The sequence below is a fragment of the Misgurnus anguillicaudatus genome, chromosome 11 (assembly GCF_027580225.2).
Source record: "Misgurnus anguillicaudatus chromosome 11, ASM2758022v2, whole genome shotgun sequence".
Classification (NCBI taxonomy): domain Eukaryota; kingdom Metazoa; phylum Chordata; class Actinopteri; order Cypriniformes; family Cobitidae; genus Misgurnus; species Misgurnus anguillicaudatus.
The window spans coordinates 36617778-36878337 of NC_073347.2; the positions used below are offsets into that span (position 1 = coordinate 36617778).

Sequence of the window (260560 nt, forward strand, 5' to 3'; positions counted from 1 at the left end):
TTTATCAGTTATTGTCACGGTTTAATCCGTGTTCTGTGTATTGTGTTTGTATTTTGTAGCCTACTGATTATTGTCACCTGGTCTCTATTTGTTAATTACCCTCCTCATCTATAATACACCTGTAATCAATCACATCTGCTTATTTAAACTCTGTCTCTTGTCATCCCATTTGTTGTATCATTCTCATTGTAATGTTTCATGTTAGTGTTTGTTCCTATTCTTGCCTGCCTGTCTGTTGAATTACCGTTTTCGTTCCTTGTGTTTTTTGTTTAATTAACGCCTTTGTTATACTTGGACTTGCATCCGCATACCTTATCCGCCTTATCCGTTATCCGCATCATGAATCCCTGATTTATATAAATGACTGGTTTGCACATAAAACGCTAATGTAACAGCGAGAAGTGAAGCCTCATTACACAGATCTTTAAATATGTGACTTATTCCACCTCCACTCTTTCGTACCACCTCAGACCATAGATATAAATGTAAATAGATGCTACATTGGCAGTTTTAGTGTAAGTTCAGTTTCACACAATGGGTCTCATTCATGAAACATTCGTAAATATATGAGTAAATATGTGAGTGATTTGCACGTAAACAGACCTTCCCGAAAACTCTCCTCCTGATTCACAAATACTTCGTAAACGTCCGATTTGATAGTTAAATGTGTGTATGTGTTCATGAATTCCAATCAGTCATAAATGGGACGTGCGTGCACGCTCATTCTCAATTACCATAAATCCCGCCCATTAAATCAGACTGACAACTATATATGGGCATCATATTATGACACCAAACGAAGGATTTCAACATGTCTTCTCAAAAGCGAATGAAAAAGACACATTTCTCAGATGCAGAAATTGAAGTTTTATTATCAGAAGTCAATTATCATTCAAAACGCCACATTTTATTTTCAAGCATAGCCTACATAGTGGCGTCACATTACAGATGCTGTAAATGGAGTATCATCTGTTAATCGAACAGTCCAAGAAGTGAAAAGAAAATGGTTCAACATGATGCTTGACTGCAAAAAACGAATTAATTCACTTCGAAAAAATCTTTTTCAAACTGGAGGAGGACCACCATCATCATCATGATCGAGCATAGCCTATGTGATGAACGCATCATTAGCATAATTGGCGAAACCTCTCTGTCGGGTATAATTCCCGATGGTGACAGTGATGAAACCCCTTTGCAGGAAAACACTTTAGCATAATCAGATGGTAAAGTTCACAATTTTTTTGGCCAGCTGACATGGTTAATAAAAAATATAATTTTACAGGAAATAGACAAGCAGTTTACATTTGAGCAGATTTAACTTTTTACAAAAGAACTGGTCTGGGTAGCCTGAAACGAATTAATAGTCTTCATTCTGGGCAAGTAGTCTGCGCGGTCTCTGAAAATACCTTTTGCGCAACGCTCTATCTGCCAAATCTATATATAAGCCATCGTAAATGTGTTATGCCTGATTTTGGCCATTTTATAGGAAACAATTTCCGTAACAATTAAGGGGCTATTAGTTTGCCCAGCCCATACTGAAAATAATAACTTATTTGATTAAAGTGTTCCGTTTGCAGATGCTATTACTGGAGCTCATCATAAAAGTGAAAATAATAGGCTAAACGGATATAATTACTGAATATAATATTTTTTCAAAATGCTGTGTAACATGTACATGATTACGGTGAATTAAAATACAGCCTTATTGATGAGCAAAACGTTCGGATGTTAAACGCACAATTTACGCGTGCTTGGGAGCAGGTGTAGATTTCTTTCGTACCAACTAACATTTGGAAAATACGAACATTTTCATGAATCCGAAAATTTACGCCAAAAGACTTTGTGTACGATTAACACAAAAATTCTCCTTCTCGTGTTTCATGAATGAGACCCAATGCATACATAAATTGCGTGTTTACAGCACTAGTTTTTTCTTTTCTTATTTTTTCTGTTTTTAACATGTTAGAGCATTCATATTACACATATGAGGATCACAGAAGTACTGTAAAGCTCAAAGAGGTAGCCTACAGTAAAGAGATTATTTTCCTTTCCATTAAAAGTCCAGACAATACTTATATAGCTCTCAGAACAAAGTAACAAATGCTTTAACGTTACCCTTTGAAAAAGTACTTAAAGAGTCCATATTAGTACCTCACAGCTACACATTGTTAAACATGAAAGCCTCATTAAGTTATGTGTACTTACTCTTTCAATTTCATTCATATAATCATGGAAAGTTTTAGATATTAAACTCATGTTTGTAAGTTTCCAAAAGAGTTAAACGTAAAGTTGCACATTGTCTTAACTACTTGTGAGTTGAAACAAAGCATATCTTCAAGTATATTTAACCCACATTTTTAAGGCAGCAGATGAACTTTTGTTTCTACATTTAACCAGCTTGAAATGTTTAATGGTACCAAATGTATACATACCTGCACATAAATACTATTGGGACCTTTTTAAAAGGTACTGTCCCAGTAACAGCTTTTAAACGTTGTGTGGTTATTTAAGTATAGATATCATGAACTGATTGTGTGCTCAAATAAATGTCCCTATTATAATATTTAAGCAATATCGCTCGAGTAGGAGTGTGATATAGCTCTATATCATCACGGCTGTGATTAGGCCAGAGGCACGAGGCCCGAGGCAATGACAGCCGTGATGATATAGAGCTATATCACACGACTCCGAGAGCGATATTGCTTTTATACAACAGTTCGACGGCACACGTTTGAAAAACGAAAACTAGAAAACAACAACGGAGTTATTTTAAAAGCATCTTTGTTTGAGAACTACTTCTTCCGCCACGGATTTGAGGGCGGCCAGAATGACAGGTAAAACTTTCGGCTGCTTTGAAGCTCATAACAACTCAATGGACGGAAAAGCCGTTTCTTTATCCCTCTACAGCACAGTGTTGCCCTCAGGCAACATACTACCTTTTTGAGCCTCACACCGACACTTTAATTTAAAAAAAAAATATATATATATGTATAATATCACCTGACATGTCTCTCCAATGAAATGAGGGGCTGGAGGGGTTGTGACCTTTTGTTTGGGGGTGGAGCCATGCTTTTGGAAGCAAAGCCACATGGGATGCAGTGCCACCAATTGCCAGGATAAATATCACTTTTTAACATTTTTAAATTTAAATAATTTTACAGAAAAAAATATGTGTATGTGCATCAGTATGTAAAGAAGTATGTTTGATTGTCTGAAGACTTTCTTTGTTTTTATTTTCATACTAAGACCGTGTTTTTTGTTTGTTGCCCCAGGGCAACGTTGTGCTATAAGGGTACTAAAACACCAAGGTTTTTTATCTGATAAGATATGCATTAGAAAGTTTAACTCTAACAAACATCAATCACAAATGATTCCACTTAATCACAAACATGACTAATTAGTTTTATGGGCAACATTGTGCAGTTAGACCACTTTTATTCAGGCAAAATCATCCCAAAATGATGCATAACACACACATAAAAACACGCACACACACACACACACATGCACGCACGCACACACAAACACAAACACATGCACACATTTGTTGGTTTATATGTTCATATGTAAATGTGGAAAACATTAACACATGCAGTGTTAGTTACAATTAGTAGTGTTCATGTTTGGCTATAATCATTTGTGATTGATGTTTTTTTTTCTAATGCATATATTTATCATATACAGGGTTCCCACACCTTAGTTAACGTCAAATTCAAGGACCTTTCAAGGACTTTCCAGGTCCAATACCCTCAAATTCAAAGACTAAATGTAGGGACATATTTCAAGGGAGAACAAGGTTACAGATACATTGTTACAGTTCCCTTTCAAGGGAACTCGCGCTGCGTCACTGCGGTGACACTTTGGGGACGCCTCTAGCGGTAAGTGCGTCTGAATGTGTATATCAAATTTAACCAATGGTGAGGCTTAAAAACAAAGACAGGGTGACGCAGGTGCCAGGAAGCATATCGCTATCTGAAATATTGCCAAAGACGACGTTACAGGGACTCAGGAAGTATGGCAAGGGAGACGCAGCGTCTCGTTCCCTTCTCAGGGAACAACAGTAACATACGTAACCCGAGACGTTTTCATGTGTCAAACACAACTATGCAAAAAAGCATTTTGGTATGAATCAACATTCGCATACAGAAGATATAAGCATTTAAACTGAACAGTTTAGCACGTGTGCTTAAAAGGCTAGAACTGTATGATATTATCCTACACTACACAGGGAATAATATGGATTTTTTACCAGAAATCTTCTTGCATAAAATACATTCAATGACCTGTATCTATGTATGTATATTTTCAAAAACTTCCCAGGGCCTTGAATTTTTCCTCCCAGATTCACAAACTTTCATGGATGGAAAACCTGCATATAAAAAACCTTGGTGTTTTTATACCATTGTAGCACAATGTTGCCCTGAGGCAACAAAGTAAATTCTGAGTCAGGGGTGGTGGGGGGATAAATTGTATGATGGATATTTTAACAGTGACCCCCAAGCTCCCAAAAAGTGAGGTGAAATATTTTTTTCCCCAAAAAATAAAAAGTCATGCCATAGAGGGTTATATTACCGTTTCTTGGTCACAAAGTGTAGTTTTAAGATTAGTTCAGTCCAGAATGTATATGTATTATATTTAAATCTGCAGTCGATTAGTAAAGATAGCGCCTGTTTGAACGTTTGTTTAGTGAGATTCGGTACGTATGAGAACCAAAGCATGAGCGTACATCAGTGTTCACTCGCCACGCTGACCACCGCCCTCTCTGGGCTACATCTCTGACAGAGATACCCCGGCTCTCATGTTGGCCTTGTTTGTTTATGATCGTCAAAATGAGATCAAATCAGCAGTATTTGGTGTCATGATCAAACTAGTACTTGTTTTTTTATTCATATTTAGTGTCTTTTGTGTTGTTATTGTTTTGGCGCGAGGTAAAAGTTAATAAAACTATACTTGTGTAACGTTACTATTGCTTTCTCATTTATTCTTAACGTGATACGAGCACTCGATTATTATTATTAAACTTTGTTATTGTCAGTACTATACAAAACTGTTTTTTATAATTGTCAGAGAGATGTTTTTGCATGCTGCTTATAAATATACCAGTGGCGATATCTCATAACATGTTTTAATAGTCACGTCACGATAAAGTAAATGATCAATGTCCACATTTAAAAGCTGCGGTGCTTACCTGCAGTTTCACGGTGTTTTCGCGTTCTGATAAAAGATATAGCTCCAGAAAAAACGAGTGTTTATATTCCTCTTTCCAAGTGTTAATAATCCACGCGATGTGACAAGACATTTCTCCCATTAACTGTAACGTAACATCCAAGAGCGCTGATCTTTGACGGAATAATAACTTCTGATTGGGGATTCACAGACTGATTTATGAGCTAGTAAACTAATGAGACACACGGAGCGCGTCTGTGTTTTTCCATTCAGAGATGAGCCTGCTTAGGACCTCCATTCACTAGGTGGCGGAATAATACGAAAGGTGAAGCGGTTACAGTGCCGTTATCAGCACAATATCGTATAGCTCTTAGCCAATCAGATTCGAGAACCAGAAAGAACTGTTGTATAATGCTTATTATGAAGCCGTTTTAACTCTAGAGAATTATAAGTAAACCAGACTGATCACATTACAGTAGATGGCACACATGCTGAGAGCTGTTTGTGTTTTGCATGTTCTCGCCTGGACCAGATGTTCATATGATTCATGACCCATGAAGACACCAGACAGACTCTTCAAACAGATGCTGCAGGTTCACTAAGAGAAAAATAACACTTTTCTCAAAGTTGCCATTACTGACCTCAGAACAGTGGTTGGTGACAGCTCTGTTTCATATATGAGTGGAGAAATAAAACAGAATGAGTACAACACAATATTTACTTAGTTTGATTATAACGATGATTACTGTATCTATACACAAATACCAACTGAGACATGGGCATCTGCATATGTTTATAATGTTTTACATAGAGCGGGTGAGCAAACTAATGCTTTTTGGCTGTGGCTCTATCATTCAAAAAATATTTAACTTAGATGAATCATTTTTTACAAATGTTACCCCAAAGGTGGGGTTCATTGTAACATTGTATCAAATTCTGTCTATAAGGTGGATATTGTTTATATATCTGCCTATAATAGATGAATGTGTGGATATCTATCCATCTTTGATCCTTCATCTAACCATCCCTGTATTACACTGAAAAAATGATTCATTGAATTTACTCATTTTTTTAAGGTAAGTGGTTGCAATCGATTTATTTAAGCTAAATTTAAACAAACGTTTTATATTTTATTTTACTTTACTATTTTTTTAAATAGCTTAAATAAATTGATTGCAACCACTTACCTTAAAAAAGAATGAATAAATTCAATGAATCATTTTTTTTCATTGATGGATCAATGCATATAAATTGATTTTCTTAAGGGCAGCACAATTAAAAATCCTAATAGTGAGTTATTTCCCCTGATATTGTATTAACAGTTATCACTTTGATGAATAGTATTTACATTGTTTTCATTTCATTATCATTGTATACCTGAGACTGACAACTAACCCCTTTGAGAAGTTACATCTTTAAATGTCAAATACACAACTTCAGAAAAAATAATGAGACAATTTTAAAGACTGTTTTCAGTTTATCTACACTGTAAAGCTGGTTGCTAGTAACTTACTGTAGAAGATAAAGACTGAAATGTTTCATGTTCATTTAACTTTAAACAAACTGTTGCCAGTTAACAGGATAAATGTAAAATCTACAGTAAGTTACTGGCAGCTAGTTGCTAGTAATACCCAGTTATACTGTAATTTCTACAGAATTTTTTTACGGTGTAAATGTATTATTTGTTGGTATGTGTTGAAGTAAAAATATAAAAAGATGTTTCATCTACTACAAAAAAAGTTCTGCCAAATTCCCAGTAAAAATGTTTTTATTGGCAGTTCAAATTTAGTTTTAACAACACATTGCTAATGTTTTAACATTTATTTTAGGAACATTGCAAAAGTGAATATTTGATGCAATAACCCTGATTTTTAATCACATCTTTCACGCCTCCTTTCATGCTCTCAGTCTTTACATTGCTGTTGTGTTGTGGTGACTTTATGAGGTTCGCTGTTGGAAGTCAACAGACACTGGACTGAAATCATAACATATGCTACATGGGGAATATAAAAAGCAAAACTGAAGTGGTCTATTGATTTTTATGGCGGCTGTATTAAAAATAATTTCTACAAATGCAGTGAATTAAAATGCATCCTAATATAAAGTTGGATTTATTGACTTACACACCCAACTCAGAAAAAAAAACGTACGATAAAGAAATTTACTTGCATGCCTCCAAATCACTTTTTGTTCAATATCTTAACCAAAACACATCAAAAACTTTCACAAATTCACAGAAGATCTTCTGACAGTAAGAGAAAAAGACCAAAAGCACAGATGGCTCAGCCCTGTAGAAATATGTAAAGTGTTACATTTAATCCCGTGTATATTATTAATTGTATACATTTATTTTACACAGTAATGTTAGCTCAGTGTAATAGTTAATGCGTGTTAAATATGATATATGTAAAAAGCATATTTACTTATTTAATTTATCTCCCTTGTTATCATAAATAATCTGTAAAAGGACTCTGTTGTTATTGATTCTGTCTGGAAGTCTACTGAAAGTTATGCTGCTGAAACTGTCTATAGTGTTTGAAAAATACAAATAATTTCTCTTATCTGACACACTCCTGTTAAATATGGGAAGCATACAAATAGTGCAGAACCGTAACGGATAACCTTTGCTCTCAAGCAACTTCTTGATTTATCTTAGATGATTATAGACAATATTGTTTATGAAACCATATGGGGTTCCCGAGTACGCTGCCTGTTTCCTTCATTTTTCAGTTAAACTCATTCTTTAGAGAAATAATAGATCAAAAGGTTAGATCAAAAGATCATTTGAACATTGTGATCAAAAGGTTTTTGGAATTATGAGAAATATAATACAGCAAAATGTCCAAAGCTTTCACCCGCATTTTTATGTATTTCAAACAGTATTTATAAACATTTGCAGACACTGAATGTGAATTATTACATATCTACATGTTACATATTGGTTAACAGCACATTCATTCTTTTCTTTTTTTTTGCAAAATGAACCCAACAAGGTGATAAAAGACTCCTCCTGATCCCACGTCAGGCTTTATTTTTGCAATAAGAACTGACTAGATGTACATTATACCGCTTATTACACAGCTACTTGCAGCTTGAGTAAATAATTAAAAGCAAAATATTGATTTAAAAAAACTAATTAGAAACAAACCTGGCATGAGAAAAGAGTGTGCAGTGGTGGCCAGTGACTGTTTTTTTGAGGATACACGATGCATACACATTTATTTAGCTCATCAGGTGTGTCAAAATATGTGTTCGGCACATCAAACTTATGTTCATCACTCGTCATGTGTGTCTGCTACGGTGAATATATGTGGATTTCAGGTGCATCCTCTGGAGGTTGCATTGGTCGACCGCATACATCATTGAGGTTTATTATTTCAGGTTTTATTTCAGAAAGCGACCATTACATTTCAAGGTAAGAATAAAACTACAATGATTGTATGTCTTAGGTTTTAAACTGAAACATGAGAACCTCGATGACGTATGCAGTTGACAAATACAACTTCTGGAAGACACCCCCCCGAAATCCTGACCAGGACGTGTCCCAGAAAAATGACATGAAAGGTCTGCTGCAGACGTTTCAAAGGGTTTATGATAAAAGAGACACTCATGTTTGCCCAATACACTCTTAGGGCCCTATTTTAACGATCTAAGTGCATTGTCTAATGCGCATGGCACAAGGTCTAAATGGGCGTGTCCGATGCCACTTTTGCTAATTTAACGACGGGAAAAATGGTTTGTGCGCCGAGCGCACGGTCGAAAAGGGTTGTTCATAATCTCCTAATGAGTAATGAGTGTGTTTTGGGCATAAGGTGTAATAAACCAATGAGAATCTCAGCTCTCATCCCCTTTAAAAGACAGTTGCGCTGGCGCTATGTCTAATCCCTATTTAGATGACGGACTTTGTAATTGAAAAACTAAGCAGAGGAAGAAGACCACCAGTTTAAAGGAATAGTCTACTCATTTTCAATATTAAAATAAGTTATTACCTTAACTAAGAATTGTTGATACATCCCTCTATCATCTGTGTGCGTGCACGTAAGCGCTGGAGTGCGCTGCGACGCTTCAATAGCATTTAGCTTAGCCCCATTCATTCAATGGTACCATTTAGAGATAAAGTTAGAAGTGACCAAACACATCAACGTTTTTCCTATTTAAGACGAGTAGTTATACGAGCAAGTTTGGTGGTACAAAATAAAACACAGCGCTTTTCTAAGCGGATTTAAAAGAGGAACTATATTTTATGGCGTAATAGCACTTTTGGCAGTACTTCGACTCGGCGCAGTAACACCCTCCCTCTCCCATTATGAGAGTGAGAAGGGGAGCGGACTTTTCAGGCGAGTCGAAGTACTCCCAAAAGTGCTATTACGCCATAAAATATAGTTACTCTTTTAAATCCGCTTAGAAAAGCGCTGTGTTTTATTTTGTACCACCAAACTTGCTCGTATAACTACTCGTCTTAAATAGGAAAAACGTTGATGTGTTTGGTCACTTCTAACTTTATCTCTAAATGGTATCATTGCAGACTTCTGAATGTTGTGATCATCCAATCAGAATCAAGTATTCCAGAGAGTCATGTGCTAAAATACATTATTAAATACGGACTACTGTTTGCTGCCTTGCAAGGTTTGAAGGACTGGACAATTGAAGTTTCTCCTTGTTTGGTTCTCAGTTTTTTAACCTTGTTCATTTTGAAACACGGTCAATCTAAAAAATGCAGGAAGTATGTTTTTAATCCATTCTCTTTATTCATCTTCAAATGGAATTCATTCACTTCTCCAAAGCACAAAGGTGGAAAAATATTCTCACAGAGGTGCAAGAATGAGGCAAGGGGTCAAGGGGATTTTACAAACAATACTTTTAAAAGCAGTTTGTTGGGATTGATTTACTACCAAATAGGAGACAGACACAGTGAGCTCTTGGATTGAATGTAAAGTCAGAACTGTTATCTGGACTTTCACTCTTTTTCTTTTATAACAGGGAAAAGTTAGAAAGTGACTCTGAAAACAACATTAGTTTTCATTTTTTAACTGGAGTCTTAAGTCCCTGTAAAGTCAGATATTAAATGTGTTCTCAATTTGTCACACCCAACCAAATTTGTATGATGAAAAAAGGGCAAGTAAATAAAATAAGTTATCAAAATCTTGTAAAAGGCGGTGGGGTCGTGTCCGCTGTCTGTGCTGAAACCACGCCCACTCTCGGAATGGCTGCCATCGCTCTCAACTTTCAAATACCGCTACAACCTGAATAAATACTTGTGATTGTGTTAGGGGCGGAGTCATGCTCGGTGGCTCCAGTGCATCATCAGGCCACCATTTTAGCCCCGCCCAAATAATCCTAAACTCAGAAATGGTGAAAACTTTTTAACAATCTAACATTGTGATTCAGCAATACATTTCAAACATTTATAATGTGTTTACAAACAATTCTCTAGATTGACTTGACAGGGACTTTAATGATCATGTGCTTTACGTATAACATAGTTGATGCAGCTTCTCTTCTATGTTAAAATATGGACCTACCTTAATACAGGTGCCTTTAAAAGTAAAATGTCTGTCAGTTTACCTTTATGTTGTAAAATCAGACAGGGAGGTAAGGAGGTTTTCTTAGGCCACTGTATAAGGATTTTTTTATATTTTAAGCTGAATGTGACTCTAGTCATTCACTAGAAAGGCACCTGCCAGGAGAGAGATTGAAGTGTACCAGATAGCCCTGGAACACAGAGGACACTTTCTCTTATGAATTATTCATGTTATTGTTGTATTTTATAGGAGGAAACTGCACTGTATATTCAACTTTAAAGTTTTATGTGTGTTCAATGATTCACCGCTTTTTTATCTTACCTGATTGGCAGATTTATTTTTTGTTAGTTTTAAACATAAATTCACTTCAATTTAATGTTTTTCTGTCTAAAAACTAGACTTATTTTCTTAGCTTCATCAAAAAAAAAAAAAACATCTTGATTCAAGAATTTTTAGATATTTGGGGCTCTCTCTTACACCCGGCGCAATGCAGCGCAATGCGCGATGCAAGAGTCTTTTGCTAGTTTCCACCCTAATTTTCACGTTTAGCGCCGCATTGTTTAAATAGCAAATGCATTTGCGCCCCCTTTTGCGCCCATGGGCGTTCTGGTCTGAAAAACGAGTTGTGTTCAGGCGCATTGTTGGCGCGTTGCTATTTTGAGGCAACTAAAATAGACTACGCCATTGACCAACATAAACCTGGTCTAAAGTCTAAAGTCAATGGCGCAATATGTTTTATGTTATTTAAAGAGCGCATTAGTAATATGCGCCTATAAACGGGAGGACAACGCGGGTTTGCTTATCACAAAGTACATAAATGCGCAGCAGCACAAAAATGCTTTTAAATATGAAAGATTAAAGGATTGAATTTAAGAGATTATTATTGAGTCTCCTGGACATATTTATAAATGAGGACTGATTATGAGACGTTAGAAGGCGCAAAGAGCTGCTTTACCTGTAGCCTGGTAAGTAAATAAATGCTTTGCTTTAAACAAATGCGTCTGTTTTTAAATGTTTTTTTAATGCTACCTCACGGATTTATTATATATGATGACTCTGTACCTGTGGATATGGCGAGATGAGAAACATTTGTAAGTAATGCTTAAAAAAACTCTTTGCTAAAAAAACGCTGTCCAAAGTGCTGAAACGTGAGGAGAGCTGTTTGTAATTTCTTTATCTCCTGTTTGTTACAAATAAAGTATTTTTACAGTACAAACCTTATCTTACATACTTGTAAATTATGTTTTGATGATATTGGATAGCCATAAATTTAAAGCAATTACAAGCCTGCTTTTTACTTCCATGACTAAAAGAAAACGGGTTTTAAAGGTTTTAATAAAAAAATAACAATTTCAATACAAGTGAAAAACAACACAATTATTTAACATTAATCTTAAACTGGGGATCTTCTACCTCCGCTTAGTTTTTCAGTTTACAAAGTTCGTCATCTAAATAGGGATTAGACATAGCGCCAGCGCAACTTGCTTTTAAAGGGAATGAGAGCTGTGACTCTCATTGGTTTACTGCACGTTACGCCCAAAATACTCCCATTACAATAGGACCAACCCTTTTCGACCATGCGCTCGGCGCACAAACGTTTTTTGCCGTCGTTAAATTAGCAAAAGTGGATTCGGACACGCCCATTTAGACGTTGCGCTGTGCGCTTTAGACAATGCGCTTAGATCGTTAAAATAGGGCCCTTGTACTGAAAACAAGACAAAAATACTAAGTAGGAAACTCATTTTTTGCCGTCAGCTAACTAAAAAAAATTAATTAATATTTTACAAACTGAGGCATTTCACCCTCATTAGTATTGACTCATTTGTGTGTGAGTCAATACTACTGCGTGTGTATCAATACTACTACTACTGTGTGTGTGTGTGTGTGTGTGTGTGTGTGTGTGTGTGTGTGTGTGTGTGTGTGTGTGTGTGTCAATACTACTGCTTGTGTGTGTGTCAATGCTACTGATTGTGTGTGTGTGTGTGTGTGTGTGTGTGTGTGTGTGTGTGTGTGTGTGTGTGTGTGTGTGTGTGTGTCAATACTACTGCTTGTGTGTTAGTTAATACTACTGCATGTGTGTCAATACTACTGCTTGTGTGTGTATCAATACTACTGCTTGTTTGTGTGTCAATACTACTGCATGTGTGTCAATAACTCTGATTTAAAGGAACAGTATGTAGGATTGTGGTCAAAACTGGTACTGCAATCACACAACTGGTGGTCAATACACAACATGACAACATAAACATCAGTTGAGGGCTGCAACTCCACTTTTTAAATGACAATATCCTGGCCAGACCACTGTTGTCAGTGATAAAAGTATTTGAAATGAACATGATTTCTTAATGTCTAGTGATATATCAGAGCCATTTCACGATTAATTTATATACATTTCTTAAATGCTGTTCCTTTAAGTTGTTTGCAAAGCTCTTCAGGTCCTTAAGGAAGCTCCATCACAGTAAATGGGAAGTGTGTGTGTTTGTTTGTTTTTGTGTTTCGCTGTCGGCTCTCAGCATGTTAACCTCACTGCCCTTTATCCAACGGGAACTACTACAAATGTTCCCAAAGAAAAACCTCCGGGTCTGTCGACTGGAGCTGTTAACATGATCTATTTCAGCGCAGGCTGAAACAAAGACTCTTCCCTTTAACATCCCAGCTCCTTTGTTTTTTTCTTTATTGATGTTGGCGATCTCATAGGACGGTTCAGACTTCACAGTCCAAATGTTTGCCAGTGTCTGCACTCTGTGGTCCATAAAAGACAAATCCCATATCATAACTGCATACATTTATTTTCATAATATCCTGTACTTTCACATCTAGAGCACACAACCTGAGCTCCAATTAGGGCCTGTTACTGTTGGAAAGCCGCAGGGAGAAAGAGAGAAGATAATATATAAGGTATTTAAATAGTAGACTTGATGGATGATGAAATAAATATCATTTGTAACTCAGGAGACGCAAAGATGGTCATATGAAGTAACAGACTCTAGTGCACGCATCACAGTCATGCAAAGGCAATCTGTCGAGTTTCTTTGGAAAAGAAGAAAACTGCAGATTTTTTTTGTTTCATATTTGGATTCATCTACAGTGTATTTTAGATATACATTTTTTCATTATTAGTGTGTCTTTAGTGACTGAATTCATGACCATTGTGCTGCTTATGCAATGCTTTACAAATTGTGTTTTGCATTTGGCAGACGCTTTTATCCAAAGTGACTTACAGTTCATTACAAGCTATACATTTTTTCAGTATGTACCATTTGAGCCATATGAATACATCGTGCCTTATTATCAGTGATGCCACAGTTACTTTAAAAAAGTAATCTGATTACTGATTACTGATTACTCCTTTAAAAAGTAACTAAGTTACTTTACAGATTACTTGATTTTAAAAGTAACTAAGTTAGATTACAAGTTACTTTGTTAGTTACATTCCAGTAGCTGCCAACACCCCCACTGCCTCAACATTAAAAATGACAACCAGTTTTGCCAACACTCACCTTATTGGGAGTGCATTTTTAACAGTAACGTCAACAATGTATCTCCTGACATTTTAAGTTGAACTGTTGTGTTTTAAAAAACTAAAAAAAATAATATATATATATATATGAGTCTTTCTTGACTTCACTTAACATAAATAGGGAAGAGCAGGGGCCATTTTCAGAAAAACTTAATTTTAAAAGCTAATGTTTTAGAAAGAGATATATGTTTGCTGTGGTCAATAACTCACAAGTGTGGTATATCAAAACCAGCTGGAATTTTGAACAAATGCAAAACGACTTCTGTATAATTTCACTTTAAACAAGAGTACTGAATTGTTACACAATAGATTTTTGTGTTACACTTGTTTTTATTAAATATATATGATTATGACCTCTTTAATATGTAACTGCAAACTTATTTTGTTATTTATCTTTGTAAAAAATAATTAAATTACATTTTTATTTTAAATTTCAGTTATCAAATGTTTCAAAAGCAACCAACAGTACAAACTTAAATTGCTGAGACAAAAAAAATTCAATAGTTTAAACACTATGAAAATAAAATTAAATCAAATCAGAATAATATAAATTTTTTAAACATATTATACACAGTATTAGCAGCGGGACAAAACTAACCAGTGTTCCTTTTGACCCGACAGGATCTACTCACAAAATAAAAGTTACTTTTATTTTGAAAAACTGAGAAGTCTTCAGGATGTTATATAGTAAATACCTTGTAGATTTATCAGTATTGTAACACATGAAACGAGAAACACAACGCTTTGTAAGAAAAAAAGACCGCTTTTGGAATATACTTATCATGGTTGAAAACACAGTTCTGGATCTACACGTGGAAATCGGTGAGTAAATAACGCGATATTTGACAACTCTTCAGAGGTTATGTGCTAATATGCGGTCATAGTGAGATTTAGATGTTATCAGGACTCGGAGAAAATCGCTTTGTTACTTTCGTTCTTCAACTCTCCCACACTTACTGGTTTTGCACTTAAGTCCAGCTTTTGTTGTTTGGGTAGTGGATGACCTCCTGCTCACTGTTTCTCACCACCGGGTGGGACTTGCTCTTAGTTTGACTGTCTGCGCCGTGCCGCGACTCCAAATGTTTTTTTTTTTTAATTTGACGTAGTGTTTTTGTAGCTGCATCTCTCTTCTCTCTATATTGTACGTTGTTTACGTTTGTGTCGCTTACACGTGACCTGAGTTGTCCTCGTGCTGTAAACGTGACTTGTCGCACACCTGACTTCACTTCCCGAGACGCAAGAAGAAATATACTAGAAAATATATATTTAACTAAGGAAAATTTCAAAAATAGTAACGCACAGTGACTTGGATAAGTAACTTTAATCTGATTACTGGTTTGGAAATATTAACGCGTTAGATTACTCGTTACTAAAAAAAGTGGTCAAATTAGAGTAACGCATTACTAAGTAACGCGTTACCGGCATCACTGCTTATTATGCTTTAAAGATATAGTTCACCTCCAAAAAGGTGGAAAGTAAATGAATTTGAATGGATGGCTGAACTGTTCCTCATTGTCAAAAGGAAATAATTATTCCGTGACTACAGCTATTGGCCGCACGTGCAGAACAGAAAATATAAATAACTAAAAAAGACTTAATTGTCATCAACCCTATAAACCTCCAACTAATTCCCGAATCCACACTTCAGTGACTAGATCCCCAAATAGCACACTCCATCTGGTCCGGAAAAGACAGTCTTTGTGAGGATGATAATTACTCAGTCAGAGGTCAGAGAATGGAAACTGGTATTTGCTGTGTGATGTCCTGTGCCATTATGAGCTCAGTTAAAGTGAGGCCACGAGGGCCAGTTGGCAGCAGGGGAGCCGTACAGCAGAATTAAACACAAATCTGTTCTTCAGGGAGCCATTAGCAGACGCTTCGGCTTTAAAGTAATTAAACAATGTCATGAGACGTGCTGGGTCTATATTAAAGGGATAGTTCACCCAAAAATGAAAATTCTGTCATTACTAACCACCAAACCTGAAAACATTTCTTTATTTTGCTGATCACAAAGAAAGATATTTGTAATCAAGTAAGCAGAAGGACTATTGACTTTCATAACAGGAGAAATGAATATGATCATACTCTGCGTATTTACCCATTATGAGTCAAAAAATAACCCAGCCATTTTAGAGTGTTTGTGCACAATTATAGATAGAAATAACCTAGCATTTGGGTCAAATTAAAGGTTTATTTAATCATAAATCTTTTACCCCTGTGTCTTTTAAACCACCAAGTCTTTCGATTGTCTTCAGGGGCACATTTTTAGATATTTTTGATGAAAACCGGGAGGCTTGTGTCTCTCCCATAGACTGCAGTTTAATTTACACAATCAAGTCCAGAAAAAAAAGAATGTTAGGGGCTTTTTACACCTGGTCACTTCATGCGTTTTCTCTGATCGGATAGCTATCTGATCGTAAAAAGACCAGGTGTAAATGCCCTCTGAAACGATTTCGAGATGGATTTAAATCCGATCGCTCAAACCACTTCAGGAGGTGGTCTGGGATGCATTTCAGAGAAGTGTAAATGCATCTGGTTGATGAAACCACATACGTCGCGCTTTAGTCCTCCCAAACGTGAACACGTCACTCGCAAGTAAGCTGGAAGAGCGCCAAACAAACAAAGATGACACGCCTATTGCTTTATGGAGTGATGACAGCGGGTAAAAAAGCTTCCTAGAATCAATAAAAGAGTCTAATGACAAACTCAAATGATATTTAACAAAGAAATATAACTTTAAGAGAGAGTTTTGTGAATGCTTTTCCCGACATGGACCTGCATTAAATTATCGCGCTGTCACTCTCCTGTTGTGCTGTACTGCGTGCTTCAGCTCATGCTGAGCAAGGAGAGACGCGCGTCCCCTGCCCAACATACAGTACAACATGCTGCATATTGTTGCGTAAACGTCATCTTAAGTTTTTTTAAGGCGGAGTAATAAATAGTGTATTTGCATTTTGGACGGGGGTAAAAGTTTGGATTCATATCTGTTTTGCCAAGACGCATTTACGTGGCCAAATGTAAATGGAACAGTTTTAACAAATCAGATGGCTATCCGATCAGAGAAAACACATGAAGTAACCAGGTGTAAAAAGGCCCAAAGACATTGCCAAAAACGACCATGTGCCATCACTTCAATAATAATATTATGAAGCAACTTTTCAAACACTTTTATTTGCAAAGAAAACAAAACAAACTATTTTATTCAACAATTTGTTCTCCTGGTTGTTCAGTGCGTGTTCACAAGCAGACTATGTGACGATTGGTTTTTGCTTACACTATTTATGGGCGTTCCCCGATAAAAGAAAACAGTTTTACGCATTTACATGACCCCACATGTTATCAGTTTATTAAACATAATCGTGTAAGACTGTGCATGTAAATGCACTCAATGAATATTATTTTCAGTTGATGCATTTTAGTCTAGGACTAGCCTTAAGCCTTGCCTGTGAAACGGGGGGTCCGTATTTTTATTCCCTTGACATTCAATTCTTTCAATCTTTCAGCTGATATATCTTTCACGTGAGAAATGGTCCTCTTACCTGCCACCATACAGAGAGAGAGAGATGAGTCTGTTTGAGCTCTCCATGTGTCCCCTGCAGGAGCTACAAGTGCCCACGAGGGCCCTTTCACTACGCGTACAGAATTTGATTTGCTGTGATTTCCCACCGGTCTGTAATGTGACGAATCTGACGTTTTGATTTGCACATTTGAGAACAGAAAAGGACAAATGCATTCATTCAGAGACGGCTATGGCGGTTTGGGATCTTTTGTGTGAAAGAGAAAGTCCGTCATTGAGTTTGGCATGATGGGTCTGTCTCACGCTCTTTATTATCCACCGCTTCCTCTAAAACTCATTATTGTCAGTTTTCTTGAACTCAGGTCAACCTTTGCATTGTAATGAATGCTTTCGTTAATGTTTGGTAGCTTGGCTAACAAATACTGCAGATCACATTGTTATTCATGCAAATGACAACTTCTTAATTTTCATTTCTCAGAAAATGACCATGAGTGACTCATCTACAGTAAACTTTGCAGAGTTCACTTAAGTTTAGTTGATTTATCTACAGACGACCAAATGCAGTACAAATTCATGAATCCACAACTCTTAGACGTCACCATGGCAGCAGGCGTCTCTCTGTGGCTCGATATAATTTTAATGCATATCAATGTGTCAGTCAGAAGCAAGCTCTTGTGGTCCATATTATTAGGTCTAGGTAGTTGGGGCGTATAATCCCTTTTAACCGCTTTTACTGTCCCACCTGTCATGGGTGAGTCAATAAAGCCCAGTTGAATCTGGTAAAGGTATTAAATCTAATCCCAGAGACTTTTCAAATGATCTCCTTGAGTATTGTTGGCCTGGTCTGATGGGATTGAGGATGGTATGTCAATGTGTTCACATGATTGACGTGCGTGTTATTATGTAGTCTATAGATCATGTGTGATTTATTTCGAAAGCGGTAAACATTTCAAGATGACTCAAGCGGCTGCTGTGTGTTATTGAGACCTAAATAAATTCTCTTGACGTCATGATGACTGCCTGCAGGTAACAGAAATACGCGACTCTTCAGTTTTTTCTCTGGACATCCGGTGAGCTCTGTTCCTGCACATCTGTAAATGATGACAGCACTTTACAGCTTTAGCTCCATTGGAGATTGCAATGCACACAGCGATAGCAATACAGATTCCCCTCCTCATGATGTACAGATGACTGTTATACAAATAATCTGCTCCTATAGCCGAAAGCTTTAGGAATCAGGGCCAGTTTGACTTTAAATTCACAGATAGTGTGGCGGCTAACACAGCTTTTCATCAGCATTGATCACTTAGCGATAAAAGCATGACATTTGGTATGAAGGCTCACAAAGGGGATTTAGGACCGTAGGCGCTCGAAATTTGGCCCCTGGCGGCCATTTTTCAAAATGCATCCTATTTATTTTATTGTAACTCTGTGCTCTTGTACGGCTAGTTTACTCCACCCAAAGCTAATCTCAGTCAATTCTTTGCTCTCCAAATGCTCTGACCTTAGCGGAGGATTTTCTCGAATTTTAGAAAAGAACCGCCTTCTCCACTTTTTTAAAAAATGCAATTGCGCAACACTTCTGATTGACAACAAGGAGGACCAATAGTCTTGATGATCCACCCGGAAAAACCTCCGTGAGTCCTTCTGGATTATTTGCAAGTGGTTTAGTAGGTAGGCCTACACATCACACAGAGAGACCAAGATTTCCTCACAAGAAAAACGTAAATTAGCACAATTAGCATGATTAGACTTAGTCAATTGATTTAATCTTTTTTTGTGCCAGTTATAGAGCAGCCAGTATATTTTTTAAAGTTATTAGCACACATCTTTCAACTTAGTAGTAGACCTCAAATACAGTTCCACATCTTAAGAAAAACTAAAACTATAAAAAAAACTAGTCCTAATGAGCTGGCACCTTGTCGTGGTGGATTAGCTTGCGTGTCTCTTTCCATTTCAGCTCTTTAAGAAAGTTGACCTTTTTCTATCACCATTGGTGAATTGCTTTGGTAGAGACCAGACAAAGATCAGCTCTTAATCCCTTGTCATTGTGATGTCTAATTTTGATCACATAACATGTAATTCATTAACCCATGTAAAGTAATATTTAGTATTACACGAGCACATTTCTTTGTGAAAGTGTGCTCATATTTACATGTATTAATGGTGAAATATGTTATTGCATTTTATGTTTCTGGCAGCTTTTAATTCATTTTCCCATTATGAAATCCATCTTTGGCGGCCATTTTGAAAAATGGCCCCCAGGGGCCAAAATTGGAGCGCCTACGGTCCTAAATCTGATCAGACCCCCTTTGTGAGCTTTCCTATAAAATTTTATGCTTTTATCGCAAAGTGATCGATTTTTGTGCTTAACCGCCCTACTAAGAGAAGGACCTTTACTGAATGATTTATATTTCACTTTCCACATATAAAACCACAGAAAAAAATAAGAGTTCACTCCAGTTTTGCCCTTTAATCATCTTGTCTAAAGTCAGAATGAGAGCATGAAAATACATGAAGGATGCAATTAAAATTCAGGGTTTTTGCATCAAGTATTCATTTCTGAATTGTTCCTAAAATACATAAAAACATTTATGTTGTGTCGTTTAAAAATGAATATAAATTTGTTTTCTTTGCAGTATCTTTGCTCGTTTGTCTGGTTTCCGTTTTCTTCAAATGAATGCAAATAAAAACAATTTGGTAGAACTGTTGTCAGTAGTTGACAGACATCATTTTACTCAAGCACAAAAACCTATAAATAGTAAATGTACACTGTTAAAAATGTCTGTAGAAATGACAGTATTACTGTCAGCTGTTTTACAGTAACTTGCTGTAGATTTAAATGTATGTTATTTACTAGCAGCAGTTTATTTAAAGTTAAATGAACATTAAACATTAACAAATCTTTATTTTTACCCGAATAAAATTAAATTAACAGCCTAATGCAAAGCATTCTGGGAACCAAAATCTGAAGGAAAAAACAGACAAATGTGGATGAGAATTTCTGGTCCCCAGAATGCTCTGCATGAGACTGCTATTTCATAGTTTTATTTTGACAAAAACAGAGAATCCTGCACACTATCTACTTGCAAAACTATATATAAAAAATTTTATTAGCAACTTTTTGATCGCATGATGCCATAGTTGATGCCTGATGAACAATTTTATACGGTTTTGATTAAATATAAATCTGGCAAGCAGCTGCATAACTACAGCAACATTTTTTTACAGTAAAATCATCTTGAAGTGGTCTCTTAATTTTTTCCGTGCCTGTATTTTGCATAATTTTGTTTATATTTTTTATTAGCAGCACTTATGTGATAACATAAAAACCTGTTTATTATGTTGTAAATTTAACATTTAATGGTTGTAAATTGGCACAAATTGAGATGTTCTTGTATAAAGACATGTCCATAATTTTTAGTTAATATATAAATAAATCTTGAAAATAAATCCGTTCATGCATTATTTAGTGTTGAATATCAACATGTTTTAAAAGTTAAGCATCTTCTTTAACTCTTAAAAATTAACTGCCAATCGGTACTTCTCTATTTGAAGCTATTTGGGTTTTTGTGTCTTTCTATCCTGTCAGGTCCTCGGCTCATGGCGAACTGGCACAAAAGTTATGACATATGTGACACCGTCACCACACTCGCTGCTATTTTTAACTTCACGGTGCTATTTTTATATGCAGTGCCACACAAGAAAACAGACTAAAGTGTTATTTTAGATGTTATTCTCGTTGTCTGCTGCTGTTAAATTAGGAACAATCTTATTTCCACAGGACCTTAAGGAGGACAGGCCAGAGACATAGACGAGAGAAAGGCACAACACAGGAGTAAGTTCACAAGCTCTCTGAAGCAGTACGAACATATTTCCTCTTTTATTTACATTTTGTTTTTCAAATGTTAACATTTGTCACTATAACTCTCTTTCTCTTTCTTTCTCTCTCTCTCTCTCTCTCTCATCATGTTGGCATTTTCTCTTTTCTCATTAAAATAAACTTGGCACGTAAAGTAAAACATATGTAGACAAAGGTTTTATTTACACCATACAACATTTTGGATTTTTAAATATTTTATACAGGGCTGCAGATGAGAGAGCTTTACCGAGCTTCCAAGCAGATTCTGCAGTATTAAAGTTTTGAAATATATTATTCATAAAAAAGTGAGTATTACCTTTATTGCATTTAAAGCAATGAAGAATGTAGCTTGACAAACATTCGTTTTTAAATGACAGAAAAAAACCTCTCTTCGCCTCTGAATAGTTCTCTCTTTTCATATTAGAAAGTAAAAAGTGTAGTAATGGCCAAACGGACTTGTTATAAACTTCTTAAAAACCTGCTTAAGTATGTACATTGTGTTCCCCGGCTCGTCTCTTGTGGAACGAAAAAACGGACCCGGAGCCGCTAGTGGGTGGACGTCACGTCACGTCGTGTCTTTTTTATTTCTCTAAGAGGTCTCAATTGGGACTCAATTCTTTTCCAACACATGATGTTCAATATTGTACACGTCTGCCCCCCACTAAATACACGAGTGCGAATACAAAAGAAAGATAACACAGATGTTTTTTGTCTTTTTCTAAAGTCGTCTTATTCTGCCTTCATTTTTTTTTTAAATCTTATTGGCACGTATCGTCCCTGCTATTCTCTCCTCGACTCCAGATATGTCGTTCCAAGGCTGCGTGAAAAGTCTTCAGTGCAAAATATGTCCGGCGTCACGCACGTCTCCCCGCTAACGCTTGGTTATTCCTCAGACTTCCGTCTGAAAATCTCCCTCCTGCACGTCCAGTGGGAGACTGACACACTTTTCCCACTCGGCGCTAGTCATCTCAAGAGAGTTCTTTGTGTTGGGTTCTAGTACATTCATTGTGGAGTAGTTCTGGTATTCGCTCGCCGGGTTGAAGCTCTCCCAGGGGTTCTTGTTTGCCATTAGCTTGTCCTACAAAAAAAGGAGGAGATGCAGACGCGTTAAAAGCATCACATTACTGGAAAGTTCTCGGTCTGCTTTCTCATTTCAGACACTCGGTTAGCGTTTTATAATGCTGAGAAAGAACACACAAAGCAGAAATGAAGCGTGAATCACTGAGCTTTAATATGTTCTACTAGAGCGGCTCTAAAAGATATCTGGACACTTATGCCTTGCTTAAAATGCATGAATGTCATTGCATTACATGTGTGAAAAACTTTTGCTTTTTAATACTTCAAGTTCAGGCTTTGTGACCAGTGACGGCCTGTGACTTCTTTATCAATGTGAGGTCACATTGATAAAGCCCCGCCCACTTACAGTCCAGCATTCCCATAGTTTCCACCCTCAGTGAGTTGTGCTCTGTCCATTAGAAACTATTGTGTCAAAACAGCCCGTTTTTGCTCCTGCCCAAATAGGGGCATTTTGGTAATGCTATAAAAAATGATCTGTATACTTAAAAATATGAGTTCATTAAACTTTTAAGCATACAAAATTAATTAAACTAAAACATTCAAGTAAAACTTTTTAAATCAGTACATGTTGTGAGGAATACCCATAATCCTTTGCTTCTGAATATTTAGATTATTTAAACTTTAAATACTTACATATGTCTTAAAGGTTTAAGCTCTTGTATTATTGATGTTGTTTTGTTGAAAATGATGATTTGGTTAAGTCACTGTTCAGGTGATCAGTGTTTACTTACATGATGATTTGGTTAAGTTTCTTGTATTTCTCTCTACAGAATTGACCAATTATGTCAAAAATGCAGTTTTTGTATGTGTTTCTGTGGGAATCAAGTTTATTCAATGACTGACTTATAGTCAGTCATGAATTTTGTGTTATAGTACCATTTATAACACCAAAAGTAATATAAATTACTAAAAATATAAAATCTTTGAACTTAATGAACTAAATGGAGATGTTGGATAGAGCAATTGATATTTGGGTGGACAGGGATTAGCTTAAGACAGGACTAGGCCTTAGTTTAATTGGGATACAGAACTAGTTTTAACAAACATGCCTTACTAAAAACATTACATAATTTTTTTAAGGCAAAACAAAGGGCACTGATGGATTTTAAGATATGTCAGTGCAAGTTGTTTTCAGTTTGGACACCTCTCACACTGTAAAAAATACTTTGCTGCCCCAAAACTCTTGTTAAATCAACTCAGATTTACAAGTCATGTCAATAGAGATGAGTTGTCACAACTTTTAAAATATGGTTGAGAAAAGTCATAACCTGTCATAACCTGTAGTTATAACAACAAATCTCTAGTTAAGATAAATAATAGTAAGTCGAAATGACTTGTAAATCCGAGTTGATTCAACAAAAAATGTTAAGGCAGCAAAGTATTTTTTTACAGTGCACATTTATTTTAGTCTAGGACTAGTCTAATCCCTGTCCAGGAAACCGCCCCATTAAAAACTAAATCAACTTAAAATGAAGTTTAACAAACTGGAAATGTTAAGTTAAATGTACTATTTTTTGTTAAACTTAAAATTTATGTTATAAAATATATCCTCAAAAAATTTATGTAAAAAACATTTTCAACTTAGTATTTACTGAGTAAGGTAATGTTAAAGATTGAAATTAAGCTATAAATAAACTATAATGCTCCTAATCTCATATGGGACCCTGGACCACCAAACTCATCTTAAGTTGCACGGGTATATTTGTAGAAATAGCCAAAAATACATTGTATGGGTCAAAATGATACATTTTTCTTTTATGTCAAAAAATAATTAAGATATTATAGAAAGATCACATTCCATGAAGATTGTACATACAAAGCTTTATTTTGACAACTTTAAAATCGATTTTCTCAATATTTAGATTTTTGCACCCTCATATATTAGATTTTCAAATAGTCTTTGCCAAAATATATTGTAAATATATTGATAAATACAAGTTAATTTTATAAACATAAGAATAGAATATCTTTAATTTTAACCTTTTTAAAACATAAAAAAAGTTGTTCTTCCAGTGCAACGTGAATATATTTCATTCTATTGAAATATATGGAAGGATAAATATATTTTTAATGCTTTAAATTTTATTTTATTTTTAAAATATATTTCAAAATGGCCAAAAAAATATTAGGGAAAAATATATTTTGTAAACATTACAAAATATATTTAAATATATTTTTTGCCGCATGGGTAACATTAGATTTTGATTTTTTTTAACATTAAGTTTTTTACAGATTTTTACTTTTATTTATACAGCAATGCTATAAACGATCAAATTTAACATACATGTTGTATTACATCATGTTTTTTGGACTTTTTTGTAATCTAATGACATTCAGACATTTGCACTGTACAGTATACGCATCCAGATTTCAGTAGCATGTGACCTACCATCATATTTAAAGTATTTGTACGTTCAAGAGGAACGTAAGGAGCTTTTCTGAGTCAATAAAAATGAAGGTTCACTGCTTCTGTCGGTTACTAAGCAACAGGCAGTGAATGGCAAAGTTCTGCAGAGCTGTTTGAACATGGGTACAAGGGAATAGTGTGGCAAAAGGAACATGCTGACAGGAGCTGGGACTACACGGATGTAATAGCGTATGTGTGCTTTTCATCTACTCAAATGAATTCTGTAACAATACTGAGCTAATTTAAAAGAGAAACGTATAAAAATTACTGGATTGATTAGGGGCGTGAACACTGCAGTGCCAGTCAGCTGGAAATGTTTCAGCGATCGCTGCTCTGATACACGAGGCTGCTCGGTGCGATGGAATTGGTCTGATGGGCCGCTCGAATCAAACAATCCCACCGGCCGTACAATTACAGATAATTGCGGAAACCACAGAGAGCCTCTCCAAATTTTAAAGCGAATCAAGTGATGTTATTTTCGTGCATTCACCAAGCGGTTATTAGCCAATGGGAAAGAAAATAATAAGCATGTTAGCGGCTTGTGGCCTCAAATGAGTGCATGAGATGACGGTGATCACAAAAGGATGACTGTTTCTCTTTTTTTACTCAGTACCACCGCCACCATCTTTGGGTGGGGCAGTCATGCATGATGCAACATGAATACACTGTGTGGATAACTATTCATTTCCTGATGTACAGACAGAAGCTGAACATAGACAATGTGGCACCCCAGGACTCGGTAATGAGACACGCTGAACCCATCAGCCCAGCGGTCGCTGCTTCCTGTTACTCACCATGCCGCCCATATTTGGTATGTCTCGAAATCGGTCCAGGGTTTGAAATTTCTGATTGAGTTCCTGGAACAGCTCCATATGCCTTTTTCTGGTGTGCATGACTTTCTGCAATGGTAAAGGTGAAGGGTAAGGGATGGGATTCGGAGTTCAGTCAAGCTGAGAACCAGAACTTTGCAACAGGAAAAAAACTCCTTTCATAGAAAACGTATCGACCTACGAAGAAAAACCTGCAAATTTGGCCGGATGCTCTGACGAGGTCATGGCAAATGGCGCCGGCGCATGAAGGGTCAGCGATAGCACTTGACATTCAATTTCGTTTTTGGCTAAAGGGCTAAAATGCTCCAGGGGATATTGAGATTGACCCCTAAAACTGTAAGAATGTTCAGGCTTTTTTGATTTTCAGCTTGAAGTCAGGAGATGTAAGAGGATCGAATGGGAATGTGTGGCAGCTGACGGCATTGCTTTTACGCTAAACCACACAACGCTTCATAAATCGCAGTTGTGTCAAGACATGCTACTCCAATATGCTTAAGTGCTACACAAAGTCGTTGTAAATTAAAGGGCGAAATGCAAACGCAACAAATGGCCCTTCGGTTGGTGCAACAAAGGCCTGACGCATGCACTTCACCAAGCAGAGCTTTCACTTACCTCGAAGTCTAAATCCTGGTACCTTGATTTTCTTCTCTGTAGAACCAAGACAGAAGGACAAAAAATGATGTATATCAATACCAACCAGAACGATATAATTTGATCTTATTTTAAAACCTTAAAGCACACCTCTAAAGAGCTCATGGATATAGTTGAGCCGGTTTCGCTTCGAGACAGCCCTCCGCTCTCTTCCATCTCCGCCAGGAAGTTCTTCACGGCCGTGCGTGGTTCGAACGGCAGGTTCTGCATGTGTTCGGCCTGTCCCGGATACTGCTGCTCCATCCCCATGCCCATGTGCTCCATCCCCGAATGATGGCCGAGGTTAAACTCGGGGCCCATCTTGTAATGCATCAGCCTCTCGTGCGACAGAGAGTCCATGGTGATGTTCATCTTGCTGTCCTCCTTTAGGAGGGTCGGCACGCTGCTGGATCCGGCCCCCGACGCCACCGCCGCAGAGCTGCGTGGCATGACGATGTAGTCCGTCTCCATCTGCCCCGACTGGGGGTGGCCGCTCAGGTCGTGGGCGCTCATCTCCTGCTCGTTCTGCCTGGTGGCGTCGTCCGTGCACAGGTACATGGCCCTCCGCATTTCCGCCGCGCTGTCCAAACACTGTTCTCCCAGATCGCCCACGCCCATGGGCATGTGAAGTCCGGAGGGCTGCTGGATGATCACTTTAGACATGATGTTGCCAGGCAACGTAGAGTAATTGAGTCCCTCGGGACCTTTCTCTTCCTCCTCATCATTGAGAGAAATGCGGGAGAGGGTACCGGTGATGGTGGCTGCCCGGCAAGAGCCCATGTCTTTGTGAAGGGCTGCAGGTAGGAAGGAACATCATTAGTGTGTGTGTGTGTGTGTGTGTGTGTGTGTGTGTGTGTGTGTGACCGAGTAAGTTGTTGAGTTGACTGTTTCTGAGTCATGCACAATCCAATATCAGAGTACAAGTAACAGAATTAGGTAAACATTATGGGGCGGTTTCCCGGACAGGGATTAGCTTAATCCAGGACTAGTTTTAACAAACACGTCTTACTTGAAACATTACTTGTGTGAATTTTGAGGCAAACAAAGGGCACTGATGCATTTTAAGATATGTAAGTACAAGTTGTTTTCAGTTTGGACAGCTCTTAAAAATGTTTTAGTCTAGGACTAGTCTAATCCCTGTCTGGGAAACCGCCCCTTTATAACACATAGGATACGCTGTGTATCTTTAGTGTTAATACTAACATCACCAGCAACAGCTATTGACAGCTAACTAAATGTAATAACTATGATGCAATGGCCATAGTAAGAGTTTGTTAAACTCATGCCTCAAAATCAAGCAACTTCCTTATAAATGATAAGCTTTTGAAAACACCAATAGTCGACTAGTCTCACCCAACCCTATCTTGAGGCATTTTGTGCTATAGTTACAAAATATTTGATTTATTTATTCGTGCCACTCAGCACAAATTTCTATAAATAGTTTTTCGTGTCCCTGGGACGACTTTCTTTTTCATGTCATTTTATGTATTGCCTTTTCTTTTTTTTTTCTAGTTTAAAATCATTTCGGCTGATACTTAGAATTCAGGTATTGGATTCGTAATCGAAAAAGTGGTATCGGCCCACCCCTAGTTTCCGATTTTTTTAAAATTTTTTTGCTTGGGTTATAACCCCAACCCCAAGCGACAATGGTAAAAAAAAAGATAAGATAAAACAATACATAAAATGACACAAAAAAGAAAGATATTCCATGGACACTGAAAATTGTGTCCATGAACGCAAATAAATCAATCAAATATTTTGCGGCTATACCATGACTTGCCTTGAGATTGGGTTGTTTCACCAATATGCTGCTTTTTAGTAAAACCTGTTTACATTTAATGTGGCATATATAGCCACAAATAAAACCTGTTAAGGTTAATAAAGATATCCATATTTTGACTTGATTGTTTGTGTCGCACACATAACAATGACAAAATCCTCAGCATGACAAGAACGACCTGTCCTCTGCAGTCTCCACAAATCCATAAGGGAATTACTGCTGCTGTTCATGAGCCAAAGGAGACCGGAGGACAACAATGCATGCATGGTAAAAATCCACCAGCCCATATTAATGCATCACACGACATGGCATGTAAACAGACAAGTGGAGTGCTGACAGGAGGACACGGCGTTGGCTTTAGGCTCAGAACGAGGGTAAATCTTCCAGTACCTGTCAGGAATCTATTTGGGTCATAAAAATTTCACTGTCCCAGAGATACGAATGCTGATTAAATGCTTGTCTTGTAATGCTTTGAATTGCCAAATGCATACAAGTTAATACGTTTTGTGAGATTACTCTTCTACCACTATTTTCAGATTTTAATAGATTAAATCTTATAACACTGTCCTTAAGTGTCTGCGTAGGACTTCATCTCACAGGATCATTCATTGTCTGAGCTGCTGTTGTATAATATAATCTCTATTATAAACTGGGTTAGGATTGCTTCCTATCATTCAAAATAACTTGTATGTGAAAAATGTGTTGCACTGGATTAAGACATGGTGTTAGTTAATAAGGTTAGTTAACCCAGAGCTACTGTAATGTGCAAATAACAACTAGCTGTTAAAAATAGCGTGTGCTAATATCTCTGAATCTTTTTTAAACAATGATGAAACGAAACAAGCCATGAGCCAACCCAAATACGTCTTCACAGAGATATACAGCTTTCAAGACAATATCACGCTAACATGCTTTGATTTTTGTTGGCTGAATGTGATAAACCAACACAACAATTCAGCTTAGACCTTGAAACAAAAATCTTGTTTTGAACCAATTTCAAGGGACTAAAAAGCTTCATAATCCATTTACTTTGGGGAGACAATTAAGCAACACATCTAAGAAATCACAGTGAGTTCTTTCATAGGGCAACTAGTTGTACTAAAGATAAAAGAGAATATAATATGTGCAAATCAATTTATTATGACTAACATAGTTAGAAGAGGTTAAAAGTGCACCGTCTGTTTCCTACCTGATCGACAGGCAATGTCCACGTCTTTCTCAAAATCCGTCTGTGGAACAACAAACACAAGAAAGAGAAGGTAAATATTAGACACTCCTTAACCTGTTAAGCCATCCACTAGAACAAGCTATAGAAATTATTTACATGTAGTAATTACCTATTGTATATGTATATATAGGGCTGCACATAATCGATTAATCGGACGATTATTTTTCAATTAATCGACTAATCAGATAAAACATAAACATTTATTCTTACAATTAAATCTTTCACTTATTATTTCACTTATATTAGGATATTCACGTGTAGAAGTGTACTGTTAAAAGTGAAAAAGCCACACACTACTACAGAGCTTTACTAATATAATCTTGGTGATTTTGATATTTTAAGCCTTCAATGAAAAAGGTTTTTGCCGTTTTTAAATAGTAAAACATATTTAAATGTCAAAATAGAAAGAAACAAAACAAATTCAGTCTTGATGAGATTTAACACTATTTGATATTAACGAAATAAATAACCATTACTAAATGAAAGTGAAATACATGAGTTGATACATTAACTTTAAAACAAATGCTTAGTTTGTGGTTCAATACTATTTTTATGAAAACCCAACAGCAATGATGATAAATGATGCTAAACCCATAGACCTTTTAAACGATGTATAGTTATGTTAATATTATTATTGTTTGTAGACAGTAGGCTATCTAGATATTGTTAGCAGCGTTAAAAAAAAACTGACGTCTTTCCGCCCCCGAGCTAGTGCGCGTCGAGAGGTTAAACAAATACAAACTCACTTATATTAAAGATAGAAATTAAAACTTTATTAACCAGCATTTATTTGCGCTTTTGCTTCCGTCATTGTCCTGTCAGGGCTGCCAGATCCACCCAACAAAATCAGCCAAATGGCCCTTCAAAATTAGCCCAAAACCAGGGCCAGTGAGCATTCACATTCAAAATAACAACAACTAATGAAACCAAACCTGCAGAAGCCCAATTCAGAAGTACACCAAAAGGCAGAGGACATGGCAACACTGCCTTGCTTTTAAACAAGCTGGTCCTGCGGTAAAAAGAAGAAGCGTCCAATAAACGATGAAGAAAATGTGTCGCAAAGAAACAGCACCTGACTTTAATTGTAAGTGTGTGCCCGCGCTGTCCGACGGTGGTGGGGAAGCATATGATGTCGTTGTGATTTGTTAACAACTATTTTTATTATCGATTTTCATTGATTTTATCAATAGTTGTTGCAGCCATATGTATATGCAAAACTTTTCTTGTTAAAGGAACAGTATGTAAGAAATGTATATCAAATAATCATAAAATGGCCCTGATATGTCACTAGACATTAAGAAATCATTTTCATTTCAAATACTTATATCACTGACAACAGTGGTCCGGCCAGGATATCGTCATTTAAAAAGTGCAGTTGCAGCCCTCAACTGATGTTTATGTTGTCATGTTGTGTATTGGCCACCAGTTGTGTTATTGCAGTACCAGTTTTAGCCACAAGGTTTGTGATTGCAATACCAGTTTTGGCCACAATCCTACATACTGTTCCTTTAAATTTTAAAATGTTAGACATTTACAATAAATTAGAAAAATTTGTTTTACTGGCTAAAATAAACAGAGCACACATTTTACAATATTGTACAAAAAAACGTACATAGTAAATTATAGTAATAAAACTATCATGTACGTAGAATCTCCTAAAGTTACATACAATTGTGTAGATTATTAAAAATGAAATAAATGCAATAAAAGTATGGTATAACATACAATGTAAAAGCAAATCATTTGGGCTAAGTTTAAATGGCCATTTGGCTGGTTTTGTTATGCGGATCTGGCAACCCTGACAGGACAATGCCGAAAGCAAAGCACAAACAAATGTTGATTAATAAAAAACATATCTACATAATCACACTGTATGATTTTGTTAACTACAGCCTAACCACGTCTCCATATCCCCTAAAAGCAAAACCTCTTTTGTAATTATTTATAAATAGAATCTGATTATTTAGTTTTCACAAGAGTAGAGGTGATAGAGGAGCTATCAAGAGCACCAAATCAAAGACTGCCTGCACATTGGAGGCTTCATTATAGTGAAATGTTTCTAGTTAAGAAACTTTATATTACAATATAATTGAGGACTATGATTGTTATGCGCCAATGAGCCTGTGCAAGTCTAGAGACGAACCAAATATCTCTGAAACAATTTTAAAAGCAGTTACTCCCCCTAGCAAATAACGCATGAGAAAGATTGAAGTATGAAATGTGACAAACTCGGGGGATCCAATCTAAGAAATAAAGAAACCAATGGGACACCACAGGACATGAAAAACGCAGTTCATTAAAATTACCACCATTTAAAATGTTGTCACAGCTGATGTAAGAATAATCCAGCGTAATATGGTTTGTGAATGAACTTGTAATTGTGCATACACACCAAACACGAGTTTAACAATTTGCGCGAGTAGATTACACCAAATGCGTAGCATCACGCCGCTCGCTCTAGATTACTCGCGGGATTTAACTTTGTGTCAAGCAAGAAAAATGTACATGACACCACGTTAAATCCTGCTAGTATTCTACAGTGAGCAACGCGATGCTACGCGCTTGGTGTGTATGTAGACGAAGAATAATTAACTCAATAAGAAAGCATGTTTCGAACCATTATCTGTGCGTGTCCGTTGGGGAACGTGCCGGTCGCATCCGAACTCATGGGGTCTTGACAGTTTCTTAGGCGACATCTGAAGGCATCTTGAACCTATTAACAATCATTTACATTTGATGTCAGGCTTTAGGTGATACGACCTTTCTGCACAATGTAAAACTTCAGTTCTTAGGAATCTTTGGGTAAAATTATGATATCTCACCAGGATACCCATATGCAGTTATTTTTATAAGAGAATCCCAATAAAAAAATGGTAAGATACATTTATAGATAATTTTGCCGTGATCACTGCATACTGTTATTTTCTGGAAAAAACTTACATTAAGACTCTTCAAAATTTTAAAAAATAATGGCACATGAGATTGGAGAGATATAAAGGTGTGTAAATTGTGATCATTTACAAGTGAAACTGGGAACAGAGTAAAAACAAACTTTGTCAGTGAGGAAATAATAGAGTAAAGGGCCATTCACACTTGAAATACATCTATAATGATAACTATATTAGCTTCCACATCACTGGACGATAAAGCTCAAGTGTGCGGTACTTGCACAAATCATTTACCTTCCATGACATTAACTAATATTGCATAATTCTTGTAATAAAAACTTTTGCAATGGTTTACACATCACTGAATATGTAAATTATACTGTTCTTGTTGCATTTACACAGCAGGTAACCAGCAGATGTCCTCAAAATCCTGCGTTTTGCGTAACTCTAAACAGTGAATCTAGTAGTTTTTGTAATCCAATCTTATCTCTTGGTGTAGTCAATGCAGTAGAATAAAAAAACATCACGTAGTCAATTTCACAGCAACAGCGCAAAACAGCAATGAGCTTCACCAGTGTCATCTTCAAGTCACACATGCACTTGAAGTTTAAATAGATTTGATTGGCTGTCATTGGTTTATCGTTAATAAGAAAAAACACTTTTAGAAAGTGATCCCAAAAATATAAATTCTTGTATCTTTATTGTTAAAGTTTTGGTGTGAACTATATAAAACGATTTTTAAAACTATAGGTTTAGTTAAAGTTATAATGTGAAAAGCTCTTAATGCTTCAAAAAGACAAGAGATAAGAACGGTCTCAGCCTACCTCTCTTCTGAGGATACAGTGAACCATGACTATTACAAAGCCCTGCAGGGAGTCAAAGACGGCAAAGAGGATCTGGAATAATATGGAACGTTTGTCCGTCATGGCCAACACTGCAGACATCCAGGTGAGAGCTAAGAGAGGGAGAACAACACAGGAACTCCACAAAGAGGCCCTGAGAGAGAGAGAGAGAGAAAGAGAGAGAGACGGAGGGGGGCGAAAGAAAAAAGATCTTGGTTTATCAGTCATCATCAAACATAACTGAATTTAGGACAAACAAGACTCAATAGAGATTTCAGCTCAAATGGAGTGTGTGAACATATTAGAAACAAAGAACGAGAGCCAGCTGTTCATTTAACACCATCACAAATTTCCTTACCCCTGCATAAACTCACACACATTATCTCATACACACTATCTCATACACACACACCATCTCACACACACTCTCACACACACACTATTTCATACACATTATCTCATACATACTATCTCATACATACACTATCTCACGCACATTATCTCATACATACTACCTCATACACACACTATCTCATGCACACACTATCTCACACATACACACTATCTCACACACATTATCTCACGCACATTATCTCATACAAATTATCTCATACACACACTCTCTCACGCACACACTATCTCATGCACACACTTTCTCACGCACACTATCTCATACATACTATCTCACACACACACTCTCATACACACACTATCTCATTCATACTATCTCATGCACACACTATCTCATACATACTACCTCATGTACACACTATCTCATACATACTATCTCATACACACACTATCTCATGCACACACTATCTCACGCACTCTATCTCATGCATACTATTTCATACATACTATCTCATACATGCTATCTTATACACGCTATCTCTCTCTCTCTCTCTCACACACACACACACACACACACACACACACACACACACACACACACACACACACACACACACACACACACACTCTTACACACACTCTCTCACGCACACTATCTCATACATACTATCTCATGCACACACTATCTCATACATACTATCTCATACACACACTCTCTCACGCACACTATCTCATACATACTATCTCATACATGCTATCTCATACGCACACTCTCTCACACACTATCTCTCTCACACACACACACACACACACACTATTTCACACACACTACCTCATACACAGGATAATCGAATCGACTTTCAGAGGCATTGCTGGACACTTACATGGCATTGCTGGCCGTTGTCGCTGATAAAGCCGTGGTTGAGACAACACCACATTTGGCACATTTTAAAGTTAATCCAGTATGGGGCTCGCTCATCTGCCTGCAGAGCAGCCAAAAACCACACAACACAAAGGGAATGTTAGTCACTGTCCTCTAATCGGATTAGGCTTATTAGCAGATATTGGATAAATCCTGTGTTCGCCTGATTATACCAAAGATAAATTATGCCAGAACAAGGTGTCTAGAAAGCAGCATGTTTTTCAAACAATGTTTGCACCGTTGGTTAAAAGGTTTGGGTTTTTGAGTTTATGGGTTTGTTCATGCATGTACTGTGTGCTTGTGTGATGTAGCTAGTTGGCACTTACCCTGCTCTGTGTTTAAGCTTCTTGTCCAGGATGCCGTCTCTCGAAACCAGTTTGTTAAACACTAGAATACCAATGACCATGTTAACCTGTATACAGACACAAAAAGACTGTTAGGGTCTAGAGTCGGTCAAAATGCAAAATATTGAGACATACACACCAAACAGTTGAGAAAATGAATGTTTCTAAAGAGGTCACATTACCAATAGTGTAACACGGTAACACTTTACAATAACAGTAACTAAACTTTATTTAATTTTTGCTCCACGTCTCCTTAGGGGCTCCATAATTTTAAAGACCTGAAGAAAAACTAAAATATTTCCTAAAGTGTGTTAGGCTTTTTCAGTTATAGCATCAGACACAAGCTGAGGAGAATGAATCTGCAATGATGTAAAAATTCTGACTTTTTATATTTGTCTTAAATACTAAAAATAATAATAAAACAAAAGGTTAAGGCCTTAATGCTGTGACAGATTTCCCCTGTGGTACAGAAAATGGTATCTAACAGGTATAGTTATCGTTATGGTTTACTTTATTGTTGTCGTTAAAGTGTGAATGGCCCTTAAGACCTCATTAATTCTTACTTAAATATGAACTCTTGATAAGTTAAGTCATGTACTACTCAGAAACTAATGAAAAGTCGTCATTAGGTACGTGACTTTAAACATGAATAACAACCACTTTAGTTTCATACCTGTTAATTAATACCATGACTAAAAACAATCAAATGTGTTCTTGCACTTAATGATGACTATTTTGGGATTAGTACATGCCTTAACACATACACTTAATTATGATTCATGTATTTTATTATAAAGTGTAATTTAAGAAATTTAATTAAATGTTCTTGCATGATTTACTGTAATGGCATGATTTACTGCTAAAATAATTATTTTAAAATATAAAAGACAGTGATCATGCTTTCTACAAAAGAAAGAGGCTGATAAAATTCTGGCATGCCAGACTAGTCCAGCAAGTAGTTAGGACTAAACACTGTAAAACCACTCGAAATAAAAAAACTGTACAATTACCAGCACCACTGCAGCAGCAGGTCCCACGAATGCATAGAGAAGACCGCCTTCCAAAGATAGCCAACAGCTGCAAACACACAAATATCAGCAAATCTTGCATAAAATTTAACATCCGGCATCAATTTAATGGAGCATGGTGGTACATCGTCATATCGTCCTTGAACGTCTAGGGATTTGGGGCCATATGGCACACGGTTCTACATGAGAGACTTTCAGTGTGAAACAACAACTCTGAAGAAATCTTAAAGTAATGTTTATATCCAGGTATTCTCAAGAGTAAATTTGGGTGGACTGCAAGTCTCTTGGGTCTTACGGTTTCACTCTGCTTCTTGCTAGGGGTTTAATTGGGAGGATTGTAATGTGCTGTGTAAGTTTCACATTCCTGATTTTAAGAACACAAATAAAGGAATGACTTACTATTGAGGCGTCCCATATCCTTTCGCTTTTGTGAATCCCATTGAGATGGCGACTACCAGAGCAGGCAATCCTTCAAAAACACAAGAATGACTTAAAGTCAAATACTGGGTAATTTTTCAGGGCTGGAGATATTAATGGGACATGTTAAAAACTTGATTGCATCTTACATCAAGCGGCCTACTTTAAAGAAAATTTGTTTTTGGTTTAGAAATAATAGCACAATCTCCTCAATACAATGCATGATTTGTCAGTAAAAAGTAAGTTTAATCATTTGAATTATTCATTTGTTTCTATCAACTTAATATGCAATAGTAACAGCAAGCACCATTTATTACACAGTCAGAAAAAAATGCCAAAAAAAAAAATTCCCAAGCTGTCACTGGGTCAGTACCCTTTAAAGCTAACACACGCTGTTTCTGTTCATCATGTGAATCTCACCTGCGACTCATGACCCTGTTGGGATCGCCCCATTTCAACAAAATCCAGCGTTAAAGGTGCAGTGTGTAATTTTTTGAAGGATCTCTTGGCAGAAATGCAAAATAATATACAAAACTATATTATCAGGGGTGTATAAAGACCTTTCATAATGAACCATTATGTGTTTATTACCTTAGAACGAGACTTTTTATCTACATACACCGAGGGTCCCCTCACATGGAAGTCGCCATTTTTCTACAGAAGCCCATAAAGGACAATTTTTTTTACTAGGTTGTGTCCAACGATGACATGTTTGTCCAGTGCCGGCTAGCTTCTCTATGTGTTTCAAAAGCAAGGGGTGAGCAGTGAACTAAGCCATTAGTTGCAATTTGCAACCTCACCACTAGATGGCGCTAAAATTTACACACTGCACCTTTAAACAAAACACAGGCAAAACTCTGCTACTATCCCGGATCATTGTTTCTATAAGGCTGGCTTACTAGGAAAGCTGAACAAGTCTTTCTTCTCCTTACATCTTGATATAAAACAAAGCTGTCACGTGCAGTGATGCCTGGGACTTCTACTCAAAGGAAAAATCCTAATGAGCATCCTCGTTCGCTTGACATGTGTGGGCGTGCTTTTCCAGGGGAAGTGCCCATAAAAGGAATATGGGGTCACTGATACGTAACAAGTACCCATGTTAAAAAAAATGTTTTCCAAAACTTGTAGGAAAGAGGAGGCTTGAGTTTGGCCCAGAAATACTCTGTCACATGCTCAACTGTTTTTTGACACTTTGCATTTGTTTGGCATGAGGATTACGTATTTTAAACTGTGTTAATAAGTCAGAATGGATTAAATAGCATTAAACCCCCCTTTAAAAAGCTCCTAATGTGTACCATTCAGGTACAGATATGTAGACATTTGGTGCCAGTAGATACATCTGAGGTGCCAATATGCACTCTTAAGTGCAAAGATGTACTTTTTAAAAAGGTCCCGCCTTAGTGACAGCTAGGGACCATTTTTCTGACAGTGTAGAGAAGAAATATAGGAATGCACGGCACATGACATTTTTAAGACATCAGAATTGTTCAACTTCTAAAGGAGCCAATAAGAATCCCTTGTGTTTTACACTAAAACAACTGTGTGAAATATGCAATTATCACAACTGCTTTAAATAGAAAGGCTGATATCAAGTTTTAGGTAATGAATGCATACACTGAAGAATCTACTTTAAGCTAGTACCTGTGCTATGAAACCTGATAGCTTGTTTATAACTTTTCCAAGCTGGTAGACCACCATGAACCAGGCGGCTAACATGTATTAAAATACATTTACGATCTTAAGCTGGATTTTCAAGCCTAAAGTATATTGTGGTTCTAATCCTCTCTCTAATTTAGTGGTATTTTCTGGTCTCCAGCAGGACTGTGGTTATGAAAGGGCTCTTTCTGTTCTTGCCACTATCCCGTGATGTGAATATTAACACCGTCCCTCTCACGCTGGTGGCTAAATTTATTGATGCAATCAGCTTGTCCGAGCAACCAGCGAGACCCCCCTCCTCTTTGCTGAGTCTAACCGAAGCTCCGCCCCTTTCCCGCCCAACACATTTATATTCTACCAATCAGAAATCACACCGCAGTGCACGCAGCATCACTGTTCCTAAAATGGATGTGAAAAGGATTAATGATTTTGACCTGGAAACTATCCATGATGATATGAACACACCCTTAGAGACGCACACTATGATGTTTGATGTATAGTCCAGCTGAACAAACGCAAGCAGTGTCACTTATAGTATGCGAGATTAAGACGACCATGAGGTTAGATCCTATGTGTCTGTGAAATAATGTCTCATAATCAAACAATGAGATTCAGAGCATCAAAGTTACATTAGTTTAATCTCATTCAATATTGCAGATGTCAAGCTCATACTTCTCAAAATGTTCTTTACATTATGTAAGATGATTTTTATGACTTGAGCTGAGTTTTAAAAGCTTGCGAGGAGGACAGCACATCCAAAAAAACCCCAAAATGTTAGGGTACAGGTGCTGGGCAACAAATGATCAATGAAAAAACAACAGAAGACGACACACTGTGTGCAGAGATTTTTCAAAGACATGGTCACAAATGTGTCAACCTTTCCGGAAAAAAATGTACAACATCCTTTTAAGTGTCATCCTATTCTCCTTTATATGAGTGGCAAATAACATAAGACAATATATAATCCAAGAAATCATACGTATAATATCAACAGCTGATTTCAGAACAGTATTTTTAGATATACTTTATACAATGGATATGGTCCCACATTGCTCTGCCATTATATGCTAGACGTAGATGAGGTGTAATGATCCAGAAGGTGTCCGGCAATTTATTCTTTTTGTCTCCTCATTCTCACTGCTTAGCAACAGTTGTTATGGAAATCCAATCATGAAGTGATAGTAAAGCAGAAGCAACAAGTTCATTAGATAGATTCTCAGTACAAGCTTGCGATCAAAATAACATGCACAGAATTATAAATCTTGTTTTATAAAGACATCCACAGCTACGTATCATTTTCAATAATTGTAGAAAGGATATTTATTCAAATACTCCAACTAAACATATCTGTATTTGTCTATCTTCGTCTGTCTTGTCTTTTCTGTAACGCACAGCAAAACACTGCAATGATGGAAAAAGAGAGCCTTGTTTGTTGCTAGGTAACTGGAGGGACGAGTGTTAGCTCTTCTGTAATCAATTTGATGTGTGTGTAAAGTGGCCCTGTATAAGCAGCCCCGGGGAGGTATGGAACATACTAGATATTATTTAAAAATGACAAAAGCTAACTCACAGCATCCATATTTAAGAAGTAAATAACAACTTGATTGAGGAGCAGAAATTGGCTTAAGAGGAGAGAGAGAGAGAGAAAGATGAAGCTGTTTAGATAAAGACACTCACCCCATCCCAGGCAGAGGAAGCGTTTCCGGATGAGCCTGGTCCGAACTTTTCCCGTCACTGCCATGTAGGACTGCCAAGCCTCCGTCAAAACCCAGCAGAAGGACGCCAGGAAAAAGAAGTGCAGAAATGCAGTTGTCATCGTGCATACGCCCTGTCCATTTAACAGAGAGAGGAAGAGATAAAACTAAGGTCAAGGTCTTGAAAGGAGTGAAAGTGAAAGGATTAGACTAAATGGAGGTCTTTTGGACCGGCTGAAAGGCGGATTGAATATCATTGAAAGCATTGGCTGGGCCAGGGATTGCATTAAATGTTCTTAAATTCACTTATAAAATCAGATGAAATGTGAACAGAGAGGAGGTGGAACCAAATTATAAAAGATAATGAGGTACACAAAATGTATCCCCCTCAGTGATGTAAGACTCCACTCGTCTGCCACACAGACCATCATCCCTCGCTTCTGTTTCCAAATCCAGAAAATCTCACAAACATGACAACATATGTGTTCCTGGACACTCACGGCACGACCAATAGCAAGCAATCACAAGCAACTCCAAATAAATTCCCGCTGATTTTGGAAAGCACTTTCATTTTCATAATATTCAGCATGTGACATCTTAAAAGATCTCTCTCTTAGATGACTATAAGTTAAAGGGCACCTGTTATACAAAATCCACTTCTACAAGGTGTTTGGACATAAATGTGTGTTGGCAGTGTGTGAACACAACCACCCTATAATGAAAAAAATTCCCATTAAACCAAAACCAGTCTCATTAAACATGCTGTTTTGTTTCTCTTAGCAATGTGATGTCACACTGATAAAGCCCCGCCCATGGCCTCTGACTGACAGTCCTGAATTACCATAGTTTCTGCACTCAGCAAGTTGTACGCTGACCAATATTTTCTCTGCACTTCTCTGAGAAATCTGTTATATTTTAACCAAAATTGCTAACTGTCTCTTTTGGTAAGAGAGCGAGGAGCAGTGCTTTAAATTGGACATGCTGTAATAAATGATCTGTGGGGTATTTTGAGCTGAAACTTCAGAGACACATTCTGGACACATCTGAGACTTATATCACATCTTGTTAAAATAAGCATAATATTTGCCCTTTCAGTCAACTTGGCCCTCCTCCTAGGCATCCATTTCACTCTGAAACAGCAGCATAGTGCAAAATAATTGGTAATGTCATACATACATATGCACTTTAAACAATTTCAATACAAATGTTTTGTTTTTAATATTGGTTATATTTAGTATGTATATTTATTATATAGTAGATTAAAAGCATTGTCTGTTGCCACAGCTGTGAAAGAAAACAGCATGAACCCTATCCCAAAAATGTGATGTTAGACATGACTCCAGGACCAACGAGGTTGATGTAATAACATGGTAGAACAGGACTGGAGCTCGATGAAATATCCACCTGCCGTCCAGAGAGTCTGCACCACAGAATAAATCTACAGGGAGAACCTGGGCTCTGTTTCCAAGGCAGTGATGAAGCCATGATGTTCAGTGGCTGGAGCCAGGAAGGAACGTAATGAAGCCCCCCCCATCCACCTGCTGCCAGCCCACCTGGTGCAGCCAAGACGAATGGCGTGAAAATGGATCTCTGCTGGCAGTATGAGATGAGGTCCACCTGATGCTGCTGAGCTTCCTCAAGCTGCCCTTGTGTCTCCTGAACTGTAAACCATCTACCATGGACATAACATCCTGGAGATGAGGGCTGCATGATTAATAAAAAAAAAATATATGAATGCGATCTTCTTTCTAAATGACGGTGATGCACTTGCATCTACAGCATTTCCCTGTATTCAGATGCTGCATTCACGTGTTCACGTGTTTACTTTATCAGTCACACTCACAGTTTAAAACCAATCCATTTTCATTCACCAATCACACCCAATCATTTCTCTTCTTCATTTGCGGCGTTCCGCTGTCACTTGTGTGACGTGTAACAAGGCAGCAGACCTACACGTAGTCGGTTGACTAGGTGGATTTGGAGTGGCAATTTCATACAAAAGAGAGAAAAAAATGAGCGCAATTGTGGAAAATCCGGGTGGCAACAGTAAAAGTGACGATGCAACAATATTGGTTCTGAAAAAAAGTTGAGGAAATACCTCTGTATCACTGCCACAAGTTCCCCATTAGAAAGGATTTTTGGCTTGGGGGGAACATTGTAACATGCCTGCGTTCCTCCCTGAAGCCTCAAAATGTTGATTGTTTAGAGTTTTAAAGGTTTAGGCTGCTTCTCAATTTCTAAAAACGCAAAGAACGGACTTGCATTCTCGTGGAGATCGGTCTTGCCAACCGATCTTGGAAGAACGAACTCAGAAGGTCGCGAGGACACAGAACGGACTTGTGAGAATTGAGATGTGTGAAATCTTCCTGTTGGTCACCTGACCTCCGCCATTGTTTTGCCACAATGACTTCTGGGGCGTAAAGCGATTACAGCACGCAAGTCTGCACTCGATGCATCCTCGATATCAAGAACACATGCAGGCATTTTCATGCGTCCTCTGTACTTGCGTTCTTGAGAATTGGAATTGAACTTTGACGGTTAATGATGACGTAGAGCGAGAGCACAAGGATGCAAGATCGCTGAAAAACGCATATTGAGAAACAGCCTTAGTGTTTTTAAAGTTTAAGGTTGGCCAGTTGGAGTGTACAAAAAGCACAGGTGCTATTTATTTTAATTATTTTTGTTTATTAACTCTTTCCCCGCCATTCCTGAGTTTTCTCATCAATTAAGACAAAACGCTTCCCTGCCAATTACGCTTCCCTAATGAGTTTTTATGGTAATCTATAATTCCACTATTATCCACTAGGTGGTGCTCTTACCCAACTTATAAAACACTAAGGCATCAACTAATTCAAATACATCGAAACGTTTTGTATGTTTTGATCATCGCTCTGAATCTGATCTCTAACAAAAGCCCTTTACAAAAATGCGATTATCTCAGCTTCGTGTTCAAAATTTCAAACTGAAAGTCCTGTATAGCACATTTTTTACTTGAGTGCAATAAATGTTTTTGTTAAAAAATGAGAATCGTGTAAGAGAATCGTGATATCATTTCCCATGAAGAAAAATTGTGATTTACATTTGAGCAAGAATCGTGCAGCCCTACTGTAGATTAAATTTCAAGTTCACTGTCTTAGCCAAATTTTCTCCAGGTTTCATAAATCAGGACCAATGTTCCCATCTGCAGTACCTGATGTCCTAAACTGCAAGGACATTATGGCCCATTTTAAAAACATCTCCGTGCTGGGGACTTCACAGTCACTGTCTTTTCTTGTGTATTATATGACGAAGCCTAAACAACAATTAGTTACTTATCAAATGGTTTCATTCTGGTATCAGGGTGTTTCCTGCACCCCTACATATAACATGGATTTCTCTTCTATTCAAGTTTATTCAATAAAAACATAATTATATATGGCTTTTCACAAATCTGCGTTGTAGTACAGCAGTTTTTTAGCAAATACAGAGTAGTTATTACAAAAGTATATCAGAAGTACCCTGTATAAACTATAGCAGTATAACTTTATTTTGGCTTTTTTGCCACTATTGAGATCAATGTTACAAACTTCTACGCAAGTATTGTTTTTATACGCACTAAGGTCAGATATGTCATTCCTTGTCACACCTACATGAACATGTTCTTTCTATTTATACCGTACTGCTAAAAAATATAAAAGCTGGAGTTTGTCCTAGCACATTTCTGAGAGTCGAAAACAACAACAAACCAAAAAATATATTTAGCTTGATGTGCTGAAAACTAAAATGTTTTTTTCCTCTTAGGTGTTAGATGTGTTTTGTTGCATTTTCTGTCCTACTTCTGCATCACTTAGGTATAGGATCAGTGAGAATATCAGGGAGCTTTTTGAAGGCACCCATGCGCATTCCCACACCAAATCTTCCAACCTGAGTGGGAATTTGTATCTTTAAGTACCAAATGTACTATATCTGTATGCGTGTGGGTTTGCCTGAAGAGACGGGCAGCAGAGGAAGTGATGGGGGTGGCACACGGCCTCAACTGATATCCTGAGTGCACGCTGCCCTTTACAAAGGCAAATTGCCGGGAGATATTGAGCCCACTGTGTCTGTATCCATGGCAACAGAGGAAATTCAGGAGAACAGTAAAGTACAGCACGGCTGACATAAAGGAAGGCATGAGTGTGTGCATGTATGTACAAGGGATGATGTGTGATGCTGAGGGTTGAAATCAACATATAACTGAGATTCAGAGGAGCGTGAGGCCGGGTAGGGTTCAGAACATTACCTACAAGGTCATTGAGTTCATTTCCATACACAATGGGTTTACACTAAAGTTTTTACACTAACTTACTTTAATAACCTTCCTAACATAGCTTGACATTAAAAGAAATATTAAAGGATTATTCCACTTTCATTAAAAAAATCCAGATAATTTACTCACCCCCACAACACCCAAGATGTTCATGTCTTTCTTTGTTCAGTCGAGAAGAAATTAAGTTTTTTAAAGAAAACATTCCAGATTTTTCCCAGACTTTAGTGGACCTCAACAGTTTACAGTTTCAGTGCATCTTTAAAGGCCTCAAACTAAGGCATTAAGGTCTTATCTAGCAAAAAAAATTGTCATTTTCGCCAAAAAATAAATAACTTCCCATCTTGCACTACTCGCGTGACGTGCCAGCGTGACCTTACATTTTACCCAATCACATGGAAAGGTCACACATGACGTATGTGAAACTACCGCTCCAGTGTGGAGAAAGAGGAGCGTTCAGACATTGTTGTATGTGTAATCATACAAATTAATGTCTTTGTGTCAGTTTATGGTTTAAAATAGTCCGCAAATGTGTGTTTCACATATGTAACATGTGACCTTTCCAAGTGACTACGTATAACATGGGGTCGTGCTGGCGCATCAGACGACTAGTGTAAGACAGGAAGTTGTGGTTTAAATGTACACACACACACACACACACACACACACACACACACACACACACACACACACACACACACACACATAATTTTTTTGCGAAAACGACAATGGTTTCGCTAGATAAGACCCTTGTGCCTCAGTTGGGATTGTTTAAAGCCATTTGAAGCTGCATTGAAACTGCAAACCGTTGATGTCCACAAAAATCCACTACATGGAGAAAAAAACATTTATTTTCCATTAAACAAAGAAAGACATAAGGGAGATTCTCGCGAAATTAGACTTATGAGGTGTCATGAAACATTTTGATAATAAAAGTAAATGCTATCAAAATAAGAAGCATACAATTACAAACATCTCTTTACGTACTATTATGCACATGATTTCAAATGACATCATACAAACCAAGCGTGCCGCACAAACCCTGAAAAGTGAAGCCAAAACGTCTCGATCGCCCCCCAGTGACTGGTCCCAGTATAGGTCATAAAGCCCGCCTCCCCATGTTATTCAATGGGACTTGAGACCAACTAAAAATTTAATTACACTTCAAATATCTTTTTTCAGAAGCTGGTTTCTGCCATTTACTGTAGTTTTTATCACGCTGATGTAAATTCAAATGTTTGTTTTTAAAATAAGTTTGTGTTTAGTTGGTTATTTAATGATATAAAAACGGTGGTGTCACGTCATGATTGACAGCTGTGATATCGTGTGATATGCGCAATCTGCGAGATCTTGATTTCGCGGCTTTACTTCCTGCTCACTACTGCGCAGGACTGGTCCCGAAATCGCTACTGCGCAGACTCAAGACCCAAGATGTCAGCACCATATCGGGACACTGGCGGCTTCACTTTTCACCAATAGAAGAGAGTGAACAGGCGTCGTCCATCTTTTTTTACAGTCTATGATACAAACCAATTTTGTTGTTTTTTCCACATTTAAGAGGAAAATGTTCATTACCGCAATGTGTTCATGACTGGATTTGGGTTATTTGACATGGAAATATTTATAATTAAAAAATCTAAAAAATAAAAAGCTTCAGTGCATGTTATACTATAAACATTTACAGTAAAGAAACATGTGGTATTTGGTGATCATTGGTAAATGTAGAGACAATAATAAGGAATATAAATGTGTCCAAGAAAAATGTTCTCATCCTCCGCAACAATTCTCAATCATTGTTTAAGCGCTCAAGAACTAACATTTTAATAACAAAAATTGTTGGAAGGGACATAATTGACTGTGACACTAAAGATGGCTACTAGGTAGCAGTTCTTCTTTTTTTCTCTCCAAATAAAAGTTTAAAATTTGTTTGTCATAGTACCTACACAACTTTTTAGTTCTCATTACCAAAACATGAGTTTGTAAATGCATATATTTAATGTAATATTACGTTGCGGTAATGACAATTTTTGATAATGATAATCTAAAAAAAAAATATTTATATAGGAAATATTTTAAAAAATCCTCTAAAAAAATAATGGTTATAGTAAGTTCAGACCTTAATCTTATATGTGCAACAAAAAATGGCTTCAAGGACTTTTTTAAAAAAATCTGATGCTGGACACCTTCTAAGTCTGGATTTTGTGAGAATCACCCATAAACATACCGGATGACATGGGGGTGAGCAAACTATCAGACCTTTCCATAAAAGTGAAGTAATCCTTTAAGCTAAATATATCATATGCTGTGAATTATGGGAAATATAAAACCACGGTAAACAACTGATGTCTAATGAGTTTCATTTATAACTGTTTTCATTTGTGAAACTGCATGTTGAACCACCAGGGAACCATGTGCCCATTATGTTGATCGAATACCCATCGACTTCACCAGAATGTAATTAACTAATACATTAATGTAATGAAATGAGAGGAACTCACAAATGAAAAACAGAATAATAACAGATATCTAGAAGCTGTAGGTTGAACACAGTGGTTTACTGTATATGATATGCTTCACAGAAACGTTTGAAGCCTGACAGGAAAATAAATAATAGTTACATATTTACAGGTCTAGCAAAGACACAAATTAGTGTTGTGGGATATGTCCCATAGTGAGATCGTCTTATCGTCCCTTACTCTTAAGACAACACTGTCTCCTGCAAAGTTAAGCCCATAAACTCTCTCATGTGAGGAAAAGCATGCAATGCACATGTTAATGTGAAACTATGATGATAATAATAATAACTTAAAACTACAATTTATAGTGTTTCAGTTTTAGAAAGCAATTAGTCCAAGGGCGGTACGTTAAACTAGTTGCTCTTTTGATACTCAGAAGAATATGTTTACGTCATTATGTCATATCACTCACACAACATGCACAGGGCTGTCAGACACAGATGTAAAGCAGTGCCGCATTAATCCTAAAGATGCAACGCTGGAAAAATCTCTCCAGACGCAGTGTCATAAGTTTGTCAGTGCAGTAGGTCAGTTTGCCCATTAAGCTGTCTTTAATTATTTATCATTCAGCTGTTTAAACACCAGACAAGACTGACTCATTTTACCCCAGAGCAAAGTTGTAGATATAACAAATTAGAGCATGTCGAGCTGAAAGCTATCTCTACAGACCATCAAAGCAGCTTATGTGTCTAAAACATTTAAATCCTTGACTTTAGGAAATAATTTGATCTGTGAGTCATTCATCTAATCAACACTGAATCCTTTCATTTGAGAACAGATTGATATTATGTCTGAAGATGCATACATAATAAATCAAAATCACACGAACAAAAGTGCATTATGGTCACATATCAGTATTGCTGTGATTCAACCACAGGCATGAGGACATCATTTTGTTTAATTTAGTGTGAAAGAACCAAATGCAACAAGTTTTTATGGAAGAAATGATGTGAATAAAATAGACAGATTAGATAAATTTCAGCATAATCACTCTGGGATTTCCATTTCTAGTTCCCTGTCCACAGTTTGAATGCTCACTGGTTAAAGAAACCAATCCCTGAGCAATCACAAAGTGAGAAAAAAACAACGTTTCAACCTTCAGAAAAACTGCTCCACGCTTCAGGCAAAACCTGAGAGCTCTTATACACACAGACAAGCGTAGTGACAACAGTAAATCATCACAATGCTGTTCACCTACATATCAGCATGCTTGCAAAACCACTTGACCAATCAAATTAGAGGACTGGAACTAATTGCATAATGAAGTTTGGAGGACTGACTCAGATGCCTGAGTGTCACAAAAAGCATTTGACAATAGTTGAGTTTCCATTCAAACGTTAAGCAAATTAGGTGCGTTTCCATCAAGTTGTACGATCAAATGACGGTGGTATTGATAACCAACAGTAAATTACACAAGACTTGCTTAGATTAGTTACAATTGGGCAAGTTATTAATTTACTAGCAGTGCAACTTGTCATTGCCAAACTGAATGCTGTGCACAGAAGAAGAAATGCAGAGTTTGCTACATCAGAATTAATTCAGCAAATGCGTTTCCATCTCCCATTATACGCATTTACTTTTTATCACATAACTCAAAAACCACCTCACGTGATCGTAAAAACTTTTACTCTTAATTTTAATTTCAAATTTGGTGTTTTCATCACTCATTTGTTATGTGATACTTCAAAATGTGCATGAATTCAGTGTGATGGAAACCCAGATAATGACATACGTATGTACAAACTTGAAACCTGAATATCACAACATATCCTCCAACCCATACGATTGGTTTGGTCGTTTGTCCATTTCACCAAATACGACTAGATGCATTTACTAAATTAGCGCCTCTACCAGCAGCAGGTGAAACTTAATATATTAGGGTATGAAATGATATTTTGGAGTACAATTTTGCTATGATGACATGTACAGAGATAATAATAAATAATGTACCCATGTAACAAAGAAAAGATAACGAAGAAAAGATGTCATTCAAAAACTGCCGCCAGAGAAGCGATGCTACGTCATTTATGATTGTGAAAAGGCATTGGCTTTTGTGTGTTTCGTGACCGATTGCATCATTACATTAGCTAAGAATGTGAAGCGCTATTGACTCTTGTGACCGACTACGTCATGCTGGTTTATGTTTGAATGAGATCTGACTGTGCATTCTTCATATAAAGTAATTGTATGGCTACAGTTCGCAAGGTTTGCAACGCGAATGGTTTGTAATACTTTTATACTGTCTTATGCATTAAATACTTGACTGTACTTTTACTTGCGTATTGTGTTTTATATGTTTGAGAAGTGGTTGGGTTTAGGGTAAGTGTGAGGGTGGGGTTAGATGCTCCAAAATATCTTTAAAACCATACATTTTTATGAAACCATTTCTACATTTACAAATTCTTCAAATTAAATGTCTAATCTGATGTATAAGGCAAAAAACTTAAAATGTAACAACAGGTTATGTCTTAATACGTCACTTTACGTCGTAATAAGGTGCTTGCACAAACGACTTATGAGGTCATTATTTTTTGGAGGACATCAACACTGTAACAATACTAATATAGGATAGTTAGTATTTTTGCATTTCATTTGGTGATGCTAGTGGAGAAGAATCGACACATTACAGGTTAAATATACAAATAGGTAACAGGATCTGTTAACCAACAACACGAGATTACAGATATTTTATGCTATTACATATTTTGGTAACGCTTTATAATAATGGTCCATGAATCACGATGAATTAGTTACTTAAATATAAACTAATGCTGAGTTAAGGCATGTACTAAACATAAACTAATGAAGAGTCATCATCATTAACTACAACATGACTCATGACTCAACACATGAATTCATCATTAGTTTATGTATTAATTAACAATGAAAAACAAGTCATTTTGAACGTAATGATGACTCTTCATTAGTTTATTAGTACATGCATTAACTCAGCATTAGTTCATGTTTAAGTAAAAATACATTATATTTTTTATACCACTGGTCTGTTGAATGCTGCATTCTGATTGGCTAAGAAATGTTCTATGGGTGTTGATTATTTTTCTGTAAACCGCACACCTAACTTGTCAAATGTCTTAAAAATAGGCACCAGAGCAATGTTTGTGGTAACTGTGGTATAAGCAGAATAATTGACTCCGGTCCTTTTGAATTATTTAAAAATAATGCACACCTGCGGCTTCGCGTCGTGCTGCATTACCACCTTGGTGTGCATTATTTTCTTATAATTCAATGGCCCGTCGTCAATTATTCCTTACATATTTCATTATGATTCATAGACCCTTATTTTAAAGTGTAACCCATATATTTGTATCCTATATGTAGACTTTCCATCACTGCTAAGAGTGAATGTTTATAATTGTCAAGACAATGTAAAGTAAATGTTGAAATTGTTAGCAGTGGATGATAATAAAACCGGCAAATGTGAAAATCCAGGCCAATTAAGCCTGATTCATTATACAATAGAAAGTCAAAATGTTTCAAAAGGTCTTATTCCCATCATTTCTCAGTCCAGATATTTATTACGCTTTTGAGTCGTAGCACAATATCCCAGTTTAACAACAATTTATTCACACTCTGTCAGGATTATCGCTGGAAATGTTTTTCTTTTTGCCAATTAACGTTACATATTCCTTTACCCTGATACAAACAGCACTGCTCATCTACTGTTGGTGTTTTGACATTAATGCTTTTGCTACATTAATATTTCTGACAAACGCTGCCAGTTTGCGAAGATACGAAAAACGTTGCTTTCCATTATTCAACAAGTGAGGTAAAATAAAAGTATTTATAACGTATCCCTGCATTTACTCTTTTACTTGTTTTATAGATGGACACCGCAAAAAGTTAGATAAATAAAGATTTGAAAGCAAAAGAGTTTTCATGGATTGGTTATCAGTGTCACCGGTATAAAATGAGGCTTACATAAAGCCTAACCTCAGAGGTGAGTAAATTATAAATGTTTATATTGTGTCCAAACTTTGGATCACTTATTTCCAATCGAAAACCTTGATGCGTTTGGAGGAGTGCCTGAGGTCGTCCTTACATCTCACTGCTTGAGAAGATAAACAACTCAGAGCGATCAAAAGAAAGTTGAATAAAATTACAGATACATCTTCAAGGTAAAGATCAGAAACATTTACCTCGGCAAACATTATATATCCTTGAGGTTAGATGCAAAACATCCAGGAGAGCAGATCAGCATGCTTTATAACAGCAGCGACAGGCCTAGAGCAACTATAACCACATTTACTGTCCTAATGCCTATTTTCAGTCAAGAGGATTATTCATTTCACCATCATCTAAAGTTTTGTTAGTGTTGCTTGACTTGCATCTTCTGTTCAGATATTCTCAGCTGTGAAAAGGCTATATTTTATTGTTACGGTGACCCAAACCAATCGATTTTTTAACTAAATGATCTAAACTCCACTGAGATATCTGAAAGCCGAGAACTCTCTTTCAGTCGTCACCTTCAACACTTAAGTTTCGAGTATGAACAATTTACACTTTGAATTGAAAGCAAAAGTTCAGGGTCTCAAAGTGAAAGAAAGCAGATTTATATAAATCTAACGTTTTATCACCAGTGACAGCTGGTACATATGGTACAGGCGCTCATGATACTTCACAGCAAGAGACAAGATGAGGTTTGACTGAAAAGCATTTAATAATCCTGGAGTCCCATGAGACACTTTAAGCACCGTTAATGAAATAAACGTGTCCATCCGGCTGTTCCTCTTAAAGAAACGGCATCACTGTCAACACACACATGTACACACAAAATACGCATGGTATATACAGTACAGCATATTCACATTATGTTCTTAAGGCTTGACAGTAAGAGAGAAGTGCTTGTTACAAATCAACTTTAGTGCAATTTGATGACATTTCTCGTCGTGAATGTTGATCTGTGTTTAAATCCCTGTGTCAAAGAGCTGAACTATAACTTCTTATTGCGATGAGGGTTAGGGTTACGGCACACTCCTTACGGCATTGTTTCTGCCTCTTGTTCACATACAATGCTTTTCATGTATGTTACGGCAATGTTGCTACTGTAGGTCCTCTTTACAGAGCGATCCCAGAACATTTACGGGATTTTCATTTCCATAAAATTTTCAATTTTACAGAAATTTTCTGGGACTAAAGTGCTGTGTGAATGAGGTTATAAAGAAGCATTTTAGAGACGCCATGAACTGTCAGAAGTTGAGTCTTGATCATTTTGGAAGAGAACAACTGAAATGCTTGACGCCTTTGATAAAACAAAGACGCCAACCCTTTGTTCCACTAAAAATGAATCACAAGGCTAAAACACAAAAAAGACGGCAGTTCATCCAGGGTCATTTCGTTTCAAACTTCTCGTACGCTGTCAGAAAAATTGTACAGTGTGACAGCTACTCAGTGACAGCTAGGGATATATACATATTATACATCTTTAGTGTTTCCTACACATTGTCTTTACTTAGGCGTGCATCAAATTTTCTTATCTCTTTCGTGATATTGCCACTCTTTCATTATGACATTTTGCGTGTGAGCACGTCGTGTCTCTCCCAATGAGTTTGGTGTGCGTTTGCTGGCTCTGTTTTTCAATGCATTGGGTGTGACAGATGTGTATGCATTAGATGTCTTCACAGGACCGGTGCGGTTCCGGGTCTATATTTGAAATGGTCCGGGTCTGATTAACATTGTGTGTAAAAGTCGATCGGAGAACAGCCATGATTACAGTCAGTCAGGGCTAACGCGCTAAAGCTTATGTGCATTTTCAAGTGTGCCTCTGGTTTCTATGGCGATAATAATAAAAGTCATAATCACATGCTGTACTTTCTTTCTCCCATTTAAAAAAATTTATTTTTGTATCTAAAAAGTTTGCTCAGAGAGCACAGACATGGTAGCAAAAAAGCAATGCTAATGTCAAGCCCATTGAACTGAACGAGCAAAGCTCCAGCTGACTCAAACGCAAAGCTGTAATATAAAGTATTAGTAGACTTCTAAATCTGAAATAATTGCGCAGCTTTTGCACGCTCAAGTTTGTTATTTCAAATGTAGGCGCGTGGTATGCACACTCATTATGAAAGCGACACGGTCGCGACACGCTTGTTTTTTCCAGGCGCGTCCGCACCGCATCGAGTTAAAAACATTTCAACTTTTCAGAATGCTGCAAGTGCACCACAGGTCATGTGACATGAACCAACCAACGGTCCATTTGTTGTGCGGTTTTAGTCGCGAAATGTGAACCTCCCCTAAAACGGTCCCATTTACATATTTACACACATCTCTAGACCTAATTGTAATCTATAGACCTACATTAATATACTATACACATTATTGTATTCAATAGAGTTTGATAAAAGGGGTCATCTTATTTTTTTTAGTATTGCTTTAGTATTTAAGTATTGCTTTATATATCAGTGCAATGGCAAAGAAAGTTTGGGGTGCTTGGATTTATGAAATATAATGCCAAATTAATATAAATGTTCAATAAATCTAAATATTGTGTTGTGTCACACACAGTTGTTTATAACGCGTATGGTAAACCATTTTTTCTCAGTGTGTAATGATTGCCTTTTTCACCGGCTACCAGCACAAGTATATTTCATACCTGTGGGAAACACTGTACATATATATTATATATGTATATATTACTGCACCAAGCTACAATGTTGCTAGGCAACTGCAAACAGCCTACTCTCAGAAATAAAGGTACAAAAGCTGTCATTTGGGCAGAACCCTTTCATAGTGTACACCTAAATGGTGCATATTAGTACCTTAAAGGTATCTGTACCTACATATTAGGACCTTTTGAAAGGGTGCCAGCACAAGTGACGGCTTTTGTACTTTTTCAAATAGGGTACAGTTACAACTATGTGACTTTGTGAAAGCACTATGCATTTCAGATAATTATTATTAATAACTAAAAATATTTTATAAGAAATGAATCCTTCCATGCACATTTGAAACTTCACACATTACTGGGTGGAAATGTTAAAACCTCAGCTGTGCTGAATGTAAAATGATGTGGGATAAATGAGGAAGATGGCAGCGTGTATGATCAACCCTGACAGGCTTTCAGATCATCTCAATGTCTGGAGAGGCTGCAGGCGGGGCGCTCTCCCTCTTATGGAGATGACATCACACGTGTGACCTCTAGCTGGAGGAAATAACCTGTAACCTCTGCTCATCTGTGACATGGGGGGGCAGATATCTCCAAATGAATGGACCGAGTTATAAAGGTGAGTCTTAAATTTCATTGTAAATATTTTTGCGTGTGCCTCTGCTTTTTTACAAGATGTAACTTTTTATTTCCCAACATGCTAGATGTTACTGTTTACTACATTCTTTATACTTTTGTTATTGTTGCCAATTTAAATAATGTGTTATGTGTGTACTTCACTATCTTGAACTATGAGGTTGTTTCATGTGGTTTGTACAATAATAAGAAACCCGCATGGTAAGCTGAATATATACTGTAAGACATATATTGTTTTCTTCTGTGCATTAAAATGACTGTGAGCAAATAATATACAAAAATACACAATATAAAAGAGACCTATTCGTTTTCAAAATGACTAAAGCATGCAAGCATGGACCAATTACCTGCACACCATAAAAACAGCCATGTTTTAACACAAAACATAAGCGACACAAGATGCATGACCAACCTACATCGTCATCTTTTATATCAACTCTATATACAAAAAATACAAAATAATCCATGCATTTGAGGTATGACATGCAAAACACAAAATGTTTTTGCCATCATTGCCAAGCCATTAGTATTTTCTGAAAGTGGGTGACCCTAATCGGACAGTGTCATGGTAACAGTGATGCACTAACCCAGTGGTCTCCAACATGGTGCACACGGGCACTCACACAAGTCTGTGAGTTGCCCGCCAAAGCCTTTTATGTATGTTAACATTCGAAACAATGATAAAACATATCAACAAGTAAAACAAAATAAAATCATCAAGTTAAAGAACAAAGTTTTGAGTAGACTACATCAAAAAAGCCCTCCAGATTGTTTTATCCATTATGGTAGCCCTTGCTCACAAAAAGGTTGGAGACCCAATAAAAACCCTCAGTTGATGTCTTGGATGTGGATTTATTTATGGTCCAGTAATGATGGACTGTAACTGCTGGAATCAATATGTTTTTTCTATAAACTAAACATACAAGCTATAAATATTGACATCAATAACGATGACCACTTTAAGACAAAACAGAAATTAGTGCCTAAAATAAAATACTACAACATTAATGGCATGCTTGATGGCAAATAACCAAAGAAGACATACAAGCTTTGATCCAAAAACTAAAAAGTTTTTTAAATCAAAATATTTCTAAAAAAGTTCTTTAAAGGTGCAGTGTGTAAATTTTAGAAAGATCTAATAACAGAAATGCAATATAATCTACATAACTATATTATCAGTTGTGTATAAAGACCTTACATAATGAACTGTATTATTTTTATCTACATACACCGCGGGTCCCATTACATGGAAGTCGCCATTTTGTGCCACCATGTTTCTACAGTAGCCCTAAACAGACAAACTGCTCTACAGAGCGTGCTTTGTCAACATTTTATTTTGTCTTAGACAAAGACATGTTTGTCCTGTGGCGGCTACCGTAGCTTCTCTATCCGTTTCGGTAAACGGTGGACTGAGCCGTTGGTTGCAATTCACAATCTCACTGCTAGATGCCTTTAAAGGCGGAGTCCATGAGGTTTGAAATCCAATGTTGATATTTGAAATCACCTAAACAAACACGCCCCTACCCCAATAGAATCTGGACCTTCTGTTGATAGACCCGCCCCACACATACGCAATCAGGCATTATATTGGATTTGATTGAGTATCAGTTTGTTTTTGTAGACGGCGCGTCTAATTTTCCAAAGCGTTTTTCAAACATCGTGGACTCCGCCTTTAACAGGTAGGTAGCAAAACCACACTTTCTAGTTGTAAAAGACACCTTCTTGTGATCAATGCATGTATTCATCAGAGATAAAGTAACATCAGAATATAATGTGCTTGATGAAAATGGTACAATCCGGTCATATCTTATTTTCTATTTTCAATGCAGTGGACTGTGTTATACACACCTGTGTGAAGGACCAAATGTAGGAGTTTTATTTTCTTTGCACAACATTTAAAAACCCTTTTATATGCCATTGCTGTGCACAATTTACATTCTTATATAAATACAGGTCCATAGTCAACTTTATCTTTTAATGTTCACATGAAAATAAATCTGTTTGTATTCAACCTTGATATTTCACTTACGTCTAGCCCAGAAAGCTCATTAGAAAGAGAAGTGCAGAGAGAAACCGCACAGAAATGTCTGTCTGTGTGACTGAGCGATGTGTTATTCCCGCATCAGTGTTGAGTCACTCACAGGCCTGAGTGTCTGTGTGGGCAGTGTAGGAACAGCGTTCTCCTCTGTCTAAACCCTCTTCTGATGATAACCAAAAACCACCAGCTGTGCTAGTCCTGACAAGCTTGTAAGCACTGAGAAATCAACCTCTTTGCTTTGTTTACTCAAACCAAGGTTATTTGTGAGCGGGTGACTAATGTAACTTTGTTCTGCCTCGTTTCTTACGATTTCTACACGTTCAGTCATCTCTGATTGCGAATTGAACCGTTTTACTAACACATTCAATGCTTCTTATAATCATGAATGAGTCTTATAATCATCTCCGGTGATGTGCCCTAAAAGTTACTATTTAAAAAAGAAAGCCAATTGGGAATAAGCCAATCCGGTCCTTTTCAAAACGAAAACCATTTAAAAGATTTTAAAAAATGCTTCCGCCCTATACCTGCATCCTGAACTTTAAATGTTTCATTCACAATGGTACCAAATGTTCAGATTCACACGAGTTTTGGATATTGCAGAGAGATAACTGTTATATAACTGGACCAATTGGACTGTGAACACTATGAGACTTTTTTGCTGTAAGTTTACTTCGAAACAGTAGATATGGGGCACACTGCAAAACTTTCCTTCAGTAGTTATCTCTTTCCAAAGACAGAAGATCAATATCTAAACACACATCCACAAAGTAACACCAAGTGTGCCAAGATAGTTTGGATTACGATAACTTACTAGCCAACAACAAAACTCCAGCATTCGTTACAACCTTGTTCACAAGAAACTAATTTGCAGAGAAATAGTTCAAAGCCACACGTCTATTCCACGTGAACACAACCTTTCATGTTTGTGCCAACCTGTGCCAAGCCTAACCCGCCCAGGTTGCATTATATAATATAATTCAGAACGCAGCCAGCTGGATTCTGGTTAACGTATTTAGTAGGACTCTGAACAAAGACATCATCATCATTTCTCTTTGGCATTGGACACAGAAAGATGTTCTCATTTGCTAAAAATAACTGCAATGGCTGTCTGAGCACTGCCTATATAATAACAATACCTCAGAAGCCCAGTGGAAATGTTTTGCAAAATGTCTTAAATGTACGATTATAAAGAAAAGTGATTCTCATGCAATACAATCAATACAAAGTGCTCCTTTGGCAAAATTTGGGGGAAATGATCTAGTGTCTTTTGAGCATGTGAGCAAACCAAAATTATTTACAAAAACATCATTACATTAGATAAAATCATTTATATGATTATATCTATTATATAGAAGAATACCAGACATACAAAAATACTTAAAACATCTAAATATGTAGGTAGGTCACTTTAGAGAAAATTAGGGCAACCAGCTTGACTTAGTAAGTCACAATGCCTACAAAAGTGGAGAACTTAACACAGTTTGGATTCTGGTTTGATGATGCACAAACAGCCAACATTAAAGTCAGTGTTTCATCTGCATTATAAACACTGAATCATCGGATGGGCTCATGACCAAGCTGTCTGCGTTTAACATAAACCAAGCCAAACCATAAATACGAGAATCTAAAGTGGACTTGCATGTTGAATGTAATCGGCAATATGTAAGAAACACAGGAGAAAAATGGACTGAGATATTTACCGCATTATGCGTCTGCGTCTGTCCAATTAGGATCAGAATGTTGGAGCAGATGATTGAAAGGCAGAAATTGATCAGAATAATTGATCTCTCAGACCTGATGTACCTGAAAATAAAATATAACATAATATATAGACATAAGTTATAAAAACAACTGGATTCCCGCAATGGTATTATTACCCACTGTTTATTTACGCACTTACCTCCACAGAACAGCGTACACCACTGCCAGTGTGATCAAGGCCAGACAGGACAGACCACATCCCACTATGAGCGTCACAGATGGGACCCCTGAGTACTCCATAGCCTGGGAATGACACACAAGAGCTGTAGCGAGCCATTTTCAGACCCTTGTACCACTAATAAAAGCCCATTTCACTGCCTCGTAATAAAGCAAATTAGGGTACGCTTACACTGCAGGTCCATTTATACGACCCAAATTTAGTGGATTTAAGTGGTAGATTTTTTTGTCTGTAATTCAATTCACGTAATGTATTAGCCTCTATGTGCATTGGTCATTATCAACAGGTAAGTGCTTAAGGTCAAAAGCATTATAATAATCCATTATAGATAACAATTTACAGTCTATTTTAATGCAGTTAAAATTACAGTGCAACAGTGTTATTGTATGTAGACCATCGTTTTGGATTTGTCTTCATGCATATATGAAGATCATGCACATATATCAAGATCCTTATGTCATAATTATTAGAATATGAGACTTCAGCCAGGATTTCACAGACAGGGTCATGTATATAAATCAACCATTTTTGGCATTTGTATTGGGTGTACAGGCCACAACTTATTAATACGTACGTATGCCTTTTCTCCAGAAATTCACCAATCCAACAGAATTCACAAGTCATTGTGACATATTAGCTGTGCATTGAAATGATAGCATTTATCAAACTTTGCTCCTGCTGCATCACGAAGATGCACACAACACACAGGAGCCATTAATTCAATACCTGGTCACATGGGCAGAGAAAAAATGGCCGCCTCTTACTCTATAATGTAAAACAGAGACGTATAGCTGTCTATGGAGTAAATCACCTGATTGTAAATCTATGAATCTTACTGGTGAAGCAGATTATCTGTAAATTCTGAAATGAGAGTGCTTTAAGCAACATACAAGAAATGTAAAATGGAAATTAAGATTTATCAGTCTATATGATCTACTGTAATCTTAATGTACATCGTTTTGTAGGGGTGGGGGGGGACTTTGATGAGATGAAGCCATTATTGCAAATCCATAATGCATGTGCACAATCCATAGTCTAAAAAAACATATGCATATTATTTCAACACCACCAAGAATACATTTTTCTTAATGCAAACATCACTCATATGCTTACATTTATACATAAATGCTTTATGGCGAACAGTTACACGCAGGAGAGTCTGTGCTTGCGTAGGTCCATCACATTCAGACATGACAAGATCACGTATTGAAACATCAGCACACTTGAATCAACACAGCATCTCCAATACTTACTATTTCTCTAGGTTGTTGAGCCAAAATGGCGAAGGTAGATACCCGATCACATAAGCATTTGGTGTGGGATGCATCGGTGAGCACAGTTCTGCATCCTTTAGAGCTCCAGCTACCCCACGAATCGTTCCTACACAACACAGACAAGATGTATTCGCTTAACAAGCTTGTATTCCTCTTAATCCTCAGCAAGAAGCACTCAATCTCATCCACTCCTGAGGAAAGTGAACGCGACGCGACTGTCCAGCGCTGTGGTACTGAAACACTCACTCCTCACAGACACACTCGCGCCACAAACAACATCAACCAGCTTTACCGAACCTACCGAGTCTTTATGCTTCAGGGTTGTCGTTTCGCTATCTATCGGTTTATATTTCCTTTCGCGTTTTTAATTAGCGGTCTTTGGACGCTTTCCTGAGGGAAAAAATCAGCCTGGAAACGGCGGACGGCATCAGATTGATACTCTCTTGCCTCCCGCCTCGCGCTACAGCGGAGGGGGGAGATGCCTCAGAAATAATTCCTCCTTCTCGTTCGTTTATGGTGATGAGAGAAAGTATGCTTGCATTTCTGAGAAAGATGATCCGATTTTGTACTTTTCTATAAGATGGTGTGATTTTCTTGAGACATAAACCTCGAGAAAATGCTAAGGGAATTGTTAACCTCCCCGTGAAAACGGGCTGGATGGTAGAAGCCAATTTCTCCTTCTCCGGCGAGCGGAATGATAGAACAAACATTTCACCTATTTATTAATGCTTACAGTCCTCGGATGATATTGCAGTGCTTAAATCTAAAGATTTGACACTAACAAAGCAGCTCACTTGAGATCTTTTAATAATGCATATACTGGAAAAAAATGATTCTGACCCTAATTAAATTTAACATTATTAAAATTTGCTCATTTAATCGATTGCAAAATTGTTTTTGGTTATTAAAATATTAAGTCATTTTTTAGGCGTATCACATCAACCCTATGTCACGTTTAAATACGTGGGACTATTTCACGTATGGACTAACGTGAAAATGTCACGTTTTGCCGGGTTTGGGCGTGGGCATGACGCGTTTTCTGTTTGTGTCACTTTCACGTTTTGGTTACTCATCTTTTTTGTCCTATTTTCAAACCATTTTCGCTTCGGTTTAGGGTTAGATTTGGTGCTTGTGTTATATGTCACTTTAAGTATTTGTCACTTTAAGTATTGGTTTATAAAAAAAAAAGATACAAGACTTATTCTTTTATATTTAGTGTTGTTTTGATCATAAATTATTACATTGTAAATGCCATTATCCAGGATCTTCAACAGGGGTTCCAGGGACCCTTGGGGTCCATGGTGGTATTACTGTGGGTCCTCTAAATATTGTTTAATTATTATTTTGAGTGAAATTTGGTATCCAACAAAAATGCATTAAAAGTCTAATAATAGAAATGATACATTTTTTTATTATTCAAATGGTTCCCATATAAAATGATTTAAAGCTTGATTCAAATGGTTCCCATATAAAATGATTTTAAACTTGATTCAAATGATGGTTCCCATAAAATTATTTAAAACTTGATTAAAATGGGGGATCCTTCATTTTAATATTGTCAGTAAATTTTAAATGTTATGTAGTATGTTAAGTAAGTATTTGTGTATACAAAAAAAATCATAATTTGTATATTTTGTAACGTAATTGTCATAAAAAATAATGATTTGATACATGTACTGGGGGTCCCTGCTCCTCCTCTTTATTCAATAAGGGGTCTTTGCCCTAAAAAAGTTGAAGACCTCTGTCATAATCAGATTCTGTTAAGTGTTAGTTATGGTTAGCTTGCTAATGTGTGCTGTTGCTGTAGTATAAAAACTTTGTATTTTTTAAATTTATATAGAACTAACATGATTAGTTAATAGTAGCATTCATGAAATTAACAGATTTGATCTCAGAACTTAATTTCATTGTGTGAAGGTAACTAAAACAATTAAGTAACTTCAACTAAATGCATATATTTAAATTAGGATAATTTAATTGCATGCAACCATTTACTTTTAAGAAACTGTAAATAAGTAAACCGATACAGGTTGTTATTTACTCAGCAGATCATGATGCTCAAAATATTTATATGAGAAGCTCTGATATCTTATAACGTCACTAACCACGCCTTTTACAAACTCTTAGCCAACACTGCAGCAGTAATAAATGTTTATAAATAAGTGCAATGATAAACCAGTTGAATGTAACTGCAGCACAATAATGTCTCCAAACGATGCATAACAAATACAGGCTTTTCTGGAGGCTGTATGACATGAAACCTCTTGTAGCCTATGCCTATCCCAGAGGAAGACCACTGAGGATTGTGTGTCTGCACATCTCAATAATTAAACTGCGGGAACGCTCGCTTTCAAGCGTTTTAATTAAGCTTTAAAACTCACTCTTTTTCATCTGCATGGGTTAGACTACACTTTATAATATAACCTTCATTAGCAAGTCAGTCACAGACTTAGACCTACATAGTAACAGATCAGTAGTTCATGCACATTCAAATAAGATTATACATGTAGATATATGAAAAATGTCTTGACATTTATAACCAGTTTAACATATACAAGGTAATGGTCTGTTACCTGTATAGTTCATATATGGCATTACATTTATTACAAGTTCTGGGATGTCGATCTGATCATGGTGTGGATTTTATTTTATATTGTGTTAGATGGAAATATGTGTATAAGCTTTGGCTTTTAAAACAATAAGAAATGGTTTCATTAAAATTGTCAAGTACCGGGTACTTGATTTGTAGTGACGTGTAATAAATTTGCTCTCAGATTAAAAAGTAAAGACCATAAATAACATGTTAAAATGTAAGTTCTTGGCAAAAAGTACAAAACAGATTTTGTAATTTATGTAAAACGTCCAGTGTTTACTTTATGTACAGGTAAATGTGCTAGTGTATAGCTCAGTGGTAGAGCATTGCGTTAGCAGGGCTAAAGGTCATAGGTTTGAACCCAGGGAACACACATACTAATAAAAAATGTATACCGTGTGATGCACTATGAGTCGCTTTGGATTATAGAGACTGTCAAATGCATAAATGTAAATGTAATCATCCACTGCCATGTCTGGTTATAATGGACAAAACAAAAAAGTTCCAAATTTAACTTTTAAACACTCAAAATCAGAAAAAGTCAATTACAGAGACACACATTATACACACAAGATTGTACAAAATATTTCTAAATTGACCTTTGTTTTAGGATCACATTTATCAGCAGATATATGTACAATATAAATAAGATTGGATTGATTTACTCGTGGAAGACGAAGAATGGCTCTGTCCCGTCTAACCGTATCGACAGTAAGCCGATAGAGACTGACTCCAGGCGTTTATTAGGATGTTGTGGGATGGATTGCTGTGGGCTACTGTGTCAGCAAACTCAATTGATGTGATGAACTCAATATGCGGTCAATTCATCCAATCATTGACTATACAAGCAGCTACAGATGCAAAATCACTTTCTTATAATTGAGCGGTGGTATCACGCAAGCTGCAATAGAGTTTACAGGCTTTAATTAAGAATTAAAAAATATATTTTGCATCAACTTTGGTTGTTCCAGTTTAGCTGTATGTATTTTGAGCCGGATGAGAGAGAAATTTATGTTTAGTTTAGCTGCATCTGTTCTCTTTAGCTTTTCCGGTCTGGATGGTGTTTGATAGATACAACGTCTGTGGATAAGTCTGTGGGTGTATGAATTACGCTGGGCTCAAGATAGACTCAGTTTCTAGGCAATTGTACATGCAGACACTAATGACTAGACTTTTAATAGCCGACATGAGGCGCTGTCCAAGGTACTGAACCACAATAACACCACATTCTGACATTTCAAGTGTTATACTTTACAATAACCTTGCATTTGTTAACATTAGTTAATGCATAAGCTAACATAAAATTACAATGAACAAAAACTCTACAGCATTAATTCACATTTTCAGCAATTACTAATACATTTTGCCAATGCAATTCTTCATGTTCATTGTGCATTAACTAATATTTACAATTACAGCTTTTACAAAAAATGTATTAGTAATTGCTGAAATGTATTAGTAATACCATAATGATCATGAAGTATTGCATTGACATTAAACAACAATAACAAAGATTATGCTGAAAAATTACATTGCTCGTTGTTTGTTTCACGATTATTATTACTAATATTATTTCACCTAATCCTGTATGTATGTGTGCATCTTAAAAGCAGTACAATCTATGGCATAAGTTCTTTGTTTGCGTCCATTGTTATTTCTGGACTGTACAGATTTCACATTAGCCTTGAATACAGAACGATCTTTACAAGCAATGCAACTCAGCAAATCTTAATGGTTTATGTAAAACAGGAAAGTCCCATTTCAAATAATACTAGTGTAACTAATGCTAATCCGGCATCGAGCACAGAATTGTTGCAAATATATACACTGTATAAAAAATGACCAGCACGTCATTCTGTCGTATTATGAAATGTACCACATTTAAAGCATTCACACTCTTCGTATCATCACTTTAACTGATGCATGTGAAACTTTTCAGGATGTAAATGTTGTAATTGATCGTATCTGACATGTAAACAGATACATTCATGAAATTTATCATGAACACTTATTTGATCAACATTTAACTGTGTAGTGGTTCAACCCAGTATCACGAAATTACGTACCTATAGTCACGTAATTTTGTGAGTCTTTTCCATGTTTTTTGCCTTTTGCGTGAACGTCACGTATGTCTGTTTACGTGTCACTGTCACATATTTGTTACTCAACTGTTTTGTCCTATTTTCAAACCATTGACGCTACGGTTCAGGGTTAGATTTACATAAATTTACATCCTTACCCAAACCCAACTCTAACCTTAATGCCAGACGACACTGGTTTAAAAATCATAAAATATAAAAAAAATGAATACTTAAAGTGACATCCTAACACAAACACCAAATCTAACCCTAAACCGAAGGGTCAATGGTTTGAAAATAGGACAAAACAGTTGAGTAAAAAATACGTGACAGTGACACATAAACAGAAATACGTGACATGTTCACGCAAAAAGGCGGAAAAAAGTGTCAGTGTCACAGAAAACACTCACAAAATGACGTGATTATAGGTACATAATTTCGTGATACTGGGTTGAGTGTAGGGCTGTAACGATTAACTGTGCAAATGCATGTTTTCTCAATGAATGAATTTTAATGAATTACGGTGAAATCCCGGCACATCCCAAAGCCAGGGGGCGCTCTTGTGCAGAAAATTCCTTATTGCCACAGAAGTAGTAGCATTACAAACGCTATTCCAGGAAATGTCTACAGGAATATTTATATTGCTGTTCTTCAAATTGTTTCAGGTATTTTCATGATAGTAAAGAATATTTAGAATGATTTTGTTTAACGAGTGTTGCTTTTTTAAATGCACGTTATACAATGACTCTGACTCATAATGATTTTAGATTGATAAGGACTTCCTTCTGACCAATTGCCGTAGTACACACACAAGCTGTGCATGAAACAGAACCGCAGCCTTGCGATTCAGATTCGGTTTCAGACAGGCATTTATTAATGGGACACACGATTAATCATTACATCCCTAGGTGACTGGTTAGAGACTTGGGCTTGTAACCCAAGAGCTGCTGGTTTGAGTCTCACAGCCGGTGGTTTGTGACTGTGGTGCCCTTGAGCAAAGCACTTTAACCCCAATTGCTCCCTGGGCGCTGCCGTGATAGCTGCCTATTGTTTGCGTGTGTGTGTGTGTGTGTGTGTGTGTGTGTGTGTTCACTACTTGATATGGGTTAAATGCAGAGGTCATATCTTGAGTATGCATTGCATACTTGACAAGCATGTCACACTTTCTTCACTTCTTTACTTTATTTGAGGTTAAAATTGATATACATTTATAAGGAAAGTATATTCAATGTGTATTTTCAATCACCTTGTTGTATCTAATAGTGTTTTACGATCATCATATCTATCACTTCAAAGAAACTTTGTATGAGGGTTAAATAGAGATTTATGCCTTAGTGTGGATCTTGTGTTTTTTGTTGCATGCATAAATGTAGAAAATTGTAATTTGAGCCTGCATCAGGATAAATGAGCTTAACAACATTCAGCATTAAGCAAAAAGATTCTGTTTGCAAATCAAGGCAACTTATCAGCTTAAGACATGGATCAGACCTTTATGACAGCTTTGGAGAAACCTGTGATCAGTTCTTCTGAGATTGAGCAGCAATCATTTGAATCTGATTATACACAAACGCTCCACCACAGCAAACAAATCAAACACAACTAATCCTGACTTCAGGTAGGAGTAAGCGGTGCACAAACTAACGCGGGGTTAATTGTAACACTTTACATATTTCTACAGGGCCGAACAATCTGTGCTTTTGGTCTTTTTCTCTTACAGTCAGAAAATGATCTTCTGTGAATTTGTGAAAAGTTTTGATGTGTTTTGGTTACAAAACATGTTTTGGAGGCATGAAAGTAAATTTCTTCTTTTATGTTTTTTTTTGTCTTATTACATCAAACATAACAGCATTTTGAAACATGTCAGCAACCCCTAGTAACTGATAGCTGGGATTGAAAACATTTTTACACAGCGGGGTTAGTTGTCACACAATGTTACAATCAAGCCTCAGATATACAATGATAATGAAAACAACGTGAATACTATTCATCAAAATGATAACTGCTAATTAGGGCTGTAACAATTAATCCTGCAAATGCGCGTTTTCTCAATGAGTGAATCTTAATGAATTACAATGAAATCCTAGCACACCAGTGATGTGCGGGTTGATCCAAAATGAGCGGGTGCCTTTGGTCACCCGCGGTTACGAGTCTTCCAAAAATATTTTTAATGATATTCGGTAGGACTGGGTATCGATTCAGATGTTCCAGATCGATTCAATTTCGATTCACAAGCTATCAAATCGATTCGATTTCGATTAAATTTACGTTTTTTATACTCAATTCTTGATTCAAGTCAATGAATATAGATTTAATACAAATACTATATTAATAAAAAATAACAGTGAACATAAGTTTACAAGTGGGTACAAAGAAATAAAAAGCTACAACACTTTCATTGTCGTTTTGCTTGCGAAATCTAAAATGCTTCCATACCTCTTACTTTTTATGTGAAGGTGCCATCAATGTCGAGGAAGCAACTAAAACCGCCATATTAAGCACTGAATGAAAGAATGACAGGCTCCTTGGTAACATCGCGCAAGGCAAAAAAGAGGGTGACATCTAGTGAAGAAGACTAGTAATTTGATTAATGTTAATCTTACGTTTAATGTTTGCAGAAAAAAATATGAAAAAAATTTGATTCTGCTCTTTGAGAATCGATTCTGAATTGACCACGTAAAAAACAGATTAATCGAAAAATCTATTTTTTTTGCTCAGCCCTAATATTCGGGTCGCGGTCTGTCGGGTTGTTTGATATAAAGATGCCAGTTAAGTTAACAATTTTAAACAATTACTACTTTAAAAAAATGCGGTTCGGGTACACTATTTATTTTTTATTTTTTTTGCGGTCCGAGTTGCGGACGGGTTAGTTGAAAACGTTGGTCAGGTGCGGGTTGTTTATACATTGACCCGTGCATCACTGCAGCACACCCAAAAACCAGAGGGTGCTTTTGTGCAGAAACTCAAATTGTGCCACAGAAGAAGTACCATTACAAACACTATTCCAGGAAATGTCTATAGCTGTGTCCGAAACCGCTCCCTAACCACTATATAGTGCACTATATATAGGGTGTCGGAAATTTTGTAGTGGTGTCCGAAACCTGAGTGAACAACTTCATTCCCTACATTCGTTCACTACTTTTTACCCACAATGCACTCTGATTTTGAAGGCACATTCGATGTACACTCGCTCACTCATATTTCTCAACGGGAGACGAACGCGTAACTTAAATCAGCTGAAGGATACTGACAGTAAACACCGAACATTTACGTTTATACATTTTTGTTAGTTCTTGTTGTGAGTTATTTTCTACTTTTTGAAAATAAACAAATAAAAAAATTATTGTGATATCTTTTATTTAAAATCTAATATACATTTTTATTAAACACTAAAAACAGCAGTAAATAAATATGATAAGCTGTTGTTGCGCTCTCTTTATTATCAACTAATAGAATAAACACGACAAATGTGAAAAACAGTAAGAAAGTAAACTTTTCCATTTCACAGTACAATCAATAAAGTCACACAGGTGTTTATGACGAATCTCTACGACAGCTCTCTGATGCATGATATTTACGTCAGTGTCTGAAATCGCTTTTTTTTCATTTTCATTTGCTTCTACCCCATATAGTGGACTCAATTGTCATTCCCCATATAGGGAATAGTGAATGAGTGAATGAGGGAACGGTTTCAGACACAGCTTATAAGAATATTTATTTCGCCGTTCTTCAACTTGTTTCAGGTATTTTCATGATAATAAAGAATATTTTGAATGATTTTGTTTAACGAGTGTTGCCTTGCGACTCAGAATCTATTTTTTTAATGGATCACGCTATTTATGGTTACAGCACTACTGTTAATACAATATCAGGGGAAATAACTCACTATTATGATTTTTTTGTCTTAATTGTGCAGCACTACCAAAAAATCTAGCACAAATGCAATGTTGAAAACCAACAACATGTCATGATTCTGCCCTCTTGTCCTTGTTTTATTATTAGTCTTGAGGCAGCATCATGACAGACCCATGTTTTGTGTGATGGCTTTGTTTATTCAGGCCATGTGCTTTCTGTCTCCTGACTCCGCCCCCTCGTCTCCTCGTTTATAATCTTATTATTGTTTGATTCATGTCACCTGTTGCCCTCATTAGTTTTTCCCTATTTAATGCCCTTGTGTTTGCTGTCCTATACTGGTTTGGGTTGAGTCTTACCTGTGAATACGCATAGTCAAGTTTCATTGTTAAAGTTTATTGTTTAGAAGTTAAGATCCTGTCTGTATGAGACATGTTCTGTAGATCCAGTTTATATATAGCTGTCATCCAACTATTTCAAAGCGAGACAAATATATACTATTAAATATTGTTTTGAATAAATTAGTTTTGAAAAATGTAACTTTTAAAATATTATATATAAAAATAAGTTGTATTCTAGTTAAAGTCACAGATTGAAGTCAAAGATTGGCACTGAGCTCTTGTAGGTCAATAATAACATATTACTTCTGTAGAGAAACACGTACAGTTATGATGTGAATGTCAATGAAATGTTTCAATGCAGATGTTTTCCGTTGTCGTTGGAGAAAAGCTACCGGGGCTCATTAAAATGATGCCTTAAAATATGCATGATCATAACAGTCAGACCTGATAGAGTTGTGCATTTGTGTAATTGTTTGCTTGCACAGACCAATTTTGTATTTGTGCAAAAAGTAAACACGTTAACCAACAAAATGTATTAATAAACATGCAGCCACATAAAGATTCCTGTAAACAGATTAGACATCAAACTCAACAGCAAATTTAGGATCATGAATACACATGAAATTCATAATGTTTATAAAAATGCTTTCCATTAGGAAGTATGAAGAGTGTTTGTATACCCAGCATCTCAGCCAGCCCCCATCCCCTCCTCTTTAACCCGTCTATTATAACACCACAAGGCTAAAAGTCCAGGGGTTCAAATTTTACTCAAGGGGGCAAACTCATGTGGCCATGATTCAATGGAAATTGAATTTGGTAAATAAGCTTTCTCTGTTCTTATCGGTCACCGCACAAAGGTCTGGCTCGTGCTCTCTCATATCGCCTCCAAACCACCGTGTAATTTTCACATTTGAAGATTATTAAGATTAAATAGAGCTGTTTATATTCACAGCACGGGCCAGACAGGATTAAATAAGTAAAATTAATATCTATAAAGATTATAAAGAAATAAGCCAAATCCAGCAGTCAGATCATAAACTATTATCCTTTCAGGAATGTTGAATGTTCTGTTTATTACAATATAAAGTGGGGTCCAAAGGTCAAAGACCACATTAAATATCTGGTATTTAAAAAATCTAATTTAAACATGAAAACATGCACAATGTTTAACAGAATAAATAAGAAATATTTAAGATTCTCTAGGCCTTTATTACTAATTCAGTTTAGCTCAATTGATGGTGCATTGCGTCAGCAGCTCAAAAGTTCATGGGTTCGAACCCCACGGAAAACACATACTGATAAAATGCATACCTTTGTAAATTAATCACTGTGCCTGCCAAATGCATACATGTTAATCTTTAAGCCAACTCAAATGCACAGCACACACTATGCTTAACAATGAGGCAAAAACTAAATGCAGACACATACCAACATAAGCCAATAACTAAATATGTTATTGTGAAAAATGAATCAGTCCTCACGTAAACAAATATAGTTTGCATAAAAAAAATCTGTATGATAAGTATGAAAGGAAACTCATCGGCCATTACACAGAGATGCTTTACTGCATGTATGTACAGTAATAAAAATCGCTAGCACTTCAGAGATTTCTGTGTGGCTGAACCTGCCTTTCATTTTCAAAGAAGGATCTCCTCCACAGAAGCTGTCAGTAGATAGCCTGCCCGAGAGAAATGTGTGCTTTATTAATTGCACGCTAGGGGAACGAAGGGGAAAGGCTGCCAAAACCAAATGGAGTCGGAGCAAAGACGAGACAAAACGTTTATGAAAAGCCTCTCCAAGCTACAGTCACAAACAGAAGTGACAACACAGAATATTACATTATCAAAAGCCCTCAAAGCCATTGTACAAAGATTATAAACCTGTGACGCAAATTCTTGAATATAACACTACACTACACTATCCTATGCTTGGCGAGTACAAACATCTTACAGATTACTTATTTTGATCATTCATTATTAATTAAATATTGACATGATTTTATAATGCTTTGGGGTTTAAGATTAAATAACTGCTGTGAAACAGCACATACAAGAATCAATTTAATGAGCTATTAATATAATTGATCATGGGTTCATGCAAAGGTCATGGGATCAATCCTAGGGAACACATACACTAAAAAATGCTGCGTCATTTTTAACCCAGCGTTGGTCAAGATGGACAAAAACAATGGATCTCAATCATGAAGCATGCATACGCACAAATTTGTGTGTGAGATGTGCGTATGGGCGTTTCCACGAACGAATTATTATTCAACAGAAACTTTCATATCAAGATTTCTTCTAAATGTAAATAATTCAAGAACAACAAATGCAACAAATAAGCAATAATCACGTACGGCATAATAAAATACTAGGCTATAATTATAATGTATATAATAATGTTGATATATAAAATGTATATTATAATATTTTCTATATTATTATTATTATTATTATTTTATATATTATTGTAGCTTACTTATTTTTTCTACATAATGACAAATCTTCACGCTTTTCATCACTTTTTAAATCTCTATATGAAAGCATCTGCTTAATGCCTAATGTAAACATTATGTAGATGTAATGAGAAGCCTAAACGTCAATCACTTGATCTTCTGTACATTTTATTTTAGATACAGATGCGTATCTCTGTCATATCCATTAAATGTCATATTAATAAATGTATTTGTTATCGCAGCCAATTCTTGGTAGAGTACAAAGCACTCAAGCGACAGCAAAACCTCCTAAATCAAAAATAATTATTATCATCATGAATTTATTTTCTAGCACTTTTGCTCCTGTAAAAATTTTCAAAAATGTTCTGTGGACCAGCGCTGCACTGTGGAAAGCCCTTATATGGAGCTGGTTTGGGCGTGTATTATGCAAATTGCAAACCTCGTGCATGCAGCCGCTCGTGTAGACCAATCCAAATTCACTAACGTAAAAACAAGTATAAGAACTATAAGTATGTGCGTACACACGTGTTGTGAATCAGGCGGAAAGTTTTCGTGAGAAGTTCAAGTGTGCAAATAAATATGAAAAACGTGCGCAATTATTCATCAATGAGACCCACTGGTTGGGTTAAAAAAACAAAAAATATTCAAATGGCTTAAAACAACCCAGCATTTTGGACTAAATAAATCTAGTATAGGTAAAATAACATAGCATTTTTAGCAAATACCCCAGCATTTTTTTACAGTATACTATAGACGGATTGCACCTCATGTCGTCTGCCAAATGCATGAATGTATATATTGTATATTACTGTTTGTATTCTAAATGCACATTAAAGACTTGCCTGAACACACACTATATCTACTTTATCATAAAACCTCTTAAGAACTTAAAATCTGAGGTCTATATCATATTAATGCATTCCTCTCTAATATTCTCCAGCTATGAGATTTACTGCCAATGGTTTGGATGTAATGTCTTGAGGTGTTTGAAGATTTTACTATCAGCTCTTATTCATTTTTAGTGACACTGGAGTAATTACTCTTCCACACACTTTAAAGGGCAAAATGTGCCAATCTTAAAATGACCCGAAACCAACAGTGCCGTTTCCAGTTGAATGATAAAGGTCCGGACAGGTTCTGTTTTTGATTTAGGGCAACTGTTCCCTGTTCAGATTTGAGATGGTATTTTTTACACCGTCTTCATGATGCGATCTGATTCCAGCGATAGGCAACTTATCCGTCCAAACTGAACGTGAAAAAGAGGCGTGCTGTGATGCAATCAATCACAAAACACAACCAATCACAGGTCTTTGACAGTTCATTAAATGATATCTCTATATAGGTGGACCTATCAAGCCACCTTTCCACTGTACCTGACAAACAATGGCAAATAAACCGGAAGTCATTCATTCCCTATGGAGAGATGCAAATCTGTTGCTTAATTTTTGCATCTGTTTTTAGTGTTGGAACTTGTATGACTACACTGTCTGCGATACGCTGACCGGAAGTGATGCATTTCAGTGAATTCCAATCAAAACTATTGAAACTTAAAACTTAAAAATTATTAATCTTTTTTGTTTCTTTTTTTGAAAATTCATATATTAAAGGCTCTTGCATTGGAATAAGCTTCTCTTTCATGTTGACATGGATTTACGATTAAACTGAAACTTCATTACGACTGCCACTAGGGGGCAAACTCCGACAGTCGTATTCAAATGTTGTGTACAGTGGAAAGGCAGCTTCAGACACCACATCATAGAAATAAAAAACATTTCTAAATATAATCTACTGTCGTATGTCGCGGCATCACAATGCATAAACACAAAAACTTTGATTTACGTTGATACAACGTTGATTTACATTTAAATTTACAATAGGACACAGTGTTAGTATCAGGATGCTGTCAGTATTTTCTCAGAGAAACATAAGACCAGGGTTCTTTAAAATGAACATAATATATTGTGCACAGATGAATTGTGCACAATAAGGCCAGGAATGTACATAAAGTAAAGGCTTCCAATTTTGACATCATGTTGACTTTGAAATGAAAGTTAATGGAAAATAAAAGCGTGATGGCACAACTCTATAAAAGTATTTTTTATCAGATGTGAGAAGAAAATCAAAATTGTATTAAACCACGTACAACCACTATTGCATCTCACCTGGCAAAAGAAACAATGTTTCCATCATTACAATGATTAAAAATATATGTATATAGATCAGCAAGCACTATTATTTATTATTGGACATGACGTTAGTGTATTTAAAAACTCTTTGTAACCAATCAGATCACAAAGCCACTGACACACAAACACAAAAGAAATGACTTTTACTTACATAACAGAGCTGTCCCACAGTGCACAGAACGGATTGATTGTTCCCTGTAAAAAAACACACACATTTTGATTAAACTGTGATTGGATAAACAACACCATGAATAAACAAATCACAATATATCCTGATCAACAGACATTTTCACAAGCCTGCCATTATGATGCTGAAAGCCTTAAAGCAACAGGACAGAACAACAGGTCTGAAACGTATCTGAATCTGCTCTTCTGACACATCGAGGACAATCCAGTAACAACTCGAGGTGATGACAGATGAGTTATTGGACTAATTACTGCTGAATGTTTGTTGATGAATGAGGCTAAAACATACGACAGTGACATTGTGGAGCTCCCCGCTGTTCGGCTGTCGTGACTCACAAAGCTATGGAGGAGCAGATTTCCTTCCAATTTCAGCTCAAATGAACCCAATCTCTTTTTCTAGCGTCTGTTTAAAATGACATATGTTTCATGACGCTGCATTACAGGAGGATATTAAAGTAACAGTTCATCCAAAATTGAAAATTATGCCACTTTCTCACCCCTTATGGTGTTTAAAGCCTATACGATGATTTGTACGAATGTCTTGGCAAGTCTTTTCCATACAATGACATCGATTAAAATGATATTGTCAATTTTAAATGTACATTTTAGCAGTTATCTTGGTGTCATCGTCAGATAACAAAGTAAAACAAATGGAGCAGGTCGCCAAATTGGTTACGAGACCAGCTGGATTTCTTTCTGACTGCTGCGTGCAGGTCCAGTCGGGTTAAAAAAAGTTCCCGCTGGTTCGGGTGGGACTCGGGTCTAATATTCTCAGGTTTGTCTCGGGTCGGGTCTTTAAAAAATATTTTTATCCACGTCGGGTTCGGGTATAAAGGGATTCGGGTCATTTCAGGTCGGGTGCATTTCTTTGGACCTGAGAAGACCTCTAAGCTCCAGGACCAAAGTTGCCCATCCGTGATTTAAAGTTTAAGGTTAAAATGCATGTTTTATGTATCATTCTCACTTTAAATACTTTGGTGAGTTAATAAGAACAATAGTAAGACTTTAGTGTAGTTTACAATTCACATTATTAACTGGTTGGTTATTAGCATTAATATTACTGAGATATTGGGTGCACTGTAAAAAATACTTTGCTGCCTTAACATTTTTTGTTGAATCAACTCGGATTTACAAGTCATTTCAACTTACTATTATTTATCTTGACTAGAGATTAGTTGTTATAACTACAGATGAGTTGTTATAACTTATAAAATTAAGTTGACTTTTCTCAACTATATTTTATAAGTTGTGACAACTCATCTCTGTTGACATGACTTGTAAATCTAAGTTGATTTAACAAAAAATTTTAAGGCAGCAAAGTATGTTTTACAGTGTACTTATTAATACTTATAAAAACATATAATGCCTAATTCTGCAAAACCTTATTCTACATCCTTAATCCTACTAATAATTCAACTTAACAACTACTTTACAAAGTATTAATAAGCCGTAACTAGGAGTATATTGAGGCAAAAGTAGTTCATATTTAGTTAAAAGTGAAAATTGGACCTTAAAATATAATTTTAAAAAGTATTTATTCAAAGCCGTTCAAGTCTATCTTTCTATCTAAATAAGATTTAGAAAGTAATTAGTAATAAGTACTTAAATACTTTTTAGAGGGATTAATTTCTACAGTAATGTAATTACATGATTGAAGATGCATTTAGGAACTAGTAATTAATAACTTACTTACTCTTTTTTGTTGTGTTACTTTTGACCCACCTGCGTGTTACTGTGTTGTCCCAGCTGACAGGGTCAAGAGTAACAATGCACTACTTGTGTTCAAAGTGAAATTATACTGAAATTGTTTTACATTTGATCAAAATACGATCTTGTTTTGATAGACCACACTTGAGAGTTATTGACTACAGCAAAAATATATCATTTCTCATCATATAAAACATTATCTTTTAAAATGATGTTTTTCTGAAAAATTGTTCTGTACTTTCGCCCCTGCTGTCCCCTAATCTTTCCTAGTCTGAAGTTTTATTTATTGCATTGTGTTCATTTGACAAACATGCTTACAAATACAAAAACAAACCAACATAGCAAAGAAATATTAACTAAAGGCAAAAACAAGAGAGAAAACTATTGTAACTATTAAATGAAGATGACTTTGGTGAGCTCACTATTGTGCTCAAGAAGCATGGAGAGATCTGACTGATGCTTACATTAGCTAGATGAGCTAACTCAATCTCAAGCTGGGTCTCTGTAACTCTGGGTTCCGGTCGGACGGTCACAGCGATCACTTTGGAGTTCACAGCGGTGTTGTTCCTGTGAGTGAGACAAAATCAAACACAACAATCAGTTCACGCTTGCATAAGTAATGCTCATTTCATTTGTTTCGACACTTTGGTTGTATATCTAAATGCTTTATTTTGGACATTTGTAGCACAGAAGTTTGCGTTTGCGTTGGGGTCGTCATTAGCGGTGATTCACGCCGTTTGAGATATTTTCTTGTTTAGCTAGAAAACGAGCAGGAATTTTGACATGTGTGACTGCTGTATGAAATCTCAAAACAAACAAAACAAGAGAGAAAATAATAATGCCATTACAGTACAGTAAACATCAATCATACGACATAAACATGTCATAAAAGGGCTGCCAACAAGTCACATACATTATTCAAGATCCAACTGTACAGACAGGCGAATTAACAGCATATTAAACCAAGCAAATCAAAATGTGTTTTTCCTTCAGTCTTTCTGATTAAATCTAATGGTCGCCTCTGGGCAAAACAATCATAGATGAGAATCAGTCATTCGCCTGTGACCCGGCAACAAACATGAAGGTAAACGCTTTATTTACCGCATTATTTTTCACTTTCATGAGCAAAGCAAACATTATTTGTATATGCATGTGATTTAAATATATTTATGTGCTCTTATCCGTAGCAACAGGGGGTGAAATTATGTTTGATATTCAATTTCAAATACACTTAAAAGACTTTCTCTCTTTTCATCCCAGCCTCCTCCAGAGAGCCAACCAAACAAATTCTCCTTGTGTAGCATTTGTCAACGTGAACTGTTTAGGGCATGATTTCATGGTCCATTTAGAAAGAGGATACGACATAAAAAATAGATGCACAACAAGTAGCTCAAGAGTCTGCAGTAAGGCCGCATCTGAGACACATCTTTAGTTTTATACTTTTGATATTAGCTCACAGTCTTTTACACTCTTAAAAATTAATAAGCTCTTGCAATGGCATAGAAAAAACGTATTTGTATTATTATTATTATTAGGGCGGTCAAAAGATTAATTGCAATTAATTGCATATGCATAATATGTTTGTGTGTGCATTGTGTGTAATTATTATGTAAATTGTTATTTATGTATATATTTTTTAATTTACATATAATATAAAATATATCAATATTTAAATAAATAAATAAATATATAAATGTCAATATCTAAAAAAAAGACACACACACACACACACACACACACACACACACACACACACACACACACACACACACCAATATATATAATATCAATATCAAATTTACAAAAATGAACTTTTATTTTGTATGCGATTAATCATGATTACTCTTTTGGCAAACCCTAATTATTTTATTAAGCACCCAGATGTACTGGCATTAGGACAAAACTAGACTTGTATAACATGTAGGTAGATCATCATAAGGTAGAAATGCATCCATCATGAATAGATAGATTTTCTCAAACAACATTGTTTCTGCATTGTTACCCAACCATTAGATTTGATTCAATCAAGCAAATATTATGAAGTCTGCACAGCCTGAATGAAAACAACAACATCAAAAAAGCTTTAAAGCGATAGTTTACTCCCAAATATCTGTTGACGTCATTTAAATTTTCACTTTTTACTATTCCAGACCTAGCCTGGTCCAACCAGACTCTCGTACATTCATTGCAAAGCGTTACTTCTGTTAAGGAGGGTCCTCTGAAGTTTAAAACTATTGGATCTGCCCAGAGTCACTCAGGATCTGCCATAACCAATCGCTAATGTGTGGTCGTGACGTATATCATGCGGCGTAACCGTCCGGAAACAACAAGTCCGAATGATCAGACCAACAAAACTTAGCAAACATTGCTCTTGCTCCGGCTTTAACTTCTGTATATTCGGCAGTTTTGCAACAATAGCTTTTCTCACGTCTTTCTCCGCTGCAATTACTGAACTACAACTCAAACTTATGCACGACCTCAACGTCATCGTTCTTAGCCACCCCCATCTGTTCGCTAATTGGACCTGCAGATTTTTGCAGGAGAAAACGAAACTCTACAAGGACCCCCTCGAAAACGAGATGGAGCATCTCAAGGGGTTATCCTTTAAATAAATTTCAAATACACAGCAGTCCCAGACGTAGTACTGAAGCGAAATGAAAATTAAGTGAAAGCATATAGGAGGGCGGAGCCAGGCTATTCCAAACCTTTCCAAGACAAAAATACTAAAAGTAAGAAAGTCATTTTTGCAGTGTTTCCAGTCACATGGGGCCGCTGTTTCCAGTAAGCAATGTGCTGATGATTTTAAAACAAAAGTTTTGTCTTTTAATCAAATGTAACACGATCAAATCCATCTGCTGTTATTTATTTTTTTTCTTGTGTTATCCTCCACTGTTTGCAGTGATCTTTATCTCTCATATGGCTTCATTGAATCCAGCACCTTTTATCTGCTCTTCCATGAACTTCTCTCATGTCAGTAGGAATTCCACAGAGGAAACAAACTCAGGTTTGCTGAGCTCTGATTGACAGCTCAGAGTCACACTAGGAAAGGTCTGTTCTGTCCTCCGGGTCTCCAGAGGTTTGGTGGAAGTCCACAACTGCAAGTGAAGGTTTTGATCCTGAGCTTGGAGACGGACTCCAAGGATAAATGAGAATTTCATTTTGACATATAAGCTATGAAAGAAAACCCCACAGACAAACAGAAGAAGAGCTGCTTTGATTAAATGATATTTTATCTTTATGTTTGGGGTGTGAATGACAGTATCTCGTTATTAATACCATACCATTAATACCACATGACTGCACAGCAGATCTGAAGTATTGGAAATTATTCCTATGTTTATCCATTGCTGGAAAATTGTGAAAATAAATGAATTTTCTGTTACTTTTCTTAAATGATAAATGTTATACTAATACTTTGTTTGACCCCCTTTCGCCTTCAGAACTGCCTTAATTCTACGTGTTATTGATTCAACAAGGTGCTGAAAGCATTCTTTAGAAATGTCGGCTCATATTGATAGGGTAGCATCTGCAGTTGATGGAGATTTGTGGGATGCACATCCAGGGCACGAAGCTCCCGTTCCACCACATCTCAAAGATGCTCTATTGGGTTGAGATCTGGTGACTGTGGGGGCCATTTTAGTAAAGTGAACTCATTGTCATGTTCAAGAAACCAATTTGAAATGATTCGAGCTTTGTGACATGGTGCATTATCCTGCTGGAAGTAGCCATCAGAGGATGAGTACATGCATGTTGGTCATAAAGGGATGGACATGGTCAGAAACAATGCTCAGGTAGGCTGTGGCATTTAAACGATGCCCAATTGGCACTAAAGGGGCCTAAAGTGTGCCAAGAAAACATCCCCCACACCATTACACCACCACCAGCAGCCTGCACAGTGATAACAAGACATGATGGATCCATGTTCTCATTCTGTATACACCAAATTCTAACTCTACGATCAGAATGTCTCAACAGAAATCGAGAGTCATCAGATCAGGCAACATTTTTCCAGTTTTCAACTGTACAATTTTGGTGAGGTCGTGCAAATTGTAGCCTCTTTTTCCTATTTGTAGTGGAGATGAGTGATACCCGTTGGGGTCTTCTGCTGTTGTAGCCCATCCGCCTGAAGGTTGTGCGTGTTGTGGCTTCACAAATGCTTTGCTTCATACCTCGGTTGTAACGAGTGGTTATTTCAGTCAAAGTTGCTCTTCTATCAGCTTGAATCAGTCGGCTCATTCTCCTCTGACATCTAGCATCAACAAGCCATTTTCACCCACAGGACTGCTGCATACTGGATGTTTTTCCCTTTTCACACAATTCTTTGTAAACCCTAGAAATGGTTGTGCATGAAAATCCCAGTCTGTCTGGCACCAACAACCATGCCACGCTCAAAACGTGTGTGTATTTACATAAACATAATACACACTACACACACACATACAGTATATGGTGTAAACAAAAACTTTTATTCTGCAAATAATTAGTTGTTATGCAGCCCTACACAAAAGTACAACAATAATTAACAAAAACCTTTTTTTAATATTGAACTTTGTAATTTCCTGTTTTTTTGCATAAATTCATTCAAATATAATTCCCCATATACAGGGTACTGCAAACCTGTGGTGCAGGAGACACTGTTATTGAAACAGAACATAGACATTGAAGGGGTGTGACACCTTTGAATAGATATGTTGACACTGTAGGCAAAAATATTAAAAATATTGTGTTGACACTACACCCTGTCAGAAAAAAAAATGGTCAACAAATGGTCTCTAGCTGTTACTGGGGCGGCACCCTTTCAAATGTACACTGTTACACATAATGAGTTTAAATTGGTACCTAAGAGGTACACAAAGAGTGCATTTTAGTATCTCAAAAGTAGATATTGGTATCAAATGTATACATATCTGTACCTAAATATATTAGGACCTTTTTTAAAAGGAACTGCCTCAATGACCCTTTTTTAAACCTTTTTTACACTAAGCATCTCTCTTACCCTGGAGCTGGTAGCATAAGGCCAAGAGTTTTGTAGAGGACCGTCCCGAGAATAAATACAGGAGATCCATCCATATCTGAAAAAAAATACATATCATCAGCATTTTATGTACTCATATCTTCAAACAATAGCAACAAGTCATATTCTTCCAGATTTTGGTATTTGTAATATTTTTCGATGTATCTTGTAACCATACTTTCAGGGTTCGCTATAAGACTCTTTTAACACCTCCGTTTTGGATGTAAGAGATACAGTACTTTTATTTAAAATTATTTAACAAGATTGTGACCTTTAACGCCACAAAATACTTAGGTTAACTTAGGTTAGGTTAAAGGTATGTTGGAAATGATTTTCCGAATAATTCTGCGAGCTAATCCATTATAAATGTCCTGTCAGTGAATGTATATCACATTAGATATGTATTGATAATTGAAATGAAGAGATATTCTCTTCAGTCAGGAAGGTTAATCCTGGTTTGAGTTGCTCTGCTGCAGGGCAGCTAAAGTGAGTTATGTATTAAATCAATCCTCCATTACTTTCCTCTGATACACTTCAGATAAGACTGATCACTCTAATTAAGTAAATAGTCTGCTGCTCTGGTGCTTAGCTCAATGCGCTATCATTGTTCCAGAGGATTCAACCAGCACTGTGTCAACTGAATTGATGTGACCTACAGGACTAAACGCATTCTCCTCTAAAACAGACAAAAGGCAAGGAGACCACGTACAGAATAAACATGCAGTCCTATACCTTTAAACAACAATCATATCATATGGGAACCATAATAAAACTTAACATTTATATGTTCAATGTAACTGAAAATGCCATTGTTTTATACGATACGATAACGTACTGTACTGTATGTTCATGATTGCACAATAACAGGGTGATCGAGACCCAAAATGCAAAGCTTTACATCACCCTGCTGTACATTATTCAGCACATTACACTGCTACCTAGTGTAGCTATTTAAGACTGGAGAGAGATGCAAAAACTGTTGTGTAGGAAACATCTGTCTGTTTGTCTGTCAGTAATCCATCCATCTACTCTATCTATCTATCTGTCTGTCTGTCTGTCTGTCTGTCTGTCTGTCTGTCAGTATCTATCAGTATCTGTGCATTCATTCATCCATTTACTGTATCCATCCATCCATCTACTGTATCTATCTATCTGTCTGTCTGTCTGTCTGTCTGTCTGTCTCTATCAGTATCTCTCCATCCATCCATCTACTGTATCCATCCATCCATCCATCCATCTACTGTATCCATCCATCCATCTACTGTATCTATCTACCTACTGTATCCATCCATCCATCCATCCATCCATCCATCCATCCATCCATCCATCCATCCATCCATCGGTATCTATCAGTACCTGTCCATTCATTCATCCATTTACTGTATCCATCCATCCATCCATCCATCCATCCATCCATCCATCCATCCATCCACCGTATTCATCCATCCATCCATCCATCCATCCATCCACCGTATCTATCCACCGTATCCATCCATCCATCCATCCATCCATCCATCCATCCATCCATCCATCCACCGTATCCATCCATCCATCCATCCATCCATCCATCCATCCATCCACCGTATCTATCCACTGTATCCATCCATCCATCCACCGTATCTATCCATCCATCCATCCATCCATCCACCGTATCTATCCATCCATCCATCCATCCATCCATCCATCCACCGTATCTATCCATCCATCCATCCATCCATCCACCGTATCTATCCATCCATCCATCCATCCATCCATCCACCGTATCTATCCATCCATCCATCCATCCATCCACCGTATCTATCTATCCATCCATCCATCCATCCATCCATCCACCGTATCTATCCATCCATCCATCCATCCATCCACCGTATCTATCCATCCATCCATCCATCCATCCATCCACCGTATCTATCCATCCATCCATCCATCCACCGTATCTATCCATCCATCCATCCATCCATCCACCGTATCTATCCATCCATCCATCCATCCATCCACCGTATCTATCCATCCATCCATCCATCCATCCATCCATCCACCGTATCTATCCATCCATCCATCCATCCATCCATCCATCCATCCATCCATCCATCCACCGTATCTATCCATCCATCCATCCATCCATCCATCCACCGTATCTATCCATCCATCCATCCATCCATCCACCGTATCTATCCATCCATCCATCCATCCATCCACCGTATCTATCCATCCATCCATCCATCCATCCATCCATCCACCGTATCTATCCATCCATCCATCCATCCATCCATCCACCGTATCTATCCATCCATCCATCCATCCATCCACCGTATCTATCCATCCATCCATCCATCCATCCACCGTATCTATCCATCCATCCATCCATCCATCCATCCATCCACCGTATCTATCCATCCATCCATCCATCCATCCATCGGTATCTATCAGTACCTGTCCATTCATTCATCCATTTACTGTATCTATCCATCCATCCATCCATCCATCCATCCATCCATCGGTATCTATCAGTACCTGTCCATTCATTCATCCATTTACTGTATCTATCTATCCATCCATCCATCTACTTATCTATCTATCTGTCTGTCTGTCTGTTTGCCTGTCTGTCTGTCTCTATCAGTATCTCTCCATCCATCCATTTACTGTATCCATCCATCCATCCATCTACTGTATCTTTCCATCCATCCATCCATCCATCCATCTATTCGTATATCCATCCAAACATCTATCTACAGTATCTATCTAACTATCTACTGTCTGTCTATCTATCAGTCCATCCTTCTGCCGGTCAGGCTTTTGCACAATTCAGAATTGAATTGAGAATGACTCCTAAATTCCAATTCAATTCTTGAATTTGAATTGAATTTGAATTGATGTCAAAAACAGGATCTAGAATTACAATTCGAATTTGAATTAAAGGAAGCAGAATTGCAATTCAATAGAAATTCAAAGAAATTCATATACATATTATACAGTAAGTAAAGTGTTAAAAATGAAGCTTTCAGTATGTCAGATATGATTGCATTACATAATCTATAAATGAAGAGTTTCGTTGCAAAACGAGATAAATCAATTTTTAACATTTTTGTCAAAACATGTTTAATATTATGTTATCATGTTATTATTTTGTTTTATGGTGCTACTTAGCCGTATTTTTTAAGTTATGAAGGTTTAAATCAAAACAAACCAACTGCAGTTGCATTGAAATTAATTGGAATGCACAACCAAAAAACGAGATTTCTGAACAATTAAAAAAAGACGGTGGTTATCTCGTTTTGCAAGGAAATCTTTAAATTATATTATTTTGAACTACTTGCACAGATTACATTAACAGAAAATGTTTCCCCCCAGCAATTAATGTTAAAAACTCTAGTCACATAACAAATAATTAAGTTACATTTTTTGTAATTGTAATTTTGTGGAACACGATGGAACATGACTTCATTTCCCAGAATGTTTTACTTTAACCAAGTATTTAACTCATTCACCGCCAGCCTTTTTGAGAAAAGTTGCCCAGCTGCATTTTTGTGATTTTAACAAAAGTTTCACAAAATTCCTTGCAGGAAAAATGATCTTCTATAAATATATAAACATACAAATTATATCAAATTAAAGAACACACCCTCTGCTTTCAAACAAACAACAAACAAACAAACAAACAAACAAAATGGGGAAAAAACGTTTCATTATATATTTACTTTTTCCACTTAATTTGACCACTGAAATATGGATATTTCTCTTCAAAAATACAACATTTTGAGCAAAAAGCTTAAAAAAATGTGTTTTTGTAAAGGAATTTATGTTAGAGATCAGACTCAGAATGACTATCAAACATAAAGAGAGTTAAAATAAAACGTTATATTTTTTAAACTTCCGTTTTTGATAAATTGGATAAAAGCGGTATTACACTTTCACTTTGAAATTCGTCCAGAAAGGCATGTTTATTGGTTAAATATTAACTCATAATTGACGAGATAACTCGTCAATGGCGGTGAATGAGTTAAAATGGTTTCCAAACAAGTTTCCAAAGTAACTTTCCTAAAACTGAATGTATGTGAGATTCTTTCTGTTTTGTTTGTGGAATTTCTTTGAATTGCCATGAATTTAATTCCACTTCCTGTCATTCCAATTCCAATTCAACTTCCTGTAGGGCGGAGTCAATTCAATTCGAATTCCAATTCATGAATTGAATGGAGGCCAATTCTGAAATTCTGAATTGTGCACAAGCCTGCTACCGGTATCAATCAGTATCCTTCCATCCATCCATCTACTGTATCTTCTATCTGTCTGTCGGTATCTATCAGTATGTCTCCGTTCGTCTTGTCCATCCATCCATCCATCCATCTATATCTATCTATCTACTATATTTATATATCTATCTGTCAGTCTGTCTGTCTGTACCACCACACACAACCACTATTTAATCCTACAGTCCAGGTATTTTAAATTGTATTAGTTGTTAGGTCAAAATGTTAAGATGGGTTAATTAAATCTTGGCCTTACTCAGGTTGATTTAGTGTCAGTGCGTTGATGAAACTTCTGCCTTGTGATAAATGTTTTACCTGCTGTCTGGGGAACAAAGATTCCTTTGGGAATGACGACTTTGTCCTCTGAGTTTCTGGCCCAGTCTACCATTCCTTTCCGTCCCTTCATGGGGAAGTTTATATCAGTCATGACAGACACAGCGGGCAGCCTCTGGATACTGGCAACTACAGAAAAAGAAAGAGAGAGAGAGAGAGAGATGGCATTTGAGCAATCACTCTTTCACAACATGAAGTTAGGGGTGTATAGTATATTACAGTAATATATGCTAGTGATATCATCTTTTAATATTTATTGTTATGTTGCATTATGAGCAACCGCTTGTCACCGGATGGGGAGCTAAAAATGTACCACTACTTCAAAATTACCCATAAACGTAATGTTTACTGCCAAATAAACATTTAGGGAACTCCTACATCTGTAGTTAAAATAAACCTTATGATAATGTATGAGCATGCCATTTCTTTTTAGCCCCAGTGTATTTTTATAGTCTGTTTCTTTACTAGAAGAAGTTTTATTGGAGAAAGCTGTTTCTGATTTCAGTGCAAACATCATCTTCTCTTCTGGATCTACACTACAGTGAAAGTATAATCTGTTCTCCGTCTCCTGTGAAATATGAAGACGTTGGTCAGTTTGAGGTCAGTGGATCACAGCAACAACAGAAAGCCTTTAAGACACAGAGCTGTAAGCAAGTCACATTTCACAGGTCCACAATCACACAACATCTGACATTCACAGTGATCTTAGGATTCAAAGATGTCTGCTGATAAAAAGGTTTGGTTTTGCAGGTCTGGACTGAATTGGATATTAAAATGGCATGGCAAGAGGAATTAAGATATGAGGAGCTCAGATGCAAAAGCTGCTAAACACCACAATGAGAAAATGATATTACCCATTGCACGTGTTATACATTCATCAAATACTTCAAATCTGCTTAACTCTTTCCCCACCATTGACAAGTTATTATGCCAATAAAGAGAAAACAACCACCAATGACGCTTTCCTGACAAATTTTACAGTAATTTGTAATTACACTATTATCCACTTTTACCTAATTTATTAAATTAATTAGGTAATAAAATAAAAAACAATGAATTAAACATTGATTTTAATTTTTAACTGTATATGTTTTGGAAAATTGTTCTGAATCTGATCTCTAACAAATTTTCTTTACATTATTTACATTATCTTAAATGCAATTATTTCAGCTTTTTGTTCAAAATTTGGTATTTTCTAAACAAAATTACCCATAAAAGGGAATAAATAAAGGTAGAATGAAAGTTTTTTTTCCTGTTTTGTTTGTTTGTTTGTTTGTTCTTTCATTTGATATATTTGTATGTTTATATATTTATAGGAGAAAATTTTCCTTGTAGGCATTTTTTTTAAACTTTTGTAAACATCACAAGAAATAATCTACAAGAAAACATGTCAGACAGGTTCAGTACTGTCAAAATTATTAACAGGGACATCAAAAACTTTTGTTCCTCCATGGCATCGCTGTGAAGAACCCTTTATAAGCAGCTTTTATTTGAACTCTTTCCCCGCCAGCATTTTTGAAAAAGTTGCCAGCCAGCGTCAGCATTTTTTTTCCACAAAAGTTTAATACCATACAGAAAATGATCTTCTTTACATATATAAACATACAATATATAATGTAATATAATGTAATATAATGTAATATAATGTAATATAATGTAATATAATATAAAACCCTCTGCTTAAAAAAAAGATCACCTCTTAAATATTGGTAGGTTTCTTCAAGAATACCAAATTTTAAGAGATAATTCCAGGTTTGTAAAGGACTTTTGTTAAAGATTAGATTCAGAACGATGATCAAAACATACACTGGGTTTGAACTGTTTTTGTATCAGTGGATGCTTCGTTGTTTTATAAGTTGTGTAAGAGCACCACCTGGTGGATAATAGCGGAAATACGGATTGCCAGAAAAACTCGTAATAGGCAGGGAAGCGTTTTCCTTAAATGACGACTTGACTCTTCAATGGCGAGGAAAGAGTTAAAAAAGGGTGCCGCAGCATCTGCATAATTAATTAGAATTTATTTCATTTGAATTTAACTTCCTAATATTTACGTGTGAATATTCGAATGATGGTTCTTCATCCTGTTTGTATGAAACACAAGCCTGGCATATGACTGGTGTACAGCAGAAGAGAGAAAGAGCAGGTATTGTGCACTGAGCTTTAGGTGAGGATCATCCAACAGCCGGATCATAATTCCTCTATCCTATGATCTGCAGTGTGTGTGCGGAGGAGGAGGAGACTGGAAGTCCTGCCAGCTGCTGGCAGAGTTTGGGGAGGGCATTAGTCACACGAGCACATGGGGTACAAATGAAGAACGCTGGGTGAAGAAGCTCCCATATAAAATCAACATGAGATCACTGCTCTTAACCTCAATACAGGCTTCTCTATTCATACAAGCTTCAATTACCTGCTTCTTGTTAATATTTTTATTTTATTATTTATTTAGGTTTATTACTATTGTTTTTTATTTCATTATTTTCTCTGTACAGCACAGTGGTTGTGTTTTTTTGTGCTTTATATAAATAATTGAAATAAATGACATACACATTTGTATGCATGCTACTCTGATTAGTCTAATGCATCCGTATGTGGTTCTAGTATGTTTTATCATGCAAGTAGCACTATTTCAGCAGTATGTGTCCATCGGCACGTGATGGATTTTTTGTGAATACCTGGATGTTACGCAGCATATAACAGAGCATGCTATGTTGAATATTGTATCCCACAGTGAAAAGCTCTCAATTTGACCTTCTAATCCCAGTGAGATGAATGAATCTGAAGTAGTGTCATTGTTTTTATATCTCCCTCTTCACCCATTATTTGATCAAACTGCTAGGACTTAAGACATTTTTAAACGAAAATGGATTAAAGGTCACCCGTGTCATTTATTCTTTATTAAAAAAAAAATCTCCGGTCCCAGCATAATATGCATAGACGTTAGGAGGCTAGAAATATACCACTGCTACATTGATGTTTTTCCAAGAAAGTGTAAACAATGTGGCACTGTCTGACTATAGCGGACATTGACTGCAGTCAAGAGGAGTATCATATCAGAAAAACATGCATGTGTGTGATTACTCCAAAAAGAAATGCCAGATAATAAGCAAACGTAATGCACAGATTCCTGAAAATCACTGGCAGTGTGAATAAACCAAAATCAAACGATCCAAGGACAAATTATTTGCATATTTATTCATAACCTATGTGTGACTATAAAGATTGAATGGCTTTAATTATCTCCTGCCATGCATGCTCATTAATTCAACCCATCTTCATCTTTGTGTGAGGTCCATTGGTTTAGATGTTTCCAAAAGCTGTTTGCCTTCTCATGACTGTGGTGTGATGTCTCTGTGTGTAATGGTCCTTAGGGAACCCAGCCAGAAGACACATCGCCACCTGCACCCACCTGTAACTAATGCCCCTAATAACTGAATCCGACAAACAACAGGACAAAAACGGCAAGAACTGGGCGTTCTGCTACATCAAAACTTTTGGTGCAATCTCGGCTAAACGCTGAAATGCGAAGGTCAGACTACTTATTGGAGTAGATGACAGGGTCACTCAACTCATCTAAGCAATCAATGTGCACCAATCGATGTCCATTAAACACATTTAAAAATCAAATTTCAGCTTTAAAGACTTGCAACTAAGACCAAATCTTTGTTTTCTTCTTACGGGGAGTCTGCAATCAAGGTTATTTGTCTAAAGGAGTGTGCGGTGTTGACAGAAGGTATTTATTGCCGTGTCAGGAGCCCCATAAATTTGGCTAGAAATGATGCTGCAATATCTTACTATGACAGATGATTTCACTTGGCTAGTACAGGCAGAACTGTTTTGTTTTTTTAATCAATACGAGCAGACTCGAAGACGTTGTTAAATTTTTTACTGAATTGGATAAGGAAATCGACATAGCTGATGCCAATAGACAAACAAAGATTTTCTTTACTGCGTAAAAAATACTTTTGTATTTTTGCTGTTTGCTTTAAAAAAAAAAAAAACGAATTAAAAATTAAATAAATTTATTGCTAACACGTTACGATTCCTATATATACCTATAAAACTATTAGTAAATGCATTCGCATTTATTAATCCTGGTTAATGCCTTTACAACTGTTTACTGTATGTTAGTTCATTGTGTATTAACTAATGTTACCATTTTAAATGTAAATGCTGAAATTGACATAAATTAAGATGAATAAATGCTGTAGAAGTGTTGTTCATTGTTAGTTCATGCGTGTTGAGGAATGCATTAAAGGTGCAGTGTGTAATTATTAGAAGGATCTTTTGACAGAAATGCAAAATAATATACAAAGCTATATTATCAGGGGTGTATAAAGACCTTTCATAATTAACCGTTATGTGTTTTTTTTTTACCTTAGAATGAGATGTTTTTATCTACATACACCGAGGGTCCCCTTACGTGGAAGCTGCCACTTTGTGCTACCATGTTTCTACAGAAGCTCTTAACAGACAAACTTTTTTACTAAGTTGTCTCCGACAATTACATGTTTGTCCGGTGGTGGCTACAGTAGCTTCTCTATTTGTTTCAAAGCGAGGGGTGAGCATTGGACTGAGCAATTGGTTGCACTTTACAACCCCACCACTAGATGCCGCTAAAATTTACACACTGCACCTTTAACTAATGTTAACAAATACAACCTTATTGTAAAGTGTTACCAAAATATTTTGTCATTGTTATTTACTATTTTATTTAAACATGAATGCCACAAAGCACAGTGCGTTTCTCTCTGTTTCTCTGAAAGCCAATAGTAAAAATGAATCATTGCTTAAATAAAACATTACAGTGTGACAAAGCTCCATTTCTTTGCCAATTTGCACACCGGGAGAAGAAATGTGTTTCATGTTTAACTTTCATATATTCTTGATTCCCAAATGGATTGTGAAACCATCCCTGCGTTCTGCAGAAGCCTGTTAGCAGCTTTTAACAAGTTTTCCCCATCTCAATATCACCCTGTGACACTTTAACTAATGGAGCCATCATTAGGCTAATACATCACTTTGTGTTTGAAGGACTGAAGGCACCTTTTCATAAAATCACTGATATTGGAGATGTCAAATATTGAGTATAATGAAATGACTGGGTCACGGGATCACGGATGGAGTCTCAGTGGAAATCTAAATGCTGATTCACTTTCAAACCAAACCTGAGGCTTCTCATTAGTGATTTTAAAGTGCTCTTACTATCCTCTTAATATAGATGACTGGTTGAGATGAAAAGCCTTTATTGTCATGGCATCAGAATTAGAAGAGAGCTAAAAGGTGCTGCGTTTGTGTACGACGCCATCTTAAAATAATGTGTGACAGCACAACAACAGAGGGATATTTTGATGATTAGTTTCATCAAATATGAATACGGATATGACCCATGGATTCAGACCTCATTCATATGTGAAAGTAAATCAGATATAAATCGGATCTGTGCATTTGCATCTTAATGTAAGCAGGCACATTCAATATTCCCGTGTTAAGATGCGTCACACATCACAGCAACATTGGAAAATGGCATCAACTCAGGTATATATAGTTGCCAACTTTGCCACTCTGAAATATGTGACAAAAGGTGGCCTGCCGGGTATGGTTTTGTTTGAATATACAGTCTATTGTTTTAAGCCATTTGTTTAAACGATAGCTAATCCTAATCTAATATTAATTTATTACTTTTATGGTTTGGCAACATACGTTAGGTTTCTTAATATATATATATATATATTTTTTTTTTCATTTACAGCAGATACTTTTAACACTGTGCTTCTCTGAAATCCTTTCATTTGATTCAACTGAACCGTTACTGTACCTTTAGCCTATCACTGTCACGGTTAATCCGTGTCATGTCTTGTCTCTGTTCCGATTGTTATCACCTGGACATTCATTGATTAATTACCTGCCTCATCACACCTGTTTGTCATTTAGTCTGTGTATATATACCTCTGTCTTTTGTTTGCTCACTGCTGGATCATTGTCTTCGATACCCTGTCTGTTTCCTGTGTTCATGTTCCTGAGTTTCTGTATTCACCTTGTCAGCCCTCGTGTTTTTATTATTAAATGTTATTTATTTGGAACCTTGCGTTTGCGTCCTGTCTCTCCTACCCTGTCGTGACAGAATGATCCAGCCAAAACTGGACGCAGCAGGTTCACGGAGGGCGGCTACCCCAGGAGTTTCGTCGAGGGGGAGTAGTGACATCGGGGTTCATTCCCCATCAGCCCCAATGTCTCTTGGGGACCACCGTGAGCGATCGCTCGCTCCTGCGGGAGGAGGATCGGCCCAGGCGGTCCCCCAACGGTTGAGTCGTCGTCGACGGTCCCTCGGAGGACCACCATCCTGCTCGCAGGGGGATCCGGAACGAACCACGCCAGATCATTTCCCCGGGGTGTCTACCGAGGGTCTCCGTTTCCACGAGGGGATGGGAGATGATTTCCGGGGGCATCTGATCGTCGACGATTCCCAGGAGGGGGGTAATTCGTCTGCCTCGGTTCTCGGAGCGATCGCTCCGGTTCTCCTGGCGCAGTCCGGCCAACCGTCCTGTTGGTCTCATCCCGCGGCTGCCGGCTTCGCCAGGGTCCCCAAGCCCTCCACCCCTCCCTTGGACTCTCGCTACCAGACTTTGTTTTTGTTTTGTGTTTATGTGAGTGTCTGGTAGCCACTCGTAGAGGGGAGGGTAATGTCACGGTTAATCCGTGTCATGTCTTGTCTCTGTTCCGATTGTTATCACCTGGACATTCATTGATTAGTTACCTGCCTCATTACACCTGTTTGTCATTTAGTCTGTGTATATATACCTCTGTCTTCTGTTTGCTCACTGCTGGATCATTGTCTTCGATACCCTGTCTGTTTCCTGTGTTCATGTTCCTGAGTTTCTGTATTCACCTTGTCAGCCCTCGTGTTTTTATTATTAAATGTTATTTATTTGGAACCTTGCATTTGCGTCCTGTCTCTCCTACCCTGTCGTGACAATCACCTAAAACACTTTGTGGCTCCTGCACTAAGGGTTAAAAATGAAAGTGTTGCAGCTGGTTGCCGGTAACTTACTGTAGATTTAAATTTATGTTATTTACTGACAACAGATTGTTCAAAGTTAAATACATGTTAAATATTAACAAGGCCTTGTCTTAACTGAATAAAACTAAAATAACAGCCTCATGCAAAGCATTGTGGGAACCATAAATCATCATCAACTTTTTTCTGTTTTTTGCTTCAGATTTTATTTCCCAGAATGCTTTGTCTTTACAGAGTAAAACTAAAAAAACAGCCTCATGCAAAGACTTGTAAATGTTTAATGTTTATTTATCTTTGAACAAAATGTTGCCTGTAAATAACATAAATTTAAATCTACGGTAAGTTACCGGCAACCAGCTGCAACACTTTAATTTCTACATAATTTTTTTACATTGTACATGCAACAAACTAAAACTAGCATAGATCCTGTAAGCCATCATTAAATAATTTAACAAATAATTGAAATACACAGGCTGTGAATCAGAAGTGATAGGATGTCCTAACAAAGTTGAAAATGCATTGGGGCATTTTAGATTGAGGCCTACATGCACACAGACCTACATTACCCATTATATATTAAAAAAAAAACATGTAAATCGTATTATATGTACATGTATAATTATATACGTATACTGATTGTGCTTGTGTGGGTCTGTGATTGAATGACAAATGTTGTGATCAGTACTGCTGCTGCTGTTGCTGCTTGTTCGACTTTAAGAAACCACACGCAGAAGACATCAAAGTACCTCAAAAGCATATGTATGATTTTCAAATTGCTCTTGCGGGATTTTGATGTTATTTGCCTCTCGGTTCTTGTGGCACCACATAAAGTTGAACAAGTCACTGGTTTGATCAACATAGCAGTCAAAATACAGGATATGGGAGGTCCCGTTCGGCAGTGGTTTTCAAACTGGGGGCCGCGAGGTGGTGCCAGGGGGGCCCCAGTTTTATGACATTTAATGAAATACATTTATTTATCATGAATTCTGTGTAAATAAACCTACAAAAATAAGGCTTCTAACCAAAAGCTCTACTTTTTTGTATAATTTAATGGTTTTTTATTAAAATGTTGAGTTTTAGAACAGTTTTTTGTCACAAATTGTTTTTGGGGGGCCGCGAAGGAATGCACCGTACACAAGGGGGGGCACATGCTGAAAAAGTTTGGGAACCACTACCATACGGGACAAATAAATTAAGCAACAAAAATGGGACATCCTGGCTAATATAGGACAGTTGGCGACCCTAGGTGGATACCACCCGCGATCACATGAATCTTATTAGCAGCGCACTGGAGGACGACGGCTCCATTTAGTGGAGTTATGCTGACGCTTTATATGTCTTGTTACAGAAATAAAACTATATCATCTTGTAACCTTGAATAATCATTTTATATGCATCCAAAGCATGTCGCACCATTATACTTCCTCTGCAGCTCAAGCCGTTCTGGGTCAGCATGTCTACCTTGAATTGTTTCTTCAAGTGTTTAGTGTAAATGCAGAAGTCACTTTTTAAAGATGTAAGCAGGTCAGGTATCAGGTGTAGTCAACAAATGCAGCCATGATGTTTAAAGGAATGCAAATGCTTTAAAAATATTTTTGGTTTCTCAATTAAATTGCTAGAGTCCTTGTCACTGACTGACATTAAGATTTTTTCTTGCATCAGTGTGATGTCTGCATCCAATACCACAGTGTACTGGTCAGGAATATCTTAACTAGTTTGGTTAAGAGTGATTCAATTATAGAAAACATAGGTTTGACACACATAAAAAGTGTGACAACTATCTTCTTCTGTCTTAACAAGTAAAGCATTGCATTATTAATGCCAAGGTAGGTGTTTAATTACCAAAATGTGTCAAAACATGTAGCATCTATTAAAAGTTAAGCTTTTATTTCTAATGAGCAAAATATACAAAAATGAGCGTCCTTTGTCTATATATTGTACTTTCAAACCATCAAACTACACTTATAATATATATCAAGTAGGGCTGCATAACGATTAATCGCGACTAATCGTTTGGAGAAAAAAAGAAAAAAATATATATATATATATATATATTTTTTAAGAAATATTTACATGTGTATACACATTATAATATAAATATAAATACATTACATATAAATATATATTTTTCTTAAAGTTAAACATAAATGTGTGTGTGTGTGTATTTATATATACATAATTATTATACACAGTACACACAGTTATATAATGTAAACAAAAACTTTTATTCTGCAAACGATTAGTCGCGATTAATCGTTATGCAGCCCAAATATCAAGTATAACTTCATGACACTTTGAGACAATCCTGTTGCTGTTTTATGGCAAGTTACATGAAACAAGTTAACATTATAAAAGATATCAACGGTGCCCTTGAATAAAATTGCCTTTTTAAAGACAGTTGGCTTTAAGTAGCATTCAGAACACAATACAGACCCAACTATGTGTCTGCTGACTGAGAGCAAGGTCATCCTTATCTATTCATTTCATATTTGTCCATTGAGATTGCAATTTTGTGGGTCAATGTTCTGTTTGAATAAAGAGAACCGAGCGACTGTGCTTCACCACCGGAAGCAAAGCATATTTTTCCATTTAAACTTCATTTCGTTCAAATGAGCGGAAGGGAAAGTGCCGTTCGCGTGCAAAGTTCTGACTCATGAGGGATAATTTTGTGAGTCATGCAACAGAAAACCTTATCGTACAAATTGGATTGCTAATATGTAACACCAGGTGCATCGAAGCTGCACTGCAGATCTTCAACATATGCAGGAGGATGGATGAGAAATGATTTTGTTTCCCAAAACACGACCTTCCTCTTTTCCAAGCTGATATGATGAGGCTGTTTGCATGAGAATTTACCACATTAAGTGGAAAGGGCTTGATTTTAATTAACATTATCGACTAGATGGGTTTGCCCCCCCCCCCCCCCTCTCTCTCTATGCCCCATTTATCCTCAATTACTGACGACACACTGCATCGACAGGCTGAGTCTGTGGGTTGGGAGGTCGGTCTACCACGACCGTCTGGAGGTCTTACCCAAGTTTCCGGTCATCAGGTAGGCGTTGTGAAAGTCCTTCATTCCCAGCCCGACAATGTGGATGAACTCCTCAATGACCTGCATTAACTCGACTGATCCTGGATAAATCTGTGAGGGGAGAATGATGGGAAATCGTGTGAATAATCATAACAGATACATGAAATCTCACCGGATGCACTTCTCATTATTTATATTTACATGCATTCGCAAAAAAAAGTAACTATTTAGCGCAATTGTGTTTTTGTTAAGGATTTTTCATCTGCGTAAACTCTTGAGCTTCTGCAAAACCACACTGATCTTTCATATATTTTTATATGTAAAGTGTGATTTACAAGTTTAACAGAATAACAATTTTTCATCTTTAAAGGCACACAAATTGTTTGCAAAGTCTAAAAGATCACATTATGCTGAATAGTCCAAATATATTGATTGCTATTTTTTTATATTATTATATTTACATTTATGCATTTGGCAGACACTTTTATTCCATTCAACCTACAGTGCATTCAAGCTACATATTATCATCATGTGTGTTTCTTAAAAATCAAACCTCTGACTCTCAGGATTATTAGGGCGGGGCTTGAATGGTGGCTCGATGATGCAGTGGAGCCACTGAGCATGGCCCCGCCCCTAAAACAATTGTGAGCATCCATTCAGGTTGCAGCGTTATTGGACAGTTGAAATAGATGGCAGCTTTCCCACGAGTCGGTGTTGTTTCAGCGTTGACAGCCGACACACCCCCAGCGTTTGAGATCAGACAATCCTTTTCTTTCGATAACTTACTTTATTTAGCTTTTTAAGCATTCAAATTTGGCTGGGTGATTAAGACCAATTTTGAAGTTGGCTTGTGATGTTAAGATATTACAAATTGAAGGTTATACAGAGTTTATTTTCCAACTCTTTACATTATAAACAATCTATTCAAAGACAGACCGAAATATAGACAGAGAGAAATCTGATTTAAAAAACATAGTTTAAGCTACAACAGTAAGTCAGAAAAAACTTAAATGAAAGCTCTTGAAAGCTCTACAATATGTGTAGTAACATGTAGAAATGCTAATTAGTCATGGTTTAGGAATTTTAAAAGAACCCTTTAGTAGTTTAAGAGTTTGTATAATAAAAGCAAGTTGCTTTTGCCCAACCAACACACTTTAATTAAACTGGATATAAAATTCATATAACAAGGCAGATAAAAACAAGATACGAGAAAAACAAAAATTGTGAGCATCCTGTTAAGAACACACAGACACTTCTGGACAAACGCTCCTAACACTTTTGAGAAGAGACTATAAAGTCTTTGTAAAGGACACTTTCTCTGGATCTCATCCTTCAGTGCTGTACTTGCTGTCTGTTTAGTCCTTCACAAAGACAAACTCGTGCTGCTGAACCATGATGTGAATCTCTAGAGGAGGAGCCATCAGTGTCAGAGCAAACGTAGAGGAGGAATATACTAGAGGAGGAATATACAGTAGGCCTATGGGGTCACCCCCCCCCCCCCACCGGAACCGTCTCAACCTGTCGATGAAACCGCTCTCTCTTTAATCAATAACATTATGGCCTGCTGATCCAACGCTTAACCTTCATGTGCCTGAACTCAGCTATTTACATCTGCCATCACAGATCTTTAGCAGATACAAAAAGGCTTGAACAAAGCATTTTTTTAAACTTAATTCTTAACTTTAATCTCTTCGGTTTTTACCCTCCTTTTGAAAAAGAAATAAATATATACAGATCATGCCCAAACTAAAACAGGACCATGAAACCTAAAGTTTGTTCTCATTTTAACTCTTTTGCCGCCATTGACGAGATAACTCGTCAACTAAGGGAAAACGCTTCCCTGCCAATGGCGAGAATTTCCGGCTTTCCGCAACTTATACAACCCGGAAGTAGCACCTCACGTGAAAGAGAAAGAACTCTGTGTATGTTTTAAAGATCGCTCTGCATCTGATCTCTATCAAAAGTTCTTCACAAATATTTAATGATCTCAGCTTTTTGCTCAAAATTGGGTGTTTTTGAAGAAACCTACTCATATTTGAGAGGTAATAAAAAGAGAAGTAATGAAGGTAGGATGAAATTGTTTTTTGTTTGAAAGCACAGGGTCTGTTCTTTTTTTGATATATTGTTAAAATATTTAAAGAAGAACATGAAAAATGCTGGGCGGCAACTTTTTAAAAAAAACGCTGGCAGGGAAAGAGTTAAAAGCATACACTTGGAAGTATATTGGAAAGATAGAATTATTGTTTTGCATTACTTAAATAAATAGTTATGAAGGGCTTAAAAATACATATTTAAAATCTTAAATATGTTATTAAAATCTTTAATACCAAAATCTTTATTATGAATTTTAATAATTTGTTAACAATATAAAAAACGTATACAAGCATAAAAAAGACACAACTCAAGCTCACTGAAGACAAACAGTCACTAGTTGCATTCCCGTTACCCTTTAAATTGTGCAAAGTGACATTACGAATTAAAAATGGCTGATGGAAAAACGTCAAATTAGCCAAAACTCCCATATATCTCAAAACTGTTTTTACGCTGGCATGAGGTGGTTTTTCAGGCAATTCTAAAAAGGTGTATTTAGCAAAACTGCATGAACATTTCAGGTCACATGATGTAAGTCAGTGACATCATTATTATTTGAAGATGACGTGGTATGAACCAAAACCTCCCAGAAACATCTAAATACATGTCTGCTCTCGCATACAAGAGGCTTTCCTTGACAATAATGTTTGTATAAGACTCCTACATCTCTTTTGATTTAAAATAATCTAATATTACCTCAAAGAAAGATGTATGTTGCTGCTCGTAAGTATAAGGGGCTTTCCTTGGCATTTATGTTAGGATAATACTCTTACTTCTCCTATGGTTTAAGAGAATGTCTAGTGCTGTGGATGTGATATTTAGTAAACCTACCAACATCAGTCGACGTGATGTTTGAAATGACTTATTGCAAAAAGAAAAACTATGTTTCAGTTGCATATCATTGATTCATGGAAACGCCGTCATTTTGCAATAGTCTTTGTCGACATTTAAAAAAATAACACAAGTTTTGTGCAAATCTGTAATGAAAACACAGCTAGTGTTTCCAATTTACTGTTACACGTGCATTTTCTCTTTCAGCTGTTTACTTTCTGTTAACGTGACATGGGCGTGTAACCTTAATAAAGACGATAGTCTAAAATCTTTACCCATTGACAGATTTCTACTGGTTTATCATCCACTGCTAAGGAGAACATTGTTACATTTTGGTTAAAGATTGAGAAGACAAACCACAAATTTGTCTGTGAAGTAATCAAATGCTGTAAAGAGTCCTAACCCTTTAACCCGGCAGATTTCTGTCATCTCATTAACATCATCTGAACCCATCATCTCCTCGTGAAAACAAACACGGTGCAAAAACACATTGCAGTTACTGTGCAAAAGACAAAAAAGCAGGTGCCGAAAAATAGCACTGAGTGACATTTCTTAATTAGCACCCTTAGTGAGGTGCAGAAACAGGGCGATGGAGTCACATATCTAATAATCCCCCTGGCAGGAGTCGAGCTCTGCATTCGCACGGGGGGCCGATCTCGGGCCAAGCCAATCAGACGGGCTGTAGACGGAGGGAGAGATGCTAAGAGAGTGCAGGCAGATCAGACAGGAGGGGGACAGCAGAGAGCATCCCTCGCCATGGCAACAGCGCTGGGCTGCTAAAAGTGTGGAGGAAGACAGCAGTGCGGGAAATGGCCGAGGCAGACGGCCATTAGATGAACGTGCACTGTTCTGGCAAATTATGTAAACTATGGTCATGGATACAACACATATCATAGTAGTTTTCAGTAATTAAACTAAAGAAATATAAAACAAAATCTACACACCTACATACAGCATATAATGTTTTTGCTTACTTTTATTCTTTTGCTATACTCACTATGTACATATATATTTATAAAACAGTCCTTGATTCTTTATAGCTGTATTTAATTTACGTTAAACAACAGCCATGCACCCAACGATTCTGTGTAACAGTTAGGTTTGCAAAATTCTGGGATTTTTTTTTAAGGCTGGAAACTTTTTAATGGGAATTAATGGGAATAAACTAGGGAAACAGTAAACTTTAAATTTAGTTAAAAAATCTTGCAGCATAATTTTGTTTAAAACAACAAAACCTAATTCAATTTCAGTTGATTTTCTACCCTGCACATTTATCAGTCACATTTGCATTCTTCCATAACATGAACAGATACTTTCTTAAATAAAAATAATGTCAAAATGCATTTTTGCATGTATTCACGTAAATATAAATTTGTTTAAAACTTCCTTAAGTAGTTTAAGATCAAATAAACCTAGGCTTGATTAGCATAAGTATCATGATTCTTCAAAATTTGCATTACATTGGATGCATGTCTGCTTAGGACCAAACAAAATGCTTATTTATGTTTGAATATGATATCGTTTATATAAATTTATCTAAATTTCCAAAAACATGTGTAATACTTTCAAAAATTTCCCAGACAAAGTTCTCATGAAAATTTACAGGAAACTTTTCGCCCCTTTGCAAGCATCACCCGCAATGTAAACAAATGTGAAACACTTGCTCTCTAAAGTTTGTCAGGGACTATTTTTTTCTGACGGAAGGAAGGCTTATAATGATTTTACTTTATGAAAGTTGCACTGATAAATATTTTTGAATTGTATGGTAACTGTTTTATAAAAGCAGAAACATACTCAAGACTAGTTCTGTAACATGAATAAGTCGACTGAATGGGTTGCAGGTACCCTAATTTACATCATGCCTAATAACGTGTCCTCAGCCGTGACTTATTCGCAGCACGACTTTATAAAAGCAATATCACATTACACTAAATGTGAGCATGAACTAAATGTTATATTGCTTACATATATGCTAGTGTAAGGCAGACTTGTTGCATTGCTGACTTCGGCGGCACAAAGGCAGCTCTGGGAAACGCATTCGGACAGCCGTAATGAATTCTGTTTGAAATATAAAGAGCGCATTTGTGAAAGCTATTTCCATATCTGAAAACTACAATACTAATTTCTCCCTGATGCAATCAAAAGGTGTAAAACGTGAAAATATAACTTTATTCACATTAAATTTGTGATCCAGCCACTTTTCTTGGTTGACCAGGCTCGACCAATCACATTGTGGAAATTGTGGGAGAAGACGATAAAGGTATCTCAGGAATCAAAAAATAAATCAGACATTGAATTCGGATGTGCCTTGATGCCTTCCTGCCTAATGCTGCCACCGAAAGAAACATTTTAGAGATTTCAGGATGAAGCCTCAAAATACAGACAATTACAAATTGGACAGCGCACTATAATAAAACAGTTTCAGATGCTTGAAAGATTGAGCAGTGCTAGCAACACAAGGGTCACGGGTTTGATTCCCAGGAATGCACACATGCATAAGTGTAAATGGAGCAGAAAGCAAATACTGAATTAGTAAAGCACTGCATTAGCAGTGTAAAAGGTCATCCCAACACATACTGATAAAAATGTATACCTTAAAAATGCACTGTAAGTTGCTTTGGATAAAATCATCTGTCAAATGCATAAATGTAAAATGCAATACCCGATATAACTGTGTCTAAGGTTATCACTAAAAAGGCAGGCAGGGTAAAGAAAGCTGTTCTGTCTCTCGCTCACTGAAGAACAGGAGACACCGTGAGTCTGAGGTGTGAACTCCAAACAGGCAATCAAAGCTCAAGGCAAGATGACTTTGAAGAAGATGACAAGACAGGCAGACGAGATAAAATCCTGGGTGATCTTTAAATGTCTGCTCTTTTTGAGGTCAATCATTTAGCAGCAGGGCCGGTGACAACCACCTTAGATGTCCTTTAATGATCCGAGGAGCCCAAAGATTTTATCTGCGACAAAGCCCAGAGAATGCAAAAGCCCTCACGTCTGAGCACGCAAAACAAGCGCTCCGCTACGTGACCTGATCGTCAAACGCACAGACTGAAAAACATTACTTTGCTACAAAGCACCTGTGACACTTTCCTACTGTAAACTCTATTAGAGGCTAATTCAGTTGACACGCGGGCAACACGTGTTTCAGAGCACAGCCGAAAACATTACAGCTCCAAAGCAGCTTACGTTTGACATTACCACTGTCTGCTTTAAAGGCATTACAACTTTAAGCTGACAGGAATAAAAGGCACTCAATTCAGCCCAAAGTCACAATAAAGCAGATTTGTTTAAGTTTCTGAAGAATCCATGAAGCTCCTTTACGCTGTCTCATGTGAGAAAGACAATGCGTCATCGCTTACAGATCAGCACAAGGGCTGGGTGTTTGTTGCTGCCATCAGGTGGTTGCAGCTGGTACTGCACATGCCCTTTCACTATAATCCACAGCAGGGAGGTCTGTATTTGGCAGAGAGAGCTCGAATTTGACGCAGCCCTGCCTGCGGAGACAGCAAACCCTTTGACCTAACCATTACCTAAAGCATCTGCACGGATGATAGCGACTGATTCGCCGGGTGCTCATCACACGATATTTAGCCGCAGAGCCGCACAACACATCTCAACCTGCAAGCTTTGTTTACAGTACTGGATGTTCACACCCACCTGTTGTGCATCTTCCCATTTCTCCCTGTTCTCCTCCTCCAGAAGATTACTGATGATCTGAAAAAAATTCTGTGTGAAGAGAAAAAAAAAACATAATTGTTAGTGAAAAACGAATGTGACCCTGTCTGTGAGATCCAGGTTAAAGTCTTATAGAATACAAGTCCATCCACACATGCAAATGTTTTAATTAATGGCACTTTAATTTAAACTAAAAATGCACTTGAGTTGTCCTTGCTTTTTTGTGTAGTTTTGTGATTGTGTGATTTAATTTGCTCTGCTGTTTTGACCAGGTCTCTCTTGAAAAAGAGATTCTATATCTCAATGAGACTAACCTGGTTAAATAAAAAAATATAATAATGAGGTGAGGAGCATCACAGTTGGATTACACATTGATTTCAATCTTTATCATGACTTTACTCAATCAAAATTATATTTTTGCACAATGTTTTTTTAAATTATGTAGGATGATTTTACAAAACAGTAAATCACACAAAAAAAGCTTAAGATGGTTTTTCACCAACAGGGTCACAAATGCTAAAGGTAGCTCATGAAGGTCACCTGGTTTGAAAATATATAATTGTAAACGGTTACAAAAAGCAGGGGCCATCTTATACTTTCATAAAGAATAAAAAAATGTCCTTAAGATAATATTTTTCCAAAATGCATTAAATTAAATGAAAATGTATCTGAAAACAAGGAAAAAATTACATGAAGTGAAGTATAAATGAGGAAAACTATTTGCCAGTGGCGTATGAAGTAAAAACGTTCAATGAACATCAATAGAAATACTTAAATTAAAATTATATATTATACAATTTAGGTTTAAGTAAATGCTTTATTTTTTCCATCTTAAAACACAATACTAAATGTTAGATTTTTCCGCAGTGTAAGAAACTGGTAACACTTTACAATATGGTTGTATTTGTTAACAATTAGTTATTGCATTATCTAACAATGAACATCACTTCGGTAACACTTTATTTTACGGTGTCTTTGTTACACATGCTACATGTAATTATTATTGTAATAACAGTTAATTATGCATTATTACATGCAACTAACCCTAAACCAAACCCTAATCCTAACCCCAACCCTATAGTAAGTACATGTTGTTAATGATTATTACATGGTACTTAAAGGGATAGTTCGGCCAAAAACGATATTAAACCCATGATTTACTCACCCCCAAGCTGTCCGAGTTGCATATGTCCATCGTTTTTGAGACAAACACATTTTCGGATATTTTAGAAAATATTTTAGATCTTTCTGTTCATTAAATGTAATGTTACGGGGTCCAGCAATTGTCCACGACCTTCAAGTCCAAAAAAGTGCGTCCATCCTTCACAAATTAAATCCAAACGGCTCCAGGATGATAAACAAAGGTCTTCTGTGGGTAATCCGTGCGGTGTTGTTGTAGAAATATCCATATTTAAAATGTTATTAACGTTATAAACTACCTTCCGGTAGCGCCGCCATCTTAGACTCAGGAGAGAGTATTAGCGTAGTGTACGCACTTTTCTTAGTGACGTATGACAAATTCGGAGGGCGGGGGCACAGAGCAGCAGCAGAGAAACTCTGTACGCTGCGTAAGCTCTCATCCTGCGCATCACTCCAAAATGGCGGCGCTACCGGAAGGTGGTTTATAGTGTTGATGGCATTTTGGATATGGATATTTCTACAGCAACGCCGCGCGGATTACCCACAGAAGACCTTTGTTTATCCTCCTGGAGCCGTTTGGATTTAATTTGTGAAGGATGGACGCACTTTTTTGGACTTAAAGGTCGTGGACTGTTGCTGGACCCCGTAACATTACATTTAATGAACAGAAAGATCTAAAATATTTTCTAAAATATCCGAAAATGTGTTTGTCTGGGGAGCGATGGACGTGTGCAGCTCGGACGGCTTGGGGGTGAGTGAATCATGGGTTTGGTATCGTTTTTGGCCGAACTATCCCTTTAAATGTGTAATTACACTATTACAGTGATACCGTAAAATAAAGTGTGACCGTCACTTCTACAGCATTTATTAATCTTAGTTCTTGTTTATTTCAGTCTTTACTGATATTTTTATAAAATCAAGTATTGTAACTGTTAACAAAAATTAATACATGCTGAAAACCTATATTGTTCATTGTGTGTTTGTTAGTTAATGCATTTACTAAAGTTCACTAATACAACCTTATTTTTATAAAGTGTTACCAAGAAACTCAAACCATAGCTCAAGCCTACGAGTCTATAATGTATCATGCAAGTATATATATGGCACTTTTTTATTGCATAGACCTCACAGGTCAGGTCGGGTCAGCTCACTTTACTTTGGCTCGGTTAGTTTCTCCATTGAGTTTAGTAGCACTTCAGAGTGGGAGGGATTATAGACGGTTTCATCGGGCGCTCGAACTTTACTTCCGGTTTCAGTTTGTTTAATGGTCTGACTAGTTGCTGAAACTGAACTCTTGAACAAATCCATCTTTGAAAATAACAAATGTTTTGGGTTCCTATGTACTCTACATGTTGTTTATTTTGCTTGTTATATAAATAAACTACTTTAAAAGGACTTTGTTGTTATTTATTCTTCGCAGAGTTTACCGGAAGTTACTTGATGAGCACGAAAGCCACTTGTTTATGTTTTTACTGCTGAAACCATCTATAGGCGTGTCGTTATATTTGCGATGCCTACTGCTTTGACATCATACAAAAAGTGGGAGCGAGTGCACTGTTTTACATACATTAATGTATTTTTCACTCCCCCAAAATCAAAATTTACCATCACAAATAGATGTTTGCACATCGGGTTCATCATTACCACTTTCTTACTTGACAGTTTCTGTACAAACCCCCTTGTCGCTGATGTGCCGCCACAGACTGCAAGCCTGAAAAACACTGGTATGGTATTCCTGATTTTTAACCTGTGGATGTTTTCACCGCTAAACGGGAGTTTGGGAACTTACGACGAAGCACAGATGACAACAGGTTTGCTCGAGACAATGCAAGCACAAAGGTAAATCTAATCTTGCATTTAGCGATGACCCTGTGAGTGAAGATTCTCTCTGACCAATTAGTGATCTTCAGTGTTTTCACCTCACGTTTTAGTGTCAGCTCAGCTCGCTTGGAACCTCAACCGAGGTGGAACTAAAAAAAATGTATTGGGTACTACGCACTGTACCCAGTGGAAAACCCCCAACAGTAAGCTGACCTGACCCAAACCGCGGGGTACTATGCAATGGAAAAGCACCATAGTTAATACAGTATTAGTCACAAGAGCTAGTTTTGTGTAACTGATGTTACAAAGTTAGCCATCATACGATTATTTTGTCTGAGATTGGGAGATTTTCAGAGAAATAGTGAGTATTCAGCCGGTCATGCGGTCTAAAAATGGCCTATGAGGTGGTGCTTCATTGAAAATACAATAGCGCAGTGGTTCTCAAACTATTTCGGCGTGTGCCCCCCCTTGTGTACGGTGCATCCCTTCATGGCCCCCCAAAGAAAATGTGTGACATACAATATTTCAAAACTTACAATTTAAAATTAAATTATACAATGTAGTGCTGTTGGTTAGAAGCCTTATTTTTATGAGGATTAACTCATTCACCACCAGCCTTTTTTTTTGAAAAGTTGACCTCAAGCATTTTTTTTGTGATTTTCACAAAATGCCTTCCAGGAAAATTTTCTTCTAAAAGTATATAAACATACAAATATGTCAAATGAAAGAATAGACCCTCTGCTTTTAAACAAACAATAAACAAACAAACCAAACCGGGAAACGTTTCATTATATTTTTTCTATGCTTATAAACTCTTTTTTTTCTTTAAAAAAAAGTTTCGCAAAAAGCTGAAATAATTGCATTTTTGTAAAGGAATTCTGTTGGAGATCAGATTCAGAACAATTATCAAAACATACTCAAAGTTTAAAATTAGTAAATAACTTTTTTGCTTACGTTTTTTCTTACAAATTGTGTAAGGGTAAGCCATCTGGTGGATAATCGCGGTATTACAGATTAACCCAAAACCTCATCAGGAACACGTTTTTTATGCAAATGTTTTCTCTTAATTGACGAGATAACTCATCAATGGCAGGGAAATAGTTAATTACACAGAATGTATGATAAATTAATGTTTTTTTTTAAAATGTCAAACTGAGAACCACTGCAATAGCGTTCATTATGCCACTCATATAACTGAACTATAAACCTTGTAATGCAATCACTTGCGATAACAGCGTCTGTCAAATGCGTAATGCAAATAAATAAAATAAAATAAAAAAACTCTCAGATTATCTTGGAAGCTATTTTAGTGATGATAAATAGTGTTTATGTTTAGATAATGTCATTTATAATGCTTCAACCCAATGTCTGAAACTACACATCTGTTGAGAGTACACAGCAAAACATCTGCGAGCATATTACAAATATGACATGTTATAATATATTTTTGAGGATAAACAAGCTGTAGACTCGCACAGTATAATATCATCTTGAGGAATTACACCGACCACCACAGCCATGATTTACTGGCAGATGATGGGAAACGTCCGGTGGCTACGGCTCTAAAACACACCTGGGATTTTCCAGCGCTCTCTTTTGAAGGATTGGTTGATCTTCTCCAAGTACTCAAATGTGCGCATAATTGAGAGGAATGAGGGGTTTGAAGGCGCTCAGGAGAGCAGCGTATACTCTAAGACCGGATAGAGACCTGAGCTGAATGAGATACCCTGCTGGATGTCTGCCTGTCTTTTCTGTTTGCCGTTCAGTCTCCATGCCACAAAAGAACGGAGAGAGGAAACGTCTTGGCTCTGACATGCTTGTTTTTCCACTTGAATGCTTATGCTCCCTCTGGTGGCAATGCGTCCGCTCAAACAAGGCATTAATACGTTCCAAAACACACCAGTAACCTCGGCACACACGTGCGGGGAGGAGGGGCCGCTCCGGATAAAAACACCCACATAGCAATCTAGCACGCAAACGTGCACGCTGTGCATTACGTAAAAATGCTCACGTCTCGCATGCGGTTTATGTGCAATCAGTTTATTGTGCCATTGAAAGGTTATGACAATGCTTTGAGATGGAACGAGAGAGACTCAGCGACAATCTCTTATCAGCAGCTGGCGCACGGTGTTAAAATCCTATAAGCTCTCCAAGTGTGGAGATGTTTATCAGTCATGGGCCAAGAAGTTGCACTACTACTTTCAAGGCACTGGAAGTGATTTCTGTCAACTTCTACCGTTATGCTAACTTTAAGCACACATCCTTGTCAACAAACTCACAATCAACTTTTAACCAGTATTACCGCCATGTCATAGCAGACAAGTGCATTACAACAATTGAACTAAAAATAGTTGGGTTTCTATCAGCCTGATTTTATGCGCATTTTGAAGTATCGAATAAGAAACTAATGATGGAAATGCCAAATTTGGCAAAAAAATCCCTTAATTTGCAAAAAAAAAAACATTTTTACGCTTGCTTGCTTGAGGTAGTTTTTGACTTATGTGATAAAGGGTTAATGCAATTAAAAGGAGATGGAAACGCATTTGTCGAATATATTCTGACGTAGCAAACATTAAACCCACGGGACTGATCGTCTAGCTGTTTCCGCTGACATTGTCTTTACCATTGTCTTTATATTTATATACAGATTCATGTTTGAATGGAAATCCAGCTAATGAGTTTTTTAGCATTGTTATTTTACGTTAATGTCATATCGAATTGTTTATGTTGCATTAACTATGTTAAAATTTACAGCTTTTGATTTGATAAATGCATTTGTAAATGTTAAAATTAACATGAACTAAGATAAATAAATGTTGTAGAAGTATTGTTCATTGTTAGTTCATGTTAGCTAATGCATTAACAAATACAACTTTATTAAGTGTTATGTGCCAGTGCTTCCCAATCCTGTTCCTCGTGGCCCCCTCCCATCTAAAACTTTCTGGGAGGGGGGCCTCGAGGACCAGGATTGGGAAGCACTGTTATATGCAATTACAAGGTGGACTGAAAAGCAAAATGTCAGATTTTACCTGAACATCATCCGAAGAGGGTTCATAACTGGCCCGTTTATAGGTGTCAGTAACGTTTCGGAGAATCTCCACAGAGGAGAGAAGGTCACCGGCATAGAAATTACGTCTCTGGGTGAGATCCAGAAGGACCTTTGTAACTTGGGACATGCCATCCCCTGCCAGATTCCTCTGACCTTTAGCAAGGTGCCCCTGGACCTGGAGACAGATAAAGAGAGAAAGACTGGGATCTGTGCGTCCTTTAAAATCTCAACACAGCTTACTCATGTCAGGAACATAATTGCAGTTGTTCTTAATTAAATAAAATGATATAGATTATAATAATCAAGAGGTTATTTGTCCATGGCATATAAGAGGTTTATTGACAACTCTTACCACATGGGATGTAATATCCTGTGTAAATTCAATTAATGTCTACTTTTGTAATGTGTTGGCACATTACAAAAGTAATGTAATTACAGTAATACATTCGTTTTAACTGTAACGCAGTAATATAACACATTATCTATAAAAATTGTGGTATATTATACCAGTTACAATCTTCAATAACGCACGTTACAACAACACATTTTAAAATTAGGTGTTTTTTTATTAGTAGAAAATCTATGTAAACTGTATATTAAGTTAGGAATAATTGACGACGGGCCATTGAATTATAAGAAAATAATGCACACCCAAGGTGGTTATGCGGCATGATGTGAAGTGGAGTTACACCGTGGGTGTGCATTATGTAAGAAATAATTGACGACAGGCCGTTGAATATAGGAAAATAATGCACACCCAAGGTGTAACATTGCAATGGACTGTTGTCAATTATTCCACTTATACCACGGTTACCAAAAACATTTCTCTGGTGCATATTTTAAAGACATTTTAAAGGTTAGGTGTGCGGTTATTGAAAAATAATCAACACCCATGGGACATTTCTAAACCAATCAGAATAAAGCATTCAACAGCCCCGTGGTATAATCAATATTATCAATTTATTCGTATACATTTAATTTCTACATGTGTTCCAGAGAAAGAAAAAAACTCACTAAATTTGGAAACACAACACATCTTTTGATAACCAATGAATTATTTCTTTAACCTTGGAGAACACATGGGGTCAAATGTGGCCGCTGTTAATTGCTGCTACCGAACACCTTCTTGGCTTCAGGGTTTAAGCTAAAGTGCATTTTTCCACGCTACTATAAGCACTACATAATTGTTTCTCAAACGCTTCCTTTTCTGCCATTTCCACCCTAAATGTATGCTTTTGGGTGAGCCTGAAGTTGACATGCAAGACGGTTCAATCAAACAGAGCGATGCTTTCAATGTGCCGCAGAGACACTGTGTTTACACTCTTCAGGGAACGAAAGCAAACGGCTTACTTATAAATATCTGTGCATGTTACTGTTAAAACAATTGAATAATAATTAACAAAACATGCACTTCACCCTTAAGCCATACAGCGTGAAACAATCCACAAGCATACGTAAATTCATGCTCAAATACAAGACAAAGAGACGCGTGTACTCTATGTGTGAATCAGGTTATGCTTTCATTGTGGGAAGCAAATGTCCCCACAAGGATAGTAAAACCTGAAACCAGAGAGTGTCTAAAAGCCTTACATAGCCGTAACGCAACCTGGCATGCAGCAAGACTCAAATAATACAGGAAGGTAAAACAAGACTTGCATTTGTGCCAAAAAAACTGGATTGTCACAGTGTGTTAGACCCCTCCATTATTGAGGAAAACTGCAAAACGAGCAGTTTCATTTGCCTTTTGGATGATAGCAGTTAATCTTGCAGACCTGTGCGGTGGTCTGCACAGGGAGGGTGTTGTTGGAAATAGTTTGGGTGATGTTGACGACTGCAGGGGTAATTTATGGCACGTCACAAAAAGACACGGAGCGAGGCAAGCTGACTCTGCACCTACTGATTGTTGCAGGTATCTGTATTCATTTGCGATGCATCGAGCATAGCTGGGTTGCTCCCAAAAGGCCACCCCGCGGTGATCCAGCGAGCAGCGTCGACTAGTGGTGCCTGCAAAGAAAGAGGAAGGAAAAGAGAAATTCTGAGGTTTTATACTTGTATCAGTTCACCGCTGCCAGCCCCCACACATCTTACATCAGGAGAAACGCAAAGATAAAAAACAGCCTCCATCATCTACACGCTGCAAGCACATGCGCCGCACATGTGCCACTGCAGTAAGCCAAACATCACAGATATTTTCTTTAAAGGACTGGACATACAGTAATTGCGCCTCGGAGATTGTGATGTTAACCAACAATTGCTGTCACACAGCGGATAGGATTTTTGGTTTTCGGTGACTGCCAACGAAACCCTGCAACCTGAGATATCAACAAGACGTCGCCCACACTTGCAAGGCGCAGTCAACAAACGCAAGCAGCCTCGCACAAACACATTCCTCGCCTCCAACCCGGCAGAGCGCATCCTACGTGTATCGATTTGCATTATAAACACCTCTTGACTGTGGAACAACCTCACCACACCCACATGCAAGCATTCGCCGCATGCACTCTGTTATCAGCTCTCATTCCAACACATTTCCACCTCATGTTACTCAGCCAACCTGAAACGCAGCTGCCTGCCCCCAAGCTGAGACATCCGTGTCGGATGCCCCCGAGCCGAAGCATCCAGCGGATCACCGAAAACCTCCCGGAGCGCTGGATCAAAGGCCTCCTATTCAGATCTCACCATTAAACCCACATGGCACACGCAGAAGGGGCCTAAGTAGATTTAATCTCACACGATAATCACACAAACCTCATCCAATCACACACGCACGCAAAAAATGGGGCAAAGCGTGAAGTTTTCATTCTAGGCTGGAAAATTTGAATGATTTGTCGCCGATCAATCCTTTCTTTACCAATTAATCAATCCTCAGGGGCTTAAATCAGTTCCAACCGTTTGCTTTTGTTGCTCTCGTTCGTGTTAGCATTCTAGTCTCTAGCGGGAACAGACCGAGTTTAATTTAATTCAAACCCTGATAATGAATGAAGATTTCCAAGCCTTCTTGGGGTCCCGCTTCAATGCTCTTGCAAAATTTCAATGTGGGTTATGCAGAAAACAGACAACGCACATCTTACCAGTTCCACCTACGCACTACACACGGTTTCTTTCATGTATAAATGATATAATTCTGTATACAAAAGTATACACTGGCCTATGGCACACGTCCTCCCACATATTGAAAGATATTCATAATATGGTTTTGAATCCATGTAAACACACACACGCACATGCACTTGCACACACGCACACACGCGCACACACACGCGCATGCACACACACACACACGCACACACATGCATGCACGCACGCACGCACACACACACACACGCACGCACGCACGCACGCACGCACGCACGCACGCACACACGCACGCACACACACACACACACGCACACATGTTCTAACACACTTGTGATAAGTTTCTCTTAGTTCCATCTCTTCTGGTCTACTTGCTGTTATCTCTGGAGTCTGTGGCACTTCTGTCCACATGTTTTATTCTCTCTCCAGCAGCTCCTCTTTCATGAACACTACAGAAGTCCTCACAACAGGAGAATCCTGCTGCAGACCTGAGAACAATACAGCACCTACTGCCAGTTTCACACAATCAATAGGTGAAACATCTCAGACCAGCTATCTCAGATAAACCAATATGCCAAAGAGAGAAAGAGAGAGAATATGAGACAGAGAGAGAGAGAGAGAGAGAGAGAGAGAGAGAGAGAGAGATTTGTTGAATTTGTATAAATATTTTTGTGATCAACTATTCCTTTAATTTGTCTTGGGCTGTACTCTAATGGGCGTGTACCAAGGCATTTACGCCGACAGCCTGCTGAGCGCCCAGAGTTGAACAAATGTCTACTTTAGGTGAAACGCTCAGCTCGTCAGTGTCACTTCTCACTCAGCCATCCAATCACAGTGGAGGAGGGGCGGGACAAATATTACAACAGCCAACCGGTAAAAAGAAGTATCATAGCAACAAAACAACAGTCAGCGTCCACCTAGCATTTTCAGCTGCGTTTAAACACTTTGGTGTACACGCCCCCTAAAAGAATAATCAAACTGGTGTGAACTGTGTTGGCAGATTTCCTCTACGCACCTGCCTGACTTAAAGGGCACCTATTATGCAAAATCCACTTTCACAAGGTGTTTGGACATTATGTGTGTCGGCAGTGTGTGAACACAACCACCCTATGATGAAAAATATCCACCAGCTCCTTGTTTTTTAATCCCTATTAAACCAAAGCAGTGTCATTAGACATGCCGTTTTGATTTTCTTATCAATGTGAGGTCATATTGATAAAGCCCCGCCCACTTACAGTCCTACATTATCATAGTTTCCACCTTCAGCGAGTTATACTATGTCCACTTGATCCTATTGTCTCAGACTGTATTAATCAGATCTATTTTAACTTAAAGTGCTCACTTTTTTGTAAGGGAGTGAGGAGCTGTAGCTCATTTGCATTTAAAGGTGCAGACATTAAAACAGCGCTTTTTTGCTCCCACCCAAATAGGGTCATTTTGGACATGATATTATAAATGATCTGTGGGGTATTTTGAGCTGAAACTTTACAGACACATTCGGGGCACACCTGAGACTTATATTACATCTTTATAAAAATGGCCATAATAGGTGCCCTTTAAGTTACACCCGGCGTGTCTGCAGACATCGTACATCCGAACACCTGCTCACATTTATTACATATTTTATATTAGCATGGCTTCTTTTCTGTATGTTAACATTTTAAACAATGATAAAACATCGACAAGTGAAACAAAAGTGTTTTCAGTAGACTATATAAAAAAGTAGCCCTCCAGATTGTTTGATCCATTGTGGTTGCCCTTGTTTACAAAAAGGTCAAGACAAATGCTTTGTAAATGCTTCAATTACGGCCGAAAAGACCTCAGACCAATCAAAGAGAATCTGCCAATATCAAAATAATACAACTTTATATAATATAGATATATGCATAAACATGACAAGACATCATCAGCTTGATTCATTGATTGGTATTATGTGTAACACAACTATTTACTATTTATATTATACATACTATTTACTGTTCCTGTTGGCAAATTTTACTTTTTGATGAGCACAGCTTAAGTTATGGGAGTAGATTTAGTTATTTGTATGCATTATTTATCATGCTCTAAAGCAGTGGTTCTCAAACCTTTTCAGCGTGCGGCCTCTTGTGTACGGTGCATTCCTTCACGCTCCCCCCAAAGAAAATTTATGACAAAAAAACTGTTCTAAAACTTAAACAAAACATTAAATAATACAAAGTAGTGCTGTTGGTAAGAAGACTTGTTTTCTTTTAGGTTTACTTACACAGAATTCATTATAAAATAAAGTATTTTATAAAATGTCCTAAAACTGCCCCCCCCCCCCCCGGCACCATCTCGCGGTGCATTGCATAAGTTTTATTCGGAAAGTAATGTAGTTATGAAAATATAAAAAATAGTTATAATAAATGAAAAATATGAAAATTGATTTTGATTAATTGAAATTCCCTCTTCTTCACATGACAGAACTAAACTGAGTCCTCATATTAAGCATGGCATCTTGCTGGAAAAGATACAGATTTTTACATTTTTCTCTTTCATAAATAAGAGAAGCAGCCTACAAAGATGTTGACAAAATGGTGGAGGCTCAGATACAAACAGCATTTAAAGGCAGATAAAAGTACAGCTGAATACACGGGTCTGAAACATTTGTCACTGTGGGCTTTGGAATTTATGAATAATTTCAAACCATTCACCATTAAAGTAAATGCTAAAGAAACGGGCAGAAAAAGTCAGACTTTGAATTTCTTTGAAAGTGATACAGCTCAATTCTTGCATTGTGTCTGCGTGTGTGCTTTAATGCAGTGTCAGGTGGCCTGCGGTGTTCGGCAGCTCCTTAAGTTCAAAGTGTGATGGCCGTGCTTACCTGTGGCGTTGGGTGGACACCTGTTGAAGGCCAGTTCTCCAGAGGGAGTTCTTCTCCATAGCATGGACACAGCGTAGTCTTCTGGACAGATTTCATAAGGAGCTAAAGTGCAGAAAGAAAAACATGCTCAGGTATACATCAGATGGGGCGAGCAGGGCTTTGTCTCTATCATTCACAAAATATTTAAGTTAGATGAATCATTTTTTACACAATCAACACACACATCTCTGCTACAAATGAACACTTAAAGTGTGTTTGTGTGATCTACCGTTATCATACAACTACACATAAGTGACAGGAGTGCAAACGTTACCCCATAGGTGGGCTTCATTGTAACAAACAGAGGGTTTGTTGTTACACCTGCTAGAAATTTTTGTTTAAACACAAATAATTCAATCAATTTCTGTCTATATACTAAAGGTGGATATTGTTTATATATCTGCACATAATAGATAGATATCCACACATTCATCCATCCATCATCCTTCATTTAACCGTCCTTGTATTAAGCAGCAATGCATATCAATAGATTTTTTAAGGGCGGCACAATTAAGACAAAAAAATCATAATAGTGAGTTATTTATTATTGTATTAGCAGTTATTATTTTGATGAACAGTATTTACATTGTTTTTATTTCATTATTACTGTATACCTGAGGCTGTGTGACAACTAACCTCGCTGTGTAAAAATGTTTTCAATCCCAGCTATCAGTTACTAGGAGTTGATGACATGATATATGTTTTAGGTAACAAGACAGTGATTAAAATGCCTTTAAAATTCTCTTTGTTTAATATCTTAATGACAACACATCAAAACTTTTCACAAATTCACAGGAGATCTTCTGACAGTAAGGCAAAAAGACCAAAAGCACAGATTGATCAGCCCTGTAGAAATATATAAAGTAGCCGTGTTACAATTAACCTCGCATTAGTTTGTGCCCCGCTCACCCCTACTGTATATACTTACGCAGGGCACTAAAATGTTTCTCATGATCTTACAAATCTTTCGATCTGAAGGTGCATGCATAAATGTTAAATATAATTTTGTTATGCTAACATATTAATTGGTAACACTTTATATCAATAGTCCACTTTACACCTTTTAACTGTACATTCATTTAAATTTTCCGATGTCTTGGACTAAATGATGAAGACATAGCTGCCGCTAAAAGCCCAGAATAGATGTGAATTCCTCCATTACTGTTTAAAAAACATCTCAGTCTGAGACCTCATGACGCTGTTGATAAAATGCCAAGAGCACATTTGTGACCCAGTCAGACTGTGAAAATCCAGCTAAAGTCATTTTATGTGATTTACTGTTTTATACATAAAGTCCTCCTACATAATTGAGAGCCTTGATATTTTAAAAAAAATTCCTGAGTAAGGTCATGTGAATGATTGAAATCAATGAGTAAAATCAATCTTTCATGTTCATCGTTAGATCTTGAGACTCTACCCTGGATTTCACAAACATGATTTTTACACATTCTAGTCGAAAGGTGGCTACAATGAAGATGTAAAACATAGTTTTGATTAAGTTTTGATTATTTTAGTCACAACCTAAAGTTACATTTTTGTTGTCAGAAGAAAAGGTGCAAAAGCGGTGGCCTTTTATTAATTAATTTATGTGACATGAAACATGCATTACTGGACAAAATTGTCCTCCCCCTCCACAAAGAAACGCACAACAGCGGTATACGATCATTATTTCCCGCATCAATAATGACCCGGTGCAAAAATCGCCAGGACTCTTTGAACAGGAAAGATAATTATCCCCACATCCGTATCTCATTCACCCCTTTCTGGCCATTCTGACATAATTGACTCTTGGGGCTCAATTATCCGCAGGGTTACCTGGGCAACGCTGTTCACTGCATCTGCGGACCTCCTCTCCACTGCCATCACACGGCTGCCCCGTGACCGCCTGGCCCTGGCACACCCGCACCCTCCGCTGCCAACCACCATCACAGGACTTCGAGCACCCGCTCCACGGTGCCCACGGGTTCCACTGACCATTGGCTACACAGAAAGACATTTGAAATGAAATTACATTTCTTTTAGGCTAATTGCATGACACATACTATCAAATGTGTGTTAGAATTAGAACTAGCCACTTAGAATTTTTACTGGCCACAATTTTGTTGTTGGTAAAATACATTTATATGATTAAACTTGACTTTGGCATCCTAAAATGACTGAAATTTGAGCAATTGTACTTGATTTAGCTAGTTTACAGTTTATGCATACTGACCACCCAAATGAAGACAACATATATTAGCTGGTATGTACCAGGTATATCAGTATAGATCATATCACATATTTAGGTGCATGAAAAACATGCTAGTAAGGCATAAATAGATTAACTTCTAATGAATATTTTAAAAGTGTTGCAGGGGTGTAGATGATTAACTGAAAAGATAAACACAAAAACCACATACAAACACTTTAAATGTTTATTAACAACAGCAGTAAATACTGTCAAGACCTGTACATGAATTTTACTGTCAACTTATTGTATTTTAAAATCTTGATCACAGTTTCTGTTAAAAGTGATTTAAGAATTCAAGATTGATCTTTTACTGACAAATGTCTTTGTTGCCCAAAGTAGCCTACATTCATATGATGTGCAAACATCTCTGCTCGTGGGTTTCCCTTGATTTCAGACAAAAATGGGACGTGTGCATTCAGGTATGCTCTATGAATTTATCTCATTTCTTTTGTCCAGAGAATGTGCACACACGTTAAATCTCTTCAATTGCTTCCATGCAATTGTTTTATCTTTCCCAAAGTGTGCATGTATGCGCTAACACTAGATTCTGTGCATTCGCATTCCTTCTTAATGTTAGTTAATGCCGATAAAATTGTGCATTAGCTAATTAGATTTTTTTTAAAGTATTAGTAAATGCTGTAATTAACATGAACTAAGATTATTAAATGATATATTGCTCATTGTTAGCAATGCATTACACTAATGCTAATAAATACATGCCTATTGTAATGCTATTAGTGTCTAATAATATAAAGAAATGTGTGTAGCACAGCTTCAAATAATAAATAGATAATGCTTCAATAATATTGCACAATTGTATTTATTAAATGTGTGATTTTAATACAAAGTTCAGTGCAACATTAACTGCAAATGTGTGGTATTCGAGTGTTTTTAATTATATTATATTGTGATATTAAAATATATTATTTTTATTATTTAAAGCATCACCTCATTTACATGTAAAGGTACAGACATGAAAACAGCACGTTTATCCTCCTATCCATATAGGGTTAGTTTGGACATGCTATAATAAATGATCTGTGGGGTATTTTGAGCTGAATCTTCACAGACACATTCTGGACACATCTGAGACTTATATCACATCTTCTAAAATGGATATAATGGGTGCCCTTTAAAATGTAAGACACAAATATATGTTTCAGAAAAAAATATATGTATTTGGTTTGTGCCCTTGACCTCTGCATAAATCATTGATAGAGTATGTATTGATCTTTTTAACTAACAATGCACAAATAAAGTATGCTTTAATAACATACAACCTACTGTATGATGGTTTTCATGTTTTTAACTAAACAATCATGCAGGGTGGATGTGAATCCCTTTGCTCCTGTTTCCTAAACCCAAAAGCTGATAAGATGCATTAAAATATGCATTTAATAAGGTGAATTACTAACACTTAAAATTTTCAGTTTGCCCTCCGGAGAGCCCTGACTTCAACCTGATGAAGATGATTTGACATAACATGCGAGAGAAATCCCAGGATTTGTTTGGTCGATGTCATTGCAGTCTAAGCAGTCATCAGATCCAAAGTTTACATTCTTCATCTGACCCTGGACTGTGAATGTTTAACCACTGTTTGCTATCATTTAGTTGATGATCAGATTCAATAAAAAGAAAGAAATTCACACAGAAATATAAGGTGTAAAAATAGTTGGGCACATGCTTCTTTCTCAGATGATAAACACATTAGCTTGGGTTAGGGCCGGGCAGCTGTCTGGATCCTATCCTATTTTTCATCTTTTACATTTCATATTTCATAAAATCCATCCTTTTCAATCTCAATAATGAGATGAAACCTTTATGTGTTCATGAAAGAACTTTGAGCCGACTTTGGTAAAAGCTGAAAACAATTATGAGAAGTGTAGTGTGAAACACTAACAAGCACACATTTTAGCATTCAAACTGCTTATCAATATTGACACACTCTATAGCGCTGAGATTTTGGCAGAAATCTCTTTAGATTTAATTAATAAAAAACATTATCGTGATTCATGCAATGATCAGATATTTGTCTCTGTTTTATGAGTGTGACTGTGCCCCGTAAACCACCATAATAAATTTTCTCACTTTGCCAGGACTAAAACACATTTTATGGTAAAGTTTTTAAAGGCTCTAGAATGTTTTACGAGCATTTAATAAATGACATAAAATGTTGAATCTTGGCGTTGCAAAGTAAAAAAAGAACCGTTTCCCTCTGCTGTGCTATAAATCATACGTGAGAGAGGTCATTTTCACCTGTGGACCGGTGTTCACCTGCACAAGGACACTTTTACATTATCAGTTAGACTACATGTGGGTGCTGGCGGAGTGTTACTCTCAAATCAATAAATATAACCAGGTTCAAATGAAGCACTGGAAGATATCTGACCTCTACATGCCTCTATATAAAAGCCTTTAATCAAAGAACCTCAAACAGAGATGATGATGTAACAATCCAGTTCAAAAACGACTCAGTATCTAAGCAAACTTTACAATTTTTTTTTACAAATGAAATGAAAACAGTCCATATAATCTATCATATTTAAAAAAGTACATTTACAGTAACCATTTGCAGGACACCAAATTTCTTTAAATGTAAAATATACCAAAAATAGACACAACATTATTTTTTTACAAATAAATTGTAAATCAGGGTTGCCAAGTCCATGGTTTTCCCGCAGACTTTGCCTGCTTTAACATTATTGCCGCGTGCTGTATTTCATGTCGGTGGATTAAAGGGACCCCAAGTGATTTTTTGGTCCCAGGAATGAGTTTTAGTAGATAAACCCTGTCAAAAATGCAAAAATGCAGATTTCACCCCGGAGGGAATATGTTTAAGCATCTTCTGCTAAAGTTACTGTATTTGCTACAAGTGGATAGGTAGGGGTTAACAACAAACCCAAACATGTACAATCCCGCTTTCTAGCAAGCACAATAAATACATAATATAATGCAAGGATATATTGGTAACACTTTACAATAAGGTTGTATTTGATAGCATTAGTTATTATATTAGATAACCGGACATACTGTAACAACGAACAACTCTTCTACGGCATTTATTCATCTTAGTTCATGTTAGTTTCAGGATTTACTAATGTATTTTTTTAAAATCAAAAGTTGTATGTGTTAACAGTAAATTGAACTAACATTAACAAAGATTACTAAATGCTGAAAAACTATAGTTCATGTTGTCTAATAAATTTACTAGTGTAAAGGGGACATTTCACATTTCAAGACTTTTTAAAGATGTAAAATAAATCTTTGGTGTCCCCAAAGTACATATGTGGGTAAGTTTTAACTCAAAATAACCCACAGATCATTTATTTTTTTGAGTGTCCTTTAAAATAGTGCAGATTAAGGGTGGGTATTATTATAATAAGATCCCCTTCTGACATCACAAGGGGAGCCATATTTCAATGAGCAATTTTTTACATGCTTGCAGAGAATGTTTTACCAAAACTATGTTGCTGGGTTGATCTTTATCACATTTTCTAGATTGATAGAAGCACCGGGCACCCAATTATAGCACTTAAACATGAAAAAAGTCAGTTTTTCATGATGTGTCCCCTTTAACAAATACAACCTTTTGTAAAGTGTTACTTAACTAAAAAGCACTTTAGTGTCGATGTTACAACATACAATAGTGTCTCACGCTTCAAGTCCAAACTGATGCTCTCTGTTATCATGAAGCGTGGAAAGCAAGAGTTTCACAGCTGTACAGTATCATGCTGAGAGACTTCTGTGTATGAGAGAAATACCTGCCTGGCATATTGAGCAGGAACACTCGTGACCCATCTCTATAAGCTATCATCAACACAAGCTTGTGGCTAATGACTGACATAAAGACAAACCTTATGACCGTTCATGCAGTGTATTTCCAGACAAATCTTGTTGTTAATATCTATGCTAAAGAAACCCCTACAGTATGTCATATTCAAAAGGTTGTGGTTTTTATTCTATGCTGCTGGTTTGAGAACATATATTTTCAAATGCATTATAAAGGTCTTCACGGGTCCACTTAGATATGAAAACCAGAGGTCCGACCCAAGACCCGATCGGCTTTTATGTGTGCCTCGGATATGCCTCGGGTAATTTAAAATGAATGTGTTTTTGCAGAACGGCCCGAGAAGACCGGAATTATCTCACGAGTGTGCATCGAGACCCCTCCTCTGTTTGCAACATCATGTGGCTGGCAGTACTGTAGGTTAATTTTCGTTAAGCCAAACCTGTCAATTAATTTTGAATGCACATTTTAGCAGTTACCTTGGTGTCGTCGTCAGATAACAAATGATAATAACAGCAGGTGAATTGGTTCAAAGGCCACCAGGGTATATTTCTGACAGGTGTGTGTGGGGCTGCAGACTGCACACCCGTTGGTGCCGTTTACATTCGGGTAAAAATATTGCCACTGGGTCGGGTTGGACTCAGGTCTAATTTTGTCGGGTTTGTCTCAAAAAAAATATTTATGCATGTTGGGTTTGGGTTAAAAGTGCTTCGGGTCATTTCAGGTCGAGAAAACCTTTACTTGATTAATATCAATTTAGGGCTTTGCTTAAAGTTTAAATTGAAAAATCAGGACTTTAAAACAAATTAAATACTATTATAACTGTATTAAATTAAATAAATTTATATACACTCATAAATGATCTATCAGCGCATGCACTTTACAACCATTAGGTGCGAATATGTATATAACCCTTTAGGTGCATAGCTGTACTGTTTGAAAGGTTACCGCCCCAGTGACAGCTGGTGTATATATTTTGGCCATGTTGTGTGTATATTTAAAGAGATTTTGAGTCATACCTGTACACTCAGGGTTGGAGCACTCTCTGCTCTCCGCCCAATGTCCTCTACACTCAGATCCTCCATGAGCGGCCGCTGAACACTGTCTCTTCCTCTGCTGTGTCCCGTTTGAACAGGTCACCGAACAATCACTCCAAGCGCTCCACTCCTGCCACTGTCCATCCACTGCGGTCGCCCATGCAAAACAGCGTTTTTTGAGAGAAATTATGACAGAGGAAGAATACATTTCAGGAAACGTTTCCTGATCCTGGTGGACATTAAAACATCCCAGTAAAGGTGTTCCCTGGGCCATAACTACAGGCTGGAATATCATACTGTCTAGGGCTCTTTGGATGACCAACCCAAAAAACATCAGCACCCTCAGTGCAATAACTTGGCTTTGCGTTACACTTGTTTATATTTCACTGTTTAGCTGCTATTAATCCAGATATTGTCTTTACTTAAACAATTAAGTAAACGTCACTTAATATTTTGTGTTTGGCACATATACTTAAAATATCTTAGCTCATTTACCTTTTAAGCATATAAAATCCATTTAACTTTTTGGTACATGAAGTAAGGAATACCCAAATATTTTGATTATTTAATCTTTATCAAAGAATAAGAACTGATAAGAACTTTAACTTCTTATATATTTGTAAATGAAATGTCATAGAAGTTTAAAGTCTTATATTATTGATGTAAATGATAAGCTTGTGAAGTCACCGTTTAGGTGATCAGTGTTTATGTGGAGAATCCAGTATTTTAATGAGTGACTTATAGTTGCGAATAGGCATCCTGCGGCGCGGTTAGCACGAATGACGCATCGCGGATGGTGCAAAACGAGTTGAAAAATCTGAACTTTGGCAGATTTTCACACCGCGTTAACCAATCAGGAGCTTGCTGTAAAAGTGACGTGATTACAGGAAGTGAGCGGAGGCAGAAAAACAAAACAACAATAGAGGACAATCATCATCGCTACAAGAGACATCTTCGTACTTTTACAGAAATTAAAAGGATCTTGTTTGGAAGAAAGTGAGAAAAGAGGTTGAACAATCTGGTAAGTTTACTCAATTTGAGCTATATAAGCCCTTCCATGATGCAAATGTACGCATGAATGTCTCGAATGACTAGAATTTCATGCGCAACTTTCAAGTAAACTTTGTAATAACATGTTTAAGCACCGTACATTGAGGATATAAAGCAAGCCGGGATAACATATGCACATTTGTGTAATTTCAAATATTTTGTGTGCTAAAAATGAAAAATAATAATAATAATAATAATAATAATGTTACTTTAATGTAAAACAGTTATAATAAAAAGCAATAATAATGATAAATATTGTTGCTGTTGTTATACAGACAGCCAGCACAAAAAAACCCAACAGGGTAAATAAAAACCAGCTCATCTGGATTAATAACAAACTATTAATCTGAGATTAAATATTTGACTAAATCTTATTTTATTTCTTCAAAAAATGTTAGTGCTGCAAGTTTTCATGGTTGTGTAGTGATTCCTGTGGTATATCAAGATGATGCAGGTAACCAATCAAAATCAAGCATTTCAGAGGGCTTTATAATAAATGTATTTAACATTAGAGATTATCATGTTTAAATAGCAGGATTATAAAATAGACAGAGATCATCGGAGCTGAAAGTGAACTAAAAACACATTAGCTGTATAGTCACTGTATGAGGTCATTGTTCATTTAAATAGACACAAAGATATAATTTGGAGACAAAAGACATTACCTATGGTTTGTAGTGTCTGCAAAGCCTGTTTTGACTTGCTTACATTTTTGGCATTTAAGCAGGAGCAAAATGAGATGTTAAATGTTTATCATATTGCAACTACAGCAGGAATAAGGCCAGAAATACTCAAGTGGGTGGGCCTTTATAAACAGGGTGGGCAAAGCATCGTGTGTATACTGTAGACTGCCATGAAAGCAATGCAACGCAGCACAACATTTCAAAAGAAAAAATAACTTAAATATACAGTAATTACAACACTATAAACATTAATGACATGCTTGAACCCCCCCTTTAAATGTCTTACTGTATTAGTCTGAGATGGGGTGTCTGGTTAATAATGGAGATAATCTTATCCCTTATCTTTAATCATAATCCTGTGTATCTGTCAGTTCGTGCAAAGGGGAGCAGAGATAAATGACTGTGATGAGCAGTAATCACTGAGAACCGTATACTGTACGTGTTTTTATCCGGTTTGTTGTGGAAAACAGTCTTTCAACACTGCATGATGTCATTAGCAAAGTTATAGGTGCTCGTATCATTTTTTGACGTTTGGGAAGATGTCCTCTGGACTGTTATCCAATATTTCCAGGAGTGATGCGATGCCCTGTCCACCATCTGTTTTTATTGCATGGACACGGTGCACTCAGCATCACTAAGGTCTATGTCTTAATGTTTACATACAACTGTTAGTGAGTCTCCGAAATCGCATACAGTGACAGTACATAATAAATTAGATGAAGTACCTACTCATCAACCATTAAAACTGGATAGTATGAATGAAATTTAGAGGTACTACATCTGCCATGTTAATACATCACGTGACATACATCATGACCAGTTAACTTTGAAGATGTTAAACAAGCGCAGTTTAACCACAAGGAACAGCTGTTTTCTTTATGTATTTGCTTTATAATAGAGCCGCATCACAGCTTTCTGACATTTTTGAAAATGTCTTCGTTGGGTGACGGATCTTGTCGGATGTCGTAGGTCATCAGGGTGCCCACCGTCCATCTCCAAAAGTGTTTCAGTGTGTCACAACAGCAGCATGAATTAATGAAACCTCATAAAAACGTCTAACCATTTGTTTCGTTGTTTTCAAATTCACCTCACAAATCTTACTATAACTTCTTTACATTTTACTATAGGTGGAACTAACAATCACCGATGAATCATAGGAGAGCAAAAACTACTAAACTGCATGCAATTGACCATGAAAACTGGCATTAAATCATAATTTTATTGAAGTTATAGGTCCCGTACACACTGCATATTAATTCGGTTGTGTCACTTCACCTTTTAAAGCTTAATCCTGTTCTGTACACACAGAGTTCAGTAATTTACGGGACTCTCAACCGCATTCTACAACCGAATTAACTCCCACAAAATGCAGGTAGTGACAACCGAATTTACAAGAACACAGTGTGTACATAACCAAACTTAACTAGTTAATCAAGTGTTTAAACGTTCATCATAAACAGGACAGGTCTCTCTTCTAAAAAAATAAATGCTTAGAAGAGGAAAAAGTCTTCTGTATGTGCGGTTCAGAAAATGACAGAAGCACAAGCGTTTGCTGCTCAGTGTTGCGAGATCTTGCACTAAAAAAAACAGCGAACAACAAAAATCCAATAATAAACCGAAATAAATCTAAATCCTTTACCTCAAAGATCAAAATATTGGGACCGGGACCCTCACACTTTATTAACACCAAAAACTTGATCGCTTCATGAGCCAAAAGCCATAAACGGTTAAGCGCCAAAACGGTATTTACGTACAAAAAGACGAGGACCTGGCAACACTGCAAGACAGCGCGCTGTGAAGCAGCCTCATAAAAGTGTAAAATACACAACGGCAGGATGGAGGTTTATTGCAAAACACAATGCTGTTATTATTTTGGTCAAAGCTGTGAGTGATTATCACGCGAGACGGCAGAGCATTGCTATGGTTATTTCTGTGTCAATCATCACATTTTCGTGAGTAAGTCTTGTTCCGTACAGACATGAAACGAACATTTAGGGGATTCACTCCCTTATTTTAATGCGGTTGTCACTCCTGAAAGTTTGCAGTGTGAACGAGACCATAGTATGATATGTTTATTAACCTTAAAGGTGCAGAGTGTAAATTTTAGCGGCACCTAGTGGTGAGGTTGCAAATTGCAACCAACGGCTCAGCCCACTGCTCAGCCTTCGCCTTTGAAACGTATAGAGAAGCTACAGTAGTCGCCACTGGAAAAACATGTCATCATCAGAGACAAAAATGTTTGTCCGTTAAGGGCTTCTGTAGAAACGTGGTGGCACAAAATGGCGAATTTCACATAAGGGGACCCTCATGCATGTAGATAAAAACATCTCATTCTAAGGTGATAAAAACATAACGATTCATTATAAAAAAGGTCTTTATACACCCATGAAAATGTAGTTTTGTATATTATATTGCATTTCCGCCAAGAGATCCTTCTAAATATTACACACTGCACCTTTAATAAATGCTTATTCATAGTACTATCATTTACTTTTATTGTTGTTCAATTATTTATACATGAAAATGGAAAATGGTCCTCTGATAAAGTGGACCTTGTCCACCCGAGCCCACCTGTATCCTCACCACTGAATTCTGACATCACAAGTTCTCGCAAAACAATTATTTGGCCAAATCGGCCAGCACACATATAATCTAGATATATTTTGCTATTGGTTGAACTTAAATGACATGCTTCACTTTTAAAGTTCACCATCTCATATACAGAATCTATGCTTTAACATAATTTCTGTTAGATCTAAAAATGCGCAATTTTATAAAATGTTTTAATTAATATGTATTAGATTCAGGACAGCAGAGAGTATATGAATACAGAAAGAGACAGAGTATATTTAAAATCGGGGCTACTATCTGCCAAAATAACCCTATTAACCCTGGGAAAAGGCAATAATACTGAGTAAGTGACTGCCAGCTAGCCAACATAACCTGGTAAAAGCTGAATATTAACAGCTCTAATGCTTCCAATCTCAAACCAGAAAAAAAAATGTGCAAACGGTATTTCATCACACACGAGATCTGAGGTCAACTTTAAAAGCATCGGACCAAAATATGCAAACTAAAATTTGGCAACAGCTTACGCGCAGAGCGAACAGGCGCTATAAAATAAAACACAGAGGTGTACAGAGAGGCTAATTGCCTCTTTTTTTGCTGAATAGGATGAGACTTTAAAGCTCCAGACTAACAAAGCTGCTGAAGATTGTGCAATCTGTTACTTATCCGGGCAAAGCGAAACATTTTGAGCGTATAGAAACCAAATCATCCCTAAAGTGCCTATCATTCATATGCAATTCTCCGTGTTTATGTGATTTCAATTCAGCCGTGATGTGCTAAGTCTGAAGCGGTGCCTTCATACAGCGCTGGGTACACGGATGCTTTCAACATGCCACGAGGCCTTGTGAACGTATCCATTCCCTATCTGTGTGGCGTAATAAACTATTCTGTAATTGATCTTGTAATGTTTCACCACTGGCAGCTGCTGCTTCTCCCTTGAGTCACCTCAATGCAAGATGAGCTTTGATTCTTTCTAGATGGGATCAAACATTGAGGGGCTTCCTAATTTCGCCAAATCATTCTCGGAGGACGGTGGCTCGCAACTGTGTCCAAATTAGTGGAGTGGTCTTCAATTTACAGCAAAATTGATTACGGTTAGAGAGTGACTAGAAAAAGACAGAATCTTGTGGCAACGGGAGGTGCTGGATGTAGAAGACAGAGAGGAAAGATGAGAAGATGATAAAAGACAAGACTCAAAACATTTAAGCAGGCACACCTGGGCAGAGAGCAATGTTGCAGAGTTTGCTCTGGGTCTCCGGTCCGTCACACGCTCTTCCTCCGTGTTGGGGCGGAGTGCACATCCGAGTTCGGGTACGATGACCCCGCCCACAGGTGAAGGAGCACAGGCTCCATGGAGACCACTCTTCCCACACGCCGTGCACTGCCAACAGAGGACAAGAGTTAAGACGCATGCATGCACGCACCCACACCATCATTCAAACACCTCCAGCACCGACTCTACGGTTACCCGTTTATCAGCAGCTGTTTCGGCACAGCAATGCATCAAAACAACTGCATCGGGTCCCCTTTCCTTCACAATTTACCTTCCCCGAGCGCCCCCATTCGCAGCACCACGGCTGATGCCACTCTTTTGTCTCTGCGTGATGAAAGACGTGCCAGGAGGACTTTGCCGAGTTGGTCTCGGCTCTCTCAGCGTACTTATCAAAGTCCCAGGTGCGTGTTCGGCGTGCACTTACTCCGGTTTAATCCAGTCATCAGTGTCAAGACTGGCGGGCACTGTTCCCCCCTCCGAACGTCAAATCCCCTTCTCTAATGCTCTTAGTGTATAATGAAAACTCCAATCCCACTCAAAGAGCATTAATTAAAAACAAACTCGCGCTGAAGCACTCAGGAGCAGCAGGCATTTCCAAAAAGCTGCTCAATGACTTTGCCATTAAGAGAAAGCCTGAATTTATATCTATAGGATGGTAGGAGATATAGGACGGTGAGAGCAAACACCTTCTAAGACATTTTTTGGCTATTATATTTGAACTGATGATTTAAAAGTAGTCTACGTGTCTGTTCTGCAATGCTAAATGCAAATAATAAAATGCAACTGTATAATTTGGCATTGTTAGGAGGACAAACTGAATAGGGTTTAAAAAGAGAGATCTGTTGTTTTTTATGTCAAAGACATTTTTTACAATAAATATGGAAACATGTCTTAGGTCGCCACCATAATGTTTATTGTGAAAACTGGATCCTAGTGCAAAAGCAGTTGGACTAAAATGATCTCTTACAAAACCAGTAAACAGTTTAATGTGTGATTATGGGATGAGTTTTCTTCAATTGTTATTCCAATATGCATCCATTCAAATAGATGTCATCTATGTGAATAGTGGGATGCTGGTATATTTCTGTAAATGCTCTTTTCTCACTACATTACACAGCAAATTGATGTAAGTACTGACTCGTCCTCAAAATAAAAGCGTTGGGCTGAATTAAGCTGCTGTCCATGCAAGTCCAGAGGGAAAAGAAATGCTTTTATTTGAGTATTCAAGGGTCTTAGTTTCATTCCCTTAAGGTCCGGTCAGGCGGTCCAGCCGCATGTCATTTAAATGTGCCTACGAGGCTTTTCCAACACCATATCTGAGCTTCTTTCACAGTTTGGAGAAAGATTTTGCAGACTATGGCAAACTTGAACACTATCTTAAATCTTAGGGCTTTTTCACACCTGGTCACTTCATGTTTTTTTCTGATCGGATAGCTATCAGATTTATTAAAACTGTACACATAAATGCATCTTGGCTGATCCGATCTTCTATTCCCGCACAAAATGCACTATTCATAACTCTGCCTTAAAAAAACTTAAGATGAAGCTTATACAACAAAAGGCAGCACTTACTGCAAAGGCCAAGGCTGGAGTGCACAGTACAGAGCAGCAAGAGATTGAGACGGCGTGATGATTTACAGGTCCAGAGATAAGCACTTAACAAAACGCTCTCTCAAAGTTTTATTTCTTTGGACTCTGTTATTGGTTCTAGAAAGTTTTTTACCTCCTATAAAGCAACAAGCGTGTTGTCCTTGTTTGTTTGTCTCCCTCCCGGCCAAAGTGGGAGTGACATGCTTACGTTTGGGAGGAGTAAAATGCTGACATATGTCAGTTTGTCTGAAATGCATGGTTTGTCAAAGTGGTTTGAGTGATCCGTCTTAAATCCGTCTTTTGGGGGCATTTACACTTGGTCTTTTTACGATCGGATAGCTATCCAATCAGAGAAAACGCATGTGCAAGTGACCAGGTGTAAGAAGGGTCTTAGATGTATAGGAAGTGCATCTTATGTAAAAGAAGAGAGATACAGCAAAACTTACTGATTCATTTTGGTCATGCAAACTAAAAAAGCCAGCAATGATAACATTTCCACACATATAGATATTTTAAACATGTGCTGGTAAGATAGTACTGTACTGTATATTATGTTAAGTCATATGAAAATTCTGTAGATCTCTAACTTTGTGTAAAGCAGATTGATTTAGCAACACAAAAAGTCTTAAATCTGCTGAATTGCCATTTTGAGAGCTAATGGTGTAAGCAATCTCTCTTCATGCCCTTTTGCTTAAAATAAAAATCCAGTTAGCTGGTGACATAAGTTCAATGCTGCTGAGGTGATGTGTAAACTGCATTTATCTACCGATGCCAAATGTCCCAAAAGAGCTGAACTGCATTTTTAGACCTCACGACGAAGAAAAAAAACAAAGCCCCTTTTTACGCCGTTTTACTTAAGATAAATACTCAGTTAGCTGGTGACAGCAGGTTCAATGCTGTTGACATCATCACTGAACCTGGCCCTATCAAAATGCCTCCTCCAAAATTGAACAATTAAATGCAAAGATTTCAAAACAATTAAGGTAAATCAGGTTCCTTCTCGCACATTTTCTTCACCAGATGAACCTTAAAGTTCATTTATGTGTTGTATAAACAAACCTTGGCTGGGTCGCACATTGAGAAGAGTGAACGATGACGAAAATGTGAATGAACAACGTAAAAACGAATTCATGGCAAGATAAATGACAAAATAATCAAGAGTGATAAACGTGAATATCCGAGCAGACACAAAGATAAATAAGTATGCAATAATGATAAAGCATCTAACATAAAATCAACAGAAATTTGAAGCGATGACAACGAAGCAAAAAGAAACATTTTCTTCCCTAAAGGATGAGAGATACATAACAGACACTGAGGGAGAGTCCAGAGCCTGCGGCTAACACTACCTGGGCAGGGGGCAGTGTTATTGCACACCCTGGATTCTCTTAAAGGGCCGCTGCAGTGTGATCCGTAAGGTGAGATACACGTTCTTGTTCGCACCTGCGATCCTTGACCGCATGTAACTGAGCAAGAGCTCCACTGGGACCACTCCTCAGCACCAGGGTCACCTGTAGGAGAAGGGTGACACCAGTTAAAAGCAGTAACACGGTCATGTGACACCCCGAGGGGTCGGAGCCAGTAGGAGCAGTAAGGGCCTCGCTAATTTACACAAGAGGCCACACCGAGTATTAAAAGGGGGCAAAAGTGGGCTCATGGGGGACTTCATGTGTTTGATATGATCCTGCCTGAGTGATATTCAGGGTTGGGTCGTCCTGGAGAAAAAGCGTCCAGCGCTGCTCACCTGTGCTTCTGGAGGACTCGGTTGCAACCTTGCACGAATGCACATGATGTTATCATTTGTAAACTTTTGGGCGACCTCCATTTAGGTGCTTTATATGCATTTGATCCAAATTAAAGCTTTAATAGGAGCACAACTGTGCAGGTCTGGCAGATAAAAATATTTATGATTATTTATGATTAGTATTCATATTAAAACCAGTCATTCAAAGCAGGATCATATCAGTTTACTGTCATATCATAATGGGAGCTTTATCAGCATTTAAAAAATACCAGGGCTTAACTTCATATTTATATTTTCATAAAGCATGCAACCAATTTGATGGAATAAACTGAAAGAGAAAGGTGAACAAAATTAATAGATGGAAATAAATATATAAATTATAATAAACTATGCAGAATTCATGCAAAATGGTTTTTAAAAGTTAGAATGACCTTTTGATGGGAGTTAGTTTTCTACTAACTACAGTTCCACAGCAGAAGAGACCTCGGGACCTAAATTTACCTTTCTGTTTTTCGATTAGAAATAGAGAAGAAATGGACGGGGTTGCATTCCCCCCAACATATTCAGCAGATCACAGCAATTTCGCTCACATTCAGAAATTCACTATCTGAACTTTTAAAAATTCAGTTTGATTTCAGAGCAAAGATTACGATTTGCCGACTGTGTTGTGAATTTAATCTCTGGCAGTGATCGCTGGTATAAAAGTACATGAAGTTTATTTTGTTTATTTATTTACTTAGTTGGTTTATAAGCATGAACTGCTTTCAAGTCAAATGTTGTGCATCTGTACGCTAAAAACTGAACTCTGGAACAGGTGTAATTCCCAATGAGCAATTGCATGGCCGAACCAAACTCTAACAAGACCTTTCACAATATAACAATCCAATTGCCATGTGATGCTGAATAAAGGGATAAGCATGACAAAGAAAATGTTGGATTCAGACCCTCCAATGACTTAATTCGTTTTTGAGTGTCAAAGCCAAATTTCTACACACAGTCTGAAGAGCATACTGACCAGAAATAACTTTAAATCATATATGCTCTCGAAAAGGAAAGACAGTTTTAATGGCTGAGTATCTATCGGTATGACCTTCGAGTTTGGATTTATGACAACTTCCTGTCATCCTCAGTGATTGTATTCGATTGAAAGGTGGATCAACTGTGGATGTAGTGGTACAACAAACTCAGACAATCTGATAATAAGAAACTAAATGCAGGATGAATGAACATTTAAAGAGACAGATTGGAATGGAAACAATGTTGTTAAGGTTTAGTGATGCACGATGACTTGCAAATCAAATGATAGTAAGTGCTGCACAAAAGGTGAACGGAAAATAAGATGGCTGCTTAAAGCCCCTCCCCAAAACAGCTATCAGTCATCTATAATACATGCAGAAAAACAGAAATTAAAATAGGTAACACATTACAGTAAGGTTATATACAGTCAGTAACACGATTCAACAATGAACAATTCCTTTACATCATATTTTATATATATTTACATACACATGAAATCAAATGAAAAGTTTAGTTAATGCATTTGAAATTAACACGAACTAACACTGATCAATGCTACTCAATAAGTTTATGTTTAATAAAAACTGCTCATTGTTAGTTCACGACACCAAATGCATGATCTACTGAAAACACAATCTTAATGTAAGGTGTTACCAAAATCATTATTAAGCAACACTTTCATTTATATTTGTTTATAATTTGGCACTTTATAGGTATTGAATCAGGGTTATTTTGGCTCCGCTAACAAGAATTTAGTCATTGTTTGTCGCTCTCATTGAGCTTTTATTTAAATTCCAATCATGTATGCAGATGTGGCCAATTATGCCTTTCCCCAACATATTTATAAAGTGATAGAAAAGTAAATGATAAATAAACATTGTCACTTAAGAAGTGCAGTACATAAGAGAGCATGCAAGTGACTTAAGATGAAAATTAAGTTTAGTTTACATAGGAAAGGAAAGAAGCATAACTATTGAATTACCAGTTTGTGCCATAAATTTAGCAGACTCATCTCGCTCCTGTAGGTTCTTTGTGTCAAGTACTGATCTTGGCCGCTGACTTTTAACAGTATGTTCTCCGATCATTCCATATTCTAGGGACAGAATAAAGGTTCATGAAAACTAGGCTTGGATACAAAAAGAGAGAGAAAAGGAAATAAAAGAGCACAATTCTGGCAGAATGTAGAGAGTCGCTCGCAGTACATGGTTAAAAAATAATGCAAACCACACATGGACAACTTTTCTGGACTTTAATCTTTATCATTTAAAAGAATGCAAAGAACAGTGCATAGAACGACTTATCAGTGGTGAGCTGCGAGGATTAATTGAGCGTACAAGCACAAAAACGCATGCAAAACTTTTTAACAAGACCTCAGTAGCCCACCCCTCCCGCCACGGTCGGATAAACCAAAGAGAAAAAAGAAAAAGGAAAATGTGTAAGCCATCTGAAAGCCACAGAGGAAGGGTAGGGGGTGGCAAAGGGAGGGAAGGGGGGTGTGGCGTGGTGTCATGGACATGCTAGATTGATCCACAGTGTCTGCAACAGATCCAGGCTTCTGGAATAATTAGTTAGTTAAGACCCAGAATTAGTAAAAGAATTATGTGCTGGTATATCTAACAAAATATCAAAATTGATGAATTATCTTGCAAATGTAATTCGAAAGCCGTGCATCATTTATATTGGATTCAATATGGCTAATTTGTCTTTGTTCTTATCGTAATCAATTAATAATTCAAAGAGCTTTGTCCGTACAAACGTGTCACTGTTAACCCCTCTTTGAGTCACTTTTTTCATCTTTCTAGTTTAACATTTGTTTGACTTTAGTTTTTGATGTCTCACAGATGGGAGACAGATCAGAAGAAATAAAACACAGCCATGCTTCCATTGCTAATTGGGAATTACACTGTTGATGTAAGAGAAAAACACCACAACGTCATTTCTGGTTGTGTCTAATTCATGTCCATGCGGTGCTGTCCACCATCAGAAAACGGAAACATTTAATCTAGCAGGAAACAACATCTGAATACTTAATAAAAGCCAAGGTTTGAGGTCAAAGTCACTCCACAGTATAAGCCACGATGAAAACGATGCAGTTATGAGAGATTTCACGCCTCGGGCACCAAGAGCCATTTGGTCATACATGTTTATGCTTCTGTCCTTGACCCAGTATGGCCCAAAGCCTTGCCACTCTACTTCTACTTTCTCCAGAACTCATAATAAATAAGACGACAAAAATCACTTCAGCTATTACTGCTTTATCCATGCCCACAGAACACACTGCATAAGTCATACACCTGTCGAAACACTACAACATCAGCCATCAATAACGTCCTTGGTGTTGGTGGCAAAGCGAGCCCAGCTGAATGTTTTAATATACAACGGTGCACATAGGTGGAGAAATAAGTCCTACTGTGAAAGTCCTCATGTCACATTTGAGGGCTTGCTAAAACAGGTAAAGAAACAGCTCGCCGCAAAAATGTAAACTCTGTCATCACTTACTCACCCGCATGTCGTTCCAAAGTCAGCGGTAGAAAACAGGTGAGATTTTGAAGAATATCCTGGACCTTTTTTACATTTGATAAAAGAGAATGGGGACTAGTGATGTTAAGATCCAAAAGCACCACAAAAGTTATGAAATATATGAAGAGTTTGGTTTCAAAACCAGATAACTCTGTTTATTAAAACTTTTTAAAATCTTGTTTTTTGATCTGCATTACAATTAATATAAAACTGCAGTTGGTTTGTTTTGATGTAAGCCTTCATTACTAAAAAGATAACTCAATAAAATCATGATAACATAATAATAAACATGTTTTTTAAAGTTATCTCGTTTTGTAACCAAACTCTTTATATTTTAAGTCTTCTGAAATCTCTGATAGCCTGATCTCATGGGAATTCGTAGGTATTTTACAAATTGTAGGAATTCATACAAAGTGAATTATACAAAAACACATAATTAATAGAAAAAAACAATAATGAAATCCCACCCCTAAACTTTGGGTAACTGTACAAAACTATACAATTGTGGTCGTACGAATTAGTTACCTCGTAAAAAATGCACAAATTGCCATGAGATTGTGTTGGGTAGCTTTGTGTAAGAACCAGAACAGAATACCGTATGTAAGGAATAATTGATAAAGAGCCATTGAATTATTCGAAAATAATCCACACCCAAGGTGGTAATATGGCACAATGCGATGCGGAGTGTGCATTATTTTCAAATAATTCAAAGGACCGGGGTCAATTATTCCTTTTATACCACGGTTACCAAAAACATTGCTCTGGTGCCTATTTTTAAGAAAGGTTAGGTGTGCGGTTTACAGAAAAATTATCAACACCCATGCAACATTTCTCAACCAATCAGAATACAGCATTCAACAGACCCGTGGTATAAAAATCATTTTACCATGGGGCTGTTGAATGTTTTATTCTGATTGGTTGAGAAATGTTCCACAGGTATCCATTATTTTTTGATAACCGCACACCTGACCTGCAAAATGTCTTGGTAACTGCGGTATAAGAGGAATTATTGACTCCGGTCTTTTGAATTATTTGAAAATAATGCACACCTGCGTCGTGCTGCATTACCACCTTTGTTGTGACATTATTGAGAGGGTGTGAGTAAATGATGACATAATCATTATATATATTTTAATACAATATAGCTGATATATATTTATAGTATGAGAGTCATTGTTTTACTGTAGTAGAGCTGAGTAAATAATAAAATAATGGATGTACTGTACGTTCGTCTTTTATCACAGTATATACTTTATACACCGTTAAAGCTCCAATGTGTGAATTTTAGGAAGATCTCTTGACAGAAATGCAATATAATATTATCAGTGGTGTATAAAGAAACATTACATAATGAACCGTAATAAAATGTTTTTATTACCTTAGAATGAGCCATTTTATCTACATCTAGAGAAAGATATTTATCTTTTAAATATTCATCTTATCTATCTCATAAATACTTTTTGCAATCATTTCTTGAATCTTATAGGCATTTGAATTAATTTTGATGACATTTTACTCAATCTCTCACAGATCTCTGATCTGGGTCATGACAAAAAAATGAATTAGAAATAAGGCTATTATTGACTGCATTTGAAGCAGAACGTTTTACTTCTTATCACATCAATGATGTTAACACATAAATCAAATGCAGTGACAGTTTAGTGATATCAAGGCAGTTGTGGTCTTTCAGATAAAATCCAAAGTCCTCTTAGTCTGAGGTCAAGGCAAGATTGACAGATTTCGAGTACTACTACCAATATGGCTGTAACTGGTACTTGCTTCATTGTAGATACTGGAACCCAGCAAGACGTCCTCATGTAACCAACAAGACCAGCACCAGACCACTAAACCAGCACCAGATCAGAAAAACACCCTGCAAATTGAGAGATTGGGTCTAAGGTGCTCTTTTCAGCAGGGGTGGCAAATGAAATGTTTCTGGACAATAGGTAATATACTTCAATATTGGAGAGAATACATTCATGTGGTTATAGAGAAATGTTCTCATTAGAGACGGTAAACTATAGCGCGCTACATTGATTGAAGCTGAATTGTTCGATGGAGAATCACAAACTCTCGATACAGAAACCTAATGAATCTTCCAGCATCATCTCTACGACGGCATGTTACCACGGCAACAGTGAGTCAAAGGAAGTAGAGAGAAATAAGAAAAAAGTTGTCAAAGAGGAAATGACTATTTAAAGATGCTGGTTTAATTCGTGTGGGAACCATATTATTTTACACACAGTAAGCAAGCAATAATTAGTGCCGCCTAGCAACAATAGGTGCTTTGAATGGCTAATGACCACCCAAAAGGCCATATGACTGACATGTAAATCAACCAATCACATTTCCCTTTGTGCCGTGTCATGTTTGGGGCGAGATCGATTTGGCACGGTTGTGAAAACGTGTATTATGTTCCTCATCAGAGATGATTCACAATTTAGGTCTTTCTTATTGATCCAAAGTTGATGGTTTTATGTGTTTTCAATGAACATGCATGGACAATCAATCTCGTGAGGACAATGGTGTTGCTACCGGAAGCTAGTTATTATAGTGTATAAAGTTATATGGATATTTTTCTCATAAAATCCTGTGTGATAGATGCACTTTTTTGGGCTTCAAAGCCAGAAGTTGTTCCCTGATCCCTGTTTTTCTATCATTTTAATTTTGTAAAAACTAGGACATTCACTAAAATAACTCCAAATGTATTTGCCTGAAAGATGATGGATATATGCATCTCAGATAGCTTGATTGTGAGTAAATCATGGGGTAATTTTGATATTTGGCTTTAACATTTATCCAAAAGAGTTCCACCTATCTGTCTGGTAAATTAAAGGGGGTTTTACAACAAACATGAGTAGGGCTGGGACAACACGTCGATGTCATCAACGCAAAAAATACGTAGTTGCAAAATATGTGCGTCGATTCGTCAGACCCAACATGGCGGCGCCGTAGAGTAGAAGCAACGCGAGTAGCTCCAGACACCTGTCTCACACTGCAAGTCTGAGCAGTGCGTAAGCTGCGCGTGTTTTTTTTTTTTTTTAACGCCCATGTTAACAAGCATGCACACTGAACCCATGAGCAGAAGGCACATTGAAGAGGTTTTGCTCATAAATGCATGTAAAAGAAAGTAATGTGAGATTTTTATACTGTTACTAAACTGCACAGTATGCACTGCAAACGCTTTATTGAATGCTACCTCTGACTAAGAATGCATTATTTTGAATAATATACTCATTCATAATACTTTTTTATTTTGAAATTTTAAAAGCAATAAACATATTGCAAAGTTATGGAATTCATGTTTTCATTCAGATATGTAAATCAACATGTATAAATTGCTATTGGTTAATTAATGGGGAGATAACCAAAAATCGAATTGAATCGAAATCGAATCGGACTGATAAAATGAATCATTAGATTAATCGATGCTTCGAAAAAAAAACCAAATAATTGCTAGATTAATCGTTTAAAAAAATAATCATTTATCCCAGCCCTACACATGATAATAATACAGACAAGAAAGGAGATGTTGCTTAAAACCGCTGATGTCAGGGATTAAAATCACAAAGGCCAATTCACATATAAGAGCAAACTGATAAAGAGCTCATCAGCAAAGCAGAGCTGTTGGCGGATGCTGTAATGTGTGAATATCTGTGAAGAACACGTCTCTCTCCGGGTGATGTGACGGCACATAAAACCTCTGCCATCTAACAGAGCATCAGATAAAACACAAGCGTTAATTACTAACAGCACTTCAGGGGGATACTTTGCTTATTTTGGCCCAAAAGAAATTTAGAAATGAAAAACTCGTGTTTCTCTGACTAATATCCAACAGTGGATACACAGTACAAGCATAACTAAAATATGTTTTGGCATTTTGGTTTTGGTTTTAAAACATGCAGGAATTTGAATACTAATATGAACTGGGTCCACCCACAACTAGGGACCATTCTGTGATCATTTCTTATGGACCGGAGGCAAGAATGAAACAAAAAATGTATACATCTATACTAAATAGATTTGTATACTAAAATGTTGAGAAATAGTAATGATCTAAAAATTGAAAAGTAACAAAGAATAAATAATGAGAACATGGTAAAATGTTTCTGTAATGAGACCTTAATGAAAAAGGAAACAAATGATGTGACATACAGTACAGTAAAATGCCCTTAAGAAACCACCATAAATATTCTCCATTAGCACAGATTACTAGCAGTGTACTTTATTCAATGACATGCTTGCTTTTCAGACCCCGTGTGCCGGTTTGGTCTTGATATAGAGTTGAGCTTTGAACTATTGAGAAAAAACACATTCAGTGAGTTGATGCAGGGCCATAAAAAAGAGGAAAAAAACAGTCCCTGCTTGATTTATGGTTTAAGAAATCTCAGGTGCAGCTAGCGCTGTCCATAGCGTCATATGAGCTTCAGTGCCAATGAAGAACAAAGCCAGCAACCCTGTGATCAAACACGAAAAAGGGACACACAAAGCTCAGCACAAATGTTCAGCCTGTGATGCGGCACACATCGGGATTTTCGTGCACTTCTGCGACGCTATCCACCCGTGATAGATGATGTCTGAGCAGACAGCTATCTATACCCAACCCCTTTAACCAAGCTAGATGGGGATGGATAGCCTGCTCTTTACTCTGACAATGATTTGAAAAATAGGAGACATGCTGTCTGAAGGGATTCGCCCTGCGTTACGCGGACTCCATTTCACTTTCTGTGCCGAGACTAAAATACAATTTACAGCACTTTGGTTTCTCATTACTTTTAAAAAAAGTTTAGATGCACATCTCATATTTGTATTGTATCAACTATACCTGATTATATCATGTAAAATAACATGTCAAATGAAGGGTTTGTCCTTGCCATCCAATTACTGTAAGGAAAATCATGCAACCATGTCTTCATTTTAAGATCATCTTTTGAATTGATAATCACATGTATTAACTTTTTCAACTAACTTAAATGTTTAATTTTATTATAGTGTGTGCACAACACTCTTAAAGGATAATGTTGTAACATAATTTGGATTAAAACAAGAAACACAGCGTTCAGTGAACAGACAGAAGGAACATAAAAACACAAGAAAGATGCATGCATAAGAGACACAAGACCAAGGCATACATGAAGGAAAAACATACATATTCACAGCACTGAGAGCCTTTTAAATTATGATGATGTTGAAATTCTGCATGAAATGAGGAAGGTGATGAATGATCACACAAGATAATGATCCAGAGAGAGCGAGAGAAAAAGAGAGAGACTGGTTGGATATTTCAAAGGTTGCCTTTGCTCTCTGTAATCTTGCAAAACACACATGGAGGTCTATTGAAAGGATTGCTCAGTGAATAGCTTCTCTAGTAGAGTAACATCAGACCGGACGAGTAAAGACCATCTTGTAAAATGCATCAAAGTCTGCTCTCTATAAAATATTTACTTGCAATATAGTCACAGCTACAAATAGTGACATTTTAAGCATGACTACATACAGTATATTCTTGTACCAAGACATATTTATATATAATACAGATGTCTGTAACAAATCTGAACTCGCTCTTGGACTATGTAAAACATTGTACAGTTATTATGTCTCATAGTATTAGTTTCCATTTGCAAACACATTATAGCTCATTTGCTCTATCGCTTCTCTTGGGATATGAAAAATCTGTGTTGAATTTTCCATAGGAATACAAAATCACATCAGACTGCTAAGAACGAAATGGAGATGGGTTAAATTAGTTTTTCAGAAAAGATCTTAACAATGTCTCAAGCACTGCTTTGATTTGCAAAGTATGCTATAAAAAGTCTGATTATATAACAAATGAATCTCACAGTTTGTACACGTATTTAAAAAAACACTGTAGGATTATTATATTAGATACACTAGGTCAGGAGCATGTGCCACCCGCTCTACGTTTTGCGAGTTAGAGTAGTTTAGTTAAGTGTTATTACAGTAAGATTAAAATTCAAATGGTATTTTATCCGTAAAGAACATTACACCTGAAAATGAAAGGGTTGCTCATTCTCTATTCATATTGTCTCTACATTTTTGAATAAACTTAGACAAAGCTAACTTTGGGAAACAAACAAAAACATTTAAAATAAAACTGGTTTATTTCAGTATCTTTAATGTAGTTGCCCTTTGCCTAGAACGTGTAGAAATGTACTCTTGGCTTTTTATAAAGCAGCTTCTTGAGGTCTCAACCAGAGACCAATTTAAACATTATTAAAGACATTTCCATCCATTATGGCTCTTTTCGGCTACTTTTCTTCATTATTTGGCCAAAGTCATCCAAAAACATTTTTATTCATAAAATATTTTGGTTTGATGAATGGGCTTTTGGTTGGTAATGAAAGAAATATTTTGTGTCTTTAAAACAAATTAATCTATTAAGCATACACTGTAAAAAATTAGCTGTAATTATGCAGCTGGTTGCCAGTAACTTACTGTAGAAGTTAAAGTCAAAAAATGTTTCATGTTCATTTAACTTTGAACAAAATGTTGCCAGTAAATAACATAAATGTAAAATCTACAGTAAGTGTCTGGCAGCTAGTTGCCAGTAATACCCATTAATACTGTAATTTCTACAGACATTTTTTACAGTGTAACGATCTAAGTGCATTGTCTAAAGCGCACGCCGCACGGTCTAAATGGGCATGGCTGATTCCACTTTTGCTAATTTAACGACAGGAAAAATGGTTTGTGCGCCAAACGCACGGTCAAAAAGGGTTGTTCCTATTCTCGTAATGAGTAATGGGTGTGTTTTGGGCGTAACGTGCAATAAACCAATGAGTCTTATCTCTCATCCCTTTTAAAAGCCAGTAGCGCTGGCGCTATGTGTAATCCCTATTTAGATGACGGACTTTGTAAACTGAAATACTAAGTGGAGGAAGAAGACCACCAGTTTAAGAATAATGTTAAATAATTGTGTTGGTTTTTTTGGTCAAAATTTATTTTTTTTTTATTAAAACCTTTAAAAGCCGTTTTCTTTTAGTCATGGAAGTAAAAATAGCAGGCTTTTAATTGCTGTAAATGTATGGCTATCCAACATCATCAACAAATAATTTACAAGTATGTAACAAACAGGAGATAAAGAACTTACAAACGTGCGGAAAGACCATTTTAGCACCCGGACAGCGCCATGAGTTTTTTTTTTTAAGCTTTACATTAAAATGTTTCTCATCTAACCATATCCACAGGTACAGCAATTACGAACGCGCTCATTTAATAACAAAAACAATATGCGCTTTAGACTTTAGAGCAGGTTTTAGTTGGTCAATGGCGTAGTCTATTTTAGTTAAAAAATAGCAAGCGCCAACAATGCACCTGAACACATCTGGTTTTCAGACCAGAAGGCCCATGGGCACAAAACTGGGTGCATTTGTTATTTAAACAACATGGCGCTAAATGTGAAAATTATCATTAAGCGGGTTGAAACTAGCAAAAGACACTTGCGTATATATATATATATATATATATATATATATATATATATATATATATATATATATATATATATATATATATATATATATATATATATATATATATATATATATATATAATGTATAACAATATAAATATTACAATTATAAATATATTTATACACATGTAAATGTTTCTTAAATACATAAATGAATGTGTGTGTATTTATATATACATAATAATTACACACAGCACAAACTAATATGTTATGCAAAAAATTACTTTTATTTTGTATGAGATTAATCTAGATTCATCTATGCCCAGCACGATTTTTAATCAAATGAAAATAAATGGAGGCACTGTCTGCAATTTAATGTGTGACCATTTAAATTTTTCGATGACATGTCCATTTAAGGCTGGTTCACACCCCCACCCTAAATGTCAGCTATTTAAGGTGCTGAGACACATCATAAATATCTATACCTGTCTCTATGCTTAAATACAACAGGACAGAGGACTCGGAGGCTTTAGTTTCTGTCTACAATGACGTAAAGAAGTATTTTTGTACTAAGAGGGATTTCCCCATCAGTTTAGGAGATTACAAGAAATCCTAATGGGCATCTTATATGAAACTGCTAAAATAAATGCTGAGAATCTAGTTTTAAGTCTGTGCCTAAGGCCTTGTGCATAACAAAACCAGAAAATACAACCAATAACCAGCTGTTTCAGCTCTTGCTTATAGGTTTATCTATTTTTAATGGCAAAAATACATTTCTCTAAAGGAACCATTTTGTCTACCGCAACATACGCAGGAGAATATGTGAATCAGTTTTCGGCAGCGCTCACGTAAACCTGCCCGTCATGTGCAGAAAAGGGAAGCGTTCGTGCTGGAGCATCTAACTCCCATTAAAAGCAGCCACACGGAAGGACGAAGATTTATCAACGCCTTAAAAAAACCTTTCAAAGCTTTGCCTCATAAATCACTTTCTGTTCCTTTAAGACAAACTATTTACCCTCCCACTCTTTCACAAATCTTGCATCGCAGAATCAGCACCTCACCTTTCTGTGTTCAGAAGCTCTGAGAGAAAAAACGAAGCAAACCTCATTTTCCGGACACGCTTCTGACTGGTTAAACAAGAAAGCAGCCGACAGTTGCGTAACGGCCGCTGAATGATTGTGAGAGGTTTTCCTTAAAAAAAACCCACAGACCTTTAGTTCTTACATTATACTTTCATGTGACGCAAAGTTTCAGAGCACTGTTGCGGTGAGCAATCGAGTTTGGCCTTGATTTGAGTGGAGAAGCTTTTTGAAAATAACTCGGCTCTCCTTTCGCAGGGTTACAGCATAAGGTGGGAGGACATTTTTTCCGACTGCAACTGTCCACCCACTTCTCTCGCTGTTGGCAATCACATTCAATTCAGCCTAAATGCCTGCTGTATGGAGTTGATGCTCCACGCCGGGGACACGGGGATTTAAGCCAAATAAGCGAGCTGAATTACAATCATTGCAAAACTGCTGTGGCGAGGAGATGATGCTCACGGTGGCTCAAACCATTTCCCCAAGCATCAATATCCAGGAAAATTACACTACGAGCCAATTTCTAAGAAAAAAAAAATTTAAAAATTAAAGCCAAAGGATGAGCAATATTAATTGTAATCTAAATGGGTGTCATGCAGTGATCCATTACATAAAGTTTTTAATATAAATATTTCATCTAGCAAATGGTAACAACAGTAATAAAGCATATGGGCACAGATCGCAAACCTTCTGTTCAGGAGAGAAATCATGAGGTGGAAATGACTAATGGTCTGTCAGTCAACAAACCCTGTGTCCTTATAGCGTTTCAGTATAACTCAAATCCCCTCGAGCACACACACCTTTAAAATGTTCTTATATCCGTGCTGTCCACATAGGCAGGTGCCTCAGACTACATCCCTACTGAAATGTGACCTCATAAGTGAATGATTTGACCGTCTCCGTCAGCACAGAGGGCTTAACTGATTGATTTCAATTAGATTTGTCAATAGCATGCTGCAATACTTTAACAAGCATCAAGTATATTTCACATCCTAACTCATATTGCATGGATCATATTTATCAGAGAGAATTCAATTAACTTAAGATGACGGTTAAAGTGAAAGAAATGTACGATGCATTATGTGATTGCTTTCTTCACATAGGTTACATGCAAATTTGATTGGCAATAGCATGCTGCGTTAATTTAGCCTACTTCACATAGGTAAAATAAGTCATTTTAAATTGATTTTATATAGCATGGATAATATTTACAGTAACATAAGATTTAAAAAATCCATCTAAGATGGTGGACATGCAATTTTACTTTTGAGATTGCTTTCCTTTACATGCAATTGATTTCAATTAGGTTTATCAATAGCATGCATGTAATATGCATTAAAGTAATGCATACTTCACATGCAAACACATGGTAAAATAACAGAAATGTATGATGCATTATGGGATTTCTTTCCCCGAAATGCAACTGATTTCATAACGTTATCAATAGCATGCAACAATACTTTAATATGCATTAAATTACTGAATATTTCACATACAAACACAGGGTAAAACAAACCATTTGAATTGTTTTTACAATGCACAAATCAAATTTATCATAAAACAATTAAATCCATCAAAGATGGCAGACAAAATAAGAGAAATGTATGATGCATTTCCCAACAAAAAATACAATGCATGCAATGTTGCTTCAGAATGCAGCGTGCTTATGCTGCTTGCTTTTATAAAAGGCTTTTAATGTTTCACCCATCACGCTTTAAATGTCGTAGGCACACTAGGTTTTGGGATAAAGCCAAATGATAGTTTCCTTTCTGTCTGTGTAAAGATATACCTTAATGCACCACGTTCAGACCTTTAGTGTCTGTTTGTTTGTTTGTTTATTTCAGACATCATAAAGCTTTACATCTCTAACCATACATCAGCCTGCATCCTATGCTGAGTGTCATATTTGTCATTTTAAAGACATCCGAGACTGCAGCCACAGACATTTAATACCAGCTTTTGCTTGCTAATGGTTATTCTCACTAAGCTTTACTGTTCTGTCCCCACACTCGTCTGACGTTAAATGCTCACTTGCGATTGGTCAGTAGATTACCTGTGATGGGTAACTGTGGTACTTAGTAAAACCCATAACGTACTTCACACTCAGTCGACCCTATGGTCAAAACTTTATCTAACTGTCTCTCCAGGAGTAAAAGAGCGCTTGAGTGCACTGATAGTCAGGAAAGCAGACTGTCTGACTGACTGATGTGTGTAACCTTGCATGAAATGAGACTCCTCTTTCCTGCCCATCCCGCTCTCCGACAACCCTGATCTCAGCTAGTCATCGCATCGCATAATTCTGTCCGGCAAGCGACATGTAAGATGTTCCTCGCTACGGTAAAAACTTTCCACTTTAAAGCAATGAACAGCCACATGTCTACCCATCGATCTAATCCGAGTGCATTCTGGGATAACCTATGCTTTAAAGCAGGAATAGTGCTAGCGTGCTGTTTTCAGCTTTCACAGAGAATGTATTGTAGCGTTCATGTACCTCAACTGGTAGAGCATTGTGCTGGCAACGGCAAGGTCACGGGTTTCATTTCAGCGAACACACTGACTGATAAAAAATATGTATAACTTGAATACAGTGTAAGTCGCTTTGGATAAAAGTGTCTGGCAAATGCATAAAGGTAAATGTTACAGGGATCCTGTTGAGCTCTACTTTACATAAAATGTTTGTTAGGACGATGTAAGCAGATTTGCAGGTTACATCATTTTTGGAAAAGTGTATCATCATCTTATTCCTCAGAATCATCCGTGTAATTGTTAGAGCCTCTTTTACAAAATACAGCATTCAACTCTCCAACTCCAATTTCATACAGCAAACTGACCATTATAATGATTTTGGTCCGAGTCGCGTATATGATATAACCTGTTTCACAGCTCACTGACTTTTACATTTTCAATATCAGGTCTGAATATGTCCTATGCTCAGCGTACAGGCAATATCATTTTTATATCACTCATGATCACAGGTCATACACACACACAGTCTCAGGAGAGGGGCGGGACAAACCCTAAACTCACCCATCTGTGACCCATCACAGCAGATTATTAAAGCAAAGTATTCCTGTAGCTCAACTGGCAAAAATTCATGGGTTTGATCCCAGGCAACACACATACTCTTAAAATATGTATAGCTTGTAAAGAACTGTAAGTCACTTTGGAATAAAGCCCTGCCAAATGCATTAATGTAATGTAAATGCAAACTGGTTTGTGTGTTGTTTTAACGACAGCTTCTTATGAGTCGCTGTAGATTCATTCATGTAATAATGCGAGTAATACTTTAAGTTTGTACACTCACCTAAAGGACTATTAGGAACACCATACTAATACTGTGTTTTACCCTGTTTCTTAATTCTTCGCGGCATTGATTCAACAAGGTGCTGAAAGCATTCTTTAGAAATGTTGGCCCATATTGATAGGATAGCATCTTGCAGTTGATGGAGATTTGTGGGATGCATGAAGCTCTTGTTCCACCACATCCCAAAGATGCTCTATTGGGTTGAGATCTGGTGACTGTGGGGGCCATTTTAGTACAGTGAACTCATTGTCATGTTCAAGAAACCAATTTGAAATGATTTGAGCTTTGTGACATAGTCCATTAACCTGCTGGAAGTAGCCATCAGAGGATGAGTACATGGTGGTGATAAAGGGATGGACATGGTCAGAAACAATGCTCAGGTAGGCTGTGGCATTTAAACGATGCTAAGGGGCCTAAAGTGTGCCAAGAAAACATCCCCAACACCATTAAATTGAGAAATTGAACTGTTCATAATAATCCTTTGGGTGAGTGTATTTTTATGACTTTTAAAGGGGACATATGATGAAAATTTGTCTTTTTTCATGTTTAAGTGCTATAATTGGGTCCCCAGTGCTTCTATCAACCTAGAAAATGTGAAAAAGATCAACCCAGTACTTAGTTTTGGTAAACCATTCTCTGCAAGCATGTAAAAAAATAGGTCATGATTTGTCTCCCTTTGTGATGTCAGAAGGGGATCTTATTATAATAATACCGCCTCTTAATCTACACTATCCAACCACGGCACTGACATTTAGTGCAGAGCTCAGCTCATTTGCAATTTAAAAGGACAAAACCAAAACGGCACATTTTTGCTCACCTACAAAGTGGCAATTTTAACATGCTATAATAAATTATTTATATGATCTTTTGGGCTAAAATGTCACATATGTTACTTTGGGGACACCAGCAATTTTTTGACATCTTAAAAAAGTCAGATTTAAAGGATATTTTAATTAAGTTTACTGTGAATTTATGTTTGAGCTAGTTAAAGCTCATTGAAATTACTACAGTATACCTATAATAACACATTAGTCATGAATGTAAAAATGAGGAATAATTGACGACGGGCTGTTGAATTATCTGAGAATATTGCACACCTAAGGCGACAATGCAGCATGACGCGAAGCAGGTGTGCATTATTTTGAAATAATTCAAAGACTGGAGTCAATTATTCCTCATATACTAATTAATATGAATTAATATTAATATTAATTAATATAATTAATAATATTAATAAAAAAACTGTTAGTTGTTAGTCTATGATGAAGCCTAATCCAGTAATATATATTAATTTAGGTTAGTTTAGAATTTCTTCTATAAACCAACAGTTTTTAAAAAAATATATAACATGATATAAAATATAAAACATGCTATATGCACACTTTGTTATTTTTTGTAATTGGGGGTCACAGCCCTTATGCATTACTTTCCCCTTTGCTTATTTGATTGCTTTTATCATTCTCCTTATTTCTAAGTTGTTTTGGATAAAAAGCCTGCTAAATGAATAAATGTAAATGTAATGTTATTAAATAATAATATATCAATTAATAACCTATTCATAAGTTTCTCACTGATGCATGCATTGTCAAAACACATCAATGATCCAACATCCTAATAAAATAGTCGACCTTAAAGAGCAATAAATAAAAGACACAAAAAACTATAACAGAGATTTTGCTAGCATATAGGCTACTCTACATTAGAGATTCACAAGGCTGCTTATGAATACACAATGAGCTGATCTGGCAGTACCACACACAGCTACCTAGATGGCACTCTCATGTTATCAATGCACTACACAGAGATGCAAAGAGAAACACACGCACACACATAATAATGATATTGAATATACACACCCGCAGAAATACACACACACACACACACACACACACACACACACACACACACACACACACACACACACACACAGAAATACACACACACAGCTCTGTCAGCCACTGCTTGAGAGCATTGTGGCCCGATTTTGTTTCTCTGACAAAATAAACAAGTGCATTTGAATGCAACCCACCGGTACTTACAGCCTAATGCACCTCAAAGAGCCAATAAGCTGCTGCGCAAATACACAGCTTTCAGTATTTTCCTTTTTTCTTCACTTAGGAACCTAAAACATTCACACAAAATAAATCAGTCAGATTTATAAGAGTCGGAGCTCACGGACCCGAAATGGCAGCATTAAAGCAGCTGACATGACCGCAACTGCTTGAGATTATATTCAAATGTCATGAGACCATTAGTCTGTCTAGCCTGTACATTACTCATCTGCGCCCCCATATTACAATAACACGGATATTGGGTAGCCTATATGAATAACAACAAATATTGCTAAAAAAAGATGTTATTCAATTAAAAATCAAACATGTTATAATACACATGCTTATCTATTTGCATGTGTTGTCGTTGATTATCACATTATAGTGAACTACACAACCATAAAGTGATAATCAATGACATGCAAATAGAAAATCATCTGCTCACACAACATATCTACATTATATTGTATCTCAACAACGCCTCTGTTTCTGTTACGCTGGAGTCAAACCATTACCGGCCTTCCTTATGATTTTTTCACCTCTGTATATTGAAGTAAAGTTGCTTTTTTAAAAAGTAAAATCATTTTAGATCTCTTCCTACCGTGGTATGAATTGTTTCTTTCTGTTTCTAATAGGTTGCATGTATTGTTTTCAGGCGGTTATTGATGCTGAGTAGTTTGCAAATGGCAGAAATTGCAAAGAGCAAAATATTAAGAGGATTACATGTGAGAGAAACATAAATTAAATCTTATGTAACATGAAATCTGTAATGGGTTTATTTCATGTAGCTTCTGTCAAATGACTCATCAAGTCTTCAACAAGTACTCTGATTATTTTTAGTATTCTTGATGGTGGTGGTGTGCATGATCATGATACTAAAAAAACAAAAGTCAGCAAACCTGTTTCTATTTTACTCCTCATTGCCGGAAACAGCAAACATGTCATTGCTTATAGTTTTTGGGCTATGCAATCTCATAGTTCAATGGCTTGTGTGAAAAATTGTGTTGTTATCATCATGCCTGCCAGCATTTTTTGTAATTTTCACAAAAGTTTCACAAAATGCCTTCAAGGAAAATTCTTCAGCTATAAATATATAAGCATACAAATATATCAAGTGAATGAACAGACCCTCTTCTTTCAAACAAACAAACAAACAAACGGAAAAAAAGTTTCATCCTATCTTCATTCGTTCTCTTTTTATAACCTCTTAAATATGATTAGGTTTCTTAAAAAACACCAAATTTTGTTAGAGATCAGATTCAGAACGATGATCAAAACATACACAGTGTTTAAAATGATATTAAATTATTTTTTGCTTCGGTATAAATTGGGTAAGAGCAGCGTCTAGTGGATAATAGCGGAATTACAGATTACCATAAAAACTCACCAGGAAATTGTCATTGGCAGGGAAATGTTCTAATTTTAATTGATGAGATAACTCGTCAATGGCAGGGAAAGAGTTAATACTGAACAACATATTTTCTCTGGTAGCGGCTCTAATACAAACTGGTGCATTCTGGGTAACAGTTTGTGATGCATTGTGGGTAACAGTCTGCAAATGCATGCACAAATTCAACCTTCGGTTTCACACATCCCTGGACCTGATTGGCTGTGAGTGACCGCACAAAACTTCACATAAAATAATATACACTGCCACTGGGGTGGTACCCTAACAAAGAGAAAATCTGTGCATTTAAAGGTCATATTAGTACCTCAAAGGTACAGATTGGTACCAAATGTATATACAGTATATCTGTATCTAAATGATACATATTAGGACCTTTGTAAAGGGTACCACCCCAATGACAGCTTGGGAAAATATTTTGACCATTTCTTCTGACAGTGCAGATGTATAAACTGCTGTCTAGACTATTATGCATATTCAAAAAATACCACAACTAATATCCAAAATATGAGTAGTATACAGTAAAATGGTGAGCAGCTTTACCAGATTCGTCAGTATAAGAATATTTTGAGAATTGCAATCAAAACTATTAAAGAGGATCAGATAAATAAATGACTATTCTAGATTAATTCTTGCATTGTTTCAACAGATCAAGATGTTTCATGCCTCCTGCTACTGAATGACTGGATTATGTTGCATTATTGTTTAGACGAATGGATGAGATATATCAGGAGATAAGCATTTGATACGTTTAACTTTTATCTGCCCAATTACCAAACTCCTACCGGCAACAAGAGCAAAGGATGCATGGGCCATTTAACGTAAAAGCTTAATTCCCAATCGATCTACAGAAAAGTCCATGCATAATTTCTGCTCAGCTGCCCAACTCACAAAACACATTACTTTGGCTTTAGGTGTTACATTGAATATAGGATGCCCGGAGACGTGTTAACAGACACAGTTGTATGTGCACGCGTCGTCTTTCTCTGCATGTTCTGATAGCAAAACATCTTCTGTTTATAAGCTTTTGAGAGCCCTACAGAATATACGATGAGTGTTTTCAGCATAAACAGATCTTGTGATTGACACATCAAAGAATTTCTGCCGTCTTCTCCGCTAACTTCATGGAATTTGAGGAAAAGAAGGATCTTGGCACGCGCCACCAGGCAATCAACCATTTCAAGCTCTTGATATTCCTTAATGGTCACAGCCAAATCTAAAGGGTTCATGCCAAGCGCTACATCTGTCATGTTAAAAGCATGCCACAACATGCCAAAAAATCTAAAACATCTCTAATAAACATCATCTCTAATAAACATACATGACTGCACCGACCTTGAGATGCAGATGTTAAAAAAAAAGACAGTGAGCAGCTACAGAGTGGTCCAACAAAAAGCCCCCCTTTAATGTCTCTGGCTCTCATACCCGAAATAAAGGACTCTGTAATGGCCATACGCTTTTACCTGCATCATACCTGAAAACTCAACAATGGCTGACCACCGATCTGATCTAGCAGATTTGGAGAAAATTTGGTCGTATGCACGAGGCAGCCATGAGGAAAGATGTCCGGTGCCAGATTTGCCTTGGCTCAGTGATAAAGCTCAAGTAAAGGCAAACACGCTTTAGTCAATCCATAATTTAAAGAGACGCAGGGGACAAGGGCAAAGAACATTGGGACGACAGCCGCAAGATCCTCCCCTGCCATAATGTGCAAATTATATTGAAGCAAATTCATTAGAGCGGACAATAAAACACTTAAGGATAAAAAAGGTCACCAAACTTTTATCTCATTAGAAAAATGATTTGCTTTAAAAATATGTTCAACTTACATTTAGTCATTAAAAAATCTTATTGCAACGACCTTATTGTTTTTTTCCCTAAATGTTCCTTGACAAATAAGACAATTAACTCATGTAATTGCTCTTTGTGTTTGAAGGTGTAACATTTAAACAATCTCTCATCTGAAAGCAACCCCATTTGTCCAATAAAACCAAAGCGGTGCAAATCTTTCTTTATTGAGGCTTTCAGCATAACGGATGTTGCCATGTATTAGCAATTGTTAATATTTGTCCCACCATGGGGTGTAATCATTGATTATTCACACAACTTCATTTGTACGTTTTATGATCACATTAAATCACTGTATATTTTAACTTTACATTGAATTTTTGAGGACTCAAACAAGTATTAAAGCAGAATTAGCTGTAAATATTTTAATTGTTGAGTGAAGGAAAGTTTGTTATGGAACAATTACATATTAAAATGTTATAAATTTAATGGCAATAAGATCAGTATTTCAGGCAAAAATGTCATTTATATATTTATTTATCATATAAAGTGCTATCCCGATACTTTACTCCGATGGCCTCTGCCATGTTTTGCTTAATATTACTTGGTTGAAAGAAACTAAAGTCAAGGTAACATTAGAAATATTAACAATACCACTTATGGAAACAAAAGATTCATTTTCAATCTTTGTGGCAATTAAAAAGAGCAGCACTGAAAGCAGCATGTTTCACAGCATGTTATTCGGATCATTACCTCCATTAGCAAATAAATAAACAACCAAGCTGAAAAACAAATCAGGAAGGGAATGGCTGATGATATTGGATATTTCATTTGATCACACAATCGGCTTAAATTAAAATACTGTACAGGTATGTGCCCTGAAATCTGGTACTGCTTAAACATAATCTATAGCACCTAAATATAGCTAAATATATTCATGGTATATGAGAACTGCTGAAGGCGATCAATTGTAAATAACAGTTTGTGTTAGCAATATGAAGGTTATAATACCAAACATTTAAAGGTTGCATAGCACTTTACACAATAAGGTTTTATTTATTAAGATTATAGTGAATGCATTGTATAATAAGCAAATGTAGTTTTTAGCATTTATTAATCTTTGTTAATGTTAGTTAAAGCCAATACAGCTGTCCATGTTAGTGCATTGTGCATTTAATAATGTTAACAGATTAAAAAATGCATTAGTAAATGCTGAAATGAAAATAAACTACTAATAAATGCTGTATAAGTATTGTTAGCTCGTGTTAGCTAATGCATTAACTAAAATAAACCAACACAACCTTACTGTAAAGGGTTACCATATTTTGTATGCCAAGATTTTGAATGCAGTCATTAAGAAATTATGTTTGTAAATTTTATAATAGGGCTGTCACAATGCTTAAATGGTCTCATCGCAAATGTTTGACCTCCGATGATTTCAGATCACCGCAATGATTGCACATCTATTTAAAAAACACAAGGGGGAGCTGCAGTGCCTGTATAAACAAGACCATATCTAATGGCACTCCTTGAATGCCTGATTGTACATTGCAAAGCCATTTAATACAATGGTAAAAGAGCATTTAAAGAAATGCTGCAAAACTTTGATAAGCAGTATGAATTGCCAAGTAAAACATACATTTACAAAACAGCAATTTCAAATTTAGGGATTTTTTTTCAGTTTTTGAAAGAAATATTAATTAAATAATTACTTTTAAATATGTGTTATGTGTATTAATATTTACTGCCACGTTAACTTCGCAAAATATTTAATTTAAATAATCACAACAATTTGTGAAAATTGTTTCATAAACAAACAAAAAAAAAACTAAATGTCAAGGCCCTAAAACAGGAAATTAATCTTCACAATTTATTAGACAATTAACAGTCAGCCAAATTTCATAACCGTAAAAGCCCTTTTTGATAATAAAGTTGCATGATTATTTTATGCAAAAAGTAGAAATGCCAGCACCTCTTGAAAGACGAATGTATGTAGCATGTTGCAAAAATCAGCAGAAAGTATTACAGTAATAACAGACTGCACAACACTTCATGGCTGTGCATGGGAGATTATATAGTTTTGGCATTTTCATGTAAACAGCGCAGATATTAATGTAGAGTATATGAGTGTCCAAGGATACACAAAAGTGACTTATGTTGTCACGATAAGCCAAGCAGCTTTCAGCTGAATGCGGCAATACTCCAGAGTTATTAAAATTCTATCAGTGTTGCTCTCACTAACACCACAAACACAGACAGACAGACGCACACAGACACACAAACCTCACAAGAATCTGCAGCACATGAAATATTAAGTCAAGGGCTTGTAAACTTTCTAGGACAGATCTCTATGATTTGCAAATAAGGTAACAGGAGGGAGAACCTGTTTTAATATCTATAGCATTTTCATAATGAATGAACAGCTGCTCGACTTGTGCGTCTTTTTGCTGTTGAATGGGACTTCTAAAAATTGCAGATCAACGCATAATCATCACCATACAGATCTTGTGCTCACAGAAAATAAACAGAGGCATAGTCAAAAATGTAGCATTGCAGTTTATTTTTTAATAATTGATTTTTAAGATGAATGTGCCATAATACAGGCATGAGAAAACGATAACAGATAATATAGATGAAGGCATGAAACGCAGCCAATTGCAAAACGAAAATTAACTTTGTGCATTGCAGATGCATTTGGTAGATTTTGTAGTTTTACTCCATTTGTATTTTACAGCATTATGGGAGCTCATTTGGATCATTTTCACAGATTGTCCTTAAAGTTTATCATTCATACTCCGTAATGTTCAGCCGCACCGTAGACTCCTGAAAACCCAACACACTTTCGTGGCATATAGTATGGATTTTACCAAGTGGCTAATTTGTACAACCACATTCATAGGATTTTATATGATTTGCATAGAGTATGGTTTCATAGTTATGGCTATATTTCTGTGGACGAGCAGCAAACAGGCCACACTGCGGTCATTCCCGATCACGTCAAACACTTGCCCATCATGTCAAAACAAGCATGACAGTCAGATTAGTTATATTAATGTGTTTGCTACTATCTGTGGACCTAAACAATCTCTTAAAGGTTACATCACAAAATGGATATGACAGTCCAGTGATGAATGTAGAGAAAGCACAGATTCTTTAAATTGTTTTCTGAGCATCCCTCGCGGCGTGCGGCCCGGACCGCTGTTAGCCCGGCTCATGTAAATGAAGCATGAAATGGCTTATCAATGATGGACTCTTTGCATTAAAGAGCCACAGAGGCAGCCAAGAATAACGGCGATATTGGAAATTAATTGTTACTTAATGTGAGCGTCGCCGACTCTCATCGCCGCAAAGTTAAGTCCCGTTAATGTGTGCAATTAACCGTCCAACATTCTCGACTGGTCACATTTAGTTTAGTTAGTAAAATGTATGGAGCTGCTCATTATTTGATACGCTTCACCCTGACGTGTTTTGGTGTGGTATGAGAAATGGATTAAATTTGGAGTCACTCCAACATATCCTATCTACAGTACACCCCCCCCAAAAAAATAAAACTCCTCTAGGCAGAATCATAACTAAATTAAAACATTATGAGCAACCTACATTGTAAAATAATATTGGCTTATCATTTTAACTTACTACATTATTTTAAATTGTGGTTAAACTTAAACTTACCGAATTAAGTTGAGCAATTTCAACTTGTTTTAATACGTTAAGGCAAAGTCCCTTTAGGGAAGTCGTGCCATTAGGGCGGCCATGTTTGCAATGCCTCCAGGCAGACGTTTCAGTCATGCAAGACTAAAGTCCTATCTAGTCAACATTTGAAGTGGATCAAAAAAGTTAATCAAAGTTCAACAAGAATGGATATTGTTCAAAATTTTAAGACAACTTTTATGAAAAGTTTTGATCTACTTCAAATATTTACTAGTATACTATTAAATATATTTATATAGTACTTACTGTATGGGGCGGTTTCCCAGACAGGGATTAGACTAGTCCTAGACTAAAATGAATGTAAGAGCTGTCCAAACTGAAAACAACTTGCACCTACATATCTTAAAATACATCAGTATATTTACAGTATATTTATTTTGTATTTTAATACTTTTATTTCTGTATATTAATGATGTGTCTTGTAAGCCCACGCGGGCTGGGCGTAACCTTACGTATGACACAATAATAAAACTTCATTCATTCATTCATTCATTCATTCATTCTAATAGAAAAGAACAGATATCTCTAAAATCATGTGCTAAAATCATATTTTTGACCATTAAACCTGACATCAAATGTATCACAACTTTTGCTTCTTAAGATTAAAAAAAAATTCATGTTCCCTCATAATCTTTTATCAAAAATGCACATTTCCTCCCCTCCTCGAATCAATCTCTCTTTATTTCTAGTCATATGGTACGACAGGTGGGCGAGGTCTGGGAAAAGATTGCAGCGATTAGCAAATAGGAACATGACCCAACTTCAAATGTTCTCAATGGATGAATTCAAGTCCAGCCCTGCATTTTTAATTTCAGAAGCATACATCACTTGAATATACATCACCATGGGAAAATAAGTTGAAATAACTTGAACAACCAATAGGATTAAATGTACAAATTTAAGACAGAAAAAGTTACAGTGTCGGTAACAAAACACATTTCAACAGAGATTGCCATTAGTATGTTTCTAAGACAACCACATTATACTCCTACAACATTAAAATGCATAGCTCTAATAAAGCACATTTAAATGGATTTATTCACAAAAATTGTCATAGTGCATTATAGGATTGCACTCTCCAGGATCCATGAAACCCATTCCATAATGTAAATGCAAACGTATAAAGAGCCTCAATAAATCTACAGGTAAGTGCATAAGGTAGTATGAACGCTATCAAATAATACTTGGTGTGAATTATTAAAGAACATCACCAAAGTCTCTTTTGCTCAGTTTCACAGCAGTGCCATCTGCTACGACATTAAGGAAGATTGACGTGCATTATCTGCCTGCACAATGTCTGCTGTTTTCTCTCAAGACGGGCGAAACTGCACAGCCGAGTGAGAGACTCCACAGAGAGCGAAAAGTGCCTTTTAGACCCGTCGACTCCCCAGATCTGCAATAACTATTCTTATATAGCCTGACTGACCTCATGTCAGCCAAGCCGCATTACTACCAAAGATTCTCTCAAAGGCCCGGCATAGTCCAAAGTCTAAAGGAATGTGTGCTATGAAAGAAAACACCTATGCATTTATGTTAAAGAGATAGATAAAAAATAAATATGAATATGCCTTTATAATTCATAGTTAGAAAGTATTTGAAATATTTTAATAAAGAGTGGAGTTGCAGGAAAAAAGCTCACACAGGATAGTTTACATGCCAAGATGGTGATTTTGCATGAATTTGTATAGTGTGAATGGCAGCATTTGATTATCAAAAAAGCAAGAATGAATCTCCACCCCCAAATCCCAATCCTAAACCCAACATCACTGAGGTGAAAGCAGATTGTACTGAAACACACAAATGAGGTTGTACAAATTTCTAGCAGTTAGCCCCATAGTTGTCCGGTGAGAATGCATTGTCATGGAAAAGTTTAATAAGATGCCCAAAATAATGAAAAAAACCAACAACAACTAAAGTTAGCCATTGCTTGTTGAGAGTTAGCTTACATAATGCGCCAAACCACAAAATATCATTGTAAAAATAAACTAATAAATTCATACATTGCTAATGTTAGTAATATGCTTGTGGCTTTGTTTTCCACCAAAATGATTCCAATTTATGGTGGATAACAAGATTACAGGGATATTATACAAGACTAAAATGATGTAAATGTCATATTGAAAATGTTACACACTTTATCCATAAGCTCTTACCAATTAAAACACTATTCCCAAGCACACATTATGATAAGAAAAGGACAAAAATGAACAAATATCTACAATATTTCCAGATTTTCCATCTCAATAATAAGCACACAGCACCCTGGGGTACAGCAAAAATCTGCTCAAACAAACACAACAAAATTATAAATGATACATCATATTTACCTCAGTAATATTGTGATAGAAAATTAAACTGATTTACAAAAAAAGATGAATAACCTACACTGTCAGAAAAATGTTCCCAAATTGTCATTGGGGCAGTATCCTAATTTGAACTCTTTAGGTGTACTGTATTAAACTAGAAATAAAACATTTATTAAGAAAAGCTTTTGGTTTTCAGTTTCTTCCTCTGTCATCTCCTGTCAATCTTGCTGTCATCTCTCTCTCTCTCTCTCTCTCTCTCTCTCTCTCTTTGCTCGTGCTGTGCTGTGCATGCAGGCATGCATATACAATTGCATAAAAGCGTTGTTGTAGGTTTCTTAAGGCAAAGTAATGAAAAGGTTATTTGCATTTTGCTTGGGAATAGAAGATGGGATTTTATACCTTTTTAGCCAAGACTCATTTATGTGGTCAAATGTAAATAGAACAGTCAGGTGTAAGGCCCTATAATGACTGCTGGAATAATGTGAAATAAATATAGTAAAAAGGACATTCTGAAAACTTGTTGTGCGATAATGTGAAAATTGGTAAAATGATTAGAAAAATGAAAAATAATACAAATGTTCGGTTGTTCTGTATTTGGCCTTCGGCTGAGTTTTTAGTTTATTCGGCTTCAGCCAAGAAATTTCCTTGCAGTGCATCCTTAATCTAATGATGAGATGAGGAGCATAAAAGTTTAATTTTTCTTATTGATTTTACTTTAAATTCAATCATTGACATGACCTTAGTCAATATTAAAGATATCAAGGATTGACAGAATGTTCTTTACATTATGTATGAAGAGTTTATGTAGATCAGTATAAAATGATTTTAGCTGGCGTTTCACAAATATACAGTAAAGTGTGAATAAGGCGGTCCAACCTGCTTAAATCTCATCAGAAACCAGCAGAAGTGTTAATGGTGAATGTGTCAGGTCTAATTGCTTGCTGTATCTCTCACATCACCGATGGCTATCTTTACCCAAGACAAGGTGGTATTAGGCCAAAAGATTGATTGCACGCATACAGTTTCACACAAATTACACAATGTGTTGTTTTTACTGCACACGCCCTGTTTTCTCCTCAGATGCCTCTGGAGATCATTAAACAATCAATAGTATTTTTTGCATGATTGGATATGGCTGTTTGTTTCATCTTAAACAGGACTCATTGGCTAAGCAGGTCTCTAACATACTGACTTTGATTCATGTGTGTCTAAAACTGCAGCAGTATTTTGTTCAGTAATCTGTGAAGATTGTGTCCTCTCTTAATTTAATTAGGATTTATTCAACTTTGCATGAGTTGAAGGACAGAAGAATATTTACTTCATCCCTTTCAGCCGCTACCTTGCTTACTGGGAGACTGTTGACATTAACTTAACTTAGGACTTTCTTTTGTACATTACATCACATACATGCTTTTATAATTACGGTCCAATAACAATCTTACAGATATCACTACTTCACTTTAGTACTGTTATTATACAGTATACTTACTTAATACATCATTCTATTAGGAAATCATTTCATTAATACCTTCATGTACTCAATGTTTGGATTCAATATGTGATATACATATCAGTGAACATATTGGTCACCTTGGGGATAATGTAGACAAGCCATGACGTGCCATGACAAGACACATCAATCAATCTAAAATCACAGCCAATCAGATGAGTGAGTAGGCGGAGCTCTCGCAGCAAGCATGCTGCTGAACTGCATTTACATAGAAAATGAGTATGCACATAACCAAATTAAACTATTTACTTATTTAAACTTTTTTTTTAATTGATACATTTTCAAAACCTGAGCTAAATTATCCATTGTCACTTTTACTGTGGCTTTTAATATTCATGATGTGCAGAACTTTCATCGATAGGATTCATGTGTGGGCGGAGCTGTCAGACACAATGTCTCATAAATAGAAACTGCTGTCATTTGTGGTTAGGAGTAAAATAAAAAACTTTAGGACGCTGATTTTACTCGAGTCCTCAGCTCGTGTGTGTGTGTGTGTTCATCATTTGAAAACATTAAAAGCAGAATTCCTATAAATGTAAAATCTTTTAAAGTTATCAAAGTGCAGTTTCTGTCACTTAATTCAATCAAATTAAAGTAATTTTCTTTGCTGCATTAGAACGCAGGAGCTCACGCACAATGATTCATTATTGAGGGCCTTTAATTTATATTTCTACCTATTATTTCAAGTGTCAGAATGGTTCAATTGCCTTTCACATTACAAGCTTTCTTAACGCGAGGAAATGAATTACATTTCCAAAACTGCATAATTTATTTCAGATTTTCAGCAGCATATAAGTAGGAGAAAGCCAGCTTTAATCGGTGATGCAAGATCCAAATAGGACTGGGCCAACACCGCTTGGTAATGCATTGCCCAAGATGCAAAGCCACCACTATCACTCCATCTGTAGCATACAGACCTCTTCCAACATGTGGATTCATAGATTTTAGTCTTGCATAACCAGGCTTAAATCTATCAAACCAAAATATGTTCCAATTTGCAGTTTATTCTGGCCAAGAACTGCCCATTTAGACAGGAGGTGACATTTAATAACCAATCACATTAGCACACATTGATGCTCGTGCTCCACACCACATAATATGCACCGTACTGGATCATACAGCACTTAAACAGGTTTGCTATTTTTTCTTTTAACATTCAACAAGTGACTTGACGTACCAGAAAGAAACCAATCAAAGTAGTTTACTTTTGTAATGTGTCCAGATGTGTCTCCTGTATTATATTTCAACCAGAGGAAACCTTGCAGGGGCTATCACACTCCATTGCTAGTTGTAGAAGTCGGCAACAGACCTATTTTAAGAAAGTAGGTCAAGCGGGAAGAGGGAATGAGTCCCGTAGATGACTAGTTTTATAATTCAGTCACATCTAAACACATCAACTGGTTTAAGTAGGTCCCCTGGTAGAGGAGATCCGCTTAATGCAATTAGGTGAAGTCATTACACACTTCTAACAGATATGAGAACTGCCAAAACCCTGATGGATTCGATAAACCTGAAAAACAAACACATGTGTATGTATGTATGCAATGCTGTTTAGTTCAGTGGTAGCATGGGGTTAAAGTTCATGGGTTTAAATTCAAGGAGCAAACATACTGATAAAAGAGTTATACATTGTAATGAGCTGTGTGTCTGCCAAATGCGTAAATGAATCTGTGAAAGTTAACATGCGTTAAAAAAAACTGATTTTCATTCAGGACAAGTTGTTGTTTAGTTTCTGGATATATAAAAAACAGACAGAGCTAATGACCCGAGACACACTCGCATGGCATTTAATTCATAAATGAATGCAAAATCTAGTATTTCCATTTCAAGTCGACTCGGTCAGCATTTCTGTAGACCCCAGGCATCTCACTGAAGAAATATTCATCAAATATCTTATTAATAATTCATTATGACCCTCACAGATCTTAAATTGACGACCCTGGCTCCTTCTTTTACTAGCTGCTATGAGTTTTACATCCAGCCAAATGAACATATCAAACCTTAACAGGCATAATGTATATTACCTCGATACTGTATGGATTGATGCATCGGTTACATTTCTAACGATACGATGGCACACACAAAATATCAGTATAAGGTAGCTTTTATTTTGACACTCTCCGCATCCTCATTCTTTGACGTATTTCCGCCAAAGCGTACATTTTTATTTATTTTCAAGTGCTTAGGTCAGCAAGTGAATGCACGGTTGTAGCAGCAAGACCAAAGAGGCAGAATACATCATGACTGCTATCGGACGCAAATCGTGGGTCTGGAAATATTTTTCTATTTTGACAAACAGAAAACTTTTGTCAGCACCAGCTGAACCACTAAAGACTTTGACTGTTGCAATCATAAGTTTGATTTTATTTGACATTTTTCCCTCGTTGTTTATTTTGTGTAAACAAGAGTTTAATTAAACATTCATGTTCTATATTTTGCTTGAATTCGTGAGTTAATTAATAATTAATCATAAATTAATCAAATTGTAATTGCATCAAAGAAATGTTTGATGTATCGTCAAATATTGCACAGCTGGCGGAGATGATCGATACTGTATTGATCAGCAATGAACTGTCTGATTTACATATCCACATGCACACCTTGAGCATCTCCACCAGTATCATTAACATATACAATACTTTCAACACATTCAAAAAGTCTCTGCTAAAGATATACCAATCAAGAGTTTTGTTTACTGCTTTTGAACAGTTTATCTGTCTTGCTGTCTCCCTGCCTGTCTGTCTTTCTGCTCATCGCAGTTCTCTTTGGTGCTTCGGATCGTCGGGCTAGTTTCTCTCTCTTCCATTTCCACGCTGGTTTAGTGGTGTAAATGATTAATAAGCAGCTCGGAGCAAGGATCAAGTCGCATCTGTTATGCCTTAATATCTGAAATTAACTTCTAATGAGAAAAATAGTAGCTTCACAGTCCAATATGGATATTTTTCCAGAGTGTATCCAAAATATTACCTCAATATATTTAAAATTACATTGTAGGAGCTTTAATGCTCAGAGTCCGGTCAGCCACATTTCTTGCAAAATTCAAAAAACGACTAAAAACGTACTTCTCCCAAAAATAAAGCACAAAGTGATATTGACTGCATTTCCACCTCTTCCATCTTAAATAATAAAAAAACAATCTCTCTCTCTCTCTCTCTCTCTCTCTCTCTCTCTCTCTCTCTCTCTCTCCACAGGTATTGTTTCGAAATAGTTTAAACTTGTAACAATATGCACTTCTTGTATAATTGCCTTCCAATGACAAATCACTTTACTGTTTCTTTATTCTTTTATTTTTTTATTTTAACGCGAGTGTAATCTCATATACAAGTGTTACGATGTAAATAGTCCTCAGATTGTATATTATATCCTATTACAAGACGTTCATGTGAAATCTCATGTAAACAATGGACAATATATCTATATTTCACGGATTATATGCATTTGTGGACAAAAATGGTAATTGGATGTATTTTATTGGAGTTTTTATGGATTATTCACACATCTGAAACAGACTGGATTTGATTTCGGATTTGTTATATCTACACAAAGGTAAGGAGTCCCATTTATATTCTGCATGTTGTCATCTGGACTTCTGTAACAAAATACTACATTTAGGATGCTAGACCATCTGTATCTCAAAACAGAAACCATACATTGATGCTAAACCCGTAGACCTTTTAAACGATGTACTGTATAGTAATGTTAATACTATTATTGTTTGTAGACAGTAGGCTAAATAGATATTGTTAACAGCATCTTTCCACCCCCCAATCTACTGTACTGCGCGTCGAGAGGTTAAATCACTATTAAAAAAACGCAGTAAATAACATTTATCAGTTATAATACAAAGCTTAAAAGGGAGAATACACATAAAAATGCATCAATATAAAATTAGATAAGAAAAACATGCTGGATGACTCAGAAAAACAGCAGTGAAAGTTCAGTGCTGACATGTTTGATTGCTAAGGAGCCAACGTTTTAATGTTGAGCGGAATACTTTGTAATTATTAATTTCTCTAATTGGTATTGGAATATTGTTCCATTCCTTTGAAGCTTTAATAGAAAAGGCTGACTGACTAAACGCAGTTTTCCCAAATGGAATGACAGAGTCTCCTCTGGATGTTCCTCTAGCGAGATGACTGGTATGGGACCGCAAACCCAGAAACTCACCAAGAGGTGGAGGAGCCAGGCCATGAAGGATTTTATATGCTAAACAAATATTTGTGAACTTAACAAGATTTTTCCAACTTAATACATTCTATTTTAACAGGATATTGCAATGATGAAAATGACGTGGTTTCTTATCCAGAAGTGTTTGTTTGTATAGGGACTGTATTGGTTTCAAAGTAGTATGGTTGGCCAGGGACCAACTGGTGATGCAGTAAGTCATATGCGAAAAAATCAATGACTGCATAAACATTTTGGCTGCTCGGGTGGACATTGAATTTCTGATAAATCGAAAATTTGATAAATTAAATTGTACTTTCTTAACTGTTTTTAATGATATGAGAATTAAAATTGAGCTTAGAGTCTATAAGAATACCGAGATACTTAAATTCTGTAACTATTTGAAGTTTTTCACCAGATATTACAATGTCCGGATTTGCTGTGGAGTTGGCAGTTTTAGTGAAGAACATACCAACTGTCTTAGAGACATTTAACTGTAGACTATGCTAGTTTAGCCATTCGCTGATCTTTACCATAGCGTTTGTAAGTTTAGTTGCCACTTCTATTTTTGATTGTCCATGTATGTATAGAACTGTGTCGTCTGCATACATTTGAATATTTACTTCTGGGCACACACGTGGTAGATCATTAATATATATGCAGAACAGAATAGGGCCCAGGATTGACCCTTGGGGCACTCCAGTGGACAATTGAAGAGGATCAGACTGATAGCTACCAATACGGACAGTTTGTGATCAGTGATAAAGATAAGATGATACCCATTTAAGCTTTGGATAGAAGTGTCTGCTAAAAAAATGCCTAAATTAAATTTTTGTAATATATAGTGTTTACTTTATATTATACTGCATTGTAGCTGTTAAGTTATGTGTTTATAAGCTAAAATATCATAGACCAAACACACAGCCTTAATGAAAGGGATAATATACAGTATATATACAGTAAAATACAGTTAGGCACACTGACCAATCAGAGCCAAGCATCCCAGATAGTCATGTAGTAAATTGCTGTTATTATAAAAGTAGCCCAAATTAAATTTGCACGACAGACAGCTTAGCAAATTTGGATGGAGATCATTCATAAAGTTTTCCAGGTCTCCAGCCTCTCATGTGTCTGTTTATTTGGCATTTATGCTCAAGTTATGCTTTAAGATACACATACTGTAATAGCATTAAACTCTTATCTCTATTGAATAGCCTATTCAACTCCCCCCAAAATCACAAAAGAAAACGTCTGAACATATCTTTGAAAACTGATATACATACGACACAAAGTCTTTTGAACTTATAGTAAATGTAGTCCTGAATAAATTTCAAATAGTCCATACCTTACAGTATGTAATTGACATAGTGCAGCTATTCATACTCTATGTTTTGAAAACATTATTCCCTGAGTCTACTTATTGAGCCTGAAAATAAAATCTCAGAGACATTGAACGTCCTTGTCATAATGGCATAGAAAATAAGTCAAAGTAGCGCTATGAAGATAACCCTTCAACAAACACGACCTTTGACTGAGACAGCACAACATGTTTGAAAGCATCATATATTTTATTTTGGAAGATCACATAAATACTCGAGTCAATAGATTATAAGAACAAACTATTTGTCCAATAGCAGATGCTCAGACGCAAAGTAAATACATCATTAAATTTCAGGCTGACTTTTATTTCATCTCCCCACATTTTCTCGTTACTAAGCAACCGGTGTAATGCTACTGCTCTGAGACCGGCAGTAATATTTAAGAGGTAACCTACAATCATAAATCCAATACAATAAAGGGTCAAACTATCCAAAAAACAAGACAGACAGGCAAGAAACAAAAACAAACAGAAAGACAAAGATAGAATGCAATGTAACATTTGAAAGACTTGGCAAAGAATGACCAAGAGCACCGAGTCAAGACACAGATGAATGCAATCTGAGCTAATGAGTCAAGGCAAAGGATTATGGCTGCTCTTAAAAAAGGAGGCTCATTTTAATAATACTGCATGAATATGAAGAGCAGCTAAGAGAGAACCAAAGCTGCAGACCGGAGAATGAAAGACAAGCAAGCTTTTGGGGTAAAGGGCGACATCCTATCACAGGAGGAGACGCTGTGACCGGAATTGAGAGTAGCTGGACTGAATGGATCAGGCCATAAATGCTTTTGAGAAGAGAGGGGGGAGTTGTATAAAGACGGAGAAAGGAAAGTAATGGAAGGAAAAGCACACCACAATATCAACATTGACGGATCTGCCTTCTCTATTTAAATTTTTATTTAACTATTTAAAATGGATACAATCTGGAAGTGTCTGCTGGTTAACGTAGAGTATTAAAGGGTCGTGTTTAGGCACTATTTCTAAAATCAGCAAGCATGCACATGAGAATAGACTTGGGCATTCAAAGTACCAATACTAGTGTGAATGAAAATACAATGCAATGATTTCATTAATATGCTAATTAAAACATGACATCATTCAGCCCTACAGTTGCACAAAATCCTGTGGAAAACAGTAACTACATTTACATGCAACCAAATAATCCGTTTATAATTGTATTGGTGGATCGTATTGGTAATTTTAATCAGTAGAAAAGTATGCATGTAAATTGCATGTGTGAATTGTAGTATTTTCTCAGTTTGATGCAAAAATACCTCGTGCACATGCGCAGAAGAATTGTGCTTAAATTCACGTCTTATATTTACCTCTTTTAAGGTTTGCATTATTAAGGTAATGGGGTCAGGCACTGTATATTCTGTAGTGTTCATGTGTACTATCATAATATTACATAAAGCAATAAAATAGCACTGTGCCTTTTTCATTGCCTATATCTGAATTAAGAACTTTAAAAACGACTTTCCCCAACTCAGCTTTGTACATTTAACCAGAGATAAAATCATATTTTTTGTTTAGATTTGGGCTACTATTTAAACGGTTTCCACCAGTTTTGTTCATTTGTTATTAGTATTTGGGCTGTGAATAGTCATTGGGATGCTTTTGGGCTAGTTTTGAACGTCTATTGGGATGGTTTTTATACGCAAATCTGGCAACCCTGGCTGTGGGCTTGTGCAGAATTCGGTTTGGATGATATACAATTAAGATGTAAACGAACATTTTGATCAGATTGCCATATTTAATGTAAACTGTATTGTTGTGATCTTCAATCAGATTGAATACAGTCAGATTGACACAATTTTGTGCATGGAAACATAGCCACTGTGATGTGACTGTGTTGAGAGTTGAAATACATGGAGACAAAGTCCTGATGAATGTTACTACAACAGTGTGACAAATTTCTTTAAACTGAATAGTTACTGAGTTATACAGAAATATACAAACAAACAAAAAATGAATAAACATCATTACACAGTGTTCCATAATATTAATATTGAGATCTCATTTATTAGAAATACAAATTAAGTGAAATTGGATATTTGTTCCATGAAATCAATGTTCAATGAACCCTAAAGATCCATAAATGTTTGTTTGTTGGTCTCTGATGTTGATATCTAGAAAAATCTTCTGTGCTGATCTTACTGCATCTATCTGCTACTTTTGACACAGTCAATCACCACATACTCCTCTTGACCCTCATGGCTATTGGTGTCTCTGACACAGCGCTTCTATGTTTCAAGTCATACCTCCAGGTAGGTCATTTCAGGTATCCTGGAGAGGTGACATCTCCGAACCCCAACGTCTCGATACCGGGGTGCCTCAAGGCTCTGTGCTTGGACCACTGCTCTTTTCAATACACATGACATCTCTGGGTTCTTTCATGGCTTTTCCTACCACTGCTATGCGGACGACACTCAACTCCACTTGCCGTTCCACCATGATGATCCCACGGTTTCTACCCACATTTCAGCATGCCTGAGGGATATCTCAGCATCCTTTTAAACCATAGTGCCTCAGTGATGTGAGGTGTGTCCGGCTTCATAGATCGGTGAGTTGCTGCGCATTGCACGGATCGGGGGTTCCCACATGGCAGGTGCGCAGTATGTTTATGATTCATGCATGGAAATGTTATGTCATACACTGGTCTGTGTAGCTTAACACGACGTCAAACATGCATCTCCAGACCCAGTATTTACTACCACAGGCGCTTGTAACGCTAGACATCCATATGCCGCCATAACCACAATAAATAAATAAACCAACGATCATTGTTTTCGTGATCGATCATCGATGCCACGTTCGAGTACTCCAGCAATCAAACACTCGGGCCCATCCCTAATTTCCAGTGCACTTATGTATCGCTGTTCTTGTGTTGCTATAATTGCTTCTATTGTTTACCACATTTGTAAGTCGCTTTGGACAAAACCTACTTGCAAAGGATAATAATAAACTTTTTTTTATCACTCAAATTGTCTAATCTATACATTGCCTTACTTTTTCTTACATGTTATATTTTAGTTTACTGCATACGTAAAGTAAACTTTAGGATCTTTTAATCTTTGAGTTAATTTCAATCATGGTGATAAAAGCAAAAAAAATCACAACTTTCACACTCGCCCACCAAACCTCTGTCTGTGTGTCTACAAAAACGTGTGCTGCAATCTGTCGAGTTCATTTCTGTCTAAAAGGAGGAGATACCTGACAATGCCACCAACCTCCTCAAAACCCTGACAGCTCCTCGCATGACAGATCACCCAGACATGAAACGCATCTGAATTATGCAGTCGCCGGGGACGGTCGCTCGCCATCCTAATACTGGATAAAGTTCTCGCCGTGCAGGCTCAATCGAAAACTTTTTACCCGTTTAATGCATTTTCCCAGGGCTTTGCGTTCGCCTTTTCAGAAGCGTTTGCTTCTCCGTTGTGACGACCTGTCAACGTCAGCCTCCGGATCGCCCGCAGCCCCTCCACAAACCATTAATCTAAATTAGTGCTCTGACAAAGTGTCAAAACAATTGAAGCTCAAAAGTGACGGAAGCTCCAGAGGACCCCATCCATTTACGACCATCTCGTGACATTGACTCGAGTAAACGCTTAAAAGTACAAAGGATAATCGAAATGATTGCAGGAAAACCCTGTAAATTGGTCGTACAGTAATGGGACTACAAGCAATTTTAGCAATGGGAAATGATCGGTGATCGAGCCTCTGAGATCCGACAGACTCCCCATGGGGATTGAGAGAAGAGTTTGACCTTTAAACTGAAACAAAACTGACTTCACAACTAGCGGTATTTGAGTCTTATCTACAGGAGCGTAAACGTGTTCATAGTGTCGTGTTCATATTGAGCTGTTCTCAAAAACATGAAATGATATATCATTGCAATTTATAAAAAATTATTTGGCAAGATTATTAAACTTGATATATTTTTTATTGTCTATATTGTTTTTATTTTGTTTTCATACAGTTTTGCATCAGCATATATTAAGAGAGAAGTCTTTTTAGGCCAATGACCCCTTAATGGGTAAAGAGGAGGAGCAGGGACCCTCAGTGCATGTATCAAATCAAATTACAAATCTACTTTTAAATCACAGTTACGTTACAAAGATAAATTAACAACAAAGATAAATTAACAACATGCAACACACTTTTTCAGCATTTATTAATCTTTGTTACTACATTTTCAATATACTATATAACTTTTACAGTTGATCTTTTATAAAACCTAAAAAAACACAACATTATACAGAGCCGAACATCTGCATGTATTTCTTCATTCATTTTTTACTTCTGATATCTGACCTAAAAAGGGGATACAAAACTTCCCACAACTTTATCACAGATCTTTTTAAGCACAAATAAGATTTACAGTCACAGTTTCTTACATTGTTTACGTCATGGTCCTGTCTTCAGGTCACATTTTTTAAGTCATAATGACAGGATCATGGCAGTCCCATGTTTTATGTGAGAGCACTGGCTTTGTTTATTCCGAGCCATGTGCTTTCGGGCTATGTTTACACGTGTGTGGCTATTTTCATAAACGGACATTTCAACCTCTCCGGTTTCAAAAATAATATCGTGCACACATGTCAGTTTTCAGAAAAGTGTTTATTTACACGTACCCTTGCATATATGCCGTCAAGAGAAGCTCAAGCCCACGTAAGCCAATCACCAGCAGCGCTGGTTGTGATGCAAACTGGTTCTTCATATTGGAGGGAGGTGTTGTTGCAGTAGGTGATCGTTGACGTCAAAGTACCCGTGAGCGAGTTGAGGAATCACACGTAGAGGTCTAATTTCGAATTGCTCTCGCGGTACTTTGACATCATCCGTCTGTCGGTTCTTGCAGCGCCGCATGAAGTCAAACACGCGTAAAATTGCTGACCTCCGAGCACTCGTCTCTGCTCCTCGACATAATGGAGCAGCTGTATTTGCAAATACAAACACACGAAACGAGTTTGCACGAACATAAATGTGGTCTTGGAAGCATTCAGAGTCGCAGTCACATGTAAACACTTTTGATGTAGGTGCAAGCTCTGGTGCATACTCTGTGACGTTGCCTGCTTAAACATCCGCTTATCTCAGTTTACATGCAACCATGCAACCAAAGATTTTCAAGATCTCCACTCTGGCCGGAGTTTTTAGAAACAATCGGTTTCAGAGGCGAGTTCTCCGTTTGTGTGTAAACGAGGGGCACAAACGAAGATAAATCTCTCAGTTTTTAAAAATAACCATGTACAGCCCGGAATACACTGCACGATTTTTGTCCTCTTATAGGATCATTACCTTATCACACTGTGGGACATGTATCGTTTAAACTCGGTACGAGAGGCGTATAGACTGTACGATGATGACACGGAAGCTTCGGCGGCTGCGTCACACGTTGCGCAACATCACCAGCATGCGCTCGTGGTAAACAAATACCGGCGCGCAGGTCGTAGCAGCAAACACACTGTGCGGTGATCATGCCGAATTTCTGACACTGCCAGAAAACTATCGTAGGCTATCTTTGGACGCAAGACCGGGAAAACGGCCGTCTTTGAACCTCTCTCACTGTACGACATAGGACCACCGATGGAGAGTCACGATCACAGAAATCGCGACGATAGTTTCACGATGGCAATCTTTCGTCTGGGACAGCCAATTATCGTGCATTGTATCCTGGCCTTACGTGTAAACAGGGCCTCAGTCTCGTCTCCTGACCCCGCCCCCTCGTTTCCTTGTTAATAATCCTATTATTGTTGATTCATGTCACCTGTTCCCCTCTTGATTTGCTCCCTTATTTAATGCCCTTGTGTCTGCTGTCCTGTGCTCATTCGTTTTGTAAGCCTCTGGTCATTGTACTCTTTGTATGAACTCTGTATAAATCAAGTTTGTTTTAGGCAAGTTCATTGTTAAGTTTTGAGTCAAGTTTATTAAGTCAAGTCTTGTGTCAAGTTAGTCTAGTCTGTTTTATGTCTTGTTAATCTAGTCTTGTTGTTTTGGCCTCTCATGGGTTTTTGTTTCCTTGGTTAGTGTCAATTAAAGTCTGAGTGTTCATCTGTCACCTGCATCTGGGTTCTGTTCTTGAATATTCATGACAGTTTATTCTCCTTCATAAGAAAATATTTAAAACATTTGCCATTACAAACTATAGTCATGATCACAACATACAATAGACGAGAATAACACCAAATTTAAACCTACTGTATTGTTGTTTACTGTGTGTCCTCGGAGTAAAATCAATTCAGCTTGCTCTAACCTAGTTGTTTCAGTGAAATGATATATACTTTAAAGGATTAAACAATACTTATCTATTTATATAGGTGTGTGTTACTGCTGTGCTCTTTATATCTTTAAAAATAGTTGTGAAAATGGAGCTGTGGCTTTACAGTACAAACATCCACATATCTTCAAAATAATGAATCTAAGCTTGCATGCTTTTCTATTCATTCAAAGCAAAACACGTCTATGAGTTGAAATGTGACTTTGCAGGTATAAACATCCGCTGTAGGGTAAATCTGTAGTACTTTTTTCACCAAAGCCTCTATGCTTCTAATGGACGCTAAAAAAACTGCCATGCAGAGACATCGAGATGTTTTGGAAAATAAATAATTCAACACTTAGTAAACAGCTTCACTGTGGCAGCACTATGACAAGACATCATAACTTTTTTCCTATAGCAAACAACAATTGTAAAGTAAGTAAAAAAATATAGCTTTGATAGGACTAAATACCAAAATGTAAGTATGCTTTAAAAAATAAATCTGGAAGTGATCACACTACGAGCAAAAGCGTGTTTTTCCATCTGTTAAATAGTTGTGCTAATATTGTTTCTTACACATCCTCGGTGCTAACAGGCCTAAGTACTAATCTATTTAATTACTATACGTTTGCATAGATGTGAACGGCCCTCGCTCAAGCGGCACTGACACGGCCCAGACCTTCAATGACATAAATGCTTGTTTTCATATTCACTTTTCTCCTTTCTCTATATAAATAATCACCCCACGACCACAAATAGTTTTTCCATCATGTATAAATGACTATGGTGTACTGTGTTTTCCTATGGAAAGGTTGCTGTCCTGCAGAACCAGGTGACATCTCTTGGCTAGACTTGAGGCATCTTCCTCTTCATATATTTATGGTAATGAGGTGGAAGTCACGCGACGCTCCAGCCAATGGGGAGTGAGAGCATGACGGTGACTCAGGTGTGGGCATGAAAAAGTCCAAGCTGTGAAATGAAGGCTCTGAGATGTCAGGATGACTTCAACAACATGCTAGGGGACAAGCTAATTATAGTAAAAATGGGAAATGTGGATAAATTAATATCTGGGGCTATGTGAGATACATTTTTTTTAAATGCAGACTACAGTAGGTGAGAGCAATATATGAATTAAAGCATGCTAAACTAAAGTATGCTGCTCAATAAGGGTTAAGTTAGGCAGAGGCTATGCACACTAAGCATAGCAACTAACTATTTTTATTTTGCACCTGTATCTACACTCTAAGAAATGGTGATAAATACAGTAGTACAAAAAAAAATGTAATCACAGGGGAACCATGCTTAGTGCTATAAAGCACATATATAGCACCTATGAAGAAACATAACTATTGCACCAATATCTGCACACACAAAATCAAAGCCAAATAAGAAAATGATTCAAACATGTATTAAAAAATAAGCATCTTTTTCAGTCTTTTCCATACCATTGCAGCCAGATCTCATGGAAACGTGCATGCATTTTACAAGTTGGCTAATTCGTATAAAGCGTATTGTACAAAAAGTATTTTTAGACAAAAAAGGGGCAAAAGAAAATCGTAAAAATATATACGAATGTAGTCGTATGCATAAATACACAAATTTTTGCATTAACTCTTTCCCCGCCTGCGTTTAAAAAAATTGCCAGCCAGCGCCAGCATTTTTTTTGATTTTCACAAGAGTTAAATGCCTTCCAAAATTTTTTTTTCTTTAAATATATAAACATACAATATATCAAATGAAAAAAACAGACCCTCTGCTTTAAAAAATAATAATAGCAGATATATGGATTGCCGTAAAAACTCATTGGCAAGGAAGCATTTTCTCTTAATTGACGAGTTATAAAGAGTTAAAAATTGAGATGCAAATGTGGCCAGCGTAGGACTGTGCTTCGACCCAGAAGAAAGAAAAATCACAGATGAAATTTCTGTAATTTACTGTATCTTAGACGTCAATAAAATTAAAAGAAAAGAAAATGGAAACAAATCTTTTACATCTCAGATATTTTTCCTGAGAAAAAGACCTGGAAAAGTCACACGTCTCCATTCCGGTTTCAGGAGAGGACTCAACAATGTTACAAAATAGATTTGCAAAGTTTGCAATCAAAAGTCACAATTTTAATATGAACTTCAATATAAAAAGTGGATCTACTTAAAAAATTACTTCAATTGGTAACACCCACACTGTAAAAACAGCAGAGTAATAACAGAGTTATGACAACTTATGACAAACCAAAACTTAAAATAGTAAGTTGAATTGACTTACTTGACCAAATTGTTTTAACTTCATGCATTTTTACAGTGTAAAAAGTTATTTCAACTTATTTTTTTCATTTAAAGTGTTTTTAACTTAAACATATAAGTTTAAACATCCTAATAGTGTTAGATGTTACCAATTAAAGTAATTTTTAAGTTGATTCAAATTTTTATTTTTTCAAGGCATATTCATTTTACATTAATTTTACAGCTCTATACTTCTAACTCTTCCAAGCAGCTTCAGGAATAACATCTAAAATGAAGTTAAAACCCAAATGAGAACTCCTTCAAATCTCTGAAGCTACATCAAGTACTATTTTTTTTCTCTGGGCAGTGCTGTTTACATCTGTTACAGTGCTGTAATTATACAGAAACAAAAGCATTTAAAAATAACTCCTGATTAATATTGATTTTGAGATTTTTCCCCCACTGTAAATGTCTTACAAACTTTTTCCTGTGGCTCTGTAGGTCATTCTTTATCCATGATTTTAATTGCTCATTGGTTTAAATCAACATTTCCTCTAAGCCGCTCTCCAGAGTCGTGCTGCTCTCAAACACACTAACTTAAATGTCAAGATATCAACTGCTGATATTTGCACATTCTTACAATCAGTCAGCAAGTGAATCTCCATGTCAAGGCTTGGTTTGGCTAATAATAAAGAGCACACTGCGAGTCCAATCGTTTTCTCTTCACCTCATTTCATTCAGCCACAAAACATCAAAAAGAAAATCACTACGACTGATGACTTTTTATTTAATACATTATAACATCTATCAATCCTCTTCAATACAGTATAGACGAGATGACTATGATGTGTCTGCACTTTTATGGGAGGATTAAACCGACTCTACGCTTATTGAGTTCAGGATCATCATGGCTTATGATGCTCAAAACCTTTGAGACTTTGATGTTTAACCTCTTCACACATTTCATTCTTGGTGATATTTGAATGGCAAACACTTAAATTAAAATAATTAGAGATGAACGGAGGCCACTGATATTTAGTAGCTTATTATTTTACAGTATAAGATTTTTCCTGCATTTAACAGAATTAAAGCATTTATAATGTTTTATAAGCTGCATATAAAATAAACCAATACTTGCCAAAACAACATGCAACCTTGTGCCTATCTTAATGTTGACTGTTAAATGGATTCATGTTCAGTGAATGATTTGATGATGCAGAATAAAACAAGCTAGTATACTTCAATGCTTGCATTTTTCACTTGGCTAAGTTTGAAACATGAACAAAACTATTTTAATGACAAAGCAAGCAGCAAAAATCAGTATCAGATGGAAAAAAACATTTTGCATTCCCAATAGTATAGAAAACCATGACATACAGTTGAAAACAAATATAAGATTTTGAGTAAAAGGCTGTGTCTAGTGTCTAGTGGAAGTCATACAATTTAATTGATGATTCATGTACATGGACAATCTAATGCATTTCAATAGGAAGTATATTTCGTATATGCACCACATTTTTCTTTTTGCCATTTAGGATCACAGACGCTGTAGTGTTCTTTACTCATTTATTATTTATCAAACCATCATTACTTTTAAATGTTTAGTTAAGGTTAATGTCCCGTTCAGACCACCAGCAACTTCCTCACTGTGTGTCGCCCGTCTTTTTTAATCAGCCGTTTCTAAATCTACTTGACATAAAACAAATGAGTAACGTCCACTCCAGTAACTGACGTGAGAAGGATGACGTAAACTCCATGCTTCGCTCCCAATGGTAGTCGCTCTCAAAAATCGCTCATCATTTGCGTAAAGTTAAACTTTTCTGAACTTTCACTTGTCGCTGGACATGCTCATCCGTTCACCAATGGTCACTTTCACTCATGTCACCAAAGGTCGGCAAGGTTTCATTTAAATGAAAAAGAAACACTTTGCTCTGCTATTGCTAGTCGCTGGCAGTCAAAATGGGGCGTAATGGTTAGTGTCTCAAACCTAACAATAAATAGTACAGAGGAGCCTTTACTAAGTTAAACACACCAGCTCAAACTATTGCCCATAAAACATGAGAAATGCATGCACAGAAACACGAATTAATGGAGTTACTGTACATTTACATCAGTTAGAGTTGGACAAGCAGATGTTATTATTATTATTTTTTTCGCAAGGCCACAGATTCTTAGACTAAATCTGATATAAAAAATGTGTTTTTTTTATCCCCGAGCCCCTCCGATGTTAATTTGGCCTTGTGTTCATTGTACAGAAAGATTTTCTCAAGTGCTTCTAATCCTTGCTAATGAATATCAGTATGATGTTATCACTAAAACACAGCACTTCTCTCTCTAGGCAGGATTGACTCATGACTTACATAAATTGGCCTAAAAGGATCCACCTTTCTCTCTCATCGTAACCACACAACCCATTTCTAGAGGATCACTACTGTATGATGCTTTTAGCAAACTCTTTCTGTGTAATGCTTTCATTGTACAGTCCAATCCTCATGTGTTACACAGAGCTCCTGATGTATCTGACACTTTTCCTTTAGTTTCAGTAACTAAACCCCTTCAAAGTCTTACAGTTCTCAGACTTCTCAAAATAAACTTTCCTATACGGCTTAACTGTGAAGCTTAACACCTGATTTATGCATCTGTTTTCCTTTAACCTCATTACAATGTACTTTAGTCTTAATTTTCATAGCAGTCATCATGATTCATGATTCTTAAACAGTAAGGTTTAATCCAGAAAATGTGGTAGTTATATAATTTAGGGCAATTGTGTTGTTGTTAGGGATTTTTCATCTTTGTACCTGCAGAGCTTCTGCAATAACACAGTCATCTTATTAGTTTTCATACATTTCAAATGTAAAGTCTGGTTCTAGAAGGCCTACGTAGAAATAATACATACAATAGCAAAATAATAAAAATGAGCAGTTTCTTAAGATGCCTAAATGTCTTTGGTGATGATCACAGAATATTGCTTTTATTGTTACAGAGTACTGTTTAATATCATTTAATTTAATGTAGGCCAATTTTGCATACATATGATACGCCAGTCTTTCCCGTTCACATAATACGGTGAATATTTTCATGTTGCGTTATGCCTTGGTTTCTACATTTGTCTTTTTTTAACCATTTTCGCTTGGGTTTGGGGTTAGATTTGGCATTTGCTTTAGGGTGTCATTTAATATAAGTTTTTTTCTATTTTTAAACCATGGGTGCTTGGAGTTGGGGTTAGAATTGGGGTTTGGTTAGGATGTCATTTTATTTAACAAAAGTTACTCTAACCCCAAACCCAAGCGACAATGTTAAAGAAACTAAAAAAGAGAAACCACTACATAAAACGACACATAAAGATTTGCCGTATCAAGTGAATGGAAAGACTGGCGTACAATATGCACACAAAATTGGAATTTGGCGTATGTATTGCATGACACCTTCATCTAAAGTGACTACAATGCATTCAATCTATAAACTTTATCTGTATGTTAAATGATTGTGAACACTTTACCAATTAAGCTAAATGAACTATTAAAAGGAAAATATTGAGCTATGAAAGGTATATATTCAAAACAATTATACACTCTCAGACCACTCTTACAGCAGTTGTGACTGGGATGCGACCCTTTTAAGAAGTCCTTGTATACAGTATACCATTCAGGTACAGATATGTATATATTTGGTATAAATATGAACTCATTAAGGTCCTAATATGAACTCTTTAGGTACAAATGTTCTGTTTTGCAGAAGTCATGTTTACATACAGCAGTGGAAATCTTTGTTTGATGTTATAATGGACTCCATATGGTGTTGCTCTAATCAAGGGTGAACACGTTAGTATGCATGCATCTGTTTAGACCACTGGCAAGACATCACTAGACCCTCACATAAGGACTGGTCATGCACGATTACATAAAGCAGTGGTATCTGTATCCTCCTTCACTGAAACAATAACAGATTTGCCTTAAAGATTCATAAAAATGCTAAATTACAATTCAGTTACACTCCAGCAGTGCAGTTTGGTCCCAGCAGAACACAGCAACAACGTTTATAGCATGAATGAGATTCACTTTTACAGCAGAATTTATGGTAACCAAATCTAGGTCAAGACGTATCTATTACGCTTTTATTGCAATGAAAATGTAAAACAGAACACTTAATAAAAATCTACTATCATTTGATATCTCCAGATGACATTCAGAGGGGAATACATTTGAGGATAATAGACAGTAATGTATAAAACCTTTGGTGACAGAGATTGTTTTATATTCAGTACTGCCTTAAGGAAAGTTCTCGCATGCTAGAATATGGTCGTTCATTTTCCTCCATTGTGATATTAATTTAACTTTATTAGGGAGTAGGCCTGCATGATGTTGGGGGGCTGACATTTCAATATTTTGTTTGGCAGCGATATATATTGTGATGAGAAATGCTGAATGACTTGAAAAGCATTGTTTGAGAGGATTTCTTGCATATCTCTGGAATGGCAATTTGAGGAAAATAGTTTTACATATCACTTGTCAAATGATCCTGCCAAAGGCATCCATAGTTTTTTGGTTTTCATTTTGGGAAAAAAATGGTGTGCATGTTTTTGTGATGTGACTACTGAAGATGAACACCATTGCGATGTCAATGCTGAAGGGATGTATATTGGGAGTTCTGTTATACCTTTTCTTATCTTAGTAAAGACCTGTTTCATATCCTAAATGATTCACAAAACATCCATTGTGAAGATTAACAGTATAAGCAAGCCACAAATAAAGACAGGACTGAAATATAAGTATTACTTAAGCATAATATGAAGAATTAGCTGATATATTTAATGCATCCACTGTCAGATGTGGTCAGACGAAACATTGTCAAACATTTGTATATTTTCTGTCAATGGGGCAATATCCTATCAAAAAGTATCCCTTTGCATCTCAACAGTTAATATTATTACCTCAGAGGACACACTAATGTATCAAAAATACATACTGGTACCAAATGTAAACCGATTTAAATCTACAGATTTGGGCACCATTTTTGTCAATTGACTATTAAAAGTGAGGGAAAAATCAATTTTTGTTCAAATCAAATGCTGTTTGTCCAAATAAACCAATCCATTGCAATAAATGTCAGTGTTTGATTGTATAAGTTACTGTTTTATAATCTGGGTACTGTGCAGGGTTGCAACTTGCAAAAATATTTCTTGTGAATCATGCAATTCAGACCGTATATGACTTTGTAAGCAAATACAGCAAATATTTTGGTTGCAAACCCTGTCCATGTGTGTAATGCACAATGAATGTTTCTGCATTCAATCTGACTACATTTGGGATTCTGATGCAACACTATCATTGTGGAAATTTCCTGGAATCTGAAAGTACAATGTTTTTAGCATTTCAGATTCAACGTCTTTCTTCTCTAATAAGCTGTAATATTCTGATCCGGACGGCTTCACATGACTAGAATAATTATAGTTATTGCATCTTCATAACTAGGGGCACACAAAGCAGAAGGCGCTGCCAATATCAGTGGTCTTCCAGAGCGGAAACATCCCCTCACATTGCTTTCATCTCTGCATGCGCCATGATTCATAATTTATTATTTGTAAAAATGAACGGGAAAAAGCCCAACAAGTTATCTCAGCTGTGCAATTCAGCTAGGCATGAAATGCAACTAAACATTAGCGTCTTGTGCATTAAGCAAAAAGGGGGAGGGATGTTTGCATGCCAACTCAACCGTACACAAATAAACAATAACATAACTGATAAGTCAGTTTTATGCATATGAATGTGATTAAAATGCATTTCTGCTAAAGAATCAATTAGATTTAGACAATGTTGAAAATCGTTTGATATGCACTATACAGCATATTTTATAAATGCCATGCAAGCAATTAAAGTATTAATTTAAAGGATCTGGCATATAAACTGATAAAAGCAAGTCAAGTTAGATTTATTGTATGTATATATAATATGCAAAATTATTGTAAATGTTTATAATTATAATCTAGTATCTTCAACAAGGGGTCCGGGGCCTTTTGATAGTCCCTGGTGGTATTATCAGGGCTCCTCCAAATAATCTTTCAATTATTTATTTATTTTTATTTATTTTTTTTGAAAATGAAATTAAGCATCCAACAAAATACATAAATTTCCATTTAAAAAAAATAAATAAAACTTGATTAAAATGAAGGTTTTTACATTAAAATATATTCAGTAAAAAAAGTCCTGTATTTTGTTAATAGTATTCCGAAATGATTATTTTATTATCTTTGTAATGTAACCATCATAACAAAGTATGTAAATCCAGTCTTAATTTGATACATGTACTGGGGTCCCTGCTCCTCCTCTTTTTAGATTGGCCTAAAAAAGATTGAAGACTTGTGGAGTGGTACTGACCATCAAAAAATGTGTCAATTAAATATCATAATAAACTAGATATGTCTATTCATAATTAATACATGCACTAAAAGAACAAAATATATAAAAGCAGGAGTTTCAGACTACATAAGAAATGTGTTATAATACAATAAACAGCAATGTAAAAAAAGAGAAATTGAATCAGCATCATTTAGTCCACCCCAACGCCACATACCTACAAAACTGAAATGTGACGTCTTTAAGATTGTAGCCGGACCATTACAAGAAAATCTATATAAACAGAATTTACAAAACCCTAAGCTGAGGTGATGTCAGCAGTCTTCCACTTAACACACCAATAGGGTGACAGCGGCAAGGCACCAAAACTCAACTTGTGGAAAATAAAGCAAGTAAAATAAGCAATAAAGCTCAAAAATAAAACTACACTGCTCCAAAGATGAACTTTTGCACTGACGAGTTATTCAATTATTGCATCCATCTGAAAGCAGGTCTGTTTGTGAGTGTGAGATACAGCACACAAATAATACTGAGCACAAAAAGCACTGGTTGGTTAAAAGAAAGTTATATCGAGTCTCAGCTACATTTGAAGTGTTCAGCATTCTGATCTGACAAACAGAGAAATGAGTAAATATGTCAATAGTTCGCAACCCCTCCGAAACTACAATAAACTAAAGTTACTTTCAGTTCTGGCCACTTTAAAAGCTGACAGCAAATGTAAGATGTGGGTTGATTAATAATTCAATTGAAACCTTTTTGTCCTTATTGAAGCAGACAAACTTTGGAGGTGCACTTCACTTTCTTACAGAGGAACCTACAGTACATTATTCTAGTTGTAAAAATGACATCAGGTTGTATAATATCTATCATTTTCCCTTGTCTCTATGACCTGAGAAATCACTCACACTGATACACGAGTAATTCTTCAAGTTTGACTCAAGGGCTGCGTTCACAAGGTAAAGTTTTGGGAGTTCATTACATTTCAGTTTACTGTCATCTTCATGATCTCTACACCTTAGAGTTGCAAAGGGGTGAAAAGTTTTCAGTAAAATTCTGGCAACTTTCCATGGGATCTGAATTTTGGAGATATTTCAAATTGGAACTTTGACAAAAAATTTATGAATTTATGGGAATTTTTTGGAATATTTGTGTGCAAAATTTGAAAAATGATCTGTGCATGTTATGTAAGAATGTAAGTACATGAAATTCAACTGAAACTGCATTAAAGCAACACCAAAGAGTTTTTTTTACCTTAAAATAATAAAAGTTTCAGTCATTCATCCACTGGAAACAGGGTGAACGGCACGTTTACATTCGCTTTGCAGGCCTCTATTGGCCAAAACCGCACTAAAGAAGTTTCCAACGGTCGGGTCGCGGCCCTGTAGTTGGATTGAAAACTACAAAAACTTGCTTTACGGCAGACCTACAATCCAATCAGAGCCAGCTTTGCTGCATTAGGCTAAATTATTTACGACAGTGGTAATGGACAATTCCACTTCCACCTGTAGGGGGAGCAAAAACTCTTTAGTGTTGCTTTAAATCTTTTTGTTTAAAAAAAAAAATCCTAGTTTATTCCCATTAATTCCCATATATTGCTGTTAATTCCCATGGAACATTTCCAGCCTTGAAAATTCCCAGATTTTTGCAACTCTAGTGACTCCCGAAAATTGACAGGTTTGAGTTCGGTTACAAAATGCAGTTGTCACTCCCATAAATAACACAATCGTTTTAAGAACTTAAATATCATACTCTCAACCAATCTACATGAACAGATTCCTAAATAAGAAATAAGTTCATTGTCAGAACGACAAAACTGAGCGGGATATTAAAAATATATCTAATTCCTTTCTCCTGTCTGCACAAAACTTTAAGAGGGGACATGTATGTTGCATTTTGGTGCACACCTGGAAGTATATATAGTGTAAAAGGGTTTAATCTTGTAAGATGGGATCAAATAATATCATATAAACTTAATGTAATAAGCATTTTCCTAATATCTTATGCAACTTTCTTATGCAAATGTATCTTGTTTAAAGCTGTTTACTGTAGTTACAATAATGTGACTATCAATTCTGTGTCTGTGAAAACCCCTCATACAGTTCCTCCGGCATCCCGTCACAGCACGGGATAAATGTGCACCAATCAGCTGTAATTCATTAAGCTCTATCTCTCACACTTTACTGCAGTGCCTGTCAGGTGCAATCCAGCCTCTTTCCATCCACCATGAATATAAGATATGCAAATTCCATAAGGTAAAAGTCCTGCTGGAGAGGATTAAATTGACCTCAAGGACGCCACCGAGACCCTACATATGTTGGCACTGTGGGTAAAAGATCCGTCCAGGCGTGCAGCCGTCTCTTTCGTGCCCTGCTGTGGTAAGCTGGACAGGAGAGTGAGCAATCAGTGATTAAATCGGTGATTTAGCCCACGCCGACACCTACCCGCAGCCTTGACCTCTGGGTCAGAGTCTGCAGCGGCTATCTGATCATGAACAAAATAGCTCTCGGCTGGTGGGGCTTCCGCTCTTGGGAAATGTTTCGTTGGGGGTCAAAGGTGTGATCCGCACGCGGCCGTGGGGGGCTGATTCAGGACTAGCGCTGTACAACACTCAACAGGAGTGAAAAAGCAATGATTAACCCGTTACACTTGACCACCCTGACAGACCTTGCTATCACAATATACCACACACACACACACACACACAGTTTTATCAGCCCTTTTTTTGCTAATGTAAAAAAAGTTTTGTTTAGTTTTTGTGACCTTCTGTGAGAGAAACCCGTTTATTTTCGGTTTTAAGATAAGAGAAGACATTCAAATGTCACAAACACACTATTTGGATTAATCTTGTAAATTTAGTGTCATATATGTTATTAAAAGACATTTATATTTAATTTTGTGTAATATTAAACTGTAAAGTGTGTTATTACTTTTGGGGGTAGTTATCTGAAAAGAACGAACCTTGGAATGTCGTGACCGGCCAATCAGAATCAAGCATTTTAGAGAGCCATGTACTAAAGTTAAAAATTTTCTGTAGTAATATCCTGCATGCAAAACAATTCTAGTATATTAAAGAAATCACTAGTAAAATACACTAAAATGTTTTTTTTAATCTTATTATAGTAAATATTAAAGTATATAAAAATACTTTCTGCAGTTAATCCATTTGCCAAAGTTAATACTACAGAATACCAGAGTATAGTCAGCCCAGTCACACGAAATTATGTACCTATAGTCACGTGATTTTTTTAATTTTTTTTGTGATACTGTCACGAAGCAAGTTTTTTCGTGATCGTATCATGAATTTCTGCTTGTGTCATTGTCACTAGGGTTAGATTTACATAAAATTACATCCTTACCCAAACCCAACTCTAAACCTAACGGCAGGCAACAATGGTTTAAAATTTAGAAAATATTTTTAAAAAAATCATAAAAAATAGTATAAACCAATACTTAAAGTGACATCTTAACGCAAACACCACATCTAAACCTAAACCGAAGCGAAAATGGAAAAGTAGTTGTGTAACCAATATGTGACAATTACACATAAACAAAAATTCATGATACGATCATGAAAAAATGCGAAAATTTGTGACAGTATCATGAAAAAGAATCAATAAATTATGTGACTATAGGTACATAATTTTTTAAGACTGGGTAGAGTATAGCATAGTTACTAATTACAATTTACTGCAAAATTACTGTAGTAAATACTATACGTTTTTTTCCATGTGGAATATTAGATGAATTATCTTCTTGTTTATGCTTAACCTTTACATTTTACTATATATCAGTGAAAGCCCATTAAGTTTTAAAAAGGAATTTCTTACCACTAAAAGTGGTTTGACTCTTGTTACAGTCTTGTTTCATTCAGCCAAATGGCAAAATGAAATATCTCTCTCACACACACACACACAATGCTGATCCCTCTGCTGATCTGTTTTCCTCCACTAATTTGTCGCTGCTAATCAGAGAAGAAAGCTGCAATCATTTCACCTCGGTGTTGAAGCAACATGCTGATGACAGCCAAAGTCTTCTTCAGCGAGATGATGGCCATGAAAGATGCAGTGAAGTGCACTCGAGAACTTGAGGATTCACACGGCCCGATGGAGACGAGCATCTGTTCCACACCAGAGCCGCAGACTTACAAATGCACAAAATGTGCAGCAGTTACATGAATACTATGACTTTAAAAGAACAATTTATGGATAAAAATCAGGGGTATTTATGTTATGGAGTGCTTTTTATTGTCTTTAACTTCAATGAATAAGCTACAAATTTAGGAAGTATTTCTATAAAACCAGACCTCCAAAAGTCTGATACACGGTCAAGCTTAGTCACATAGGGCTCTATCATACACCCGGCGCAATGCAGCGAAATGTGCGATGCAAGTGTCTTTTGCTAGTTTCAACCTGGCGCAATGATCATGTTTACGTTTAGCGCCACATTGCTTAAATAGCAAATGCATTTGCACCCAATTTTGCGCCCATGGGCGTTCTGGTCTGAAAATGAAGTGTGTTCAGGCACATTGTTGGCGCGTTGCTATTTTGAGGCAACTAAAATAGACTACTATAGAATATTTTTTTGTTATTTAATGAGTGCGTTATGTGCCTATAAACGGGACGACAATGGATGGATGTGCAGCAGCATATAAACATTTTACAATATAAACAATAGGATTAAATGAGACGTTAGAAGGGGTAAAGAGCTGCTTCACCTGTAGCCTGGTAAGTAAATAAATGATTTGCAAATGCATCTATTTTTAAATGTTTTTACGAATTTATTCTATATGATAACTTTGTACTTGTGGATATGATGAGATGAGAAGTAATGCTTTTTTAAAAGCATTAGACTCATTCATTTATTGCATGTTACACCCAAAACACACCCATCACTTATTACAAGAATAGGAACAACCCTTTTCGACCGACGCACAAATAATTTTTCCCGTCGTTAAATTAGCAAAAGTGGAATCGGACACGCCCATTTAGATTGTGCGCCATCCGCTTAAGACAATGCACTTAGATGGTTAAAATAGGGCCCATAAACTTTATTCAGTATACCTGCACTGTAAAAAACAAAGGCAGCACGAAGTTAAAACAACTTGGTTTTGCATGTAAATTCAATCTACTATTTTAATTTTTTTACCTGAGATAAGTTAACATAACTTATAAAAACAAGTTGAAATTGAAAAAGTTACATAGGCTAAATAACAAAAATATATGTTGATTTGACAGAAATGCTGCATTTTTTACAGTGTGGATTATTTGTGCAACAGCAAAAACATTAACAAAATAAAACCAAAATTAAACATGTTTAGAGAAAGGAATTAAGAATAACTTATGTCTTAGAAAATGCATTTTTAAAATAAGTAAGAAGCAGTAACATCTGCTTATAATAAGTATTCAAATGAGTTACAATTAATTGAATCAAGCCATATGTTCATTTAACAATGACACTGTGAATCCCATGCCAGCATGAAACTTTCCTTTTTAGCATGAGCAATTTAGCAAAAAGTACTAATTCACTGGCGCTTGTTTAATTGGCTCAGATACCCATGACGTCTATTATTTTATCATACTTTTACCATTTTAAAAGATGTAGTGCCAACCCTGACCCATACAGTACATTAATCTGTTAAGGAATTCAGCCAATAAATCTCTTGTTTAATAAAGAGTCACACAAACCTCAAATTATTTCTATGGTAAAAAAGCAAATGGTTTGAATGATTCATTTAAACCATTTGAGCAATGTGCTGTGTTAAAAATACTACGGTAACAAGTTCATCTGCAGGTAACATACTGAAGGCATATATTTTAGGCAAAAACAACATGATAGCAAAAATAAAGCTCAAGCGGCTAAATTATGCACCACGGTTGTTCAACATTCCTGCATATTTTTGCTATCCGAAGGGCCGCCGACAAAAATAACCATTTAAATTATGAAGCACCATATGTCTGTAGACTCCATGGATTTCCCCACCGTCCCCAACGCCACTGCAGTGAGCTGTAGCCATGCAATTAAACACCTTAATTATCAAACTGCCCTTTCACCATAATAAGATAAATGTTAAAATTAAAATGCAGATTCTACTGTTCAGTCGTTTTTCCTCCATCCAATTCAGTTCAGGTTCAGAATGGTTGCCATGGCAACCGCCATCCTTAAGAGAATAACTAAGTGCCATTGATGAGCAAACAGGACTAACGAGCCGGGTTGACTCATCTGACGTGGAGAGGTAGAAATACCATGAACATACTCCAGCACTTCAGAAAAACAAGGCCGTGTTCAAATTGGTCCAAGGCTGGAAGGAAATGATGTTTTTTTAGGATAAATGCTAGAAAGAGAGCATTTCTAATCAAAATGAGGACATTTTTTATATTTCTGTAGAGAAATCCCAGCACATATTAAGTGAGGGCAGTTAAACAAATATCCAAATATCCTTAAAACTTACTGTAGACTCGCATAAGATATTAAAGGATAAATTAAATGTATTCTTTTAAAATGCCATTGGGGTAAGGACACGGAAAAAATTTTTCCAAAAGAAAAATAAACTTTATGAGCTGTCAACACTGAAAACAACTTGCACTGACATATCTTAAATCAGTGCCCTTTATTTTGTCTCAAAATGCACACAAGTAATGTTTTTAGTAAAGCATATTTGTTAAAACTAGTGATATTTCCTCATTAAACTAAGGTCTAGTCCTGGCTTAGGCTATAGTTTTTTTTTTATGTAATTTGACTTCAAGTAAATGCATCTCGAAGTACTTTCTGATAGAAAATGATTTTTGCATGGTGTGAGCAATGAAAGATGATTTTCTCTATTTGTTGAATTGATCATTTAAATGCATTATGATTTATTGACTTCACTATAATCTTCTGCTCAGAGATGGAAGCACGGTTTATATCTGCGTGACTGAATGTTGTTTAAATAAAGAAACAGATTGTGCCTCACTCAGAAAAATGCTGGGATATTACCAGCTTTGAATTCAAAAACAGACAAACCTACCCTTTGGGTTAAATTAACCCCGGCAAATGTTTATATTTGAACCAACAATGGGTTAAACAATCCAGCATTTTTGGTTAAAAACAACCGAGCATAGGTTACAGTTGCAATAAAATGTAAAACTGTCATTTGGTTTGGAATATTGTTAGATTTTTTTAACAAATGAATTATCTGTGAGCTTCATTATTTCATAAAATGAATGCAAGGTCCAGGAAAAGATCGCAGCGATTAGCAAATAGCAACATGACCCAATTTCCAACAATCCAATCAGTTCTCGATGGATGAATTCAAGTCCAGTCCTACATTTATTTATTTCAGAAGCCGTTTCACTCAGATATACGTCATCACAGGGAAAATAAGACAATCGCTACTTCTATTTCATGGTGACTTTAAAGGTGCTGTGTGTAGATTTTAGCAACATCTAGCGGTGAGATTGCGAATTGCAACCAATGACCAAGTCCAACACATAGAGAAGCTACGGTAGGCACCACAGGACAAACATGTCATCTTTTCTGTCAAAGGTTCTCCTAAAATGTACAGATTGCACCTTGCAACCCCACTGAATGGGCTTGTCCCTTTTTGATGAACCCAATATTTATAAAGTGCAGAGCAGAGGTGGGTAGTAACGAGTTACATTTACTTCGTTACATTTACTTGAGTACATTTTTTGGGTAACTAGTACTTTTAGAGTAAATTTAAGGATGGGTACTTTTTACTCTTACTCAAGTACATTTCTAATGAAAAAACTGTACTTTTACTTCGCTACATTCGGTGGCGTTACTACGCTACTTTCAAATGGTAATAATTAATGAATATATTTTATTTTTTAAGTTTATATGGCTTGCTCGAAAGTCTCGCGAGACGTTAGAGAGGCTGCGTGCGTTGCGAGGGGTGGCTACGTATCACCCTTTAGCGCGCGTAGATGAAACTAACATAGATGAAAGGAGATGACTGAAGCGGAGGATGACCTATGCAAGCTATCGGAGGCAGATCACGCGTGGGCTCAAGTTTGGTCTATGTTTACACTACAAAAGGTCAAAAAGAATAGTTTCATAATGCGATGTATGCTTTGTGCACCAAAACGAACTGACATCTCAGCGTACAGGAATTCAAGCTCCAACCTGAAACAACACGGCGGTACGTGTCACTTTGTGCAGTGCCTTATTATAATATAATTTCATGCACTGTTTTTGTCATATGCGCTCTTGTGCAAGCAATGAAAATTACTCTAACCTTACAAACAACAAACGTTCACATCTGCACATTTCCATATCATTTCCTCATAAAACTAAACAAATTGAACAGCATAGTGTTAAGTCTTGCATTAATATAATACGTGAGAACCGGAGCAAAAGTAACACTGGACGAAAGTAACAAAGCGATTTTCTCAGAGGACTGATAACATTTGAATCCCAAACTATGACAGCATCTTTGCAACCCTTGACAGAGCTGACAAATATCGCGTTATTTACTCACCATTTTCCGGGTGTAGATCCAGAAAGGTGTTTTCAACCATAAGTAAATTCCAAAAGCGGTCATTGTTTTCTTATAAAGCGTTATGTTTCTCGTTTCATCAATCTTCAGGTTATTTAGTGCTCTAACTAACACATCCTGAAGTTTGACTTCTCAAGAGTTTTTCAAAATAAAAGTAAATCTGGTTTAAATGTGAGGAGATCCTGTCAGGACGAAAGTAACACTTACTTTTGTACCATTTATATTATTCTAATTTTATTTAATTTAATTTTCATAGTGTTCAAACTGTTGAATTTAAGTTTGTACTGTTGGTTGCTTTTGAAACATTTGATAAAACTGAAATTTAAAATGAAAATATAATTTCATTATTTTTTTACAAAGATAAATTACAAAATATGTTTGCAGTTACATATTAAAGAGGTCATAGTCATGTATAGTTAATAAAAACAAGTGTAACACGAAAATCTACATTGTTTTGTTGTGTTAAAAAAAAGTAACAATTCACAACTTATGTTCAAAGTGAAATTATACTAGTCATTTTACATTTGTTCAAAATTCCACCTGGTATTGATAGACCACACTTGTGAGTTACTGACCACAGCAAAAATATATCTCTGTCTGAAACATTATCTTTAAAAATTTAAAAAACTCCCCTACACATAACCGGACACCTTACTTAAATGTAGAAAATACATACGAATAAAAACTGGATTAATAAAATAAAAATAAAAGAATAAAGTATGTTTTTAAAGAACATTATAATAAATGTAGAGTTGATTTGCAAAAACAGAAAAGTTCCATTTGAAATTCTAAAATAAGCATTTTATCAAGCTCCTTATGTTCATTAATTGCACATTAATGACAATGAAAATAACCTATTCATATAAAAACATGATAACAAACAGCACACACATTCTTTTTTGCTTACTGTAAGCTTGTTTAAAGGCAGATGCAGCCAAATTTTGTTGTGAACGTGAAAATAAAGACACAGTTAACTGTCAGAAAACAGTCAGTGTTTGTTTAAGATTTTTTTTAATGACACGTTATGTGGTGTTGGAGGACTGAGATAGACTGCATTACTTTAACCTAGGTAGTAGTATATAAGAAGAACAATGAGACTTTTAAGGAGAGGTTTGTGAAAGCCCTCCAAGTAGTCTGAAATTCAGGGATTTTACGCTTCTTTTCAATCAGATTGGAAGTAACGAGTAACTAAATACTTGAGTAGTTTTTTCATCTAATACTTTTTTACTCTTACTCAAGTAAATAATTAGATTGTTACTTTTACTTTTACTTGAGTAAATTTTTGTATAAGTACTTGTACTTTTACTTGAGTACAGATTTTGGGTACTCTACCCACCTCTGGTGCAGAGGAGAAAGGCTTACTGGACAACTCACAATCAATTAGAGTTAGTCTTGGACTGAGGCATGACATGTACCTGCTACAGTTAAAGGCTCTCTAAGTGAATAATGTGTGACGTCACTTCCTGTTGATGTTTGAACTGTTTTCAAACAAACAGAGCGTAGCTAACGCCTCCCCCTCCCTCTCCCGTCCGTGCTTTCATGAACGCTTCCAACCCCCACCCCCAAATCCTTCTTGTCGTTTATTGGCTGGAACACTTTATGTTTCGTGTTGGTAGGTTTGGCCACTATGTTGATATTGCCGTTTGTCGAGCCTGAGCTGTCTACAGAGATCGCGTTTTTTACAGTTTGATCAGCGGACAGGCAGCAAGCAGATAGTGAGGAGATGTTTGCTGTATGTAACAAAAAATGTTTTATGGTCAAAAACGCGTCAATTCGCTTAGAGCGCCTTTAAATCTTCTCTTTGGCCCAGTGGTGATGGGAAACAACTTTATTTAGCACATGCTAATATTCAACCCAACGACCAGAATGAAGTGTGGGTTTCTGCTGGAGACCGGGTGAGAGTGGCAGATTCAATCACGAGTAAAACACAGTCTCTCTCACAATCACCCCCGTGAGAAAATCACTCAAACATATACCAGGGCCGACACTTAAACTCACAGGTAGCTCCCGGTCAACCACCACATACTATATATGTACTAAACTGTTGTTAAGTTTAGATAAAGAAGTGTGTCCTTCTATATCACAACACGCTGTTTTATTTACTACTGTTTAACAGCATACAAGAAATGAACATTCATAAATGACTTGAAAGGTTTTGAAATGCTCTGTTTGTTAACAGTAACTCATGGTTCACTATGGAGTCTTAGTAGAGTTTAGCATTAGCACATGTTGCTAATTATTGCTAATAATAATAATCGTAAGCACTCTCCCAAAAATGCTGGGTTATTTTTTCACTCAACATTGAGTTTATAATGGGTGGAACCCAACGTGATGGGTTGTAATTGTACCTATGCTGGGATGTTTAACACATAGTTGGGTCATATATAAACATTTTCTGGGTTAATTTACCCAGTGGTTGGGTTGGTCATTTTCTGACCCAAAGCTGGGATGGAAATATTAACCCAGCATTTTTAGAGTGTGTGCTTTTTATTATTGGCAATCATTAGCATGTGCTAATGATAAGATTGCAAAGGGATGGAAAGTTTCCAGTAAATTTCCAGAAACTTTCCACTGGAACTTAATCTGGGAAATTTGGAAATATTTCAAATTGGAAACTTAACAGGAATTTATGAGAATTCACTGGACAAATATAAATAAACATTTAGTTTGGTCATAAGCAGACATGCATGCAAGGTATTACAAATAGTGAAGAATCCTGATCCTTGAGCTCATCAAGCCTGGATTTATTTGAACAAAAACCCATCAGGAATCATTCTTATATAAACACACAGCATAAAAAAGTTTTAAACAAATAATATACGTGAATACATGCAAAAATTGACATTTTGACATTATTTTGTGTGCAGGATTGATGAAATGATCTGTGTATGTTATGGATGAATGTAAGTACATGCAGGGGGTGTGGCCTCGATGACCCTTCAGTAAGCTGTGTGCTCTGTGCATGTAGAAATTGACTGAAATTCCATGAAATCTTGTTTTTTTTTAAACAAAATCATGCTGCATTTTTTTACCTACATTTAAGTTCACTGTAACAGGCACCTCTGCATTTTTTCAAATTCTCAGTTTATTCCCATTAATTCCCATATATTCCCATTAATTCCCATGGAATGTTTCCAGACTTAAAAATTCCCAGTATTTTGCAACATAATTTTATGTCACGCATCATAAGAGACATGAGGTGAATTAAAAATATGTCTTTGATCTCAAGTACAGTTGCACTAAAAAAGCAAAACTCATTTTCCTCAACAAGCTCTCAACAAAACAAACTCTTCAAACACAACTACACGCTTCAAAAACACTCAGCAGGAAATATTTATTGTGTTTGTTTCGCTTCAACAGACCAATATCATTTAGCTTATTTTTAATAAATAATAATGAAGTAATAATGAAATATTCAAATATCAAATAATAATAAAAGCAATAAATGCTTTTCACTATTTCCCAAGGCCTCGCTGAAAACCTCAAACATCTTGTCACCCAGAGCCACCATTCACTTCCATTATACTACAAAGAGATCCCATTCTGTTTGTCCTCATGCCCACAAAACAAAAAAAAGTCATTAAATGGGTCTGGAACAAGCCAGTAGACAATGACAGATTTTTCATTTTTGGAGGAAATATTCCTCTAAAGTGTCTTTGAAGGCACACTGCCACCTGTTCGCCTCAAACCTGCATTTTGTCAGCAAAAAATGATTTTGGAGAAAATTGTTTCCAAGCTTCCTGTCGTCTAAAAGAATGAGGTGGCGAGATGGAGGGCATGAGGAAGAAGAGCTGCTCAGGTGGGATGTTGCTATTGATTCTTTATGTGGGGACAATATCCTGAATGCCTCTGATTTGTCTGTCACATCCCATTATGACTTGTGTGCTTTGAGTTCCTCTTTTCTCTATGATACCGCATGAGGTGTCACGGCTCTTTACGGGTCGCAAGTATAGAGGGAATGTATTGAATTCTCGGCAGTTTGGTTATTATTTTCTCAAGAACTTGATTTAGCCATCTGGGCGAATTTCAGACAGCAATACTGAAACGCTGTAATCAAGTTACCCTATTGTCAAAGTGTTTCAGTCATTGTGCGGCCGGCGGGTGGTGTCTAGATGTCGGACCTCTTACTGTGCTGCGGTCTGAACGATCAGGCAATCGTGATGGTGGAAAATGGTCACACATTGAAACTCTGAACAAACAGAAATTATTTAATTCTGTCATTTAAAGATCATTTAAATAAGTCTTTTTACTAAAATGGACAATCAATCAAATTATTTTGTGCGCAAAAAAAGTACATCTTGGCAACAGGCAATAAAGTAGAAATTACACATGACTCATTTTAAAAGTAGGACTGCAACAACTAATTAATAAAATATATACAATATTATCAATTAGTCGGTCTGTGACATCACATGCTCTTGCACCGCCATCAAACATCACTTTTTCTTCAAGCGCGACCCACTTGGTTAAAAGCAAGGCAGCGTTGCCCGGACCACAGTGTTGCCAGGTCCTCTGGCTTTTGGCGGAGTTCTAAATTGGGCTACTTGTAGACTGTTTCTGCAGGTTGATGTGTTTCTGCACGTTAGAGATTAACGATTTGGTTAATTTGTCATTTGGGATGCTTTGGACTAATTTTGAATGGCCATTGGGCTGGTTTTATAACTGTAACAACACATGTATATCACTTTTATATCATAATGGCTTATTTATTTTGTTAATAACAAATCAAATTAAATCACATTAAGGGCTGACGTTGAAGATTAAAACGAGTTTATTAATCTGTAGAAAAGTTTCCTCACCAGCACATCCCTGAAGACCCAATTAGTTTATTCCTTTTATAACATTTAAAGACGTTGTACTGTTTAAAAGCTGCACAAACTTTTTTATTTAAGATAAAAGATTATATTAGTAAATCTCTGTAGTAGTGTGTGGCTTTTGCTCTTTTAAAAGTACACGTCTACACGTGAATACAATAAGTTAGTGTGTTGTTTAGCTATAATAAGTGAAGAATCTAATTGAGTAAAAATGTATGGTTTTATCTGATAAGTTGATTAATCGAAAAAATATTTGCTTCGATTATTCAATTATGAAAATAATCATTAGTTGCAGCCCAATTTAAAAGCATAAGTGATTAATTGAAAAGCAGAATGAATAATTATAATATTTTTAAAAGTCAATTTCTTAATGGGGGAACCAGGAACTGTTTTATACTTAAATACTTACATAAACGTTTATATTTAAATTTATGTTGAGTGCAAAATAAATAAAACTTTAAAGGTGAGACTTCATGAAATTTTGTCCAAGTTTAAGTGCTATAATTGGGTCCCCAGTGCTTCTAGCAACCCAGAAAATGTGTAAAAGATCAACCCAGTAACTTAGTTTTAGAGAGAGAGAGAAAATAATTAACAGCACAATTGAGTTTTAATTTCAACAAACCACCAATATGGTGATCAGTGTTTGCATTTAAATCAGCTAATTAGCATTTTAAAGGACACACCCAAAAAACGTCACAAAAGTGTCAATTTTAACGTGCTATAATAAATTATCTGTGGGGTATTTTGAGCTACAACTTCACATACGCACTCTGGGGACACCAAAGATTTATCTTACATTTTAAAAAAAAGTATTGTGGAATGTTAATGATGAGTGTCAACAAGAAAACTTGAATTTTTTTCTGTTTTAATTACTGGCTACAGGTCAGGTTGGTGCGCACCCGGGTTAGAGTTCCTTCGCTTCAATGATGTTAACATTGTTTTCTGAAATCAGGTGCGCATCCGCCTTAAAACGGTGGTCTGAGGTGCGGTTCTTGTGTAAATCACGTGTTTGAGCTCATTGTCATTGATGACAAGCGGGAATGACGTGCTGTAAGCATCGCTTCTGATCATTTCTGCTTGCGTCCACAAACTTCGTTGGACAGCCTACTTACTTTGGTATAAATAATGTACTTTAGCAGCACACATGCGTAAGTGAGTTTCTTTATTTTTTTTTTTATTATAAAACCAAAGTTTTAAATAAAGAAGAAAGATGATGTGAACAACTCTGTCCATGTGCCTTCTCACGTATAGCCGATGCCTAGCAACATCTGTACAGGGTTGCAGTATGATGACGCAAATATACTGCGGTTCAAACCTAAATAATATAATGTGAACAGAGACCAGCGGGGGAAAGGCAAGGGGGAGAAATTGAACTCTGGATCAGACTAGGCAATCGAGCCAAATATGAAAGCACCCTTTGTTTATCACCTTTGGATCTGATAGCTGTTCAACTCAATAAAAAGCAATCTATAGGTACAGTACATGCTGGTTTGACTCACAAGTCTCTCATTCTTGTTAGGTCTAAAAAATTGGCTCCCCTAAACAACACTTAACAGTTTTCCTGCTGTGTGAGACACTCCAAACGTTTGACACATTTAATTCACGAAGCCCGACAGCCAAATCAAATTAGCCAGAAATAACCTAGGAAACCTCAAACTTCATGTTACCTTCTCATAAAACACAAGCTGTCCTAAAACATCAAGACTTGATAACATTTATCCACACAGTTTAAGAAAACGAAAAGGTTTAAAAGCAAACCAACAACTTTTTGCACTGTTGTCATTTTGACATTTGCATTTCAGAGAATGAGGATACATTTCCTAAACATTGATGACACAGCTTTCATGTTCCAGTTTCCATTTCATCAAAGATGATTCTAATAGATAATGCCAAGGTTACTTGTGATAGCAACCAAAGGAAGTGTAATTGTAAAAGCGAGAAGAGACTGAAATTAGCATTGGTTAGCATAATCGCATGGGAACAAAGAAAAATGATTGTTTCCTTTAAAAATGACGCGCTGGAGAATAACCGAATGCCTTGAAAAACGATCACAAAAATAACTAGGCCCAAGGTCAGTGTTTGTACTGAATATCTTCTCTCTTTATGTTAAGATATCTCTTTTAATTGTTTTTGTAGATCCATCAAATTCATCCATTTGAAATTCTCTGTTTTAGATCTGGTCAATATACAGTAAGTAACCTCATTTCAATGCCAGATCAAAACAACTTTCTTTGCCCTATACACAAGCAGTTACAACCAAATGAGACAGAACATCTAGAAAGTCAATTAAAGTAAAGTCATTAAAATGTATTCAGGGCAAAACATGTCTGAAACTTACCAGAGAAATTTGCAGTACTGACCTTAAAAACACATTTGAAAAGCATTGGTAAATAAAACTTTGGAAAAGCTTCAGCTGACATTTTGACGCCAAAGTGTGAAGCTCTTAAAAAAAACTTTTATTCAGTCAAGCAAAAATTAAAGAGCTGTAAGATCTGTAACTGTTAATAAAAATCAACAAACCACAACTTAAAAATATTTACGGACTTCCAGAAACGACCTTACCGGATTTTCATAGCGCAGTCCAACAAAGATGTAAACATGCTATGATACTTTAGCCTGGATTTTATAATCTTATTGTGCAGCCCAGATACATCATCTGTCTATATTTCGGCATAATCTTAAATACGCTCCTCTAGGTAAATATCACTGCATTTTTCAATTAAATGTCCACTAGAGGCATTAACAGAGATGTATAAAGTACTAGGGACCCAGACTTGAGTAAAAGTACAAGTGCTCTATCAAAAAAGTGACTTGAGTAGAAGTTGAAGTGCTCTTTAAGCACAGCACTTAAGTGGAAGTACTAAAGTATTAAACATGTTTTGTACTTAAGTACTGCAAGTAGTTTGTTTTAAAATATACTACTCAAGTACTGAAAGTAAAAGTACAAGTATTGTGTAATGTAGTTATTAAAGAAAACAGTCAAAAGTTTGAATATAATATTGTTTATATTATTTCAAATGTTTAAGATGAAGAACGTCTCACAATTCTTTTGGCTGTAGCAGCAGTACAAGGACAGGAATATTCAGATTAATACATATTAATTTAACGATACAGAATTCAGTATTAATGAAATATTAGTCGATATAACGGTAATAGGTAAATGTGCAAGGTGTTTCAATGTATTTAGGTTTCCTTCTTTAACGCACACTCGCCCTTTCTCGCGTATTCTCTCTCTCGCGCTCACGCGCACAAATTCGGTCTCTCTGCTTTGGCTCTCTCTTTGCTTCACATTTGTCCACAACCGCGGCTCATATTTGTGAGCGAGTGAGAGGGAGGAAGGGATCCGCCCTTCACTATCTTTGATTGGTTTAGACCATGATGTGTGTGTGTTTCTAATGTGTTTCACCGCTCCGGCACCTGCAGTGATAATGTGGGTTTGGAATGATTCGTAAAATTTTTATAACGAGAGTAACGAGTAACGATGCAGCACATAAAAAATGTATCGGAGTAAAAGTATTAAACTCATCGAAAATATATACTGAAGTAAAAGTGGAAGTAGGAGAAAAAAATAATACTTCAGTAGAGTACAGATACTGTCTTTTAGTACTTAAGTACAGTAGTGAAGTAGTTCTACTTCGTTACTATACATCTCTGGGCATTAAGTTTTTCTTTGTTTTTAAGTGAGATTTTTGTTTATCACGAATCAGACAGATACAAATTAAAAGTGCCGTAAAATGTAAAACTGTATTTATGTAGGAATAGATAAATAATAAGAGATGTGTACATGGTAATGACATATCATGAGTCTCAAACACGATTGTTTTCTCCTTCTTATGTAAACCTCATGCATGCAAAAGACCGACTGCTGGAAAACAGACCAATCTCAACATAACACCAACTATGACGTTACAGTCAAGATGTACGCTCACAACATTAAATTAATTACAATGTTGTTACAATGATAAAAACAAAGTTAGCTCTATAGGCTAGTTATTGCTATATGCTAGTTAATGCTATGTTTTAATGTTTAGGCTGAAGTTGTTCTATTGACGTTACAGTTACATTTTGCACGTTCATACTGAAAAAAACACAAACTTACCACTCAGGAACGTAAATTAACAATCTCCAAACAATTGATTAGTCCTCAAAATCTGTTTCTTCATCTGATACAGAGTCAAACATAAGATCTGTTTACACACACACAGAGCTACTGAAGGAGAAGCTCTGAGAAACAGCAAATCAGAGCAGAGCTCAACATTATTATTCATGACCCTTTTAAAGGCGCTCTATGCGAATTACTTTTTGTTGATGTTTGAACTGTTTTCAAACAAACGGAGCGTAGCTAACTCCTCCCCCTCCCTCTCCCTTTCGTGCTTTCATGAACGCGACCAACCCCCACCCCCAAATTCTTCTTGGCTGGAACACTTTGTTATGTTTCGTGTTGATAGGTTTGGTCACTGTGTTGTTATTGCAGTTTGTGGAGGCTGGGCTGTCTACAGAGATCGCGTTTTTTTTACAGTTTAATCAGCGGTCAGGTAGCAAGCAGATAGTGAGGAGATGTTTGCTGTATGTAACAAAACATGCTTTATGGTCTAAAACACGTGAATTCGCTTAGAGCACTTTTAAATAAGGTAATAATAGACCATTTCATTCTAAAGGCAAGTCCTAGGATTGTAAATGGACATGTTAAAATGTATCTGGATTACTTTTGCACTTAATAAAGCCCCAAACCTTCTGTGTAGATATCAGATAATAATTTAACAGATTATTACAATGCATTCTTTGGCACCTTTAAGTTAAGCAGATTTGTGGTATCTGGTACTGACAGTATAAACATGAGGCATGTCTAAGTGGCCTAACCTTGCAGTTAAATTTTAATAAAACACAGTCGGACATACAGATGTATTTTGATATTTTATCCCTGTGCTTCCTGTAAACAAATTCTACTTTGACCGAACACGAACAATCTTGAAGACATCAGACGTTTATCTGCCACAGTCACACAAGCATGAAGTAAAGTATACACCAGTAATGTTCAATATCGTCTGCTTTGTAACCTTGAATGAACTCACATCAAAACAGTGAAAAAACAAGCGCCTACAGTGCCTCTAGCGGACACTCCAACCGTAAGATGCCAGGAGAAACACAGAAATGCTGAGGTACTTCATTCAAATGAGTCTGTGTAGCAATTTTGAGATTAGAAGCATCAATGTTTGATTTTAATCTTTGACCTTATTCAATCAATACACTATATCAAGGTTATATTATCACTGAATGTTCTTTACATTATGTAGGATGATTTTATGTAGAAACTATAATATGACAAATAATGACTTTCACAGACAGGGTCACATATACAGTATGGTTTGATTATAACTTATGTGATACACACATTCAGAAGTGGCATTTTAATTGCCAATTTCTCTTATAGCGAGTTGAACAACATTTTCAGCTAACATATAATTGCCTTTTCAATTTCACTATCAGCATATGACAGACGCAGCAACAGTTTCAATTTTCCAGTGAAACACAATTGCCTTTTCACTTTCAAGACGAGTGCAACACATTATGAAATCGCACACTATCTCCGCTCACATTTTGGAGCAGAAAGACGAACGCTGTCTTCCAAAAAAACCCAGTGGAGTACGCTGGGGGGAAATAATGACTTTTGAAACATGCTTCTTGACCCCCGTCAACAATCCTGAGCTTTCCACGACGCGTCCCTCGGTGACTCTAAAGTGCAGTGTTGCTCAGCTAAGGTTATGTCAGGCTGTGTTCATCAGCTCTCCCTGGACGCTCAACTCTTCATATCGTCCTTGAGAAGCACTCTCATCCGTGCTGTTTGTCCTATCCCATCACTGTTTTATGGCTGAAACATTAATAATAGGCCAGTTAATCTCATTGGCCATTCTTTAAATAGTTCTCTCTCTGTCTCCCTCGCTGGGAATGCAATGCATTTATTTATTTGTGAGCCTGTGCTTGTTTCTGACATTATAATGAGAAGGAAAATATCTCTCTTTTTCATTCGAATGCTTTATTAGACTAATGAAATCTTTTTAATTTGTTTACTTTCAGTCTTTCATAACAGTGTGCGGTTGCGTACTGTGAATTATTCATGTTCTTGTTATATCTAAAATACTGAACTTCAACACAAGTTCAAGAAAAGTTTTAAAAGTTATTTGACGCTTTAGTGAAACAGCATGACTGAGGTCTAGTTTTAGGCATTTATATTATTCAATTTCAATTCAATTTAATATCAATTAGTTATCAGTATTTCTTAAAAATGTTTGTTTTGCAGACCAGGTATCTGTATTTAAATATTAATGCTGGTAATTGAAACCCACCCTGTATCCTTAAAATACACATTTACATTAGCACCAACAATTGTTTACTTACAAGAAATTATAAATATGCGCATACAATGCACACGGTGCACATTACTGTAAAAAAGTAAATCATTGTGAATGCGCCGTGAAATTTATGAAAATCAACAACTTTCAGCATGTAAATAAAACTAAATAGTCAAAATTCATGTTCATAACAGGCCCATAAAGCCTTTGTTAAGACATTGCATATACAAAAAAGTCAACTGAGGCAAAGTATAGATAATATTTACACCAGCTTAAGTAAAGCATGCACAATAAGAATTGATTTATGGATTTCGTGAATCTATGTCGTTTCATAAATTGAAGATCATTTAAAGGGATAAGTTACCCAAAAATAAAAATTCTCTCATCACTTACTCCCATGTTGTTACCAGGGATGTGCATCTCCATAACTGAGGCCGATGCGATACGCATCTGGATACATAGCCTACAATACAATATATTAAAAAAACATATAAAGCAGCTACCGTTGGGATACGATGCAGTCCGGTTTTAATTTGGTTTAAACAATGTCATTCAATGCACTATGATGCAATGAAAAAAATATGATGCAATGCAATTTAATATGGTAAATAGTTCACTTTATTTCTGTGTTTCAGAGTGTAAATTATAAATTAACTTGAGTGCCTTCTGACTTTTAACACATGACAAACAGGCCTTGGTAGTGCCTTTAACAGTTCAAACAGCTCTGCCATGTTATGCTTTATGTGACTTTCATGGCACTTTTTTACAGATGCAAAATATATTAGAAACGTTGCATTGTGATGCAAATGCTATTTTGTTTTTGTTTTTTAAATCAATGCATTGCATTGTTAACTTTTTATGCCGATGCACTGAGCTAATCTGGGAATCTTCCCATCCCTAGTTGTTCCAACCCTTATTCATTTCTTTGTTCTGATGAACATGAAGGAAGATATTTACAGGAATTTTTGTAACCAAACCAATCATAAGCCTCTTTCACTTCCAAAGCAGGAAAATAGAGTACTATGAAAGTGAATGAGGCTCATTGTGTTCATCAGAACAAAGACATTTATACAGGTTTGTAACAACATGAGAGGGAGTAAATGATGAGAGAATGTTTGGGTGAACTGTCTCTTTAAAATCTGTAAATTGATATGTTTTACCCAGGCCTAATCGCAACGCAAGCCCAGCCTGATCTCACAATTTTTTTACATATTTTACGACATGGCTAATTCGTATTAATTCATACAAAGTAATCATGCAAAATCTTACAATTCTCATGAAAATCAACAACAGCTAAACTGAACCCCTAACCCCAACGTCACAGGGGTCAAGACAAATCGTACCAAAATATATGAATGTGGTCGTATGAATTAATACGAATTAGCTAACTCGTAAAACATGTACTGTGCAAATTCTCGTGAGATAGCGTTGAGCAGCCTTACAAACAAGGTTAAGATCAAGGAACTTACATTTTTTATAAAATTTTTGACAAGCTAGTTTATATAGTTAAATAAATCCACCAAAGGAATTTGTTTCAAAAAAGCCAAAACATCAAGCAACACAAATTGGAAGAGAGTGAATTGAAGTGAGTGCAGTTCCCCAACTTCAAATCACTTTGACTTTTATTTGACTTACAAAAGCCTGATCCTCATTCAAGGGGGAAAACAAATCAACTCCAATCCCTGCTCTGCTAACAAATAATCTGGTCTAGAATAGTGAAAAAGCAAACAGAAAACTTATACAAACAGTGAAACACCTCAGAGTGCTGTTAAATGAATTATAATAATTATCATATCTTAAATGAAACTGTTTGGCCAATAAAATTACCGAACAGAAACTAACTGTGTAACACTATCTTTGTTTTCAACCATTTTCCTCCTCACAATTGTCCTCTCATTCATTTGAATACAGGTTAGTAAGTCTGTCTCTGCTCCCTGTAATTGCCATCCTGCAACTCATCACAGTCAAGATATAAAAGACTAAGATCTGAAAGAGATTATTACTTAAGCTAGCTATGAACATGCAAGGATACATGGCAGCTTAGATGGGATACGCTACATACTGTAACAAATGTATACTTAACCACTTTATATTTTAGATGAATTACACAGGTGGTAAAATGACACAGTGCTGTGCATATTAAACACAAGCAATCATTAAAATCTGAAGCCTGTATCTGTAAAGACACATTATTGGCAGCAATATTCATACAATGCCGTGTTTGATGTATGAAGGACAAAAAAACACAAGCACATTTGGTCAGTGCTTTGATGTAGTGGCCAGAAACAGCACCTATTACTAAAGAAAGATTCACTTTTTCACAAACTCAGATTAACAATCAAATAAACAATATTGTAAATATTGATCTAATCAATAACCCCATTAAATAACAATACAGTGTACAACAGCACAAAGGTCACAATAATTATTTGACAACTTAATGTGGAAACTAAAAACTATTTCTACTGGAAGTTTAATTGCATATTCTGTCTATGGACTCTATCATACACCCAGCGCAATGCGCGACGCAAGTGTCTTTAGCTAATTTCAACCTGGCCCAAGTAACACTTTTACATGTAGTGCCGCGTTGTTTAAATATCAAATGCATTTGCGCCCAATTTTGCGCCCATGGGCATTCTGGTCTGAAAACGAGGTGTGTTCAGGTGCATTGTTGGCGCGTTGCTATTTTGAGGCAACTAAAATAGACTACGCCATTGACCAACAAAAACCTGCTCTAAAGTCTAAAGTCAATGGCGCAATATGCACCTATAAACAGGGCGACAACGCATTTGCTTATCACACACATGAATGCGCAGCAGCACAAAAAAGCTTTTAAATATGAACGATTGAAGGATTGAATGCAAAAGATTATTATTGAGTCTCTTGGACATAAATGAGAACCGATTATGAGACGTTAGAAGGCGTAAAGAGCTGCTTCACCTGCAGCCTGGTAAGTAAACAAATGCATCTATTTTTAAATGCTCCCCACAGATTTGTGAGGATATATGATGACTCTGTACCTGTGGTTATGGTGAGATGAGAAACATTTTAAGTAATGCTTTTTAAAAATCTCATGGCGCTGTCCAAGTGCTGAAACGCTTCGGCTCTCTGCGCGTTTGTAAATTCTTTATCTCTTCTTTGTATTTTTAGAGTACAAACCGTTTCTTGCATATTTGCAAATAATTTTATGACATTACAATGATTATGTAGGATATCAATACATTTACAGCAATTAAAAGCCTGCTATTTGTACTTCTATGACTGAAAGAAAACGACTTTTAAAGGTTTTAATCCAAAAAATTAAAATGTCAATAAAAATGAAAACAACACATTTATTTAACATTAATCTTAAACTAGTGGTCTTCTTCCTCCGCTTAGTTTTTCAGTTTACAAAGTCCATCATCTAAATAGGGATTAGACATAGCGCCAGCGCAACTGGCTTTTAAAGGGGATGAGAGATAAAACTCTCATTGGTTTATTGCACATTACGCCCAAAACACACCCATTATTCATTAGGAGAATAGGAACAACCCCTTTGCAACCGTGCGCTTGGCACACAAACCATTTTTCCCATCGTTAAATTAGCAAAAGTTGCATTGGACACATCTATTTAGAGCGTGCGCCGTGCACTTTAGACAATGCGCTTAGATCATTAAAATAGAGCCCTATGTGTCTTTAAACACAAATAGGGCTGAAACGTTTTCAGGAATGTTCAAGGCTGGAAACTTCCATGGGAATTAACGGGAATATATGGGAAAAATTGGGAATTTGAAAATATAACAGAGTTGCCTATAACAGGAAACCTAAATGTAGTTAAAAAATTTAGTTAAAGCCTCATTTTGTTTAAAACAACAAGATTTAATACAATTTCAATAGAATTCCCCTCCATTTTCAGGCCTTGACTACCACAGAAGTCACATTTGCTGCATTTGAGCCCAAGGACTTTATCAAGTCAAGTAAGTTTTGATGATAAAACCTGGTTAAATATATTTGATCTATGTTAGCAAATACCAAAATGTGTTTCTACAGTAGCTTGCAAGCCAGACAGCCAGTAAATTGTATATCTAAATGTAAGTTAGCACTGTTATAATAACTATAATAATGTTTATTTTGCTTTTGTGTTACTTGATTTAATTGTAAGTTCTACTTGCAATTAAATCAGTCAAGACATTTTTTTTTTAAATGTATTACCTTGCATGCATTTCTGCTTATGAGCAAACAAAATTTATTATTTATTAATTCCCATAAATTGCCATAAACTCCCGTTAAGTTTCCAATTTAAAATATTTCCAAAACTCCTCAGATTAAGTTTGCATGGAAATTTTCCGCCCCTTTGCAACCCCTATACACAAGTGATATCGAGTTACCAAAACAAAAAGACACTTAACTCAAAGACAAAACCATCTAGCTTTCAATAAAAAAACACCCAGAAAATGTAATTAAACTTTCTTTTCATTGTTGTTCTTGCTACATTAAGCTTTCGAGACAATTCCTGTCATAACGTTCACATTCGTTTCTTCACTGTAAACTCATGCAAAAATGTGACAAAGATGAATTTTTTTCTGCTTTATAGTGAGAAAAACAATGCAATAGTCTAGCAGTCATATTTCAGCAAAGAAAAGTGTCAAACTTTAAGCAGGAAGTTCATCTGCTTTCCATAAATTCTCTATTTGCCGGGGTGCGTGACAAAAACTTTCATTCAGCAGGATATATCAGCACCCGGCGGATGTCACTATTATCATTACAAAGTGTCTGAGGCAGCCATGAATTATCCAGCGAAAGGCTCAAACTCATCCACCGTCCGTACAAATCAGTTCAGCTCATTTCACACTTGGAACGACTTATTGTGAGCTACTCACATAAAATCTGAATCAAATGCATGTTCGACTGACTCCAGACATCAAATATGTTTTTGATCAGCTAAATAATATCGCGTTGTACCACACTTTTAAAGTCCAGAATGGATGCTCTAAGCCACAGAGACAAATCTGAGCTATTTCACAAGCATTATGTGCTACTGTATATAACTGTGCCAAACAGACGCAGAAGGTTCTCCCATGAGAAACCAGAACTAAACTTCCCAGTAATAGAATATGTGCTCATATTTTGGTTTCACATACAGTAAATAGAGCTAAATGAATATTAATGGGGAATTTGTCTTTAATACAGTGCCTCAAAAATGTCAGTAATTAAAATAGCGTAATAGAAAATTATAATTATCATCTCCACTTTTGCTCCACCCACTTCCCAGCTAAAGCTAAAATGTCACTAAACTAAACGCCTGTGCAAATTCTTCATACACAGACAACAATTTAAAGGCATATTTATAGCACAGAGAAAAATGCAATATCAATACGGTAGTGTGTTTCTAAAGCTCAGTGGCTTCATCAAAATGCTTATGACAAAAAGTCTGCACAATATTGAAGAAAATATTATATGAGATATTTTCATAACCTGCTAAATAATGTGATACATGAAGCCAGATTTAATAAAACTGAAACTTATTTACCTTGGTACTAATACTGGTACTAAATATAGACATATCTGCACCTAAATGGTACACATTAGGACCTTTTTAAGGGTACTTCCCAAATGATAGCTTGGGACCATTTATTTCTGACAGTGTACAATAGTTTTTAATCCAACCTCATCCAATCCACTTGTTAGGTCATGACGTAAGGGATACTGTATCCAGGTCCAAGCCTCCACTCAATTCAATAGAGGATATTATTTAGACAGCCGTTTATATTCACATCACATTCACATATTTATGGCACATTCAAGCAAAGACGTACCGTAACAAAACATAGAGGGTGGGACATTTCAGCATCTAAAGAGCATTTGATTGGACAGGAAACTTGATGAGAAGGTGAAGTATACAGTGATGTCATAAAAGTCAACCTTTGGTTTCACAGACAAGGCTTAAGGTTAGTCCTGGGCTGCGTTCCACTCCAGTTTTAGACACGCACTCGCAAACTTCCCTAAACACTTCCCCTCGGGGGAATCCCTTTTAAAGTCCATTCCACTTCGTCAAGTGGACGAGGGAAGTTTACATGGACAGACCCTCGCTCCCTCGTTTTTGACCGAGGGAGCGAGTCTACTTCATATGTACACTTCAGGCAGCTCCATATCCCACAATGCATCACGATTGTGACATCACTTCAGCAACTTGCGCTTTGCACAGTTCAAATGATGGAGGGGGTGGTCTCCACTTTCCATGTGATCAAGGGCTTAGGGTGATCCATTTGAACCCACTTCAAGTGTTCTAGCAGTAGTGGGCACTCGTCCAACGTAAACAATGACGTACCTCCGAGTGAACAGGACTGAGGGAAGTTAGCGAGGGAAGGTCATAAAAAAATGAACTAGCAGGGCTAGACTAAAACATATCTTTGAGCTGTTTCAACTGAAAATAACTATCACTGACAGATCTTAAAATACACCAGTGCCATTGATTCATCTCAAGATACACACCAGTTATGTCTTTTTCTAAGGCATGTTTATAAAAGATGCTTAATTTAACTAAGGCCTAGTCCTGGCTTTAGCTAAGCATCTGTAAAATCAGGCCCTACACTGCAAAAAATGATTTTCAAGAAAAAAAATTAATGGTATTTTTGTCTAGTTTCCACTAAAAATATTTAAAAATTCTTAAAATAAGCTACCAAAAATATCAAGTTTAAGTGATTCCGCAAACATTTTTCTTAAAAACTAAATTTAAGAAAATTTCAAGAAAAATGTGCTTACCCCATTGGCAGATTCTTGCTTGTTTTATGCACAAAATCACTTAAATTTGATATTTTTGGTCTAAAAACTAGACTTATTTTCTTGGGTCGTTTTGCTCATCAAGAAAAAGCATCTTCATTTAAGAATTTTTAGATATTTTTACTGAAAATAATTTTTTGCAGTGTAGACTTTTTTGCACATGTGACAAACTTTATGTTTTAAATGCTCTTATCTTTTCTAATTGTTTTGGATCATACCAGTTTATATGTATTCTTAAGCCTAACGTATTTATACTAAAAGGAAAAAAGTTTCAATTTAATTTCATGGGGGCTTAAAGTGGACATTTTCTCTTCTCACAGTGTACATTGCAGGCTCGTGGAATTACCGACAGCAATATATTAATAATTAGTAGAAAAATCTTCTGGGATTATATTATGGAGATTAAAATTAGGATTGTGTGTTTTGTGAAGTTTTGCATTATGATATGAGTGTATATAAGTGTGATTTTTAGTTATTTCCCTATGGTATTTGAGATGGGTTGGACCCAAAGGCAGTGCATGACGTCAGACTTAACAAGCAAACATACACAAAACCTTTACTCTGAACCTGAGTGCATTTTAATAAATCTCAAGAATGTCATAACAAATGCATTATACACTGGACTACAGCCGTAATAATCTACCGGTCTGTCCTTCATCAAATATTCATGTTTTTTCTTCTTAATATTCCTAATATGTTTTGCATCTTGTTTTGTTTTTATCTTGTTTGTGAATGCTGACTCGATGAGCTCTGCTTTATCAATGGTGAATACATACTTATTCTAAATCTTAAAATCTTAATGTTATAAAGTAGATCTTAATTTCTTCTATACAGATCTTCCACATGATGTCTTCAACATAGATTTTCGAATATAATGTCCCCCGTTTTGCTCGGCATTTGTTCTCCATATTTCATAACAACTATATAAAAGAGGGTTAGCATTGTGCTATAATGAAGGTAGTTACAAGGATACAAAGAATATGACCTCACAGCATCTAAAGAGGGAATTCTGTAATGAAGCACATTTATATGATGTTTATTTCTGCAGGCTCGGTGTCTGTCGTTATCTGCATTGCCTCCTAATAAGACAATGATAAACGTAAGGTCAGAATGGTCCTTGAACGGGGTCAGAGCAAAGCATAATGAATCAATGAATGTTTTAAAACACTTCAGCTTAATGTGTCACAGGAGAACCTCACACAAAGACTCCACAGAAAGCCATTCTGACTATTGATGTGACAATTAACGCCTAATGATAATACATTTTACTATAGTTAACGCATTTATATAATCTAGGGCCCAAAGGTCAAAGACTACTAGTAAAAGTTGACTTGATCATCTTAGCATGGATTTCACGAGTTTAAAGTGTGATATACCAAATATCTCAAGTTCATGATTATTTTTCACTTGCCATGCTGACAATATATAGGAATACAAACATATTTACTGTGTAGTTTCCAACAGTCTTTAGTCATAATACTGTACAGGGATCATGTGACCTATGATGATGTCATGGCTAATGTTTACTACTGTAGTAAATCTTATATCACTTTTATCAGAAATACTTTTACATAACCAGGAAGCTCAAATATTTATAACAAATGCAAAAGCTTTCAGAAAGGTCCATCGAATCGATAGCTAAACAATGCACTATATCAACACCATAAATGCAAATGCATAAAAAGAGCAACAGCCTGAAACAAACAGCACTCAGCACTTCTGTACATTAATGAGCCGATGGATCTGCTTGAAAGCTGACCGGATGAACATTTTAAAGCATAATCCTCCAATCAGAAGCCATCGGTTTTTCTATGCTGCATGAGTGCATAACTTTGATGATGATGTTAGTAACAGGACCATATGGTGATTCGGCAGTCAAGGACCTCACAGGAAATCTAAGCATCTATGTACTTGCCAACATTTGTGGGGTGTAACTGACTGACAGAGCGAGGACTGCACTGAAGATTGAATCAATGGGAAAGAGATTATTCTGGATATGCAAATCAAATCATTTGCATAAATATTACTTGCCTTTCAATGTTTATCAAATAAGGTGATGGTTTTCTGTTTATTAGCAATATTACAAAACATGCGCTGACAATTTAATAGACAATTCAGAAAACACTCAATATTCTCAAGTCAGATCCTCTTACAAATGATTGGTGTCTCTGCATTTTAAATACACTCACCTAAAGGATTATTAGGAACACCATACTAATACTGTGTTTGACCCCCTTTCGCTTTTAGAACTGCCTTCATTCTACGTGGCATTGATTGAACAAGCTGCTGAAAGGATGATGATGATGATGATGATGGAGATTTGTGGGATGCACATCCAGGGCATGAAGCTCCCGTTCCACTACATCCCAAAGATGCTGTATTGGGTTGAGATCTGGTGACTGTGGGGGCCATTTTACTACAGTGAACTCATTATCATGTTCAAGAAACCAATTTGAAATGATTTGTGACATGGTGCATTATCCTGCTGGAAGTAGCCATCAGAGGATGAGTACATGGTGGTCATAAAGGGATGAACATGGTCAGAAACAATGCTCAGGTAGGCCGTAGCATTTAAACGATGCCCAATTGGCACTAAGGAGCCTAAAGTGTGCCAAGAAAACATCCCCAAAACATTATATTAATGAGAAATTGAACAGGTGTTCCTAATAGTCCTTTAGGTGAGTGTATGTAGATGTAAAATCTGATTTGACGTTGTGAATAGCAGAATGACCAAAATAACTACAAAATAGTTTGGCTCTGCACTATAATTCTCATGGAGACCAGAGGTCGTCACGGGTCCACTTAGATACGAAAACCCAAAGTCCAACCCTAGACCTGATCGGGTTCGAGCTTAAAAGTTTGACGTGTGCCTCGGACACGGGTTGGGTATAATAATAGTGGCATTAGGCCTCAGGTTTTTTAAAATGAATGTGTTTTGCTTGGTCCCAAGACAACACAAACTATCTCGCGTGTGTGCATCGCGTCCCTTTTCAACCCATCCTCTGTTTGCCAAGAGCGCTTGTGACATTGTGGGGCTGGCGGTAAGTTCATTTTAATTGAGACAAACCTGTCAATCAATTTTGAATGCACATTTTAGCATTTACCTTTTTGTCGCTGTCAGATAACAAAGAAACATAACTGAAGCCGTGGGCCAAATTGGATGCGAGACGACCGGGGTTTCATGCTGTGCGTGCAGGGATGCAGACTGCAGACACATGGATGCCTTTTACATTGGGGTCCAGTTGCTGGTTCAGGTCGGTTTTTCTTGGGTTTGGTCGTTCTTTAAAAAAATATTTTTATACTTGGTGGGTTCAGGTATAAAGTGATTTGGATTATTTCGGGTCGGGTACATTGGACCTGAGAAAAACCTCTTATGTAGACTGCAATCCAAAATGACAAAGTGCACCTATTAAATTTTTCATTTTATTAATCATAGTAATATTGAAATAAAAACTCAGTAAATATAGTCAAATAACCCGTATGGTTGCTAATCTGTAAGTCTGATGGGCAGGAAATAAACTCGATTACCAAACAAGAATATCCTGGTTGTCCAATTTTTTTTTTCATTTTACAAGGACTTAAGAGCTAGTAAAAAGAAATACTATTTGTCATAGTGCAGTGTAACACCTGTGATATTGCTTCATACTTTGTCTTCTGCCATCCAACACCAATGAGACATTTACAAATTATGAAAAGCTGCTGAACTTCTCTTTAAGAGACGAGAAGAACCTGAAGATGCCATGGAAACAGATTCTCTATACTGCATGTATGTATGTACACAGCACTGTTATGTGTCAAAGTCCAAGATAACAATCAGATAAAAGCACAAACATACAACCACCTCCACCCCGTCTCATTTATACCTCTCAAAAGACTTCCAGACAGTTACGCTGCCCATTCTTTGGCCAATAACAGAACAATATTGTTGACCCAGACTTTGCCATTCCCACAAAATCTCACCCTGTCTCCAAATACAAAAGCAACAACAGTATGTCTAAACAAGATGTGCAGTCACGATGCCATAGAAGAACTATTTTTGGCTGAATGGCCAAAAGGATCCACTTATGGCTTTTATGGGCTGTCCCATAAGGCCACAGGACTTCTAATGATCGGGATTTCTGTGCACATTCATCAATTTTAAGAGTGAATGCATTGAAGATCTACCTGCAATTTATTTAGCTGTTTTTGCTAAAACTAATAAAGGCATTGGTAAAAGGGACTTAGAAATGCTCTTATTTACATGCTTTTAATTGATGCCTCACAGATTCTGCTTCCTCATTGGTAGATGCAGTTGTCATGAATGAATGCTAAACATCTGTGTCTTATACACTCTTAAAGTGCATCTGTTTCATTGTGAAAAACAAGGTTATTTGGGGTATTTGGTTTAATACAATGTGTTTGTGTGGTTTATGGTTCAAAAAACACATTGTTTTCCACATACTGTACATTTTTGTAGCTCCAAATTTCACCATCTTCCTGAAACGCACAGATTTGAAAAGCTCTGTGTCCCTGACTGGCCAGCTAATACCTCTGACGTCAGCCAGAAATGTGAAATGCTCCTTACCATGTTTGAAAGATTCGCTCACAATGCTATGCTAACAGGTGTCTAAAATGAGATAATGATATTGACCGAATGCTCTTGGCGTGTTTACAAAATCCTTGGCATGCTTCAAATCCGTTTAATCCCGGCTATTTAGAAATGCCGGTTTGTTAGCAGAATCCATTAAACACCACAATGATTTTTCAGCAAAGTCCTCAAAGTGCACAAAAGAATTATTGGATGAATGAATGTGAGTGTAGATATTATTTGTCAAGCTATCCTTTTACCTTTATTCAGATACATTTTTTTAGATTTTCCCCCCAAAAAAAGCTTGCATGCACGTTTGCAGCAAAATATACAAATTTGATTAAAGTGACATTTGTGAAAATCACTGACTAATAATAACCTTTTCTCTTCAAGTGAAATTACTGAACCTAAACATACAGTCTGATAAATAAAGACTCACTTGGGAGTCCCACCACTGAAATAAATGATATCAAATTCTAGTTAAATGACAACAAAGTCAATATCAATGGTCAAATGAGTTAATTCCCAATTAATGAATACTGGGTGCAAATGGTATTGCACATGACTTTAAACAACTTTTGCCATAAAAGCAAAAGAGCCCCGAAGAACAGCCATAACATTTGACATTGTAAATAAAAAAGACAAAATACAGATTAAAACAGTGACTAGAATACAAGATGGCCACTAAATTGAGAAAGCAGTGGTGATGAAGACGACACACTGAGACTACTGATCAGCTGACACAACTGAGATCCAAAGAGAACAAAAAGCTGCACTATGCAGTAGAAATGCCGAGGCTTCTGCCGGCCCCTGGCATCAATAAAGGTCCTTGCTCTCGTAAAACGCCAATACACAAACACTGTTATCCGGATGATTCTTTTAAATACAACAATAAAACCAAGAAAGCTTTTCCAAAAAAAAAAAAACTTGGTGAGGAGCAATAAAGATAGCAAAAACAAAGATCAAGTCCACCAGTAAACAATCTATCTGCACAGTTTTTATCTGATTTAGCACAACAACATTAGGCTCTTTCATTTTTAAATGGCCGCACATCTCCCTTATAAAACTGCCACCCCACGTACATTTGATAAATAATAGACTGCAAACTATCATGATTAGACAATAACTCTTTAATGTTGAAGAGAGAGCTGGCGTTATACAATATCTGAAAAAAATGTCCCCAAGCTGTCACAGGGGTGGTACTCTTTAAAAAGGTGCATTTAGATACAGATTTATGCAGATTTGTTGCCAATATGTACGTCTGATGTACTAATATAAACTCTTTAGGGGTAGTTTTTGAAATGACACCGCCCCACACTGTAAAAAACACACAGCATTTTTGTCAAACCAACATATATTTTTAGTTACTTTAACTTAAAAAAATAAGAGAAACAATTTTAACTTTTTATAAGTTATGTCAACTTATCACAAGCCAAAACTTAAAATTGTAGGTTGAATTGACTTAAATAATTAAGTTGTTTAAACTTCATGTTGCATTTACTTTGTTAGGGCTGGGCGATATGGCAAACAATTAAATCTCTCTTTTTTTTTTAGAATAGTTGACCAACTCACAATCTTGATTTAAAAAAAGAACCTAAACCATAACTACAACAATACTGCAGTCTCTTATCCAATAACATTAGTTTCTTTAACCAGATGTTCTTGCATCTTATAAAAACAAAGTTGTAATCCAAGTGCACTAAAGGATCGACATGGTATAAATATAAAATAAATTCAATTTGTAAAAATATCTATGCCTAAATTAAGCATTGTTTAAAAAATATAAAGGTAGTTAAATGTAAAAACTAGACCTAAAACCTATGTTCAGGTGTTTTTATAATGTTTTATTATATTGTAAGTACACAGTCCTACTGTCACATCACATGTTAAACCAAACTATTTAACTATTATTTCTCTTTTAACTATTCATAATATTCTCCTATGATTTGTTTAAAATTTAATTAATTTTTCCTCAATTATTTTGATAATGTATTGACTTCTTTTTTACCATTCTTTAAAATGAATCTGTTCAAATGAGTCATTATTAGTTTGCGAATCATATGTTTTTACACTGTTCACCTTGCCAACGATGATATCGTAAACTTTTTGTATAGGCTGTTTACTGTATTGTTTGCTCGGACCGTTGCATTTCATTCAGATAAGCATCACTGTGCAGACACAATGCAGAAGCTGCACTGAAATTGATGCAGTCTGCGCAGACATGTTTCATATGCAGCTATAATTCAACAGGTGCCACGTGAGGTTTAGGTCATGGTTTCAGTCATCATCTGGACTTTTGTTTGTTGCTTTTGAAGAAAAGAGCTGAGGGACAAGCAAGAATGAGCGAGTGAACACGCACGAAGAAGGATAACGGTGCTCTTTATTACTTCTCCCACAGCGTATACAGAACAAAACCACATAAAATAATATCGACTAATTGGTTTTTTCAATGCAGGAAAACCCTGCTGTGTAATCAGATGATGTCTGCACTGTAACAAACTTCCATTCAAAATTAAAATGGCGTCAAAACGTAAATTCAAATCTGTAGTCGCCCAGCCCTACTGATCCAACAGGGGTTTCATACTGACCCAACAAACTCCAACAAATGCATTTGTTGAATCAGTGTGAATTGGCCTTAACATTGCCATGCAACATTTTAGTTTCTGAATTAAAAAAGACTGCTTAGCCAATAATGCGTAACATGCATGCCAAATATTAAAGAGTTTAAAGAAACTGTGTGTGTATATATATATATATATATATATATATATATATATATATATATATATATATATATATATATATATATATATATATATATATATATATATATATATATATATTATATCTAGTATTATAATCTAGTATTAACGCAGAATTTTGCGGAATTTTACATATTTTACATATTTTGAATAAAATTATGTTTTTGTGTGGGAGACGAACGTATGTCTGGGAGAAATGCAGACCGGGGGAAGTAAATCTGGGCGACACGCCCCCCTCCCGTCGTTTCAGACCCCCTCCAAAACACTAAAACCATGGCGAAGCGGCTCTCCACGACTCTGCTTTCGTCAGCGAAAAAATTAAGAAATTCGACGCTAAGCACTTAGTTCCGAGCAGGTCTCACAAGACTTTTATGTGACTGGAGAACTGTTATTTTGTACGTTTTGTCAACACTCTGTTCACGTTGAGCGCAAAGATACATGCACTCTCTCATCCACGTCTATCTCACTCTACCTCTCTCACGTGCACGCGCTCACGCATCTGTCCGAAGTGCGAACACAAATCCTCATGTATTTGTTCACTTTTATGCATTTCAAGCGAGCTGAGGCAAACTAACTATCCCTCGCATTTAAAATATAATCATCTGCATCATGGCGCCGCTCTCTGTCTCTCTTTCGCTCGCACGTGCAAAGAGCTGCGTGCTCATGCTGTCCTAAGTCAGATCACTATCCTGTGTATGTTTGTAAAGTTATATGCATTTCAAGCGATTGTGTATAAAATATGGATCGCGTTCCGCTGGATTGATGTGTTTAAGGTACCACTGCTTGACACCTTGTTGTAGCCTCCTGCAACAACACTAAACAATGCATTGAATTGAGTTGTGTGTGTGCGCGTGTATGTGCGTGTGTAAATGCATCTTTTATAGTCATTAAGTAATCCTGTTATCCAGTTTTTCCACAAATCATTTACATTTTAATCATTAACAATAATAAAGGCACACTCTTTTTATGACTAAAATAACAGTAAAGGGTAAAAAATATAATTGCCAAAAATTAAAACGGAATTTGGGAAAAAATAAAACGGAATTTGGGAAAAAATAAAACGGATTTTATAGGGCCCTATATATATGGTACTGTAGGTAGCTGACTGTTATTCTCTCTGAAACAAGACTGAACACATACGAATGGTGAAGATCACTGCTGTTACCATAGCCATCACAATTACACAACAGTTACAGCTTAATGTCTGGAGGCATTTTATGTTCTACTTCTAAATTCAAGCTTTGTTTTGACCGCCATTTAGTCAGTGTTGTTTGCTTTCATCTTGTTGTTGGTGGTAAATAAATGATTTTAGATAATCAGAATAATTGCATAACACAGAGCTTGACCCCATCAAACCTCGTTGTTAACAACAAATCGACCGAATGATGTAAAAAATCTCCATCGTCCTTCTCATTTGCAACCATTCATGTTTCTCCCAAAATCTGACATTTCAAATTCCATCGAGTGGATATTATCACATATACATGAATCGGCACAAACTGCTTCATTAGCATCAGCCCAATTCCCCTTCTCACCTCCCAAAGCGCCCTTGAGCCCAGGATCTGACCAGGGTTTCATTTGAACAAAGTGACAGATGAGTTCATCCACAGATCTGAATACAGTGCAGTCTGGCCTGATTCTTCTTCAGAAACGTTCAGAGAAAAGAGCAAACGGACACTGCTGTCTGAGGGCAGAGGATGGTGTAACGGGAGACAGAGAGTAATGAGAAAAAGCCCCTGGATGTTGCTCATCGTCTCCAGCAGGGCTTCATTTGTGACTAATTTAGGAAACACAATTCCGAGCATCTGACTTTGAGCTATCACATCAAGTGTCACTGTGCCCGGAGAGATGATGCAGAGATACAGAGAAGAGAAAGCACTCGCTCCTAATGGGAATGTGGGATTGCTTTGCATGACTCGTGTATGGCCACCATACAAACATGGGATGAACTATGAGGATCGATCCTGGAAAGATTATCCATAATGAGACAATGTTTCTGTGGCACAACAATCAGTACTCAATACCAGACATATACAGGCCTTGTGATAGGTCGATATATTGCAGAGGCAGTTATATCAGATGATATTTGATTTTTTTATGATTAGCATTGGTCGATCAGTTTTTTAAACGCCATAGTGCTGTGACGGATCACAGTTTATCCATGATCCATACGGATCACAATCCGCGATTCGGCTCGCATACTATTTACGGATTAATATGCAAATGTAAATAGGAAACGTGTATCATTTGCACGTGTTTCTAAGGCTTGCAAATGTAAACATTCGAGTGATTTAAAACATTTAACCACAAAAAGTCCAGCTCCAGTCAGCTGTAATAATCTCTTCAAAGATCAAAACTCCTCGTGTGTAAACTATAGAGAAAGTTGCACCATTGTGTCTCATACTGTAGTCCATTAACATACATTTGCTGAATAGAGCAATGAAAAACAACGTAAGGTTTTATGTGAAGCGACAGTTTATGCTGTTGCATCTTCCTGAAGCGCTGTTTGGGATTCACCCTCGGTCTCTGTGCGTGCACGCGTTTAAGGGCACTCAGTAGTGCATTTACGGAGAGACGCGTTTCAAAAAGTAAGCCAACATAAATTCTTTCTGTTCTTGACAGGGCACATACACACAAAATGATTTCACAGTATTCTTTTTCAAATAAAAACATTTGTTTATGTCTTAAGTGTGTGTATAGATTACAGTCAGAAACCAGTCTGTGCTTATTTGGTCTTAAAGAGACAGTAACCTCAATTAACCTACTTAAGTCTGTGTCATTATATTAAAGAGAAAATCACTTTTGTGGCTCTTAAAAAAAATAATATTAATATTTAATTTGTACAATTAAGACAGTGTTTATTATTCATTTTCGATTTCTGTGTACAACTTTGTTCTTTTTTATACATTTTTGTTATTTCTTTATTTGTTATTAGATTTTTCCCACCCTTTTTTTTTTTTTTTGATGAATCCGATCCATGCCTCAAAAAACGTAATGTGATCCGAACCGTGAGTTTTGTGATCCGTCACAGCCCTAATCGGCCAGTAAACTTCTTAATTACTTAAATTTGTTGTTTGTAATGAAAAGACACTGAATGTAAAGTCTGTATAGCTGGGTACCGAATGTCGATACTTTTATGGTACCAAATGAAAAACTTAAATACTTTGAGTATCGAAAAATGATTTATCTTTCGATGCCAAACTTGCGTATAAGGACCTAAAGCGCCGGCGATTGGCTGTCCACCACCACGTGACGGGGAGGATTTCTGAAAATACTCGCAGTCCACCTCGCAGTCACCCAATACAAGTGTAGAAAGGATGCAATATGAGAAGAAAGTCTTTGTGCCAGTCTTAACAATAGAGTTAGCGCAGGTATGGCCGTGTTGTCTCCGTGATAGACACGTCAACCACAACGGCCACAACAAATATGTCTTAATATGTAAATTATTAATAATCTAAAAAATTACTTTAAAATTATATATTTATAAATATTATGCATAACAAATATTTATGTAGTTTCACCAATTTTCTGTTTGTCTCTTATTTACTGTAATTACATTTGTGTTATATCGGCCTCATATCGGTCATACAGCTTTCTTAATATCGGCATCAGCCATTAAAAAGCCCATACTGGTCGACTACTACACATAAAATATTACTCTAAAACCATCCACACATATGCACACACACACACACACACACACACACACACACACACACACACACACACACACACACACACACAAACACATATATATGCTGTAATACTGTACACTGGTTGCCAGTAACTTACTGTAGAAGATAAAGACTGAAAATATTTTATGTCCACAACAAACTGAACAAACTGTTGCCAGTAATACTGTAATTTCTACAGAAATGTTTTACAGTGTATGCATCTTACATGCATTAATGTATTTTAAATATATGTTGGGCATTTTCAGATGATTTTAATAACCGTATCTTGGCTTTGTAAGCATATGATTTTAAAATAACTTTTTTTTTTATTTTAGTGGAACATTTTGTTAAACCTTTTTTGACCTCAAAGTCCTCTAAAATAATAATTTAATTTAAAAGCATTAAACAACATGGGGGTATGGATAATAAACTTCTATTTATATGCTACATTTAAGCACAAAACTCTCTTTGGCATTATATTTTCCCAACCGCAGTTTCAAAATCTCTTGAATGTTGAAAGCTGATGAGATTCATATCACTGATGTTTATGCATGACCTATACGTGCAACTTTTGGCCACCTTGACTTCTACTTGAAATTCTCCGAATTGATTCACCTTGCATGTATTTTAGGTGCTTTAAACACATTTTAAAAGCGTCTCCCTGGATACACGAGTAGATGATGAAAGATGCATCTTAACTGAAATGACTACGTAGCCGTTTCAACTCAGACCTGTTTATTGCAATTACAGCGTTAATTCAAGCGAACTACATAAACCGGTTTGAAGGCCATATTCAACAAGCACCTCATGTTAATACAGCAACACAACCATAAATCCAAACAGTTACAGCAATATTACCACAATCAGCTAATGCCCGCTCAAGTGCGTTTAATGTGCACCACCATCATAATTATCCGTTATGCAAGTCTAATATGTTTTTACATTTCAAAACACTTTACTTTCATCCTCCGTGAGGCAGCGTTCAAACATTGATGTTATCATAAAGTATAATCAAGCTCATGTTTTGGCTGGCTGGCTGGCTTCATATCCTCCTCCCACAGAGCGCAACGAACCAGAAAACACTTTTTTTTTTGCCATCTTCTTGCCGCACTATTCAAAGGCCACACTTTGTTGCCATGCACACAAGCAGGCGTGAGGGATATCAAAGACGACCATTTATTTTGGCCGCTCTCCTCGCCGATCTTTTTGTTGAGGTTGTTTGAAGACCTGCAACGGCTCATCCGGGAGAGCAGAGGCTTCATTGTGATGCCACGGTGGGGTCGTGTGTTCTTTTAAACCCGCAATACCAATCCACTAAAGCCGCCTGCTCTATAAATAGAAGCTTTCAGTGTAATCTTTTAGGGTAAAAATAAGCTGATGCATATAAGCTTCTCTAAACACGCAGCGAGTCTGAAAGTTGAATGCCTGCTGCACCACTACAGTGAAATGCTTTGATAATAAAGTTTGAGTTAAAATGTCTTATAAGACCTTTATATGAAATGCTTTGAAGAGGAAGATATGTTTGACAATTCATAAACATGGGGTAGAGAAATAGTAAAACAGATTTTGCAGATTTGCAAATATTTAGCGTTATTTTCTAAATGTCGACAAAAGACTATTGTGAAATGATGGCATTTTCATTTATTGATGATATGCGACTTAACATCACGTCAATTGATGTTGGTAGGTTTACTAATATCACATCCACTGCACTAGGCATTATTTTTAACCGAATGAGATGTAGGAGTATTATCCAAACATTGATGCCAAGGAAAACCCCTTATACTTAGCAGCGGCAATGTATAGGTGTTTCTTTGAGGAACTAGTAGATTGTTCTAAATCAAAAGAGATGTAGGAGTGTTATCCAAACGTTATTGGCAAGGAAAGCCTTTTATAGTTGGCAGCAGACATGTATTGAGGTGTTTCTGGGAGGTTTTAGTTCATACAGTGTCATCCTCAAATAACCATTTTGTGACCATTGCAGTTTTGCGAAAAACACCTTTTCTGAAGTGCCTGAAAAACCACCTCATGCAAGCATACATTTTTTTTTTGCAATATTTGGAAGTTTTCATTGGCCATATTTTCAATTTACAATGTCAATTTGCGCATTTCAAAGGGTAATGGAAATGCAGCTATTCACGCAGAGCCGATCCTCCTTATACGCAAGTTGCGTAGGGCCCCAAACCACTAGGGGTAGGGTGGCCATTCGTGCCAGTTCCGCCGGACACGTCCCGAACATGTTTTCAGGTTCGTTCTCCGGAAGTCGCGTTGCTCGATCGCATACGTCATCGAGGTTCTCACATTTCAGTTAAAATACATTACAAAATTAAGATTTATTAAGACACACAATCATTGTAGTTTTATTCTTACCTTGAAATGTAACGGTTGCTTTTCTGAAATTAAACCCAAAATATAAAACCTTGATGACGTATGCGGTCGACCAGCGCGACTTTCGGAGAACGAACCCGAAGAAATGTTTGTGACGTGTCCGGCGGAACTGGCACGAATGGCCACCCTAACTAGGGGGCTCCATTGCTTTCATGTGGCGCTACACAGACCGAATCATCTTTGACATCACTGTGCCGCGAGAGTCCGATCTCAAGTTACTTTTAATTTCATTGGGTTGGTTTGACGCACATATCGACATGTGTCTTGATATATAGATATAGTTTTCTAACAAAGCCGTCCAGAGCAGAATAGACAAAAAGCGCCATTAGGGTGAAAAAATTAAGAACATATTAATGCTTTAAATTCCTATTTAGTCTTGACTAACCATGCAATGGATTTATTACAATCAGTCCAAATCTCCGGATTCAATATTAGTCCAGTGTGTTTTGTTAGAAATGCCAGTAGCCTACGCATCAATAATCAAAATCTTTCATGTGTTTAAGAAATAAAGACATTCAGTCATGCAAGATATTGAGTGACTGCACTCAGCTTTAAAAACAATGCACATTACATCTAAACTTTGCATATTTAGAGATTTATTGATGTATTTTGGTATGTTTACCACTGGAGTAAACTATATTGACTTGCACGTTTTTTAGTTGTTTGTTTAATTGTTTAATTTGTTTCCTTGATGTTCTACATCTCCTAAAGAATATATTTGGCAATAGACATTGTTTTCTAAATACTAATGTAGCAGATTAAGGGCTTTTACAGAAAACGTGTCAGTGTTATAATTAAAAAGTATTCTGGTGAGTGTCAAAGTAATGACCATTTGGTAAAAATATACAGCTATAAGATAATACATCGTGTTTAATTAACATTTTGTTTATAGCTATAGAGACTATAAATGGGTTTTTATGAATGTGCTGACAGGGCCCCCTCACAAAGTTGCTTAGGGCCTCCAGAAGTCTAAGATCGGCCGTGCAGTCACACAATAACTGAGGAAAATAATCAATAAGGCAATATTAATTTTAGCCTCGACTCCAAATGTTGTACAGATTCTACAATGAAATTAAAATGACTGGTTTCAGATAGACGGTCATAAATTGAATGTGACACCGTTTGGAATAGAATGTAAAGCTAATTTAAACAAGAGGGATGGGAAACGAAATTAGGGCTCTGTTTAACTCGACTGAACCTTGATCATTCCAAAGCACTGTTTCACTGGATCGGAAAAACTGCTACTTTCTCTCAAGGGGGTTATTATTTTCAGCCGGTAAAAGCTGAATGCCACTGGAGGGTTTACTCCCTGCATCTCTCTCAGCCTCATTATTCATTATTTTTGAATCACTGTGCAAGAATTGAAGTGAATCTGTCAGCATCCATTCCCAGCCAACCATCTCCGAGAGCTTTTATCCTTTCGCAGTATGCTGGGTCATCCCTGCCACCGGTTGATCTCTATCTTGTGCCAGTTGTAAAATGTTACAGATGCTAATTAGCTGTAATGTCTCTGACCCCAATACAAGTCCATAATGCATCATCCCAGAATGATTCACGCCTACTATTTTCTTGCGTTACTATTCAATTCCTTGGAAGGCAAAGCGTTGCTGCCAGTATCCATATTGAGAGAAAGCTGGGTAGCTGACAGGCATGTGACAAGACACCTGTCATTGATGGAGGTTGACAGCAGAAATGTAATTCCATTTAGGCCTAAAGGGGAAACGTGTTGCCACCAGGTGGGCTAAAATTAACCTCCTCATATGCTTTATCTACGTCTCTTTTAGTAGAGCGTCATCAATAAGTGGAAATTCAGATGATAAATGGTCCTTTTTATTGCCAAAAAGGTGCTCTTTATTTTTTGTTGGTGAACCCTTTAAATATCAAACGCTGCGCAATTTCTTCTTTTCTTAATAAAGTACAACCATATTAAAGATAAAATATGGTTAAAAAATATGGTTTAGTACCTCTGTCAACAAGCTACCAATAAATAAATAAAATAAATAAATCACTGTCTCGCAAGAAAAACCCAGGTCATACAGAAAAAGAAAACCCATCGAGTGAGAACGGTACTGTTTGGTACACTGAGATCTGGTACATAAATCTAACAAAGAAATCAGACATCAGTAGCATCAGAGTGAACTGAACTGCATATGTGTGTATTTAATGCGTAAAGGTGGAAGAATACAAGAGGATATCGTAACGACATGGTATAATTAAGCTGTGAAATGACCTCCAGCGTTAAAAGACCCGCAGCTGTCCGGTTCATACTCACCCTCCTTGGACGGGCGCCGCACCTCCGCGCTCAGATTGCACACCTGCGCCGAGCGCACCTGAGGAGTCAGGCATCCTTCGGTTTGGGGATTTAAAGGCAACACCACGTTACTGAGCATCAGCACGCTTTCAGATTCCCCATCTCCTAAATGTTGCGGACAGGTGCACTTAGCGTAGACTATTCCACACGATTCGGCTTTCTCTCCTTTCAAGCAGTTTTCCAACCACGTGCACAACACCTGACATCCAAACTGACTCGGGCTCGCCTTGTTCAAAACCACAAACTCCACCACCGACCTTTCCTCTTCCTCCGTCTTTTTCGTCGTCAATCCGTTGTAATCGTACGGGAACGCCCTCCGGAGCTGAACGAAATTCTTGTCGTAATGCAAAAACACATAAATATTCTTGGCGTCGTCACACAGGTGCACGATAGACTCGTTGATCCTCAGCAGCTCGTTGATCTTCTCGTGCGAGTAGTGATCGAACTGGTAGGCCAGCAGAGAGAATTCGGAACAGCTTATTTCTCGTTTGTAAAGTTTTAGGTAGATGCTGTATTTGGTGGGATCCGGGTTCTCCAACGTCCAAGTGCAGTTTGTCAAGTTCTTGGGGAACATTTCGTTTATCGAGTAAGATCCATAGATAACTCCTTTCACCAGTGTAGAACACCAGAAATCTTGGGCACCAGTATATCCAAACATAACCAGGAGATAGGTGGAAAATATATAAATCAACAGATTACGAACAGCCTTCATCCTATGTCATTTGGCCTGCAGGAGAAAGTAGATAGACTTTAATTGTCTGTATATGCGTGTAGCCTACACAACGGTCAGAAAAATACTCAAAAATGGTGCAGTCCCTTTTTAATACATCATATGTACAGTATTAGTACCTCAAAGGTGCACTGATATCAAATGTGTACCTAAATATTAAATATTCAAATCTTTGTAAAGGGGACAGCCCAAGTGATAGCTAGGGACCATATTTTCTGACACTCTTAAAACAGGTTTCTAAAATGTTCTTTGTCAGATTGTATGGTTCAATAAAGAACACTATTTGTAGTAAAAGGTACTTTAGGTAACCAAATGCAAAGAACCATTTTATCATCTTTATTTTTAAGAGTCACAAGAGCTTTGGCAAAGCTTTTACAACAAACCTTGAATCTATAAACTCCTCTAACCAATACATTCAGCTCTACCTACAACAGAGACTCACTTATGCTGTTCACTTCTGATGCCTATTAAATCATAATTTACATATAAATCATCATGCATCTCAATTTTTGCATCTTTAGGTCAAACGATTCTTTCCATGGGAATGTAACACATTTCGGATAAACATTGCCACCTTGTGGCGTTTAATAAATTGGGGGGATAACTTTGGGCATCTGCGCTGGCGGGATGAAACAACATCATAATCTTTTGTGATGAAATGACAATTTTATACGACGATTACACATTGAATGATCTTTACTGCGTGTGTATTTGTGACAGTCTCGGACGCGCTGATCATTAACAATGAACGGCTTTATGGACGTTAAATCGAGACTATACTTAAGGCTAAGATTAGATGTCATCAACAAAATGAGGTTTAAAAAGAGCCCCAAAAAACGTGTTTTATTCGGTCGAGATTAATGTGTCGCAATTCTGCAGTGATCTACATGTCTGTGCGCATGATAACCACGACATGTCTCCACAGACTCTGTCGTGATCTCTATTCTCTTCATATTTCACTTAATATCCTATTTTCAATAACCTCTGTGATCATATCATATTGGGCTGTAATGTCGTGATTTACACAAGATGAAGCAGCAATCAGAATTTTATAATGGCTCCTTTCTATTACTTAAAACTTTCATTTCTATTTAAATGTGTTTGCTTCTGCTTTGCGTTTTATCATCAAGTGTGTTGAATCCCAAAATATTTTAGAAGTAGCCTATAAAAGAAAGACAGGGAGAGAGAGAGAGAGAGAGAGAGAGAGAGAGAGATCCAGCTATTCCATGTCTGTTTGCATGAATCCTGCAGGCATTGCAGCTGTGTGCGGTGTAACAGCATTCCCAAACCGAGCTTCGCACATTTATTTCAATGCTTGAATCGCCATAAATGCGACAAGAGTCAGACTACATCGAAAGGCGCACTGCTATACACAGTTTAAACGTCAATATGTCGCACCAGACACTATTTGCGCACACTGGAAAGCGTTGCGCGCTACTTTCCTTCACACCGCGTGCGCTATGTCGCGTCGTGCGCTTGTAGACCCGTTGATTTTAACGGGAACCATTCAGTTTGACGCGTCAATGGGAGTCACTGGGAATATGAAGGGATTAGACGGACGGTATCGACCCGATTTTATATCCCCAGCCTTTTACTAAACCCAGTGGCTCTATTGTCACGAGCTGATGTTTTTTGGAGGATGCAAATGTGGTCAAATAAAGCACCAGAAACGCATCTGATATACAGTCGGCGCGCAAACTCCATTACCATCGTTTAAGTTCGCGCTGGTCTGGTGTAAGGTTCGAAACCTCTAAAATATTGACGTAGTTTCTATTGCATTCATCCGATATAATGAAGTATGTTACTCAGATCTTCAACTTGGATGCGTTTAAGAGGAATAAACTTGGGCGAGGGCCATCTCATCATTGCACAGCACGCATCTATACATCTACGTATCTATAATGATAATAATAATCATCATCATTTGAATAGACTTACCTTGCACTCTGACAGCTATGGCTATTTTTCCCACATACTTGGAAACATCCTTTAGAAATAAAACGCGTCGCTCCCTTCCCAGTCAATATCTCCCATTGCCGACGATAGAAGTCTGGAGCAACAAGATGGTCAATGAGCAAAAATGCATTAGACTCCGAGCTGGATCCTCATCTCGTTTCTTTTTATCACCTCAATGCAACCAAGTGATGAGAGCGCAACAGAAGTCAGCGGCGAGGCTATTACGCGCCACAAAGAGGGCTAAAAATGTTGTCTGTCAAATAAATGCGAATCTCTCTGGTCATCAGTCGCCGTCTGCCCTTCCCTCAAGAAATGTTCGGGTCCGGTCGCAGGTAGCGCGCGATCCTTGACGGATGGAGGATGCTGCTGACTCGCTGTGGAGTGAGATGGAAAGCGCCGAGCCTCAGGACTGGAGCTGCAATATCACGTCACTGCCACTAAGATAAGGCACGTATGGACGTCTCGAGCTGCGTCTCTCACCATCTCGCCCCCCTTCGCCTGGATCACATAGAAACTCTTTTTATTGGGAAATCAAGGCAGAGGAATGTCCCGCGTGCTGGAACGAACGGCGCGGCGGATTTCCTGCGACAGCGGTTCAATTTCACGTGGACTATTTTGTTAACAAAGGCGCGTGGAATAATGCTTCAGCAGTCTTGGGAATTATTCGTTGTTTTGAAGTTACGCTTAAAAGGACGACCTCTGATCGCTTTTTTACCATTCTTAATATTTGTTTGAACTTTTATTGAACTGAAAACAACTCCCGATATTTAACTACGAATATTATTATTATTATTATTATTAAATAAAAACGTACATTCGAGGCACAAAGTTTTATTCTTCTTTGGTTATGTTTGGGGAAGTTTTTGCAAGAGGATACAGCTGGTTTAAGTTTACACTGGATCAGACCCTGGAGCTCATGGCTTTTATCCGAGATATAAAAAAGCAGATGCGCAGTTTCTGAAAGAAATGTTCTCCGCACTTTGGGGTGATCTTTCGGTAAGTCAACTGCTCACGAGATCCATAAACTCACAGCGGCCCTTGGTGGACTTTTAAAGTAATCTATGTTTATCCCAAATAGGCTACAGGATTGTTAATTAAAAACTCTTGTTAAGTGTGCGCGAATGATGCTAAAATGCGCACTTGCATTTTACAAGACATTCACTGTGGACGAATAAAGGGATGAATTCATCATAATCTGTGGATTTACAAGATTTGGATTTAAGAGCAAACACCCATCTTCGATGAAGCAGCGATATTTGGAGGTGCAGTATAAAACAAAGGAGATGAATACAATACTACGCGCACTAGTCGAATATGGGGAGGAGAGGAAAGCGCGGCGTGTTAAGGACCGCGCCTCTGGTGTTTCTCTGAATCTGATGTCCCTGTCTGGCACATGCTGAGGATTAGGAGAATTGAAAATGGATGAATCCATCTTCAGATGTGCATGCTTCAGTCTAATGACTTTGGGCCGGTAGGCGTGTCATAGAGGTGGTTTGATTGTACATCAATGCTCTGTGCTGCATTGTACAATGAAATAAACCTGCTTCACATCATTCCATGTAGTAGTATTGGTTTGTAATATCTGAACCTACATTCTCCTTGGAAATAAATTAGTTTAAGTGCATGCATTGGGAATTATAAAGACATCACTGTCTAGCTTTACACCTTTCTTGTAATTTGTTATGTCTATATTGGTTATGGTTAGTACTTGGCACTGTTATTATAAAGGTAACTTGTTTAAAAAGCTCTTGGCTAGATCCTATCATCATTGTAAATAATGTATCTGAACAAGCAACATGGCACACAAATTAAGTGCCTCAAATAATGATTTACTTATCGCCTTAGTTCACTACATGGCCGGAGGAACAATGGCTCCATCTCATGAACACTAATCGAGCATTCTCGTGTGTATTTAGCCTTTGACAAGGTCATTATAACATCAAACTAACTTGATCAGAGGACAGCTGACCACAGCCTGCAGCTTTGATCTCTAGAGGCTTTAGTCTTTATTTCAGGCTGATAAACAATACCAGCATGGCTTCAATGTGAGATGGCTTGTACAAGGAGCTGGCACATGCTTTGTTTCTGTGACCTCTGAGAGAACCTCCCATTATTCTGAGTGTTTTTGGGCTCTGCCTCGGGCACTGTCCTCATATTGCTGTATAGATTTGATTAATGTTTTGTCAGAAAGTGTTCAAAGACCTTCGCTATTTATATCTGCACAATGGCTGACCAAAACTTACAGACTTTAATGATTCGTTCGTAGTTACACATAAATTTGTTCCAGAAAGATTCAATGAAACAGTTGAAATGGCAGACATGTACCCATAGATTATAAAGGTTGTCAAACCGATGCTTGATCTCACAAAATACGTTAAATAGTCACGCATTATTTTGCTCAGTTTTGCGTGGCATTGTCAGGTATTTGCACCATTTTACGTGCCCGTGCTATGCATTTCTTTTCCGTGTCAGTTTTACATATTAGTTACTTAACTGTTTTTCCTATTTTTTACAATTGTCGCTTCGTTTTGGGCTTAGAACAACTTTCTGTTACATAAAATGACATCTTTACCCAAACCCAACTCTAACCCTAACGTCAGGCGACAATGGTTTAAAAATCATACCAAAAAATATTGTAAACCAATATTTAAAGTGACATCCTAACGCAAACAGCAAATCTAACCCCAAACCGAAGCGACAAAAACTGTTGAGTAACCAATACGTGAAGCTGACGAAGAGGAAGTGCGTGGCACAGGCACGTAAAAGTACAGGACAATGCCATGCAAAAATGAGCAAAATAATGCGTGACTACTTCACTGAAATTTGTGAGATCATGTTGCACCTGACTACATGTAAATATGAATATAACTACAGAACAAATATCACACACTGTTGCCAGTAAATAATTTAAATCTACAGTAAATTACTGTCAAACAGCTGCAACTCCAGCAAAAAAAAAAACAAAACTGTGAAACATTCAGCATTTTTACATTTTCAAATAGCTGTTTCTTCATGGGGGCCAAAAAAATGTACAGACAAGGTAAAAAAATCACTGGTATTACTATATTTTTGTGGGGATATTTGGCCCCCAAACCATACACTCACAAAATAAAGATACAAACGCTGTGACTTGGGTGGAACCTTTTCATAAATTACACATGTGTGCATATTAGTATACATCAAAGGTATAAATGTGCATATAAGGACCTTTAAAGGGTATAGTCCTAGTGACAACCTTTGTACCTTTATGTCTGATAGTGTAGGGTTAAACAGGTACAACACACACACACACACACGCACACACACACACACACACATACTAATACTACACATGCAAAATAATAGTAATGAGTGACACAAAAAGCATGCTGAGATTATTTATATCAAGAAAAAAAAGTGAGTAGCATTATTTTCCTATTAAATGGGAAATGTTTCCCACATTCTGACTCTGCCTGCAACAATCTTGTTTCATAAACACCTAACTAGATAATTGACAGTGAAGTTGAGGTGTTACAAAACCACCGGGAGGTGTATCGCACATTTACAGAAAGGACACAATTATTGCTCTCGTCTATAAATTCCATACAAAGATTTTTGGCAGTTGCAATCTGTCAAGGTGTGAACTCATCAAGAATCAGTATACTGAACTCAAACTGAGGTTAAAACAAGATGAAATAGACTTACTGGTCCATGTTAACATGATTGAAGAGATCATTTGACCACACACCTCAATAACACTGCTCTTTATAGCAACAACACATTGAGACGGCAGTTCTCATATGCCAATCATTTAAGTATGCAATGCATGTTTCTACAGCATATACAGGTGCTGGTCATATCATTAAAATATCACCAAAAGTTAATTCATTTCACTAAATACATTACACACAGTCAGATATATTTCAAATATGAAAAAAGTATGAGCATTTACAGCAGTCAATACTTAGTTGTGGCTCCATTTGCCTGAATGACTGCAGCAATGCAGTGTGGCATATAGTCGATCAGTTTGTGGCACTGCTCAGGTTGCTCTGATAGTGGCCTTCTGCATTGTTGGGTCTGGCATATGGCATCTACCGCTTCACAATACCACATAGATTTTCTATGGGGTTAAGGTCATGCGAGTTTGCTGGCCATTTAAAAACAGGAATAACATGGTCGTTAAAGCAGGTACTGGTAGCTTTGGCACCGTGTGCAGGTGCCAAGTCCTGTTGGAAAATGAAATCTGCATCTCCATAAAGTCAGCAGCAGCAGGAAGCATGAAGTGCTCTAAAACTTCCTGGTATACAGCTGCGTCGACCTTGGACCTCAGAAAACACAGTGGACCAACACCAGCAGATGACATGGCACCCCAAACCATCACTGATTGTGAAAACTTAACACTGGACCTCAAGCAACATGGATTGTGTGCCTCTCCTCTCTTCCTCCAGACTCCAAAGGAAATGCAAAATTTACTTTAATCAGAAAACATAAGTTCGGACCACTCAGCAGCAGCCCAGAAGAGAGACCCTTCTGATGTTGTCTGTTGTTCAAGAGTGGCTTGACACAAGAAATGCGACAGCTGAAACCCAGGTCTTGCATACGTCTGTGTGTAATGGTTATTGAAGCACTGACTCCAGCTGCAGTCCACTCTTTCTGAATCCCTCCCACATTTTTAAATGGGTTTTGTTTGACAATTGCTTGTACACTTTTTCTACCACATCTTTTCCTTCCCTTCGCCTCTCTATTAATGTGCTTGGACACGGAGCTGTGAACAGCCAGCCTCATTTGCAATGACCTTTTGTGTCTTGCCCTATTTGTGCAAGGTGTCAATGTTCATCTTTTGGACAACTGTCAAGTCAGCAGTCTTCCTCATGATTGTGTAGCCTACAGAACTAGACTGAGAGACCATTTAAAGGCATTTGCAGGTGTTTTGAGTTTATTAGCTGATTACAGCGTGGCAACAGGTGTCTTCAATATTGAACCTTTTCAAAATATTAAAATTTTCTGAGATACTGAATTTGGGATTTTCCTTAGTTGTCAATTATAATCATCAAAATAAATAAAACAAACATTTGAAATATATCAGTATTTGTGTAATGAATGAATATAATATACAAGTTTCACTTTTTGGAGAAATAAATCAACTTTTTGATGATATGCTATTTATATGACCAGCTTAAAACATTTAATTATCAACACAAATGTTTTTGTATCTTCGAGATAATGTGCCACACAAGTAGCCAAGAACATTCAATGTTCATCACACCTGTCCTAAAACATATGCTTGCTTGTTATTTGTGTGCTTGCATTTTCCAAATTGCATTTATGCACCCTTGAAGGGTACTTTGTGAAGGGGGCGCAGTTTGCTGGGACATTCAAAATGAAAGTGAACATCTAAATCCCTTCATGAAGGGCCCTTCCAGAAGTCCGTTAGCGAAGTACATGCCATGGTCAATTCAAGGACATTTTTATTGTGATCATGGGAAAAAAAATCTCACAATGCATTTTGAAGAAAATATGGTGACTTTACATAAAAATCTAAGTAGAATTTTGTAATACCCACCCAGGTATATGACCAACCTTCAACGCTGAAATATGGTTGAAACAACAGTTAATGCTAAACAGTTGCAAAAGGTTAATAAAATGCTTAAAACATTAAAATTGGTTTGAAAAAGGAATGTCAGATATTTGTGTTCAACATGGATTTAATTAGCAAAATCAACAGGTAATTTAACGTTAATTCAACTTTGTCCTTGTCGTTGATTCAACAGTCAATCAATGTTGAAATGGCTGCTGGGCAGTACTGATCTGTGGTTTAAATGTAGTAAAGGTTAATTCAGGAAATGGTTTAAAACTGGCAGCTGTGTTTATTAAAAAAAAAAAAAAACATTTGACAAGAAATATCAAAAATAATATTTATATGCAACAACTGAATTCTGTATTCCAAACGCACATGCAGCGTTGTCAAGGTAACATTGGTCTGTCGGTCACTTAACCAAGGTAGATCCAAATGCATACATGAGACCATAAATCCCCTACACCCTTCAAAGAGCTCACTTCAAGTGCTCTGCCCTTATCAGGTAGTAGATGAGGGACATCCTTCCAATATCTTTAATGACAGTGTTGTTTAGCTAATTCCACCCTTCATGACAACTGTGAGAGGGGTACATGTTAACTTATCTGTTTAAATGATATTAAGCCGTAAAGTTCTGCATAATTACTGTTGAGTTAGGCATGCATGATTTCAGCAACCAGACACTTCAGATTCACCCTCATCCTGCCTATTTACCCATTTTCGGTTATCCACGAGTAATCCACAGTGACGCGCTGCCAAGATGCCGATGACAGCCCCCCCAACTAATGGCTTCAAAAATGTTCTTCACAAACCTATGGGTAACGTCATGGTCACTACGTCCAGATTTGTTTACAGTCTATTTAATTGACAATAGTAATATCTTTGACATAAAACACTGGTAAATTATTGTTTTTGAAAAGTGTTTACTAGTGTTGTAGTTCTCGAGACCGGTCTCAAGAGCACTTTTTAAAGGTCTTGGTCTCGTCTTGGAATTGGCCGCTTTTTTACTCGGTCTCGTCTCGGTCTCAGACAAAGAGGACTCGGAATTTCAACATCGGTCAAGACCACAACTGATGGCACATCACAAATTTATTTTTTATCATTAATTTTATGCAGTTTATTCAGGTTTGGTATATGACGTTGGCATTGTTTAAGCATTGTTTAAGTTTCTCCCAATGACACCTACAAAAACACCTACATTGTGTTAAGTGGATGGCAAGCCATGGAAAGACAGTTTAGAATAAATGGTTAAGTTGATTTCAGCTCTTTAATGTTTGTTCACTTTTATTTGCTTCTAGACAAAGATAAATTCCCACATATCTGCAATGCCTTTGATTATTTTATCAACTTCTCTGATGGCACACACACACGCACACACACACACACACACACACACACACACACACACACACACACACACACACACACGCAATCACACACAAAGACAAGAAGTGCCTAATCATATGCATATTCCACATTTTATCATTAATCATTTTTTTAATGCAGTGACTTGCACTAGTCTTGGTTTTGACTTGGTCTTGGCCTGTTTTGGTCTTGTCTCTGTCTCGGCCTGTCTTGGTCTTGGTCATGACTTGGTCTCGGTTTAGGTGGTCTTGACTACAACACTAGTGTTTAAAATCAAACATAGATTTATAAAACTATACATACAGTACTAGTTGTCTTACTTTCACGCAGGCAGTTTACTTCTACTTAACGTTTACAGTAATATTTCTAGAAAATGGCAGCATTGCAGAATCACAGTAATTTTGTGTGTTGCATTACTGTAATCTCTTGTATATTTACATTAACTTTAAAAATCTGATGTGCACAGTATAGTGCTGCAGTTTGAATAAATTATGTGGTTGCATTTTTTTACTTATTTGCTGGTTTATATCGGATGCTGTTGTCACTTAATCCACTTTAAATCCCAAGGGTTTTTTACGTCAGTTTATGTGTTTATTGTATTTATTATACAGTATGATGTGCACACTTAATCATTCACAAAAATGTTGATACTTAGATTCATTCCTTTAAGATCTGTAGCCTTTAAACCACTAAAGACAAGTTTAAAGAGCAGCACTCGTGACGCCTCGAAAAAGACTCTTCTGTATTCTCTTTCTAAATATTTGTGAAATCCAATAAAAACGTTCATCAGCTGAAAATCACGATGTCCTCCAAGGACCCTGAAGTTCAACAAAAGAACCTCTATTCCATTACCAACATCTCTTTGCATCATAAGCAAAAATATTACTAGAACATTAAGTGCTCAAAAAACGCAGGAGGCACAGCAGTCTACAAACAAATGAACCATGAATAAAATATAATAACTTTCGATACCAAAACCCCCCAAAACAGTCCCCATTTCTCAAATCACCTCACTTTGTTCATTAAAAATCAGTGATCTCTTGCTTCACAGATTGTATTCCCCTGCCTTTGGTTGTTCTGGCACGGGTTGTGAGTGCGGTATCACAAATCCTCCCCGGGCGGCCAGAGGAACATCAGGAGTGACCCGGAGGCGTCCCACATACAGCGGCCATGATGAAGAGCTGGGAGCTCTGGGAGCTTTCAGCTCAGTGAGCTGTGATGGGGGAGATCTATTCAAAGCCTTATTGAAACGTGAATACACTGTGAAAAGTGAAGAACAGGGGCCAAATAGGGGCAGCGGTGTCTCTATGTCATGACCGCACACTGTCCTCCCTACGGCTGTATTTACCCTTGAAACAAGTGCAATCTTTAAGATGTCTTTGTGAATTTTATGCTAAAACATTGAAGGTGATATTATCTTTGGATTTGGGTTTCAAAATGGAGTCTGAGGATCCCCATCTGAGCTTCCCACTAGACACCGTGATCTAAATGAGTCAGGGGAGAAATTAACATGAAAAGAAATTTGATAACAGAACTCAGTCTGCCAGAGATAAAAGCATCTATTTGTTGTTTTTAGTAATGCACATTTTACATAAAATTATGATATAAAAATGTGGCAAACAAACAAGTTTTTGATGATTGTTTTATTTGTTTAGGACATTATGCATAGATTGTAAACAATATTTAAACAGCCGTTATTATTGTGCAAATATTTGAAGTAAAAACGAATACAATTTAAAGAAAAAAAAGAGACAAAAATAATAACCTCAAAAATTTGAAAAGAATAAGGAGGGTAATACACTCCTTGCAAAATGAGGAAATTAACACACTGTAATATAGTCCTCACTGAAAAAGATAATAAGTAAATTTTTATTTGATTATTGATTATTTTAACTGAGTTATATTTACTTAAATATTTCAAGTAGTTTCAACACAAAATTATTAAGTTAATTTTCTTCTTACAAATTTAAGTTTAATTATATTTACTCAATAATGTATTAATTTAGAATTACTTTTTACAAAATATTTTATTTTGTAAAAAAATTTACCCATTTTTTTAGTTAAATTTACTAAGGCACATAATAATTTTTACAGTGCTGGTACCTTTACGACTTGAAAGTCATTTCAATTTTTCAAAATAAATCTTCATTTGAATCTTAAACTGTATACTGGCCTTAATCCGAGCCCACTTGAACTCATGAATGTAAAAATTACCATATAAAATAATAAGATTAAAAACAAATATGACCTGTAGACAGAGGTGGGTAGAGTACCCAAAATCTGTACTCAAGTAAAAGTACAAGTACTTATACAAAAATTTACTCAAGTAAAAGTAAAAGTAACAATCTAATTATTTACTTGAGTAAGAGTAAAAAAGTATTAGATGAAAAAACTACTCAAGTATTTAGTTACTCGTTACTTCCAATCTGATTGAAAAGAAGCGTAAAATCCCTGAATTTCAGACTACTTGGAGGGCTTTCACAAACCTCTCCTTAAAAGTCTCATTGTTCTGCTTATATACTACTACCTAGGTTAAAGTAAAGCAGTCTATCTCAGTCCTCCAACACCACATAACGTGTCATTAAAAAAAATCTTAAACAAACACTGACTGTTTTCTGACAGTTAACTGTGTCTTTATTTTCACGTTCACAACAAAATTTGGCTGGATCTGCCTTTAGACAAGCTTACAGTAAGCAAAAAAGAATGTGTGTGCTGTTTGTTATCATGTTTTTATATGAATAGGTTATTTTCATTGTCATTAGTGTGCAATTAATGAACATAAGGAGCTTGATAAAATGCTTATTTTAGAATTTCAAATGGAACTTTTCTGTTTTTGCAAATCAACTCTACATTTATTATAATATATAAAACATGTTTCTTTAAAAACATACTTTATTCTTTTATTTTTATTTTATTAATCCAGTTTTTATTCGTATGTATTTTCTACATTTAAGTAAGGTGTCCGGTTCTGTGTAGGGGAGAAATTTTTCAGATTTTTTTTAAGTTTTTAAAATTTTTAAAGATAATGTTTCAGACAGAGATATATTTTTGCTGTGGTCAGTAACTCACAAGTGTGGTCTATCAATACCAGGTGGAATTTTGAACAAATGTAAAATGACTAGTATTTTCACTTTGAACATAAGTGGTGAATTGTTACTTTTTTTTTAACACAACAAAACAATGTAGATTTTCGTGTTACACTTGTTTTTATTAACTATACATGACTATGACCTCTTCAATATGTAACTGCAAACATATTTTGTAATTTATCTTTGTAAAAAAATAATGAAATTATATTTTCATTTTAAATTTCAGTTTTATCAAATGTTTCAAAAGCAACCAACAGTACAAACTTAAATTCAACAGTTTGAACACTATGAAAATTAAATTAAATAAAATTAGAATAATATAAATGGTACAAAAGTAAGTGTTACTTTCGTCCTGACAGGATCTCCTCACATTTAAACCAGATTTACTTTTATTTTGAAAAACTCTTGAGAAGTCAAACTTCAGGATGTGTTAGTTAGAGCACTAAATAACCTGTAGATTGATGAAACGAGAAACATAACGCTTTATTAGAAAACAATGACCGCTTTTGGAATTTACTTATGGTTGAAAACACCTTTCTGGATCTACACCCGGAAAATGGTGAGTAAATAACGCGATATTTGTCAGCTCTGTCAAGGGTTGCAAAGATGCTGTCATAGTTTGGGATTCAAATGTTATCAGTCCTCTGAGAAAATCGCTTTGTTACTTTCGTCCAGTGTTACTTTTGCTCCGGTTCTCACGTATTATATTAATGCAAGACTTAACACTATGCTGTTCAATTTGTTTAGTTTTATGAGGAAATGATATGGAAATGTGCAGATGTGAACGTTTGTTGTTTGTAAGGTTAGAGTGATTTTCATTGCTTGCACAAGAGCGCATATGACAAAGACAGTGCATGAAATTATATTATAATAAGGCACTGCACAAAGTGACACGTACCGCCGTGTTGTTTCAGGTTGGAGCTTGAATTCCTGTACGCTGAGATGTCAGTTCGTTTTGGTGCACAAAGCATACATCGCATTATGAAACTATTCTTTTTGACCTTTTGTAGTGTAAACATAGACCAAACTTGAGCCCATGCGTGATCTGCCTCCGATAGCTTGCATAGGTCATCCTCCGCTTCAGTCATCTCCTTTCATCTATGTTTCATCTACGCGCGCTAAAGGGTGATACGTAGCCACCCCTCGCAACGCACGCAGCCTCTCTAACGTCTCGCGAGACTTTCGAGCAAGCCATATAAACTTAAAAAATAAAATGTATTCATTAATTATTACCATTTGAAAGTAGCGTAGTAACGCCACCGAATGTAGCGAAGTAAAAGTACAGTTCTTTCATTAGAAATGTACTTGAGTAAGAGTAAAAAGTACCCATCCTTAAATTTACTCTAAAAGTACTAGTTACCCAAAAAATGTACTCAAGTAAATGTAACGAAGTAAATGTAACTCGTTACTACCCACCTCTGCCTGTAGAAGTTGTTTTCTCCATAAAAGGAAAAAAGCACAGCAAAGAATAATTCAAATAAACGTTCAATATCAAAAAAAAAAAAAAAAAAAAGAGAAAAAGTGTAGAAAAGTTACTTAAAATTACAAAAAAACACAAGAGTCTGAAAGAAAATGTTTGTATGTTTGCAGAAATTGTATCGTCGGGTAAATTAAATGTATAATTTTAAAATAAACCTCAGTAAATTTGTTTGTAATACAGTACTTTTATTGTCCAAACTAAAGGCCAAATAAATTCCCCGAAATATTTTCTCAATATTGTTTGCTTCTACAGCTTTAAACAAATCTGTTATTACATCTGAAATCTTGTTTTTGGATGGACATTGTTATAACCAACTATGAAAGATTCAAGGCTGCGTTCTCCGAAACTACCTTAACGCTACGTTGTTCTTAAGTTGTACCTTAAGCTGTACCTTATCGCTAATACGTGTTTTCCGAAACGTTCTTAGTTACGTATCACTTCTGTAAGTCGTTCGTTCGGAAGGTTGGTCTGGAGCGCTCTTAGCTATACCTTATCCCACATGATCTCCACTAGGGGCCATCACTTTCATAAAAGCTTACATTGTAGTCTATATAACTAAATATTTGTAAAAAAAAAAAAATGCAATACACTCCGTGTTTAATTAGGCAAATATTTTTATATTTAAAGAATAAAACATTTACATAATTAGACATCATTACATTGATGGTTGTTAGATTTTTAATTATGTTTTCCAAAGGGACATCAACTGCGAACTATTAAATGCTACAGGATTAAGAAACTTTTTAAAAAACATATTTTGGGTGATGGAGTTGGTGAAACTGGCAGCTATACAGCGAATCCTACTATTTCATTTGTGCATTTCATATCCGTTAAATCTTAGTCTACCGGCAAGTATTTTAGCTGCATAAATAAATTGAGTAAAATTACAAAAAATAATTATGATTATTAATGTTAATTCGACTTTGCATCGAAGTTTTTTAATGTTTTATAACTTTGAGGCAACTGCATGCCATATTCTTTATAAACATTCAAAATAAACTGCGCACTTGATTACTGCTTGTATAGTCTAAGGTCAATAAAATTTCCACATTAAAACTAATCAAAGCTAAAATCTAAAGCAATCATACTATATATTTATATAATATTTGATATGTTATATTTAGACAGACAGGCTCCAGAAATGCGTCCATTAAGCTTTATCCGCATTGTTAACGCGCTGCTTGTGCATACAGTGTCCAAGCACAATAAACGCGTGAACTAATGAACAACAGCAGTTTGTTTTTATATATTTTAAGTGTAATGCACAGCCAAGTACTTGCACGACCCACTTTATTCCCCTGTGCAACGCACTTATTGGGAACCCCTAATATAAATTATCCTTTCAAGGCATAGCGGATGAATTGGAGCAGTTCAAACATGATACGTTTGGAAATAAAGCTGCGGGTTTTGCACGGGTTTGAAATAAAAATATAGAAGGTTGAATTTAGTTGTTTCCAAGTTGAAATATTTTTTACCAGATATTCCTAATAAATTAAACTTGAACTATTTCTAAAATGTTTCTTTAATAAAGAACACCGCTATCTCATAACGCAGCGAAACCTATTACATGAAGTGAATAATTGATTGTCAAACAATCGATATCAACCTATTCAGCACCTCCACCATGGACAGCACCCGCTAAGGTCGAACTTAAGAAGGTTTATCTTAAGCAACATCCTAAGGTATAGTTCGGAGAACACACGTAGGAAAGGTATACCTGTAGTTAAGGTTTAACTTAAGAGTCTTCGTAGCGCGCTAAGAGACAACGTTATCGGAGAACGCACCCCAAAACAATATGGAAATCATTTTCTGGGCAAAATGCAACAACCGAAGTTCTTGTTTTTTAAAAGCTCAGAATCAACCAATTACAAACCTCCCATTAACTGAATTACTTTACGCAAACTGTATATTTCTTTGAAAACAGGACAGGGTCCAGATCAAAAAGCTGAAAAAGTATTGCACAAACAACATGTGACAAAAATCTTTTCAGATATTCTAGCCTCAATACCTCTCCAAATGATGGAAGGGTACGGAATGCTTCCCCCGAAGCGTGAGTTGGTATTTTCCAACGCCGTGTCAACTTTCCCCTAAAGTCCGACTTCTTATTACTTTGCTTCTTACTTGCCAATGTTATTGTTTCAGCCCACTGCTTTCCCCGAGATGAACCAGCAGCTATTATTCAGAGCGCTAGAATTAATTGGTGAATCCCTCACATGCTTTGAGACATGAATAGATCTACATAATCAATTACACAGTGTGGGAGGCTGCCAACAAAACTTTGGAGAAATGTCGGCTTTATAAGAAAAGCAGAGCTGTGGGGAGCGCAGTCAGAGAACGAGGCAAAGTCTGACAGGGTTGTATCAGAATTTTCAATGAGGTAAAAACTTCATGGACTGTCTGCCCTCTTCCACTAAAATATTGCTTCACATTACTGGAGGCCCAGTGTGCACCAGTTTGCTGCTTCCTCTGGCTGTGTATGAAATATAATAACTGCTTCTATACTGGCAGATGGTTAAGCTTGTGTCATGTGGATCTATCTTACTGTGCCGACTACTGTTGAGAAGACGTTACGTGAGCGTAATAATCAAATTTAGCTTCATAATTATGTTGCTTTTCATGATTTTTTAGATCTTGATGTTTCGAATATTTGCAGGGCAATTTTGATGTACTTTTAAATATTTTAACAACTCATTTAATCGGCCCGCTCAGGATTACATGTGTATTTTGACAATTTTGAATATTGAACTAGTATGGCCCAATATGCAAATCAAATTTGCTTACAGAAAATATAAACATTCAAAATCTACAGCTTTGCGCATAGTTTTTTGTTTGTGTGACTAGATGTGTTTGTAAGGCACTTTGACACGTGCACTGCTTTGACACGTGTAGCCTATTGCAACACTTACTTGATAAAAAAGGTTTTAAAAAGGCATGCTTTTAAAGTCATAGAATAATCGTGTAAAATAATCGTGATTATGTTTGGCCAAAAATCGAACAGCCCTACATTGTTCCGGGACCTCCACCTAAAATCACAAGTGCCTGACATGAGACACTTATTAATACATTTACTATTTCTTAGTGCACTATGTAGGGTATAAAAAATGATTTAGACAGTGTAAATATGCACACATACAGGGTGCTCTGATCCAGCGTGATAGCACAGAGCGGATCATACTCGCAAATATTTGGTTTCAAACGTTTAGACAGCCAGTGTTGGGGGAAATTACTTTTGCATTACAATATTAAGTTACTCCCTAAAAAGTAACTAATTGCGTTACTTAGTTACTTTTCACGAAAAGTAATACCCAAGTTACTTTTGGGTTACTTTTACGTTACTTTTGCGTTACTTTTTCTTACTTGGCTGAGGCTTAATGTCTTTCAGGCCTTGCATGTAATTTTTATCACTGCGAAGTTCTGTTTTCAGAAATTGCATATTTCCATCGCAAAAATATCAAGCTGTGGCCTGCCATCTCAGTTTCTGACTCAAACTGTTCCCGTTCAGGCATGCATACGCAGATGTGGAGTGCCTAATTCTACATGACTACGTTCAGTTTAATTCAGTAGATCATTTTCTTTTTAATCAAATGAATTAAACTGAAAAGTAAAAGGATTACAACTCAAATATTAATGTGTAGATTTATAATGTAATGCATTACTTTACTCGAAAAGTAATATTATTATTATATGTTACTTGTAATGTGACACCCCAACACTGTAGACAGCCACAATGTTATAAACAGCAGCACTGACGAGTGGAAGATAAGACAAACATCGCTCCATACACACAAACATAAACTACACATCATTGTTTTTTATTCTGTAACAACAGTAATAAATCAAATTAGACTTTATTGTAATACAAGCTGTCAAATGTAGCTTTCCTGGACTGTGCCATAAACAAAACATTATTGGTTATTTAAATGGGGGGGGGGGGTCTTCTTGATAGTTCCGCACTGACTTACTGTTTTGGTTAAAATTACGTCACCACATGAAATAATGCTACGCGGCTCAAGGCACTTCAATGGGTCTTTAAAGGGATAGTTCACACAAAAATTAAAATTCTGTCATCATTTATTAAGTTGCTTCATGTTGCTAAAAAACCTGTATGAGTTTCTTTGTTTTGTTAAACACGGAGGAAGATATACCAAACTGATCATGAGGCCCATTAACTTCCATAGTAGGATAAAAGAAAACTATGGAAGAAAATTGGGGCTCATGATCTGTTTGGTTACAAACATTCCTCAAAATATTCATTTTTGGTTGAACCATCTCTTTAAGGCCAATTAGAATATAATTAAAATAACAGTGTACTGTTCCTTACAGAATAGTCATATGAATTTTACATGTGCAAGTTTAATGTGTGTTTTTTTTTACCATTTTTGTATGAATCCTGTGAAACGCATGTTAAAAAATTGTCACCACATTATGCACATGTGATCAGATGTGTTTCACATGGGATTCACACAAAATGTCCTCAAAACACACATTTCAAATGTGATCATGTGTGTTTTTTTCCCATGTGTAATTGATGTTGTTCACATGTAAAATGTATCTGTTTTTTCTTTAAGGGATATGTTGTAGAATGAAAAGCACATATAATAATGCCCTTAGATATAAGTTATATAACCATTCTGGGTGCATTTTTAACTGCACCACAAATACATATTTGGTAACACAATAGTTTATATATGCATTTGGTGCCATTGTATTATCTTTGAGAAACGAAGATGTACTATGTACCAAAGGATGCAATGTGAGTACACCTTTAAGTGTGCTTATGGTACTGACAGTGCAATACAGTTGTTCATGGTAGTCATTGTGCATTAACTAATGTAAACAATTTAAACTTCTGTTTTTTTTCTATTATTAAATTCTGAAATAAATATGAAATAAGATTATTAATAAATGCAGATGTATTTTTTATTGTTAGTTCATGTTAGCTTATGGAATAAATAAAGAAAACAAATACAATCTTATTGTAAAGTGTCACGATCCTGTCAGCTTTTATGTATTTTTATGTCTTGTTTATTGTGAGAGGATCGTGGCATTGCTACCTCTCTTATGTTGTCATGTGGGGGAGCTACTGATCTCTGTTTTGGGTGCTATGTGTTTTGAGTTCGGCCCCGCCCCCTTGTTCTCTAGTTAATGATTCATTATTAGTTACTCCTCTTACCCGTTTACCTTGATTAGTTTCCCTATTAAATGTCCTGATGTTTTCTATCTTGTGCCCGTTCAGTGTCTTGAAACTCTTTGCTGTGTTTGGTACCTTATGGTTATGTTGGTAATGTTTATTTTGGCTTGTTTGCTCCCTCGAGGGCTTTCTGTTATTTATTAAAACTCATTGCTGCCTAAAGCTGCCTGCATTTGGGTTCTGTCTTTGAGATTCATGAAGTGTTGCCTACATACAGTATGTCATATAAAATAAGGAAATATATTTGCATTTGAATCCTGATCATCATACACTCGCACTAAACTTCTTTTTACTTTCACATGGACTTAATTCATCTTCATGCATGAAAATAATTCAGGCTGCAATTTTGGTGTTTTGTGTCTCTTATCAAATTTACGGCTGATTTATTTTTGCATCACAACAAACACACAATTGTCGCAATCATTCCATTCATCGGTTCTTGGATCATTCCCTGGGAAAAAATGACAGGATCTATTTCACATGTCTATTGAAGAGCTGACATTTACATGTTTGTCTTCGGGCCTCAGCATTAGGCCAGCATTGATGCAGCTTAATTTACTCTGTCAAGATGCCACGGTGCCTACGAGCGATTCTGCCGTCTCCGTTCTGCTTCATCCCCTCGCACCTGAGGCATCGGGACCCTTTCAAGCGTATCAAGGACCATTTCACAGCCCACAAAAATCTAAGCCAACTCTATAAATAGTATAGAAAAGCGTTACAGTTTTAAATGATGCTGACTGGGGACTCATAAACCTTTTTGAGGATAAACAGACACAATTGACCTCAGAACGTCAATGGTCAACAGTCAAGATACTGAATGATCCAATCCAAAAACATTTAATTCTACACTGTATTCCTTTATTTATAGATCCAAGCTGTGTTTGGGCCATTATAAATCTTTTAAAGGTTGTAACTAATCTAAAGCATGGTCTGTTTGTTTCCATTTTTCCACAATATGAGCATTTATTTTAGCTCTTTAAAGATGGCTCAACATGGATCTCTGCCTACACTTAACAAAAAGAAAAACATAAAAATCTATTATTTCAGCCCAACACACACAAAAAATGTGCCTTGTCAATTTACTTAACTAAACAAGTTAATAAAACACAATTTTAGTCTCAATTTTATTTGATCATGTTTAATCCCAGAGGCGTCATGCCCATGCAAACTGAGGGTGCACGTGCCCCCTTGATTTTTTTGAGCCAAATGAATTTTGCATGCAACCTTAAAATCAAAGAAGCATCCATTAATCTGTAACTTGTCTATTAATCTGTTTAATATACACAATATTATCAATTCTGTGCTGCATCCTTGTCACTTTTCTGAGATTTTCGCCGTTTTGATCATGTAACGTTACTTTATTCTGGCGGCAGGTGCTGCAGACAGCGCAGTCGCAGACGTCATTAGCGTCTGAGCGCGCTCATGGTCACGGGCTCTTTCCTGTTGCTGATACATTTTGCTATCTGAGGTATTAAAACGTGTAAGAAACTATCACAACATTTCCACACCCCAGTACGGTAATGTGCAGTTAACCTCCTCTGTGTAGAAAATGTATGGTTTAAAATGTCTCAACGTTATATTAGTAGATTTCAAGATTCATCTTGGTACAACGCCAAAGTTCGCTATAGAGTTCACGGGGCGCAGAATCACACATGCTCACATGTGAGGTAAAATTTGATGCAATAATGCGTTCCTCTAATAATTTTATCATTTTTTTAAAAATCATTATTGAACATTAAAATCAATCACGTGGTTAGGTCATTTTCGTTGTTATATACTTAATGGATTTAAAATTACATTAATCATAATGCAGTTGTTGTGCAAAATGCATTAATGACACAATTAAACAAGTAATTTCATAAAACTTAAATAAATAAAACATGTCATTTCAGATTAGCCTGGGTGCCAGCCGATCTTAGCCCCGCCCACAAGAATTTGAAAACGGGAAGATCGGTCTGGGGTTTCTCCGTTGAGGAGCTACTATGCTAAGACAAATGCTGGTCGAACCAATCAAATTGTCAGGGCGGGATTTATACGATGATGGACAGATAATCAACAGTAACGTAATGAACCACGTCACCAAAGAGCGCGTGTGTTGAATGGCTGCCGCTGTAGAGTTCAGATGTGTGGATTCTGACATTGAGTCTGTTCTAAAAGATATCGACAGAGCATTGATTTTAAAAGAGGAACAGAGAAACGCGAGCAGGGCATTTGTTGATGTTTTTGCCGTCCTTCCTATTCGGCAAAACGTTATCATGGCGATGCAACTCAGCGTGCACGACGAGATGGATATAATTAGCGGTCGTTGCCAGCTTCTTTTCGGAAGCCCGGAATCATGGTTGCTGAATAAGTGGAGGGACATGCTAGGCTCCAATATTTTCAAGCCAACGTAATGGGTATTGTCGTGGATGAAGTTCACCTAACGTACAAATGGTAAGAGATAGTCTTACTCTATGACTTAGTAAATACTTCATGTTGTGATATAAACGAAATGTTGTAAACATAATAGGTGTTGATGTACCTTCGCTAACTCAGTATAATCACAATGTTGTGTCATTGTAGCATTGTAGCGTTGTGTCAATAACTAGCAGTTCGGTCAGGCTGCAAATACGTAATTTCAACATACATCACACACTCCGTTGCTCTGATTGGTCGTAGGTCTATCCAATTGAGTGCAGAGGCATTTTTCGGTTGAGACACGCCTCATAATTATAGCTCAATGGAGCGGTATCAGACTCAAATTCTGACTAGAATTGAGTATGGCAACGTCAGGCTAATTTCAGATGTAAATATGATACCAATATCTCATTATTTCTATTAAATAGTATTTGATATGAAAGTTGGTCAACACTTTATTTTGGAGGTTTTTGCATGAAAGCAGGGGTGTTCAGATTTTAGAAATGTAAGTGTCATGGAAAAGACTGAAAGCTCTATAATATTTTGTTTGGTGTCTGTGTATGCACAAATTTCTGTGAGCTGTGCACACTGTGCCCCCCTAAAAAAATTGGTTCAATCCACTATTTATTACGTTAACTTGTGTTGGGACTACTTGAATGTTTCTTGATGAATTTACTAACTGGGCCATGGATTTGTATTTCCCAGAATGCTTTGCATGCAACTGCATTTGGAGAGTAATGTTTAAAATGAAGTGCTATTTTATGCAAATGTAGGTAAAGACAAAGACTTTATAGTGTTTAATGTTTGTTTATCTTACTGATTTTTAAGAGTTTGTGTTACATTTTTTCGACGTGTTTGGTTACCATCGTGCACAAGAGGGGTGGTTGTGGTTAAGTTTTGGATGTGAGGTATTTCTCTCCAGTGGTGGCCGGTGACTTCTTTTTTCGAGGGCGCATGATGTAAAGTTCGTCACAACATGTATGTAGCCGTCATGTGTAATGCTTCTCCTTATATGCTATTATTATTCGTATGCTAACATCTACTTATGCTAATTAGTATGATATAGAAACTGACATTTATTAAGTTGGTTTAGCAAGACATTTTTTTGTTTGAATTGAACAGACCAGAACTAATTGCATGGAAAAGTTTTCCTTAACTGAACTAAGTTTATTAAACAAGATATTTAAATTGATTAAGTTGGTGCAACAAAAGATATTAAAATTATATTTTTATTAGTAAAGAAATTTCTTTGCATTTGTTATATTAGTATATTGTGGGTTCGTGCCAAATAGGTCAATTTGAGAGCACGAGAATAATCTCTATCAGCACAGATTACACAATACAAACACTGCTGATATGATCTTATAACGTTGTACTCTAAGGAATAATTTGTTGTGCAATGCGTTGCGAGATAAGTATGTGTGTATTTGAATAAAACACACAGAGAGAGAAAAAAATCAAGACTGTATACAAAAATAAGTAAATGATGTATCCCTTTCTTGTTTAGCTGGCCCCAAATGCCCAGAGCAAATTACATATAGCTATAATCATAACACAATATCTTCACAGGGCATTTTTTATACCCCCCACCTCTTACTGTACCTAATATACCATCACCTTATCCTATCCAAAAATAGCACGGTTAAATCGAACCCAAAGCTGAGAGAATGACCTTAAATGAGATTTCGTTCCCCATCTGCTTTTCATTCTGTACACTGGTGGGTTCGCCTGTGCCGTGGTTGGATTTGTAAGCGAATTTTAAATCAAGACACTTCTTCCCCAGCAGCGCTCTTGTTTTTCAGTGACAATTCAGAGACGGCGCCACCCGAATCCTCTGAGCCTTTGGTTCTTTGAACGCTGCACCAACCGCTGGGCCCTCGATTGCTTCAGACCTACAGCTCTGCCTATGCAAACATCCCACCACCAGATGCCCTCAACATGCGGATGAGACACCAGATGTATCCGAAACCCTTGACGGTACTCACGAGAGGCCAAAACGGGCTTCTTGAAGGGCACGTGGCAGATGTGTGTGTGGTGGTCAGTTTTGAGGTGGCGAGTTGAATGTGGTTTGGTTTCAGTTGTTGCACGAGTTATTTCACTTTTTTAAAATACAAAAACAGACTGAAATGATGAAATCGATCAGTTTGACTCAATCTGCAGTGTTCAAAACCTTCAAAATGCTGCTGTGACATCTAAACTGCTTGTGTAACGTGACTTCTACTGAGATGCATCTGGTCAGTTTTAAAGGTCTTACAGTACATATGGCTCACAATAATCACCCAATATACTGTACAAATTCAGATTCATTTTTTGTCCTCAGAAGAGGACATTTGTTTCCAAGTTGTGATACAGATACCAAATACAGATAAAAGGGGTGGGCGGTATTATTAAAGCAATAAGCCCAAAGAAGCAGTGGGTTACCAGTCCATTTTATAACAGCTAAGCTGTTATAAAATGCACTGTAACCCCACTGCTTTGCGGGGCTTATTGCGTTTATAAAACGGTTACTTCATATACATAGCAGGTTTTTATAAGAACCAGAACAGGCTGTTTTATAATATTCTTTTTATTATTATAGGTAGAAAAGAGATTTTAGGTAACTTCCCCTTTAAGTCTAGATCCAATACCTCGATAAACAAATTTCTACTGATTTATTATCTACCGGTTTATCGCCCACTCAATTATACATATATTTTTCCACCAAGTACAAATATACACACATTTACACCAGAGACAAAATCTATTTACATGATACACACATCCTATACAGTACCAAATATACATCAGTGCACTTACATGTATATTACAAGTGACACTATTCTGTGAAATTACCACTGTTGTCATTAACTAGTCACCTGGTTATCTCTCCAGCACACTTTAATTAGTTCTAGATCATAAGACTTAATGATATGGTGAATCCTTAAAGCCAGTTAACTGCATACAAGAGCCCTGCTTTACAGCTAATAGTGGAGATAAACATAGAGATCATCTAAAAGGAAACATCTCTAAATAGATTTAGAAAGTAAAATGTGCACCAATGCAAAATTCATTGCCATCCCGGGAAGATTTTCGTTATTCTAAGATCTGAAACACCTGCGACTACTGAATATCACTATTTAATAATTCATGCACTTGTTAGTTTTAATCTTTGACTGAAAGGACAACATCTGCACATGTTCCCAGTAAATCATGTATTTCAGCTACTGTATGTATTTGAATCATAACGATAAATCATTTGCTATTGCTATTGATTTGACATGAAGTCAAGCTGAAGTGTTTTGATTTTTTAGGTTAAAATACTTTTCCCCATCCCAGCTCATTATGTAGAAACAACTGTAAATAGGCCACCTGTAGCTGATTTACACACATCATGGCCGATTGCAATGAGCAGAACAGGGTTTTTTTTTTCAATTTTATACGGTGGCACAAACATCACACACCAGTTTTAACAATTAAACTAAAAATGCTGGGTTATTTTCAACCCATGATTTGGTAAAAAATGGACCCAACCATTGGGTTATTAATCTACTGTATATACACAGTATCATGGGTTGTTTTAGCCCATGGGTGGTTTATTTTCCAGATGAATTAAACCTGGGTTTGTTTCTGTTTAATGTGTGAAAATATAAAACTTCATATGAAGGACATTGCTGAAAAGTAAAAACAGAAAACAGCTCACCGATAAACAGTTATTTAGCCATCTGCACAGGTTGTCAGCGTTTGTTCACACGACATCTGTTCTGCGTTTTCCTTTAGTCAAGCTAACCTGCGGGTAATGAAGAAATGATTTTAAGTGTGTCAATGTGACATCCATCAACACTTGTGTTGGAGACTTTCTGCACTGAGCATTGCTCTAGATGCAGCTAATTAAAATTTTTGTGATAAAATAATTAGCCTCACTTGCAGACAATGGGCTGGAAAAATCCTCTTCCTAATAATTAAAATAAGAAGATAAGGAAGTGGGAAATTATGGAGTCTTTGTCGAGAGTCTAGCTGTAATTATTTTCGTTTTTTTGTGCAACGCATGCTGGGTACAATGATGAGCATGTTTGACAATTATTATGTGTCATGGAGAAATGTATAATGTATCAATACACGAAGAACGCTAGTTTACAATTCACAAGAATTTATCAAAATCATCAAAGTGCCAACATTTACCAAGAAAGCCAAGAAAAAAAAACAAGTTTTTGTTATTCTGTCGCAATACAGACCAACTGTGATAGATTTCACGGATAAAACGGATGTTTTCTCTAACAGAATATTGAGAACAGAACAAAAGCAAGATTCCCTATTAAAGAAGAGCATACCTTGTTCTAAAATATATGACATTTTGCTCAGTTGAACAGGAAAATGAAAGGTTTGCTCTGTGGGGTTTCATGAACACAACATAGTACCGAGAACCGACAAATGTGACATGCAAAGAATATTAAGAATGTTGCAAAAATATCAAAATAACCAGCCTGGGCTGCATTTCCCATTAACGACTGAACTTATTATTAGAAAACATTTCCCTGCCGGTGACACTTCCCAGCAAACACAGGTCGGACGGGAACGTCATCTCTTCGGCAAAAATGGGTCCCCGCAGGATGGCACAAACGTTGTACTATTGGTCCGAAATCAACGTTGTCTCCTCGTCCAAAATTAGTAGCGGCTGGACAGCACAAATGCACAACATGTCCTAAAATGCATTTATATACGCTTGTATACATTTGTACAACCCCAAATCAGAAAAAGTTGGTACAATGAAGAAATTGTGAGTAAAAAAGTAATGAAATAATTTACAAATCTCATAAACTTATATTTTATTCACAATAGAATATATATAACATATCAAATGTTGAAAGTGAGATATTTTGAAATGTCATGCCAAATATTGGCTCATTTTGGATTTCATGAGAGCTACACATTACAAAAAAAGTTGGGACAGGTAGCAATAAGAGGCCAGAAAAGTTAAATGTACATATAAGGAACAGTTGAAGGACCAATTTGCAACTCACTAGGTCAATTGGCAACATGATTGGGTATATAAAAGCCTCTCAGAGTGGCAGTGTCTCTCAGAGGTCAAGATGGGCAGAGAACCACCATTTACCCCAATACTGCGGCGAAAAATAGTTTTCTGAGTTTCTCAGAGAAAAATTGCAAAGAGTTTGAAGTTATCATCATCTACAGTGCATAATATCATCCAAAGGTTTAGAGAATCTGGAACAATCTCTGTGCGTAAAGGTCAAGGCACCATACTGGATGCCCGTGATCATCAGGCTCTTAGACGGCACTGCATCACATACAAGAATGCTACTGTAATGGAAATCATAACATGGGCTCTGGAATACTTCCAGAAAACATTGTCAGTAAACACAATCCACCGTGTCATTCGCTGTTGCCAGCTAAAACTCTATAGGTCAAAAAAGAAGCCATATCTAAACATGATCCAGAAGCACAAGCGTTTTCCTTGGGCAAGGCTCATTTAAAATAGACTGTGGCAAAGTGGAAAACTGTTCTGTGGTCCAACGAATCAAAATTTGAAGTTCTTTTTGGAAAACTGGGACACCATTTCATCCGGACTAAAGAGGACAATGACAACCCAAGTTGTTATTAGCGCTCATTTCAGTAACCTCCATCACTGATGGTTTGGGGATGCATGAGTGCGTGTGGCATGGGCAGCTTACACATCTGGAAAGGCACCATCAATGCTGAAAGGTTTATCCAAGTTCTAGTTACATATGATCCCATTCAGATGTCGTCTCTTTCAGGGAAAACCTTGCATTTTCCAACATGACAATGCCAGACCACATACTGTATCAATTACAACATCAATACCTGCGTAGGTATTGAAATGGGCAGCCTGCAGTCCAGATCATTCACCCACAGAAAACATTTGGTGCATCATAAAGAGGAAGATGCGACAAAGAAGACCCAAGACAGTTGAGCAACCAGAAGTCTGTATTAGACAAGAATAGTACAACATTCCTATTCCTAAACATTGGTCCTCCTCCAGCTGTTCCTTATTTGTACATTTAACTTTTCTGGCCTCTTATTGCTACCTGTCCCAACTTTTTTTGGAACGTGTAGCTCTCATGAAATCCAAAATGAGCCAATATTTGGCATGACATTTCAAAATGTATCACTTTCAACATTTGATATGTTATCTATATTCTATTGTGAATTAAATATAAGTTTATGAGATTTGTAAATTATTCCATTCCTTTTTTACTCACAATTTCTACAGTGTCCCAACTTTTTCTGATTTGGGGTTGTATATGTCTATATTTGTCTGAGGTTGCGTGTATTCAAAATTTTATGTACGGGTTTTGTGTATTAACGTCCAGAAGAGGACATTTTTAGACGTGCACGGACCGTGCAGAAAAGACATCAGTTGGATTTTCATTTTGGAACTATTTTTTCAACCATGACGGGACGTGACGGAGGGACGTATTTTCAACAGTAATTTGACGTCCAAATGTTTGCTGGGTTTCCTGACGAGTTTTTTACGGTAATCTGTAATTCCGCTATTATCCTAACTTATTAAAAAATAAAAAACTGAAGCAAAAACTAATTTAACAGCATTTTAAACTGTGTATGTTTTGATCATCGTTCTGAATCTACAAAATTCCTTTACAATAATGCAATTATATCAGCTTTTTGCTCAAAATTTGGTATTTTTGAAGGAACCTACCCATATTTAAGAAGATATAAAAAAAGAACAAATGAAGATAGCATAAAACTTTTTTCTCTGTTTTGTTTATATGTTTGTTTGTTTGAAAGCAGAGAGTCTGTTCTTTTGATATATTGTATGTTTATATATTTATAGAAGAAAAATGATGGCGGGCAACTTTTTAAAAAAGGCTGGCGGAGAATCAGTTAAATGCCACTTTGGTTGCCTGTTTCCATGCTGGGAGATTTTATGACCCTGGTAAAAATGATGCAGTGTCGAATATGGTCATGATCCAATGTAAAATGTTTGTTAAATCATTCAGCATTTTATATTTTCTTATCTTTTAAACTATTATTTAAGCTTAAGTTCACATGTTTAAATCTATAAAGGCCAGGAAAGCAGGAGACAGGAACACTATGAGGCGGATTCCCTGACAGGGTTTAGATTAATCCAGGACTTATTATATAAGGATGCATCTTAAGACAACACAATGGCACTGATATATGTTAAGATATGTCAGTACAAGAAGTTTTTTAATGAAGGCAGCTTAAACATGCATTTTAGTCTGGGTCTATGATAAGCCCTGTCCAGAAAACTGCCACAATATGATTAAAACAAGCCTGCTGCTGAAGCTTTGATAATTGTAGATTTTTTTTCTACACTACTGAACACCCACAATTAAAGAGAGCATTAGCAAACAGCTAAGACAAGGAACATTTTAAACATAAAATAATATAAAACATAAGACACAAAAATCACGTATAGGACAAAAGGAAAAGAGTTCTTGAGAAATCCTTGGGGTGTTTCTCTGTTCTTTTTATCTCCAAAAGTTTGAGCGAAGCAAAAAGTTTACTTAATTTTTAGAGAAAGTCTATTATAAATAGTCCTTGTTCTTGGGCCTATCTTCACCATTTATAAGCTGTTTTTCCCCTCGGCAAAATGTTCCAAGTATTTAAAGCCTCAGACCTCAGTGGAGAATTTGCCTGTTCGTAGTGCACAGTGTGCAGATTTTCTCCCTTTTGTTGATTGCCAATTTGGTCGTTGTAAAATGAACCGCTAAATCAGATCGCTAGAGCTACAAAAAGTCATTATAAGTGTAGTGTCAGACGAGGGCATGGCAATGATTTTAGAAGTAATGAAATAAATAAAATTAACTGTATTGTCAGTTGCCCCGCCCTCAAATCAAAGCAAACCCGTGCCAGAGACCACGTCTGCAAAGCGTACCAGGGTATACTTAAGCTTACCGCACCATGGTACAGTACAGAGCATTCACATTAGCCAAACAGACTGTACTTTTTGGGTCAAATGTAGTTGGGTACGGTACACATGTTGTATGTACACCCTCAGATTATAAAAAGAAGCATGGAAAGCATGGACAGCTCCTCACTTTAAGCTTCTAAGTAGCTATGTAAGGAATAATTGAATTGGTATGGGAGAAAGAAATGACGATGGGCTGTTGAATTATTTGAAAATGATAAACAACCAACGTGGGGCGGCAGTGGCTCAGTGGTTCATGTAGGTTGTCTACAAATCTGAAGATTGGTGGTTCAATCACCAGACCAAGTGTCGAGGTGTCCTTGAGCAAGACACCTAACCCCAGCTGCTCCCGACGAGCTAGATGGCGCCTTACATGGCTGACACCGCTGTCGGTGTATGAATGTGTGAGGTCATAGGTCTGTTAAAAGTCTGTTAAAAGTGCTATATAAATGCAGTCCATTTAACGTGGTAATGTGGCACGACATGAAGCGATGTGCATTATTTTTTAATAACTCAACGGCCCATCGTCAATTATTTCTCCACGATTACCATAAACATTGCTCTGGTGGTTATTTTAAGACATTTGACAGGTCTGGTGTGTGCTTATTGAAAAATAATCAACACTTGTGCACTATTTCTCAATCAATCAGAATATAGCATTGAACAGCCCCGTTGTATGAATGTAGGTGATTGGGAACGATGCATCCTTCAATTAGACAGACCACTAAAACATCACTATTGTGCAAAATCTTCTGACTAGACACTAAACAAAACTATTCAAAGCCCAAAACAAAATGTGATTGTACTAAAACATCTTGGATCAGGTCTGATCACCTCCAGTCACCTAGCTGTTGTTTCTTCTTATTGTCAAAGTGAACAACATCCTCTACAGGTATAAATTAAATACTGTCACATATGTAATTAAAAGAAACAAATGATATTGTATCCCATAGCTATTTTCTCTCAACTCTCTGCTATTCATCTGCACCTCTTTTCTGTTGCCTAGAAACATTTAAAACCTGATGTACACCACTGCATTAAAAAAGCACTATCTGATATAATAAAACTCAATAATGATAATTTTAGAATCATCTAATTATATAAATTATTATTTACAAATGTAATGCTTCTGACTATAACATGTCTTTGCATTCATTAGAGATGTATAATATCTTTTAGTGTAATGATTATTTGTATAATACAGTAAATTACTCCCATGTATTACAAGTCCATGGTTTCAAAATAAAAGCTTATGTGTGCTCAACTATATTCAGCCAATTACAGATTGTATTATCAAGTAATCCCATGGTTTCTAAATGACGTCTTACAAATGAAATCTTTATGCACTTGCAAATAACTTATTCAAGTGCCAGTAGCATTTTTGCCACACTTCAGACAGTCTAAAGGCATGTAAGGTGAATTGCCAAATTGTCCTTTCTTAACTTTTGATAACTAAAAAATTGTTTTTTTCAAGCCGATGGCTGGGTTAAGGTGATTTGGGTTATTTTATTAGGTTATTTTCTTCAGTTTTGGGTTACTCAGCTCGCTGGGTTACAGGTTGGGTCATTTTCACTGACAGCTGAAACAGTGATGCATCGGCTTGACACGAGAGTTTTGTATCGCATGTGGAAGGAGCAGTTTTTAGCAAGGACAAATATTTTGATCTATTTGAAGAAACAAGGTTTGTATAATGTTTTTAATCTATTATCTATCACATTACATTAACTGTAATTAAAAGTAACACAAGCTTTGTCAGCTTTTGTTAGTCTTTCACAATTTTTACTCTTTTTCTGTTTTTTGAATGATTTATTTTCATTTATTCAAAATTAACCTGAAATATTTGACTTGTGTCGGTCACTGCTATTGATAATTATTACAAGTCGATAAACACCTTACAATAGTGTTGTGTCAAAAACATTGTATATACTGTATATGTGAATCTGTCTGCCATTACTGAAATCTGTCCTCGATTGCTAGTGTTTGCATTGACCTTTGTCTGGTTACCACCCGTGGTCCAGTGATCTGTACATGTGCTTGTTACAGCAGTACTGTGCGGGAGGCCCAAATATGAACCTTGGCTTGGGTTCCTATTTAAACACATGCATGTGAAGGCATAAAGTGTACAGGAATGATTTTATGTTATCTTATCTTTCTGTACTAATTATCAAACAAATTCATGTCACTCATGTTATTCGTAAACAAAATGCATTGAATTGATTTACAGTGCTGTTTTGCTGCTTTAATTTAAAATATACTGCTTTTTTTGCAATTTAAAGGCGGGGTGCATGACCTCTGAAAGCCAATGTTGACATTCCAAATCACCTAAACAAACACGCCCCTACCCCAATAGAATCTGGACCTTCCCTCGATAGACCCGCCCCACACAAGCAACCCAGGCAACGATGTAGGTTAGCAGACACGCCCCTTACTGCTGATTGGCTACAAGTGTGCTTTGGTACTCGACCCGACCTTTTTCAAACATCATGCACCCCGCCTTTAAAGATCAATCAAAAAAGTCCTCAATAAACATCTGAATTTACTGATTAGTTGCGACTAATCTTTTGCAGAATAAAAGTTTTTTGTTTACATAATGTTTTTTTGGGTGTACTGTGTATAATAATTATGCATATATACTGTGTAAACACCCACACACAAATATATTTATATAATAAATATGTATATTTATATAATGTATATTATATATAAATATAAACATGTATATACACATGCAGATATTTCTTAAGTGTGTGTGTGTGTGTGTGTGTGTGTGTGTGTGTGTGTGTGTGTGTGTGTGTGTGTATTTATTTATACATAATTATTATACACAGTACACCCACATATATTATGTAAACAAAAACTCGCGACTCAACGTTATGCAGCCCTATCTGAATTTAAAAAAAAATATTTTATTTATTAATTAATGACCGTTTAAATAATATAACAATGATAGAATAAAAATAATGATGAAAAATGTAAAAAAAAAATAACAACTGTTCACTTGGGTCACTTTTAACCCAACTGGCTAACTAGGCAAGTACAAAATTCATTTGGTTGAAATAACCCACAGTTGGGAAGGTGCTATACTAACTTTTTTTAACCCAATATTATTAAGTGTGTATATTAATTTTATGTAGATTATTGGATATAGCAATTGATGCTGTAATGAAATTAAGAAAATACGTTTTAAATAGCTTTATATAATAGCTTTATAGCTTTAATAAATAGCTTATTAGACAAAATCTTTGTTAGGTGGAACTATGAAACTAAAGCTTAATTTAGCTTATCATTAGCAAAGCTATATTTAAAGTATCTCCATTGTGCTTGTGTTCGTTCCTTTTGTGGATACTTAAATAAACCAGATAGAAAGTTTTTCTTCTCACATCTCTGCCTCCTACCGAGCCTACATTCCTGTGTAAAAAGATATGAGATGTTTGATTTGAAATATTCTTGAAAAGTCCACAGGGTTTCAGGTTTAAGAATAATTCACACTTACTGATACAAAGGGAATGTTTTCAAATAGATTGTGATTATGGTAATGTAAAAAATCAGGCAACAGGCTAACGGGTACAAATGAAACCTTTTCATCTCCACTTATTTAAACTGCGGACCACTGTGCAGTCTCAGATGTTTCTTATTGCTTACTGCGTGCTTTAAAGTCCGCAAATGGGATAAACATAAAAGCAATGTGATTAAAAAAGAAAGTTAAACAACTAAACCCAAAGCATAATGGCTATTTGCTAACACTGCATTCAAACTAATGCACCGCTATTGGGCAAACACAGAAATCTTCTCCTCATGAGGTATGTGCGTGTAATTGATCAAGAAGAAAAGCGAGAGAGAGATCTTTGTGAGTCACTTCACCGTGCCAGCCTCATGTTTACCAAACTCCTTTTCAGCAGGGCTGCTTGTTGTGTAAGCTTGAGGAAGTCAGCTGCATGTAAATGAACCTCCGCGTCTCTCTACGCCTTTGTTAACGCGGGGTTCACAAGATATTTTGAGATCTGGAGCATGTCTGCCACTTCTGCCCGACTCTAAACAACGTATACAATCTCCGTAGGTCACGACTTGAAGTGTATGTGCCTGTATCATACAGATTGCATACAAACACATGCCGCTGTGATATCTGTGCATTGCAGGAGATGGTGGCTCTAAACATTTACATTGACTCCTTTAGAAGATGATTTTATTCAAAGAACAAATGAGAGAGCACTTTGTCTAGCCAACAATAAGCATGTGTGAAACCAAAGAGGCTTATTGTGCTAAAACATCTACATAATTATGAGTTTACATATGCAATACATGAAAGGTACAGTTAACAAGCTTGATTTTTTTATTTCACCAGGTTTATAATATGATACCATCTGACTTCTAGTCTATTGATAAATGAAATTACATTCCCTACAAAACAACTTTAAGAAATACCAACAGCAATAGCAGGGATTTATCTGTTATCTTTATTGTAGCTGGAAGGTATTGGGATAGTTAGCAGGAGACCTCTATAGCGCTACATTATGTATGGCATATAATGCAGAGCCATTTAAACAGAGGAATGCTGAAAGCACCACAGGGCCACATTGTTTCTTCAGGATAAATCGCTTACATTTGTCTGTGCACACCGAACTAAAATCATTAATGAAAACATTCATGTAAATATAAGGAGCGCAGATGCTAAGTGCGTCTGCATGTTTCCTTGTAAATTATAATTTTTATCAGGCTTTTATGTTTAGTTTCAGTAATTTCTCGTTAATGGCAATAAAAAGGTTAGTAGTCAGTAATTGAAATGCCTTTTTTTAACAAATGTCACTTCAATTCATTATTTTTTAACAAATTTAACTGTATTTTGCTGCAAAAGCCTCTATAAGTGCATGCAAACGTTTTGCAGAAACCTCCACTTTAAAAAAACACTTCTTCGGACAAGACATAGCAAACAGAAGAAACACTAAACACTAAAAAGGCAACTTGCAAATGATGAAAGTCAGAATGAAAAAAGTGAACCATGCAAGTTGTATCCCGGTTCAAATACTCACAAAGGACACCAGTTTGATGGTTGTTTCACACACCACCGTTCATCCAATTCATCTTCTGTGCACTTAGAGGACGTAGCTTTTTAGCCAACAAAGCAGTATTTTTTGAATGGCATGAGACCGGGATTAAACAGATTTATAAAGGTATTTGATGAACAATACGTGCAGAGATCATTTGGTTAATAGTCATTTATTAAAATATCATTTTTGACGGAGGTGGCCTTTAGCGGCTTTTGCATCTGAGCTCATTATATCTGTATTATTAAAACAAAACAACAACATTCATTTGGCTTGGCTATAACACAGCAATGTGTTTTGTTTAATGTAATATTTACTGAAACCAACACACTGATACTGTTCAATTCTACACGACCTGAACTAATTAATGTGTCAAATTACATGAAATCACCCTGGACCTGCTGTAAAAATGGTTATTTAGGGACTCTTCACTGAATAATAAATGGCAAAATAAATAAAGGGGGTTAGACACATGGGAAGATGCAGTTTTTATGCCTCCTTGTTGATGAAGCACAGAAACATCTACTGTACATTTTTATATATATCCTGCAATAAAAAGTCAATAGTATATTTATAGCATATCATATAAGACTGTAGCCTGGTAATACCATCCTCTGCTATTTTGCTTCGCTTCATAGACAGAGTCTGGCTGGGCATCATTGACAATCGTTTTCCTTCTCGTGGGAGGGGCTTGTCTGAAGTTTAAAATCATTGGTCTAAACGTAAGCCAATCACACATAACATTTGGATATGATGTGCTTTATGCGCCGGATCAGCCGCATCGAATCTCTGCTGTAAAATACACGTATGATGTGAAACCAAACCCATCGAGCGAAATACCAGAGTTAACATGGCTAGGAACGACTTTTGCAGATTATGTAAAGTAAATCGGGCCGGAGCTAGTTGAACACTATCCTTACGGTGGCTTTCCACTCACGTCTAACGGGAGGAAAGCCCCTCTCTCCTCTCAAACTCTTCCACCAGACAACCATAATCATATGTAAATTAAATCTTCCTACCTTATTTTCTGGTTAATCAGGAATGTCACCAAAGAATGCTTGCCCACGCGTCCTCACCATTAACTGTGAACAATATAATTCCCTTCCATGATTTCTCGATCGTTGTGCACGTCAAGCTGTGCTGCACACAGTTTCTCGCTGACGATCGGTAAAGTTGATAAATTAAACTTTTCCAAAAACTTGTCGGGAGTAGGGCAACAACATAATCTCCATTCAAATGTTTAACAAACACTTTTCTTGTTCGGGTTTAAGTTGGCAAGTGCCGGTTCTCCACAACAGAGCAAATAGCCTTCTGTGTCTCCATGTCCACAACAAACTACAACCGTGATTCGGCGTTTAGCGTCTACGTCACGGCTTTCAGCCCGCCCTCTGTTCGTTGATTGGACGGTCGTTTTGAGACCGGAGGAAAACGGTTTGAATGGGAGGTATCTCAGACTGAGTACAGAAGCGTAATGAAATTTAGCGGAAGTACGAAGTCTGACGTAGTCAGGCTAATAAGACTGTTCTTTAATGCACAACATATTATATAAATAAATAAAAAAACACTAACCCAGTGTTGCGTCAAAAAGTGACAAACCCAAACCATTGGGCTGTAATTGAACCTATACTGGGTGGTTTCAATCCAAAATTAACCCATTGTTGGGTCAAAAATAAAACCATTTCTTGATTTATGTAATCCATCACATAGGTTAGTCTCTTTCTGACCCAAAGCTGGTTCTCCAGAAAGTATAGCATTAATTTGGAAAACCTTAATAGGAAACTTTATTTATTGCATTGTCTGCAGAAATACATTGTGTACTTTTGCCTACTCTACAGAACTGAGAATTTCACAATACCTGAAAGGGCAACACCTTAAAAGAAAGTGGATACTGTCCACCTAGCAGGCCAAATACCACTGCATTTGGTTGTTGACTAGTTAAACAATTTTTTACCACCAGCCAGATGTAAGTTCTTAAAGCTATAAAGCAAGACACATTATAGTCAGTATAGCCTTTGTCTTTTGTGACCACCTCATGTGCCTCCTGAAATGAATTCATTGACTGTAAATACTTTTTGGAATAAACTCAACTACTCTAAAGACACGATTTCAGGGAACGTTTGGAGTTGATACTCATGAAAACTGATAGCATTTCACAAACCGATCCAAAGCCACATCAGAGCCGCCTCTGATACTAAAGGGTGGAGCAGGTCAGAACCAGCATATTTTAGTATTTGTAGTTGTTAAGCAACTGCCTAGCGAGATAACAGCATGTTTTTTCTTGGAGTCAGCTCTTCTGTTGAAGATAAAGTCATCATAAAGGGCATAAACAGAAAGGGCAAATGGGCTTGTAGACTTTTTTCAATTTGCAAGCTTCCTCTAGTAGCAGAGATAAGACACTGCATGTCTCAGATGAAAACAAGGCAATCACAGAACGGGCTACAGTAAATAAATACCTACACCTTCAACAGCCACCATCTATTGATCACAGGAAAATCAGGCAATTGAGTAAGAAGGCCACAATAATGATGCTAATTCTATGAATATTAATGCTTTACAAGGAATTTATTTAGTTTATTTATTTGTAATCAATACTCATTAAATGAACAGAGGGAACATAACATTGGCACGTTACTTTTTCTTTCCTTTCGAGTGTTTTGACAGAACATGTTGGACTGCACCTCTGGTGAAAGCAGATCAATCGTTCGCTCTTTATTGACAAAATGACAAGATTCCCCCTCCCCTTAATGACTCTGCAGAGGCTGGACGTCTGAGGTACAGTAATAGGACCAGATGGAGGAACATATAAAAACCCTTTACAGCTCACCTGGGGTAAATGTACGGATTATATCCCATCCCTTTGCAAATAGATTGGAGATATTAATGGAGTAATTTGTGTTGTACGTCTCCAGGGGAAATTCACATGAGTACTCCAGGAGGATTCATTTCTCAGTTTTGGGGCCTGTGCAGCTGGACTAAATGTTGAATTTGCAGCAAATAACCTGCAAAAACCCGGTGTTAGAGAGAGAGACAACATTTAGGCTAATATGTAAAGCAAATCAATAATGATCAATAAATAAAGGATGTTTTATGTTTATGCTTTTTATGTTAAAGGCAGGCTATCCTATTTGATCCAGAAACATTTTTAGTTATGCTGGTTAAAATTCTCCTCGCATTCTGATAGCAATAACTATGTTAAGTTGTTTAAATGTATTTGTACACATTTATGTCATCTGTGAAAGGCGTAGGACCAAAAAATGTTCAACCAATCAAAGATCTCGGTCTGAACGGACGTTGCCTTTTTTGTCCCTCATCCGTAAGCATAATTTGAATGCCATTGGGCAGCCTATTCACGCAGACACCATACGTCATCGGCGTGTTCACGTGTACTCGCCTCCCATCTGTAAACAGAGGGAGAACGGCAAACTTTTCTTGCACAAGAGCCACAAAACTTATTTTATAACAACAACAATATCTTTTATAAGAATATAAAAGATGCATTCGTTTTGTGGCTCTTGTGATTTCATTGTCGCATGTTAAACCATGCTCGTGCATTTACCTCTGTAAACATCATATTTGACTAATAAACTGTATAATAAATACAGGGCTTTAAAATGTACAATATAATCAAGCTAATTGAATGAATGTAAACAATATGCACAATTTACACACAAATTCATTGTTTATACATATTGACGCACATTTACAATAACGTTTATTTAGTTAGCAGACACCTTTTTGCAAAACAATCTACAATTGAGAAACATTTATCTCAAAAGCCAACAAAAAGCATAATCTATATGTACATGTAATAACCAGTGAAACTGGAACATTAGTGGCGAACCATAAAACTGCACAAGAACTATAATAGCACAGATTGGCAGCCCCATTTATAAACATAGACTTCTTTGTGGCACATGGTTAATACACCATGCTGAAAAGACCAGCTTAGACCAGTATAAATGTCCCTGCTGGTCCAGACTGGTTTGTGCCAAGCTGCTTATGAGATCTGATGGGGCCCCAGAATCCAAAACACAGCATAGGCTGGTGATGGTCTATGTTGGTCTTTTCAGCAGGGCAGCCCACAGGCGCAGCGTGAGATGGCACATCAGTCAGCCCCGTGTCACATCCCCTCGTTTAGAGGTTGATGAATGCCACCCAGGAACACGGCGGCCGCTCTGAAAGATGAAAACTTTGAGCTGTCAGCGAACGTTTTGGATGGCACGGTTGATAGGGCAAACGCAGCAGAGCCATATCACACACTGCTCTCAGCAGAGAGTCCAGAGACATGCCACCAATTATATTCGGCCTACCATCACCTCGGATGGACACAGGGCAGTGGTCTGTACAAGCTTGCTGTGTTTTGACAAATAATAATTAGCTGAGGTCTTGGATAGCTGTATATAATCTAATAACAGACCATGTAATAGCTGATGACATAACAAAAAACACAAACAGAGAGATTTGATCTTTTTATAACCCAACAGAAATTGATGCCATTTCAGAGCATTATGCGATGCACGCATAAAAGCGTGCTGTTTTTAATAATAGCGTAATACTGCAGAGGTTTTGCATTTCTTAAGCCTTTTATTGATGTTCATTTCTCCAGCCTGTTTTTACTTTCTCTCTAAAGTCGAAGGATCTGAGCTGCTGGGAATTAAAGTGTTGTGCTTTTAATCAAGTAATATCTATACAACACCAGGGAGTCTTTGTTTGCAGCGTGTGCTGTGAAACAGGATCAACACAGAATAGAAAATGAAGTTAACACCAGAGGGTGCCAAAGCTTTTTTGTGTACCTACACATCAAATTATTTCTGTTTTTTAACCTATCCTCCCCACCCCTTTTTCTTTTATTGCGTTTTGCAAAAAGGGGGTTAATTCCCCACCGCAGCCCGCCTAATAGATCGCTCAGCTCTGAAATATCTGCGTTTTCAGTCTCTGCCACCTTAGGGAAATAAATGCAGGAAGCTGCTAAGAAGCTTGGCCACACTGAACTGTCAAAACAGAGCCGTTCAAAGGCTTTATTGGCAGAATTTAAAAGCAGCAGGTTGCCTGTGTGAGGCCAACTCTTCAGCGATGTTTTTTTTTTTCTCCCGAGGGTCCAGAAATATTGCATCAGACGGCTGCACCAGTGTCACTGTTCATACTGCCACCCAGGACACGGGCACTGGAAATGTGGCTCAGCACTTGAATGACCTGCCAAATGGGCGGTAATAAACTCTATCGGTAATCACCTCAGCGTTCGGGCTGTGCCGTTCTTGTATTCCTTCAGATGCCAAGATCATTTGGGGGTTTGGAGGTGTGGTTGGAGAGCTGACAGCGATGAAAAGAATGGAGGTGGAGAGTTAAAAACTTGTTCAAACTTGACATCTTCCTGTCTGGCAATGGACTGTCAATTTTAGACCCCGAACAAGAGACTGCTGCAATGTAGTTTCTATGACGAAGACCAAAGTGAACTTCTCTCATTTTTGAAATCAGCTGACTTAAAGGGTTACTCCACTTTCATAAAAATCCCAATAATTTACTCACCCCCATGTCATCCAACTTGTTTATGTCTTTCTTTGTTCAGTTGTGAAGAAATTTATATTGTGGACCCCAACAGTTTACAGTTTCAGTGCATCTTCAAAGGACTCTAAACGATCCCATCTGAGGCATAAGGGTCTTATCTATCTTACTTATTCATTTAGCTGATGCTTTTATCCAAAGCGAATTACAATTGCTATATGTCAGAGGTCAGATGCCTCTGGAGCAACTAGGGGTTAAGTGTCTTGCTCAGGGACACAATTAGTGCTGTGTATTGGCAAAGGCCTCACGGTACGATACATATCACGATACATGTGCCATGATACGGTGCATCACGATACGATACAATACATTGCATGCTACGATACATTGCAATACTTTGTTTTAACAAAAATGTAAAAAATAGAGCTGATTTTTTTCCCAACTTTTTTTAAAGGCAAAGTGCTTACACATCGTCGGCTTTGAAAGCTACAGGTGTTTTTAAATTTTCTGCCATTTTCTCACCCTCACTAACTTCTGAGACATTGGCCGAATGGCTGTATATGACAGACAACTGGACAGCGACAACTACAGCAGCGGCGGAGGAGGTTGTTTGACACACACAGAGGGATTTGATGGTTTTAAAAAAATATTGATAGTAGAGATTGAAATATCGAAAAAAAAAAATGTATCACCATATATAGTGTGACGATGTCATTTTGAAATAAATAAATATTTTTCATCACAGATATCCATATTTTTGGTGTGTCACAGTGGATTCGAACTTGGGTCTCTCACTCTAAAGGCATCTAGTAAAACCATCCTAATTTTATACAATAAAAATAAAAATATGCACTTTTAAACCACAAGTTCTCGTCTTGCACTAAATGTGTGATGCACCAGCGTGACCTTAAGTGTTGCGTAATCATGGAGAAAGGTCATGCGTTTCATATGTGAAATTCACACTTGTGAACCATTTTAAACAATAAACTGACCCAAAGACTTTAATTAGTATTATACCACACACAACAACGTCTGAACGCTCTTCTTTCTCCACACTCACTGGAGCGGTAGTTTTGCAGATGTCATGCGTGACCTTTCGACGTGATTATGTAATACGCAAGGTTGTGCTGGCGAATCATACGGCTAGTGTAAGACGAGAAGTTGTGGTTAAAAAGAGCATATTTT

At 36.6% G+C, this 260560-nt stretch overlaps 1 protein-coding gene across 4 annotated transcripts; it reads right to left on the reverse strand.

Moving 5' to 3' along the window:
- Positions 1-22184: 22184 nt before the first annotated feature.
- On the reverse strand, positions 22185-222267 carry adgrb3 (adhesion G protein-coupled receptor B3). Of its 4 annotated transcripts, XM_055169581.2 has the most exons (31): positions 221829-222267; positions 219122-219887; positions 130551-130661; positions 128157-128318; positions 125161-125325; positions 119626-119790; positions 114405-114569; positions 112551-112652; positions 108528-108634; positions 106611-106805; positions 100603-100671; positions 94026-94134; positions 83960-84106; positions 79380-79455; positions 74848-74950; positions 72642-72685; positions 58968-59094; positions 57676-57779; positions 57476-57578; positions 39665-39815; positions 36314-36383; positions 35897-35963; positions 34869-34954; positions 34505-34603; positions 33252-33423; positions 32157-32252; positions 29501-29540; positions 26643-27325; positions 26514-26549; positions 25866-25970; positions 22185-22665 (listed from the first exon to the last, which is right to left on the reverse strand). In XM_055169581.2, the coding sequence occupies exons 2-31, from the start codon at positions 219870-219872 to the stop codon at positions 22477-22479; spliced, it is 4599 nt and encodes a 1532-aa protein (XP_055025556.2). In that variant the 5' UTR covers positions 219873-219887; positions 221829-222267; the 3' UTR covers positions 22185-22476. The 4 variants fall into 4 exon arrangements, with proteins under 4 accessions (XP_055025556.2, XP_055025558.2, XP_055025557.2 ...); XM_055169583.2 differs by lacking the exon at positions 130551-130661; XM_055169582.2 differs by lacking the exon at positions 25866-25970.
- Positions 222268-260560: the final 38293 nt, after the last annotated feature.

Excerpts from the sequence above, each read along its gene's own strand:
- adgrb3 (XM_055169581.2), bottom strand. The coding sequence starts at position 219,872 with ATGAAGGCTGTTCGTAATCTGTTGATTTATATATTTTCCACCTATCTC. Across the intron at positions 94,135-100,602 it reads AATGGGAAGATGCACAACAG|ATTTATCCAGGATCAGTCGA; the intron begins GTGGGTGTGAAC and ends CTCCCCTCACAG. Across the intron at positions 74,951-79,379 it reads CTTATGCTACCAGCTCCAGG|GAACAACACCGCTGTGAACT; the intron begins GTAAGAGAGATG and ends TCTCACTCACAG.